The 243793-nt window shown below is 41.5% G+C and overlaps 1 protein-coding gene across 1 annotated transcript; it reads right to left on the bottom strand.

Annotated features, from left to right (window-relative positions):
- Positions 1–17660: 17660 nt before the first annotated feature.
- Positions 17661–145190, bottom strand: IGF1 (insulin like growth factor 1). Its single transcript, XM_077472196.1, has 5 exons — positions 144807–145190; positions 129819–129975; positions 25823–26004; positions 18725–23439; positions 17661–18329 (listed from the first exon to the last, which is right to left on the bottom strand). Exons 1-4 carry the CDS (start codon positions 144867–144869, stop codon positions 23380–23382), a joined length of 462 nt encoding a protein of 153 aa, XP_077328322.1. The 5' UTR covers positions 144870–145190; the 3' UTR covers positions 17661–18329; positions 18725–23379.
- Positions 145191–243793: the final 98603 nt, after the last annotated feature.

The raw sequence follows: 243793 nt of genomic DNA, 5'->3' as shown, positions 1-243793 counted from the left end.
TTAAATTTTTATAAATGTGAGCCTATCAATGGAGTCTGTGGACAGGCACACTCTTTGATACATTACAAACCCTCCAGCAGCACTGAATGTGCATTCAGAAAGCACGTTGGATGCAGAGACCTCTGAAGATGCATGTTGATGCGAATCGCGAAGGGTAATTATAAAACCGACATGCCGCACCACCATATGGATGATCCAAGTGGCAATGTTTTTGATTTTTAGCTATTTTTATGTGTTTTATACCCATTTTTACCAATTTTTACTAAAATCTTCCTCCTTTTTTAAATAAATACTAAACCATGAGGCACTTAGTTACATAGTTAGTAAGGTTGAATAAAGACACCAGTCCATCCAGTTCAACCTGGGTATCATTGGTCCCTACCCTCAAATAGCCCACAATCCAAGGTCCCCAACTCACATTCATATACTAGGGCCATTTTTTTTGACAGAAGCCAATTAACCTACCAGTTTGTCTTTGGAGTGTGGGAGGAAATCCGAATACCCAGAGGAAACCAATGCAGGGAGAACTTGCAAACTCCAGGAAGGTAGTGTCGTGGGGACATATGGTTGCGGAGATCTATCCTGCAAGACATTGGAGCTGGTGGACATCCCCCTTCTCACCCATACTGTTTAAAAGAACCTTTCTGTCACATTATCATTATCCAGAGTGTTACCAGCAAGAATTAATGGAGAAAAACACAGCAATTCCCTATGATACCAATGCGAGTCTGCTGCGTTTAATTGTGTAGCCATTAATTTTGGTATTTCTGCATCCCACCTCCTCCCAGCTCACTCCAAAATATGTATTCTCTGATTGAACCAATTAAGGCAGATATACAAAGACCAACAATCATCCAGTTCAACAGAACCTCACACACATCACCATTGTGGATATATCCCTTCTTCCTATGGGGACCAGGTTATGCGTCCTGTCTTCCCCTAGCAGGCTCTTACCTCAGCTCCTGACACTGACACAATTGTCAGCCTGCAGTTTCTGGTCTCACGTGGTCTATGCTCCACCATTATATTTTGGTGCACTTGCCCCTGAAGAGTGTTTTACACACAAAACACACTTCCCTACGACATGAACCTACTTTTTTTTTATAGAAGATTATATACACAGAGATATTTAGACCATGTGCATTCTAAAGTGCTTTGTACTTATGTATGGTCATTGCTCCATATCACATCATGAGTTGCTCTAATGTTACCAATGTGTTCATTACTGTTTGTTAATCATGACATTGTTAAGCCCATTAATCTGGGCATCTACTATGATATTATGTCAACATCTTCAAATAAATGTTTTTGCCCAAATTTGACTGATCCTTTGGCCACACATACCCACCTCATGCAAAGTCCCAAAACCCTTCTTTTCCATATACACAGGGATGGAGATGTGTATACTTGCACGTCTCACACAAAGTCCCAAACCTTTCCCCATAGGCACGCTGGATGCAGAAAAGGTCAGTAGCTCAAATGCATATTGAGCAAGTTCTAGCCAGTGGTCCATCCTCAAGAACCAATAACACAGTGGATGCTCAGTTGGAAAGGTCTCCAAGTCTGCTCTTGCCCCTAGATATCCCTGCACCATATAATGCAGACGCTGCTGATAGTTGCTTGAACCTATCAGCTCTCGGCGCTGAGCACTAAAAATTTTTTAAAGGCATCGGTCAGCCGGCCACCTTTTCCACAGCTCTTCCTCTGACTGAACAAATCCTCAGAAACACGTTGTCCAGCACCAGGAAATGTAAACCTCAAGGTGTCCTGAAGATGTTTCATCCTCTGCTCCCTCTGCGAAGGCAGGATGAACTCTGAAACTTTACCCTTGTAATGTGAATCAAGAAGGGTTGTCAGCCATTAATGATCCCTCTCCTTGATACAACAATTCCTAGGGTCCTTTTGCAGGCTTTGCAAAATCAGGGTGCCCATGCAGCATAAGTTTGCAGAGGCATGAGATTCTGAGTCCTCTGGGTCACTAAGGATGATTTTGTCAGGAACTACCTCCTCCCAGCCACATACAACTCCTTGGGTTTCTGGGGACTGAAAACCACCCCTTGAAGACAGCTGCCTGTTATCCACATCCATGCTGACAAAATCCTCCTCCTCCTCTTCTTCCCGTGGGTTCGGTGGCCCTGCAGGAATGCTATCTGCATAAAGGGACCTTGAGAGGAAAAAAAAGTCCTCCTCTTCCTCCCACTGTTCTGCCTCAACTTCCCTTTCCATGATTCCATGAAGCGTGTGCTCCAGCAGGAAGACTAGAGGGACAGTGTTACTGATGCATACATTGTCGCTGCTCACCATCCTTGTGGCCTCCTCAATTTGTGACAGGACAGTGCATGGATCCTTAATCAATAGCCACTGGTGTGGCGAAAAGAAGCCAAGATCCCCTGAGCCTGTCCTGGTGCCATGCTCACACAGGTACTCATTTATGGCCCTCTACTGTGTGTGCAGCCGCTGCAGCATTGCCAATGTTGAGTTCCACCTTTTGGGCATGTCACAAATGAAGCGGGTGGTCGGGCAGGATGAATTTCCATCAGCCAGCCGAGCACTAGCATTGTATGACCAGCGGAAATCACCACAGACTTTTCTGGCCTACCTCAGAAGTTCCTGTAAGCCTGGGTACCTGGTCTAGAAACACTACACCATCAAATTCAGGATGTGTGCCAAGCATGGAACATAGGTCAAGTGTCCCTGTCAGAGGGCAGAGCGAAGGTTTGTGCCATTGTTGCATACAACCATTCCTGGCTCAAGCTGCCGTGGTGTCAACCACCTCTGAACCTACCCCTGCAGAGCTGACAGAATCTCTGCCACAGTGTGGCTCCTGTCCTCTAGGCAGACCAACTGAAGCACAGCATGGCATCTTTTAGCCTGACTGCTTGCGTAGCCCCTTGAATGCTTAGAGAGCACTGCTGGTTCAACAGACAATTTTTCAGAAGAGGCCACAGAGAAAGAAGAAGAGGAAGGGGTGGAGCAAAGAGATATGGCAGAATCACCAACAGCTTTTTGGAGGCATGGTGGTGGAACAAGCTCCAACACTGAACCCTGTACGGTATCCTCTCCAGCTGCCAGCAGAGTTACCCAGTGCGCCATGAAGGAAAGGTAACATCCCCGACCATGCTTGCGGGAATGGCCTTACATGACAAAAAATAGTTTTGGAACCTGGCAGCTGAAAATGTTGCAGTGCTAGCAATTTGGCCAAGCTAGCATTTAGATGCTGAGCATGTTGATGGGTGGGACAATATTGTACCTGCCCAAGAACTGCTGCACCACCAAGTTAAGGACGTGAGCCAAACAGGGCACATGGGTCAGTTGTCCCTGTTGGAGGGCGGAGAGCAGGTGGTGGCATTGGCGCAAACCACAATTCCTGGCTTAAGCTGGCATGGCGTCCACCATCTCTCAGCCTGCCCCTGCAGAGCTGACAGAATCTCTGACCCATATTTTTGCGTGTGTACTTGCATAGCCCCTTGAATGCCTACGGAGCACCACTAGTTCCGAGGACAAAGCACAGGAAGAGATCATGGAGGAAGAAGAAGAGGAGGGGTGGAGGAGAGAGGTGTGTCAGAATCACCAGTAGTAGCAATTTGGAGGCGAGGTGGTGGAACAACCTCCAACACTACTGCACCTTGTCCATCATCCCTCTCAGCTGCCAGCAGAGTCACCCAATGTGGCGTGAAAGATAGGTAACGTCCCTGTCCATGCATGCTGGACCATGAGTAAGCGGAAATATGCACCTTACCGCTGACCGCCCTGTCCAGCGAGGCCAAGACATTGCCTTCCACATGCAGGTAGAGAGTCGGAATCGCTTCCATTCGGAAAAGTGGCATTTGGGAACCTGCCACTGAGGAACCGCACATTCCACAAACTCACGGAAGGGGGCAGAGTCTACCAACTGAAAAGGCAGCAGTTGACGTGCTAGCAATTTAGCCAAGCTAGCATTCAACCACTGGGCATGTGGATGGCTGGGAGTGAACTTCTTTCGGCAGTGCAGCAGCTGGGGCAGGGAAATTTGCCTGATACAATCTGACATTGGTGTACCGATAGCAGATTGCTTGCAAGTACTTGGCTGTGACACACCTAATTCTACACCTTCATTCCTCTCAGTGCAGGTTTCAGAGACGAATAGTGGGGTTGGAGATCCCAGCTGATGAGGAGCAAGTAGAGGTCTGCTTTGTTCTTTGGTGTGGGTCTTTTAGGTATGTTTGCCAACGAACTGCATGGCAGTTCAACATATGTCTGGTCAAGCATGTGGTGCCCAAGTGGCTGATGTTTTGGCCATGCGAGATACGCTTGAGACATATTTTGCAAATAGCAGCGGTGCAATCTGATGCACTTTTCTCAAAAAAAGCCCACACCAAAGAACTTTTGGAATAATACGCCCTGCACATGCGGAGCTCTGTAGTGTGATGCAGTCGGTGTGCTGCCCTTAAGCTTGCTCCTGGAGGGCATCCTGCCTCGTTGGAGACATGCCTCCTCCTCCTCTCTCCTATCAGGCACCCATGTGGAGTCAGTGACCCCATCATCCCCTCCCTCCTCATCACTGGAGCAAACCTGGCAGTATGCTGCAGCTGGGGGAACATGACTGCCACATTGCTATCCTTCTTGGGCACCCCCTCTCTCTGGGCTCACGTTACTGCCTTCCTCTAGCTGGGTACCATCATCAGAGCCTTCAAAACGCTGGGCATCCTCCTGGAGCATGTACCCAACACTGTGGTCAAACAGTTCGGGGGACTCCTCAGGAGGACATGGTGGGGCTAGGGAAGGTGTGACTGATGCTATTGAGCCGAGGGAAGAGGCTGCGTTGACAAGCTGCTTTGCCAGACAAAGTATCCTGAGCCTGGATGAGAGAGGATGAGGAGGATGAGGGTGGCTTGGTCATCCACTCTGCCAAATCTTCAGCATGTTGCGGCTCAACACGGCCAGCTGCCGAAAAAAGGGACGAGCGTGTCCCACGGCCATGTGCTGATGAGGATGCACCATGTCCACGACAAGTACTGTTGCCTCTAGACACAGAGCCTGCTTGCCCTCTTTTATTGGCTTGTGAATGTCTGCCTCTCCTTGTTGGCCTTCCAGACATACTAATGGTCTGTAGGGAAATGTAGCTGCACAAAGCTGGGATGTATATATATATATATATATATATATATATATATATATATATACTGATTATACTGCAGGTAGCAGAATCAACTGCCTGCCTTTAGTGTTATTAGTATGAGAACACCAGCAATTGTATTGAGGTAAAGCTTTAGGTGCACACTGTGCAAAGGACACTAAAACAAAATACTGCAGCTCCCTGCCTGTATTTTTATGAGAACACCGGCAATTGTATTCAGGTAACGCTTGAGGTGCACACCGTGCAAAGGACATTAAAACAAAATACTGCAGCTCCCTGCCTGTATTTGTATGAGAACGCCTGCAATTGTATTCAGGTAAAGCTTGAGGTGCACACCGTGCAAAGGACATTAAAACAAAATACTGCAGCTCCCTGCCTGTATTTGTATGAGAACACCGGCAATTGTATTCAGGTAAAGCTTAGGGGCACACTGTGCAAAGGACACTAAAACAAAATACTGCAGCTCCCTACCTGTATTTGTATGAGAACACCAGCAATTGTATTCAGGTAATGCTTTAGGTGCAAACGGTGCAAAGAACACTAAAACAAACTACTGCAGCTTCCTGTCTGTATTTGTATGAGAACACCAGAATTTGTATTCAGGTAAAGCTTTAGGTGCACACCGTGCAAAGGACACTAAAACAAAATACTGAAACTCCTGTCTGTATTTGTATGAGAACGCCGGCAATTGTATTCAGGTAAAGCTTGAGGTGCACACCGTGCAAAGGAAACTAAAACAAAATACTGCAGCTCCCTGCCTGTATTTGTATGAGAACACCAGCAATTATATTCAGGTAAAGCTTTAGGTGCACACTGTGCAAAGGACTAAAACAAAATACTGCAGCTCCCTGACTGTATTTGTATGAGAACACCGGCAATTGTATTCAGGTAAAGCTTTAGGTGCACACTGTGCAAAGGACACTAAAACAAAACACTGCAGCTCCCTGCCTGTATTTGTATAAGAATGCCGGCAGTTGTATTCAGGTAAAGCTTTAGGTGCACACTGTGCAAAGGACACTAAAACAAAATACTACAGCTCCCTGCCTGTATTTGTATGAGAACACGGCAATTGTCTTTAGGTAACACTTTAGGCGCACACTGCAAAGGACACAGTAAACTAAGTGAAAATAGTGCAGCTCCCTGCCTGTCAGTATATTATGAAGAGAATAACAGGGACAGATCTAGCTAAACTGAATACAGTGTATAAATATATATAAAACACACCTGGAATGCATATGTTTCCTTTACACACTGTAACTGAAGCTAACTGACTCGCCTGCCTATTCTATCTAACTTAAATCAAATGACACTGTCTCTCTGGCTATCTCTATCCACCACTGCAACACACTACACAAGACTGCCACGCATGAGGCCTTATATAGTGTGGGGCATGTACTAAACCCCCTGAGATATAATTGGCCAAAGCCACCCTGGCTTTGGCCAATCATGGCTCTCCGTTTTTTCTGCGCTGTGATTGGCCAAAGCATGTGGGTCTTAGTGCATGCTTGGCCAATCAGCAGCAAGCAATGCACTGCGGTGCCGCAGTGAATTATGGGCCGTGACTCGCCACTCGAATTTGGTGCGAACGGCCCATAACATTTGGAATTCACCGACCGGGCGAACAGATGATGTTTGAGTCGAACATGGTGTCACGTATCAGGTGTGACCAGAGCTGTGTGGACAGCAACAGAGGAACAAACGCGGATAAGGTGAAAATATATAATTTATTAAGATATGTGAATAAATACAACCACCTCCAATATACTACAATGTGCAACCAAACAACCACCAACAGAAACCCACAAATAAAAAAATAGAAATATATACAAGTAAAGGGGAATACCAGAATCATAAACAGGGCCAGGCCAGGGTCGACAATGGGGGGTCAGCAGCTGGGGAAGGAAGACAAACAGAACAAGGAGAGGATGGATGGATCACAGGTGGGACAGGTCAGGTAAAAGGCTCAGGGTCCAGGGTTCAGGTAACAGACAGGAACTGCAACAGGAACCAGATCAGGTTCAGGTTCAGATGCAGAGATGCAGAGATTCACAGGTTCAGGGTCTGGGTCAGGGTGCAAGGAAGATACCAAGGCAAGGCACCAGTGTGTCTGCCGGGTACTTATACATACCTCCTGCAATTACTCAGGTGATGCCTAATTGCAGAAGATGATGATGGCCCCACACTGCCAGGAACCACCCGCTGGTGGACATCAGTACTACGGCCCAAGGATCATATAACACTACTAACAGGGGAAGGCTCCCCAGGCAGTTTCAGACTGCCAGGAGACACCTGCTTGTGGACCACAGTACTGCATTCCAAATGTCAGACAGTATAATCAGTGGGTGGAACCTTTCCCGACAGTATCCCCCTCAAAGGAGCGGCCTCCAGACGCTCCAACTAGCCGCTGCTGAGAAAAGTCCATGTTATCAAGCTGGACAACGGATGGAGGTACATCAAGCCGAGCAGCGGGCACATCAAGGCAGACAGCGGGCACATCAAGCCAGATAGTGGAATCCAGGTCATCGAGCTGGGCAGCAGGCTCCGGGTCATCGAGCTGGGCAGCAGGCTCTGGATCATCAAGCTAGGCAGTAGGCATGGGCACTTCAAGCTGGGCAACAGGCACGGGTACATCAAATCAAGATGTGTATCAGACAGTGGCACATCAGGCTGGGCAGCAGACAGTGGCACATCAGGCTGGGCATCAGACAGGAACACATCAGGCTGGACAGCAGACAGGAACACATGAGGCTAGGCAGCAGACAGGGGCTTGTCAGGCTGGGCAGCAGACAGAGGCTTGTCAGGCTGGGCAGCAGACAGAGGCTCCTCAGGCTGGGCAGCAGACAGAGGCTCCTCAGGCTGGGCAGCAAACAGAGGCTTGTCAGGCTGGGCAGCAGACAGAGGCTCATCAGGCTGGGCAGCTGACAGGAACACTTCAGGATGGGCAGCAGATAGAGGCTCGTCAGGCTGGGCAGCAGACAGGAACACGTCAGGATGCCATTGTGCTCTTGCTGGGTGTCCAGTGTGCTCCTGTTTCTTTAAGGGGGCTTGGGCAGTCTCCAGGCACCTGTCCCACGTCTATCCATTCCATGCATGTGCTTCCACTGTGGAGACACTTATAAACTTGTAGTGTTAGGACTGCAAGCAACGCAGGGTGCCGTGACAAGGCCTTGCAGCTTTCACATGCTTTTGCAAATGTGTGCTAACTAAACCCCTGCTTTTAACAGATGGTTAGACGGGTTAATTTGGTTGGTCAGCAGACTGTTTGGTGAGTTGAGGAATGGAATTGTCTTTGTTTTATACACATCAGGCTGGGCAGCAGACAGGAACTCATCAGGCTGGGCAGCAGACAGGAACACATCAGGCTGGGCAGCAGACAGAGGCTCATCAGTCTGGGCAGCAGATAGGGACACATCAGGCTGGGAAGCAGACAGGAACACATCAGGCTGGGCAGCAGACAGGAACACATCAGACTGGAAGGCAGGTACCAGGACATCAGAATGGAAAGCAGGCACATCAGACTGGAAAATTGGCAGCACAACTTCAGGCTGGAATATGGACACAAGGTCATCAGACCGGTCAGTAGGTACTGAAACATCAGACTGGATAGTAGGCACTGGGGCGTCAGACTGGGTAGCAAGCACTGGAATGTCGGACTGGGTAGTAGGCACTGGGGTGTCAGGCTAGGTAGCAGGCACCGGGATGTCAGGTTGTAGTGGATTAGCTGATGCGGAGGCAGGTTGGGTTACTGGCAGGATCAAATGGGTAGGAAAGAACTTCCATCTCTTTTTAGGTTTAGCTACTGGAGTCCTATAGGTTATTGCTGGACTGTAGGTAGGGAATGAAGCAGCCTGGAGAGGAGGGTTGGAATAAGGCAGGGAAGAGGTAACAGTAGCTGGGGAAGTTCTTGAGGGATTGCAGGCAGCTGAGAAGAGCAGGTGGGTTAAAGGCAGGGTAGGTGCAGGGAGTAGAAACTGGGTATTGATATTTGGTGGGAAGCAGGGTGTACTGAGCTGCGACTGAAGTTGCCATGGGTGAAGGGGAAAAAGAGATTTGGGCTGGCAGGTATCTGATAGCAGAAGTGGTTAGTTGTGGGTTGGCTGGGGCTGATTGTAGCATATCAGACCATGCTAAGAGTATTGGTTGCACAAACTGTAATTTACATTCTGTCTGTCTGACCAGGGACTGAACAGACTCAATGCACTGTTATCATTTGTTGTGAGCAGGCTGAATAGTGTTCACAAAAGTACATGGGGTCATCCTCCAAAAGCTATACCAGGGATATAACTTGATTAATATTAAAAGGTGGAGAAAAGTCCTCACAGCCTTTGGGAATACTGGGCAGGGCCAGCTCTGTACATATGTAAATTAAAGGCTGCACATCCCCAAACAGCAAACAACAATGATCCACCAGAGAGTGAGCTAAATGCATGATATATACACCTCCTGCAATTACTCAGGTGATGCCTAATTGCAGGAGATGATGTCGGCCACATACTGCCAGGAACCACCCGCTGGTGGATGCCAGTACTGTGGCCCAAGGATCATATAATACTACTAACAGGGGAAGGCTCCAGACTGCCAGGAGACACTTGCTGGTGGACCACAGTACTGCATGCCAAATGTCAGACAGTATCATCAGCAGGTGGAACCTTTCCTGACACATGGGTTTGACTCAAACACAAAGCTCATCCCTATTCCTGACCACAACGATTCAAAGACTCCTGTTTTTACCATTTGTTTGTGAATCCTCATTCTGCTTTGTTCAGAGAACAATGCTTACCCGGATTATACTACCATTCCTGCTGATGGGAGATTATCTGCAGGTGTACGCCATGGCACTCCAAATATGTTACATGATTGCTAGTTTCTTGTCCTTCTGTAGTGCCCCATTTCTCTAGGCTCAAGTTACTCCCTTCTTAAACCTGAGAACCAACAACGGAGCCTTCAAATTACTGCGCATCCTCCAGCAGCATGTAACTGACACTATGGTCAAATAATTCTGGTGACTCATGTGCATGATGGTGGGGCTACAGAAATAGTAACTGTGGACAAGGAGCCAGTGGAATAGTCCCCTTTGACAGCTGCATTGGAAGGCAAACTAGTATGAGCCTGGGTGACAGAAGATGAGGAGGATAAGGACGGCTTAGTTGTACACTATTATGACTCAATAACATGGCAAGCAGCACAAAAAAAGGACAAGCATGCACCGCCTGCAGAGGATGCACCACTACTTTTCACTGTAGACACAGAGGCTGCTTGCCTTCTTTTAGGGGCCTGTGAGTGTCTACCTCTCCTTGGTGACCTTCCGGAAATGATGGGGATTGTTTTTCTCACCGCACTACACTTTATTATATACTGTACACCGACTGCACTGTACTATATACTGTACACTTGCTGCACTTTATTATATACTGTGTACACTGCCTGAAGTGTATTAGAAACTGTAGACACTGTATTCTATACTGTGTTTACTGTATTATGTACAGTACACAGACTGGCTGTACTGTGTTATATACTGTGTACACCGCCTGAAGTGTATTAGAAACTGTACACACTTTATTATATACTGTGTACACCGCCTGCACTGTATTATATATTGTACACCGCCTGCACTGTATTATATACTGTACACTGGCTGCACTGTATTATATACTGTGTTACCACCTGAAGTGTATTAGAATTTGTACACACTGTATTATATATAGTGTACACCACCTGCACTGTATTACATACTGTACACCGGCTGCACTGTATTATATGCTGTGTACACCACCTGAAATGTTTTAGAAACTGTACACACTGTGTTATATACTCTGTACACCGCCTGTAGGGATGGGCCCGATCTTTGCCTGTTTGCCAAATAGCGATGGCTGAACTGGCCAAAGGCAGGGTGCCTTTGGCCAATCATGGCTCTGGGGGATAAGTCCACGCCCCATACTATAGAAGGTTGCTTACTCGATGGCCGTATATAGTGTTATAATAACGTAACAACATAATAATAAAAACAACAATAACAAGCAAAAGACTGTTGATTGACTGAGAAGTGTGTCTAATGGAGGTCTGGGAGCAGGGTGAAATGTGTGTATACTGTAACACATAGCAACCCTACGGGGCCATTGCTACAGTAACATTTCTTTTTGTGATTTTTTAATAATGGAATAAGTACCTGTATATCATATGAGTGGTGGCATTGTGCGCATACATATAGGTGATCGGGTCATTTGCGCTCTCATGTGCAATGGCATCACACACACATGTGTGTGCATGACATTGTAATGCTGGCAGGAACGCTCCACGGTGCCCATTTTCAAACAATTTATAAACACATACTGATTATGAAGCCAAGTGTATGTCTCTGAAGCAACTGGCCAATACCCCGTGAAACCGGTCAGGCTTTTCTTCTTACAGCCCACCTCTTCATTGGTGATCCAATATGGACTGATAAGTATACAATACATACTCTATACAGTATATTTATGCATGGAATATTATCTTTATTTGGATCTGAGCCAAGTCATGCTATATGGACCAAAAGCAAGAGCTCTGGTTTGACCACATGGATTGTATGCACCCAGACTTTGTGTACATTACCATATATGCCTGGGAGTACACACGGGGTTTAAACCCTCTATGATCCCATATGGACTGATTAATATAATATATGAACATAGGCAATATCATGCTAACTTTGTTGGAAGGTGGAATATAAGCATTAGCTTTAACCTGATCATATGGAATGTATGGACTTTAGTTATGGATACATGACTGCATATGCTCTATATTTCCTTTAAAATCCAAGCTTTATAAGCTCATGGCTTTCTAGAATGAGCCCCTATTGGCATGTGAGGGAGGTGTTTGCAGTGGAATATGAGCCTACCCATCTGTGGGAACTATACAGGCTCTCTAAGGCTAAGGGTGCAGCCAATGCAACATATGAGTCTCTATAATGCATACCATTAATACCTAAAGACTCTTTGCTTTATACACATTGGAATAACCAACCAATCTTCTCACTTGTTTAAACTTTGGAACTATGTATATGTTTGATTTTCATTGGGAACAATTGATTTACTTACTGGCTCAGTCCTGGGAATTAAATGCATTACTATCTACCATTTTTAGGATCACCTAGAATCCATCAAGTGTTTTGGACTCACTCATATTAATTCTACACAATTATTATGTTAATAAGGTATCAACATATGAGATTATACATATTATACATAAGTGATTCATGCTTGAGAGAGGTGAAGTGCATCTTTTTAATGTGTGTTTGGAATGTGTGTAGTGTGATATTGTCTTAAATTTGATACATGTAATAAAGTATAGCACGTTTTGTACATTGCCCAGAGTTGTTTATGAATTTTTCTGTTCTCTTTACTTTGTTTTGGTCTTGCTATATCTGAGTTTTTCTATGTATGAGAGTTGGTAGAGTCTAAACCAGGTTCTTTTTTTTTTTTGGGAGTTGTTTTTCACATACGGTTGTGCTCATAAGTTTACATACCCTGGCAGAATTTATGATTTCTTGGCCATTTTTTAGAGAATATGAATATGAAACTTTTCTTTCACTCATGGTTCGTGTTTGGCTGTATTTACTCTTTTTAAATCATAATGACGACAGAAACTAACCCAAATGACCCTGATCAAAAGTTTACATAGCCTAGTGATTTTGTCTTGATAACATGCACACAATTTGACACAAAGGTGTTTGAATGGCTATTAAAGGTAACCATCCTCACCTGTGATCTGTTTGCTTGTAAATAGTGTGCGCGTATAAAAGGTCAATGAGTTTCTGAACTCCTGACAGACCCTTGCATCTTTCATCCAGTGCTGCACTGACATTTCTGGATTTTGAGTCATGGGGAAAGCAAAAGAATTGTCAAAGGATCTGCGGGAAAAGTTAGTCGAACTGTATAAAACAGGAAATGGATATAAAAAGATATCCAAGGAATTGCGAAAGCCAATCAGCAGTGTTCAAACTCTAGGCAAGAAGTGGAAATGTTCTGCTGAAACCAAATTACGGTCAGGTAGGCCAACTAAAATTTCAGCCACAACTGCCAGGAAAATAGTTTGGGATGCAAATAAAAACCCACAAATAACTTCAGGTGAAATACAGAACTGTCTGAAAACATGTGGTGTTACTTTTTCAAGATGCACAATAAGGAGGCAGTTGATGGAAGATGGGCTGCATGGTCGACTCACCAGAAGAAAGCCATTACTACTCAAGTGCCACAAGGTATCCCGCTTACAATACACCAAACAGCACAGAGACAAGCCTCAAACCTTCTGTCACAAAGTCATTTGGAGTGATGAGACCAAATTTGAGCTTTTTGGCCACAACCATAAATGCTACATTTGGAGAGGAGTCAACAAGGCCTATGATGAAAGGTACAGCATTCCTACTGTGAAACTCAGAGATGGATCACTGATGTTTTGGGGATGTGTGAGCTATAAAGGCACAGAGAATTTGGTCAAAATTGATGGCAAGATAAATGCAGTATGTTATCAAAAAATACTGGAGGAACATTTGCATTCATCAGCCAGGAAGCTGCCCATGGGACGTACTTGGACATTCCAACATGACAATGATTCAAAACACAAGGCCAAAACGACCTGTCAATGGCTACAGCAGAATAAAGTGAAGGTCCTGGAGTGGCCATCTCAGTCTCCTGACCTCAACATCATTGAGCCACTCTGGGGAGATCTCAAACGTTCAGTTCATGCAAGATAGGCCAAGAATTTACAGCAAGTGGAGGCTTTTTGCCTAGAGGAATGGGCTTCTTTACCATCTGAGAAGATAAAGAGCCTCATCCACAAATACCCCAAAAGACTTCAAGCTGTCATTGATGTTAAAGGGGGCAACTTAAATTTGAAAAAAAAACGCATATTTCTTTGTTTCTGTGATAAAGTTTTGCAAATGATACATTTTTCTTCATAAATTTTGGTCACAATTTATACTACTACATATATTTGGTAAAATAACCCACATTAGTGGATATTATTTGGTCTTTGTGAAAGTTAGGGAGTCTACAAGCTGTGGTGCAAATCATAAAAAAATTGATCACACCTGATGTTCTGATGGCCTATCTAATTTCTTGCAACCCAAACAAGCCAGGGAAGTACAAATAACCCCCAAATGACCCCTTTTTTGAAAGTAGACATTCCAATGTATTTAGTGAGAGGCATGGTGAGCTTTTTGATGTTGTCATTTTTTCCCACAATTCTTTGCAAAATTAAGATTTTTCCCCCCACAAAATTGTCATTGTAATAGGTTATTTCTCTCACATGGCATGTGTATACCACAAATGACACCCCAAAATACATTCTGCTACTCCTCCTGAGTATTACGATACCACATGTGTGGGACTTTTCCACAGCCTAGCCACTTAGAGAGGCCCAAAATGCAGGGAGCACCATCACGTGTTCTAGGAGCATAAATTACACATCTAACTTGTTGACTACCTATTACACTTTTGAAAGCCCTGGAGCACCAGGACAATGATACGTGACACTGACATGGCACTGGTGACAGATGGCACTGTTATGTGGGACTGATGACAGATGACACTAATACGTGGCACTGATGACACGTGACACTGATGACAGATGGCATTGATACATGGCACTGATGACATGTGACACTGATAACAGATGGCACGTGATACTGACAGGTGGCACTGATGACAGATGGCACTGATACGTGGCACTGATGACAGATGGCACTAATATGTTTCACTGATGACACGTGACACTGATGTGGCACTGATGACAGATGGCACCAATATGTGGCACTGATGACAAATGGCACTGATGTGGCACTGATGACAAATGGCACTTATACAAGGCACTGATGACAGATGGCACTTATACTTGGCACTGGGGACAGATGGCACTGGGGACAAGTGGCACTGACAGGTGGCAGTGGGGACAAATGGCAGTGGGGACAGATGGCAGTGGGGACAAATGGCACGGACATGTACTATGGGCACTTTATTTTCCGTTTTTATTTTATTTTTACACTTACTCTGCAGCCGTTCGTCTCACCCTCCTCACACACTGTCTCTGTGTGAGGAGGGAGAGCCAATGATGAGAGATATGTTTACATATGAGATCATCTCTCATTGGAAGGTCCGATCGCGCTGTAAACGGCCGATGTGACTGGCCATTTACAGAGATCTGTGACTGGCTGTGTCCAAGGGACACAGCCAGCACAGAATTTCCCCGATGTGAACTCACGGGAGCACGCATCGCGGAAGTAAACAGGAGGATGTCCAGGGATGGCCTCCCGGCAATTGTCGTCCGCCCTGTAGCCCTTCTTTTGGGTATAGCACAGGCGCCTAGTGGTTAAGAACTGGGGTATGTAAACTTTTGTTGGGGTAATTTGGGTAATTTCTGTTGCCATTATGATTTAAAAAGAGTCAACACAGTTGACTGATAATAAATGGCTTCAGCCAAACACTAACCATGAGTGAAAGAAGTTTCATTCATATTCTCTGAAAAAGAAGGCCAAGAAATCATACATTCTGCCAGGGTATGTAAAATTATGAGCACAACTGTAAGTACATTTTACAGCTTCTGTCTTAGCTGATTGTTTAATCACTTAACGTTTGCCCAGCAGCTAGCTTTCATAGAGTGTAACACCCTCCCCTGGAATCAGAAAAGTCACAGTTTTTAGATGGACTAAGCCAAAACTCCAGCAGGGAGATATGCTGAGAAATATAGAGAAATATAAGGTGGTGTGTGATTTAACAAGATAGTATCCAACCAGACGAGAGTGAACTTTAAAGTGTTTGTTACCCTAAAATAAATTGATCCTGTCCCTTTAAAGCATGAATAACAGTACAGTGCTGGTGCTGTGTCATTTGGCCCCGTGTATCATCTGAAATACATGGCTGATCCTGCCTGGTTCTGCCCTCCTGCCCTGTAAACTGACCACAGTTTATCATGGTTGCTGAGCCCTGACACAGTGGTCAGTTTACGTGCCTCCGTCATCTGCTCTCTGCTCTGTCCTCCTCTCCCCCCTCCCTCCCTGCCTGTCATCTTGTGACAGTGCCCGCCCCTCCCCTCCTGCTGCTATAATAACTTTATCATTTTATGGCAAACCGTGTTATATAATGCAATGTCTCCAGTGTCTGTGATTAAAAAAATGCCCCTGCATACCTTATTTTCGAGTGCCGCTCGGCGCTCACATGACAGGCTGCCTCTCTCCTCCTCCCCATGACTGATATCAGCGGGGGATTCTCAGCCTCTCCCGCTGTAGCTGTCAAATCGGGAGGAGATACGGAGGCCGGTCACGTGGGCGCCGTGCAGTGCTCGAAAATAAGGTATACAAGGGCATTTTTTAAACAAAGCACATACACTTGAGACGTTGCATTATTCAACATGGGGTAGGGTTCACACCCACTTTAAACCTTTTTGGAAACTTGTACTGAGGAAGTATAGGATTGAAGCAAGTAGGTATTCATATAGCTTCTTCCTCACTCTGAATTTGATGATCTGCATGCTTGTTCCTGGTCAGTAACCCTAAGTGTACTAATGTTGTTGGATAAGCATGCCAACCAGGTAATTAGAATTTTCCGAAAGAAGTCAGCAATAGCAACCTCTGTTCTTTCTCTTAGTTTCCCTTTAATTTACATCAAATTATTTTTAGCATGGTATATTAGTTCAAATTCTTACCCAGTGATGTTAAGTTGGTTACACTCATTCCCAGTTGTATTTCATGGAAATGTGAGATGGAAGATGCAAAATGTGAGTTTTAAAGGCCTAAAGCATAACTGTACTTTAGTACATCTATCTTTTAATTTACTGCTCCCCCCCAGCACCCTCAAAGTCTTATCCCCCCCCATGTCCATGCTTTTTGGAACATTTGTGCTATGGCTTGTGGTAAGCCACACAGTCACAGCTACAAACTGTCTGTCCAGTCCCTTACTTCTTCTCATGCCCAGAAATATCTAATTAATTTCTTTGGAGATACTTCCCATTGTTGTGATGTATGGCACACAGCCTTTCTGTAGGACTGAATGTAATTGTTCCATGAATGCACAAAAAATGATCCATACCATGTGACTTATACAGAAGCATGGACAAGTAAGTATAAGACCATGTTGGTGTGTGTGTTTGTGGAGTTGGTAAATGAAAGCATAACTGTACAAAAGTACAGTTTTTCTTTAAATACATTGCTCTAGTGATATTTAAAGTAATGAATAGATCATACAAGACAATCAACGTAAAGTGATCTGTATTTTTTTTACCAGTTTGCCACAAAAAATGACATACTATTCCAAATATATCTCATAAAGTGCAGAAAGGTTGGTCAGCACTAATTAAAAAAAAAAAAAAAGAAAAATACCAACAAAGGCAAAAACTGTCTTTTGCACAGCTTATGGTCTTGCAATTAGACATTTATGTCTACATACATATAATGTTGGGAACCTTTTTCAAAGCTTTGGTTCCAGCAGACAAATTAATTAAGATGACAATATTAAAATTTAGATGGCACAGAGTTTAAAATATATGACATAAAAAACAATTCAAGAGAAATCTATTTAAACAAAAACTGTCATTTACTATGTTTAAAAATATATAGTTCATATGCTTTATTATATTTTAGTCAAGTACTTCATTAAAAAATCAATAGCACCACTTTACCACTCCTGGTCAGCAAAGTAACTGGTAAAAGCAAATCTGCTACATATTCAATGTGCTGTTTAATTGAGCACAACTGGAAAATGAAAATATGAATGATCATACCAATATATTAGCATTGGTTGCCCTTGCCCCTAGAATTTTAGCATACCTTCCCTTAATATCTCTGTAAATATCTTCATTTACCAAATGGATGTGTTTTCAAAAAAGGCACAGTTCAGTTTTTGAGAAAAGGGTTAAGACTATTTCTGAGAAAAGGTCTCATTTAGGGTTTATGAATCCCCCAAAAAATGGCTGATAGCCATTACATTAAATAAGAATTCCAGTTTAAATATTCTCTGGATTTGGATAGGGTGGGGAAGAACCCCTGTTGGGTTTCTATTGCCGTCATTCTCCAGGAAGAAATATTCTCAAGACATCTAAAGAAATATCCCCAAGTGTAAATCCAAGCCTTGATAATTTCTGACCAGTTCCAGTGTTAAATGATAAGTTTTGCTTCCTGTGCTTTGACAACAGTCTCCAGGAGACATAGGTGTGCACTTCACAAATGGGGACACAATTTTTTTGCCTAAGGCCTCTTTCACACTGACGTCCCGTTCAGGCCCGCCTGTCAGTTTTTCAGGCGGACCTGAACGGGTGCTCCATAGAGGTCTATGGAGCGTCGGATGTCAGCGGTGACATGTCCGCTGACATCCGACCCGCTCCGATCCGAAAAAGTGTAACGGAGGAAAAAGCTATTTTTCCATCCGTCTGCGGATCGGATCGGATGACGACGGGCACTGCGGTCCGTCGTCATCCGATCTCCCATAGGGGAGAGCGGCGCTGTGACAGGTCCGTCCCTGCACAGTGTGCAGAGACGGAGCTGTCATCTCCCTGCTCAGCGGGGATCGGCGGAGTGATCCCCGCTGAGCAAACGGATATCCACGGGGCGGATCAGAACTGATCCGCACCGTGTGAAAGGACCCTAAGTCTTTTTAGCGTTTTGCCTTTTTTTATTTTTTATTTTTTACAATTCAACGTCATAGCTTTCCTTGCCAGACTTTTAGAAAAAAAGAGTAGAAAAAAGACTTTATGGCTAAATTGGGGAATGACAGCAAAATACAGCATTGTTATTTCACTGTACATAAGTCCCTATGAATAAGGAAGCCTCTGGCTAATTATTCTCTATAAGCAAGGCTGAGATAGAGCCACCTGGTTGCAGGTTGCAGACACAATAGAGTCGATTTATCAAAGAAAAGACTGTTCACTTAGCAGAATGAATGTTTACTTTGAAAGGTGAATGTTGGTTAATAGGGCAAACCTGTGTTCACTTTGAATACCTTTAGTGAATCAACTCCATAGGGTCTATTTAACAACTAAATCAACTAAATGAACCATGCAGTGTGAGGATACTACCAGCCCTTTAACCTCCCTGGCGGTAATCCCAAGTCTGGCTCGGGCTGGAATTTCAGTACCACGAGCGGTAACCCAGAGCCAGACTCGGGATCGCATTGCTGGATACAGGGAGACTTACTTACCTTGTCCCCTGGATCCAGCGATGTCTCCCCCGCTGTGTGTGCGAGCCGTCCTCCGCTCGATTCACACAGTGCCCGAGTGCCGCCGAGCTCCGTTCCCTGTGACGTTACGACGCACAGGAGCGGAGATCGGCGCCAAATTCAAAAAAGTAAAAATACACAATACACATACAGTACTGTAATCTTACAGATTACAGTACTGTATAAAAAAAATACACATCCCCTTTGTCCCTAGTGTTCTGTCCAGTGCCCTGCATGCACATTTATATTATAAATACAGTTTTTTTCACCTGGAATTTGGAGATTGTCCATAGCAACCAAAAAGTGTCCCTTTATGTCAAAAGTGATTTTAGACCAGCTAGAAAACAGCGATAATAAATTATAATCACTTGCACAATTGAGCGATAGCGATTTGTGGGGAGATCCTTCATCAAACACTACATCTAATGACAGCGACAATTCTGCAAATTTCAGTGTTTTTGGATTTGATTACATTATTGAATAATTTTTATTATTATTTGTTATCATTATTTATAGTTATTTATTATATTATAAATGCTATCATACCCGGGATATCTACTAGACTCTTGTTTGAACAGATTTAAGAGAGTTATTCCTAAGAATTGCAGGCCTACAATATAAAACGCCAAATTTCCATGCAAAATAATTGTACCGCTTTCAGCACCTAAAATCAGAAATAATTATGCCGCCAGGGAGGTTAAAGGTACTAATCATTAAACATTAGCCCAATTCTGCCTGGTCTGAACAAAGGCCATTTTATTATATGTACAACTGGTCTATAGCTATAAATAAAACATTGCACAAATTCATGGATACAGTGAGGTTTTAAACTATGGCTTGAATCAAAATTGTAAAAGTGCCTTCATCTCCCAGACTTAAGGATTTAACATTAATCTGATGTAAAATTTCTTTGCACTATGCAGTGCATTGCTTCAGATGCCCCTAAGCAGTATTATCAAATGATCTCCGCCCACCCCATTGTCACAGGCAAATATTTTCTCACTGTATTACCTTTGTCATGTTGCTAGTGCAAATCTGATTAGATATAATGGCAGACAGGGAGATGACTGCCTGGATGTGTCTGAATGTATTTGCTGTAATGCCAGAAAATGTAAATTATATTGGTGATGCTTGTATGTTACTACTTAGAGTTGTCTTATTGGGAGAAAGTAAAGTTTAGTTTACTGTGATAAACACTCCTAAATTATGTTGTAGCCTGAATGTTTTATAAAACAGTTTGACATGTTAGTATGAGTATTCTTCTATAAAGGTGCCTGTAGTACTAAGTAACTCCAATTGTGTTTTCTTAATTTTTGACAATTTCAGTATTTTAAAAATTGCTGAAGAGATTACAGGACTTTTAGTAACTCCAAAATCAATAATTGTAATACTTTTAGCATGTAAAAATGGGCAGCTTCTTTCCCATAAACTGAAAGTTCCTCCTCTTTAAGCCACATATGGAACATGGGTCATGATTCAATGGATTGACGTAAATTGACCCTAGGGATCTGTCCTTTCTGACATCTGCTGTACAAATTAAGCGCAACAAAACTGTTAAATGCTATACAGAAACTTTTCTGCAAGTTGACCGAAGCAATCATTTAAATGCTATGACAGGACCCTCTCGAAGAAGGACTGTTTTCATTTGGTTTGTTTAAATTAGCTATTGCTAACCATTTCCCCTCAGTTCTGATGCTGACAAATAACTTTCAGTGTGAAGAAGGAAACTGGCCTGGACTTCTACTTAAGAAATGACAGACTGTAACTGCTGAGGAAAAAGTCTCTATACATTCTGTGGTTTTTAGAGAAAAAAAACAAACGTATAATCAAATTGCACACATTTAATATCCTAGTTTGTAGTGATACTCTAAATGATCTCAATGTGTATTCCATTATATCAGCACAAAGCCTTAGGTAAAATCCCATGTCAAAACGCCAGCTATTGCCAGCAACAGCACTGTTCGATTTGGTGCGACGCCAAATTTGCAGTGCTGCACCGATTCCCAGAAGTCGTTCCTGTACTACTTTTGGTGACTTCGGGGGCTATTTGAATAGAAATCTGTGCATGAACCCACACAGATATCTGTCAAATTGCTCCCGAAATCAAACTGCATTACTGGTTTGAAATCGTGCGAGTTCAGCTGAGCTCGCACGATTTCAAACCCGCCCTCAATGTGAACCTGGGTTTAGTAAGAGTTAAGTAGGTAACCCAGTGTTTTACAACTCCTATTTCTGAGGGCTTCTGGACTTTGCATTTGATCACAATAATGCAATTTTCATCAGTTTTTTTTCATTTTCATTTACAAATGAAAATCACGGGGAGGATGGAGGCATTGTAAATCAACAACTGAATGATGGAAACAGGATTGATTTTGGTTGAGGCAGTTCTCTCTTGCTCACAAGTGATTAAAATCTTAAATGTATCCCCACTCTAAAGCTGGCCATACACATTTGGATTTTTGTTCGAAAGTTCATAGAAAAATTGTTCATCAGAACATTCTTTTGATTAGAATTCCAGACAAATTAAACTGATTTCATTACAATTAATACAATGTCCCCTCAAACATAAACTACATTCACAGATAGAATTTTGTTAGTTTCCATCATGCTTCTTTGAACTTTCTTACCACTACGAAAACAAACTTTGATTTAATCCTACTAACCATTAGAAAAATTAACAAATGTTCCAAAAACAAATGTTTCTAATGTAATTCTGCTAGTGTATGGCCATCTTTGGGTTCAGCTACATGTATGATTTTAATTGTTTGTGAGTTTTTTAAGTAAATTATTTAAAGAGGCAAATCCAAATCAGTTTCCTCTGGCACTAGGATTTTGGAGTTTCAGGAGAATTAGTACAGGAATCCCTTGGGTGTAGGATGAGCTAAGTGTGCATTAAAATAGGGGTTCATTTTTTTTAGGAATGTCAAATGTATTATTCTTCCTCAGAGGTACACTTTAACATTACTAACAACCTTAGAAGGATTTGTGTATGGTATTGACAGCTAGCTTCATGAAACTCAACCACATAGAATTAAATTTCACTTTAAGTAGTTTTAAGGGATGCTGAGCAATGGTGCAGTCATCTTTCCAAAAACATGTAACATGGTTGTTTGAATGTATAGTATAATGTTCTGCATTTAAGAAAAAAAGGTGCAACTCTACTTTAAAATCTAACTATGTTGAGGTTCACATTAAGTCTACTTACTAGCTTACATTTAAATGGCAAATACAGCAATAAGGCCACAGTATTAGCCTACAGAAAATGTGTTTGCTTTTACCAGTTAGCGTTCTTGACCAGAACATCACACAACACTCACTGCAACATACGGTAGCACCATTGTACTATTTTACAGCTCTACGTACCTAATTATATATGTGCATTAGTGATATACAGGTTACTACTTTTGATTGAACACAAATGTTTACCACTGGACAAATAACTAGCTTGTTACCAAGATAGATCAGTGACCTATGAGCCTAGACAAGTGTTTAACTGCTGTATCATAATATATTCAAAAATAGGTGGATAAATTTAACCATTTTTTGTGAAATGTATGAACCCAACCCATACTCAGAGAATAGTAGGGATTCAGGAACATCAGGAGAGGGAAAATAAATCTTTTCTGCTAATTCTACTGGAAATCAAAACTGTGCAAATACAGAAGGTCAGGCAAACAATGGTATAGGACACTAGATACTAAACAGCCCAGGTAGAGAAGTGCAAATATAAGGAACTCTCAGACAAATCTGGGTCAGGCCTCCAGTACCCAAAAAACATTGATTAATTTTAGTGCAATCAAGAAGGCCATTTATTCTGGACCTCTAGGGAAAACAGGCTATTAAAACAAATGCTTGTGCAGGACATGTTTAACAGGTGAAAGATTACAGAGCACTAGTTCAGTTATGTGAGTTGTTATGATTCTGGTTGGAATGCACATCAACGGCATGTGGAATTGCATTGTTCAGAGGTCGAATGCCCATTGATTGAGAGAAGTGTTGTCTTTCCCTGTTTGATTTTACTTTTTAGTATTACATTCTGCACATGCCACATTCATTCTTCAAGACTTTGAGCGGTAACAGCATCTACATCCTGAAGCTTCGGCTCCCTGTGTTTCCTCTACTTGCATTCTTCTGATGCACTTCCTGTAATACACATACATAGACAAATGGTTACACAGACTGTCACTATTATGTATCAATGTATGTGTTGTAAAGAATATTTACAGTATAAAATGAAACAATAAACAGTCTCAAACAGCAGAGGCAGCACAAATTGGAATGTTGTGTCCCACAAGGCAGCAGGAATGTGTATATTCTGGTTCAAGTGTAGAATATAATTTTTTATATGTAGCCCTTCCTCCTTACCTCCCTGCTCGCTCTTTTCGAAACTTTTTCCTACTTGCTGCAAACTTTTGTCAACTCTGCATCTTAAACAACAACAAAAAAACCCCAGTGTTTTTCCCCTTGACTAACTGTGCATCCAGAACTGGTTTATAGCACACATGCCTTCTAATAATATACAGAAGTCTATTTCAAATTGAATTGTACTGTTTTAGGCTATATCTTCAGTTAAGTTTATGCACACCATGGCTTCCTTGGTGCTTGGCTTGGGGGACCAGTGAGAAACTGAAACCTAACAGGTAATAATAGGGAGGTGGGCTTCATCGTGTATTATCCTTGGCCTTCGGCGTGCTTGGATAAGGGTCTGGTATGGATTTTGGGGGGACCCCCACGTCGTTTCCCTTTCCCTGGACGATAAAGCCACCATGACGCAGCGGAGCAGGAAGAAACATCCATCGACTGCGCTCCAACTGCCCGGAAGTGCTGGGAAACCCACAACACCACCGGCTACTTGTCAGATGATGGATGCTGGAGAGTCTACTCAATAGCTCATTTGGCAAACTGTGAAAAGCTTGGGTTCACTCGACCATGAAACTGACCTAAACCCCAAGCTCAACCCTAGTTACCCTACCCTTAACCTTACCCTTTTTTTAACATATATCAGAATCTCTTATTCTTTGGAGAGAATGTGTAGTGCTGGTTTACACATTTTTTGTTTATTTTGGTCAGGATTGAAAAAAAAAAAAGAAGGAAATACTGCTTATTAATATTTGACATTCTTCTTTTCAGGGGTTGGAGCCAAATGTGAAATAATCTCATTGTTTATAGAACTTATATCTTAAACTGCAATTTCCATTTGCCAGTAAATGAGTCAAAGGAGTGACTCAGACCTTATAGAACAGCTATGTCTGAGGGTTTCAGCCAAACTGAATTTTAGGGCAGGCAGTGGCAGCTGTCTTCTCTAGCTAATGATTCATGTTGTGAGAATGCTTGATTGTGTATTAAATAATTATTTCTTAAACAAAGATTGTACAGTATCTCACAAAAGTGAGTACACCCCTCACATTTTTGTGAATATTTTATTATCTTTTCTTATCTATTTATTTATCTTTTCAAGTGACAACACTGAAGAAATGACACTTTGCTACAATGTAAATTAGTGAGTGTACAGCTTTTATAACAGTGTAAATTTTCTGTCCCCTCAAAATAACTCAACATACAGCCATTAATGTCTAAACCGCTGGCAACAAAAGTGAGTACACCCCTTAGTGAAAATGTCCAAATTTGGCCCAAAGTGTCAATATTTTGTGTGGCCACCATTATTTTCCAGCACTGCCTTAACCCTCTTGGACATGGAGTTCACCATAGCTTCTCAAGTTGCCACTGGAGTTCTCTTCCACTCCTCCATGACGACATCACGGAGCTGGTGGATGTTAGAGACCTTGCGCTCCTCCACCTTCCATTTTAGGATGCTCCACAGATGCTCAATAGGGTTTAGGTCTGGAGACATACTTGGCCAGTCCATCACCTTTACCCTCAGCTTCGTTAGCAAGGCAGTGGTCATTTTGGAGGTGTGTGAGGGAAAATGGTTAATTGGGCCCAATTTGGGCTTTTTCACTTAGGGGTTTACTCACTTTTGTTGCCAGCGGTTTAGACATTAATGGCTGAGTGTTGAGTTATTTTGAGGGGACAACACATTTACACTGTTATACAAGCTGTACACTCACTACTTTACATTGTAGCAAAGTATCATTTCTTCAGTGTTGTCACATGAAAAGATATAATAAAATATTTACAAAAATGTAAGGGATATACTCACTTTTGTGAGATACTGTACACATAGATCAAAAGCGAACATTTTAAAACCCATAAATGTTAAAACATTTAAATAAAGTTGACTCAAAATCACTATTGTATCCCTTAGTGCTCTGGACATATGAGGGATTTTCATTAATGCGATTTCTGCTTTCCTGACAGATGGGAAACCTTTTTCCAAAAATCACTAAATTTACTGTGTAACAAAATCAGAACTTTTCTCAGTGTTTCTGACTTTTAAACTGAGAAAGTGCAGTGATGGTAAAGAATTAGAAATCATTGATTTTTAATTATACCACTGGAGGCATGAGAGGCTCTGAGAAAGTCATAACACCTGTCTGAGACCACTTTCACATCGATGCTAAATTACCTTCTGGGCTTTTGGCATGTCAGTGTGACGTTGAGCACGTACAGATCGTGCTGACTTTGCTGGTTTGGCAGGAGCGCAATACATCTCTAGCCTCCTCAGATCACAGCTTTGAAAGCAGCATTCATCCACTATTCCTCTGTGATGAGAACGTCGACTGCTGTATCCATACCCTACTGGCTTGCCTGGTGGGAAAGGAAACATATGATAAAATGAACAACATCATCAAGAAAAGTTGTTGAATAAAGGCAGATCATGCCTAGAGGTTGGAAAAAATCATGTTACACATAAATTGATCTTTAGGGGAGTTAGGGAAATGTACTATTGTGATCCAAATAAAGGATATGTGAAAATAAGCATTCATTAAACCAATCCGACTGACATTTATAAGTCAGTTGAACTGTTCAGTTGAACCAAATGAACTGACAGTTGTATGGCAGAAGTGAAACAATAGACTCGGAGCATACTCCAAATTCAGTTAATTCTGGATAATGAGCATGTGATATATGCATCTAATTTTTAATTGTTAAACGCTCCTCTAGCCTACTGTCTGCACTGTTGTACTGTCAGGAAGGGCATGCCAGCACCAAAGATCGCTGCCGAAGAAGGCGACCTGTTACCTCTTCATGTCAGGAAGGGCATGCCAGCAACCAAGATGGCTGCAGAAGAAGATGACCTATTACCTCTGCCCCTGTCAGGATGCCATTGGTGCGCATGCACCATGTGACAGCTTTTGCTGCCCAAACAGTGTTCCCTGTGTAACCTGCAATTACTTACCTGCCTTCTGTTCCTGTTGTGACCTGGCTTGCTTCCTGACTCCGCTTCTGCTTCAGCCCCTGTTCCTGATGTGCCCGTTGTGTATGACCTGGCCTGCCTGTACCTGCCTTCTCTTCAGCCTTGAGGGTGCCACCATCCCTTCTGCTGCATCTGCACTCCTGCCTGTGGAGACCGATTGTCTACTTGTTCCAGCTACCTGCCTACCACTGCTCTGGGATTCCTACAGACACCTCTACAGCCCAGCAAAGTTCTCCGATCCAGCTCCAGGTTCAGCAATCCCGCCAGGCACTCGTGCGACTCTGCATCTCGGTGCTTCCTGTCAGCGCTATCAGGGGCTCCAAGACAGAGTTGTAAGAGAGGGCATCCTCTGCATATCAGGCTCCATCACCAGGTATGTGACATGTACCTATAAATTTTATTTAATGTCTTGCATTACATGAGCAGGCAGTGAGCTGCCACAAAACTATTGGAGCAGGGATGAATTAGGATAGAACGGAGCCCTAATTAAAGTAGCAGCCAAAACTTTTTTACTAACATTAATGTAGATAGCAATTGGCACCAAAAGTGGACCTATTTGCATTGTCTATGCAGGTATGGCCCATCCTATTAGACATCAGCTGCCTACAAGTGAATGCAATGTAAGTACCCACATTTGATATAGTATCAGCCTCTTGCTGACCCTGTACAGCAGGGATGGAATGTGAGGGGAGGGGGCAGCACATGGAGCCAATATGTGCTGACAAAAAGCACAGATAGTGACAGAGAGATGAGTTTGTCAATATGCTACTTTCTATTTCACTGTCTAGTCACAAACTGGGGTAGGTCAAGGATGACTTGAGCCCACAAGACACTGAATGATGCTGGCAATTAGACAGAAAATAGTTCTGCAGGAGAAACATCTAGGTTGAAAGCAAATATTGCAGCAAAAGTTGTTTTTGTTTTTAAATGTTTAATAGTCTATCGATGTTTTTTTTAAATCTTTTTTTTGGGGGTGAAGTTCTGCTATAAAACATTATTATTATAGATTAGAAAGTTAATGAAACAAAAATCAATATAAATCATAAGTTTTGTTTATTTCCAAAACTTTTTCCTGGCTTGTGGAAGAAAGAAAAATTATGAATAAAATGTAAGGTGACTTTTATTAATATTGTCAGCATTAGGTCTCTTTCACACCAGCAAAAAAAAAGGACAGGCGGACCCGATCAGACCATCCATAGTTTTCTATGGGATGGTGGATGTCAGCAGACATGTAGTCCTTTTCCATCTGACCGTACCATTGAGGAGAGCTGGCTGTGTCCGTTTCTACTCTACATAGCAGAGCGGACGTGGACCTGTCATCTGCCTGCTTAGCGGGGATCAGTGAGAGATCCCCTGCCGAGCAAGCGGGTCGCTTTAACTTATTCCGCTCCATCTGAGAGGGGCCTTAGGCATACTGAAAGACCAGTGATAAGGAGAGAGAACAATTCAAGTAAAGTGTGCAACTGTCTGCTACAGGAGTTGCGCAAATGTCTGGAATAAAACATCAGATCCTCATGGCTGAGACTGGTAGAGTTGGAAGAATTCCGCACTCAGAATAGGTCCCCATTGAAGTGTGTAATAAGTTTGTTTAAAGACATTCATTATATCAAAGCAGTCCAGCAGATCCCAGAATCTCAGAAGATGCTTGTGCATCTGGAAAACCAGCAGAGCTAATATTGCTACAAATGATTGGTGATACCTGTAGATGTGTCTCTTAAAGTGGTTGTAAAGTCAGAAGATATTTTATCTTAATGCATTCTATTACTTACCTGAGCCCATCTCGATCCAGCGATGTTGCAGGAGTGTCTCGGCTATCTGGGACTCTCCCTCGTCATTGGCTGAGATGGCAGCACAACGCCATTGGCTCCTACTGCTGTCAATCGAAGTCAGTGAGCCAATGAGGAGAGAGGGGGGGCAAACAGTTTGAAAACAGTTCGGAACATACGAGAGGGGGAACTCCAGACTCCTAAGAACCAATGAAGTATCTATAGTTCAATAATAAGAGGAACTCCGGACTCCACATATTTGATATCTTAACAATGGCTATGTTTCTGAATGGACACAAAAGCAGCGGCTTAGCATGGGTGCCCCCATAGCAAGCTGCTTGCTGTGGGGGCAGGAGTGAGGGGCCAGGAGTGTGGGTGAGGGACCTGAGAAGAGGAGGATCGGGGCTGCTCTGTTCAAAACCATTACACAGAGCAGGTAAGTATGACATGTTTGTCTAAAAAAAAATATAGACTTTAGTATCTTTTTAAGGCTCTAACAATTTATATTGGTAAATCTATTATGCTTGCTGTTAGACTAGCAGTGGTAATATTAGAATATTTAGGAATAGAAACATAGAAGAGTGAAGGCAGAAAAAAAACAATTGACAATAGTTTTATTTTATTTTTATTTTTAACCTTTTGTCTAAGCTTGTCCCAAGTGAAATGTTTTAGTTTACTACATTTTAAAGGAGCATACTGCTGCCCATTCACTATTCGATCAGCAGGCCAGGGTTATATTTTATCAGGTGATCTTCGCCAGGTTGCGCTGCTGATGTAGTAGTTAAATATCTGTTTTGTCTGGCAGGAGTGCCTGAATAACAAAAATAGCTGCAAAGAAATACAAATCCTGTGGCAGATAAAAAACAGATCCGTGTGTGTTTTTCTTATGTTTATTTAACTGCTTGCTTGGAGTTTGGCTTTAAAGTGGATGTAAACCCTTACATATATCCAGTGAAGTGACTGACCTCGGGTGATGCACAGAGATTAAACAAATCCTCCTATATAAGTTGTACCTGTTTATCTGCTGCACTCTCATCTCTACAGCCGTTCAAAGTGCAGAATTTATACAACTTGTCTCAGCTTTCAGAAAGCAGGGGGCGGGGAGGTCTGTTACACTCTGGAGGGCTTAGTGAAAGCTGACTGGAGTGAAGGGACACACCGCCTATACACTGCACACAGGAACAGAGCTGAGGCTGTCAGTCACAGGCTGTATGCTGGAGCTCCCTCCCTAGTCATCTTTTTACCTCTTGGTGTCAAAAAAACCTGTCAGAACTTAGTGACTCATGCACATAACAGAGGAACAAGGCAAGCAGAGAGAAATGACACTTAAGCTTTGGATTTTCCGACTGGAATTGTGTTATGACAGGCTGTTGGCGGAAAATCCAACCGTTTGTATGCTCCATTGGACAATTCTTGTCGGAATTTCCGCAGACAAATGTTGGATAGCAGGCTTTAAAATTTTCCGCATACAGTTGTGTTGTCGGATTTTCCCAGCGTGTGTACACAAGTCCATCGGACAAAAGTCCAAAGTACAAACATGCATGCTCAGAAGCAAGGACGAGCCAGAAGCGGTCGGTCTTGTAACTTAGTGTTCGTAATGGACAAGTAACATTCGTGATGTGGCAAATTATGAAATCTTAAAATGCAGCGAACATTCTCTTCTTCTTTAATGGGATAATAATAAAGCTACTTTGCTAATGACACTGATGGAGTTATTGCAAACTAATTTTCAAAGGCTTTTTTTTTCTAGTGATATCAAGAATAATATCATTATGCTTTTTTTTTGGACAAGATACCACAACACCATTATCCTGTAGTTTTTAAGATCACAAATACAACTATGTTGATTTCTCTTGTCAATTTTACATTGTATTTTTTTTAAATGTAACCGCCTACTCCCAAACTGTCATTTGAAGTAAAACACATAGCCAAGTATTATTCTCCACAATTTTTTTTATTGTGCATTAAAAAAAAGAAAACAATAACATTAGACATGCTATCTGCCAATAGAACTTAACCAAAAAGTGCATTCTATGCATCCAAAAATATAGAAACTATAAAAAATCAAATCATTATTATTCAACCAAAAAATAAAATAAAAGCCTCATACATGTGTCCTGCTTCTTAATATAGGGGGTCAACAATGCCAAGAGTTAGTGAAAACAGGGGTCAGTCATCCGGAGATAATTCCGAAAATCATCCTGATTATTCTCCTGGAGCTCCCGCAGCAAAGGCATCTTACATACTTGGTCATGATTAATAAAGCAACCAATTTTTAGTCCAAGAACTCCTCCTCCTCCTGTTCCTGGACTTTGGTCAAAGCAATAACTCCAAGGCCAATAATAAATAACATGTTATCTCCTCCGATTCTGCAACATGTTTGGTTGATGAACGGCCGTTCAGAAACAAACTGAAAAGCGCAAACTGAAAAGCGAAAATTGAAAAGTGAGAAATAAAAAGCGTAAAATGAAAAGCACGAATCAACACTCACCAAACTTCTAGTAACACGAAATTAGCAGAACCAAAAGGTGGCGCTAAAGAGCTGAAAAACCACGTAGTACATCACTACGTTCGTGTTTGTTGGCCGACAATTCCTTGCCGTTCCTATGCAAGAAAAAATCCAGGTACACGCCTTCGGACAAAAGTCAGAGGTTTTGTCTGCAGAAAATCTGATCGTGTGTATGAGGCTTTAGTGTTCTGGATTGAGAACACACTACAGAAGGATATGCTTTGTTTATATTTCTTGCCAGAGGTTTACAACTACTTTTAGCCCATATTGCTGTGAATCATTAGAATTATAAGTCATCACAGCTTAATGTTAAAAAATGGCTGCAATGTTCATCATAAAAGCAGACAGCTGGAAACTATGAATAAAGTTTGTCTTTTAACCTGAGAAGTGTTTAAAAAATGTACACATTGTGCATCACCAATAGTCCAGTATGGATGGGTTCCAGGCAGATCTGAAATCAGCATTTCATTAAAATCCCAGACAAAACAGTAAGTTTATTACATCAGGTCAGTAACAGGTCACGTTTAAAGAATATCCAAGCTAAAGAATACATGAGTCACTCATTGGCTGAGTTTTTTGATTCAATGAACAGATGTTCAGTTAACAAACCTTCATAGTCACCTTACCAGTGAACAAAAATGTGGCTGAAATGCCATTGTTTCACCAAGTTACTGCCGGTTTATTGATTGTTATTGGTTGTTATTGGTTACTAAGAGACCAAAATGTAAAATCAATTTGATTTATCATATTTCACCTATGGCTTCTATATCTCCATTAATAATTCTTGGGGAAGGTCAACAATATTGTAGTGACAGGTGTAATAGAGGTTGCAGCTGTGATCGGGTATTAATAAAGAAATACACAAACAACTAAAATGCAACTACTTGGAATTTTCAAGGTACTGTATAGAAGTCAAACACGTGTCAAAATAAAATCCAATATATAATATTTAGAAGCATCATATTCATTTTTTTACAACCAGAAAAATACAAGTCTGATATACCATCTCATAACACAAGTAAATTATATTTGTAAAAGTATAGAACGACACTTTTCTTATTGCTTGTTGATGGGATTGAGCTCAACACATTTTAAGTACTTCTTCGGGAGCTGATGAGGATGCTTAATTCATACAGTTCATATTGTCCATAAGCCAGACAATGATGAAAACATACAATTTCTTGCCTTTGTTGGAGGGAAACTGATAACCACAGACTGAGCTGCGGAGCCATAAAGGACCTAGGAAATACCTAAAGGCTTATCATTAATCCCAAAGTGCTATTCTACAGTATATCACCACAGCTTACTCCATCAGCATAGGGATGTACTCTTTTTACTCCCTGCAGTTCGATGTGGATACCTATATAAGTACTGTATTTGGTCCTCATGCACACTGGATATTTTACAGCTGCTTCTAGAGGCATCTAGCTTATTTTTCCTGCTTCTAAATGCCCCTCCATGTTAGCCTATGTGTCCATGCATGCATAGCCTTTTAGTAGCGTTTAGTGGCAGGAGCTTTTGGAGGCAGACTGCCAGTGCGTCCAGGAGCAGCAGAGTTTCAGCAGAAAAAAACGCTTGATGCTAATAAAAGCTGCTAGAAACGAATCTAAATGTTAGTACTTGAGCAATAATTCATTTCAATGGCCACAATAAAAATTCTGGCCAATTAAATTAAACGCTGTTGGCTGCCCAAAAAAACGCTGCTGGCTTCTAGAAGAGTTAAATAAATGTTCTGTGTGTATGAGGCCTAAATGTTGTCAGGGAGAGAACAGGGACAATAATATATATAATATATGATGGTCTTTAACCACTTGCCGCCCACCCACAGTCAAATAACGGAGGAGCGGTGCGGCTCTCATTCTGGGTAGATGTCATATGACGTCGCCCCAGAACGGTCACTCTCTTGTGCCTGCGGGGGCACTCAGCACAATCACGGCCACGCCACATTCCTAGAAAATGGCGTTACCCTGATCTCTATAAAGAGCCAATGATGGCGCTATTTAACCATTTGATCGGATGTGTCCCATCACAGCTGGGCACATGTATATGCAGGAGTGACGGTAATCGACGCGCATCGCCTCACACTGGCAGGGGAAACCCGAACAGGTAATTAAGGCATCAATGCCCTTATTACAGTAAAGCCCCAGTGCTATCAATCAGTGCCCATCAGTGCCACCAATCAGTTCCCATCAGTGACACCAATCAGTTCCTATTAGTAATGCTAGTCAGTGCTGCCTTTCTGTACCCATCAGTACCTGCTCATCAGTGCTGCCCATCAATGCCCATCAGTGCTGCCTATCCCTGCCCTACAGTGCCACCTATCATTGCCACCTATCAGTGCCCACCAGTGCCACCTATCAGTGCCCATCAGTGCCACCTATTAGTGCCCACCAGTGCTCATCAGTGCCACATATCAGTGCCGATCAGTGCCACATATCAGTGCCGATCAGTGCGGCATATTAGTGCCTCCTCATCAGTGGCCCCTAATCAGTGCCCATAAGTGCCACCTTATCAGTGCCCATAAGTGCCACCTCATCAGTGCCCATCAGTGTAGCCTCTTAGTGCCCATTAGTGCAGCCTCATCAGAGCACATTAGTGAAGGAGAAAAATTACTTATTTACAAAATCTACTGACAGAAACTAAGAAACACTTTTTGTTTTTCAAAATTTTCGGTCTTTTTTTTGTAAAAAAAAACTCAGCAGTGATTAACTACCAAAAGAATGTATCTGGGTACAGTGTAGCATAACCAAGCAATTGTCATTCAAAGTGTGACATCTCTGAAAGCTGAAAAATGGCCTGGGCAGAAAGGGGGTGAAAGTGGCCAGTACTGAGGTGGTTAAATAGTGGGGAATGGATTCCCTCTGAGTGGGCTGCCAAATCTCCTGGATCGAAACCAGTCAAAAATCCAAACTTTAAAATATATGGCTTCTATCCAAATATTGTGGTAAGAAATCTTACACAGATAGGAATAGTTTGCACCCTGTGTTCCCAGTTTCCAATAAATACTTGACCAAATGGAAAATAGGGAGTCCATCCGAGTCAGTAAAAGGATTAAAGTGATACTAAAGTCTCAGTCTTTTCAATTAAAAATAACAAACATGTTATACTTTCCTGCTCTGTGCAGTGGTTTTTCACAGAGCAGCCCAGAACCTCCTCTTCTTGGTGCTCCTTGCCCCCATAGCAAGTTGCCACTTTGTGTGTCCATTCAGACATGGAGTCACGGTTCAACCACGCCCCCTTTCTCTTCTCATAGGCTCACTGAGATTAATTGACAGCAGCAGGAGCCAACAGTGACACGCTGCTGTCCCAGCCGATGAGGAGGAAGAGACCCGTACAGCCGAGTCTCTAGTGCAACATTGCTGGATCAAGATCGACTCAGGTAAGTATTAGGGGGCCTGAGAGGGGCTGCTGCACACAGAAGGTTTTTTATCTTAATGCATAGACTTTACAACCACTTTACATAGTTCTAGTTCACATGTGTGAGGGGTTGATCTGCACTAATGTGTCCACCTACGTTATTCAGCCAATTGATGACAATGGCAGCATTTAAAATGCATTATGTTTAATAGCACACAAAACATGAAAAGCTGTCAATTCAGCCCTAAAAAGCAATTTTATACTTTCAGATTTGAAGTCCCATGTTACAGGTTACTGACAGAAATTGAAAACTTGGCAATTGTAATGGAAGTCACCCTTAGCAAGAGAATCTGCTTCAGAGCTTAGTGAATACTGTGAAATTTAAATTTGCAAGTAATACCAATTCACGTGTAGCTGAGGCCCAGTGCAAACTTTGGCTGAAGAAGGCAATCTATCTTACAATCAAATGGTAATATATTGTAAACTCATTGCAATAACAACTCAAAAGCTATATATCTGAACTCACCTAAAAAATAAAAAATTTTCATGGCTACATTTGACTTGCTGCTAAGTCGTATTACTTTGTGCAAATGGCCTTGGTTTAGTGACCAGGTTATCCAATATCCAGTAATATTGCAGAATGCATCAAAAATGAATCTTGACCTATTTTTGTTGTGTTCATCATTACTAAATGCATGAGAGAGAGCAAATCTGGATTCACACAAAACTGTAAGGTGTCAGCGAGGACAAAGCCTTCTGCTAGATAAAAGTACTTTCTTTTACTATGTTAAAAATGTAATTTACAAAATAACGACCGCACTCTTGGCTAACAATTCACATTAATAGACCTGACTAAGTAAATCAAATAGCAGCAGGGGAGCAGTGGAAGGGGGCATGGTATAATGTGACATTGGAACTACTTGTTCTGGCATAATTTAGCTAACACTCTCAAGGGAAGGGGATATGCTATGGTTTTACATAGGAAACCACATACTGAATCATATAATTCTATAGAAAAGAACTGCTCTAAAGGGCGCGAGCCCCGCTAGCACAGCACTATTTTTTAGACCAGGTCAGATTCCAGGGTAGAATGTGAGATCAACAGCCAAGAAATTTTCACTGGCAACAGAAATGCTTTGCATGACAAAATCACTTTTCTAGGAAATTGACTAAATTTTTCAAGGTCTGAGATAAGACAATTAGATAGCATTTTTTTCTGCTTAGTTTACATTTTATTTTTCAACTGTGAACATTTCACAGTGTCACTGTAAATATTTCAGGGGGATAGCATCATTGTAATAATTTGAACAACGAAAATACTGTATATGACATTGAATATGAACAGTTAAAGGTTAACTCCAGACAAAATTTTTGTTTTTACATTTTTAAGTGGAGTGGAGAAGGGTTAGAACCTCTGTCAAATTTGAATTGCTTTCTCAGTTCCTCATTCTTCCTTTTTGTCTGTCAATGATCACCTGTGGAGGAAGTTAAAAAGGAAATCTCAAAACTGGAACAGCAAGTGGTTTTCTTCCTTATTGTTATATTGCTATCTGTATCCTCCGTTGTAGGGATAAGTCCTCATTTTCTGTTTTGTCTAAAGCCATTCAAATAAATAGTAAATAAGGGAAAACCTTTTCAACAGGGACGCAAACAGCAATATAAAATAAGCAGAAGATCTAGCCCTTCCACAGTCTATCGTAAACTAAAAACAACGGTCTGGCTGAAAATCAGCTTTAAAGATATAAATCCTGAATAATAATAATAATAATAATAAAAATGGATTTCTAACCACTTACAAAGTGGAATTGAAAAAGTCCTGGCATTCAAAGCACACAAACTTTTGTATACATGACCAACTTTTTAAGGAACTAGTAGAACTTTATAATTCTAAAGCAAAGGTCTCTAAACTGGCTCATTGGCCTAATCTGGCCCTTTAATGTAAGGGGACTCACATGGGGGTTCTTATTTAAAGGGTCTTTCATGTAAGAGGGACTATGATGGGGATTCTGATGCATGGGGGCTCTAATGGGAACTTGCTTTGTTTTACTGAAGTTCTTTTTTCTGCTGCTCTAAATCATAAAATGTTGATTAGGGACAAAAAATACTAAACTTAATAAATAATTTCAATTTAATCTGTTTATTTATTTATTTTTTTAAATCAAGAATGTTTATTAGAAAACACAACAAATAGAAAAAACTTTACAGCTTGCTGTTAAGGCACAGAATTTGTCATACGGTTCAATTACCATTGCAAGAGGTATATTCATACATTACTCTTAGCATCCAATACCATCTCATACTATACAATTCAGGTATTTCTTCTAAAGGCTCTGATTATATATATATATATACATATATGTGCTGTATATATAACATATACCCTGTTTCCCCTAAAATAAGACCTAGCGTGATTGTCGGTGATGGCTGCAATATAAGCCCTACCCCCCAAATAAGCACTAGTTAAAGTCATTGTAGGTCTTATTTTCAGGGTATGGCTTGTTTTCGGGGAAACAGGGTAGGGCTTATTTGGGGGTAGGGCTTATATTGCAGCCATCACCGACAATCACATTAGGTCTTATTTTTGGGGAAACAGGGTAGTGAAAACCATACGTGAAAAGTCCTCACAGAAAAAAAAGCCAAAATTAATGAAAATTAATCAAAATTAAGACCAATGATGGAAAGTCCATGAGTTGATTGAAACACCAGCACCCATGCAAAATAAATTAAAAATGTCAAAGAAAAATTTTGTTTTGAAAATTATAATAAGTCCATCCGTGAGTGAAAAATCTTTGAAAATGTGAGCCGTATCCAATCCACCACCAGTGTATAAGGATTTACTTCTTACCAGAAGTCTATGACCCCTGTCACAGAGGGTCACAGAAAGCTTGCAATACCAATAGATCTCTCCTGGACCACCAGACGATCTTGTTGATCTCTTTGTTGCACAGCCTCCAAACTATAGGCAAAAAACACCCAGCATTCTCTGATCCACCTCTCATGAACTAAAAAGCTTTTCGGTATGAAAAATAAAAAGCTCCAATAGTATAAAACCCACGATTTATTGAATATAAAATAAGCAATTGCACTTACAACAAGTAAAAAGTTCCAGAGCCTTAAGTCTAGTGGGGTCAGTCGACACGTGCAGACAAACCCGTCCTTCCCGGATCTCCATCCACAAACACAAGGTGACGTCAGCGCGTCGCTCCTCCCTACGCGTTTCATAATAGATTATGTCATCCAGTGCCCCTGCTTGTGCTTGTGTTTTAGTTACTTTTCAATGTATGGTATATAATACTGTATTTCTTTATTGACGGCACAATTTTTGGGGTATTTTTCACATGATTTAATTATTTTGTGTCACTGGCGCAATTTTTTCACTTATCCATTTACCCTTACTGTAGTTAGAGTTTCAGCTTCCAATAGATCTATTTTTCCAGCCATTTATGCACCTTGGGTGCATCTTTCCGTAGCGCAGTTTTTTTTCTCTATAATCTATAAATCCTGACTGGTCCGAGTGGATAATGGAGGAGATGGTGCTATTAAGTCATAGGGCCAAGACCTTTACCCGGTTTTAAGAGAAGTACAAAGTTAGCTCTAGTCATGGAGTCAGGCAGGCACTGACATTCTCTAGCATAACTATGGTCCTTTAGCAAACATGGCAGGATAATTCCCACATATTGTTTGTTTACTTCCCTGGGAAGGCCATCATCCCCAGGGGCCTTAGAATTCGGGAAGAGGCTAAGTCCCTTTTGTAATTCCTCAAGTTTAATCCGGGAATCCAGAAGTGTACGCTGAGAAGTCGACAGCCCAGGCAGCTAATCTGTTTATTTTTAAATCTCAATTTTTTTTGTAATTAGTTCAAAACAGTCAGCACAATCACAACATCCAATGTATATGTGTATATACAATGCTGTGGAAAAGTATTTGCCCCTTTCTGATTTTTTATTTTTTTTTGCATTTTTGTCACACTTAAATAATATCATCAAGCAAATTGTATTATTACACAAAGATAACCCGAGTAAACACAAAATGCAGTTTTTAAATGATGGTTTCATTTATTAAGGAATAAAAGCAGTCCAAACCTGCCTGGCTTTATGTGAAAATGTAATTTCCCCTAAACCTAATAATTGGTTGTGTGTATATATAGTGAAGTAGCGCTAATTAGTAAACAAAACACTACAGAAGTTTAGCCACTTTTTATATTTCATTAAGCACCTTAATATCACACACTTTATATTAAGCACTTTACTCGCCATCTATACACTTGTTTTTTGGTAGCGTATTAGTACTTTCTTTTTAATAATAACTGGTTGTGCCACCCTTTTTGGCAACAACTACAATTAAGCGTTTGCGATAACTGGCAATGAGTTTTTCACATTGCTGCGAAGCAATCTTGGCCCACTCTTCTTTGCAGAATTGTTTTAATTCAGCCACATTGGAGGGCCTTCAAGCATGAATGGCCTGTGTAAGGTCATGATACAGCATCTCAATTGGATTTAAGTCTGGGCTTTGACTAGGCCACTCCAAAACCTACATTTTACTTTGTTTGAACCATTTGGAGGGGGACTTGCTGTTGCGTTTCGGATCATTGTCCTGCTGCATAACCCAAGTGAATTTGAATAAATATGATGTTCTTTTTATGAAATGCTGTATTCGTTTTATGCTAGTTGTAACGAGACACACACCTTTCAAAAAGTAAAATTTTTGTCTCATCAGTCCACAGAATATTTGCCTAAATGTCTTGGGGATAATCAAGGTGTTTTTTGGTAAATGTGAGATGAGCCTTTGAGTTCTTTTTTGGTCAGTAGAGTAGTGGCTTTGGCCGTTGAATTATGAACACTGATCTTACCTGAGGCCTGCAGTTCTTTAGATATTGTTCTGGGTTCTTTTATGACCTCATGGATGAGTAGTCGTCATGCTCTTGGAGTAATTTCTGTAGGCCGGCCACTCCTGGGAAGTTTCACCACTGTTCCAAGTTATCTCCATTTGTGGATAATGGCTCTCCTCGTGGTTTACTGTAGTTCCAAAGCCTTAGAAATTGCTAGAAATTGCTTTGAAACCTTTCCTAGACCGATACATGTTTGTTTCTAATCTGTTCTTTAATTTTTTTAGATTGTGGCATGATATGTGGCTTTTTGTGATCTGTTAGCGTGCTTCATTTTGTCAGACATCTTCTATTTATGTGATTTCTTGATTCAACAGGTCTGGCAGTAATCAGGCCTAGGTGTGGCAAGTGAAATTTAGCTCAGCTTTCTAAAAAATTGTGGTTAATCACAGTTCATTCATGATTCAGCATGGCAGGGGGCAATTACTTTTTCACATAGGGCCATGCAGGTTTGAACAGCTTTTTTCCCTTACTAAATTAAATAATAATTTAAAAACTGCATCTTGGATTTACTCTGGTTATCTTTGTGTAATATTGAAATTTGTTTGATGATCTGAGTCATTTAAGTGTGAGAAATATGCAAAAAAAATCAAGAAAGGGGCAAATACTTTTTCACAGTACTGTATATCACCAGCCGTATTTGCTGCTAAGCATCACCAAGTGTTTTTCATTACACTCCACACATGTTATGATGTAGCGCAATACAATTCAAAAGAATAAAAAATTGAATATTTCCTTAACTAAAACAAATAATCACAAAACATCCCAAAGTATCTTACCAAATAAAAAATAAATGGGATTTATTATTTATTTGGTTACATACTTTGAGATGTTTTGTGATTCTTTGTTTTTGTTGAGGAAATATTTGATTTATTATTCTATGTAATTGTATTGCGCCACATCAGAATATTTATATGTTTTTTTTTTCAGCTTGTGAATATTTGTAAAATATACAACATGACACGTGTACTGATAGAATTTGGAAAGCCTTTATCTAAAGCAAAGGGATTTGTGACAATGCTGTTATTCAGTGCTATATTTTGTTATTTTGATGTTGAGATCAAGATGAGTAAATGTGTATTATCAGTAAATGTCTTTTTCAAATCACTAATCTCTAGCTAAGGTTTTTAGTGGTGTACCCCAAGGTTCAGTAATAGGACCCTTACTTTTTAATATATTTATAAATTATATAGGGTTTGGGATTAAAGTACCATTATAGTCTTTGCAAATGACACCACGCTATGCAGTAGAATAACGTCCTTACAGGATGTCTCCAAACCTACAAGCCGACTTCAATGCACTGTTTAATTGGGCGACTATGTGGCAAATAAGGTTTAACCCCTAGCTGCCCACCCGCCGTCATTATACGTCGGCTGTTTGAAGAGGAATATCGTTGTTATGGCAGCAGCTAGCTGCCATAACCCCGGTATCCTCTTTTTCAGCAGGCGGTCGGCTTTCATATAAAAGTGGTCTCTGTGGAGGATTTACCACAAGATCACTTTTATCAGTGGCAGCAGACGGACTCCCACTACGCTTCGGTGGTCTCCACCGCTTACTGGACCCGCCGGTAGAGGCGGAGAGGATTGCATCCTTCCCTCTCTTTGGCTGGCTGCCGAGTGAGGGGAAGATGGCCCCCACTTGGCTCCATAGCATTGACTGGTTGAAGCAACGTCAAACATCACTTCCGCCCAATGCTCTTAAAGGAGAATTTTTTTTTTTAATGACATTTTCTTTTTTTTTATTGCCCTTTAGTGTAAATATGAGACCTGAGGTCTTTTTGACCCCAGATCTCATATTTAAGAGGTCCTGTCATGCTTGTTTTCTATTACAAGGGGTGTTTACATTCCTTGTCACATTAAAGGTGGAAAAAGTTCTAAAATGATTTATCTTTGTCTCATTTGTTTACATCACAGAAACCTGACATTTTAACGGGGTGTGTAGACTTTTTATATCCATTGTATATGAGATTGTATGATTTTTTTATTTATTGGTTGAACTAGATGGAATTTTGTCTTTTTTCACCCTAACTATGTAATTATATAATCTAGGGAATAATGGTTAGGTACTATCACCAGCATAATGATGGCACATTCAATAAAATAAGCTAAATTGAATATTGCTGGTATGTTGACTTGTGCTGTGTCATTTGACCGCCGTAACACCTGTAATACCTGGCTGATCCTGGCAGTTTCTACCCTCCCCTATGGAAACTGGCCACAGTTCATCATGGCTGCTGATCCCTGACACCATGGTCAGTTATGTGCCTCCATCATCCGCAGACCTCCTGTCCTCCTCTGTACTCCTGTGTCGTCCTCCCCCCTCCCCTCTCTGCCTGTCTGCTCCTGTGTCAGTGCCCGTCCCCTCTGTTCCTGCTGCTCTCATAACTGTTAAACCTTTATATAAGCCCCTCTGTGCCCTAATAACAAGTGCTACTGTCTGTGTGCTTTATTAAAAAAAAGCCTCCTTTACCAGATTTCTCAGCAGTTCCCTGCGATCACATCACAGGCCAGCTTTTTCTCTCCTCTCCTCCTCGCATTCTGGCTGATGTCAGTGGGGGGAATCTCAGTCCTGCCCACTGCATCTGTCAGCCATGCAGAGGAGATGTGATGCAATTGCAAGGAACCACTGTGAAATCTTGTAAAGGAGGCATTTTTTAAACAAAACACACAGACAGGAGCACTTGTTATTAAGACACAGAGGGGCTTATATAAAGTTATATAAGTGAGTTAACAACCACTTTAAGGCAATACAAGTTCCTTGTTCTCTGCATATGTTGCAGTTACAGATATGATGTATAACATCATACAGGACCTAAGACCTACTTGTAAACTTGCAAACTACATTACAGTGCAAGGCTTGAGTGTATAAGTTCAGTTATTCAAATGTAGCATGTACAAGTAAATACAGTTTTGTATGTGTTACTGGTTGTATGGCATTACACAGTATATTTGCATTTCTGTAAATAGATTTGGTGGTTAAAATTTGACTAGCTGGATGATATTTTAACTTTCTAGTATGCTAGATTAACAAAAATAGCCAAAAAGACACTCATTGTGTTGATTTTGCCACTCTGCAGTGTACAACATGTGAAGTCAAGCAGAATTTAGGTGTCCTTTGAACCATGACACCTTAGCTAAAATGTCAAACAATGTAAGAAATACTAAAAAGGGAGAAATACAAATGTTTCATTTTTTTTTAAGATAGCCTGGCCAATTATAAATAAAAGCTACATGCTCAGATTCCACAGCTGATCTCCGTGGATATAATTCAATACCTTTCCTAGCAGGGCCAGACTGGGCTACCGGGATACAGGGAAATTTCCCGGTAGGCCACCTGCCCCGTAGCCGTTTTTTAGTAGCGGCTGCATTGCTCCCCTCTCTCCTCTGGATCACAGAGCTGGCCGGCTCTGTGCTTGGCGGCCGCGCTGTAACATGTCCCCGCCCCCCTAGACAGGCTCCTGTGATAGTAGATATCAGTGTTCCGCCTATCACACAAGCCGGTCTAGGGGGGGCAGGGCCGTGTTACAGCACGGCCATCGAACACAGAGCCAGCCAGCTCTGTGATCCATAGGAGGAGATGCCCGCCCTGTGTGCCTGGATAGGAGCTCCCTGCCCCCCTAGTTCAGCTTGTGCTCCCTGCCCCCCCAGTTTACCTTGTGCTCCCTGCCCCCCCAGTTCACCTTGTGCTCCCTGCCCCCCCATTCATCTTGTGCTCCCTGCCCACCCAGTTCCCCTTGTGCTCCCTGCCTCCCAGTTCACCTTGTGCTGCCTGCCTCCCTGCCCCGCCAGTTCACCTTGTGCTCCCTGCCCCCCCAGTTCACCATGTGCTCCCTGTCCCCCCAGTTCACCTTGTGCTCCCTTCCCCCCAGTTCACCTTGTGCTCCCTGCCCCCAGCTCACCTTTTGCTCCCTGCCCCCCAGTTCACCTTGTGCTCCCTGCCCCCCAGTGCTCTCCTCTCCCACCACACTCTCCAGCGCCCCCCCACAGTTCTCTTCACCCCTGTTCTGTCTCCCCCAGTGCTCTTCAGCTCTCCCCATCACTCTCCAGCCCCCACTCCAGTGCTCTCCAGCCCCCCATTCTCCCCACCCCTGTTCTTTCTGGCCCCCCCGAGGCTCTCAAGCTCCACCCATCGCTCTCCAGCCCCCCACGTGCTCTCTACCCCCGTGCTCTCCACCCCTGTTCTTTTTGGCTCCCCCAAGCACTCTCCACTCCCCCCTCCATTTTGCCCCACCCATGTGCTCTCCAACCCCAACAGTGCTCTCTGCCCCAATATTGCCCTCCAGTCCCCTGTGCTTTCCACCCCTGTTTTTCTGCCCCCCCAGTGCTCTTCCCCACCCCACACTCTTAGCCCCCCCAGTGCTCTCAGCCTGCCGTGCTCTCCACCCCAGTTCTTTTTTCCCCCCCAGTGCTCTCAAGTCCCCCCCAGCACTCTCCACTCCCCACCCCTGTGATCTCCACTCCCCCCTGCTCTTTGCCCCCACCCATGTGTTCTCCAACCCCGCCAGTACTCTCTGCTCCCCCTTCTCTCCAGCTTCCACCCAGTGCTCTCCACTTCCCCAGGACCAGAGGACAGGCTGACTGGGGCCGGAAAATGAGGACAACTGAAGGTGCAGGTGGACAGGGAGCACTTCATCTCACAGCAAATAGGAAGGAGCACTGTTCCCACCCAAAACAAGAACAGACCCTGCCTGCTGCTGGCCATCATGGATATCCTGCTGTCAAGCAAAGTACCATACCAAGCATCAACAACACACCTTCCCACAGACAAGTACTGCAGACTGGGGCATGGGGCACAGGAGGGGATGCAATGATGGGTACAGTGAGGCTGCATTCACCGCACAGTAAAGCTGCATTTGATGGGCACAGTGAGGCTGCATTGATGAGCACAGTGAGGCTGCAATGGTGGGCACAGTGAGGCTGCATTTGTAGGCACAGTGAGATTGCATTCATGGGCAGATTAAAGCTGCATTTGGTGGGCACAGTGAGGCTGCATTGGTGGCAATGGTGAGGCTGCATGAGCTCTTGCATCAAGTCTGCAGTTTCTGACCATCTCCTGTATCATGTCTGTAGTCTCTGAGGGAGTCTGGAGAGGAGTCAAGAGTGCGAGCACCGCCAGGATGGTGGTCATGGGAGGAGTCAGGCAGGTGTGGACTGTGGCGAGGAGACTATAGATTAAAACCAGAGCCACCAAGCTGGAGCCAACTGACTGAGCCGTGCGCAGTGCACCTGAGAGGAGGTCAGTGACAGCACCGCCAGGCCAGTCTAAAGAGGGAGGGAGGTCACTGATGTAAGGGGGGAGTGAATACGATAATGTAAGGGGGCACTGATATAAAGGGATTCCCCCTTATATTAGTACCCCCCCTTACCTTAGTGTATTCTTTCTGCGGAAGGTGGTCCCCCTCCACGTTCGGAGTTCCTGGGGTCCACCTTGATGATTGACCACTTACCCCTTTTAAATGGAATTTGCATATATATATATATATATATATATATATATATATATATATATATATATATACATATATGTATATATATATATATATATATATATATATATATATATATATATATATATATATAAAGCCCTATGTGATTTCATACCTATATATATATATATATATATATATATATATATATATATAATACTCTTCAAATGTGCTTTAAGATGTGTGGTTTTCCCTTTCATGAACAAGAAAATAATGACATTATGCTGTTGTGCTGGTATAATAATGCTATGGGGCTGGTATGAAATTTTTTCCAGGGCTGGATTTTATTCCCAGTCCAGCCCTGTTTCCTAGTCATCTTGTATCAAAATGCATGGTTTTAGTCTTTTAAAGCCTTTTAGTCCTCTCAAGTCAAGCCTCTAATTTAAAGCTATACTAGCTATATCCACAGCCCAGTACACCTCAACGGATGGCTGGAGTAGTTGCTCACACACATTGTTTTGCTTTACAGATGGGTAAATGCTAACCTCATAGGGCTTTGAGATGAGACTTTTTGCAGAGACCAGGCACATATTGGCAGATTATGTGGTCAACTACCTGCTGATGCTCGTTTTGCATATTTGATTCAGCAATAGCTTCACTTTAACAGTTATATGCATTACTAAACCCAAAAGTCAGCATATGAAAAGCACAGGGCACTTTTTGTTTTCCTGGGGAATTTTGACAGCTCTTTGATTTTAATACAGTTCTATTCACAAAATATTAACCACATGAGCATATTACTTAACCATGACTACTGTTAAGGACATTTTCAGATGATTTTATAATGGACATCGTATAGAGGATCGTTCCTCATAGACAGAGTGATTAATGAAATTCCATGTAACGTTCTTGCGAACGTCCATGCAATTTACTGCCAAAGGAACTCAAATGCAAATTCCTTACACAAATCCTGATGGATCACTCCAGCTCTGAGAAATAATGTCTTCTTCAGTTCAGCAATGTTTGGCTCCTTATCACAGTATATAGAAAAAGTTATGCTGTTGAAAGGATTTTTAATCGTATCTACTATATATAAAATACAAGCTATTTACTGCTCTAGTAAATGATTCCTATTGCTCTTATCAGGAGATTCCAATTAAAACTTTAATGATGGCCTCACACAGAGTTAAAATAGTGAAATGGTAAGATGGACACAGACTAGGTCAGTAAAAGCATGCTACTTTTGGGATCCGAAAACCACTGTTACAGAATGCTTAATTCATTTGCATGCACAGTAATTATGTGTCCCTAGGACTTAACGGAGAAGTATGGGCTTTTAAAAGCAGCAAACATTCATGCTAACCTCTGTGCTGCAGCAACTGTGATGCTGCAGCTGTCACACATCAGCCCTTAGACCAAGAACTGAGTGATCACATAACTGCTGATTGATCAGTTCTTGCTCTGCTCCGAGAGGAGAGCAGGCTGTTAGTCGCTCCTCACTGCTTTGCCCCTACAGCACCGTGTCACCCATCTGTGTGCTGAAAGTTTGTCAGTCAGGCAGCAGACTGCATCCAAAAAATATTGTCAGGATCCTTCCAGAGCCTGGAGCAACTCTGCCCTTTCAGCTGTTAGCAGGCAAAAGCCCACTGTAAGTTGACTCTGTGTCACAAAAGGGCAAAATAATTTGACTCCTGTGACCCAAAAGAGAAGTGTGGCAAAAAAGCTTTGGCCATACTTCTTTTTTAAGTGCCAAATTATCAGATCTTAACAGGTGACTGTTCTCCAGTGAAGGATTGTAGAGTAGTCAAAATTAGTATCCAAATGTCATTACTGCTAGACTGACAGGTAATGGCTAAGCCAAGGGGTTGAGAAAGGATGTAGTCCATAACTGTCAATTGGAGCAGTTTGCATGGAGGCATGTTAAAACACTGGAGACTTAGGCCACAGCATTGTGTGTGAGAGTGGACTAACCCTCCAATGTGCTGTCATCAAAGAATATTTTAAGCCTTGCTGAAGCATATCGCAAGTAAAAAATATGCTAAAAGGGCAGTATTTATATTACTGTTTGTGTCACCTTACTGCATTACAGTAATACATACAGAAAAGGTTCAAGTGAGCTTTAAGCAACTTTTACAGGTCCTGTCCCTCCCCAATTGACTGGACAGTGAAAGCAGGAACAGCACACTGATGAGCTCATTTCTGTGTCACTTTACCATCACATTTTTTTAGCACATGAGCACTGCAGCACAACTGGCTTGCTGTCCTGCATTCATTCATAAAATGCAAAGAATTATCTGAATGGTTCCCATGCCCAGCGACCAGCCTCCTCTTTTTACAATGCAGGATAGCATCCCCTTGTCAACCTGGAAGCAAATGGAGATCACTGAAGTAATGGTGTCTACTTTAGTGATTTTCAGTTTCCAACAGCATCAGTCAGATATGTCATATACATAGTTAAATTGGCCTAAGCTGGACCAATGTAACTCTATATAACATGCTGATGCAATGAATTATACTTTAATAACTGCCTTGTTTAATAATGTGTAATAATGACATTTTGCGTTTTTTATTTCACATGCCATTCCATGTTGACATTTACATACAAACGTCAAACTGTTTAGCAGAAGTCACAGTGACAGGGGTTGGAGCAAATTATAACACTATCAGCAGTACTTTTTTAAAGAGTATTTAAAAAAAGTGAATACACAGTGGCAATTCTTTATGCTGCTGGCAGTATTACAGTTTGTCCCAGCCTTTGCAAATGACACATTGTTGGACACCATGATCTGCATGTAAATGTTGAGAAAAACATATTTATATGTATATGAAATAATACAATGGATTTATACACTGAATGCGGTACCATATACTAGTAGCAGAAAACACTTTTTATTGTTTTTATTTGCTGTACGGATCACCTATGAGCAACCATTTTAATCCTCTTTTTAATTTGATTTGGTTTGATCTTACTAAATGTGCACTTGAATGTATTGATCCTTTTGTCTTTGCTAACTATGATTTTGTCCTTCTCGAGGCAGTACATGTGGCAGATTGAGTTTCTCTCATTGTGTTTTAAGTTGGCCACACTTATGTAGCCAGCATTGTTCCCATTGGTATAGTGATAGCTTAGCAATGCACATTTCATTGTGGTTGTCAAAGTGGGAGCTTATTTCATAACAAAAATAAGACCCAAGTTGGTGTAAATCAACAGTTTAACACAGTATTTCCAAAGCCAAGCAGGAAGGAGTACCAAAATGTTTGTCATGGAGATTGATACAAAACAAAGACATTTAAAAATGGTCAGTATATATTTGATAATAAGCTTCTGCATAAGCGAGTTGCGTTGTTGGCCCCTAGCATCTCCTAAGTAGGAAACCAGATTGGGTGTATCGTGTGTCAGTGATCTGAAGCTTCAACATGTATTCCCTGTTGTATTACAGGTCCTAGGAGTGGTTGCTTAGGCTTGCGCTTTTCTAAACTAACAAAAGATAATAAGAAAGCAAAGGGATTTAAAAGAAGCAAAAGCAGCCAAGCATTTGACGTATCCTTGTAATAAAGTTTAACCACACAAGGAAAAAATCAGATCTGTCTTAGTCAGGGATAAGTTCTTTACTGTTTAATTGCAAGGAAACGCACTTTAAAAGGGCTTTACAGAACACACATACTTTGTGGGCCAGGGCTCAAATCTGCAAGTGCGCATTCTTTGGAAGCTTCCCAACATGTACTTGAACATCAGACAACAGCAAAATTGGGAGGATCAGATAGAAAAAAATGACCTTGTGTTTACAGTTAAACATGCATGGTTGCCAGAGATCCAAAAGGGCAATTCTTCTTAAGGCTTTTGAGTTTATATTGAAATTGAAATATAAATTGTTAAGATAATCCTTGATGATTAAATTGTATAGCTTCTCCGCAACAGATAGTTCATTGGCATCTATCCATAACATCTGCAGAAAATCTAAGGGTCGAGGCTCAGATTCCTAGCAATAGTGACTCATCTTTTTTTCTGCTGTGGCAGACAAAAATCTTTTTTTTTCTTCATTTTACAGTAAAATTATGAAACTTTGCATGCTACTGTATTTTTGAAATGCAAAATAGTAATATAAGTCAGTATTCATAAAACTGGTAAACTTATGAGTTGTAAACTTGGTTGGCATAAAGTCTTCCGACTGTCTCCCATTAATGGGGCAGTTACAGTTTTCCAGCTCACAAAGACTCATAGGTCAGTGACAGTGGGCCATGTGTTTTTGTGAGCTGGAAAACTCACAAATTAACAGATAAGAAAGCCTACATGTTTTGGGGGCTTAGAGGTTCCAACCTTGATTAGGGCTTGGTTATTGTTATAGACAGCGCATACTGAACTTGTAAGTCAGGCGTGTTTATGAAGGAGATTTAGAAAGTGTTTTTTAGAACATGACAGGGCAAGAAGGATTTTGCTCTAGATTCAAAGTTAACAGCTGTTAATTAACATACTGTTAAAGAGGAAGTAAACCCATTGATTAAACAGTTTCAAAAAACAGTTACATTTCCGTCACATGCCAGGAATGTAACGGTCACATTGTTTGTGCTCTCAACCAAACTGTCAAACCATCCAATGCATTGCAGATTCCAGTTTTCTGGTTCTTGGGAGAGAGGCCGTTCTTCTATTGTGTCTGTAGGTGACAGGTACCTGGCAAAACCTGTATCCCCAATTGGATGTGTGAGCGTACAATTTTGGCTGAATTAGGTTTTAGTTAACTCACAGTTCTTTATGGTTTTGTTTTCTATTGTACTTTCGAGCCTGGGTATGCCCAAGAGGCTCTGTTTTGTAACATACATTTTGAAAATTTCAATAAAAATAACCTTCAACAAAAGTAAATACACCTCTAAGTGAAAATGTCCAAATTGAGCCCAAATTGTCAATATTTTGTGTTGCCACCATTATTTTCCATCACTGCCTTAACCTTCTTGGGCATGCAGTTCACCAGAGATTGACAGGTTGCCCCACGAGTCTTCTTCCACTCCTCCATGACGACATCACAGAACTGGTGGATGTTAGAGACCTTGCGCTCCTCCACCTTCTGTTTGAAGATGCCCCACAGATGCTCAATAGGGTTTAGCTCTGGAGACATGCTTGGCCAGTCCATCATCTTTATCCTCAGCTTCTTTAGCAAGGCAGTGGTCATCTTGGAGGTGTGTTTGGGGTCATTTTCATGTTGGAATACTGCCCTGCGGCCCAGTCTCTGAAGGGAGGGGGTCATGCTCGGCTTCAGTATGCCACAGTACATGTTGACATTCATGCTTCCCTCAATGAACTGTAGCTCCCCAGTGCCGGCAGGATTTTACTCCATAGCAACATATTGTCTTACCAATAGTTTGTTTATTTAAAAGTTCCTCCTGTGTAGTTGTGGGCTGGTCCCTCATATTTCTTGTGATCATCCTTACCCCATGAGGCAAAATTTTGCATGGAGCGCCATACTGAGAGTGATTGATGGTTAGTTTTTATTTCTTCCATTTGCAAATAATCAGTCCAACAGTTGTCTCCTTCTTACCAAGTTTTTGCTGATGGTCTTGTAGCCTATTCCAGCCTCGTGCAAGTTTACAATCTTGTCCCTGATGTGCTTTGACCGCTCTTTGGTCTTGCCCATGATGGTTAAGCTTGAATGGAAGAAAGAGCTTCTGTGGACAGGTGTAGTTTCTACACATAACGCGCTGTCATTGGGAGCACCTTCTTAAATTCACAGGACTAATCTGTGTACCACATGAGCACATACTGTAGCCAGTTTGTGGGAGCCAGAATTATTGTTGGTTGGTAGGGGATCAAATACAGTAAGTTCCTTGATGGTAGGGGCTGAAGTGCATGTACAATGTACTGTATATGTAAAGTGCTGCGTAAATTGATGGTGCTATATAAGTACCTAAAATAATTAAATAATAAATAAAATTCTCTGAATTGCAACTCAATGTTTTTTTTGGTTGATATTCTGTCACTATCATTTAAAATACACCTATGATAAACATGATAAACTCTAAATTTATTTGTAAGTGGGCAAATGTATGAAATCTGCAGGGGATCAAATAATTATTTTCCACACTGTACATGCCTAAAGTAATTTTAAAGTCTAACTGTTTTTACCTTAATGCATTCCCTTCCTTAAAATAAAAAATGCCCCACTAATTGCCCCCCTCTGCCTCTCCACCCCTAAACATATACATCCTGACTCCTCTCAGCACTGCGCTTGCTGAGGGGACACCTGCAGCAAAGAGAAGCAGACTTCCAGAAGAATAGGTAAGGGTCCGCTCTGTGCTTTGCAGTTGCACAGAACAGGTAAGTTTACCACTTTTTTGTTTTAATGACAAAAATATTGGCTTTAACACAAGAAAAAAAACATTTTCTACTAAAGTAAAGCATGACTGTATGTATTTGAGATTTTAATGTTATTTTCCCCAAACTACTGCATGGTTACACACATAACATAAATATATATTAAACCTAATCCAGCTATTAAAAAAGTCAATTTGAAATATTGGAAACAATTTCTGCTTGTATCTACTGAACATATTGCTCCATGGAAACCCTGGTGATTTATAAATAATGTCTTGTGTATGAAATATAGCACTGCCCATTTTCAGTAATATTTATACAATCTAGTCAGTCAGCAGCGGTTTGGCTCATACCTCACTGTCTATAGCCTAATCTAATTAGATTTCAATGAATTTTAAATGTTGTGAATGTGATACTAGAATCAGACTTCATACTAGAATGTCTTAACTGCCAGAATACCCTGGAAATCATTCCAGTTAAAATTCCTTGATCTCACATTTATGTTGTCTACTATGTGATTTGCAGGGAACTTTATTATTTACTTAAAGTGTAACTATGGTCAAAATTTAAAACGGTATATTTGTTTCCCTATTGAATTTCAATTATTTCTAGACTACTCCTATTAAAGAAGAATTCCAGGTATGGATATTTTTACATAGTTACATTAATCCATCACTGCCCTGCCTCTCCATGTTGTCCAATCAGAGAACACTTTGAACTCATTGAAAAAATGCAAAGTGAGCCAGCCCCTTGTGTGGGCAGAACGTTTGCATATTAACAACTTGTTAAAACTGAATAAAAGATATTGATACTGAAAAAATGCAACGTGATATCTGAATGGTTCCTGTGCCAAGCGGCAATCTCCTGTGCTGACAATGAAATAGAGCAGTCGCTTGGGACAGGACCCAGAAGCTAGTGGAGATCATTGTAGTAGCCATGTGTACTACTGGTAAAAGAAAATGAGGGGGTGGGCTCAAATAATTAATAATACAGAGATTAGTAAAAAATGTCAGTACTATTAACATCCACATCTCACTGTTTGAAAAGGGGTAGGTCAGCAATGAAACATGTATCACACACAGTAGGTGAAAAATGATATATTTTATACAGAACATGAACAGCTCAGTTATTTGAAAAGAAGTATTACACCAATAAAACAAGCATAAAATTACAGACAAAGCTTTACAGTGACAATCGATACTAGCAAACGATGGAGCTTCTGGACCATAGAAGACAAGCAGCAATATCACTGAAAGACAATAAGTTCAAACACCAACAAACTGGCTAACTACTTAAAAGTACAGTATACCAAATATTACCAATCCCAGGGGATTGGACAATGGCTGAAGTCTCTCTTAGGCCCCCCTCTTTGAACCTGACCTACAAGGGTATAGGGTCTCTCTATCTAGTCTCTAGGTCCAATCCCCCAGTCAGGCATCTCCACAAGTGTCCCTTCTCTTGCTATTCTTATACTAGTTCCTTCCCCTTTGCTATCATTGAGGAATCTCTGCTTGGTCCAAACTACACAATCATATCTTTTTGGAGAAAGTGATTAGATGGAATGCAAGTCTAACTTATGGAGGCCATACATTATGTAAATTGCCTCCTGCCATGCTATTGTATCCTGACAGCGGGACGATTCGGGCCATCAGAATACAATGAACACTGCCGGCAGTTATAGCTTCTGGTAGTGATTATACTAAAAAAATAGACATGCTGGTTTACTGAAGTCGTCGATCGATAGTTCAACTTCAATACAACCAGCCTGCCCATAGATGGATCGAAATTCATCCAATTCCTGCTAAACTGGAGAGATTTTGATCCATCTATAGCTAGCTTTAATGTGATGACTCTCCAATATTATTACAAGAAGAATTCCTTTGTGGAATTGTGACATCTTAAGCTGGCTCACGTGCCACATGTTGGGTGGTATTGACCTGTTCAATAAAAAAATGGTCAACATTTGGCCTGTGTGTACTACATCCCACCTCCTTCTGTTGAAGGGGTATGACTGAAAAAGGTCTGCTGAACGGCTCCTGATTGGCGCTCTCAGCCAATGGCTATGAACGCTAACCAGAGTGAAAAGGCAGGGAGCTGTCCCCCCATCAGAACACAAAAGAACAGCAGGGGGGGACTGCTGTACTAGTGTAGCACCCTCTAGTGGTACTAGGATACGTACAGTAGGTACATTTCCAGGCTTGGCTGGCAGCCAAATCTGAGTGAGTTTTTCTTTTGGGTCAGGGTTGAGTGACTCAGGGAGGGCTGGATGACTCACAGGCAGCATTACTGAGACCTCCCACTTTTTTCCATACCATGCTGTAATCTTCTGGAAAGGAAGAAGGGGAGGAGAGGTGGTGCTGTCTGTTGTATTCTGAGGGCTGTCAGAACACAATAGTACAGCAAGCTCAGTTTTTTTTCCATTCAACCCCCTAGGTTGAACAAAAAAAATCTGCCTGTTTATACCAGGCATAACAGTTTATCATATTCATCGAAAATAAACAATGGAAAAAAAAAATGCGCTAGCGCTCAAAATTAGCATATAGAGCAGCCAGCACAACAAAACAATTTACAAGCAATGATCATAGAATAATATGCAGCTCTCAAATATACAACCAAATAATAATACAAAGCTGTGTGACCAGATGTAAAAAAATAATAAAATAGTTAATAATAAAATAAATAAAAAAGGTTCCTCAGTCCTATAAAGGGATTTTTTTTTTTTTTTAAACGTGAAAGTACAAGGTGTTGTAAGTGAATACAAATTAATTGTAAAAAGTCATGTGGTATATCCCATATAAATATAATAATTGCATACATGTAGCACACCCCACATAGGACCCGCTAGTGAATTAGTATTCTCCACCCTCACAGCCAGGCACACCGAATCTCCACAGTATCTAAGAGTCATGAAACAGTCCAGTGCTTGTTTTTATGTTTTATTGACGGGATAAAACTTGGATAGGGATTTGGGAAATTATGGGATGCCCTTTTGACTTTAGAATTCTTCAGGGATAACTTGGCTAAGTACAGTCTTTATACATTCCTCTTCCTCCAGCACATCACTTGCTTGCAGAAAATAACACAGATCCAGCTGGAACATTGTTAGATTAATCTGGCAAGGCAAGATTAGCAAAAGCCCTTTATAGGCAGGGACCGTGAGTCCCTTTGGTTATGTAGAGGAAAGTCCAATGTCAGAGGCGTAACTAAAACCTTTAGGGCCCTGGTACAAGAAACTATAATGGGCCCCCCTGACCCACCCTTCCATCTGAGCCTCAGGCTTCCAATTTTGGGAGGGTGTCAATGGTCATCCTCCCAGAACCCTGCTTCCCGTGTACCCCTGGGAAATGCATCCAGTGCAATCACAGTGGCCCTTTACCATGTGATCAATTGATCACATGTAAACTGACTTGCTGGTTATCAGCAGTGCAGCCTATTCGTGCCACTTATCAGTGCTCATCAATGCCGCCTATTAGTGTCCATCAATGCTGCCTATCAGTGCTCATCAATACCGCCTATTAGTACCACCTATCAGTGCTCCTCAATCTCGGCTATCTGCATCCATCAGTGACACCTATCAGTGCTCATCAGTGTCCATCAGTGCCACCTATCAGTGCTCATCAATGCCCCCTATCAGCGTCTATCAGTGCCCATCAGTGCTGCTTATCAGTGCTCAATGCCTATCACTGCCACCTATCAGTGCTCATCAATGCTGCCTATCAGTGCCGCATATCAGTGCTCATTGATGCTGCCTATCAGTGCTCATCAATGCTGTCTATCACTGCCCATCTGTGCCACCTATCAGTGCTCATCAATGCCACCTATCAGCGTCTTTCAGTACCCATCAATGCTGCCCATCAGTGGTGCCTATCAGTGCTCATCAATGCTGCCTATCAGTGCTGCATTTCAGTGCTGCCTATTAGTGTCCATTATTTCTCCCTATCAGTGCCCATCAATTCCTCCTATCAGTGCTCATCAATGCCCCCTATTAGCATCCATCAGTGCCACCTTTTATGATGGTAACTTCATCACTGCAGGAATAATGAATTATGAATAGAGTTGAGAGTTTGAGATATACTAAAGTTCATTCTCAGTTCAAATCAAACCAGACTGAGGCTGGGTTCGCATAGCAAGAGAATGTGACCGGCTCTCTATGAAGCCAGTTCACATGTCTCCAGGGAGGGCAGAAATACTGCACTGAAACGCTGTTCATCTTTGGCTCCATTTCAGCGCCAAATTCAGGCGGAGATTCTGCCATGATTCGCCCCTAAATCGGACAACAGGGACGCACAGCGTTCTTGTGTGATCCGCAGCTGGTTCCAGTGTGAACCGAGCCTTAGCTTTTGTACACACGGTCGGACATTCTGACCACAAAATCCGTTGGATTTTTTCAGACGGATTTTGTCCGAAACTGGTGTTGCATACACACGGTCGGACAAAGTTGTCGGAAAATCTGATCGTTCAGAACGTGATGACGTTCATTCATTATGACGGGACTACGTTCAGGCTAGTAACCAATAGCTTTGGTCTCATAATTTGATCTGAGCATGCATGACACTTTGTCCGATCGGAATTATCTACAAACGATCGGACAAAGTCCGATCGGATCATGTTGTCGAAAAATTTTATATCCAGCTCTCAAACTTTGTTGGTCGGACATTCCAACGGAAAAAGTCAGATGGAGCCCACACACAGTCGGATTATCCGACAACACGGTCCGATCGGACATTTTCAGTCTGAATTTCCGACCGTGTGTACACTTGTGGATTTGGGAGTCTCTACAAATAGGGTTTGTGAAATTTTGTTTTGCTTCTCGCTGGACTGTTTTAGTGATATTAGATGATTCACCTACATTCCTTTCCTGATCTGCTTTGCACCAATGTATCCTCAACTGGACTATGTGGCAACTTGGGGGTTGTTTAACACAATGGTAGTGCATCACAGTGAGTCCAGTCCACTGCAACTCTTTTCAGGGCCTTTTCAGCCCACTTTTATTTTAAACAGCAAAGAAAAGTTCAACAAAAGACATCAGTTGCCCACACAGGGGCTCAGCTCTGTCTCTGTCCTGGTGCAGCCATGCACTTCTCTGCTCCCTTGTAACACACACTCTGACTCCCGGGAGGGTGGAGCCCTGAACTCTGACTCTGGCACTACTCTAAATCCAGCACACACCTGGCCTAAACTGCCATTTTACACAGTGGCACGGCCCCGCCCTGCCGCAACTGTTATGCATTACCTGCTATGAATGCCTAGTACAGACAGGTGATTTAAAGTATAATTACAAGCAAACCTTTTTTTTTGTTATGTTTTGTTTTGGATGAAGTGTAGAGAGATAGAAGACTTTTCAATTTTTATTGCTGTCTGTACCCCCATTAGGGAGATTCACCCTTTCTGTTTCTATCCGTCTAGCTCTGACTGATGCTGGCGGTGTCAAAGAGACAGAGGTACTCTTTACCATATTTACTGTTGCCCCCTGATAGTGCCCTTCTGGCATTCAACGCAGCACTTGTCCCGCCTTTTTAAGGTGCCGGTTCCTTTGACGCCAAATTTTTCCTGCTGGGTGTATCACCGATACACATTCCCAAACTGCACAAGAAACTACTCAGACACATCCTTACTGCATGCGGTCTGGTTGCCCTCAACTGGAAGCCGAGCTCCCCACCTTCCCAAGATGCTCTGTATGCCTGAATAAAGGACTTGGAGCTAATGGAAAAAATGACTGCTAGAGTACAGGATATGCTGGAAACACATGATAAGTTCTGGAAGTTGTGGCATCTTCGGGAGGACCCATCTCAAGCTACTGGATGAGCTAATGTGCTATTTCCCTACCATTCCTTTATTTCCTCTTTTCCCCAAGTACCCTCTTTCCCCTACCCTTCTTTTTCCTCTTTTTTCACACTCTCGTTTTCACTTTATAAGCTTGTACCTCAGTTGTTACAAACTCCATATGTTACCCAACAGTTCAGGGTATGATCTAGCACGGCGATCGTGCCTATTGCTATTACGCTGCTTGAACTTGCTGTACTCATGTTTCAGTATTACTTGGAGCTTACTTTGTTCTGTTCTTGTACTATTCTCTGCTGAGATGATAAATAAAAACAGTTTTTTGAAAAAAAAAGTGAAAGTAAAAGAAAATCCCAAATTTTGGGTTGTCCCCAGAAAAGTAATCAAGTCTTCCAATGGTTACCTGGGGGACCCCAAGAAATTCCATTAATTTGCAGGTATTTCCTCTCACTTCCTCTTTAGCTATGGGACAGGAAGGGAAGATAAATCTCTACAATGGGACACAGATGGTGAAGAAAAATCTGACAGGGGTTATAATTCTGCCTTGCTCTATCCCCAAAACATTTTTTGCCTATAGTTCTACTTTAAATGTGACTGTTTTTGATTGGCTTGTGAATTTTGGAGAAATTAGTGTTACACTGCGTTCAGTATGACTCCCTTCTCCCCTCCATACAGTTTTGGGTCTATCAGACATCATTATCATACATATAAATATCAGTATTAGCATCATCCAACACGTGCTGACAACCTTTATTACTCCTTTTTTCTATATTTCAGACAACTTTGTGTACTGAACGTATATTGATGTCTGATTCTCTACCTCAGATGTATAAAGATCCATAGCTACAGCAATCAGCAATGACGTTTAAGTAGATCAACTATATGCATTCTCTAACATTATCACCTCTTCATTGCACTAGTAAGTTACACATATAATATTTGAACCACCCTTAGTGGTAAATGCAATGAAAAAAATGGCAATGAAAAGTTTAATCAATGTGTACGAGCTGCACTGAAATAACTCTTTTCTGCTGTCCTCAAAGCAATACCGACTATGTCCACATCTTGATTTGTACACTTGTGTACATGTACAGGATGGCACCAAAAAAGCACCAAAATATAGGTTCAATGCATGATGTTATTTGAATTAGGATTGCTATAAATGAGTATTCCAACCCATTCATACTTAGGCTAGGTAACTGATATACACCAATCATCCATACCATTATGACCATCCACCTAATACTGAGTAGTTTTCACTTTGCCCCTAAAACAGCTCTGACGCATTGAGGCATTGACTCCACTAGACCATAGCTCCCAACTTTTGAGCATGGCAAAAAGGGGCACGTTCTGAAGTGAAGAGTTGATGTGGTCATATTTTTGGTTTTTAAAGAAGCGTGATCACATTGCTGCTACTTTTGTTGCTTTCTGTCTGCTGCAGATATTTCACACTATTATGTACGTCAAACACCTGCTACAGAAAAGGTTTAAAAATAAATCCAAAAATGTCAGTCTCAAACCAAAGCGAAGATTGTTTTTTTTCTGACATTAGTCACAAAGGACATTGAAGAGATGTAACACTCTTGGGGACCTAGCAATCTGTCACAGAAACATCGTCAGGCCCTATTGCATTTACAACAAAGAGAAAATGTCACTATCAAATCATTGGTTAAGGAGGGAAACATCATTCTCATGGATATCACCCAATATGTTAGTATGTGTGAAAAAAAAATTAAATTGAAAGAACCAATAACTCCATATTTTATGCACTAAGGAAAATGTACAAAAATCTTTCAGACCCACCAGGAAGATCCATAGTTTCTGGCAACATTTGCCTAACCCAGAACACGAGCATTGTTATTTTTGACTATTTAAGACCTCATGTGGGGGTTTGCCCTCATACCTAAAAATTGTACCTTCTCACAATTTTAGATAATGTATACATTACATCTGATACTGTATTGGTATCCATAGATGTGGAAATCCTATATTTGAGCATTCCATGCGTAAAGGGATTCGAAGCCATTTGTATGTTTCTAAACGAAAGTGGTGATTGAGTACAATGACTTTATCTGATGCATCCTTGAGCTTATTTTAACACACAATGTGTTTGTGTTTGGAAGCTCCCGCTACCTCCAGGTGCAGGGAGTGGTGATGGGGACTACATGTGCCCCATTGTATGCAAACTTATACCTAGGGGGTGGGAGCACTGGCTTTTTTTGTCAGAGAACATGTCAATGTACCTCCGTCATGCTGAGATATGGCAAAGGAGAATCCACCACATTATTGCTTATTGGACTGGGCAGAGGGTGTTGAGGGCATTTGGTGAAGCCCTCAGTAGAATTCCTTTTAACCAATTTTTCACTTTGTCTTATGATAGAAATACGCTTCCATTTTTGGATTTATGTATCTATAGGGACATTGGCAATAAGGTTTCAACTAAGCTTTATTGTAAACCTACAGCCAGCAATTATTTTATTCATTCAAACAGTGCACATCTAGAATATGTTGTTCACGGGATACTGATGGAACAGTACCTCAGGGTCCATCAGAACTGCATTGACCCAGACATTTTTGAAAAACAGTCATCATAATTATGTGATAGTTTTCTAAGAGCAAGGGTCAATGGTCAGCCGAGGGGTTTTGGTATTTTATTGTAGAGCTTGGATAGGGAAAGGAATATAGTGGGATACTCTGAACTCAACTAATTACAAGGAGAACAGCTTCTTGAACTGTGGAATTACTTCATGATACACGGTACACTCTTGATCAAGTCCTTTGCAGGCAAAATGAACAGTTGCTCTTTAGGACACTAGCCAATATCCTAGTATAGCCAGTATCCCCTTTCTGGTGAACAATGTAGCTGATTTTCCTAGCGCAGAGAGGGTTAGTTAGAGAACCAGGCTCCAAGATCTTTACAGTCTGTACTCACAAGGCCTCTGGATGGAATGGTATCCTCCTTCAAATCTTCCAGAAGCACCCTGTCAGTCAGATTTTCAGAACTCTGGTCAGCATTTCATCTCTCAGGCCTCCCACCCAAGGCCACATGGCAGCAGGTCCGTAAGAGGGCACAGCACCCCCTCCTCAGCTGATCTCTCCTCTACAGGAAAAGACCCCTTTCCAGTGTTTGATCCAATGAATAAAAATACCTTTCTCAGCATACATATGGGCCCTTATGCTTGTAATTGGCTGAAGTGGCATCCATATTCATGCTGCTGATCTGCATGAGTTCATCCAGCAACTTCCAAGTTAATACAGAAACAAAAGCAAGGTGAAACACACAGGATTCCCTAGCTAATAATGTAGTTTTCCTGTTAAGCAGGAAAGCTGCTATGTTTTACCTCACATTCTTCTGTTAAACAGGAGACCACACTATACTATGTGCATCCTAGCAACCTATCTTGGAGAGTGCTAAATTTCATTAATAAATGTGTTTAAAGTATTAAAGGCTTTTTTTGATAATTTCTGAATGATATTTATTTCCTAGTGTGGACCACTATCCACTATATGTATTGTGGGGTGGATCCTGAAGAAATGAATACATCTCGAAATGCAATGATCAAAGACGCCATATACTGATTGTTTGTTCTCTGAGGTATAATCAAAGTCTCATTGATTCACACCCTTCTTCCACCCTGTTCCTAGCGGATTAAGTGGTAGTTGGTTTATTTTCTCATGCCTTATATTTTATGTATTGGGAAGCTCTCCTATACCATTGGCGAATGAAGTATTTCACACTACACAATACTTTGAATGCATATGGCTGTTTTTGCCGTAAGGTAAGGTGGCAATTTTATCTCAAGTGGCTCTCTCTATAGTCTGACATATGCCACGTATACATGACCGGACTTTCCATCAGAATAAACTCTGACGGTCTTTCCGACTGAGTTTCTGACGGAGTTCCGACCGAATGGACTTACCTACACACGATCACACCAAAGTCCGTTTGTTTTGAACACGATGACATACAACAGGACTAGAAAAGGAAGTTCAATAGCCAGTAGCCAATAGCTGCCCTTGCGTCATATTTGGTCCATTGGACTAGTATACAGACGAACGGTTTTCCTGATAGGAATTGATTCCGTCGAACAGATTTAAAACATGTTCTATTTCTAGGCCCGTCAGACTTTTTGAAAAAAAAAAAGTCAGCTGAAGCCCACACACGATCAGAATATCCAATGAAATGATTCTGTCTGACCTTTTCTGCCGGAAAGTCCGGTCGTGTGTACGCGGCAATAGAAGTAACCTCTTAATCATTCGGCTGCCTCTTGTTGCTAGGGACTTAAGTGAAAAAAAATCCTAAATATTTAAATTGCATTCTGGTAGGAACAGCTCAGGCTGTGAATAGATGAGTGCAAACTAGAGGAGTATTGCATTGGTAGGCATGAAGGAGTGAAAGATAGTAGATAGCAAATGCACTGCAGCAAATGGTACACTGATTTAACAAAGAAATAGTGTGCTTTCAGCATGCAGCGCTATATTTAAATGCTTGAGAAAGGAAAAGGAACACAGTGTTTTATATAAAAATTTCTTTATACATGATTTATCGACAGTTTGGTTTTACCCTTGTTTGAATGTTGGAAAACTGTAATTCATGACACATATAATCAAAATGCCCCAGGTTACATTTTATGTGTAATGAAATATTAAGGAAGTTATGCAATTCCCAGAAGATATAAACAGTAACTGTAGCTTATTTGACCTCAGTAGTTTTATACATTCATTATAGTCCATGCCTGGCTTGCTTTATGATTTGTTTTCCAACAATGAGATATGCTTTATAATGAAATATAAATTTATAGTCATAAAGCTGACAGGACTACTAATATTTGTAATAATTCCATGCTGCAACATGGATAAAGATGTGTGAGGAAAGGTTACATTTGTGAAAAAGTAACTGTGCCAAATGCTTAGAGGCTACAATGGCAAAATTAAAGTCACAGCTCCGGAGATATAAGCAGTACAGTCACAAATGCTATCCATTTAGTAAACCTGGGTAAGGTCATAACTTGGCAGGGCAAAATACTGTGATCTTGTGGGGAATGATCTTTTCATCTGACGTAACATAAGCGTATGAAGCTAGCTATACACCTAAAACTTTTTAGAAACGTTGTCATCTTTTCATTACCTTTCAGTTGAAAAAAATGCTGTTTGATAATAAATGAATCTAAGCAATATGTGGATGATAGATTACTGCAGACTTTTACATTTTATGTAAAATTTCTTACAATTACAAGCTCATAGGAACTGTACAGCATTGCCATTTATTGGAACAGGCTGGATGGCGTGTAATTCACCTTAGGCCACTCAAGAGTTAAATAAATAGTTTTGGTGGACATGCTCTTTAAAGTAGAGCTCCAGGCTCATTCAGAAAAAAATAAAAGTCAGCAGCTACAAAAACTGTAGCTGGTGACTTTTAATATTAGGACACCTACCTGTCTCACTCAAACTGATTTTTCAATCGGCTCTCGGGTGCTGCTGCCACCCCCTTGGCTAAGGGAAACCATCAGTAAAGCCTTTGCGGCTTCACAGCCGATTCCCTACTGTGCATGCACGAAGCACACTGCGCTTTGTAAATGTCCCAGTGGATGGGGAAGGAGGGGGGTGGTGAATTTCTGGCTGAATTTGCCGTAGCGAACTCATCCGGAAATGGGAACTGGTACCTGTCAAACCAGGTACCTGCTCCCCTTCCCCCCGAAATGTGCCAAATGTGGCAGCGGAGGGGGAGGAGGCAGACAAGCTGAGCTTCCGCTTTTGGGTGGCGCTCCACTTTTAAGCCGAACAGCTTAGTGGCCCTGTTGCATTTCTTGATAAATACTAAGTGCACTGCATCCTTAGAAATCTTTCTGAGGGCAAGTGCTAAATGAAAATGACAAGTGTATTGCACAAATAATTCTGCATATTGGCACACCCAACTATAAGAAAATTGTGGTTGTAAAGGTAAAAGGTTTTATATTCTCTTCATTAAAGTAAAAAACCTTTTAAGTGCAGCTTCCCCCCCAGCCTCTCTAAATACTCACATGAGCCCCATCTCGGTCCAGTAGTGCACACATCTTACAGTAGTTCTACTCCCCTCTCCTGGTTCTCACAGGCTCAGCTGAGAGCAGCAAGAGCCATTGGTGTCTGCTGCTGTCAGTCAACACCTGTGAGCAGAATGCGGGAGGGAGTGCGGGAGGAAGTGGTGTGGGGGTGAGCTGGGCTGTGTGTCTAAATAGACGCAAACAGCTCAGCACGGGAGCGAGCCTGCACGTGTGCCCCATAGCAAGTGGTTTTCTATGGGGGAACCTGGTGGGGGGAGGAGCCGGGAGCGCAAGTGGGGGACCTGAGAAGGGGAGGATTGGGGCTACTCTGCAAATCAAGGGAACAAAAGGTTCATAAAGAAGTTCCTTTATTGAATATCTTTCAAAAGGTACCCAGCGACATACACAGAGCTCCCAGGCGATCAGCAGATGCGTCTACTGATTGGCTGTGAGCTATGTGTATGTCTTGATGTAGCTTTTATAGGATATTCAATAAAAGAACTGCTTTCATTCTTGGATGTGCCCCTACTTTTTGTTCCCTAATATACTCATTTAGGTGTGGACCAGGCAGGCACCCATACTTTCATTAGCAGCTCGGGATCTTACAGGCTGCCTTTTGAGCAGTGTGTACCCAAAACCATTGCACAAAGCAGGTAAGTATAACATGTTTGTTATTTTGATTATGAAAAACGTGAAGCTTTACAATCACTTTAACTTGCAACACAGCCTCTATTTGCAAAATGAATGGTAGCCTCAAAAGAAATGATATCCTATGTGCCTTCTGTCCACACACACCTAGAACAAGTTCAATATATATATATATATATATATATATATATACACTGTGCCTTGAAAAAGTATTCAAACTCCTTGAAATTTTCCACATTTTATCATGTTAAAATGTATTTTATTGGGATTTTATGTGATAGACCAACACAAAGTGGCACATAATTGTCAGGTGAAAGGAAAATGATAAATGGTTTTCCATTTTTTTTCTCCAAATAAATAGGTGAAAAGTGTGACATGCATTTCTATTCAGTCCCCCTGAGTCAATACTTTGTAGAACCATCTTTTGCTGCAATTACAGCTGCAAGTCTTTTTGGGGATGTCCCAGCTTTGCACCAGCTTTGCACATTTAGAGAGTGAAATTGTTGCTCATTCTTCTTTGCAAAATAGCTCAAGCTCTGTCAGATTGGTTGGAGAGCATCTGCGAACAGAAATTTTCAAGTCTTGCCACAGATTCTCAACAGGATTTAGGTCTGGTCTTTGACTGGGCCATTCTAACACATGAATATGCTTTGATCAAAACCATTCCATTGTAGCTTTGCTGTAGGTTTAGGGTCGTTGTCCTGCTGGAAGGTGAACATCCACCCCAGTCTCAAGTCTTTTGCAGACTCTAACAGGTTTTCTTGCCCTGTATTTAGCTCCATCTATCCTCCCAGCTTCCCTGTCCCTGCTGAAGAAAAGCATCCCCACAAAATCATGCTGCCCCCACCAAGTATCACTGTTTGTTTTCCGCCACACATATTGTTTTGCTTTTAGGCCAAAAAGTTACATTTTGGTCTCATCTGACCAGAGCACCTTCTGTGAAATGTTTGCTGTGTCCCCCACATGGCTTCTCGAAAAACTGCAAATGGGACTTCTTATGGCTTTCTTTCAACAATGCCTTACTTCTTGCCACTCTTCGATATAGGCCAGACAACTAATAGTTGTCCTGTGGACAGATTCTCCCACCTGAGCTGTGGATCTCTGCAGCTCCTCCAAAGTTACCATGGGCCTCTTGGCTGCTTCTCTGATCAATGCTCTCCTTATCAGGCCTGTCAGTTTAGGTGGACAGCCATGTCTTGATAGGTTTGCAGTTGTGCCATACTCTTTCCATTTTTGGATGATGGATTGAACAGTTCTCCTTGAGATGTTCAAAGCTTGGGATTTTTTTTATAACCTAACCCTGCTTTAAAATTCTCCAAAACTTTATCCCTGACCTGTCTGGTGTGTTCATTGGCCTTCGTGATACTATTGTTCACTAAGATTCTCTAAAAAAAACTCTAAGGGCTTCACAGAACAACTGTATTTATACTGAGCTTAAATTGCACACAGGTGGACTCTATTTACTAATTAGGTGACTTCTGAATGCAATTGGTTCCACTAGATTTTAGTTAGGGGTATCAGAGTAAAGAGGGCTGAATACAAATGAATGCTATACTTTTCAGATATTTATTTGCAAAAAATGTTGAAAACCATTTATAATTTTCCTTACACTTCATAATAATGTGCCACTTTGTTTTGGTCTATCACATAAAATCCCAATAAAATAAATTTAAGTTTTTGGTTGTAACATGACAAAATGTGGAAAATGAAAAGGGGCATGAATACTTTTTCAAGGCACTGTATATACTAGATATAGGGAAATCAATTTACTCAATGCCCCAGTTTAACTCCTGAGCTACAAAGCATAAAAAATGTTTTAAGCTTCCTCCCATGAAACCTTATTAATTTATTATACTTACTCCGTCTTTAATCTTAAAACAAATTATCCGTATTTATTTATTTTTTTAACACACACTTTTTTCCCCTTATAATCAGGGGAAAATCGTGGGTGCATGTTATACGCCGAACCGCTGCCTCAGTGGGGAAGGAGGGAATGGAAGCCGCCGAAATAGACAGAGCCGAGTGTACTGTGTACTCGGCTAGGCTTGGCTCCGCTCGCAGTCGTGCCCAGTCCTGCCTCCTAGCATTTACATCCCGCCATTGGACCGGTGATGTGTCCATCATAGGAGACAGGCCAAGGGGCGGGACTGGGTGGGACTGCGAGAGGAGCCGAGAGGAGCCAAGTACACAGGACATCCTGCTCTGTCTATCTTGGCGGCGGTAACATTTAAAAACATCATGCTGCAATTTTGGGCAAGGCTGCGGATGGACACTGTTGGGCAAGGCTGCGGATGGACACTGTTGGGCAAGGCTGCAGATGGACACTGATCATTCTGCAATGATGGGCAAGGCTGCAGATGGACACTGATAAGGCTGCATTGATGGACATTTAAAATGTAAGTTTTTTCCTTAAACTTCCCTCCTAAACTTGGGGTGCATGTTATACACTGGCGCGTGTTATACGCAGATAAATATGGTAAATAAAAAATCTCATTTGATTGTCTACAGTACAAAATCAAAGGTGATGGTTCAGCCGCAGATGTGGTAGGAGTCTGGGAGTTAAATTTTTTCATCTCCTCTCTTGTCATGTTGTCCTACATAAAGAGTGTCAGATGATATAACCATTCTTGGTGATAATTTGTAAATGGAGCACAAAGTTTCTGTGGACTGCAGGAAACCAGAATAACAAACAAATGGATAGCTTGGAATGAAAAGAGAGAATTCATTACCCCAAATCCCTTGTAGGTGATAACAAGGTGACAACCCAGCACACACACTAGCAAGCTAGTAGTGGATTTTTGGATGAAAAGAAGTTCATCCAAGGGTCTGAACGTTCATGATTAAAATGTCAGATTCCAATTTTATGGCCATTTTTACACATATATTCATACTATCACTGTTAACACTTGCTAGATGCAGTTCGACTGCATCTCATCTTCTTAAAAGCACTGAACAGCCTGATGCTCCAACTTTCTCTTAATAAAACATAGTAAACCAAAGTCATTAAATAAAGATAGCTTATCAGATTTTACAGTGTCAACTTCCTTATGAACGTAGAAAGAATATAGGAAAAACATGAGTAGGACAACACACAGCATTAATGTTGTATTCCTTCTACATCTACAGCCTTAGTGATGGGAAGTATGGAACATTATATAATAGAGATTGCTTGTCTCATTGTATAGATGGAATGGAAACAAATCATTAATGGGAACAATGATAAAAATGGTAGATGGACTTTGAAAAAGATTGCTAGTAAATGTGACGTCATCCTTCAGGCTATACCAGAACACTGCACATTTAGCTTTGGTGAAAGCAAGGAATAATACAGTGTGAGAACACTGAGTAAAGGTACTCAGCATTTCATAAAGAAGAAGCCATTTTAATGTTAGTGTCACGTTTCTCTGCATACTCTAGTCTCAAGGGAACAAAATCCATTTTCAGTAGCTTTCTGCTGAATCTCTTCATGCTGCGAGTCACCAATTCCTCTATGCCAAGGAAAATATATCTCTTGGAAAAAAGAATGGATATAAAAATAAGCAGCAAATATGCAGAGCAAAATAACTTGCCCATGAAGTAGCTGATGATTAAGAATTTGACAAATGGAATAAAACAGGACTAAAATTCATCTTCATAGGATGAAGGATGAGTAGGCTTATTAAACAATTCACTCAGATCTCCAGTCAAGTTGCTTCTTATTGCTTCACTAGATACACATTTCCCCATGTTCTTTAGTTAGAAAAATGCACATTTAAGATATACCTGTACTTCACATCAGTTTTAGCTAACTCATTCTCTAAGGTGAGCACAAATGGTTTGCTCTACCTCAGTATCTAAAGCCTCGTACACACTATCGGATTTTCCGACGGTAATTGTGTGATAACAGGCTATTGGCAGAAAATACGACCATGTGTACGATCCATCGGAGAATTGTTTTTGGATTTTCAAATGTTGGAGGGCAGGCTTATAAATATTCCACGGACAAATGTCTGTTGTCGGATTTTCCGATCATGTGTACACACATGCTCAGAAGCAAGGACAAGCCAGAAGCGGTTGGTCTTGTAGACTAGCGCTCGTAAGGAAGAATTAACATTCGTGATGCAGCAAATGATGAAATCTCGAAATGCAGCACACACATTCTCTTCTTCTTTAATGGGATAATAATGAAGCTGCTTTTCTGGTGATACTGATGGAGTTCTGCTAAATGTATTTTAACATACTTTTATTTTCCAGTGATGTCAGGAATAATATTATTTATATTATTATTATGTTATATTATATTATATTATGCTTGTTTTTTTTTGGCAAGTTACCACAACACCATTATCCTGTAGTTTTTAAGATCAAAGATACAACTGTGTTGGTGTCCCTTGTTAATTTTAGATTGTATTTTTTTTAAATGTAACTGTCTACTTCCAAACTGTCATTTGAAGTAAAACACATAGCCAAGTATTATTCGCCACAATTTTTTTATTGTGCATCAAAAAAAGGAAATAAACAAAATTAGACATGCTATCTGCCAATAGAACTTAACCAAAAAGTGCATTCTTTGCATCCATGCATCCAAAAATATAGAAAATATACCAAATCAAGTCATTATTCAACCAAAAAATTAAATAAAAGCCTCATGCATGTGCCCTGCTTCTTCATATAGGGGGTCAACAATGCCAAGAGTTGGTGAAAGCAGGGGTCTGTCACCAGGAGATAATTCCTAAAATCATCTGGATTATTCTCTTGGTGCTCCCATAGCAAAGGCATATGACATAATTGATCACGATTAATAAAGCAACCAATTTTTGCTCCAAGAAATCCTACTCCTCCTGTTCCTGGACTTGGGTCAAAGCAATAACTCCAAGGCCAATATTAAATAACAAGTTATCTCCTCCACAACATGTCTGGTTGACGAATGGCCGTTCAGAAATGAACTTAAAAGCATGAAATGAAAAGTGCGAAAAGCTACTAACATGAAATTAGCAGAAAGAGCCCAAAGGGCAACCTTTCAAAGGTGGAGATCTACTTGACTAACATAAAAGAGCTCAAATATCACTGGGATTCAGCGTCGTTTTTATTAATTTTTTTTTAAAGAAATTAACTAGGAAGGCCTAAGTAGTAAGGAAAACTTACATACAAGATCAGCTGATGCAATTAGGCACAGAATTTGCATTGATCTCATTCATTGATTGTTTTATTAAAAATTAGTTGTGATGCTTGGTACTGTGTCATTAGTGGAGTTGGTACTTAAAGTGTTACTAAACCCAGGACCCTGCATTCACTATATCTGGTCTCCCACAGCAATTTTTTAGTAAATATAAACTGCTAAATAGCTTTTCTCGTCATCAGTATATAGCAGTCTTATGGCTGCTATCAGTGTCTGGTTAATGCCCATAGAAGGAATTTTCATTCTACTCTGACTGTCCTATGGGGCTGCAGGACCACTGGCCCTCTGTCTGGACACTGCTGATTGGCCCTGTGCCAATCACATGCACCCTCCCAAGAAAAAATAAAAATGAAGCACGTGCAGATTGCCCCCAAGGCTCTGTAATGTCAAGAGATGGATTGGGGACTGCGGAAGAAGAGGAGGATCACAGAGGACAGGATCAAACAGTCTTTTTACAGTGCAGATGATTAACCCCTTAGGCTCCACAGTGAGTACAACAAGCATGCTTTACTGCATATACAGACTGATTTTACTGTTGTGAGTTTAGTAACAGTTTAACAATGCAGACACTCTTCCTCGGTATGACCAATGAGAGGTCAGTGACAGTGCCAGACTAAGTCTGGACGCTTATTTTCATTTCTAGAAACTGTAGGATGAAAAGGATGAACAAAAAGAAAATTGAAATTTACAGCACATTTCTCTACTGGCTTTACTTTTATGATTGTAGACTACCAGCTGTGTATCACTGGTTTAGACTCTTCCTGTTGGGTTTTAAATGTACTTATTCAGTGATCACCTGGGGAGCAATTAAAAGAAAAGAATGCTACCTGCTACTTCCAGTAGCTAATGACAGTTCTGTACATTCAGCTGTGCTATAATGGCTCTGATGGGACCATAGCCTCATCCATAAGCTCTACTCCATCTGTGCAGGGCAGTTATAAAAAGAACCAGCATCTGGAAAAGTACAAGTAAACCAGACAAAATGTCAAACTGTAGGTGTGACAGTTCAATAATTTAGCACAATTATAATTCTAACAGTATCATTATTACACCTTATGTAGACACTTGGTGAAGTATCTTTTCCCTGCAGAAACCACTAACCCTTTGTAAAAAGTTGTCATTTATATAGCGTACGAAACAAAACCTGAGTCAAATTTAGTGTCTGTTTATGAGAGGTCTATTTTTAGAAAAGTCTCATTCTTTACTGCAGTTCTAGGAAGTGAGATAGGACTCAGCATGGCTCACAGCTGGAGAAGACATTGATTCAAGGAATCAGTCTCTCACCTATCAGCTAAACATAGAGTGCAGAAAATTCCAGCATGGTCTTCTGGATCTATCATGAAGCTATAAATGTCATCTCACTGTAGCACACCTATAAGTACATACTGTAGCTCTGCTAACTGTCCCTTTTTTAGAGGGACTATCCCTGATCTGGAACAAAGTCCCTCTGTCCCTCTTTCCTCCTCATTTGTCCCTCATTTTGGTCTGATTTATATAGTTGTATATAAAATGCACTTCTTATCGTTCAAAAAGTGTTTACCAGTACTAAACCTTTCATCCAGTCTCTAAATTGCAGCATTTGTAGATGTCAAAAGCCAATGTAAAGGAGTGGCAGTGGTTTAAAAAAAAAACATTTGTTTAACTAATCAATCTTCTCTATAACCCCCCCTTTACGGGGTGTGCCCTATGCCTACATACTTTTGCTAATAGGTGTCCCTCGGTCCCATTTCAAAATATTGGGAGGTATGTAAGTGTTGGCTGTGGTACATATGTATGTACACCTCCTACCTGAACTTAGTGATCGGTAAATGCAGTGAAACAGAAAATTGTAAATAAGATGATGTAACAATATTCAGCAGCTGCTTGCTGACCTTAAAATGTAATTGTTAATGCAAACAGAGCAACAATCAGACACCACCAGGCTAGGTATACAACATAGCAGACAGGAATATTTTGAGCATGGTGATAAGAACAGCAAGCTACTAGCGATGTTGGCACAGCAGGATAGGCCCTTAGCGGTTATTTCAGAAATACTAACGGCAGAAGGAGTATTGGTTACCTCTTCGGAGGACATTCTATCTGCTTTTACCAGGTTTTATACCTCTCTATATGTTTCCTCACTTCCTGATGGATTTGACCCCAGTCCTATGACCTCCATGTTGGACACGCTAGCATTGGGGTGGCTCTCTGATGCAGAGAGACAACTCCTTGTCTCAGAGATCACATCAGAAGAGGTGGCGATGGCCATCGGGTCTTTCCCGGCTGGGAGGACCCCGGGGCCAGATGGACTACCCATAGATTACTATAGAGCCCATGTGGAGCTACTTGCCCCCAGACTGGCTCAGCTGTATCGAGCCTGTCTTCAACAGGGATCCCTGCCATCCTCTATGAGGGAGGCCCATATTGTTCTCATTCCAAAGCCTAATAAGGACCCCAAGTTGTGCGCCTCCTACAGGCCAATAGCACTCCTAAATTGGGACTTAAAAATACTAACCAAAATACTGGCCACTAGACTTAATAAAGTGATTAAATCTCTGATTGACCCTGATCAAACGGGCTTTATGCCAAGTAGGTCCACAGACATCAACATCCGTAGATTGTTTTCGAATATTCATGCCCCCCACACTAATCAAGGCACTAGGACCATTGCCACCCTTGATATGGAAAAGGCATTTGATAAGGTGGAGTGGGTGTATCTGCGGGAGGTGCTCAGATGAATGGGCTTCCCACTGAAGTTTATTGCCTGGATGCGCACACTGTACACCGGTCCCCTAGCATGCATTCAATTGAATGGCTCCCTGCCTCCTCCATTCCTCCTGCAGAGGGGCACCAGGCAGGGATGCCCTCTCTCCCCGTCCTTGTTCGCCCTGGCCATGGAACCTATTGCGGAGGTCCTCAGGAGCTCGGCCGAGGTCCGTGGCCTTAGGGTGGGCTGGCTGGAGGAGAGAGTGGCTCTCTACGCGGATGACTTACTGCTTTTTTTAAACGATGCTGGTGACTCTTGGACTTGGACTCATGGACGCATTCTCCGCCTTCACCGGGTTAAGGGTGAATTGGCATAAGTCTCAGCTTTTCCCGGTGGACGAGGGGGCCAGGTCCTCCTCGTCCCCCTCTACCCCGCTCCAATGGGTGGATAAGTTCACCTATTTAGGTATCATTATTTCAAGAGGGGGTAGGGATTTTGTCTGGCTCAATCTTGAACCTGTCCTGATAGGGATTAAATCCAAACTGAGAGCGTGGGGCAATCTTCCCCTTTCCCTCATTGGGCGCATCAACCTTCTAAAAATGAAAGTACATCTTTAGGAATTCCCCACAATGGCTGAATAAAACCTTCTTTAATTCTCTTAAACAACTTTTCCTTTCATTTATTTGGGGGTCTGGATCGCCTAGATTCAAGTATACCAAGTATACCACTCTGACCAGGCCTGTGGATAGTGGAGGCTTGGCTCTCCCGGACTGCCACAAATATTTCTTGGCCCCTCAGCTTGTAACCGTCCACTGGTGGTTGCAACCGGATCTGAATAATTCTGCTACGGTGTTGGAGGCGGCTATAGTGCGGTCTCTGGAGGCCTTGAAAGGGTTGGTATTCAGGGGGCCAAAACACCTCATTGCCTCATCCCTTCTATGTGCACCACTATGAGGTCGTGGAAGGTGGGAGAGGTGCTGAGGGCATCCCTGCCAAACACCTGGTCTCCTCACACCCCCCTGTGACTGAATTCTAACCTACCACAATTTACTACCATTACGGATCCACAGGCCTGGGCCAAATACAAAATACTGACTCTTGAGCATGTTGTCACCAATGGGGAGCTTGCTCCCTTTCATGTATTGTGTATCAAATTGAATGTGCCTGCATGAGCCCATTTCAGGTATTTCCAAATCGCCCATGCGTATAGATGTCAGTTCTTAGGTCAACCAATTATAATGGAATACTCGGAGCTCGAATCCATCCTTCAAGTGAAGAATTTGGAGAAACCCACTTCTCAGATTTACGGGTCCCTACTGGTTGCTGCCATCCCCGAACTGACCTCCCTCCGCAGGAAATGGGTGTGGGACATACCGGGGCTGGACGAGGACAATTGGAGGGAAATTTGGGATTTTCCGTTTTCTCCCCTGGTCTCAGCTAGGGACAAATTGGCCCAATACAAAATTATACATAGAGCTCACTACACACCCCACAGGCTGCATCAGATGTCACCAGCGCATTCTCCGGCGTGCTGGCGATGCTCTTATCAGCCAGGGGACTTCTTTCACATTTTCTGGGCTTGCCCAGCAATTGTACATTACTGGAAGGTGATAACTACTGTCACTAAGACTAGTGTTAGTTATGATCCTATATATTGTCTGCTGGGGCTAGTGGAACAAATGTCCATTCATAGAGCTAGGAAAATACTCATATCCCTAATACTGTACTATGCACATAAGGCCATCACGGTGAGCTGGAAACAATCATCTCCCCCCTCTGTCAGGTTCTGGAAGGGCCTAGTTAATGCCAGTTTGCCCCTTTATAGAGCCACCTACACGGGGAGGGGTTGCCCGAAGAAATTTGAAAAGGTGTGGACCTGTTGGTTAGATGATAACACTACGGCAACTGATGCAGTAGCTAACCCTTAGATCAACATTACGATTATAATATGGTAGTAGACTGACCCGGGTGTTCCTATGTAATTTTATCCTATATTTATGCTATTGAGCACAGATTCTCCTGCTGTTAACCTCTCCCCACATTGAGGTATTAATAAGTTAAGTTTTGGTTGTTGTCGGTCTGCCCAGCTGAGGCCTGTTGTTGCTTTGCAGACTGATTATGTTATGATGCCTGATGTTCCCTGCTGCGGTCTGTGGCCGCATCAGAGATTTTGCCCCTGTGTGGGTATTGTTGGCCCCTGTGTGGGCAATTTTCTATGCTAAAACTCAATAAAAAAAGATTTTGCAAAAAAAAAAAAAACAGCAACAAGCTCAATAATTATATTACACAATAAGTGGAATCACAGTTTTGTCATTAGAACATCAACAAATGTATTATAACAGTTCACTTTCCCTTATCTAGATAAGCTAACTGCAACGTGGCTTTTGATGAGCTCACACTTCTGTACTGGAGCATCTAACTACTGCACAGTAATATATTTCTTTTCAATGAAACAAAGAAACAATTTATATACTGTGGGGATTATTTATGAAAGGCAAATACACTTTGCACTGAAAGTGCACTTGGAAGTGCAGTCACTCTAAATCTAAGGGGTAGATCTGAAATGAGTGGAAGCTCTGCTGAGTTTATCATCCAATCATGTGCAAGCTAAAATGCTGTTTGTTTTCCTTGCATGTCCCTCTCGGATCTACAGCGACTGCACCTCCAAGTGCACTTGCAGCGTCAAGTGGATTTTCCTTTATTAGATAACCCCCTCAGTCTCTTGAAGATAATGCATGCTGAAGAAATAACAGGTGTGCAGTCCCTTTAAGATAATTCACGTTTTTTTCCTTTGTTTTAGCCTGGTAGTCCTGCCATTAACTCACTTCCTGTCCTAGGGTGACAACTGAACTGAGCAGCTATGTCATCCTAGGACTATGTTAGAACAAGGGGAGGTGTAGTCCACAGAGAAAGCTGGGAACAATGCTAATTGATAACAGTCCAGAGGCCGAGAATACAGGAAGTTACCAGCTCAAAATATTTCTACTATTTATTTTTAGACTCATTACACAAATTTAATAAAACGCTCTCAATTATATATTTAACAGATCAAAAAGAGAGCAAATAAAGGAAATGTTTTCTTAGTGTTTACATACACTTTAAAGCAGAACTAAACCCTATCCTTTACAGCCAGGGCAGCTGCCATTTTAGGTTGGCCATACACGGTGTAAATTTCTTTCCTGCAACCACAACCACAATTCCCCCATTAACACAGACAGTGTTGACAGGGGGATCCGTCCTGCTGATCAATTGTCTTCTCCCAGCAGCCGGGGGCAGGATCAGGCAGGGAAAGGCCATCCCGGCTGGCAGATAACAGTGATTATCGCTAGCGGGCATAGCAGCCGCTAGCGATAATCACAAGAGAATCCTGTAAGCTGGTTGTTCCCAAGTTGATTGATCAATCATCTTGGTACAATCAGCCTGCCCATTAATGGTTCAAATCTCAGCCATTCCAGCCAAGATTCAAACCCGTGTATGGCCAGCCTTAGCCTGTGCTTGATCTGCAGTTGCCTTGGTACTGCACATGTGATCAGTTATGACAACAGATATTTAATGGCTTGACAGTTTGTTGAGAACACAGGCAACTGCAACAGTTATCACTGACAGGATGTTTTGAATGTGACTGTTTTGAGTAACAGTTAAATCAGTGGGTTTAGTACCACTTTAAGTCTCTTTCCAGACAGTTTTCTTTATTCAGTAGATATTTTTGTATAGCAATATTCTGTATGTCTCCTCTTTGTGTAGCTGAACATTTTTTACATAATTGTGCAGTGCAGTTTATCACCCTATGTCTGGTCCTGATGAGATGAACAACTAATTGAAGAAATGGCAGCTCTGTATTTTAGCACAGTAATGCAATGTTAGCAACACAGCATTGTAGCACCATAAACGCCTTTGCAGAGACCATGTGTCACTTACAATGCAACCATGAGCTCTCATCAGTCCTCTTAAGCTGGCCATACATGGATTGATCTCCATTTCTACTACATGGTGCAGCAAAGGCAGTAGTGTATTTAGGTTTTGTGCTGCCCTAGGCCTGAATAAAATCGAACACCCCCTAATTTAAATATGACACACCCCTTCCTGTCAAGGCCACACCCCTTGTTGTTTAAGACCCACCCTGAAATTATTGAGTGGGGACACTAGTTCTGAGGGCCTGGGGGAAGCAATGGATTCCCTTAATTTGCATAGATTTCCTCTCATTTCCTGTTTGGCTATGGGGCAGGAAATGAAGGGAAATCTCTGCAATGGGACAGGGATGGTAAAAAAATAAACTGACAGGGTCTATAACACTCCCTTTTTCTATCCAAAATGAAAAAAAAAGTGTTGCCTATAGTTCTACTTTAAGCACAAATTTCAGATATATTTATGGAGAGGCCTAAGAAGATATGCCAATGGTGCAGCAGAAAACATATAGCACAGTGAGGATGGTTTGTGGTCCAGGATGATAGGACAGTCAAAAGAAGCAACAGCGTCCCCCACAATTGCGAAATGCCAGCCGCCCACATACCATGCGGACGCTTAATGGGGATGCTAGACTAATTTGCTTCTCAGCCCAGTCCGCCCCATAATACTGGCGCTACACAAACAGTCGGTGGGGACTCATTCCGTGCTGCCCCCCTGCAAAGTGCTGCCCTAGGCTAAGATACAGCATTGAGCAAAGGGGTACATGGGACAGGTGGAGGTAGTGCTCAAAGAGACAGACTACCAGACCTACTTTATTTTGTATTATCACAAAAGGAACAAGATAACCTTGAAACTGTATAGAAGGAAAATTACAATAACAGATAACATCTACGGGAAGTTTGATGCCCACGTCATGAAAAAGGGTATAGATCTAGAATACATCTATCCATTCCCAGCATATGTGCTATATCAGGATGTGTTAGGCATTCACTCCTTTGACCTCTTTGTGGGTGATCTAGTGGCTCTCTACTGGAGCTTTCTTAAACAAGTGCATGGAGACCTACTTATGTTATATTAAAGTGGTTATAAACCCTCCCCCACAACTTTGTCCCATGTAAATCAGCATAAAAAACCCTAATGAACACTGCTTGTAGATATCTCCATACTTGCTTAGTATTATTGTAATCCTTGTTGTTCTGTAGAATGAAGTCACTAAGCATGCCTAGATCTCCCCTGATTTAAGGCACACTCTCTATGTCTTATCTATCTGTTATCAGGACTTCCTACGGCACACCACTGAACTCTGCTAATCACTCAGAGCTTCCTCCTACACACCATGTGACCTCACATAGTCTAAATATTGTCCATTACTGCAGTCTTATCAGCTGAAGCTGATAAGTCTGACAAAGGGAAACATTAGACATCGGCACAAGTAAATACTATGAAATAAACAAGTAAGCTATGAACAGGTAAGCAGGGTTGCCATAGAAACGTTAGACTGAGAAGGAGGCTTGGTTAACAGTACAGGAAGTGCTCAATGTAAGGGCGGAAATACACTCCACTGTGGACTCAGAAAACAATACTTAAGATGGTGCTGCCTAACCCCTGGAAACATGATTTTTTAAATTTCTTTAAACAGCAAGTAATATGCAATTTGGGCTGGATTACAGTGGCTATAGTTTGATAATGACTTATTATAATGGACTAAATGAAAAGAAGCATCAGATTGGGAGAGTTTACTTCCTCTTTAAGGGTCAATAGGATTTGATGAGTGAGCACTTTTTAAGGGGCACGCTGGAGCATAATGCATTGACAATCAGAGGTGGTGAAGAATTGCCACATTAGTCAGCATATTTGTTGTACAGTTCCATGTAAGCACTTCATGGACTTTATTGCCCATTTCTAATCATTTATTGTGATTTAAATACTTTTGTGGCATGTTTGTACTTAATTTTACTATACTGTATGTTTTGCACAGTGACTGTTGGCACACTTTTTATTGTATAATATTATTTATTGTACATAGGATTTAGTTTAGCACTGCTCCACTTGATTTTATATATCCATGGAATGAAACTCAACCGGTTCAGGTGGGACCGACTAAATATGGATCCATGTATGGGCACTCTGGTTGTACAGAATTTGATCTACCCCTGTCACACTAGGTCCTGTTGGATTTTCCCTGCTCAATCAGTAAATGTGTGAATGGGGGAATTGAGTCAGTTTTTTTGTTCAACCTTCTAGTTGAAAAACTGACTAACGTAAGGGCTGCCGTAAGTTGGCCATAAACTATTTTTTTGTTTGTTTTATGGCCTGAATGAAAAAAAAAAACTCAGATTTCTCCAGCCACACAAACAAGGTGCCAGAATATCCTCATCAGTGGCTGCGGCTGACTGGCTGAAGCTGCTGGTTGAGGAAAATTTTCCAATCTGTCCCTTCGACAAAATTCGACCAAACAACCAACATTTGTCTAGTGGGGGCAGCCACTCCCTGCAGAAGGGGCCACATTTTGGTTAGTGTATGGCCACCTCTTTGCACTGTACTGGCACTGAACAGTAATCTGAAAGTTTCAGCAGAACATCTCCCTGAAGTTTCTCTTGGCTACCCTGTTCCAGACTGTGCTGCCAAACTGTCCTCCATCTGACATCACATCCACATTCCAGTCTGCCACATGTTTCCCTTTCTTCTTTAGCCATCCAGCAGGTAAAATTACAGTGGCCCTTTTAGCGTAGTCTGAAATCCATTACTAGGAAGCTGCTAGGAACAAAATGTCCTCTAGTAGCAGAAAACAATCTGTGTGAAATAGTAAAGCTTTGCTGCCATATAGCTGATTCAAATTGTAAAGTGAAACAGTTTTGTTGAAAGCCTACATAGCAACAAAGCAAATATCTCTGAGGTGGCTACATCCAAACTGTTAACAATTCAACCATGAGAGTTAATAACTTAGAACTGAAAGACATAATAGTTTATTGTTGCAAAAAAAGGATGTATGGGTGACCAGTTGTTGCATACACGAGAATTTGCATGATCTTGCAGCATCTGCCATCAATCCAGGTGATGCCCATAGATTGACATACAGGTACCAGCAGTTTTGCAGTCATCTCTAAAATAGTATTACTGCTTTTACCCTGGTGTTTTCTTAGAGTAGTTGTACCTCTGTCAAGTTTTGCTGCTATCCCAAGCTCCATTAGAGAGATTATTCTCCACTTTCTCTTCTGGAGACAACTTTTTACTAGACAGGAAGTTCTAATCCTTTCCTACTCTACCCCCCCACCCCCCAAAAAAAGAAAAACTTTGGGTAAATATACCCTTTAGGCTTGTAATAAAACTAATTTTCTTTTGCAAGGCTCAACTACAGTTTGTATATTACTAAGTGAACTTGATCTGCCTTCCTTATCTTTGAATTTCAATTATAAGTTATCTTAGGTACATTTAGGTATTCTTTACAGATATCCTTCATATCATTCTTCAATAGTTTCCGTGGTTATAGGGAGAGGGGAATAATTATGCAAATATGAAGTGCTGCGGTTGGGTGCAGGTGCCTGCACCTTCATAAACCTCCCAAACCTTCCTGTTATGGTCAAATGCCAGTGTTAGTAGTGTCAGAGCTTGTCAATAAACCCTGCTATTACAATTACACATTCCTATTGACCCATGACTATGATGGTTAGACTCACTGCCCAACGTAAATATGCAAGAGGTCAAAAGAAGTGGACATGTTTTGGCTTTGCCCATTAAAACTTAATCTGCAGACATGTAGAGATATCTTTAGGTGCTCACATTTTATACCTGCTACAAAGTGACAGATTACCACACAAAGGAGTGCCACACAAAGCACGAAGAGTCCAAATAATATTACATATCCTTTAAAGTATAGTCAGCATAAAAATCAAGCCAAAGCTTTTCAGGGACTCTAATGCCCGGATTTTCTAATGGAAAATGTGCGATCGGATCATGTTGTTGGAAAATCCGACCGTGTGTGGGCTCCATCAGACATTTTCCGTCGGACTTTCCGACGCACAAAGTTTAAGAGCAGGATCTAAAATTTTCCGACAGCAAAATCCGATCGCATTAATTCTGATCATGTGTAGACAATTCTGACAGACAAAGTACCATACATGCTCAGAAAAAACTAAAGCCGCGTACACACGGGCGGACTGTCTGGCCAACTTAGTCCATCGAAACACATTTCAGCGGACAGTCCGCTCGTGTGTGGGCTTCAGCTGACTTTTTCAGCGTGCAGTCTGGTGGACTAAGTATTTCGGAATTTCCGTAATATTGTCCGTCATACTTTGGTTTCAGCGGACAATCCACTCGTGAGTAGGCTAGTTCGACGGACTAAGTATGGCGCATGCTCAGAAAGGATTTACACGGCGAAAGGTTGCATTGCTGTGTATTGGACTTCCTATTTCTAGTCCCGTCGTACGTGCTGTACACGTCATCGCGCAAGCTTTCGACGGACTGTTTGTGCATCCGTGTGTGGTCAAGTCCGTTCATTCGAAAGTAGGACGGACTGTCCGTCGTATTGTCTGACGGACTAAGTTGGCCATACAGTCCGCCCGTGTGTACGCGGCTTAAGAGACGAAAGCTATTGGCTACTGGCCCGTTTTTAGTCCCGACGTACGTATTTGACATCACCTCGTTCAGAACGAACTGATTTTCCGACAACTTTGTTTGACCATGTGTATGCAACACAAGTTTCGGCCAAAATCTGACGGATTTTGTGGTCGTAATGTCCGACCATGTGTATGGGGCATTAAGGTTTCCCTTCATCAATACCCTATATACTGTAAGCCCCTGATCTGGAAGGTGCTAGGCTCAAAGGGATTAAAAATACTCAGAAGGAGTAGTGCAAAATGCGCTAGATTAACTTCAGCAGCCGATTTTAGCTGCATATTTTGTGTCAGTAAGTAAGGCATCCATTATTACTCTTTACAAAACTCACTTGATTACTACTTTCATGTCTGCCAAAATAAAAGGTCGGCCAAAATAAAATTGCTGGTCATGATTTATTATTGCACATTTTAGATCATTAAAGCTGTTCCTACTGCTTTACTGAATAGTCCCTGTAATGCCACTCAACTAGAAAGAACATGTACTCTCTTAGCTGTATTTTTCAGTATATTATCCTTATTAACTGCTGCATCATGGATTCTTGAATGCTTACTTCTGCAGAAATGTGGCACCCATCCCAGATCTCACTACCACCTCTGTAGGTACTGATGTACGACATCTACAAGGATCAGACTAAGACACAAAGAAAAAAATGCATATGCACGTTACATTGTAGTGTCACCACCTGACAGCCAAATGCATTTTGTATCCAACGGTGGATTTTAAGTCCCCTAGCTAGTTTAAATCAGTTCTCTGCAAAACGCTCAACAGGATTAAAAAATCCAGTCATGGTTTGCCAAGCAAATGTCTATTCCCTGTTGTTCCTAAAACACAGGTCCTGATGTTTTATCAGTTCCAGATTAAATATATCTATAAAACTCTCACTATGTTTGCCAAGCAATTTAGAACAGGTTTACAATGTACTTTTTAACACAGCTGAGAATTCTACTCATAAATTTCAGGACCGATTTGCTGCAGTTGGGACTTCTAGTCTGTGCTGACCTCTAACATAAAACCTATTCATATTGAACAGATAAATAATCAGAGAAAGTGGCACTTATCTGACATCCCCCCTGTCATTATTATGATCAGTTTTTACTCTGGAATTGTAGATTAATCCCCGGTGGGCCTGCTTTGACGCAATATAAAAGGTTATGTTGTACATCTGCAATTCCTTAAAACATGTTCACATTCCATCATGCAACCCCTACTCTGAGTAGCATTGGGATGACAGCCTGACTCAGACATTACAACAGAGGCTCTAAAGGATCATTTATCAATGAAAGGTGCTTCATAACACTCTTGCACTCTTACATGAAACCCACTTAGAGAACTGGGCACTTATCTATGCAGTTCAGTTGATTGGAATGTTTGATATAAACTAACCATGAGCTTTATTCATCAGCTATCTAAACACAGCTTATACAAAGCCCGTCTGTCAAATGATGCTGCCAAGGATAACAAGTAGCTATTACATAGGGTATCCATCCATCACTAAGCTGCTGTAATTAGGAAATAAAGAAAAAGAAAGCATTAACCTCACAACAAATGAATGTGCTTATAGACAATTTTTACAATAATTATTAAAAATGATCGTTACTGCTACTGCAAATGTTCAGGTTCAGTTTTTGCATGAGGTCCAGAGCAATGATGTGCAGATATCATGTCTCCTATTATTCTTGGTGAGTGAGTTGTCAATCTATAGAACCTAAAATAAGTGCAATAAATGACCTGAAAACCCCAAAAGATTCTTATGATAAACCAGATTGGGCCATTTCTTCTAGGGGGTCATAATGAGTGCCTCCTGCAGACAGAGGAGTTTGCTGTTGCACTTAAAGTGGTTGTATACCCTAATTATTAGTTTTTACCTACAGCTAAGCCTATAATAAGGCTTACCTGTAGGTAAAATGAATATCGCCTAAACCTGTACGGTTTAGGAAATATTCACTTTGGATGCAGCCACTGACATCAGCGGTGCATGCGCTGTGAATGCCCGGCTGAAGCTCAGGCAGACCTTTCTGGGAAGAAAACCCCCACACACATACTTAGGAGGGGCGTCATCGCAGCTCCAGCCACTCACATCACTGGACCCGCGAACCTGGAAGACACGCAGAGGGCAAAATGTCAGCTCCCTCAGAGTGGACTGGGATTGGATGCCTGGTTCTAAGGTAAGTATTTCATAATGAGCTAGTATACTAACTCATTATGCCTTTGCCTTACAGGTTTTATTTATTTTATTTTTTTCCTGTGGGTATACAACCGCTTCAAAGGTTCTCCTTGGTTTAAGCATTCAGATGTACTGTTTTGACTTTTGATAACTAGTTATATCCATTCTAATGTTAATTGAGGCTGGGTTCACACCTATGTGAATTGGATGTGGATTTCGCCACATCCAATTTGCATGACAAGAGATTGTGACCGGTTCTCTATGGAGCCGGTTTACATATCTTCGTTGCGCTTATGGAGTGGCTTGCACAGAAACACTGTGTGTCTTTGGCTCCATTTTAGGGCCGAATTCAGGCTAAAATTCGCCCCTGAAACAGAGAACAGGGACGCATCAGACCACTGCTGCAAGCCGCATCTGTCGGAGGTGTAAACCCAGCCTTAATATCTGATCTTACATGGCTCATTTAATACGTATAATAAAATATACATGGTAATTATTTTTCATGAATACATTTATACTATGTTTGTTTCTGTACCATATTCTTTAAATAACCCAACTCAACAATTCATTTGTTCAACTGTATTATAACTTTGTACCTTCAACTCCCATTTACAACACATTTTTCTTAAAGTGCTGTATTTACTTGTGCCACCATTTTATACCAAATAAAAATTTTGTAAACAAAAGAAAATCACTATGTGATCAGGACCTGATTTGTCATTCTCTTTTCTTTAGAGAAAACGTTGGCATAATTATAACACATGACTGCTACTTTTTCCACAAAAGAAATATCACGTATTAGGCAACAAATTAGAGACCATACTGTGCAACTCATGTAATGAATGCAATTATGTATCAAGAGCACACTGAATTGAGTTAACTGGTGGCATACTTGTTTGCGAATCAGTAACTCAGAATATATTGAAATCATACCCACACAGCCCACATTTTCAACCACAGGTGAAGTGAACTTATTCAAATGCCTACAAGCTACAAAACAATAATAGGCGTAAACACACCATCATTATTATACTTGTCATACTATTCAGTTTGAGCCAGGAGTTAAATTATAAAGGGTTGTTGTAACTGCAAACCACAGGGTCCCATAACACAAATGTTATACCTTGCCTCCTCACCAGTAGAGTTACGTTCGACTTGAACATTGGGTGTTCACCTGTTCGCTGAACAGCGAACATTATGCGGTGTTCGCGGCAAATTCGAAAGCCATGGAACACCGTTAAAGTCAATGGGACACTAACATGAAAAACCAAACGTGCTCATTTTAAAGGCTTATATGCAAATTACTGTCAAAGCATTTGGGGACCCGGGTCTTGCCCCAGTGGAAATGTATAATTGTAAAAACTTCAGTTTTTTCAGGAGCAGAGATTTTATTAATGCTTAAAGTGAAACAATAAAAATGAAATATTCCTTTAAATGTTGTGCTGGTGGGTGTCTATAGTATGGCGGTAAAGTGGCACATTTTTCCTGTGTTTAGAACATTGCCACAGCAAAATTACATTTCTAAAGGAAAAAAAGTCATTTGAAACTGGTCACGGCGGTAATGAATTGTCATGTCTCGGCAAGATGGATAAAACTCATTGAAAAAAATGACATGGCCCCCCCTCCCCAGTCCATTAGCAGGCCCTGGTATGAATACTCGGGTCTGGTATGAATATTAATGGGAACCCCAAACCAAAAAAAATATTGCATAGGGGTCCCCCAAAATCCATAGCAGGCCCATTGGGTCTGGTATGGATATTAAGGGGAATCCTGCACCAAATAAAAAAAAAAGATGTAGGGGTCCATACCAGACCCTTCGGGTTCTTAATATTTTCTATTGTCTTCCTGATTCTCCTCTCGGCCAATGAGGAAGTGGGTCCTAAGACCTGATTGGCCAGGGGTTCTCAAGACCCACTTCCTGTTCATTTTGGGAGGGGAAGCAATGGCCCTGGAGCGAGGTCTCCAGGTTTGGCTCATACATGCTCACATCCAGCACTCCCCGGCTCAGACAGTGGAGGGAGGAGGAGGGGAGATCAGAGTGCCATCCCGGCCAGGACTCGTCACCTGCCTCCTAAGAAAAGGAGGCCTCAGATCACTGCCTTCCCCTCCGTCCTTCGCCCGGGTGGGTTGGGGGGATGCCCCCTCCCCGTCTCCCGCTGAGGGGGGCGATTATTTGCCGCCTCCCCAAAATATTCAGCACCAGCCACCACTGTCTCCATTATACTGACTTTCTAATGTGACATACACCTTCACCATCACCATGTGACTAGACTTTCAGCTGTACACACTGTACAAATATTTAGATTGTGTGTACAAAATTTCACTTAAAATAGGTACTAGACACATATCCCCTGGAGAAACTTAACATGATCCCCCACATTTCCATAATCTGGGAAGCATATAAATTGGTCATCAGAAGCCACTGCATTCAGGAAGTGATCTAGCGCTTACACCCCAATTTCTCTACCCTGTGGAAAATCATACATCTTTGAACACAATCAAGAGGCTTAGACCTAGGTAAAGTAGAAAATGCGGTCCTGACAAAACATTTTTACGGTAAGGGCAACAAAGCAAAAGCATTGCTAGCAAAACAGCCAATCACAGTGATCACATGATCGTCGATCCTTCCTGCCCCCTAGGGTAAAGACGAACAATTAATGAAAATCCTAACAACAAAAAGACGCAACAAGCTGGATACATCTAACGCTGTCTGGAGTGCATGGGACACCTACAGGATCCAAAAAGTACTGCTGGATAGCTCATACCTCACCATACCCATTCCCTACTTACTTCTTTTTGCCTTTCATGTTAATTTATTTCTCTCTCTTCTTTCCCCATCAACTTTACTATGTTTATAATGCTATTTCCTGCCCTCCCTCCACTGATTGTGTGCTATAATGAACTTCATAATGCATCGAACCTGCTACTATTGCAGCAATGGACAATTGAACTGCAAGACCACTAAGAAGTTATACAACAGAATGAATTAGTACAAGGTATTTCTTGTTTCTTTATTTGTTCTCACATTTCCTGAACATTTTATACATAGATGCTTAGCCTAATTAGTATGTAAACAAAGCATCTGTTAAATGCCTCATATACTTATACATACTCTGTATCCTCCTTTGATGCTGATATTATCTTCTTTTTCAATATTTTGAAAAAAAAAACTAAAAACTAAATATACATTATAAAATAGCCACTGATTAGCAGCTGATATCCAGGAAATTGCTAACAGCTGACATAGGCATTTACTAAAAATAAAACTTTCCAACCAAATGAGGATTGGCGGCTGTCTATAAATAACCTTCATGCCTGAATATTCAATCAGCAGAAAAATATTAGGAAACTCTGGATCATACATATTCTCAGCAAGCTCGTTAAATCATTTTTAAGGGTGCAATGATGAGTTTTCATGCCTTCAGTAAGTTTTCTCATAGTAAAACACCATGGTACTAAGATTGCTCTAATGGTATATTCGCAGGGATCTCCAAACTACGGCCCTCCAGCTGTTGCGGAACTATATGTCCCATGAGGCATTGTAAAACTCTGACATTCACAGACATGACTAGGCTTGATGGGGATTGTAGTTCCTGAGCAACTGGAGGGCCATAGTTTGGAAACCCCTGGACAGTATCTATCCATATGTTTATATTAGTAATTTGACAAAATTCACACATCATAATTAAGTTACATTAGCAAACTTCAAACTGAAATTGAGGAAATATATTTGAACTAATAAAGATCTTTCAGGTGTAAAATTAACTGTGAGAAATTTACCAAGCAAAAATGAAAGATTGTTGAGCAACTAATTTCATACTTTTAATAAAATCTATGGTGGTAATAAATTCGATCAATCACAATAGACCAACATTATGCTAAGTGACTGAATTGAGTCATTCTGTAAAGCTCTCTCTCTCTCATTACAAATAATTGGATATTAACAAAGTTCAATAGATCAATTTTGCCATTTTTTTATGGAAGGACATTTTGTTTTTAAAATTAAAAAATATCCTCACAGTCAACAGTTTAGCAACAGTAAACAGTTTACAACAGTGATAAAGACAAAAGGAATGTCCCCAACTAGTACCATCGCCCATACATCTTTCCTTCTATCCCTATCACAGTGAAAGATATTAAAGGAAGAGTATGTTTAAATGGAAATACATTGGGGAAAATACCCAAAAAGGCAGCTTCAGGTCACAACTCTTGGTATGACTAATAATGGAGCAACTGTGAGGTTTATTTACTAAAACTGGAAAGTGCAAAATATGGTGCAGGCCTGCATAGAAAACAATCAGCTTCCAGGTTTTTTGTCGAAGCTTAATTTAATATTAATAAGCTGAAGTTAGAATGGCTCCCATGCACAGCTGCATCAGATTTTGAACTCTTCAGTTTTAGTAAATCAACCCCTGCGTGTATTATAAAAGAGGCAAACGTTACGATTTTGCACACTATGGAAGCATTGGTAAAGATAACTCAAGTCACAAGTCCTGCATTTTTTAAATTTAATTCTGGTAAGACTAGCCGGGGGGGGGGTTATATATATGAAGGGGAAGTCTTGGGTGGAGGGTGATGAGGGGGGGTTCAGAAGAGAGAGTTTAAGGGACAAATAGAGAAAGCGGTGTACCGGCCTTAATCCGCAAGATGCAGTCTGTAATTAGAAGGTGTTTTCTTTAATCGAATAGACAAGCTTTTCGGTGGGCTGGGGAAGCTGTTGGGCTGTCATTCCTTAGAGTGCCTTGGGCAGCTGGCGGGAGGTAGTGGGGTGTAAGAGAGCAACGGGCGAATATCCTTAATGGAGGTTGTGTGTCTTGTTGGCGGTAGGCAAAAGTCACTGTACCAGAAAGGTAGGTCTATTACTGGGATCTCTAGGATATTGCAGAAATGTTCCAGGTCTTCAGGGACTCTGAGGTTTGCTGTGCGGCCTTGGCCGTTTACAGAGAGACAAAAAATAAACTTTTCTGTGCTGCAGGGTGATATTTTATAGATCCTGGAAGATTTTTACTTCTGCGCCCTGTGACATCAGATGGCCTCTGTTGCGGGCTTTCCCAAGGATTTCTTCCTTCTGGGGGAAGCTAACCAGGCAGCAGACTACATCCCTTGGGGATCTGTGTCTCTTCCTCGGGTCTGAGTGCTCTGTGTGAGCATTCCATCTCTATTGGGGCGTCTGGGGGCCTCTCTAATAGGTCGTTAAATAAGGCAATAGTGGTGCGAGTAAGCTGCTTGGGTTCAATGGTTTCACACAACTCTCTTGCCCTTAAGTTGTGGTGCCTGCCATGGTTATCAAGATTTTCCAGATGTTGGTGGAGCTCTCGCAGGTGGATGGAGTGAGACTCAGTGACTTACTGTACTTGACATAGTGAGGTGTCATGTCAGGCTGTCATTCTCTGCACCTCCCTAACTCTGGCACTGATGTTATGTATGTCATCTCGTATGTCAGAGATGGTGTCAGGCTAGGTGCAGATAACAAGTAACAGTTCAGGTGTGCTGATTATACAAAGAGTTCAAAGCACATACCATGAGCAGGTCTAAGCAGAGCAGGTCAGCTGGGACTTGTAGTACACCGCTGTAGACGAAGGTAGGTGATTGCTGGACCTTGTAGTTCACTGCTGTAGATGAGGATAGATGAGTGCTGGACCTTGTAGTTCACTGTTGTAGATGAGGATAGATGATTGCTGGACCTTGTGGTTCACTGCTGCAGATGTGGGTACTAGTAGAATCAGGCAAAGCGTAGTCTAGGCAAGCTGGGTCATACACAGGTAGATCAGAATCCAAACGGTACAGAATCAGAAGCAAGCAAGGAAGGTCAAACAAGCCGGGTCAAACACGAAAGTCACAGAGCAAATATCAGCTGGATCAAACACAAGTGAACTCTAACACGAGCGCTGACTGAATGCTGATACAGGTGATTTAAACGTGAGCTGGCCAATCACTGTTGTTTCCCAGACACAGGCTGTGTCAGGTGAGTTGTGCTGGGTCCTAAAGGGATTCTAGCACTGACAGTACCCCCCCTTTCTCGAGGGGTTGCTCCTGCACCCCCAGGCTTACTTGGATAACGGAGATGGAACTTCTTCTTAAGTCGATCAGCATGAAGATCACGAGCTGGTACCCAAGATCGATCCTCTGGGCCGAACCCTTTCCAATGAACAAGATATTGTAAGGAATTGCGCACTTGTCTGGAATCAAGAATAAATGCCACTTCATATTCTTGACTGTCCAACACATCCACAGGTTCTGGTTCATTTACTAGGAGGCTGGAATGAACAGGTTTCAACAATGAAACATGAAAGACATTTGGAATGCGCATGGATGGGGGCAGTTTTAATCTGTAGGACACAGGATTAACAATCTCCGAGATTTCATAATGACCATCCTTGGTGTTAAAGGCCGTCTTCCATTCATCGCCTGCATGGATTCGCACCAGATTATAGGCTCCCCTTAAATCCAGTTTGGAGAAGATTTTGGCTCCCTGGATTTGAGAGAACAACTCTGTGATGAGAGGGAGAGGATACCGATTGGGAATGGTTATTTTATTTAGGCCTCTGTAATCAACACAAAGTCGCAGTCCTCCATCCTTCTTCGGGACAAAGAAGCATCCTGCTCCTGCGGGAGAAGTGGAGGGACGGATGAAACCCTTAGCTAGGTTTTCCTGGATGTATTCTTGCAAAGCAAGATTCTCTGGTTCAGACAGTGGAAAGACTCTCCCTCGAGGAGGTGTAGTGTCAGGCAAGAGGTCAATGGGACAATCATAACTGCGATGAGGAGGTAAAGTGTCAGCAATTCCTTTAGAAAACACATCCCGAAAGTCCTTATAACAAAGTGGAATCTGTTCTATTCCCACTTGACAGGTATCAAGTCGAACAGGGTGCTGGATGCAGCTCTTTTTACACTGATTGGACCAAGCCAGAATATCTCTTGTTGGCCAGTCAATTACAGGATTGTGCTTCTGAAGCCAAGGAAGGCCTAGGATCAAAGGAGTGGATGGAGAGTCAATGACAAGACAAGAAATCTTCTCCCAATGAAAAGCCCCTAATTGTAACTGGAAAGGGTTGGTGGATTGGAGCACTAGGTCTTGTGAGAGAGGCCGATTATCCACAGAGATCAGGCGGACTGGACAATCTAGAGCATGAGTTTCCAGGGACAAAGAGGTGATCAGAGTTTTATCAATAAAATTCTCAGCTGCTCCAGAATCCACCAAGGCCAGCAGTTCATGAGCCCCTGTCCCAAAGTGAATGACAGCGGGTAAAAGTATACGATTGTCCCCCTGGGGAGATGAGAGTAGACCTAAGGTGACCTCCCCGCAATCACCTAGGTCCTGGCGTTTCCCGGACGTGTAGGGCACGAACGGAGCATATGACCCTTGAGGCCACAGTATAAGCAGAGTCCCATATTACGCCTGCGTTTGTGTTCCTGGGCAGATAACCGGGTGGAGCCTAACTGCATAGGTTCTTCCTCAGATTTGGCACTGGAGATGGAATAATCAGGTGGTAAGGAAGGTATACAGTTTGCCACAGCCATCGTTTGTTCTCGCCTCCTCTCTCGCTGGCGGCGGTCAATTCTAATAGCTAGACACATAGCCTCCTCCAGTGAGGCTGGATAGGAGAAGTTGACCAGAGCGTCTTTAATCGCATCTGAAAGGCCAATTCTAAACTGGCTGCGGAGAGCTGCATCATTCCAGCCAGATTCCGGGGCCCACCTGCGAAACTCTGAGCAATACATTTCAGCTGTGGTAGTTCCTTGTTTTAAGTTACGCAGGGTCGATTCTGCAGTAGCAGCACGATCTGGATCATCATATAGCAACCCAAGGGCTTCAAAGAAGGCATCTACTGTTAGTAAGGCTGGATGGTTAGGTTCCAGGTTAAAGGCCCAAGCCTGGGGGTCACCCTGTAGTAGAGAGATAATGATTTGAACCCTCTGAGTTTCAGGGCCAGACGAGGATGGCCTCAACTTGAAATATAATTTGCAGCTGTTTTTAAAGTTGCAAAACGCTTTACGGTCACCAGAAAACCGGTCGGGCAAAGGAATTTTTGGTTCAGATGGAGTTTTAGTAATGGTGGTAGTAGAAGGAGATTGCACCTTGGTGAGCTCTGTGGCCATTTCCTGAACTTGATGCGATAAACGGCAAAGTTCTTGTGTAAACAACTGAGCCTGTTTAGGATTCATGATAGGTTTCCCTTTATGTATTGGCTCGTGTTAATGTCAGGCTAGGTGCAGATAACAAGTAACAGTTCAGGTGTGCTGATTATACAAAGAGTTCAAAGCACATACCATGAGCAGGTCTAAGCAGAGCAGGTCAGCTGGGACTTGTAGTACACCGCTGTAGACGAAGGTAGGTGATTGCTGGATCTTGTAGTTCACTGCTGTAGATGAGGATAGATGAGTGCTGGACCTTGTAGTTCACTGTTGTAGATGAGGATAGATGATTGCTGGACCTTGTGGTTCACTGCTGCAGATGTGGGTACTAGTAGAATCAGGCAAAGCGTAGTCTAGGCAAGCTGGGTCATACACAGGTAGATCAGAATCCAAACGGTACAGAATCAGAAGCAAGCAAGGAAGGTCAAACAAGCCGGGTCAAACACGAAAGTCACAGAGCAAATATCAGCTGGATCAAACACAAGTGAACTCTAACACGAGCGCTGACTGAATGCTGATACAGGTGATTTAAACGTGAGCTGGCCAATCACTGTTGTTTCCCAGACACAGGCTGTGTCAGGTGAGTTGTGCTGGGTCCTAAAGGGATTCTAGCACTGACAGATGGCTGCCGAGAGAGTATTTTTTATATCTGCTGCGATCTCATGCAGATCGTTAAGGCTGAGTGCAGATGTTTCTCTCGTGCCCACTGCAGCGTTGTTCCTTTCCTGTGATCGGAGAGGGCTGGTGCTGGGAGAGCAGGATCTCCATGAAGAGGCCTGTGTATCAGACATGGCACTCCTCTGCCTTTGTGTGCAGAATAACTTCGGGATGTTACCGCTCAGCTGGCTTCCTAGGTCTCGGAGTGAGCGGGACCTGGTAGCAGAGGTGCTGCAGTTTGTTCTCCCTGTCATTCCGTGTGTGTTACCACTGTTAATGAGACTGCAGGGCCTCGTGGTGTCAGAGCTTGGGAGTTAAGTGGCCATCTCAGACCAGGACCAGACCACGCACCTTTTTTTTTCTTTTTATAAGTGATCACATTCCCTTTGTTCTCAGCTGCATAATAGCTAGGGGAGGAGAAGCAGTGGCACTTTGAGGTTCCCAGTGAATGGCTGTGCAGCGGGGGAGTGTCAGGACAAGTCTGACCATTGGAGAAGAGTACACTGAGTTCCCAGCATAGCTAGAGAACTGACTGTTGTGTGCTCTCCTGCTTAGTGTGGTCAGGTTTTAATAGGAAAGCAAGGGGACTGACAGGAACACCAGGGATTTCACACAAAGAAGCAATACAAAGAAAACAGTATACTTTCTAATACATGGTACATCAGGCACATATCAGGCATATGAAATGTTGGGGTAACAAACACTTTAACATTTACAGTGATATTGCAACTGTAATTTCTCAGATATCTGGATCTCAATGTGGTACATAGTATTTCTAGTATTTATTAGGGGGAAAAAATAAAAAAGTAAAATCGTTCCCAACTAGAATCTTATATTACCAATTTAGCAATGTACATCTTTCAGATCTAAGTGCAAAGAGTCCTAGATGAAAAGTGCTGTACCCATAACAACCAAAAAAATCTCTCCTGTATTGCTTTGGCTTCAATAAAATGATTATTGATTATGCTTATTATGGGTTTCTGCAATTTGCACATGGCATATTGCTCCAGGGTTCTCGGAACATAATTTATCACTTACAGTTTTAGTATAAGAAAAACCTGAATCAGCACGCAAGTTGTTTGGTGTACTTAAAACCTCACTTCATTTAATCAAGACTCCGATTCCTAGAAATATTTTTATTAAAGGCATTTTTTGTGGCAAAAGCCAGGGCTGGACTGGAAAAAAACTCCATATAATCTACAAATTACAAACTTTGTTATGATTGGAGGATTATATGTGTAGTTTACCAGTTTGAGTTTGGCTGGTTATTTGATGGAATATTTGCTGTTGGAATTTCCATTCTATTATTTCTCTCATATTCTGCCCCACAGTGCCCCACTCTTCATAACTATAGCTATATAGTACTTTCTTACTAAATATAATCTGGCTGACTGAATTGTAGAAAGAAGTTCAATATAAGTAGCATTCAATGAATGTAACCCAATATTATTTTTACACCGGCTGCATAGTATATACAATATTTACTATAAATAAATAAATATAAATATATAGTAACTGTATACTGTGTGTATATATATATATATATATATATATATATATATATATATATATATATATATAGTGAAAAATCAAGTATAAGAAAGATAAATAATAAAAGAATGTATTAGAAAGTACTATAAGATGGAAATATTTTCTTATACATACAGGAAACCATAGAATGAGATTTTTCTACTTTATCTTGGCAATGATGTTCAGTACATTTTAATAGGGAAAAGCACCAAAAAAAATAAGCCAAGAAAAATTAATTTATGTCAAAACTACGTCAATTTTCTAAAATAATGAAATTGGATATAAGAAGTATTTATTCCCTGCCAATTGGTTTTCCAACCTTATTACAAGTAGTTTTATAATTACTATATTGGGTTTCCTAGCAATTCCTAAAAACCTTTTTTGGAACAAAACATGATATAAAAATAACTTTTATTCTGGATGTGTTAAGGAACATATGTATTTTCTTCACTTCAATTTGCATTCTTTAAACATGCATGACTCATAAGTCCCAGCGTAATAACATATAGCCATAGAGGTTGTGTTCATAGTCAATATCTCCAATTAGTTAAATTAAACTCATAAGTAAACTTACAATAGTATATTATGGAAACTTGCAGACTTTTTCAAAAGATAAATGTACTTTCAAGTAAGAAAATCTCAACTGGCCCACACTCCCTGTCATAACATATAGTGAAATTGACCTTACATCACCCCTTCATCAAGTTCTAAGCACTTGAGACATTAACATCAGGCTTTCTCAAGCTGGATATTGACATAATAAATACTCTTTAAAGGGTGGTAATCCAGAAATTACATACATTGAAACATAATCATCTGTACATAAGAATACAGAGTTCAACCTGGACAAAAAAAATCAGCAGTGTCTCAAATGTACGCTCTTGTCTTCTGAACCTAGGGAGACAAAACTATATCTAATAAAGTAGCAGTTGGAACAATTAAGGACCTCACCCCTGCCACAATAGGGCAAGCATGGTTTTGTTGTTTGTGTACCTTAGGTAACACACAGTATATAGAACTTGTATAATCTAATGTTGAACCCAAAGATACTGGAAGATCTCTTTAAAAATAACACAATAGTTTAAAACCATATAAATGGTATAACATAACCTTATTTTCAAAGAAAGCACAGGATGGGTGGCCAATTTTTCCATACACCTTCGCATCTGATAATTGATGAAGGATTCCCCCCAACATTGGATCCTTACTAGAATTTGAAGAATATATGAACAGTATTCATTCACAGATACATGTTAGCATTGTGTATGATCAAAAATCTATTTAAATTTTGGACACTTCAGTGATGAGGCTGGATACTGACAATGGACCTTTTTGTTAAAGTTAAAATCTAAGATCAGGTGTTGGCTTTTGATAATTTTCATCCACCTTCTGTGTTTGGAACAATTGTAAGAGCCAATTTACATCAGGAGGTCTATCATTTAAAATTGTTTTTTAACCAGGGTTATCCACCCAAGGTGATTCTTTTTCTTATTAAAATACATTGGCATGTTTTGCAGACAGCATATCCTGATATGCAGAATGTGACTGTTCAAGCATTTAGAATAAATCCTAATATCTGTGATAAAGTGGTATGTGTAGACAAGTCTAGATGTGAGTTGGTTCAAACATTTCTAGGTCCAACCAGAACAGGTGTGATATACTCTAAATATAATAATTTAATTACTGATGCTGACTTTTGTAATTCTGATGGCATGAAACCTAAACTTACAATATTAAACATCCTCTTACTTCTCAGAATACTCATACTGGGGGAGATTTTTACTAAAACATATGGACATAGAATCCTTCTATGTGCAGTATCCCCCCCAGCCCCCCCAATACTTACCTGTGCCCCCTTCTGATCCAGCGATGTGCACAAGAGTCCCAGCTCTCTGGGAACTCTACCTCTTCATTGGCTGATACAGCAGCGGGAGCCACTGACTTCCGCTGAAGTTCAAGGAGATAGATCAGGTGCCCTATCCAAAATGAGGGGGTGAAATTATTTCTGCTCTTGAACGGAAGTCTTTTGGATTTTGGATTTTAGAATTAAACCCGTTGCCATCTAAAGGATTAAGCTGTGGTTCTGATTTGCATCTGTTTTTGTAACATGTATTTTTTATTTTATTTTTGCTTTTCTGTTACAGATTTATTCTTAAAGTATTGTATATATACTTTTGCTGATCTTGCTTAGTGATCATTGTTTACGCCTCCTGTTGTTCTATTTTTATTTTGTTATTGTATTTGAATCTCTTAACAAATTGTTACTATGTTTCAATATATGTCATATCTGGCTTACCTCCTTTTAAGGAGTATGCCTTATGTCAGTATACTGCTTTAAAAAAAGATCAGGGATGCCTGAAATGTCAGTGCTGTGACATATGTATGGGTGAGATATATATAGAGCTCACTTTTACAATGCAACCCCTTGCGCAAAAAACAAAAACAAAAAACAAACAAACACACACACACACACACACACACACACACACACACACACACACACACACACACAGATAGATAGATAGATATACAGTATCTCACATAAGTCAGTACACCCCTCACATTTTTGTAAATATTTTATTATATCTTTTGACATCATGTGACAACATTGAAGAATTGACACTTTGCTACAATGTAAAGTAGTGTGTAACAGTGTAATTTTGCTGTCCCTTCGCAATAACGTAACACACAGCCATTAATGTCTAAACCACTGGCAACAAACGTGAGTACACCCTTAAGTGTAATTGTCCAAATTGGGCCCAAAGTGTCAATATTTTGTGTGGCCACCATTATTTTCCAGCACTGCTTTAACTTGGGCATGAAGTTCACCATAGCTTCACAGGTTGCCACTGGAGTCCTCTTCCACTCCTCCACCTTCCATTTGAGGATGCCCCACAGATGCTCAATAGGTTTAGGTCTGGAAACATGCTTGGCCAGTCCATCACCTTTACCCTCAGCTTCGTTAGCAAGGCAGTGGTCGTCTTGGAGGTGTGTTTGGGATTGTTATCATGTTGGAATACTGCCCTGTGGCCCAGTCTCCGAAGTGAGGGGATCATGCTCTGCTTCAGTATGTCACTGTACATGTTGGCATTCATGGTTCCCTCAATGAACTGTAGCTCCCCAGTGCCGGCAGCACTCATGTAGCCCTAGACTATGACACTCCAACCACCATGCTTGACTGTAGCCAAGACACTCTTTGTACTCCTCACCTGGTTGCCGCCCCACACGCTTGACACCATCTGAACCAAATAAGTTTATCTTGGTCTCATCAGACCACAGGACATGGTTCCAGTAATCCATATCCTTAGTCTTCTTGTCTTCAGCAAACTGTTTGCGGGCTTTCTTGTGCATCATCTTTAGAAAAGGTTTGATGGAGTGTGCGGCGTATGGTCCGAGCACTGGCAGGCTGACCCCCACCCCTTCAACCTCTACAGCAATGCTGGCAGCACTCATACCTCTATTTCCCAAAGACAACCTCTGGATATGACGCTGAGCATGTGCACTCAACTTCTTTGTTCGACCATGGTGAGGCCTGTTCTGAGTGGAACCTGTCCTGTTAAACCCCTGAATGGTCTTGGCCACCGTGCTTCAGGGTCTTGGCAATTTTCTTATAGCCTAGGCCATCTTTATGTAAAGGAACAATTCTTTTTTTTTCTGATCCTCAGAGAGTTCTTTTCCATGAGGTGCCACGTTGAACTTCCAGTGACCAGTATGAGAGAGTGATAATGATAACACCAAATTTAAAATACCTGCTCCCCATTCACACCTGAGACCTTGTAACACTAACAAGTCACATAACACCAGGGAGGGAAAATGGCTCACTTTGGTTGCCTGCGGTTTAGACATTAATGGTGGTGTGTTGAGTTATTTTAAGAGGACAGCAAATTTACACTGTTATACAAGCTGTACACTTATTACTTTACATTGTAGCAAAGTGTAATTTCTTCAGTGTTGTCACATGAAAAGATATAATAAAATATTTACAAAAATGTGAGGCTTTTGTGAGGTACTATATATAGATCTATCTATCTATCTATCTATCTATCTATCTATCTATCTATCTATCTATCTATCTATCTATCTATCTATCTATATCTATCTATCTATCTATCTATCTATCTATCTATCTATATATATATATATATATATATATATATATATAGATATATATATATATATATATATATATATATATATATATATTTATATAGATATATTTATCTATCTAAGCTTTGTGTTTCAGGCTTGCCTTTTAAGAGCATAGCTTAGCAACTTTCTGAACAGTCCTCCATCAAGCCTTTGTAATGGTGAAAAATACAGTTCTAACATTCCAGGAAAAAATGACAACATGAAAAATGATTTCAAATGTTCCCTGTAAAGTATTTAAGATGAACCTAATTCTAGTTGCCTCAGTCTTTTTGATATATGCTTCTTCGTGTCATGAATTACAGCAGAATTACAGCATGTACAAAGGGAATTGTAACACTAGTTTCAGATTATTCATGTTTGATTTCCAACATGTGGAATATTGAGCCCTTTCTACTAAAATACTGAATATGCAGGGTATGTGCACATATGTACTACCAGAGCAGCAAATGATTTTAATTAAACACTGTGTGGTCTTTGTCAACTGTACAATTTGGCCTAGGGAGTAAAACGACTAATCAAAGGTTACAAAGCAATTATGTCAGGAAAGGTATAAGACCATGTGCAAAAAGTTGTGTCCAACTGCTAAGAGCAAATTGGCAGAAGTCATGTAATTCAAGGGTTTTTCTTGGTATTTTACGTCTAGAGAAAAGTAAAGGTAGTCTCGGTGCCAAGAATCATGTTGAAGCTTGCCAAGTGCTTCTTTAGATGACTATTGCCAATAAGAGACTAAACAATGCGTTAAATCTGAATAAAACTGACAGTAGTTTAAATAATCATGTCAAGTAATCATTCTTTGCAGTATTTTCCACTCAATTTAGTTTAACATTGGAAGTGATTTCATCTGGTACATTAGCCCAGTTCATTGGAAATCAGCATTATAGCCACCTGAAACATTTTTTTTTGAAACAATATATTTAATAGCAAAATCTTATGTTCTTTTATTGTTTTTTTTTTCCCCTCAGGTAAAAGATGTAACATGCACAAACTATCTTTTATATTAAAGTCATACTATTAAAAATCATTAATTAGGCCTAAAAAATGCAAACAGGATATGGCCTTCCTGCCCTGGCTTCTGTGTTTCATCCAGAGAGCTGAAATACATCGGACCGTCCAACTGCTTAAAGTATAACTGAATGCAAAACTTTTTTTTTCAGTTTTGGATAAAGTGAAGAGGGATTAGAACACCTGTCAGGTTTTTATTGCTCATGCAAACACTATATTGTCAAAATTATTGTGACATATGCCTTTACACACACATGAAGTTTAATTTCATTACAGTCTTATTCCATAGGGTTCAATACTGAGTTGGCCACCCTTTTGCACCTTGCTTTGTGTACTGGTACGCAGTCATGTCGGAACAGGAAGGAACCATCCCCAAAGTGTTCTCACAAAGTTGAAAGCATGAAATTGTCCAAAATGTCTTGGTATGCTGACGCCTAAGACTTCCCTTCACTGGAACTAAGGGGCCAAGCCCAACCCCTGAAAATCAACCCCGAACCATAATCCCCCTCTCCACCAAATGATTTGGCCCAGTGCACAAAGCAAGGTCTATAAAGACATGGATGAGCTATATTGGGGTGGAGGAACGTGACTGGCCTGCACATAGTCCTGACCTTAACCTGATAGAATACCTTTGGGTTAAAGTAGAGCAGAGACTGTAAGCCAGGCCTTCTCGTCCAACATCAGTGCCTGACTTCACAAATGCGGTTCTGGAAGAATGGTCAAACATTCCCATTGACACATTCTTAAACCTTGTGGACAGCCTTCCCAGGAGAGTTTGAAGCTGTTTGCAAAGGGTGGGCCAACTCAATATTGAACCCTACGGACTAAGACTGGGATGCCTTTAAAGTTCATGTGGGTATAAAGGCAGGCATCCCAATACTTTTGACAATATAGTGTACATTCCAATTAGAGCGCCAGACAAATATCTTAAAGTCCAAGGTTTTAAAGTTAAAATTGATTTATAGCAGAAAAAAGCCAACATATTTTGGGGACCAAAGACATTTCCCATTCATCATGGCTACAAAACAAGTACAAATGCAAATGTCATGAATATAAAAGTAAAATGTCATGAATATAAAATTACATTTACAAATAAAAAATAATAATGAAAAAAATCAAAGTGTATATACCCATTTGCATATGCCATATTATTCCAGCAAATAGTAGACTTAAAGATACTATCTTCTATACATACACAAGGTCACAATACTTTGTTATCAAACAGTAAGACTGTAATACCGCGTACACACGACCGGACTTTCCAGCAGACTAGGTCCGAAGGGATTAGTCCGTCGGACAATCCGATCGTGTGTGGGCTAGTCCGATTGTTTTAAAAAAAAAAAAATCTGATGGACCTAGAAATAGAACATGTTTCAAATCTACCCGACGGACTCAATTGAGACGGACTAAAATCGGGAAAATTGTTTGTCTGTGTGCTACTCCGACGGACCAAATACGACGCAAGGGAAACTATTGGCTACTGGTTATTGAACTTCCTTATTTAGTCCCATTTACAGCATCATGTTAAAAGCAAATGGACTTAATAACAACCGTAGTCTGTTCATGTGTGGCCAAGTCTGTTCATTCGGAAAGTCCGTCGGAACTCCGCCAAAAGTCAGTTGGGAAGACCGTCGGACCTAGGCCGCGTACACACGGGCGGATTGTCTGGCCAACTAAGTCCGTCAGACAATCCGACAGACAGTCCGTCCTACTTTTGAATGAACGGACTTGACCACACACGATGAACAGACAGTGCGCTGAAAGCTTGCGCGATGACGTGTACAGCACGTACGACGGGACTAGAAATACGACGTCCAATACACTGCAATGCAACCTTCGGCCGTGTAAATCCTTTCTGAGCATGCGCCATACTTAGTCCGTCCAACTTGCCTACTCACGAGCGGACTGTCCGCTGAAACCAAGTTTGGACGGACAATATTACGGAAATTCCGAAAGACTTAGTCCGCCAGACTGTCCGCTGAAAAAGTCAGCTGAAGCCCACACACGAGCGGACTGTCCGCTGAAACACGTTTCAGCGGACTAAGTTGGACGGACAATCCTCTCGTGTGTACGCGGCCTTAGTCTGCTGGAAAATCTGGTCCTGTGTACGCGTCATTACAGAATGATAGGCATCATCTCAATCAAAACAGGACAACATTATAGTCAACATATATTAAATGGGGGTTTATTAAGACCCCTTTCACACTGGGGCGTTTTTTGGGCGTTTTTCAGGCGTTAAAAAAAGCGCCTGTATAGCGCTTGAAAGAAGCTGCAACTGCAATCCCAATGTAAAAGCCCGAGTGCTTTCACACTGAGATCCCTTTCACACTGGGGCATTTTTCAGGTGCTTTAGCTTTAAAAAAAGCACCTGTAAAGCGCCTGAAAGAAGCCGCAACTGCAATCCCGATGGAAAAGCCTGAGTGCTTTCACACTGAGGCGCTGCGCTGGCAAGGCGTCAAAAAAAGTCCTGCAAGCAGCTTCTAAAGCGCCCCTTCCCAATGAAATCAATGGGAAGCACCTGTAAAAGCGCTATTGGCAGCAGCATTTTGTGGGCGCTTTTAACCCTTTATTTGGCCACTAGCAGGGGTTAAAAGCGCCACAATAACGCTCGAAAAACGCTGGTAAAGCGCTTCTAGTTTAAGCAGCGCTTTACGAGCGTTTTTTGGGCACTGACATTGTGAAAGGGCTCTTAAAGCACTTGGGCTTTCACATTGGGACTGCAGATGAGGCTTCTTTCAAGCGCTTTACAGGTGCTTTTTTAACGCTAAAGCGCCTGAAAAACACCTGAAAAACGCCCCAGTGTGAAAGGGGTCTTAATATATGCTGACTGTGGTATTGTTATGTTTTGATTGGGCCACCTAAATAGTATTCTTTTGAAACACTGAACAAATAAACGTGAGCAGTGTTCAATCCTCAGATATTTAAAACTGAATTCCAGTCATCTTATGTAGATAATGTTTCAGTTCTCCCCCCATATAGTAATGAGTTAATGCTTGTTTAATCTGGGGGAAGGTGGTGTAATTCAGAGTAATGCTTACAGTACTTTACTGTTTGGTCTCATACATTTCTTTCCCACCAGCTTTACATTGGATGACCGGTCCACAAAGCAGCTTTTCTTCTCTAGTCATGTGGTCACTTGTCACCATGTAATTGCTGGACTAGCAGTATCTGAGGTTGTTAAGACTCTGCCTACATTCTGAGGCTGAAGTGGGATTAAAGAAGACACTAGCTGTTAGGGGAAAGAGAAATATGGTAAGTATTCCTCTCTCCTTTTTCACCCCAAACTTACTAAGCATTAGACCCTTACCATATGGGGCGAAAGGTGGGGAGGACACCCAGCTGATTGAAGTTCATCCTTAAAGTGGATCTTTATCCTGTAAACAAAAATGTAAAAGTCAGCAGCTACAAATACTGTAGCTGCTGACTTAAAAAAAACACACACTTACCTGTCCCAGGGTCCAGCAATGTCCTTACCCGACCCGGCTCTTTGTCAGTCTTTGGATACAGGTGCCGGCATCTTAACTGTGGGCAGCCGACTGTGACTGCTTGTGGCTTCAGAGCCAGCTGCCCACTGTGCATACGCAAGCTTTGCTGCACCCCATGAATAGTCCTGCAGTCTCATGTGACCTGTGACATATCCCAAGAGCCTAAATATTGGAGGGGGGGGGGGGGGGGGGGGTAGGAAAAGTGGAGCTTTTGGGTGAAGTTCCACTTTAAGTGTAATTTCCTGGAATGTAATGCAGTTCAAGGTAAGAAAGTAAAATAAAGCTGCATAACACAGAAGTTAAAACCCCAAATAAAACCATTCAAGTCCTATTTGAGGATTATAATAAGCTTGACCACTCACAATTGGAATTTAAAAAGATCACAAAATGATTTCAAATTAACAATTGCACAATATACGGAAAAAATTCTACAAGTTGTGTAGATTCCAGAGATGTCCAATTTGTTCAGGTCTGCCTGGCCCAGCAAATTCAACCCCAAAACAAATTGATGCTAAAAGAAGTCTCTAAGACCCCCCTAAATTTCATAGCGGGATCTGCAGGTAAATCTTGCAGCAGTCGGAGCTAAAGTGCATGAGTCTACAATCGGAATAAGATTGCACCAATTTAACCTGCATTGGAGGTGTGCCGGGAACATATGTGTGCACATCCTATCGCATTAGGGTGTGCACCCTAAAGCTCAAACACCCGTGTGGGTGAGTGTCTACATATACATGACCCCAATACATTGTTCTCCCTGCCGCTCCAGTAAAAGAGAAGTGCGTAAACATTTAACATATAGGCAAAGACTAGCTCTTCTGGAATAGTGTGCTGTGGGCTGATGAATCAAGGATAGAACTTTCTGGCCACAGTAGCAGTAAACATGTGTGATACAAACTGAAGAAAACATTTCAGAAGAAGGACCACATACGAACTGTGAAGCATAGTGGTGAATATGTAATAGTTTTGGGTTGCTTTGCTGCTTTAGGGCATTGGCAGCTTGCAGTCATTGGGACAACTATGAATTCTACATCATATCAAAGTTTTCTTGTTGAAAATGTGGGACCATCTGTCTGAAAGTTTGAGTTGAACCAGAAATGATTGTTTTAATGTGATAATTATCTGAAGAACACTAGAAAATCCAGCAAGGAATGTCTTAAAAGGAAGAGTTTGGGAGAAAAAGACTAGCCTAGTCAAAACTCCAATTTAGAATGTTGTGATGGGATTTTAAATGGCCAGTTCAGAAAAGGAACCCTTCACACACCTTGCAAATGAAGAAATATTGCATCGAGGAGTGGCCAAACATTTCACCTAACCAGTGTCAGAGACTGGTGGGCAGCTATGCAAAATCCCAACATGTAATTTCTGCTTTAGAGGCAATGCCAGTTTCTGGGCCAAGGGTGTACTTAGTTTTCTCAATACACTATTAAAGGCAAATCTTGCTTGCATAGGATTAGATAATATCCTCAGTGTGTCACAGGCAGGAGGAAGCATTACCTCATTCTCACTCTCCCTTCAGTGATCAGACTGCAACACTTAAAGTTTGTAGGAAGCCCTCACAATGCATTTTTTTTTCTGCAGAGACATATATACCAGACCCTCATCAAAAATAAGGGTCTGCTATGTATTTTTAGGGGGACCCCTACGTCTTTTCTTTTTTTATGTAGGGATCTCCCACATGGGCGTCCGCAGAACTTTTTCCAAGGGGGGGGCATAATTTCAAGGCCACTTATGCTCCGCCCCTTTTCGACAATCTCATGAAAATCTTTACACTGGTAATACATATGTGTTATATAACAGATAATTCATCTTCACTTTGTATTGGAAGTTACTCTGACTGTGTTCCATGCCCATATAGCCTAGAGAATGTACATCTTTTTACATTGCAATACATCTGTTGTGGCCATATTTTGATCTCATACTGTCACTGTATAGACTGTTTTCATCAAGATAAAAATATGGCAACAACAGATGTATTGCAATGTAAAAAGATGTACATTCTCTAGGCTATATGGGCATGGTAAGCAGCCACCTGAGTAACCTTGCGGACACCCATGCTTTCAAAAACCAGCCCTGGAAAAAATTTCATACCAGCCTCACAGCATTATTATACCAGCCCAACAGCAAAACGTCATTATTTTCTTGTTCATGAAAGGGAAAAACCATACATTTTAAAGCACATTTGATGAAGAGAGTATTAGATATAGATATGAAATCACATAGGGCTTTATATATATATATATATATATATATATATATATATATATATATATATATTCAAATTCCAGTTAATAGTGGTAAGTGATCAATCATCAAGGGGGACCCCAGAAACTCAGAACGTGGGGGGGGGGGGGGGAACCACCTTCTTCAGAAAGAATACTCTAAGGTAAGGGGGGGTGGGTTACTAATATAAGGAGGAAACCCTTTATATCAGTGCCCCTTACATTATCGTATTCACTCTCCCCTTACATCAGTGACCCCCGACTGGCCTGGCGGTGCTTTCACTGACCTCCTCTCACGTGCACTGTGCAGGGCTCAGTCAGTCGGCTCCAGCTTGGAGGTTTTATCCTATAGTCTCCTATCCACAGTCCACACAAGTCTGACTTCTCCCATGACCCCCATCCCGGCGGTGCTCCCACTTTTGACTCCTCTCCAGACTCCCTAAGAGACTTCAGACATGCTACAGGAGATGGACAGAGACTGCAGACTTGATGCAAGAGCTCAATGCAGCCTCACCAGTGCCCATCAAATTCAGCCTCACTGTGCCCACCAATGCAGCCTCACTGTGCCCACCAAATGCAGCCTCACTGTGCCCATCAAATGCAGCCTCACTGTGCCCACCAAATGCAGCCTCACTGTGCCCACCAAATGCAGCCTCGCTGTGCCCTTCAAATGCAGCCTCACTGTGCCCTTCAAATGCAGCCTCACTGTGTCCATCAAATGCAACCTCACTGTGTCCATCAAATGCAGCTTTACTGTGCCGTGAATGCAGTCTCACTGTGCACATCATTGCAGCCCCTCCTGTGCCCCATGTCCCAGTCTGCAGTCCCTGTCTGTGGGAAGGTGTGTTGTTTATGCTCGGTACAGTACCTTGCATGCCAGCAGGATATCCATGACGGCCAGCAGCAGGCAGGGTCTGTTCTCGTTTTGGATGGGGACGGTGCTCCTTCCAGAGGATTTGTCTGCTGTGAGATGGAGTGGTCCCTGGCCACCTGCACCTTCAGCCGTCCTCATTTCCTGGCCCCAGTCAGCCTGCCCTCTGGTCCTGGGGAAGTGGAGAGCACTGAGTGGGAGTTGGAGAGAAGGGGGAGCAAAGAGTACTGGCGGGGTTGGAGAACACATGGGTGGGGGCAAAGAGTGAGGGGGAGTGGAGATCACAGGGGTGGGGAGCGGATAGCGCTTGGGGGAACTTGAGAGCACTGGGGGGGCCAACAAGAACAGGGGTAGAGAGCACGGTAGGCTAAGAGCACTGGGGGGGCTAAGAGTGTGGGGTGGTGAAGAGCACTGGGGGGGGCACAAAGAGCAGGGGTGAGTGGAGAGCAATGGGGGGGAGCTTGAGAGCACCAGTGGGGGCCAGAAAGAACAGGGGTGGAAAGCACGGGGGACTGGAGAGCACTATGGGGGGTGGAGAGCACATGGGTGGGCGCAAAATGCAGGGGGAGATGAGAGTACAGGGGTGGGGAGTGGAGGGTGCTAAGGGGGAGCCAAAAAGATCAGGGGTGGAGAGCACGGAGGGTAGAAAGCACTGGGGGGGGGGGCTGGAGAGCACCAGGGGGGCAGATAGAACAGGGGTGGGGAGTAAGGAGGGCTGGAGAGCACTGGGGTGGGGGCTAGAGAGTGATGGGGAGAGCTGAAGAGCACTGGGGGGGGGAGAACAGGGGGGGAGCATTGGGGGGAAGGGAGAGCACTGAGGGGAGAGCACTGGAGGGGAAAGAACAGGGGGAGAGAGGAGAGCACTGGGGGAGAGCACTGGGGGGAGTGGAGGGCACGGGGGGGGGGGGAGAGCACTGGGGGGAACAGGGGCGGAGAGCACTGGGGGGGAAAGCACTGGGATGGTGGCTAGAGAAGGATGGGGAGAGCTGGAGAGCAGCAAGAACAGGGGAGGAGAAAACTGGGGGGGGGGCAGGAGAGTGTGGTGGTGGTGGAGGAGAGCACTGTGGGGGGGGGGGGCAGGAGAGTGTGGTGGTGGAGGAGAGCACTGGAGGGGGTGGCAGGAGAGTGTGGTGGTGATGGAGACCACTGGGGGGGCAGGAGAGTGTGGCGGTGGAGAAGAGCACTGGGGGGAGGCAGGAGAGTGTGGTGGTGGAGGAGAGCACTGGAGGGGGTGGCAGGAGAGTGTGGTGGTGGAGGAGAGCACTGGAGGGGGTGGCAGGAGAGTGTGGTGGTAGAGGAGACCACTGGGGGGGGGCAGGAGAGTGTGGTGGTGGAGGAGAGCACAGTGGTGGAAGAGAGCATGGAGGGCAGGAGAGTGCGGTGGTGGAGGAGAGCACTGGGGGGGGCAGGAGAGTGCGGTGGTGGATGAGAGCACTGGGGGGCAGGAGAGTGCGGTGGTGGAAGAGAAGAGCACTGGGGGGGGCAGGAGAGTGCGGTGGTGGAGGAGAGCATGGGGGGGCAGGAGAGTGCAGTGGTGGAGGAGAGCACTGGGGGGGCAGGAGAGTGCAGTGGTGGAGGAGAGCACTGGGGGGGCAGGAGTGTGCGGTGGTGGAAGAGAAGAGCACTGGGGTGGGGCAGGAGAGTGCGGTGGTGGAGGAGAGCACTGGGGGGCAGGAGAGTGCGGTGGTGGAAGAGAGCACTGGGGGGGGGCAGGCGAGTGCGGTGGTGGAGGAGAGCACGGGGGGCAGGAGAGTGCGGTGGTGGAGGAGAGCACTGGGGGGGGGGCAGGAGAGTGCAGTGGTGGAGGAGAGCACTGGGGGGGTCAGGAGAGTTCGGTGGTGGAGGAGAGCACTGGGGGGGGCAGGAGAGTGCGGTGGTGGAAGAGAAGAGCACTGGGGGGGGCAGGAGAGTGCGTGGTGGAGGAGAGCACTGGGGGGGCAGGAGAGTGCAGTGGTGGAGGAGAGCACTGGGGGGGCAGGAGAGTGCGGTGGTGGAAGAGAAGAGCACTGGGGGGGGCAGGAGAGTGCGGTGGTGGAAGAGAGCACGGGGGGGGGCAGGAGAGTGTGGTGGTGGAGGAGAGCACGAGGGGCAGGAGAGTGCGGTGGTGGAGGAGAGGAGCACTGGGGGGGGCAGGAGAGTGCGGTGGTGGAGGAGAGCACTGGGGGGGGGCAGGAGAGTGCGGTGGTGGAAGAGAGCACTGGGGGGGGGTCAGGAGAGTGTGGTGGTGGAGGAGAGCACGGGGGTCAGGAGAGTGTGGTGGTGGAAGAGAAGAGCAGGGGGGGGCAGGAGAGTGCGGTGGTGGAGGAGAGCACTGCAGCCCCCCTCCCCCCTCGATCTTCCTATCCAGACACTGTAGCATGGATGGGCATCTACTCCTGTGTATCACAGCGCTGGATGGCTGTGTTCGGCGGCCGCTCTGTAACACAGTCCCGCCCCCCCAGACCGTCTCATGTGATAGGCGGAGCGTTGATTCTCTCTACTATCACACGAGATGGTCTGGGGGGACGGGACTGTGTTACAGAGCGGCCGCCGAACACAGCCATCCAGCGCTGTGATACACAGGAGAGAGCGGACTCAGAAAAAAAAATAATGCAGCATGGCGGCGGCGGCGGTGGCAGTGGCAACACCTTGGGGATTCCAGGGGGGGAACTTGACCCCCCTTGCCCCCTGCTGCGGACGCCCATGATCTCCCAATAACATATATATCAGACCCTCATATAAGATATGGGTTTGATATAGATGAAGGAACCCCAATCCATTTATTTATAAACAGGAGCAAAGGGACCAGTTGTCATTTTCTAGCAATTTAAAACCCTTTTTATTTTCTTTGCAAATTTCAGTTTGGCTTTAGTATGTTGTATCCGTCATAGAGATATGCTACTTCACATGCAGGTTAAGGGCACCACCAAACATGTTATTTTAAAGAATTTAGCATTTTAATGTTGCCCTTAAGATCTCTGCTCCCTGCCTAATAGAAATGTTTTAACTTTTTTTGTTTTGTATGTACATATTCTGCAGGCCAGCAGGCAGTTTTGTTTATTGCTGAAGAAACATGTAAGGGTTCCCATTCATTTCAATGGATGCTTCAATGGTGCCATTGGAAGGGCAGTGAAAAAAGTCCTGCAAGCAGCATCGGACCTATTTGGAGCTCCTAAAAAAGCACCTCAAAAATGCCCCTGCCCATTGAAATGAATGGGAAGCACTTCAAAAGCACCCGAAAAGTGCATGAAAAGCACTTAAAAAACACTGCAAAATGTTTTTATTTGAGACACGTGATCTTAAAAAAAAGCGCACAGCTAACGCTGCAAAAACACCGCAAAACCATCGCAAAAAACACCAATTTTTTTAATGGGCAGTTTTCGAGCGCCTTGGTGGGAAAGGGTTCCTATGGAATATCTGGAGTCTATAACTTTAATACAATTCAGTCCATCTCTAACAGCCTGTTCTTTCATTAATGACACTGACCTGACCAAGCCCACTTCTGTATCTACAGGTATGTGAAGAAATTCATCTCAAACTTTTTTTCCATTTTCCAACTGAGGCACAGAAATCTTAGCTCTTTTCCTATTCATTTCTATTGCAACAGAATTTTGGCAACACTATCTTATGAAACAACTACTGAATAGCTCATAGTAAAAGAAATATCTCCTAAAGTCCAAAATAAAGCTATACAATCCCAAGGGTTAATGCAGAGTATGGCAGGGAATCTGCCAGGTGTTGCAGAGTAAGGCTAGGAAGCTGCTGTGTAGCATATGTAGCATATATAGAGCTCACCAGGAAAGTCTAGTACCGATTCCAGAAGCGGGATGATATCAGCCCATCAGTCCCTCAATGTAAACACACAGCAGGTGTTTCTAAGCTGTTAGAACCCTTAGCGGTGTGTTTTAGATGTATTAAGCTTTAGGTGCATTTTACATTTGTTTTGGCTGCATTACTATTGAACTCTATATAACATGTGTTTTCATTGAAGCCCATCAAAGATTCATCAAGCAGAAGTTTTTTTTATGGTATAGCACCTAAAACACACACAAAATGCACAAGCGGGAAGGGGGCCTTACTTTCAGAGACTTTGTGATCTTTGAGAATATATTACTTCATAGCACAAGCAGATTAAAGATGGCTTGTTTAAAGCTCTTTTACTACGTTAGAAGAATATGCAAATATTTTAATGTTTATAGACCAAACCTGTTCCCTGTTTTGTATTTGTGTGCATTAACCAGCATAACACTGATATTATATGACCATTCACTTGGAGAAGTACATTTGTTTTTTTTTATCTGTTAAAAGGTCTGTTCCAACAATTGTAAAATACAAGCACCTCACACAGACAACAAACATATTACACAGCTTCTATCCCATCAGAATTGTCAAACTATTCAACTTAAACATTTATCAGCATTGTTTAATACAGTTACTAACTTTATTCAACTCAGATCAAAAGACAAATTCTAAGCATGTCACACGACTTCTCATAACAGGACACATACACTTACAGCTAGAACATACTCTTACAAGTTGAAAAATCACAGTCCTAACATCCTAAGCTCATGCCACACATCCTATATTACTGTCATAGCTGCAGGACTGCCTCTGCTGTTAGCATTTTCAGACACAGTCATTTTAATCTTACTCAGCGTTTAGCTACTGCTTCTGCAGATGAAGCCACCATGGGGGAATGACCATCAGAAATTCACAATAGCTTGGCAGATAGTGTGTGCGACCCTGCCAAGGAAGAAACTGCAGTGACCTTCTACCTTTTCATATAATTGATAGGGTAAACTGACCATTTTACTGCATCTCATGTATGTATGCCCTTCATTTATTGTCAGTAACATACAAACACACAAGAAAATAATATAAGTTTACTCATCTTACAGTAACTGGTAACAACATAAGTCAGTGTCATGGGTGACAAAAGTCTCAGTTCAGCATCAGTCCTGTCCAATCAGAGACCCCATAGATCAGTGATGGCAAACCTTGGCACCACTCTACTGACTCATTAGTACCTTTAAAGACCATATTTGGAAATTTTCCAAAAGCTGCTAATCACTCTGTGTCCAGTACAATCATTTAATTATTTTAAAGCAATAAGAATATGAATTACTATTAATTAAGCTGGTAAATATATTGACCATTGCCCTTATAATACATAATTTTAATCTAAATATCAATCCAGTCTGATAAGTCCTTTTTTAATCGTTTTTATGTAGCGTATACCAAGGATGAACTGTAAAATTGTTGTTGTAGTTGTAAATCTTGGATAGATTTAAAAACTTTTCATTTTTTTAATGCCTATCACATTCTCATAGCCAAGGAAGATCCATTTCATTTGCTGGGGCAACCTACAGTATTATTGGCACAACTGATCATTTAAATAGCAGAGTATTATCTAACCATTTTGGCAACCCTCTTTGCAGACACTTCTAGGGTATGTACAGTATGTAAATCTACTAATTGAATTCTCAATGTAAAGTAAGGTATTTGGGAGTCTTAATAGACTATACAATTTATAGAATATCGTAAAGTAACCCATACAATTTTTGGTGGTTGAGTGGGCCTCTTTAAATGGAGTGGAAGACTGCAAATCATTTTTGATCTATGCCACCACGGTTTATGCAATTTTGGTGCTCTGTATGCTTTGTTTTACCATAAGTGAGCCTGCCTATCATTCTTAGCTTGACTTCCAGACAACCTGGTTTATGGCATTCTTGCCATCGACGCTTATATATTTTATTTCAACTTTTAAAGTATGCTATGTTTTTCACAGGGCTTGCTAAAGCCCAAGTACCCAAGCTAAAACACTGTGCATTGTGCACGACATATCTATTCCATCTATTCCACACATTATGAGCAAAAGTCTCAATCCTAGTCCCTAAGACACTAAGCATATCTTTTTTTAATATATTTTTGGCTTCTTGCCTATTTTTTTCACAAAGTACATAGAAATTTAAATTTTCAATGCTAGTGCTTTCAGCTTAAAATACAATCGACAAAGAGTTGTAATAATCATGGCAAAGATAACCTCAAGGTATATTCCAAATATATAGGGTCACAAGGAAAGTAGTGCCAGAAGGTAGCTGTGTCTGAACCTATTACTGAACATATCTATGAATTAGAATAATCATTTTGTTCTTATCATGCTGATTTTGTCAGGGTACAGCAATGGGGACCAGCTTTTTCCCTAGTTAGGCTAATTTCTTTACAGCCATATTTTCATGTGTTTGAATAACACTTTAAATTGAAACTCATCCTATTTGCCAGAAACATAGATCACATGAGTATTATCTGTGAGTTTTGCAATGTGTGGTGTACCAACACAATTACCTATTTGGTTACCTATTTGGTATTTTCATTACATGTTTTGATAGGAAAATAGAAATGTAGACAATATCTTTCATTGGCTGAGTATATTATGAAGTGTAAACTTTCAAAAATACTCATTTTTCTCATTTAGGCCTATGTTAAAATAACTAAGAAATCATACAAATATATTCATAAGTAGAATGGATATTAAACAATACAAGTTAATTTAACCAATGGCAAACAAGGAAACTGTAGAGACAAAAATACAGATGCTTTTTTAGTTCTTTTTATGAAACCATGTCTCAAAAGCCTCTTATGTATAATCCTGGAAATGGAGCATTCCTGCCATTATGATCCCAAAGATGGTGAAGTATAACCTTGACATAATGCATTTTAAGGCTACAATCACTGAACTTTCTAAATAATTAAAAAGGCATTAAAGTGGAGCTACACCCAAAAGGGAAAGGTCTGCTTGTTTGCACCCTCCACTGCCACATTTGGTACTTTTTTGTGGGGGAGGAGGGAGTGGGTACCTGGTTTTGACAGGTACCCTCTCCCACTTCTGGGTAAGATCACCGTGGTGATCTATGAGTATCTTTGGCCCCTCCCCCCACAGCCTTCAAGGCCACAAACAGGTCCCAGAAGACTGCAGGGCCATTTATAAAGCACAGTGTGCATGTGTAGCAGGAAACCAGCTGTGAAGTCAGAAGGCTTCACAGCTGGTTTCCCTTTCCTAAGATGCTGGCGCCTATGCCTGAAGCTGATTGAAAAACTGACTCAGGTGCCAACATTGCTGTATGCCTGGACAGGTAAGTGTACTTATATTAAAAGTCAGCAGCTACAGTATTTGTAGCTGCTGACTTTTAATATTTTTGGGGGAAAATGGAGCTCTTCAAGTCCTATTTTGGTGCATTTTCTGCCATTATTGCTACAGTGGATGTGATTTATTCTTGTCTTTATTCTTGTGAATTATTACCGGTAATTGCTGAATATAAGGCCATAAACAGCCTGCGTCTTTTACTTGACTGCTTGTATGCACACTATATAAGGCACCCACTAAAAGAATTTACAGTCTAGTGCCTCTACTTAATTTTCACATGGACGATCCTTAGGTTTTTTGCACAGCCATGGAAGGGTGCCACATCAATGAGCTGTTACAGCATCAAATATCATATACTTTTATAATGAATATTTATTCTGTTGCAGCAATGAAATTCTACAAATGAGATTTCTGACATGAGTTTGCGACTTACAACAATTAACAATTAATTAATTACTATATTAATTTAGTGTGAGTGACTAGTTATGCTAAAATATTGCGCTAACTGCGGTGCACATGTACAGCAGTCACTAATTTATGCTGAACTTTGATTACATTTGTGCAGCTATCTCTGGCCTATAGATTATGAACCATTTGCAGGTTTATTATTTGTTGCATGCAATTTTAACCACTTGCCGACCGCCTCACGCCGATGTACGTCATCAGAATGGCACGGGCAGGCATAAGCACGTACATGTACGTGCTTTGCCTCCCGCGGGTCGGGGGCCCGATCGGGCCCCCGCCCGGTGCCTGCGGCGGTCGGTTTTCGTTCGGGAGCGATCCCGGACGAGGGGACGGCCATTCATTCATGGCCACCCCCTCGCGATCGCTCCCGACGAATGGAAATCCCCGGTGACATCACTTCCTCTCCTGTAATGTAAACACAGGAGAGGAAGTGATGTATTCTCTCCTCCGTGTCGGTATTTTTCGTTCCGACACGGAGGAGAGCGGATCAGTGAGTTGCACCAACACATCCCACACACAGTAGAACATGCCAGGCACACTCACACCCCCCCTTTACCCCCCGATCACCCCCCCAATTACCCCTGCCCCCCAGTCACAGTGACACCAATGTCATTTTTTTTTTTTTTTTTTTTTTTTTTGCATTGGTGTCATTTGTGACTGTAATAACTGTTAGGGCAGTTAGGGTTAGCCCCCTTTAGTTCTAATGTACCCCCCTAACCCCCCCAATAAAGGTTTAACCCCGTGATCACCCCCCGTCGCCAGTGTCACTAAGGCTGGGTTCACATTGCAGCGGTTTATGAGAACGAATGTGATTCGCACCGCACTGCAGTGCAAATCACATCCGATCTCTGTGCGATTCGAGTTCAGCCATTCGCCGCACCCGCCGCACCCGCCACACCCGCCGCACCCGCCGCACCCGCCGCAAATTCGCACGGGACCCTTTTTTTGGCCCGCAGCAGAATCGGATCGCATGGGTGTTCACACCATGCGATCCGAGTTTGCAGATCGCACTGCGATATGCGAACTGATCTGGGGGTGTCAGTAACATTTCACTGACACTCCCAGCAGTTCGCATAGGGCAGTGTGAACTGCCGCCGGGAGGCATGCGATGCGGGAACCCGCCGCGGATTCGCGGCGTTTCCGCATCGCTCCAGTGTGAACCCAGCCTAATAAGCGATCATTTTTCTGATCGCCGTATTAGTGTCACAGGTGACGCTAGTTAGGCAGGTAGGTATTTAGGTTCGCCGCAGCTTTTTATAGCGCTAGGGACCCCCATATACTACCGCATAAAGCCCCCTGATTGCCCCCTAGTTAACCCTTTCACCAGTGATCACCATATAACTGTTACAGGTGACGCTGGTTGGTTAGTTATTTTTTTATAGTTTCAGGGCACCCGCCATTTATTACCTAATAAAGGTTTAACCCCCTGATCACCCGGCAGGTGTCATTTGTGACTAATAACTGTTAGGGCAGTTAGGGTTAGCCCCCTTTAGTTCTAAGGTACCCCCCTAACCCCCCCAATAAAGGTTTAACCCCGTGATCACCCCCCGTCGCCAGTGTCACTAAGGCTGGGTTCACATTGCAGCGGTTTATGAGAACGGATGTGATTCGCACCGCACTGCAGTGCAAATCACATCCGATCTCTGTGCGATTCGAGTTCAGCTATACAGATAGTATGGCTGAATTCGTGTCGCACCCGCCGCACCCGCCGCAAACTCGCACGGGACCCTTTTTTTGGTCCGCAGCAGAATCGGATCGCATGGGTGTTCACACCATGCGATCCAAGTTTGCAGATCGCACTGCGATATGCGAACTGATCTGGGGGTGTCATTAACATTTCACTGACACTCCCAGCAGTTCGCATAGGGCAGTGTGAACTGCCGCCGGGAGGCATGCGATGCGGGAACCCGCCGCGCATTCGTGGCGTTCCCGCATCGCTCCAGTGTGAACCCAGCCTAATAAGCGATCGTTTTTCTGATCGCTGTATTAGTGTCACAGGTGACGCTAGTTAGGCAGGTAGGTATTTAGGTTCGCCGCAGCTTTTTATAGCGCCAGGGACCCCCATATACTACCGCATAAAGCCCCCTGATTGCCCCCTAGTTAACCCTTTCACCAGTGATCACCATATAACTGTTACAGGTGACGCTGGTTGGTTAGTTATTTTTTTATAGTTTCAGGGCACCCGCCATTTATTACCTAGTCTCACTAGTGTACCCCTAAATTTAGGGGTGTCTACTTTCTAAAATGGGGTCATTTGGGGGGGGGGGTTTGTGCCATCTTGGCATTTTATGGCCTTCAAAACTGTAACGCCCTTAGAAAGCCTGAAGGCGGTGCTTGGTTTTTGGGGCCCCGTACGCGGCTAGGCTCCCAAAAAGTCCCACATATGTGGTATCCCCGTACTCAGGAGAAGCAGCAGAATTTATTTTGGGGTGTCATTTCACATATGCCCATGGCATGCGTGAGCAATATATCATTTAGTGACAACTTTGTGAAAAAAAAAAAAAGTTTGTAATTTTCCCGCAACTTGTGGCAAAATATAAAATATTCCATGGACTCAACATGCCTCTCAGCAAATAGCTTGGGGTGTCTACTTTCTAAAATGGGGTCATTTGTGGGGGTTTTGTGCCATCTTGGCATTTTATGGCCTTCAAAACTGTAATAGGTAGTGAGAAGTGAACTCAAAAAATTACGCCCTTAGAAAGCCTGAAGGCGGTGCTTGGTTTTCGGGGCCCCGTACGCGGCTAGGCTCCCAAAAAGTCCCACATATGTGGTATCCCCGTACTCAGGAGAAGCAGCAGAATTTATTTTGGGGTGTCATTTCACATATGCCCATGGCATGCATGAGCAATATATCATTTAGTGACAACTTTGTGAAAAAAAAAAAAAAAAAAAAAAAGTTTGTAATTTTCCCGCAACTTGTGGCAAAATATAAAATATTCCATGGACTCAACATGCCTCTCAGCAAATAGCTTGGGGTGTCTACTTTCTAAAATGGGGTCATTTGTGGGGGTTTTGTGCCATCTTGGCATTTTATGGCCTTCAAAACTGTAATAGGTAGTGAGGCGTGAAATCAAAAATTTACGCCCTTAGAAAGCCTGAAGGCGGTGCTTGGTTTTCGGGGCCCTGTACGCGGCTAGGCTCCCAAAAAGTCCCACATATGTGGTATCCCCGTACTCAGGAGAAGCAGCAGAATTTATTTTGGGGTGTCATTTCACATACGCCCATAGCATGTGTGAGCAATATATCATTTAGTGACAACTTTGTGTAAAAAAAAAAAAAAAATTTTTTTTTTGTCATTATTCAATCGCTTGAGGCAAAAAAATAAAATATTCAATGGGCTCAACATGCCTCTTATCAATTTCCTTAGGGGGTCTACTTTCCAAAATGGGGTCATTTGGGGGGGTTTTGTACTGCCCTGTCATTTTAGCACCTCAAGAAATGAGATAGACAGTCGTAAACTAAAAGCTGCGTAAATTCCAGAAAACGTACCTTAGTTTGTAGATGTGACAACTTTTGCGCAAACCAATAAATATACAATTATTGACTTTTTTTTTACCAAAGACATGTGGCTGAATACATTTTGGCCTAAATGTATGACTAAAATTGAGTTTATTGGATTTTTCTAATAACAAAAAGTAGAAAATATCATTTTTTTTCAAAATTTGCGGTCTTTTTACGTTTATATCGCAAAAAATAAAAATCGCAGAGGCAATCAAATACCATCAAAAGAAAGCTCTATTTGTGGGAAGAAAAGGACGCAAATTTTGTTTGGGTACAACATTGCATGACCGCGCAATTACCAGTTAAAGCAGCGCAGTGCCAAAGTGTAAAAAGACCTCTGGTCATTTACCAGCAAAATGGTCCGGTCTGAAAGTGGTTAATCTAGCAAGCACATATACAGAGGCTATTCCATGAATATAAAAGATTGACTGTAGGCTTGGCTTAATCCATGCTTAATTGCTGAAAGTGATATATATATCTGCTTTGCAGTTTGTGTTCTTTTTTGTGTCAGGATATTTTTCAGAATGGATTACATGTGCCGTGCATGACTTATAGCCTGCCTTTAGGAGAACACTGTATGTTTGCTTTATGTGTGTCCACTTTATATGTGTCTTGCAATTATGTTATGTACGTGTTACTAAGCTGCATGAATATGAATTGAGTGCATTACAATCAGAGGTGATGGACACAAAGGGAGTTATTTACTAATACCGAAATATATATATTTACTAATGCAAAATATACTCTGCAACTCTGCATGGAAACCAATCAGCTACCAGATTTTATTGCCAAAGCTTAATTGAGCAAGCTAAAGTTAGAAGCTGATTATCTACCATGCACAACTGCACCAGATTCTGAGTGCACCAGTTTTAGTAAATCCCCCCCAAAGTAACAACTGATTGTTTGGTTCTACTTGATGATATATTTTTGAGTGATTTAGCTTTTCTTCATAAAAATCTAAGTATATACTAAGAAGTGATGCAATAGGAACTGTTTCTTGTTTTTTTGTTTTTAACCTTTATTGGGCAGTTCTGGAAATTTAATAATTCAGAAAAAATAAAGTTTTAGTGTTCTAGATTTGTTTGTTTCAAGGAAATGTTTAAAAAAAAGTGTCTATATTATATGTATTTTAATTCACCTTTTTATTATTCATATGTCCAATATATCATTTTTAATTCATGATGTTATAGATACACTTCTCACTGTTTCCTGAGAAAATAACGTTTGTGAACCTGTTCTCTTTCCACCACAGGAATCTCAAATAAATGGAATTTAAGTACATATAATTGACTGTATACTCCAAAAAAAAAAAAGTGGTAGTAAGACAGCAGTATGAAGGGAGGAATGACTAGAATGACCCCATTTAATCTATTGACTTGTATATTAACTATTTAATCTGGAATCTTTGTATTAAATAAAAAACATATTTTAATATTAATATAAATTGTTTTTCTGTAACCGGCACGTTTTAGTATTTGATATATTTCGATGATTCTTATGTCTACTGGGATGTGGGGGCAAGACCACCAACAATTTCAACTTCTAATGTTTTTGAACTTTTAAAGTGCAAATATTAAAAGGATTTATTATCCTATAATTACCTTAAAAACAGTATGGGGGGAGGAGGGGCAAACAATCCAAAAAACAAATATGGAAGAAAATATACATTTCTCCTTTTTTTCAGCTAAATATAGGACTGAAGTCAAAATTGTCACTCAGTTCTGGAAATGAGTTCCCTTTTAAACTATAAATACACCTACTCTCCACCCTAAATACATTTAGATTGTGATCACCCTTCCCAGGATCCACATGCAATCTGTCTAGAGTGACTACTTACAAGCATGTTTTTAAGTGATTTGGCTTTCCTAGGCTTTCCTAATGGTCCTTCTCCAACAACTGATTTTAACTTATTATCTGTTTGTAGGATTCCCTAATTCTTCTATAATATTTTTCATCTGCTTGATTACAAAAGGTGGCCATCATCCTCTTTTCGTTCTATATAGATTTTTTTATTCTTTAGTAAAATTATCCTTTATTTAGAGATATCTGTCTACAGGTAATCAAATTCAAGTATCTTTAAGATGGTGGCTATTTGCTCTAAGAATTTTGTTTCTAGCTGTCTCATTTGAATGCAGTAATTACAATTCTTTCCTTGTTAATTTCCATTAGTAAAGATAACCACTAAATTCATACAATTTGTTTTCAATATCTAAATGAATTCTTTTAAGCAGGACTCTGTCTCTGTCCACAATAGCATGAAATCATCAACACGTGTATGTCAAATAGCTATGTACTTCACATATGTTTGTAAATTATCATTAGTAAACATGTGCTCCCCAGGTACAGACTAGAACAGAATGGTGCACACATCATGCTCATTGATGCAACATTAATTTGGGTGTGATGGTTCCCACCAAACATGAAGTTGTTATAAGTTAGTATGAACTGCACCATCCTTGAAAAAAAAAAATTATACTCCTTTTTGCTATGCTAAGTATTTTAACACCACCTTTAGATCCATATCATGGAGGAAGTTTAAAAAAGAGCGATAATGCTCAAACCTGTGTGTGTGTGTGTGGGGGGGGGGGGGGGGGGTAAAGTAATTGGAAAATGAATTTTTCATAAAAAAGTAAAAATCTGCAGCTTTCAGTAAAATATTACCTAGTGATACTGCCATTGAGGAGCTTTTTCAGACACTTCCAGTAATAGAGCGACAGAGCTTTGTGCCTGTCCCCCCCTAGTTTTATGGCATTTTTATTATTATTTTTTTTTTTACTAGTAATGGCGGCGATCTGCGATTTCTATTGGGACCGCGACATTATGGCAGACACGTTGGACACTTTTGACACATTTTTGGGACCATTGTGATTTATACAGCAATCAATGGTATACAAATTCACTGATTACTGTAAAAATGTCACTGGCAGGGAAGGGGTTAACACTAGGATGATCAAGGGGTTGTGTTCCCTAGTGTGTGTTCTAACTGAAGGGGGGAGGGGACTGTGTAGGGGAGATGAAAGATCGCTGTTCATACTCTGTACTAACAGATGATCTGTCTCTTCTCCCCTCAGAGAACCGGAAACTGTGTGTTTACATACATAGATCCTGGGTCTCAGTGTGTCAGCAGGGATCACGGGAGCCCGGCATTGATCGTGACGGCCGGGCACTCGCATCAGCTCTGGGGGAGAGCAATGGGCGTGCACACCCCTAGTGGCGAAGCGATGTAACATAACGTCATTTCGCCCAGCAATGCCATTCTGCAACAGTAAAACAGTGGTGGCTGGTCGGCAAGTGTTAATATGAAAAAAATAATAAAGGAAGATCTCTCTGTTTTTTTTGCAGAGCTAAAACATTCATGAGGGTTGGAGGAATTTGAACAAAATAAATTATTGTGTAGTTGTGCTTTAAAGGCGTTTAAACCTTTATTTATTTTTTTTTAGCCCATGCGAGCTGTCATATTCTAAAGCACTAACATAGATAAAACAAATTTAAGGTTGAAAAAAAATCATCCTATTTGAGTAAAATATTCCACAAACATATCATATGAACATTCTCAGAACTGCATATTTTAATTTTTTTTTTGCTGAAGAATTAAAATCAACTTATTAGGAAGGAGTTCATATATGTATGTGTCACAGGGGAATGCAGTTTATGTATCTGTTTTCACAGTCTGTGTACATTCAGGGAAGAAATGTGCACGCTTGCTACTTTAGTTGAGAATTGTTGGGTTTGAACACACACATAGCAGAACTTTCCTGCAAAAGGTCAGATGTGTCAAAAACATGCAACAAGAGCATGTTAAGAGTTTTCACCCCATATGTTTAGAGGATACCGATGTAGTAACTAATGTTGACACAAGTGACTTATCTGTTGAAATGGTTACTGCAGCAAGTGAGCAATCTGCCTTTGTAAGTGCAAATTAAAAGGATGTACAAATTCACGATCATGCAAGGACCTGTAGCAGGTAAAAGATTCTGAATACAAGTAACAAAATTCCGCTGCTCACAAGTTATTTCCTACAGCCATAATTGACATGATGTGATGCAGATGGTGGTTTTGATAAAGCATGGATTTTCGAGTGAAATACTTCAACCTTGTCTCCCCCCTGTCTGTCTGTGTTTAGTTGTTTTTATGGACTTTTTGATGTTAATAAAGCCGAATTGCATCATGCGGGAGTGCAGCCATCCGATTCTTTTGTTCGCAGTTAAAAGATTCCACTGAATTATTAGACAGGCACCGGAGGGTGGCTTTAACTTGAACTTTTCTAAACAGAGCAGACTACTGCTTGGACCTTGAAGAAGGGGGCACATCCCAAAAGCTTGTCCTAAAAATTTGGATGGTAGGGCAAATAAAAAAATATCATGGACAGTACTCAATTGTTCTTTTTGCAAAGGCACTAATACGGCTATAATCACATTTAACATATTCAAAACAGAAAAAGGGTTTGCATACAGTCAACCTGCTTACAAAGTTGTACTCACGAAAAAAATGTCTCTGCAACTTAATAAAGACACTAGGTAGCAGTATACAGTAACACAGTATCTATAAGGCTCTGTAGCTGCAGATACTAGAGAATGACCACTGTTTCAGTAAACAGTACAGCACAAAAACAGCTACTTGTGCTTAGACAAGGGTAGGTCTGGTTACACAGGCGAACTACTGGAAAGATCTTAGTGCTGGCACCACAGTCGAGTGGTTACAGGTGTCCCAGGTCTGGTACCACAGGAGGGTGGCTAGAAAGGCAACCCCCCCCCCCCCACTGGAAGCGCAGTACTCTAGTAGGAATTGGCAGTGCTCCCTACAGTGGCTGGGTCTTCTGTAGAAGCTATGTTCTGTTGGGCTCCTGTCCAGCTGCCTGTGTATTGGGGCAAACAGTGGAGGACCAAACAACTTGTTGCAGATCACATGCTCTGCCACCTCTCCCTTATCAAGAATAGTCTCTCTGAGCTCCAGAGGGTGGAAAACAGAAAAATGTAAATTACCCATGCTTCTCCAGGAGCCAATGGGCTTGTGGGAACCCAGGGGATTGCAAGAGAAGGAATTAAAGGAAAGTTTAAAAAAAATGTATGTGAGTATAATAATATAAAATTATTAGATTGCTATTTATGAAGTATAATACTGGCTTTAATTTATTAAATTCCAACCAAATCACATTTGTTATCTCTCAGTTAATTAAATATCATTCTGCTGTATATCTTTAGGACAAGTGCTGAGTTTGTGGCCTTGGTCAGCTTGTGCATTATGGCCATAGCCTGTAAAATTTAGTGCAGTAATATGAATTCTTCCTTTTAAGATTTGCTCTCAATAACGATTCATAAGATTAATAACTCCTCAAAAATAAATTAATGAAAGCCTACACAATTTAGACAGGTCATATGTTAAAAAAGTGCAGAGCTTAGCAGTGAGAATAGCATATTAAACTAAAATTAGCTTGAGATTAACATATCATTTTTGAAATTATATTTACATTTTGATTTCTCATGTAAAGTATACATTTGGTTCTGCCTCTTTCAGATCCTTCACATCCTTAATATTCTTTCAATGTGATAGCTAGGTGGTCTTTTTGACCAATAGGGAAGAAGAACAGGCATGACCAAGCTAACATTTTACAGGAAAAATTGAGGTTTTCGTATAAGCAAACACAATTACTAAACTGCAAAAACCTAAACAATATACTGCATAACTAATAAATATTAGATATCCAGTACTAGGTTTCAAATCCACAATAGAATTGAAATTGTTTTTGAAATAAACCTTTTCTGAAGATTTCATACAAAAACAGAATAGCATCACAGCATACACAATATTGCAATATAGCTTTCCTAGGATGTTTGGATGGATAATAGTGGGTTAAAGATCTAATTATTGTTGTATAACATTAGGTCTAATAACATAGCACCCACAGGGACATCTCCTTTTAAGACCTTAGGTTTGGCCATTGATCGCTAAGGCCTTTGAAAAGGAAATGGACAATCTAACAAGAGCTACTATGTGAGCACAATACTTAACTTAAATGGAGATTGCAGAATGAGAAGGAGAAAAAGTTCCATCCTAGGGTCTTGGATTATAGCAGATGATTGATCATTTGGTTGCACTCCTGGCAGAATATGGGAGACCATCATGGGAGAATGATGCTTGGAGCCAACAGAGAGACACTTGCCAAAATACAAATTCACCAGAACCCCTTTTATAGAAAACGTGTATGGAAGATCATCCCTTAAAGCTTTACTCAATAGGGTTGATTACTGTTTAATTAATGAACTAATTGTTAAAGCTTTAAGCGGTTGTAAACCACAGATGTTAAAAAAAAAACCTGCAAGGCAATGTTATAATATATATATAAATATTAAATACTCACCTTGGAACAAAGCCCTCTAGTGCTGTAAAGTTACCGCTGAGAGGGCTGACATGTTCCCCCTGTTTTTCTTCTGGATTCCTGATCTCTGGCACTGTGATTGGCCAGAGCTACAATGATGTTACTCCTGCACATGCGTGCGGGAGCCCTCGGTCTTGACACGTAGCCCTGAAGGTCCAGCAAGGTATGCCAGACCTTCAGAGCACATGCGCCAGTGATGTCACTGGCTACATGCAGGGTAAATACTTTCTAAACGGTGCAGGTTTAGGAGATATTGATTTTATCTACAGGTAAGCCTTATTATAGGCTTACCTGTAGATAAAAATTACCAAGCAGGGTTGACAACTGCTTTAACTGCACCTTAGGTGCAGCTAAATTTAAATAAGAACACACTCACTATTTGTCCCCCCTGCCCCCAGTCATATACTCACCTGGGCCATTTGTCAAAAAATTTCCCTGCCAGGCATGTGCATGTGTTGTGCAATCCCAAGAAACTCTGCAATGATGTTAGCAACATTTTTCTACTTTGGTAAGAAGTATTGTACTAGAAGTTGGGATGGTGTGTGTGTGTGTGGGGGGGGGGGGGGGGGGTAACTTCAGACACACATAAAAGTGGAACTTAACCTACCAATTTACTAGTTTCCAAAAACCCTTAAACACAAGGCATGCCACTGGTGTGCTTATGTCAGTTCTCAACTGAATTTGTTATCCCTCAAATGGCTGTGTCATAGCTAATCTCATATGTAGTGCCATTGTGACTACTTTTCTAAATAAAGGCTATTTGTCTGTAAAGTATAGGAGGCATTTATTCTGCTTTAAGCAAGACTGAGGTCAGTGACAAGCTAAAGTGGGGTATTCAGTGTAGATGGCGCTAGTGAGATAGGGAGAAACAAGACTGAGGGAAACAAATCAAGTTTAAGTCCAGGTGGAGCATTAGCAAATTCTGGAAAAAAAGAGTTCACTTACTAAGATTAGTCTGAAAGCAGCAAAATCTGAACTTTGAAGATAAATTGACTAATCAGGATGAAACAGGTTGACATACACAGTTGTACCCCTGCAGGTGGACCAGACACCCTGAATATTTAAGGTAAATAGAGATTGAGCCATGCAGGCTCTGAATTGAAATCTCCAGTTTCGGAAGAACCAACAAAAGGAACCAAAGAGCATTGTGCAGCAAAGTGATTTTGGGAAGAGAGAGAAGAGTCCACATAATGAAATTGCAAACACTATGCACTCCAAAGACAAACACCAACAGCTCAGCTACGTTAGAGATCAACAGTCTGAGTTTAGACTCTAAAACTGACATTATATGTCTGTCTTGCATGGCCAGTGTGGTGACACAACGTATGCATGTTTTAATAATTGTAGCATGCCATATATATATATATATATATATGTATGTATATATATATATATATATATATATATATATATATATATATATATATACTCTATATTGCTAAAAGTATTGGGACACCATCCTTTACATGTACATGAACTTTAATGTCATCCCACTCTTAGAGTCCATAGAGTTCAATATTGAGTTCTCCCACCCTTTTCAGCTCTAACAGCTTAAATGCTTCTGTCCAAAAGGTTTAGGAGTGTGTCTATGGAATGTTTTACCATTCTTCCAGAAGCACATTTGTGAGGTCAGGCACTGATGTTGGATGAGGAGTCCTGGCTCGCGGTCTCCGTTCGAATTCATTCCAAAGATGTTATATTGGGTTGAAGTCAAAGGCCGAGCCCAACCCCTGAAAAACAACCCCACACCATAATCCCCCTCCACCAAATGATTTGGACCAGTGCACAAAGCAAGGTCCATAAAGACAAAGATGAGCGCATTTTGGGTGGAGGAACTTGACTGGCCTGCACAGAGTCCCAACCTCAACCCAAAAGATCCTTTGGGATGAATTAGAGGGGAGACTGCGAGTCAGGCCTTCTTGTCCAACATCAGTGCCTGGCCTCACAAATGCGCTTCTGGAATAATGGTCAAACATTACCATAGAAACCATGTCGACAGCCTTCCCAGAAGAGTTGAAGCTGTTATAGCTGCAAAGGGTGGGCCAACTCAATATGGAACCCTACGCACTAAATCTGGGAGGCCATTAAAGTTCATGTGTGTGTAAAGGCAGGCATCCCAATACTTTTAACACTATAGTGTGTGTGTGTGTGTATATATATATATATATCCCATATACTGAAAAGGGTGAGGTGTATCAGGGTAAAGACACACGTGCAAAGCAATCAGGCCTTTCCACAAGCCATATATAAAGAAAAAAGAGGGATTGCTGCACAAGTAAAGTGTTTATTCAAAAAATAATATAAAGTTACATAATTTTCATGTTATGCAAATTAAGATAACAGTTTCAGGCTAAGACGATAAGGCCCTTCTTCAAACCAAATGCATAAACAACATCAAAATAAAAAAAACGCTACATATATTCACATTAATCATCTGGAACCATTTAATTCATTTAGCATTCACTGAGTAACCATAATCATATAAATTAGCATAATGATGAAACAACAAGACCATCAGGTATAATGTGTTCCCTGCACATCATGAGGATACCAGGATAAAAAAAAAAGTCTGAAAGCACATCAACACCAGATTAGGATAAGATTTTTTAAATATGTATTAAACAACATTAAAGATTCAATGTCGCCCACCCATACTGCAAAGGCATCATCTATAAATCTGTACCAACAGGCATAGTTTTTTTATGAATAAATCACAACTATAAAAGAATGCATTTTCTATCATATCCATGAATGCATTTGCGTATGGTGGGTGGTGACATTAGTAGGGAGAAATTTTCTTCCAAGGCAATTTTTAAAAGAGCTAACCCATACCGCAAAGGAGTCATCTATAAATCTGTACCAACAGGCAGTTTCTTATGAATAAATCACAACTATAAAAGAACACATTTTCTATTTATATCCATAAATGCATTTGTGTCCAGCACAGAGTCAGTCACTATGCCTATTGCCAAGTATTTGGAATTTTTTTTAACTCTTTTAATAACACATACTCATTCCCATATACAGGACACACAACATTTTTTGGAGAAAATTATAAATGTACATAGTAATAATGACTCTCTTCTGGTTACTTGGGACGTGGCTAGTTTATATACAGCTATCCCCCATGAATTTATGCACTGAGGCATAATACCGGCTATTAATTAATTTTAAAAAATATGATTTAGTTCAGATATCCTTTTTGTTAGATCTTTTAAAAATTGTCTTGGAAGAAAATGTCTTCCTTTTCTACTTTTGTCCTACTTATTATTTACAACTAGCCGGGGCAGCTATGGGTTCTAATATCACCCCTCATATGCAAATGCATTCATGGATATGATAGAAAATGTGTTCTTTTATAGTTGTGATTTATTCATAAAAACTTTGCCTGTTGGTACAGATTTATAGATGAACCCTTTGCGGTATGGGTGGGTGACATTGAATCTTTAATGATGTTTAATACATATTTAAATAATCCTATCCTTGGTCTCAAATTTAATATGTGCATTAATAAGACTAAAATCCCTTTTCTTGATACCTGTTTAAGTATTAGTCTTGGACAAATCATTAGTGATTTATATAGGAAGCCCACTGATCAATTATCAATTTGTTTTTATCCTCCTGAGTCTATCCCCCGGAGCCAAATGACACATATATCTAGAATTGTAGGTGACACAGAGATTTGTGAGGTGAGATTGGATGAAATGGAGGGCAGACTCTGACAGTGGGGTTACCCTAGAGAGGTTTGTTAAAAGAGCACGAAATGATATGCATTGTAAAAAAGTAAAGACCGTGGGTCTCAGAATGCCATTTGGTCCCAATATTATCCCTTCTCGAATCGTGTATTTAATATAGTCAAGAAACACTGGTCTATATTATCTGAAAATTATCCGTTAGTTCCGGAATTTTATTCTTCACCTTTACCTTTTATTGTTGAGGAAGAACCTGATCAATTGGTGAAGTCTGACCAATATTGGCCGCAAACTCCACCAACTACATTTTTAGGTCCACGTAATAAGGGTTCTTACCCTTGCTTAAATTTTATCCATTGTACTAATATGAGAAAGGGTAAATCCTTTTCTCATCCACACAAACATTACAGTATAGCAATAAAGGATCACTACACATGTCTATCCTCTTATGTGGTTTACATTATTAAGTGCTCATGTGGGTTTTTATATGTGGGTGAGACCACTCAGAAGGTTAAAGAATGGATCGCACGGCACAAATATTTGATTAGGGACAAATTTGACAAATTGGCACTAGTAAGAATTTTTTTTGGAAAAGGGACATCATGTATCACAGCTAAAATTGATGGTATACCATGTAACTGACAAGCTGGGAATAGAGAATTGGCTATAAAAAATTAGAAGTATCTTGGATACACCGTTTAGATACTTTGAGCCTGAAAGGGTTAAATTCCGATGTTGCCTTATATTTATTCCTGTAATGGGGTAATATATGCATGCATTTTTATTTTTTATTTTATTTTACTTTTTATTTCTTTACTTTTTCATTAGTTAATTATGATTTTTTTGTAATGTGTAGCAATATCCTCTGATTATATGTCTGGTTCAGAATCAAAATTGGAGTGCACATATATATATATAGATATATATATATATATATAGATATATATATATATATAGATATATATATACATATAGATATATATATACATATAGATATATATATACATATATATATATTTTTTTTTTGATGACAGGTGCCTTATCCTGGCATCCTCATGACTTGTGGGGAACACATTACACCTGAATGTCTTGTTTATGCTAATGCTAATTTATATGAGTATATGATTATGGTTACTATATGTGTATATATATATATATATATATATATATATATATATATATATATATATATATATATATATATATATATATACCCCAAATAGTTTCTTTATTTTTTCATCAAATAAGTGTATTGTATAAGGAAAGGAAATTAGTCAATTCTTAGGAATTGCTTAGGCTTAACAATCTAGTGAACTCTACACTAAGTCACCTGCATTGTACACAAATGCGATGGAAAAATCTAGTCAGAGGTTACATTTTCTAGCTAATGAGCAATTTCCAGGCTGTTAAGTGTATTCCTAAGAAAACATCAAATTCACATTTTGCAGTTGAGAGAACTGTAAGAACATGACTGTGGGTAGTTTCCACTCAGCAAAATGTTTTATGCTGGGCTTTTCCTAGAAGCTGCAAGGTTTTGAGCCAGAACAGTTGTAACTGGTGCAGTACAATAAAACTAGGACTGTTTCAAAACAATAGAATAACTAGTAAATAGTACAGCTTGCTTTTGTAATTAAAACATTGAGAAATTAACACAGCATCACATTTAGAATACACTTATATAAAGTATATGAACTTAGTGAAGTAGTACGGTAATTGTAATGGTTCATTCATAGAGACTAATGTCATGGAAATACAAATAGGAACTTCTGGTGTTACTTAAAAGTCATTTTTACAATTAATAGAAACAGGTCTATTTTACAAGTAGAAAGGTGCCCCATATCCCCTAGTTATTAGCTTTTTTCTGGTGCCAAGAAGGTTGGACAATCTTCTAGGGGTGAGAAGAAAGGTTACACATCTTTTAACCTCACCTATTATTGAATGTGTCTACTTTTTGACTAAGAGCAGAAAACACATTGATGGCTAATATGCTGATTTACAACAGAGAAGGGGTAACACAATGCCCTCTCCATTATAAACCGCTAAGTGATACACATCCATGTATGGAGTCTACAACCCCACATCCATGTATGGAGTCTACGACCCCAACAAGTCCTCCCTGGTGTATCTAGAGGCAAATTGATTTATGTTAGAGCACCTCTGCCGGGGTTTATTTTGTCTGCATGTGTACCATTGGGAACATTTCCATTCATTTTCTGTTCTAAACATGCAAAAGGAAGTTAGGGGAAAGCTAACAAAGTAAGTGAAATTCATTCTAATGCCCCATACACAGGATCAGAAATTCTGCCAGCAAAACTCAGATGTGAGCTTTTGGTCAGAAATTGCGACCGTGTGTATGCTCCATCAGAATTTTGCTGGCAGAATTCCAGCCAGCAAAAGATTGAGAGCAGGTTCTCTATTTTTCGGTTGGATAAAGTTCCTATCCGAAAATGCGTTAGTCTGTATACAATTCGGACACGCAAAAAAATCACGTATGCTCAGAAAAAATTTGACGCATGCTCGGAAGCATTGAACTTAATTTTCTCGGCTCGTCGTAGTCTTAAAGGTCGAAAGAGAGAACTTTTGCGTGACCGTGTGTGTGCAAGGCAAGCTTGAGCGGAATTCTGTCGGAAAAACCATCCAAGTTTTTTCTGATGGAATTTCTGATCGTGTATATGGGGCATTAGACAGTTATTCTTGTACAAAAATTTCCTGTTACCTCTTGTTCTAAGGACAACTCTAAAAGTTTGGATTTGCCCTAACTTTCTTTCTCATTGACAATGGTCACCAGTAAAAACAGTGGGGACACAGCAATAACAATCTAAGGGTCAAACCTTTCCTCACAATACCCACAACTAAAAAATGTTTTTTGGCCAGAGATACACTTAAGCATAGCAGAGAGAAGATTTGATGAGGAGAGCTGGTGATGTGATGTGACAGGCCATGTAACCAGTCTCTCCTACCAGCATTTTTTTCTGCTCTCATTCATTTTTATTGCACTCCATTGGCTTCAGAGAACCAAAGACAGTAAAATGCAATATATGTTTGTAAAACACACTCCTGTGCTTTATAAATTAGTGTTTGTTTTTAAGCAGCCTTACTGCTGCTTTTAAAAAAGAATCCGATGCAATAAGTTCATAGTTTTTGATTACTGTGTGAACTATAGCCTGCTTCCTTATGTTTATAAATGTTGTACAGAGTTATAATCTTGAAGTTATAAGCAGTTTTAAAATGGTATAGTCACCCAAGTTCTGGTGAATTCCTAGTACAGAAAATTTACAGTTACAGACATTATAAATTTGATGAATATGAGCACTGAGCTAAAATGTGAGGACAAAGGGTATGGGTATTCACTTACATATTATTATACTGGGTTGTTTCATGAGCTTTACTGACATGAAGCTGAAAATGTGAACTGTTACTTTAAAAACATTGTGAATCAAAAAATATTGTCCAAAGGTATCCATACCCAGATCACAGTCAAAAAAATATTTATGTAATGAAAAATATAGCAACTAAATTGATAATACTCAATATGGAAAGCATACATAGTCAAGAGGCAAGCAAACTTGCAGATTGTTTTGCAAAGTATGTAACCTTTTTTATCTGTGCAAATGTAATAAAAACTATTTAAAGGTAGAAAAAAAAAAGAGGGCAAGAAAATATCTGAAGCAACAGCATTGATAACCAAATTTGTTGAAATGCCAAGTCTATTTACAGTAGAGAACACTGAAATTTTGTAAGTAGTTAAAACAAGCAAGGACCGCAAGCGGGTTTCAGCCCTTCTCTCTGTTATGTAAAAAAGTGAAGTAGAAAGTTGTAGATTAGTAAATGCTTACCTATTCTGACATCAGCTATGTTAAGCATGTCGTGGCTAAAGCAGATTACAAAACTGAAGAGGATACAAACCAAATTCAGAATATACTATGGAACTAAAGGAAATATGGTTGGTTGGAGTTTCAATAACACCATTTAGAACACAGCTAGCAGTTAATTTAAGCTATGATTTGTAGAAGGAACCTGACTAGTAAAATAAATTAAATGGTATCAGGGTATACTTGAGAAAGCTGTATACATATTGTGAGGTTTGGGCAACTCTCTTTGGGAAGACTCAAGGTATAGTGCAGTTTCTGTTAATTTCTGGTGCTCTATAAAATGCACACAGAATTACTATATAGAAGTTAAAAATGTAGTATGCTATAAAATATATACAACAAAATCACAAAAAAGAAAAAAAAGAACTAAAGTAGTATTTTCTATTACCATAACCCCCATAAACATTACTTTACCCCCCCCCCCCCCCTTAAGACTGGTCCCATATACTGCTAGAAATGGTATTACTAATGTGTATAGGAATGTATTGAATGTTTATTTAGCAAAAAAAGAAAAAAGAAAAAAAAGAAAAAAGCCTACATTTAATCTGCCTTGAACATGAGTTGGATATCAAAGTGAACATATGCTCACCATAACTTCTAAATTTGGTTAATTATTAGTTTGCAAAGTGAAGATGATTTACCTTAGTAAATCAACCCCACTGTGAGCTTGATTCAATTTGTTAACAGATTTTTCAAGAAAATAGCACATTTTTTGTTAACACAGTCTGTTGCTCTGTCGTTAGTTGCCCATTATTTAACCTTGCCTTTAAGCCAAAGCACCAAATGAAGTCCAATTAGGAGCTCGTGTGAGCTTCATGCAATTTTCAAAACTGACAACAAATAAATTTCTTGGTGTCTGATAAAGTTAGGGTATAAAATAAAGAAATAACATAAACTTACTGAAAAAGAAGCCTCTGTCTCCACATACAAACTGCAGAGCATCCACTAACTCAGCACCACAGAGAGTTTCTGGGCCAGCAGCTGCTGAGTGGGTTAGAGTGAGTAGACATAAGCCCAAGTAAAAGAGATGCATGTAGGTCATTGTGTGCATCTTAACCTGTCAAAGAAACACATACAGTGAATATAATTCTCTCATAGACTGATATATCGGACATGCGCATCAATCTTGGCACAAATTATGCTGTTTAATATAATTAATGTTTGACTGATCTGCCCTTCTACCATTTGAGTTGTTTCTCCTTGCACTCCTACATTATTCTGAAATCACAGATCCACTATTACAGACAAGTTTTCAGTAGTTCATAATGATGTATGATCACACAGTTGGATAGGTCAAAGCATTTGGCACCTGCATTTATCTGATAACCTTTTAACTTCCTGTGCTGGATGAGTATGGGCTCTGATTACTTGGAAATCAATGCTCATGTGACATGCACATCCACTATACAAAGTATGTTATTATTAGTCTTCCGTTAGCTTAGCATACAAGAATTACCTGTTATTCTCCTTTGAATACAATGAAGAACAACAGGTAACATACAGTTATGTGGGACAGAATACCTTTAAAGTTTGATCTCTTCGAGCAATAATTCTTAGCCCTCAAACATGGTCTGCCACCAGGCCATTGCCTCACTCTTTCTAGGCCTCCAGACAGCTGCAGATCCCCTAACCTCCTGTAGTGACCTGCAGTACCTCCCGTACTGTCTCTAGGCCTCCTGAGAGCCCTAAGCCACCACAGTGCCCCCCAACCTCCCACAGTGCTACCCAGCCCACTGCAGTGCCCCCTAGCTTGCTGCAGAGCTTCCAGCTTCCCATTGTGCCCCCAACCTCCAACAGTATCTCACAGTGCCACGGAAAAGCCCCCAGCTTCCTGAAGAGACCCCAGCCCTCTCCAAAGGTCTCACCCCCAAAGTTACCCCAATCTCCCTCTAGAAACTCCATCCCCTGCAAGGCCAATAAGTCTGCTGTGGAGTCAGTTAAATCCCTCCAGAACCCCCATCCAGAGCTTTCCAGCATTTTAAAACATACTTTTTTTTATTCCAATATTTTTATTTTGTAAGTATTCACTTTATTTTTACTGTTTTGGGCAATTTTTTTTAATCATTCACTAGGCCTTGGTCTAAATAAGATTGAGAACCGCTGTCTTATAGTCCTATCATATGTCTGCTACAGTCACCTGAAACCCTCCAGAACCCTCTTTCCCCAGCATTTCGATACATATTACCATACATTCATTGTGTGAGTATAAACTTTTTTTTTTTTTTACTTTTGGGGTCTTAGAATGCTATCACATGTGACATTAACATTTCCATTTTCTGGCATTTAAAATAGCATATATATAATCAAGATCCCTCATATGCACAATTCTGCAGTATTGTAGTGTGAAACTTGACACATGTTTCAGACTTTTAAGTTAGTTTTATTGCATTGAAGTTATATTTTATGCAGCTTATTCCACACATATCAAAGTTTGAAATATATGTAGCACCCTGATGTCTAGGCAGAATTGCTCCTAAATTTGCCTGCCAGGCATCTTTGCCTTGGCCAATTGTGAGGGATCAATTGATGGCCTGGTATTTGGTGACATTAGATAAGACAAGGGCATTGCAAGGACAGATTAATAATAGATCGGTATCTCAGCCAATGGGTAGGGATTTTCTTGGGTCCCTTGGCCTGCTGGGAGAGCCTATTTTTTGGGGAAGGTCAGATGATCAAGGTTCTGTGCCACCTGGACGGCTGTCTGGGTGGACGTGTGTTGTGCTGCCTGGGCTGCTAGGCCGGAGTTTGGGCCTATCCAGAAGCAAGAGAGCGGTGTAGGGTTGGGATTGAGGCATGCAGTCCAAAGGAGGTAGAGGGGAAGCTGTCACCACTAAGGGACCAACCATCTTGTTACCAGAGACCACAGTGAGTAGCTGAAGCAAGTACCGGAGCAGTATTCTCATCAACCGGGGACAGTGAAGAATTGGGAAAAGTCAGCAGGTGCCAAGTCAGGGACCCAGCCAGTGAGGTGACACTTGAGGAGTATCTAGAGTGCCAAACCAGGGACCCAGCAGGGAAACTGGGGTAACGCTTGAGGAAGATATTAAAGTAAGGAGTTTAGAAGAGCTCATGGAATTCAGTGGCTTGAATCAGCCAGTCTATTGAGAGAGACTGGGAGCTCAGTGGGCTGAGAGTCTACAAGAAGTGACTGTATAAAAGTAAAGGAGTTCATCACAATCTGTGTTAGGAACTGATCTAAGACTGTTGCCATAGAAGACAGTGCTCCTACACATGCAGATGTGATGTCTTGCTGGATGCCTTTCCCTGCATGGCTGTCTACCTGTAGAAGTCTTAGCCCTTGTACACACGGTCGGAGATTCCGACTACCAAATCCGTCAGAAGTAATTTCGACAAATTAATTCCGGAAGAGGTCCGGAAGTGATGTTGCATACACACAGTCGGACTCAGTTGTCGGAAAATCCGATTGTACATAACGTGATGACGTTATTTCGTTACGACGGGACTACGTTCAGGCTAGTAGCCAATAGCTTTGGTCTAGAAATTTGATCTGAGCATGCGTGGCACTTTGTCCGTCGGAGTAGGCTACACATGATCGGAGTATGTCCGATTGGAGCATTTTGTCTGAAAATTTTACCGGCAAGTTGGAAAAGTTGGTCCGGTGGATATTCCAACGGAAACAGTGTGATGCAGACCACACACAGTCGGAATATCCGACAAAACGGTCCGATAGGAAACATTCCATCGGAATCCCTGACCGTGTGTACAAGGGCTAAGGGTATCCTGGCCCTAAACCCTCTCTCTTACTGTTCTGCTCAAGCAAAAAGAAATCTCTTTGCATTCAAGAAGTGTCTGACGCCCATGAATCTATCTTACATTACACCCACTATGCCTTGCAACCCACTCTATACAGAAGAATGTCAGCTGTCCTTGGCTCTGGAGGTTCTCATTAGACTAAAGGAGGCCTGGGACCTTTCTGGACTTTTCATGAAATGTGTAAAATCATTAACCTATTTTTTATTACGAGGTCAACATTGTTATACCTTCAAAGAAATCAAGAGGCTGATTTCCCTATATTTACTAGCTTGGTTAAAGCTGAACTCCAGACAGATATAAAATATGCAAACCTGTTTCTTATGAATACATTATCACATGTATTTTTTAAATTCAGAAGATCACCCTCTTGCAGTCCCTATACAGCAATGATCAGATAATAGAGAAGCAGCACAAAGAAACATAGAAGCAGAGTGACAGAGAGGTTAGCTTATTAGTGTTCTGCTTCTCCTTTATTGTCCAGTCTCAGGCTGGGGAAGGAACAGCATTGGTGTTACCTAACTGCAATTGAGAGAAAAAAATCAGGTACAGTGCCTTGCAAAAGTATTCACCCCTTTGGTATTTTTCATGTTTTGTTGCCTCACAACTTGGAATTAACATGGATTGTTTGAGGATTTGCATCATTTAATTTACAGAACATGCCCACAACATGGAAGATTTTTTTTATTGTGAAGCAAACAACACATAGCACAAAATAACAGAAAAAAATCAATGTGCATAACTATTCACCCCCCCCCCCCCCCCAAAGTCAATACTTTGTAGAGACACTTTTTGCGGCTATCACAGCTCCAAGTCACTTTGGATAAGTCTCTATGAGCTTGCCACATCTTACCACTGTGATTTTTTCCCATTCTTCCTTGCAAAACTGCCCCAGCTCCTTCAAGTTGGATGGTTTGTGCTTGTGAACAGCAATCTTTAAGTCTGACCACAGATTTTCTATTGGATTGAGGTCTGGACGTTGACTAACATGTTTCCCCTTGAACCCCTTGAACACTCAAGTGTTGCTTTAGCAGTGTGTTTGGGGTCATTGTCCTGCTGGACGGTGAACCTCCATCCTTGCTTCAAATCACACACAGAGTGGTACAGGTTTTGCTCAAGAATATCCCTGTATTTAGCACCATCCATCTTTCCCTAAACTCTGACCAGTTTCCCAGTCCTGACTGCTGGTGTTCTTTGGGCGATGTGATGTGTTGGGTTTGCGCCAGACATAGCATTTTCTTTGATGGCCAAAATGTTATATTTTAGTCTCATCAGACCAGAGCACCATCGCCCATACATTTTTGAGTCTCCCACATGCCTTTTCACAAACTCAAAGCGTGCCATTTTTTTTTTGCTGAAAGTAATGGCTTCCTTCTGGCCACTCTGCCATAAAGCCCAACTCTATGGAGCGTACGGCTTATTGTCGTCCTATGTACAGATACTCCAGTCTCTGTTGTGGAACTCTGCAGCTCCTCCAGGTTAACCTTATGTTTCTGTGCTGCCTCTCTGATTAATGCCCTTCTTGCCCGGTCTGTGAGTTTTGGTGTACGGCCGTCTCTTGCCAGGTTTGCTGTTGTGCCATGTTCTTTCCATTTGTTATGATAGATTTGATGGTGCTCCTAGGGATCATCAAAGATTTGGATATTTTTTTATAACCTAACCCTGACTTGTACTTCTCAACAATCTTGTCTCTTACTTGTTTGGAGAGTTCCTTGGTCTTCATGGAAGAGTTTGGTTAGTGATGCCTCTTGCTTAGGTGTTGCAGCCTCTGGGGCCTTTCAAAAAAGTGTGTATATGTAATGACAGATAATGTGACACTTAGATTGCACACAGTGGACATCATTTCACTAATCATGGGACTTCTGAAGGTAATTGGTTGCACCAGAGCTTTTTATGGGCTTTATAACAAATGATTTGAATACATAAGCACATGCCAATTATCAGTTTTTTTATTTCTGAAAAATTGTTTCATGTATATATTTTTCTAATTTTACTTCACCAACTTAGACTATTGTGTTCTGATCCATCACATATAATTCAGATTAAAAAAAAACATTGAACTAAAGGCTATAATGTAACAAAATAGGTAAAAAGCCAAGGGGGGTGAATACTTTTGCAAGGCACTGTAAAGCTAAATTGGCCTTAAAGATAAAGTCCAGGTATGGATTTTTTTTTTTTTTACAAATAAAAGTGTTTATTGAGTTGAGAAGAACCACAAGTACAGGGTACAAAATACAAACAGTAGGCAGGTAAAGCAGAGTTACATCAAAAATACATCACAAATACATCATGCTGGACGGGAGCAGGAAGTATCGGGGACCAAACGGATGGAGAGGGTACATCGCAGAGCTGCTGACAGGGCCACGGAGATAGGGGCTAGAGCACTGCACTGAGGCAGATCGGTGAAGGAGCTATAAACCATCAATGCGGTAAGTCCTGGGGAGGGGAGGGAAAGGAGGGGGAAGACAAACAGGTTGGACATTCTGAAGGGCTAACACTTTTGGGATCAGGGATTGGCCTCGATGGCGTTAGTAGCTGCATTATTTAACCATATGTCTCAAATTTTCCCGTATTTAGCTGGGCAGCCCCTGTGTGCGTATATCTCCTTCTTATATGGAAGAACACCATTAACTGTAGCTATCCATTCTTGCATACTCGGGGGCGTCTCTCTCATCCATTTCCTTGCTACCAACAACCTGGCAATAAATAGTACCTCCTGTAGGAAGGTAATATGGGGCTTGTCAAAATCTGGATCTGGGAATATCCCCAATAAACATTGTTTGGGGCACATGGTCAGGGGGGATCCCATCTCATCGTGTATGAATTTAACAATGTGGGACCAGTAGTCATGTATTACTGGACAGGACCACAAAAGGTGGAAAAAGGTACCGGGCGATCCGTTGCACCTAGGACAGATGGGGTCCTGTGCCGGATTAAACTGAGCGAGGCGGGATGGGGTTATATAGGCCCTGTGAATGATGTATACTTGGGTCAGGCGATCAGAGAGTTTGGTAGACACCTTTTTGCATGTAGTCAGTGCATCCTCCCATTCCTCATCCTCCAACGGTCCCACGTCCCCGACCCATCTATCCCTCAGTTTGTATGCAGAGGCGGTTGCTACGGGACGGAGAAGATCGTTGTAGAAGAGGGAGATTAGTTTGGAGGGGTCCTGTCCCAGTAAGGTGTCTAGAATGCTCGTACGTTCCAGATCCGGGGGACGGTCCCGAAATTGGGTCTGAAGGGCGTGCCGAAGCTGGAGAAATCTAAAGAACATGTGGTTGGGGACGTGGAATTCATCTTTAAGCTGTTGGAAAGATTTAAGAACCTGATCACTATAAACATCTGAGAGGTACGCCACACCCCTTGACAACCACAAGCCACAGTCTGGTATTGACAATAGTTCTGGTAGTCCCGGATTGTGCCATAGGGGGGTATGCGAGTGTGTAGCGGGACGTCCCAGCCTGCGCCCCACCAATTCCCATATTCTGCAATGGGCATGTAGCAGACCCTGGCGATTACGCAGCGCCTCTGGGTCTATTGGAGTTTTAAATAGCACTTGGTAGAGGTGGGTGTATCCAGCAGGCAAGGAAGAGCACACTAGGATCAGATACCGTTCCTTTTCCTGTTTGTCTAAGTGAAAAAAGTGAGAAAGTTGAGCAGCCAGGTAATACAGGTTGAAGTCGGGTAGCGCCGCGCCACCTAAATCGGTGGGACGCTTTAATGCTTGCCAGGACAATTTATTCCGGTTCCGCCCCCACACGAAGGAGTTAAGGATCGCTTCAATATCTTTAAAAATCCGAAGGGGTAAATATATTGGAGCATGCCAGAGGACATACAGGAATTGAGGGAGTATAATCATTTTTATCAGGTTGACACGGCCCAATACCCCAAGGGGGAGTTTAGCCCATGTATGTGTTTTGGTTTTAAGGGTCGCAATCAAAGGTTCTATGTTGAGCCTAGTAAAATCTGCGGGGGAGCGGGTGATCATGATACCCAAATATTTCAGGGAACTTACCCGGATAAGAGGGGAGGAAGCCTGTCCCGCCGTGGGAGGGCCAAAATCTATGGGGAGGATCTGGGATTTGTCCCAATTAATGCGCAGCCCAGAGTAGTCGCCGAAAACGCTAATGATATCCAGGGCTGCCTGTAGAGATGGGCCAGAGTCCGCAAGGTACAACAGCATGTCATCAGCGTAGAGACTAATTTTGTCGTGTAGCTGACCATGCCGCAGTCCTACTATACCAGAATGCGTACGCAACGCAGAGGCGAGGGGCTCCACTGCAATCGCATACAGGAGGGGCGATAGAGGGCACCCTTGACGCGTCCCCCTGGACAGGGCGAAAGCATCCGAGACCCTGCCGTCAACAAGAACCCTAGCACTAGGGCTCTGGTATAACAGGCGTATCCAGTTGGTGAATTTGGGCCCAAAGCCGAATCTCCCCAGGCAGCCCCATATGTACCTCCACTCCACGGAGTCGAAGGCTTTGGCGGCGTCCAGCGACACCACCACCCTGGACCCCAACTGATCGTGAGTAGCCTGCAGGTGCATATGGAGCCTACGGAGGTTATGTGCAGTATTGTAGGAAGGCATGAACCCCGTCTGGTCCGGGTGAATGAGGGTCAAGATCACCCCATTCAGCCGGAGCGCCAGGATTTTGGCAAGGATCTTAATATCCAATTGGAGAAGGGATATTGGGCGATAGTTTTCCGGGAGTTCGGGATTTTTGCCAGGTTTAGGTATCAATACGATATATGCCTCGCGCATGGTCTGTGGTAGGACACCGGTGGAGTAGATGTGGGAGAATAGTTCCTGCAATCTAGGGAGAAGTGCCGCCCGGTATGTAGTGTAAAATTCGAGGGGCAGGCCGTCCGAACCAGGGGCCTTGGAGGGCTTAAGGTGAGATATGGCATTAGTGATGTCTTCCTCAGAAATGGGGGCGTCAAGCAGGTCTACTTGGGGTCTCGTCAATGTGGGTAATTCTATACCAGCTAGAAACGTTTCAATGTCCTCCTGAGATCTGTCATTAGTAGAGGAGTATAGGGATGCGAAGAAGGAGCGAAACTCTCCCGCCACCGCATCGGGATCTGTAATCAAGTCTCCGGACAGGGAGCGAAGAGAGACCACCGTCGGCGGTCTGTGGTCCAGGTGTGCCAGGTAGGCCAAGAGCCGCCCCGCCCGCTCCCCAAACTCATACGCTCTTTTTTTTTTGTAAAAAATCTTCCGTTCAGCTTTTTCAAATAAAAGATTATTCACAATACGGGTCTGCAGTTTTAGTTTATCGGCATTATGGGGGGAGGGGTCATTAGAAAACTCCAACTCAGCCATGGTTAGAGCCTGTTCCGCCTGGTGAACCACTTGGGAAGAGGTCTTCCTATACCTGGCTATGCGGTGGGCTAGTGTCATACGGGCGTGAGATTTAAATGCGTCCCACACAACCTCAAAAGGGGCCGTGCCCGTGTTGGTCTGAAAAAACGCATCCCACTTATCGCCAGCCTCCTCCAAATCCGGGACTACTGTTAACCAAAAGGGATTGAGTCTCCAACTATAGGTCGAGGGTAGGGAGTTAGTGGAGAGCTCGATCCAGTAGGGCGAGTGATCCGAGAGCACTCGGGGGCAGAACCCCACCCCCCCAGCAATGGAAGAAGGGACCGGGAAATAAGGATAAGGTCAATACGGGACATGCTGTTGTACGTCGCGGAAAAACAAGAAAAAACCTTATCAGTAGGGTGACAGTGTCTCAGTGAGAAATTTTCCAAAACGGGTGCCCGAGTGTGTAGATGGGTTCATCGGGACTGCCTGCAACCTATCCAGCTCTCTGTCCATCACATTGTTAAAATCCCCCAGCCAAATAGCTGGTATTGAGGGGAATTGAGCCATGAACGCCAGGCCTTCTGTGAGAACAGCGAACTGGAAAGGCGGCGGTATGTATATCGCCAAAATCAACGTCTCCAGACCACCCACCCTAGCGTGCAAGAAAAGGAACCGGCCTTGCGGGTCCGATTTAATAGTAAGCAAAGAGAACTGGACGGTCTTGGCCACCAGCACCGCAATCCCTCTAGAGTTAGTGGCATATGGCGCCTGGTACACCCAGCCCACCCACGGTTTTTTGAGGGATAGCATCAATTGGCCAGTCAAGTGTGTCTCAACTAGCACCATCAGATCAGCCCTTTGCGCCTTCAGGTACGATAAGACTGCATTTCGTTTGGGCCTGGCCCTAATACCCCTCACATTCCAAGTTATGCATTTCAGTACAGACATTCTCAAATAAGAACAGTTAGAGCACTCTCCCCCATCCCCGCGTCACCACACGTCCTCCGTACCCAGCCCCAAATGGAGGCCTGGGGCCCTCCCGCAACTGCGTCACAAAGCACTCCTCCCGCACACCCACATCCAGCATACCATACAAAAATATATATAGCCATAGGTGTCGTACCACACTGTACTTCTCAATACAAAAAATAAAAATCAAAAAAAAACGTGTAAAACTTATAGCATAACAGAAGCTTGAACTTTAACTCACTGTCCGGGTCAGACAGCCAGCGCCCCCCACCCACAACCAGGGTGAGTCGCCGGGTCCGATCAGTCCAGGGAAACATTGCTTGCGCTCTAGGACGAGCAGAACCTAGAGAACTATAATAAGCAGGGCCAGTTACTGCACCCTCGCCTAGGGGGGCGATTCATCGCTGCAAAGCAGGCAGCAGCACAGGGAGGGTGGTCTCCAAGCCAAGGACTCCAGGATGCTGCAGGATCAGAGTACAGGAGTATGAAGAACGTTGAGTCCATGTCACGGATGCCACAGTGGGTATTAGCTTGCCATTCAGGTGGGAGGAGGGAAAAAAAAAAACCTCAATGGGGAAATATCCGTAGGATTGCATAAGAAAGAAAAAATAAAAGTAAATAAAAAGGGGGGAGGGGGGGGAAGACCCCCCCCGAGGAGGGGGAGTACCCGGTGAGAACGGGAAGGATGGGAGAAAAGCATCCAAGGAGCACAAGGAAGCCCTCTATATACCCCAGGTCAGTCATGGCGACAATAGATGACATGAAGAAGATAAGGTGTAAAACAGTACCTAATGAGCGGAGCAAAGCAGTGTTCAGCGCATGAAGGAGTCCCGAAGACCGTCAGGGAAGCATGCCAGAGGATCAGGCTTGGTCACGTACCCGCTCCACTCTCCCCTCAAGGCAGGCAAACACCGCTTCTGGTGTGTCGAAAAAGTGTGTCTTGCCCTCTCCCACGACCCGGAGCCGAGCGGGAAAGAGCATTGCGTAGGAGTAGTGACGGATGCGCAACTGTCGCTTGGCCTCCGTAAATTGCGCCCTCTTCTTCTGCACCTCCGCGGAGAAGTCGGGGAATACTCTAATGTCGCCGTTTCGGAAGGGTATGTTCCCCTTCAACCTGGTAAGGCGAAGGACCGCGTCCCGGTCGCGGAAGTTCAGCAACTTCGCAATGAAGGTACGTGGAGGTGCTCCCTGAGGAGGCGTTCGTCCCGCCAGTCTGTGGGCTCTCTCCACCACGAACGACGAGGAGAATTCAGTCCTTCCGAACGTTGTGATCAATAGATCCTCCAGGAACGAGGCGGGGTCCGAGCCCTCCGCACCCTCCGGCAGGCCCACGAACCGCAGGTTGCATCTACGGAGGCGGTTCTCCATATCGTCTTGCTTGGAAAGGACCATGGTAAGTTGGTGTTGTAGCCGTTCGGTAGTAGTCTGAATCGGCCGAAGGTCGTCCTCCACCTGGGATATGCGGGCCTCCGCTTCAGTGACACGGTCCCTAAGCTTCTGCATGTCTTGACGGATCAGGGAGACATCGACTTTCACCTCATCGATCTTGCAGGTCAGAGCACTCTTGCAATCGGAGATAGCTTCCAGCACCCGGGCAGTGTCAGCAGCCGCCGAACCTTCTGTGGGAGGCACGCCGGCGCCATGTTCTTCCAGGCCCCCCGCCTCGCTATGACGGTATTTGGCCAGTTTAGCCGCCAGATCAGTCGCCCTTTTTGGTGGTGACATGTTCCCCGGTGTATAGCCCACGATGTGAGGCAGAAAAATATAAGATTAGTCCCCAGGATATGAGAAAACGGAGTTTAGGCAAGCGGAGCTCCCGTCAAACACTCCCTACACCATGCCGGTTCAGGCCACGCCCAGGTATGGATATTTTATAAACAGTTACATTGATCCAGTTTGGACCAATGTAATTATGCATATGCCATACCTGGCTGATGCCCCTTGATGCCACTACTTCAAGGGTCTCCACTTGCTTATGGGTCTCTTGCAGAGTGGCTACACATCTGCCTACTGAACACAGAAGGTTGACTGCTTGGCACGGGCACTGTTCAGAGAATGCTTTGCAAATGAATGAATGAATGAATGCAAAGCATTGTGTGATTGGACGAGGTAGAGAGCGTGACATCACAGTCCCTCCTCTCCAACTTGTCCAATGAGTGAATGCTTTGCACTTATTTAGAAAATGCAAAGTATTCTCTGAATGGCACTGATGTTGAGTGGCTAACTTCTGTGTTTAGTAAGCAGAAGTGCAACCACTCGGCACAGGACCCAGAAGCTAGTGGAGATTGCTGGAGTAGCAGTATCCACTTGCAGGGTCATTAGCCAGGTATTGTGTAAACTTAGTTAACTTGGTCTAAACTGGGCCAATGTAACTACTGTATGTATAAAATATCCATACCTGGAATTTATCTTTAACAAGTTCACCTTAACTCATCCCTCTCCAGCAGCATATACTTACCTTCCTTTCACTACCTAGGTGCTGTCATGTGTAGTCGCATGATCCTCCATACTTGGAAGTACCAGCATTGAACAGAGCAAAGGGAAGGTATATAAATGCTGAGGAATGTTGGTAAATGAAAAAAAACCTGTTGCTTTGCTCAAAATGAGCAACATGCATGTTAACTTTTAATAATGATAGGGTGTTTACAGCTTTCATAACAGAAAAAAATACCCTACGAAAAAGAGTTACAGAAGAAAAAACAAAATCTTAGTGGTTTTACATTTAAGTTGAAGTTTTATTGTCCTCTTGAGACAGTCTAAAAATGCTGAGGATGCAGATCACAGCTTTTGTGGAGCTTAAACAATATACATCGACCAGAGCATTGCATTGCTGGCTAAAAAATGATCACAGAAGAGTACTTGCAAGCAAGCAGAGTGGTCATGTGTGGTCAGAAAAAAGTCTATCGGTGAAGACAAATGCCAAAATACCCCCTTATGACCAGAATAAGCTAATTAATAAGAAAGTAATGTTGTTGTACTACTTTATAGGATTGTATAGTTTGTAGGCTAATCTAGAGAAGAATTTATGTTTAACTTTTATTGCAATGGGGGTTATTTACAAAAGGCAAATCCACTTTGCACTACAAGTGCAGTCGCTGTAAATCTGAGGGGTAGATCTGAAATGAGTGATGATTTTATCATCCAATCATGTGCAAGCTAAAATGCTGTTTTTTATTTCCCTTGCATATCCCCCTCGGATCTACAGCGACTTTCCTTCCAAGTGCACTTTTAGTGCACTTTCAAGTGCACATGCAGTGCAAAGTGGATTTTCCTTTAATAAATAACCCCTAATGTATTTAGTATGAGTGTCAATAGCAATAAAAATAATTGTATATAAGGTCGCTTATGTTTTACTACCTAACTGACACAGGGGTTAATTTAATAAAACTGGAGTGCAAAATCTGGTGCAGATGTGCACGGTAGCCAACTTCAGCTTGTTCAGTTAAGCTTTGACAATAAAACCTGGAAGTTGGGTTCACATATACAGGCATACCCCACTTTTAAGTATGCAATGGGGGGGTTTATTTACTAAAGCTGAAAAGTGCAAAATCAGGCTCACTTCTGCATAGAAACCAATGAGCTTCCAGGTTTTATTACCAAAGCTTAATTGAACAAGCTGGGGTTAGAAGCTCATTGGTTTCAATGCAGAAGGGAGCCTGATTTTGCACTTTTCAGCTTTAGTAAATAAACCCCATTGTGTACTTAAAAGTGGCTATGCCTGTATGCAATGTCAGACATCGCATGTGATTTGCACCGCATTTGTGTGGCTGAAATCACATCACATTTGCACCAAAATGGTGCGGGAACCTTTTTTTGGTCCGCACTGGAATCGGATCACATGAGTTTTCACACTGCATCCCGCTGCATTTTCCAAACTGAAATTTGGGGGTGTCATTAACTTTCTATTGACAACCACAGTGGTTTGCAGAGAGCAGTGTGAACTGCCTGTGAGTTAGATGTGATGCTGAAACCAGCACAGGAATTGCGCTGCTTGCCGCATCACATATTTGTAAATTTGGGGGTGTCATTAACTTTCTATTGACAACCACAGTGGTTTGCAGAGAGCAGTGTGAACTGCCTGTGAGTTAGATGTGATGCTGAAACCCGCGCAGGAATTGCGCCGGTTGCCGCATCACATATTTGTGAACCCAAAGGGAAGCTGATTGGTCTCTATGCAGAGCCGCACCAGATTTTGCACTCCCGTTTTAGTAAATCAACCTCACGTTGTACCCATAACACTTCTGTAACCAATTTATGCAATTGACTATAGCCCCCCCCCCCCCCCCCCCCCCACTAAATACTAATACTGAGCTGAGCCGATCTTTTGACGCAATTATGTCACAACATGTATGAAACATTGTTGTGTGCTAAGCAGTGTAAAATTAGCATTTCTGCTGCTATCGCTATATGGAGGCAAGAGCTCTAGTCTCATAATGAATTTATTATTTCATCACAACATTTTTATAAAAACAAAGTTGGTGAAAATGTAAAAACACACTACTTTAATATCATTAAACTGTTGCATATCCCAGTGATTTTTTTTCAGAGTCCATCTAAAAGTTAATCATTTTTAGTTCCCTCTTCAGTTATGTATTACATAAATTTGAAAGCAGAAGTTTGGCATACTTGTTTGTATTCTGAAGTTTAGAGCTAACCAAAAATAAGTTCATACCCTATTCTCACGAATAAACAGAACAATATAAAACCTTGCAGCCAAGAAAGAGATTACTTCTTAATGATCATTACAATGTGTTTGTCACTCTTTCAGCCTAAAACAAATAAATTACAAATGGGCAGCAATCATCTGTTTTATAGAGAAGGCCTACAGTGAATACTTGTAGTGGCTGATCTAATGGCATGAGCTCATTCCAAACTATAGAAAAAAAATAAAAAATGAAAACTCCAGCCTTCAGAAACTTTTCTTTTTTTTTTTTATGCTGAGAAAGGAAACTTGATGCTTTGCCAGCAACTGCAAGAAAGGTCACTAAAACCAGTCTGACCAAATAAGCTTAAAATGTTTTCAAATACAACAGATAAAATGTTGCAAAAATAAATGTCTTAACATACATACAAAGTACATCACATTAACCCTTCAAAACCTGCAGCAAGGAGCTTCACAATGGCAATTGTACAATTAACTCACTGACAGAGTTAAGTATTACAAACTGATGTAAAATTATACATCTGCAAGCATTTTAAAGTATGCAGGGGATAAAAAAATTAATAAAAATTAAATCACTGCAGTTAACTCTTCTTTTATCTCAAACTGGTACCTTGCATCAACTACTAAGTATGATTTGAAGTTATAATTAGCATTGCAAAAAAGAAACCAAATAATAATAAAATAAATAAATACATGAATATATATTCTATTAAAAATGCTGGTGCCTCAACATTATAGTAAAACAAATCAAACTCATAATGCATTCTCTCTGTAATATCTGTACTAATATGTGCAACAGAACAGGTGCAATGCATTGCATTGTAAAATTCATACATAGTAAGTACAAAACATTATTTAATGCAATCCAAATAAATGAATATGAAAATGATCACAGGCTGCACACAGCAAAAAAAATTGTCTATTAAAGAGCATCACTATTAAAGTACACTACAATAAACATTAAAGCTATCATTTATTTGCAGCTGCTCTATACAAGAAGGGTTATACAGCATATACAAAAAATGCACATTCAGCATTTTTCAAATGACAGCTGGGCAGGAAAAAGTCTACTTCAAGCATTCATAGAAATAAAAGAGACACTAGTCAATGTTCCAATGCATTAAAAAAAAAAAAAAAAGAGACATTTAAAAAAAAGAGGAAATAAATGAGTTACCTTTAAGATATCACAAAAGTAGCACTTAAATAATTGTGTTGAGAGACAGTTGTTTTTTTCCATGGCTTCTTTAAGTACAGGGTCTGCAAATGAGATTGTTAGCTGAGATAACAAGAAAAAAAAAAAAAAAGGAAATCCACAGAGATATTCAGAGCTATGTCACATTTGAAATTGAGGACTTTACTCCATTGCGTAGGATCTGCTCTGATTTTAGCAGTGACAGTCAGATTTAGCAAACAGAAGAAGGATTTAAAGAAAATCCTCACATTTATCTACATTTACACAGACACTGTAGACAGGAAACAGCTGGGAGAACAGTTGTTTTCACTCTCTCCCTCTTCTGGCAAGTTTTTGAGCTTTGAGCGAGGACTTTTTTTTTTTTTATCATACCTTAGTATTTCAGGACCGGATCACAAAGTATATTTATTTTTACTTGCACTTTAGTGACATTGTAAAAAAAAAAAAAAAAAAAAAAAGCATGGAAAGAAGCCTGTTGGTTTGCTTGCTGCCTCCTCTCACATCTTTTTCTTATGAAGCTTGCATGATGTAGGTAGGATTCTGCAAGCAATCAATACAATCTGTTTGACGTACACAGTGATAAAAGTTCAGGAGGAAAATATGATGACTTAAAATGGATTTTTATTGCAATCTGCAACATGATCTGGTAGCCATTTTATAGAACTGACAGATGTTTTTTTTCCCCTCTGTTTTTCTAAACAGAAGTATAATAGGTTGCCATGTGAAATCACATTACTTGCCATGGGAAGCATATGAAATTTCCAAGAATCGGTAAATGACTGACAAACACTGAAATCTAAATTGTATATAAAACAACAATAACAGCATAATTTAAATAATTGCAGCTGGTCTGCAGTATGTGCTCATAGGCTGTGATGTCATTCAAATCCCCTAACTGAGTTAGTGGTATGAAACCTCAAGTCAGCTGTTTTTTTTTCTGCGTAGACTTTACAGTGCTTAGCTGCATTTCAACATGTAACCTTTAAGTTATATAATTTTACAGCTGTATCGCGTGACCTATTTTTATATTGTCACTGTCATAAGGGTTCCTAGTTAACAGCAAGGTAACATTTGGTTACTGTTTATCTAATTAACCCTATACTGAATGAAGGCTAAGGCCTCTAGTGCACTTCACCTTATTCACAGGACCCCAGTGGGATATGGTATAAGGACAACCTGCTGGCACAATTGGAAAATCTTTTGTAATTGATCTTTGATTGTTTCCTTTTTCAAGAGAAGAGTGGAAGACACTTCCTTCCTTCCACACTGCCACCACAATATAAAACATGTAGGGCAGACAAACATCCAGGCAGTCCATAAAAAGTAATTCTAGCTTTAAGTTTAACCACTTCAGCTCCAGAAGATTTGTCTGCTCAATGACCAGGCCATTTTTTGCGATACGGCATTGTGTCACTTTAACTGACAATTGCGCAGTCGTGCGACGCTGTACCCAAACAAAATTGACATCCTTCTTTATTCACAAATAGAGCTTTCTATGACCTATACATTCCCAACCTCTGTGTTGAACCCTCTAAGTCAGCAGATTTTTTTTTCATTTACCAACTGTCAATTTCAAACCCAACTGTTATTAAATATAATCAAAAGAAAGCTCTATCTATCACAAAAAAATATATAAAACTCATTTAGATTCAATGTTGCAGAACTGAGTAATTGTGAGTCAAACTATCAAAGCACTGAAAACGGAAAAATGGCCTGGTAACGAAGAGGTATTATATTCTGTTACCCAAGTAGCTAACTTCAAATTGAGCCTGGCCACCATGAGACTATGATCTTTCAGCTGATTGCATCTTCCAAATTTCTTATCACTTTGGGTATCCCTTGCTGTTTCACTCACAAAACCTCCATCAACTCTGGAACACAGACTATAACCTTTGCTTCAGACTTCTGTAAAGAATATATTGTAAAGAACATTGGCAATCAGTTATCCTCTGATCAAGAAATTAGAAGTTGAGGAAAGATCTACCCAACAGCGTGACAAACTGCCTTCACAATACAATCGTTTTCTGGATTTCTGTGATAAAAAGAATGCTGATCAATTGTCTCCTAATCCCCCTTTGATTGTTATTAGAGCTTCTTCCGGGGGCAGAAATCCCCCTATTTATTCTGACCAAGTCTGAATAAAAATGCTTGGAGAGTTTCTAGATGGGAATCCAAGGCAGGGTTTTATCAGAAACTCAATTCTGTTAATTTACTAAAGCTAAAGAGTGCAAAACCTGGTGCAGGCCTGCATAGAAACTAGCCTGCTTCCATTTTTTATTTTATCAAGGCTTGATTGAACAAGCTGAAGTTAGAAACTGATTGGTTACCATGCACAACTGTGCCAGATTTTGAATAGCATTGGGATAGAATAACGATATGCATAAAGCCACCTTTCCCAATTACAAAATTAAAGATAGAAGGGATCTAAAGAAGAGACGAGGTAGAGTCAGTAGGGAAGGGATGTGAAAAAGATGAATGACACCCAGACAGTATTATATATGCTTGTAAGTTGGGGTGGTAGCAGCACTAAATCTTTGCTGATGATCATCTACAAAAATGTAGGAGATGTGTTGAAACATGGCTTCATTATATAGACAATGTCATTTGTGTTTGGACAGGGAGAGAATCTCTATTTTTTGTACATTTTTCAAATATTATTGAAGAATAATGAAGAGAGGTGGTTAATATCTAAATTATATAGAAAGTATAGAGCCAATCTTGACACATCCAGAGCAGACAGTAATCATCCAAAACATGGTGTAAATGGACTACCAAACGTACTAATAGTAAGGAAAACTATTCAGAGGATGCCGATTTTGAAAAGAGGGAGTACTAAAAAGGCAAATTATAGGGTGAAAGGGAATAATAAGGAAAAATGTATACAAGGTAAGAAGAAAGAAAAAGACACTCAAATGATGAAGAAACTAGGATGATTAATATATTCAGATCAGAACAGATCAGATTAATAATATATTAACTAAACATTGATATATTTTTCAAGCAGATAGTAAATAAAAACAATAACATTTAAAAGGACCAAATCATTGAAAAATCTAGTTTTGGAAAAATAAAAAAATCTTTGAGAAAAGAAAGGTACTTTTATGTGTAAAATGTGTTAATATTCTAAAAATAGTAAAGAAGGGGATATAATAAAGGCTCTAGATGGAAGAAAGACAAGGCTGCATCAAAAGGCAGCTTGCTCTACAGATTTTGTGATTTAACATTGGGTGTTTAACCAGTTGCCGATGTACGTCAGCAGAATAGCATGGGCAGGCATATTGGGGTACCTGTACGTCCATGCCTGCCCACGGGCAGGGGGGCCTGATTGGGCCCCCTGCCAGTGCCTGCAGTGGTCGGAATCCATTCAGGAGCGATCAGTGATGAGGGGGAGGCCATTCATTCATGGCCACCCCCTCACGATCACTCCTGACGAATGGAAAGCTTCCTCTGCTCCTGTAATGCAAACAGGAGCAGCGGAAGTGATGTAATCTCTCCTTGTGTCGGTCTTTTCCGGCACCGAGGAGAGAAGACCTATGTGAGTTGCACAAATACAACACATACACTAGAACACGCAGGCACCCCCCAATAAAGTTTTAACCCCGTGATCACCCCCCGTCACCAGTGTCACTAAGCAATCATTTTTCTGATCGCTGTATTAGTGTCACAGGTGATGCTAGTTAGGCAGGTAAGTATTTAGGTTCGCCGTCAGCCTTTTATAGTGTCAGGTACCCCCATATACTACCTAATAAAGGTTTTAACCCCTTGATTGCCCCCTAGTTAACCCTTTCACCAGGGATCACTGTATAACTGTTACGGGTGACGCTGGTTAGTTAGTTTGTTTTTATAGTGTCAGGGCACCCGCCGTTTATTACCTAATAAAGGTTTAACCCCCTGATCACCCGGCGGGTGATATAAGTTAGGATTTAGGGTCTGTGTCGCCCTAGGCAGTGTCAGGTTAGTGCCAGTACCGCTAACACCTATGCACCCAGCATATACCTCACTTAGTGGTATAGTATCTGAACGGATACTGAGTGCTATAGTATCTGAACTAAACACACATAACTGCAGCGTTCACAGAGTCAGACCTGATCCCTGCATTCGCTAACAGTTTTTTTGGTAGCGTTTTGATACAGTTGCTGACAGCCTAGGAGCTTTTTTACCTGTGAGTCTCACTAGTGTACCACAAAATTTTGAGCCCAAAATAGTGAAGAGGATGTCACTCATCTGTCAGATTTAGGCTCAGAATACGATCGTGTAGATGACAGCGGCTCCATGACAGATAGCGCTGATGACAAAGTTGTGGTCCCTGCCAAGGTCAGGCGTACCAGGCCCCAATCTTCTTCTTCTGTTGTTGAGGTGCAAGAATCGCAGGTCCCTCGTGTGGAGCAGAGCAGTACTAGCGCCGCTATTCCTTATGGTGAATTGGCAAGCACCAGCGGCCTAGTACACCCTGGTCGTATATCCAGCACTGCAGTAAAACTTGGTGATGTGGCGAGTCCCATAAGTGCAGTTCAAGCTGGCGAGGTGGCAAGCACAAGTAGTGTCCTACTGCCACCAAGAAGACAAAGACAGGCCCGTCATGCCCATAGTGCCGTTCCTGCTGCATTTGCCAATCCTATTTGGGAAACCACCACATCTGCAGCACCCGTACTTTCCCCAGTCCTCCCTTGCCAGAGATTAGAGACCAATTATGGTCTCTGAATTTAAGATCTTTCTGGGCCTTTCCCTCAACATGGGCATAGTTAAAATGAGTACGTTGCAGTCATATTGGTCCACTGACCCAATGTACCATATGCCCGTGTTCTCTGCTTCCATGGCCAGGGCAAGATACAAGCAGATTTTGTGGTTCATGCACTTCAATGACAATGACAATGAACTCTGTCATCCTCGTGGAGACCCTGAATACGATCGGCTCTACAAAATTCAGCCCCTCGTAAACCACTTCAACCAACGTTTTGCAGACTTTACTCCCCATCAAGTTGTCTGCATTGATGAGTCCTTGATTAAGTTTTCTGGCCACTTGTCATTCAAACAGTACCTTCCAAGCAAGCGTGCCAGATACGGGGTCAAGATGTATAAGCTCTGTGACAGGGCCACAGGCTATACATGTAGTTTTATGGTTTACGAGGGCAAAGATAGTCACGTAGAGCCGACAAACTGCCCTGGCTACATAGGAAGCACTGGCAAGATTGTGTGGGAGTGTTTAGTCACTTGTTTGATCAGCAGATTGGAGCATGTGGTACCGTGCTATCTAATTGCCGGGGCTTTCCCCAACGGCTTGTAGATTCCCGTCTTAGGCTGGAGGAGAGAGCCTGCTTGAAGTGTAATAAGTTTTCATACCTCCCTTCATGCAGGCACGACGGCCCAAATTACTACGGCGACTGGTGTTGTGGAGAAACCCCTCTGCGTCCGCGAATATAACCAAAATATGGGAGGGGTGGACCTCAACAACCAGTTGTTGGTGCCCTACTTAGGTGCCCAGAAGGCTAGACGCTGGTACCAAAAAGTGTCTGTTTATTTATTTCAATGGGCTTTGCTGAACGCTCATGTGCTATACAGAGCTTCAGGGTGGACTGGATCCTTCCTTAAATTCCAGGAAGAGATCGTCAGAGCCCTTCTGTTTCCAGACGGTGCTCCACCTCACCTTCCCCAACCAAATGCAGTAAGTCGGCTGCATGAGAGGCATTTTCCTTATGTCCTCCCGAGTATCCTTATCCAATGAGCCCCCCAAAGAAAATGTTGTGTCTGCAGAAAGCGCGGAAATAGGCGTGACACACGTTATTATTGTCCCCGCTGTCCTGACAATCCTGGTCTTTGCATTGGTGAATGTTTTGAACGCTACCATACACTAGTTGAGTATTAGCGTAGGGTACAGCATTACACAGACTAGGCACACTTTCACAGCGTCTCCCAAGATGTCATCGCATTTTGAGAGACCCAAATCGCTGGAACCGTTACAACAGTTACAACTGTTAGAACCGTTACAGTTACAAAAAAAAGTGTAAAAAAAAGTCAAAAAATAGAAAAAAACACAAAAAAATATAAAATAAAAAAAACAAAAATAGTTGTAGTTTTATTGTTGTCTCTCTCTTTCTCTATTCTCTCTCTATTGTTCTGCTCTTTTTTACTGTATTCTATTCTGCAATGTTTTATTGTTATTATGTTTTATCATGTTTGCTTTTCAGGTATGCAATTTTTTATACTTTACTGTTTACTGTGTTTTATTGTTAACCATTTTTTTGCTTTCAGGTACGCCATTCAGCTGCAGCACGGATTTATTTATCTTGACAGCAACAGCATTTGCTCCCACGATACATAAAGCCATGACTCCAGTACTGTTGGAGGTGATTTCCAGACCACAGTTAAAAAAAAGAGCATATATGCCAAAGCATGGGGGCAGCAGGGGTGGAGGAGTGATTTGCTCCTAACTTTTGCGGAAGGATGCCCCCATGCTTCAGCATATATATATTTTAGGCACAGGTTGCGTTAAAAAATGTTTTATTTTTTACCATGTTTTTTTTTGTATTTGCTTTGCAGGTATGGTAAGTCTTACTGTTATACTGTAATGTTACTTTGTTTTACTGTTAACCATCATTTGCTTAGCAGGTACGCCATTCTGCTGCAGAGTGGATTTATTTAACTTGACAGCAACAGCATTTGCTCCCACGATACATAAAGCCATGACTCCAGTGCTGTCGGAGGTGATTTCACCACAACAGTTAAAAAAAGAGCATATATGCCGAAGCATTGAGGCAGCAGGGGTGGAGGAGCGATTTGCTCCTACCTTTTAGGGTGGATTCCCCCATGCTTCGGCATATATAAATGGTGCATGTATGCCCATCATTAGAAGTGGGTGGATGAAGGGAGGTATTCTAATGGTGGGCATACCCATCGATCAATCTCTTATTTTCGTTCAGCCCACAGGTTGCATGAAAAAAAAGATTACAGTATATGCCCAACAAGGACCAGCAACGTACTGGTATGTTGCTGGACTTTGAGTGGTTATACCAGAATGATGCCTGCAGGTTTAGGTATCATCTTGGTATCATTCTTTTCAGCCAGCACTTGGCTTTCATGTAAAAGCAATCCTAGTGGCTAATTAGCCTCTAGACTGCTTTTAAAAGCAGTGGGAGGGAATATCCCGCCGTCTTCCATGGTTTTCTCTGGCTCTCCTGTCCCAACAGGGAACCTGAGAATGCAGCCGATAGTTCTGCCAGCTGGCCATAGAGCTGATCAGAGACCAGAATGGCTCTATGGCCTAATAACCCAGAAGCTACGAGCATTTCATGACTTAGATTTTGCCGGACGTAAACAGCGCCATTGGGAAATTGGGAAAGCATTTTATCACACCCATCTTGGTGTGGTCAGATGCTTTGAGAGCAGAGGAAATATCTAGGGTCTAATAGACCCCAATTTTTTCAAAAAAGAGTGCCTGTCACTACCTATTGCTATCATAGGGGATATTTACATTCCCTGAGATAACAATAAAAATGATAGAAATATAAATAAATGAAAGGAACAGTTTAAAAATAAAATAAAAAAGCAAAATAAATAATAATAATAAAAAAAAGCACCCCTGTTCCCCCTGCTCTCGCGCAAAGGCGAACGCAAGTGTCGGTTTGGCATCATATGTAAACAGCAATTGCACCATACATGTGCAGTATCACCACGAAGCTCAGATAAATCTAAAGTAGTAACCTGTAAAGGCGTTTAAAGGCTTTTAAAAATGAATGTAGTCTGTCGCCGCTGTATGTTTCTGCGCAAATTTAAAGAATGTTGTGTTTGTTATCCATGTACTTGGCCTAAGATCATCTTTTTTATTTCATCAAATATTTGGGCAATATAGTGTGTTTTAGTGCATTCAAATTAAAAAAGTGTGCTTTTTCCCCAAAAAAAAGCGTTTGAAAAATCCCTGCGCAAATACTGTGTGAAAAAAAAATGAAACACCCACCATTTTAATCTGTAGGGCCTTTACTTAAAAAAAAAAAAATAATGTTTGGAGGTTCAAAGTAATTTTCTTGCAAAAAAATAAACATTTTTTTCATGTAGAATGTAGAAGAGTGGGTGATGTGTGACATAAGCTTCTAAATGTTGTACATAAAATGCGAGAACAGTTCAAAGCCTCCCCAAATGACCCAATTTTGGAAAATAGACACACCAAGCTATTTGCTGAGAGGCATGTCGAGTCCATGAAATATTTTCATATTTTGACACAAGTTGCTGGAAAAAGACAAATAGTTTTTTGGGTTTTTTTTGCACAAAGTTGTCACTAAATTATATTTTACTCAAACATGCCATGGGCACATGTAAAATTACACCCCAAAATACATTCTGTTGCTTCTCCTGAGTACGACGATACCACATGTGTGAGATTTTTTGGGAGCCTAGCCGCGTACGGGACCCCAAACCCAAACATCGCCTTCAGGATTTCGAAGAGTGTACATTTTTGATTTCACTCCTCACTGCCTATCACAGTTTCGGAGGCCATGGAGTGCCCAGGTGGCACAAAATCCCCCCAAATGACCCCATTTTGGAAAACAGACACCCCAAGCTATTTGCTGAGAGGTATGTTGAGTATTTTGCAGACCTTGCTTTTTGTTACAAAGTTTTGAAAATTGAACTACGAAAAATAAATACATTTTTCTTTTCTTTCTTCATTTTCAAAAACAAATGAGAGCTGCAAAATACTCACCATGCCTCTCAGTAAATAGCTTGGGGTGTCTACTTTCCAAACTGGGTCATTTGGGGGGGGGGTTGTGCCATGTTGGCCTTTTATGACCTTCGAAACTGTTGTTCTAGTCGTGTTGCCCAATGATACTCATGGATGTCAATCCTCCCCATAGCCCCAGCGGTATTATGTTTAACTACATTTTTGTGGTCACCTCTCGGCTATTGTTTTTCCAGATAAAGTTGGTCACTTTTGAGATTGAATGGTGCGACGTAGAAATCTGCAAATTGATCAGCAATCTCCTGGGGGTTAATTATCTTATGTTTAGTAGTAAGGTGGATCAAATATTGTGTCATTGAATGTAATTGAGCTGCATTAACCCTATTGGCCAAGAGCTTAATGTGCGGTTTGCATTGGCATATAGGTTAAGCTTTAGGCATTTTAGGTGCTTATTGTACTGTTGCGTTAGTAGGATTCTCAGCTCTTCTCTAACTTTTTGAAGAGAGGTAGTTATTGTAGGAGATGGTGACAATTTGTTGTTTGTTTCTGTGCTGTGAATTTCTGCAATAAGTTTATTTACATGTTGATCATAGCACCTCTTGACTCTGGCTCCTTGTTGTATTAAAATTCCTCTTATGCACGCTTTGTGTGCATTCCATAGGGTAAACAGGTTTTCCACTGACCCACATTAAAGTTAAAAACAATCTTTAAAACATTGGGTGATACATTATAAACTTTTGGGTTCTTGCATTAGTCTGACGTTGCAATGCCAGATGGGAACTGTAGAAAGAAAAGTTAACTTTCGTTAATAGATACAGCAGCATGATCAGACCACATTATTTCATGAATTTGTGAGGATGATATCCTCTGCAGGAGCCATTTGTCCTTTAGAAACATATCAATAAGGGAGTATGTATGATTTCTGGGGGAGAAAAAGGTGAAATCTTTCTATTTTGCATGTTCGCACATCCAGACATCATACAACACTTCCGCTTATACTATAATATCTGTCGTAGTGACGGTTTCTGTTATTTGGTACCAGAGGAAGAGTCCAGCTGTGAATCAGACATGAGAATAAAATCCCTGTAGAGTAGAAGGTGTCCATATTTAATTGGTGGTCAATCTGTGGTTGAACCTCATTTGGTGTAGGTTGGAAGCATAAAGTGCTACCAGGGTGTAAGGTCATGCATTTAAGTCACAAGTGATGATGATGAAACGCCCGTCACTGTTCAGGATAGATTATTTTTTGCTGGAAGGACATTGTGAGTCTCATGGCTAGGAACATGTCTCTTGTTTTCTTCTTGGTTGCACAGGAGAGAAAAAACATGAGGGTATTATTTTTGTGTAGACTTAGGGATGTTTGAGGCAATAAAGTGTGTTTCCTGTATGCAGAGTATATCAGCCAGATTTTTCAGGGCTTCTTTCCACATGGAGTGTCTCTCATTCAACATTTACTGTGCTGGATGTGTTGTGGGTAATACAGAGTTGTGTGATTATGTTCCGATGCCTATTCTTATGTATGGAGGAGAAGGGTTCTCTTTGACCGATAAAGGTTCAATCTGGTTGCTTGTGAGCTTGGGATGCATCATTGATGGAAAGCATGAAGTGATCTCTGGTTGTTGTTGGTGTACCGGTAGAGCATATAGGGAAACAAAGCAAAACATACTGAAAAGAGAGCAAGTAATCTGGAGGGTATGGGATAAATATCCATGTTTGACCATAGCCGGGGATAGGGCTATGTTGGCATAGGAGGAAGGACATTGATCAGGTTTACGGAAGATGTCTTTCGCTCTATTGAAATGCAGCCTGAGCAGAATGTCCCTGGGTATGTCATCTGCTAAAAATGATGGTTTCCTAATTTTGTGAACTCTGTCCACCATGAGTTTCAGGATCGATAGTGCAGGTGAGATAGTTGAAAACATTTCTTGCATGTATTGGGGAAGCTGGTATGCCTTTGATTTTCAAGTTGTTTCTTCTGGACCTATCATCAAGGTCAGCTAGTTTCTCTTTTATCCATAGAATTTCATCACTGTGTGTATCCACCAATGCATTAAAGGATTGGGAATAATCTCCCATGGATTTTTCTATATAATCAACCAGAACCTGAACCTTTTCTTGGCATTTTTTTTGCTTAAGAAATCATATCTTTATGAAGTGATGATCTAAGAGACATTAGCATGTCTTTTAGTACTGTGTAAGATACTGGCTGGCCGGATGTGGGAAGGGGTCAGCTGTAACAGTGGTATTGGGCCCTTGTGGTGGCTTAAGTTCCCTCACCTCCATGTCTGGTTCCCGGGGCCTTCCTCCTGGAGATGCTGTACATTGACTGGTTTTGGCAGGGCTCCTGTTAGCAGAAGTGGAGGCTGTTGATGGTGACCCACTATCTGGAGGGAGCTGGGAGCCTGTAGGCTGGTATGTATTATGGCTGGATTGTGAGGCCGGAACTTGCTTGTTCGGCCTTGAGGCACCGCTACCATTTTGTTGTACTCCCCTCGGGAACAGAGGGGAAGAAGCCAGTAAGCTTGCGGGGCTCCATCAGCAGCCCCTTTCTCCTCCTGGTCATGTGTGCTGGTTTCCCGGGTCTTCCTGACCTGGATGCAGTCCGATGCAAGACGTTTGGGCTCCAATGTATGTTATGTGTTATGAGTAACTTTTGTAAGTCTGGTTTATCATCACATAAGATGCATCCCCCTCTGGGAACTGTTAAAAAATAGTATAACTAAAGTAACACATAGGGGTGTATTGATAAAAAATTTGTATAGCAAATTGCCATGTAAATGTCCATGCACATTCATTATTGGGAAAATAGAGATGTACTGGTCTAAAGTTTTTCATTGATTTAAAACAGAAAATAATATATTTGATTACTAGATGGCTTAATCATCAAAAGAATTTGATACAATTTAAAATATATTAGTCGAATGTGGTAGATGCTGTTAAAATTATTGAAAAACATTCAACTAGCACAAGAAATAGCCTAATACCATTCGTTTTTGTATCCCATTCAGTGATCCCTTAGCCCTTGTACACATGGTCGGAGATTCCTTTGGAATGTGTCCTATCTGACTGTTTTGTCGGATATTCCGACTGTGTGTGGTATGCATCGGACTGTTTCCATCGGAATATCCATCGGACCAAATTTTCCAACTTGCTGTAAATATTTTCCGACAAACTGCTCCGATCGGACATACTCCGATCATGTGTAGAGTATTCCGATCGGACAAAGTGCCACGCATGCTCAGATCAAATTCCTACATCAAAGCTATTGGCTACTAGCCTGAACGTAGTCCCATCGTAACGAAATTACGTCATCACGTTCTGAAAGATCGGATTTTCAGACAATTTTGTCTGACCGTGTGTATGCAACAGTTTTGGACAAGATCCGCCTGACAAAATCCGACGGATTTGGTTGTCGGAATGTCCGACCGTGTGTACAAGGGCTTAGTGTTTAAATAAAAAGCAAAAAATGTTTGTACAATGAAAACTAACAATATACACACATATACTGTGTCAGAATATAAATGAATAATGTTTTTGTACAGAGTTAAAAGAGATATAAAGTTACAATTAACATTGGCTAAGTTTCAGGTGTTTTTTTAAATATTACTGTTAGAGCAATTTAATTGGTGAAGAATAATTTTAAATGGCAAAGCATATGAGATTACAGTATTCCTTGAAAAAGCTAGTAATTTGTGGGCCCATGTAAATTAAGCCAGCCATAGGTGGAGCAATTTTCTTTTGGGTTGCAGGAAAGAAAATCTCTTGATTCCCCCATCAACACCGACTGTGTTGAATCCAACCCCGGAGAGCTATTGTGTTGTACCCCGGGGGGGGGAGGGGGGTGTTGATCTACTACAACTGGAGAGTGCAAAATTGGGTGCAGTTGTGCATGGTAGCCAATCAGCTTCTAACTTCAGCTTCTTCCATTAAGCTTTGACAAAGGAACCTGGAAGCTGATTGTTTTTTTTTTTGTAGATCTGCACTAGGTTTGCACTCTCCAGTTTTAGTGAGTTATAATGGTTGAGCTGGTCATAATGTCCACAGAAAAGAAAAATCAAGCCACCAACGGAGCATGGAACTTTTCTCTCCCTGCATTAATATATGGCATGCCTTTATTTTCCCACTTCATGAACAATTATTAAAGTAGTATTAAACCTAACAGCAAACATTTATTATATTGCAGCTTGTCAATTCTTAGATGTGGGGGCTGTATTCGTTTTCTATTTTAGATTTTCTTTCTTCTATTTTCATTTGGTGATCCAGCTAGTAAGTCTGTTGTTTTTAACACAAAGCACTCTTGCAGTTACCGGTTGAGACAAACCATTTACAACTGGCAGGGGTGCCAAAATGGTCAGCTTTTTTTCATGTAAAACCTTCATCCCAAAAGGAAAAAGCAAACTGTTTGCTGTAACTGATTATAAAGTATTAGCTGAGTTCATCTTCAATTTGTTAGTGTATTTAAATGCTAACACTTTTAACACTCCCCTCCCCGCAGACTGACAACGCTGCTGTCCAAATCTGCCTTCTGTGCTCCTTCATCCAGAGTGGTGTCTGTATAATACAGGAGGCGTGTTACTGGCCAGAGCGCCAAGAGAAAACAGAGGGAAAAGCCCCAAAAAAGAAAACTAATACAGTCACCACATCTAATAATTGGTAAGCTGCAATATATTACATTTTTGTTTTAATCCCGCTTTAAAGAAAATTTTAGGAAACATGCAGCCCATAGTGAATGTATCACTTTTGAAGTGCCACTTTAGGTATCTATAGCCATAACCATAATACCAGGGGGTATAAAAAAGTTTCAGCACTAGTTTTATAACATGCCAATAGATGGCAGCACAAGGCTGCATGCACAATCACAGGGAGCACCGACCTTTAAATTCAGTGTGTCAGAAGATATTGTCCGGTGTACATTGGGAGCTGTTCTCCACAACGACAATGAGCTCTCCTCACATGTGTTTCTCGCCGGGAACAACATGATCTCACTTCTGCACCTACCCTACTTGCCAGATTTGGCTCCTGTGGACTTCGCCCTCTTCCTGAAGATGAAGATCCAGCTCAAAGGTCGCCGTTTTGACACCATTGCAGAGATCCAGAAGGTCCTTGACACGCTTCCAAAAAAAGAAATTTCAAGGACACATTACAAAGGTGGCACCAATGCTGGGAGCACTGTATTGCTGTGCAAGGGGACTATTTTGAAGGAGATAGTGTGTAAACCTAGATAAATAAAGTATGTGTAAACAGAGCTAGTCTCAAAACTTTTTGATACCACCTCATACATTATAGGGTTGATTTACTCATATTGTAAAGCGCTGCGCAAACTGTTGGCGCAATATAAATCCTGTAAAATAATAATAATAATACTAAAACCGGAGAGTACAAAATCTGGTGCAACTCTGCATAGGAACCAATCAGCTTTACCTTTGTACTTTTTGCTGTTTTATTTTTTTAATAAATCATTGGAACAAGAAACCAGTCAGCCTCTAGTTTTTTATTTTTGTGAACGCTTAATTGAACAAGCTGAAGTTAAAAGCTGATTGGTTACCATGCACAGCGGCACCAGATTTTGCACTCTCCAGTTCTACCAAATCAAGCCCTATGCGTGTTTACCATTTTTATAACTTTGATTGTTGTATGCCGTATTGTATTGCACTATTTCCATTTGCAAACCGTTTGAAGATTCAGGTTCATCTCATACTATATACAGCATTGTTATGGGCCTCCTTGGCTGACTACTAAAGGCATCTGTGCAAAACTGAAATATCCAGATATAAACTATATCTACAAATTATAATATATATTCTTGGGTGCTGGCCTTAAATTCCTTGGCATTTTGGCTATTTAAATAAAACATATATAAAGAAAATGATTTATTTGCTGTTGCTGATTCCTTTATTAGTATCTGACTGCTATCTAAATATAATTTTGCATTTATGAACTTTTTATTTGTGTTTTAAAAATAGATTGAATTTATAAACATATTTTAGGTTGTATTTTTAAAGTAAACTAAAAAAATGACCAAGCAAAATCGAGTGAAGTCTGGACATCTGTTTATTCCAAAAATGCTGGCTGGCATCCATAGTCTGGTGCCCCGCTGACTGTTGAGTCACTGCACACCTCAAACAGGCTTAAAACTCTAAAGATTTCTCACGGCACAATCTTCAGGGACCTAACCAGTGAATTCTTAATCAACAACACTTACTGGCATGTTCAACTTTAGCATTGCCACTGGCAAACCACTTATGTTTTTTCATCTCTAAGGAGTTGAAATGCATTATTCAGCTTGGATCACTAATTTCAAATTCATTTCCAAATGGCTAAACATAACTTTGAACTCTAGAAATGTAATATGCAATCACATGAGTAGAGCTGGGGCAAAGCTAATTGCAAATGTGAGCAGCAAATGGTATAAATTTGATTAATCGTAGCTTGCTTTCTGTTCCTGTTTCCTGCTGATGTAATGCATAACTGCAGAAAGTAAAAGTCAGGAGTCGAGACTGAAACTAGACCTTTCCATTTAATTGTAGAAAGAAATAGCGGCATTGGTTTTCCAGTAAACTATAACAAACAAAACAGTGACATGTCAAAGGATCATCTAGGAAATTACGTCACATAGTTGGTGGAATTGGAAGACTGTGCTGTTTTTGTTCTCAAGCAGTAAAACTGGGGGTGTTCATGGTAGAGAATGCAACATTTTACATTACTGGTTCACTACATCTGACACAGAAAAGCTGGGAAATTTTAAACTGAAAGGAAAATTATTCTATAATGTGACACACGCACTGTCTGGACAACAAAGAACTCCAGGTACAAAAAAGAAAATGATCAAGGAGCAGTTGTGCCCGACAATTAATCAACATATTTTTAATTCTCAAAGTTTAAGTAAACACGCGGGGGATAGAAGCTAATTGGTTGCTATATGCAGCTTCTCCATATTTAGTTTGCTTTATTTATTGAGCTTACAAATGCATTTGTATGTGGTCATTGCCCAGCCTCCTAATACATACCTATATGCTGACTAAACACCATCTCCGATACCCTTGATCTAGAGAAGTATCTTTCAACTACCAGATGTTATGGCTTACACTGTTATCAACAAATCTGCCCTTCTAAAGCATGGTTTTTCAAAGGCTTTTTGTTTCAAACAACATGCTGTTTTCCAGTAGACATACAATGCATCCCTGAGGGTACCTTCTTGAATACTCTCAGTTCAGTGGACAACCTAAGACAATGGCCCTGATTTACCATTGCAGTAGCTGCAAAGGCCTGTGTTTGAAAATAAATTTACTGTTACAACAAGGAATCATGGGTGTGCAGAACCACAAGTGATGAGATACATTCTAATCATAAATGAGAGAGCCTGCAGATGTAATACCCTTCTAGTTTAGAGTGGGCTGATAGGCAAGTTTAGTTAGCTCCTCTGTAAACAGTGGAGAATGGGTTGATTGCTTGGGGTTGTTCAGTGTCTCACGGGCTGCTGTTTTGCTATTTTCCTTTGTCTTTTGAATATGGTCAGGTTTACCAACTGATTATGGCTTTTGCTGGTGCAAAAGACACAAAAAATCGAGACTGGCTCATTATGGAGTCTTGGTCGATCTTGTGGTTTTTCTGTAATGAAGTTGCCAAACAAATGTCAGCCTTAAAGAAAGAATTTTTGGGAAACCCACACCTTAAATAACAAAACAAAACAAAACAAAGAAGATATCATCCCTGTCAATCAAGATCCAACAAGCTGAGAGTAGACTCAGACAATCTAGAGAAGGTCAGGAACAGTTAGTGAGCCAGATCCAAAATGCTCAGGCCTTATATGAAGAATCCCATCACCTACTTAAAAAACTTCAAGACAAATATCAAAAATTTAAACAAGAAATAGAACATTACAAACAAGAGAGAAAAGGCCCCATTGAAGCAAACTCTGCTGCTGGAGATAAAGTAGTGAAGCAGAAATTGAGAGACTCAAATCCGAGCAGAGAGCAATGAAAGGATGGATAGAAAAATCTACATAACAGACTATGAATCCATGAGCCGAAGTCGCTTAGCCCTTGTACACACGGTCACAGAATTCGTCGGAATGTGTCCTATCGGACCGTGTTGTCGGATAATCCGACTGTGTGTGGTATGCATCGGACTGATTCCGTCGGAATATCCGTCGGACCCAATTTTCCAACTTGTTGGAAATATTTTCCGACCAACTGGTCCGATCAGACATACTCCGATCATGTGTAGAGAATTTTGATCGGACCAAGTGCCACGCATGCTCAGATATGTCGAAATCTCCGACCGTGTGTACAGGGGCTTAGAGGAACTGGAAATGGAAAGATAATGAGACAGGGTCAGAAGAAGACAGGTCACCCCCTAAGCTGCAAAGATACTCCCCAAAATGTACAGAGGAGAAAGTAGGCAGAAAAGGAAGCCTAGGACCCTAGTTAAAAGGTATGACACCCCAGTGGCGGCCCGTCCATAGGGGGCGCCCGGGCGCCGCCCCCCCTCAGTCTAAAAAAAGAAGAAAAAAAAAAGTAAAAAAAAAGGGGCCCTTTAAGACATTTAAAAAAAAAATGTCATTTAACAATTTAACATAGTGTACTGTGGTGCCGGTCGCAGTGCACTATGAGAAGTGCCATGTCGATGCAATCACAAGATGAAAATGGCGGTCAAACCACACATGTGAGGTATCGCCGCGATCGTTAGACTAAGCTCAATAATTCTAGCCCTAGACCTCCTCTATAACTTAAAAGATGCAACCTGTAGAATTTTTTAAACGTTGCCTATGGAGATTTTTGAGGGTAAAAGTTTGACGCCATTCCATGAGCGGGCGCAATTTAGAAGCGTGACATGTTGGGTATCAATTTACTCGGCATAACATTATCTTTCGGAATATATCTAAAAATTGGGGTAACTTTACTGTTACCTTATTTTTTTATTTAAAAAAATGAATTTTTTTCCAAATAAAGTGCGCTTGTAAGACCATTGTGCAAATACAGTATGAAAATAAGTATTGCAATGACCGCAATTTTATTCTCTAGGGTGTTAGAAAAAAAAAACAATATATAATGTTTTGGATACTACAAAATAAAGTGCTAGTGCGCACAACCCCAAAACTAAATTATAAAACTCCCTACCCTAATACTAAATCAGATGTTGAAGGAAGCTGCTAACATATAATAATGCTCTCCACACTATCTGATCAAATACTGTATTTGCTGGCGTATAAGACTACCTTTTACACTTAAAAAAAAATCCGGGTATACAGGTATACAATGCTGCCCGATGGATGTCAGCCCCCAAATGTCTGCTAATACTGTATGTGGCTTCAGCTGCAAACAGTATACGCCGTTGAGCCTGGCTTTTAGGAAAAAACTCAAGACCTTCCTCTTTTAGCAGATGATCAAAGCTCGCCACAGCGCCTAGAGGTGATTCAGTTAGCATTGTGCGCTATACAAATATTTAATTCATTCATTCATTCAATCCCGGCGAGCGATGTGTTCTATTAATGAATACAGAGCCTGCTTGGATTGGAGTAACAACCTCTGCCAATCCGAGCAGGCTACATAGAGTAGCCTGCTCGGATTGGCTTTGAGAGAGAGAGAGAGAGAGAGAGAGGCAAGGGCTGATGATGCTACAGCCTCTGCCAATCCAAGCAGGCGTTGTATTCATTAAAATAATACACCGCTCACCATACTTCCCTGGGTAAATCCATTCACTGATCTCCTACTACTATACATCCTGCTATTTGCCTTTGAGGTCCCAGGCACCCAAGAGGGACAGGTAAATCTGGGACATATGACAGGGTGTTATTAAATGCATTTTGGTGGACAATTCCCATAGAATGTAACCCAAAAGTGGTATTGGTTTGGTTAGTGAAAAATTCTACTTTCCAGAGTTGTGGCATTCAATAGATCTCTGTTTGTGTTATTATTGTTTGATTTACTTTATGACATAACACAGCATGGCGGATGAGTAGTTGGCATTCTTGCTTTGTTTTTTTTAATCGTTCTAATGTTTTTTTTTAAATGGTGTTGCCTCAGAAGGGGGGTAGTCTTATACTGCGAGTATTGCCCAAAACCTATGTTTTCACTTGAAAAATAGGGGGTCGTCTTATACGCCCAGTCGTCTTATACGCCGGCAAATACGGTATATAAAAAAATATGTAGCGCTAGCCCCTTTTTGAATAAATAGAACACCTATCAAGTGTAAATAAATAAACTAACTATAATCATTACAAATATTACTGTGCAAATATAGCAAAACACTGTGCTTTCATATACATGCAAAACACAATTGTATGTAAGAAAGTGCAAAAAAAACACCCATATCTAGCGTGATACATACAAATGGCGTAAAATGTGCAAATATCGCAAAACACTATGTGACTAAATCACAAAAAAAAAAAAAAAGAAATAACTAATAAAAATAAAAAAATTAATAAAAAAAGTCCATAAAGAAATGCAGAGATTCAAACCAATGTTCCAGTGCTATTCAGTAGCTCAACATCCAAATGTGGTAATATGTATAAAAATCATGCCGTGTGGATAACAATGCAAACGTGCTTCACAAAATTGGAAAAGACAGTCCACCTTCAGTGCTCTACCAGTGCACCCCCCGTTTCCCCCAGCCTCTCACCTCAATATCAGACCCCTCAGGGTCAAACACACTTTTGGGGGAAAATGCAGATATGGCTCCTTTTGGTAATCTGTACAGCTTCACACATATGCTCCAATATCACCGGTCATAGGGAAAAGAAAGGGGACTCTCATGTGCAGTAACGAACATTTATTAAAAACGACATAAAATATCCACTTACATAAAATTTTGAATCTCGCGCTTGTAAACAGATAGAACTTCCGGTCTCGGCCGCGACCGGAAGTAACGAACGTGACACCTGGCTCCTCTCTGACGCGTTGCGTCATAGACACGTGACTTTTTCAAAGGGTCGACCCTTCATCAGTGCCACCTCATCAGTGCCACCTCATCGTTGCCCATCAGTGCTGCCTTATCAGTGCCCATCAGTGCATCCATATCAGTGCCCTTCATTGAAGAAGAAAACGTACTTATTTACAAAAAAATTTACAGAAACAAAGAAAAACTTTTTTTTTTTCTACATTTTCGGTCTTTTTTTATTTGTTGTGCAAAAAATACAAACCACAGAGGTGATCAAATACCTCCAAAAGAAAGCTCTATTTTTGGGAACAAAATTATAAAAAAATTGTTTGGTTACAGTGTTGTGTGACTGCGCAATAGTCATTCAAATTGCGAAACAGTGCTGAAAGCTGAAAATCGGCTTGGACAGAAAGATGACTAAGTGCCTGGTATTGAAGTGGTTAATGAAGTAATAAATTCAATGCCCAACCAACCAAAACTTAGGAGCTTTTATTGCTCACTAATCGGGGTGGGGGGAGAGCCACTGCAAGTCATGGGTACTGCCTGGCTTAAACTCAAATTAGGTAATAAGGAAATTAGGCACCCTATTATTATTGCAAATCTCCCACACCATCACATGATAATTTGAATGGCTCTCCTTAACCACTTGCTTACTGGGCACTTAAACCCCCCTCAGTCCCAGACCAATTTTCAGCTTTCAGCGCTGATGCACTTTGAGTGACAATTACGCGGTCATACAACACTGTACCCAAATGAAATTTTTATCATTTTTTTCCCACAAATAGAGCTTTCTTTTGGTGGTATTTAGTTACAGCTCGGAGTTTTATTTTTTGCTAAACAAACAAAAAAAGATGCAAAAAAAAAAAAAAAAAAAAATCATGTTTTAATAGTTTGTTATAAAATTTTGCAAACGGGTCATTTTTCTCCTTCATTGAAGTGCGCTGATTAGGCGGCACTGATAGGCTGCATTGGTGGGCACTGATGGGCTGCATTGGTGGGCACTGATGGGCTGCATTGGTGGGCACTGATAGGCTGCACTGGTGGGCACTGATAGGCATAGTTAAGGCGGCACTAATAGGCACAGATAAGGCGGCACCGATGGGCACAGATAAGGCGGCACTGATGGGCAAAGATGGGCACAGATAAGATGGCACGGATGGGTGGCACGGATAAGTGGCACGGATGGGTGGCACGGATGGGCACTGATAGGTACCACAGATAGATGGGACTGATGGGCACTGATAGGTGGCACTGATAGGTGGCTCTGATAGGTGGCACTGCTGGGCACTGATGGGCGGCACTGCTGGGCACTGATGGGCGGCACTGCTGGGCACTGATGGGCGGCACTGGGGTGCAGCACCTTTGAGGCAGATTGGGTGGCACTGTGGGTGGCACTGTGGGGTGGCACTGTGGGTGGCACTGTGGGTGGCACTGTGGGTGGCACTGTGGGTGGCACTGTGGGCACTATGGGCACTGACAGGGGGCACTGACGGGGGGCACTTACTTTTTCTTTTATTTTACTTCAGGATGGCACTGCGGGAGGCAGGTGGGCACAGGCAGGTGGCAGGTGGTCCCTTTTATTGATGGCCGTGATCGGGACTGATGTCCCGATCACGGCCGCCGGTGATCGGCTTTTTTTTTCTCTCCTCGCGCTGTCAGCGCGAGGAGGAATAATAGCCGATTACCGGCTCCGTTCTATCACATGATCAGCTGTCATTGGCTGACAGCTGATCACGTGATAAGGGGTCGGGATCGACCCCTTACACGGATCGGTGATCAGGCGAGTCTCACGGACTCGCCGATCACAGAGCGCGCCGCGCGCGCCCCTCAGGGGGCGCGCAGGCCGCTCGTAACCAGGACGACGTCAATAGACGTAGTCCTGGAAATCTAGGTCCGCGCTAATGCCGTCATTTGGCAATAGCGCGGATCTGAAGTGGTTAAGAGGCTCAACACAATTGTTGACTGGGTGAATCAAGTAAACTTGTCACAGGTCAACTCTCCGATTAAATATGAAAGACTTAAAACTCCCCATTCCCGGCGACACTGCCACCTGGTGGAAGAAAGGCCTGGTTCCCTAGAAATCCACTTAAGGAATAGTCAGTTCCCTGATTTTATGGTTATCAATCATGGCCTGGGAGTAGGAGATGAGGACCAAATTTTTTAAATCCTCAGTGATAAAATAAAAGAGTATTCCCTCCGGGATAACGTACTGACCATATCCTTCCATCAGAAAAATAAAACTAAGAAAATGGGAAATCACACCCAGTTCCTGACAAAAGTAGAAAGGGTTAGCAAGGACCTATTTATCCCTATCCAGATAAATGGTCTTAATAGGTCAAAATATGCCAAAATAGATTTAAAGCAAGAGCCATGGCCTTGTTAGCCACCTTTCCGAAATGGAAATTGGATGCCAGGTGCCCTTGATGACTCTGAGAACCATAACTCAATTGCTAGATGCCCTTTAAATATCACTATAGGTAATAAGACAACCACCCATGTGTTCATAGTGCTGGATGATCCCAAATTTACCTCGGCAGTGACTTACTGCATAGTTTTGCCACCTAAATTGACCTGATAAATGACTGCTTTTGGAGTCATAAGCATTAATTTAAGCAATATCTTAAGGGGGGCCCTAAGGAATACCAGGATATGATCTCAGCCCTGAAATTCCAGAAACAGATGCCTTATGCTGTTGAAATTCATGTATCTCGAGAAATTATCATCCCCAGGCACATAAAAAATTTCCTACTCCTTATAAATGTAAAAAAGGGACAAGAATTGAAGTGGTCAGATGCATTAATAAAAATTACCTACGCACCTTTGATCAATACACATCAGTCTATAATATCCATCTACATCCACAACCTCTCGAATCAGGGCCTTAACCTAACCAAGGGCACCCTTATCGACCTCGTGGTGGAGACAGGGTATTATATGTTTGGAGTCACCAACCAAATAATTGGACTCACACCAGATGAATATTTATCTGAGGAGAAATGAATTGAACAATCATTCAATTCTCTACCCGAGGGTATGTTCACCATAGAGTCCATTTACCCCTTTGATTTTAAGGATGGTACCTGTAGAATTGAAGAGACGTCTCTCGTCTTTGATCAACCAATCAAAGAACAAGAGTACCCCAAGGGACTGCTGAAGAAAGACACTGAATGGTCATGGGGCAAGGAACAAGCAGACGCAGTGAATGAACTGAAGGTACGACTCACCCAAGCCCCCTGCCTTGCGTATCCAGAAGGAGGTGAACCTTTTTTTCTTGAGAAAGGATACACGCAGGTGAGTATGAGTTCCGTCCTTTACCAAAAACAAGAGAATGTCAGTAAGATCATTGCCTATGCCAGTAAAGTATTGCCCTCAGTAGAGATTATGTTTCCTGACTGTGAAAAAGCTTTATTGTCCACTACCCAGGAATTACAGAATTTCTGCAGTTAGATTCAAGATGAAAGAATTATTGTTGAGACTGCATACCAGCCTTTACAGTATTTACAGAGTGAACACATCAGGAAATGTGTCTAATAGCCGCATCACTGCTTGGCCTTTGTCCTTGCAAGGGTGGCCCGAGCTGCATGATTGTTCCGCCCATGAACCCTGTTTGGGGACCATGGACACTGACTTTTTAGAAGAACAACTGTTGTCTCCCTACAAGGTTTATGATGATGAATAGTGTAAACAGTTGCCATGTGCATATGTAGATGGCTGTGCCTATCATCTTAAGGACAAAGAACAGCTCCAACTAGTGGCTGGTATTGGGATTATATGGACCCAAGGTGTAGCCCTAATCTCTGTGGGATACAAGCTGTGGCCAAGAAGCAGCCAAGTTACTGAACTCGCTGCAATCCTAAAAGTCGTTGAGATAGCCATAGATTACAGTCCTAAAGCATTCGCAATCACCACCGATTAAAATTATGTCAGGATCTTCCCTGATGGAAAAGGAACAACATGGTAAAAAGTAGCCATAAACCTGTCAAACATGGTAAGTTATTTTGTAAAATGGACCAATTGGTAAGGAAACACGAGATTACTCTGTATTTTAAGAAAACCAAGGGCTACTCCAAAGTCCTAGGTGAAGAAAAGGAGGTGAATGATCAGGCTGATACCCTAGCCAAAGAATGGGCCTTAACAGACGAGTTGCTAGGTATAGATCATCTCTTAGGTTCAGTATAGTTAGAAACTGTCATTAGACAACAAGCTAGGATGACTGATGATTCAAATGTATTGCAATGGTGTCATGAAAACCACAGTGAAGATGTCATCACAGCCCAAAGGGAAGACCCAATAATTGGCTTGTTTTATAATCATTTAGAATGCCCAGATCAGAATCCCCTTAGTCAAGAAAATTATCCTGGCAAGGAAGAATTACGTATATTAATGAAATCCAATATGCTGCATCAGGAATTCTCGATCCGTACCTCAAAAGGGGGTATACAACAACGGTCCCACTTAAATTCTGAGGTTTAATGCTGGACGCCCCCACGTCCAAGCACTGCGGAGAAGAAAATCACCTCAAAATAATCCTCCAGAATTACGCCTACTGGCCTCATATACTGCGTGATGTAAAGGCATACTGCCAAGGCTGCTTAATATGTCCTTAATAGGGATGAGCCGAACACCCCTCCCCCATTCGGTTCGCACCAGAATATGCAAACATACAAAAAATGTGTTGGAACACACGAACACCGTTAAAGTCTATGGGACACAAACATAAACAATCAAAAGTGCTAATTTTAAAGGCTTATATGCATGGTATTGTCATAAAAAGTGTTTGGGGACCTGGGTCCTGTCCCAGGGGACATATATCAATGCAAAAAAGTTTTAAAAACTGACGTTTTTTCGGGAGCAATGATTTTAATAATGCTTAAAGTGAAAAAATAAAAGTGTAATATTCCTTTATATTTCGTACCTGGGGGGTGTCTATAGTATGCCTGTAAAGGGGCGCATGTTTCCCGTGTTTAGAACAGTCTGACAGCAAAATTACATTTCTAAAGGAAACAAAGTAATTTAAAACTACTTGCGGCTACAATGAATTGTCGGTCCGCAATATACGTAAAAGTTCATTGATAAAAACAGCATGGGGATTACCCCACAGGAGAAAACCGAACCAAAATGTAAAAAAAAAAAGTGTGTGGGGGTGCCCCTAAATTCCATACCAGGCCCTTCAGGTCTGGTATGGATATTAAGGTTGAACCCCGTGCCAATTTTGTTTTTTAAATAGCGTGGGGGTCCCCCTGAAAATCCATACCAGACCCTTCAGGGAAGAAGACGATGAAGAAGATGGAGAAGAAGATGAAGAAGAAGATGGGGAAGAAGAAGTTGGAGGAACAACAAGAACATGGAAGGAAGACCAGAAGAAAGAAGATGAAAGAAGAATTTAAGAAAGGACTTGTCAAAAACCGTCTCGTCTTTTTTAACCTTTTTGTCACTTTTTTTGTGAAATGGTACTGAAATGGTAAATGAAGGGCCTGGTATGGAATTTAGGGGGACCCCCAAGCATTTTTTTTATTTTTGTTTGGGGTTCCCCTGTGGGGAATTTCCCATGCCATTTTTATCAATGAACTTTTATGTGTATTGTGGACTGACAATTCATTGTAGCTGCGAGTAGTTTTAAATGACTTTTTTTCCTTTAGAAATGTCATTTTGCTGTCAGAGTGTTCTAAACATGGAAAACATGTGCCCCTTTACAGGCATACTATAGACACCCCCCAGGTACGAAATTTAAAGGAATATTACACTTTTATTGTTTCCCTTTAAGCATTATTAAAATTACTGCTCCTGAAAAAAAAACGGCCATTTTCAAAACTTTTTTTGCATTGATACATGTCCCCTGGGGCAGGACCCAGGTCCCCAAACACTTTTTAAAATTTAAATTAGCACTTTTGATTTCTCCCATAGACTTTTAAAGGGTGTTCTGCGGCTTTCGAATTTGCCGCAAACAACAAAAATTGTTCGCTGTTTGGTGAAATGGGTTCAACTCGAACATAAAGCTCATCCCTGGTCCTCAATTTTAACCAGCTTCACCCACCCATAGGGCACCCCTTCACGAGGGAATCAATATATGTTAACTGTGACATGTTTATTTACCAAGTAATTTGAGTGTACTCCAGCACCAAATAACAGCTCCGACACCTGTGCCGCTCTATTATTCAATCACATCTTTTCAGGCTTTGGCCTTCCCCAGAGCATAGAGTCTGATAGGGGTACACATTTCACTAGTGAAGTAATGACTAAACTGTGGAAAATATTGGGTGTAAAAAGGAAATTACACATCGCCTACTGGCCCACCTCTAGTGGTGGAGTAGAACGGTACAATCAGACAATTGTAAACATACTCAAGACATTTTTCAAGAAAGCAGGCAAGGACTGGGATGTAAAGCTTCCTTTAGTCCTGATGGCCTAAAGGGAAACCCCCGAATACCGTCACAAAAATGTCACCCTTTGAACTCATGACCCTAAGGTGAATGGTGCTGCCCCAACACCTCTTGTACTACTGACCATAATTTGGTCAATGCCACCAATACATAGAAGATTTACAGAAACACTTACAAAATGTGTTCTCATTCGTTCAGAGAAATATTGAATGAGCCACGACTACTGCTAAAACATACTATGACCTTAAGACCAACAAGAAGGAGTTTGAAATTGGGGACAAGGTATATCTCTACAATTTCGCAAGAAACCAGGTAAAGGAACGGAAATTCCTGCCGTCCTGGAGAGGTCCATTTAACATTTTTGACAGGATCTCCCCCGTGGCATATAAATTGCATATTGGTGAAATCAGTGAAAGATGGGTGCACATCAATCAATTACGTGCTTGCCACCCCAAATCCCAATTACAGTTGCTGAAGGACTAACCCTCCTGCCCCTCCTTAGTGATCAAAAGGTCATGATTGGCAACCTCTAAATTCAAGGTCAATTAAAAAGGTTACCCCACCAGAATATCAATATCTTTTTATATCCATTTGATACTCAAACTGTCTATTTCCCTTTTAACAATGATGTCCCTGCCGCTGTCCAAACTAGCAATCGGAGGTGATAGTGACCAGATAATCAAAGGAAGGCCCATTGATTTTCCAGGGTTCTGAACCAGAATCCCAACCACCCACAATCACACCAGAAAGGACAACCAGATTCCCCCAAAGAAGGGACCCAACCCTGAGACCGCCCAGGATACCACAGTATGGAAAGTCCTTGGTATTCTGCTATGGATATCCATGCCAAGTCAGGCCAGCCTTATCGCTCGATCAGGACCTTCCTCAGGGATACTGGTCCAGGAAGCTCCCGGATTCATCTTGACGGACAACACAATCACCACCCATCAGTAGAGGCTACAAAAAAATCTGATTATCGCCATGTTATGGAGTGAATTCCATGCACGTTTCCCTTACATACCTGGAATGCAAAGGGGGATTTTGTCATGGCCGATATACATCAAAACTTTCATAAATCATGTAGCCCTCAACTAAGGAGTCGTCATTCCAGGAGAGCGTCCCCCCCCCCCCCCACAACAGAAAAGGCTGATTAAATTATCCTATCCAGTGGAGAGCTGAGATCAAGATACAAAACTTATGTTGAAACAGAGTAACCTAAACAATGGTGCCACCTTACGCAAAACCAGCTGACAATGGTCAAATGTGTGTTTTAAGATCCAGAGAACAAAGCCTTTGATTAAAGGAAAAGCTAGGGTAAATAACCCCATTGTTTCAAAGGATGAGATTGCCTCCCTAGTAAGAACCCAATGTTGAGTCAGCTTTGGCAGAGATGCAAGGTTATTGATATACCAGAACGACCCCAGTCACAAGTATATGCAAATTCTATAATGAATATGTGCCTAATATGCCTAAAACAAATTTTTACATTTTGGTTATATGGCTAGGACAATTGTTTATTGAAAATCATGCCATCTATGCTGATATCTAATGAAACCATTTGTCTAAACTCCAGGAATTGTTTGTACAGCTAAACCCTTATATAAATCTTCATTGAGCCTGTCCAAAGTTAATTTCAAATACTTTAGGAAAACATTTAAATCCTGCCTACTCAGTGGTATTTTAAAGTAATAAAGTAATTATAAGTACCGTAATTCAAATTCTATATTAGATTCCAGGTCATAGATACAATTAATCAATTTAGTATCTACTGACCCAATGAGTACTCTGTTGTAAGGCAAAAATATGATATTTTGATATAGAACAAATTAAGAATTGTGTTAAGCCAACATCCTTATAAAAGACATATAACTTGTGACGACATCTACATAAAAATACCCATATAGCATGTGTTGTTCCAAGATAAATAAGTCTTCATAGGATGTGCAGGAGTTATGCATTTATCCGTATAGACAGTAATTTTGTGTGATATTGATTAATCAAAACTATACTGAGTGTATTGTATATTGTGTCGGTTGCCAGAGTCCCTGAGCAATATAGATATATATTCATCAGCCCCAATATACAGGCAGATACCCATTATGAAAGAGAGAATTTTATTTTTAACAAATAGTTCATAACACATTTTTCTGCCCTCAGACACACCAAGTGGTTGAAGGTGATATTACCTGAGCTCACTAAGTCAATAATTAGATGTTTCCAACCAATGGAGAATAAGCAATATCTTCTGGGCTGAGCTTATTATAATTTTATGAGCTTATTGTCCCAGATGGTATAAAATATATGAAGACCATAGAGAAGGGAGGGCACAGACCCACATGCCGGATACACTCCCTAGACGAACAAGAAGCCTGCTGATAATTGACTACTCCCCATCTTGCTGGACTTTTCTACTGGAACTAATCGAACGTACTTATAAGATGTCAGATATCTTCCCCTTTTCCTGTGGTAAGATACAGACCATACGGATATTAATTAACCTTTTCCTCTCAAAATTGTAGGGATTGTATTTTACAGTTTATGTTTTAACCTTATCATGTACAGTGCATTGTAGTATTATAATTAATTATTTTCTGACATTAACTGTCTAGGCTTTGTGTTTTGAAGCCGTGCCTGGGTGCATTTAGGTTTAGACCTTTATTACAACAATTTAGGCTACTGTGTTCCCAGGGAAAGTCTTTATCGCCCCATTTAATCTATTAGCTCTGTTAAATTAATATTTCCTTCAAATTTACAATATCTATCAGTTGACTCCGTAAGACACACGTTGTATTCCTTCCGGCCAGAGAAATTCAGAGGACTGTTTCCCTGGGGAATTTTTTTTTAACATTTGGGCTCCCCTGAGTTTTTTGTAAAATATTAAATTGTTTTATTGCTGTGTTGATGTTTTTGATAAGGTGTATGAAATACTAATCGCCAGAAATCCCGGGTTCTGTGTGAAATTGTGTAACTATACTTGTAAATTAATAAAATCTAATTATTTACTTATTCATTTTATTGAGAGATATTTATACATTGGTAAGAATTTCCCATAGATTAACAAACTCAAGAAATTATTGTGGTATGTTACTGATTATCTGAACACAAGTTCACAATTTTACTGTAAGGTTGGAGGCACTGAAAAAAACCCACTGAGGTCTTAATTGAAATTCCCCATATGTATTATGAAAATTCCATACCACTCTCACACCAACAACCAAGAGTGTGCTATACCGCTTATGTGTGCCTAGTGGAGCAAGGAGTTGTACAAGTCATCTAATGCCGTGTACACACAATCGGAATTCTCATCGGAAAAAGCTCTGATGGTTTTCCCGATGGAAAACCGATGGAATTCGGCTCAACCTGTCTTGCCTACACACGGTCACATTAAATTCCGATCATTTATAACGCGGGGACGTACAACACGTACGACGTGACTAGAAAAAGTAAGTTCAATAGCCAGTAGCCAATAGCTTCTGTCTCCTAGTTGAATCTGAGCATGCGTGATTTTTGGCGTGTCGGAATTGCATACACACGATTGGAATTACTGATAGAATGTTTTTCCGTCTGGAAAATTAAGAACATGCTATCAATTTTTGGCTGGCGGAAATTCGGACAGCTAAATTCCGATGGAGCATACACACAGTCACATTTTCCGATGAAAAGCTCTCATCTGTCTTTTTCTGTCCGGAATTCCGATCGTGTGTACGCGGCATCAGAGACAGTAGAGTGCAGCCTAAGGTTGTGTAATACAGCCTGCATTTCTGTGCAGAGCAGTCAGAAGCTTAGCAGTCCTCAAGTTCTACAGTTTGGAGTATCCCATTTTTTTTTTCCCGAAAAGCTGCGCTATAATGATTCAAATCAATGTGTTAACATATAAATAAATTGATCATGCAAAAATAAATGAATCCAAAAATAAATCCAAAAATACAGACAGAGAATCTATATGTAAATGTTCAGGATATTAGTCCATTTCCCATTCAACAATAATTCTGCTTGTCATCTCCACCGTGTTCTATCACACCGCACCAATGAAAAAAAGTGTCATCAGAGTTGCAGAAAAAGGCTTTCCACCACCAACAATACTGACGCTTACCAGCTATACTGATCCCATCTCAGAGATCAAATATCGCCACTGTTAAATCACTAATTCTTGAGCCAAGGGACATATGCCTTTTTTGTGACCAAATATGTTCAATGACATCATGTAACCCGGAAGCTCTGTACATCCCCACAGCGCTTGGAAAGTGTCATTTAGCAATGATTGTGTGTCTGGTAAAGATCAGCGGGCTCCAGGTCTTTATGATTGACATCTTTGGAAGGTGCAGTACAGTGGAAAACATTGTTAAAACTGTTTTTCTATGTCTGTATGTTTTCTTTAAATGAAATAACTTTGCCACATGATCAGTGTTTTTATTTAAAATTAAATCTTTCTTGACATGACTAAACCCTGTACCCATTTCCCTAGGGCTGGGTATCTTCCAGATTATGATACATTTCCCACACAAACCTCTACATCACTTTTGGTGAGTAAGATATGGGGATAAAGCCCTTGTCTTCTCAACTTGGAGACAAGGTGCCATGCAAGGGGGGAAGATTAGCTACCCACCTTTGCCAGGTACCCTACCAATATAAAATGTAAACGTGATACCACTGTGCCCAAGGATCAATCAGTAATACAAAAATCACCCAAATAGCTGCTTTTTAATATATACTGTAGATCATACATTAAATTAACCAGAAAATAAGATGCACTTCCTTGTAATAAGTGTCCACCAAGTGGAATAGAAAGAAGAAAAAACGTAAATAAAAAAGCCCTTATAAATCATAACGTGTCCATATGAATTGTATGAGTAACTTGAAGTGCTCAATTTCTTATTTAGGTATTTATGATCGTTATGATTGTTATGATTGCTCTCACCAGATAGCATGACTTTCAAATTATAGACAGGTCAAACAATGCATGTGATGATATCTAGACTCCTGGCGATTGATAAATATCCTTCAATTGGTTCAATCAACTATATACGTCCCAAACAACAAATCCTCATATCATGAGATTGATGTATTCATCTTAATGGAGTTGTAATAAATACCTGGAAATAGAAAAAAAATAGCTACCCAAAGAGTAGTAATGTATGCAAAAAAGGTACAAAACTAAAAGAAAGCAACTCACATTTTAAAACTGCATAAGCAGCACTACAATTTTACAAGCATACAGATGTAGCTGTTTGGTAACCTCAAAGTAGATAATGGTATAAAGCGGAATACGGTATGGATTTCACCAACCACCATCAGAATTGCCAAAAGATTTCCACAGCCAGATTTTTAGTTGGTTCACTCGACTACTGTATTTACGTCCCAGCTGTTGGATCATCCTATCACAAGACTGATTTATTTGTTGGAAAAAATACCCAAAAGAAAAAAAAAACATGTCTGCCCATGGAGTAGTAACGTTTATTAACCACTTCCCGACCAGCGCACGACGATGTACGTCGACAGAATGGCACGGGCAGGCATATTGGCGTACATGTACGTCCAATCTTCAATGCCGCCCTGCCATCGGGAGCGCGCCGGCAGCGGCGCGCTCCCACGCTGGTCGGGACCCCCGTGAGTCCGGTCGCGGGACCCGAGGACTCAATCACCGCGATCGTCTCACGGGACGGCTGAATGGAGGAAATGCAGTGTAAACAGCGTTTCTCCATTCTGCCTAGCAACTAGTGACGCTGATCTCTGCTCCATGTGATTGGAGCAGAGATCAGTGTTCACTAAATGAAAGCCCAACCCCCCCCACAGTTAGTAACACACCCCTAGGAACACTTAACCCCTACACTGCCACCCACTGGTTAACCCTTTCACTGCCAGTGTAATTTACACAGGAATCACTGCATTTATATAGCAGTGATTACTGTATAAATGACAATGGTCCCAAAAATGTGTCAAAAATGTCTGATGGGTCCCCCACAATGTCGCAGTCACAATAAAAATCGCTGATCGCCGCCATTACTAGTAAAAAAAAATAATAAAAAATTATTAATAAAAATGCTATAAAACTATCCCTATTTTGTAAACGCTATAACTTTTGCGCAAAACAATCAATAATTGCTTATTGTGATTTTTTTAACCAAAAATATGTAGAAGAATACGTATCGGCCTAAACTGAGGGAAAAAAATGTTTTTTTATATATTTTTGGGGGATATTTATTATAACAAAAAGTAAAAAATAATGCGTTTTTTTCAAAATTGACGCTCTATTTTTGTTTATAGCGCAAAAAATAAAAACCGCAGGGGTGATCAAATACCACCAAAAGAAAGCTCTATTTATGGGAAAAAAGGACGACAATTTTGTTTGGGAGCCACGTCGCACGAGCGCGCAATTGTCAGTTAAAGCGACGCAGTGCCGAATCGCAAAAAGTGGTCTGGTCTTTGACCAGCAAAATTGTCCGGTCTGAAAGTGGTTAAAGATATACAATCAAAGAAAATCCACTCACATTTTAAAGGTGTATAACTGGCTCTACACTTTCACAAGCATCAAGATATATCTGCTGGGAAACATCCTAATAGAGTAACATATGTTCGGGGAATTATTACTGAATTCTCACTGACCACTATCAGAAACTGCCAAAGGATCCTCACAGACTTGTGTGTATGATGCCATCAGTCCTCAATGCTCAAAACTGATGTCATACACACATCTCCTAATATACTAACATTATACAACCCAACTGAGGCAAGAGTCTCCCTCAATAACCTTGATTATAATGGGAACAGCAGCCTAAAGTGATGACACTGCCTCATTTATGGATGCAAAGAAATAGCACAGAGACTACAGAGTTAAAAGAGCAGGCTGACCATCAAAAGCTAGTAAATATGTTATAATCAGTAACTATATTTTGACCCCAGTGTTACAGGTTATAATAAATAAGCCAACATATTACATTTAAGAAAATGTAATTAACAAAATCCTTAAAATATCTTTCAAATAAGTGGTTTACAAATACCACCATACCATCCTTTGTTCCAGGGGCAAAAAAATTGTAACTAGCATATAGAAGGTCCCATTGGTCTTAGTAATTACTAATAAAATAGTTGAGCTTTTTATGGTTATACTTTCTACTCTCCAATGCCAAAACCCTGTCAATTGCACAAAACGTATAAACAGAAAGAGGAACTACCAATGGGTCAAATTCGGTGAGGTGGTCCCATCCCTATTAAACTTTACAAAGAAAAATTCCCCCTAAATGGGTGGGATTTTAAATGACCATCAACACTGGACAGAAGTTCACAGAAATATACAAAAAATTTATTTTTTATTAATAGTTACAAAAATTACATAGTATCACCAGAGGGGCAACTGAACTAAAACATGTCCCCGTGGTGTATTAACAAATGGACAATCACATAAACAGAACAAAAATGTAATTAATTAATAGTTAAGATACTCTTCCTTTATCACCCACACCCGACGTGTTTCCAGTTGCTGGTATCTCAGAACTTTCATCAGGGGTGAAAATACTCAATGATATATTAATACAATGATCTAATAAGATGTATATTTGAAGATCAGGGTACATATCGCTTTAGAATATGGATATGTCTGCAGGCTGGTTTAAATAGAAGTAAAGTGTCATACAGATGCATAGTATCCTGCATGTTCCTTCCAGATGCGTTTTACTAATTACCCAGCAGGGAGGGGGGGGTTTTATTTGGTCCTTAAACGGGAAAAATTATAGCTGCCCAAGTGTTTCAAGTCCACTTGTATATGCGTATAAGGCTAAATTAGCATGTGTGTGACTTGTCCCATCCCCGAGAAATGAACACAGACGAGGTACTGGAAGGTAAAGTCCAACCACCTATTTCAAGCAGCAGTACATTCCTCTGTGTGGGGCGTGTGGGTGACACTCCAATGCCCTACCAGCTGGTGCGCTTTAAATATAAGTATATAAACATATTTAAAAACTTATATTTGTTTGTTCTGTTTATGTGATTGTCCATTTGTTAATACACCACGGGGACATGTTTTAGTTCAGTTGCCCCTCTCGTGATACTATGCAATTTTTGTAACTATTAATAAAAAAAGAACTTTGTATATTTCTGTGAACTTCTGTCCGGTGTTGATGGCCATTTAGGGGGAATTTTTCTTTGTAAAATTGCACAAAACTTTGGACTGGTAGGGTCTTTTGTCTTTTTTGTGGAAATGTATTCATTGTAAAGATAAATTGTAAGCTTTAAATTCTTTCCTTCAACATTCAGGAAAACTTACCTGCGTATTGTTTGCCACAAGGGCATTCTAAAAAGTGTGTTACTTAAGTTGTGTAAAATTGGCCGGCATATGACCTGTTATTATACAGGATGGGGGGGTGCATGCTCACAACTCTCCCTTTCCTGGTCACCCAGACGGCAGGCCTGGATAAGGTTCTAGTTAGGATTCTAAGGGGATCCTTATGCCATGTTTCAACCCTTTTTTTAATTAAATTTCACTTTCTAAGGACTAGATTGAATCATTTAATAACAGCACATACTATTTTAAGGCATCACTCAAGCATAATATTTAAAGAATTCATGCTTTTTGAAAAGTTGGCCTTGAAGCCACCTGAACAAGACCCTCATGGAGGACAAGACTCTAGGAGGGCTTGAAAACAGGGGTTTAGTTAGCATGCATTTGCAAACGCATGCGTAAGAAGCAAGGCCTCTTCACGACACCCTGTGTATACTTGCAGTCCTAAACATTACTGAATTTATGAGCGTCTCCACACCCAGAAATGTCCAGTGTGCTCCTGAAGACCAGTTATAGGTGGGGCAGGGGACAGTTATAGGTGCTAGCAGGGGCTACTTGTTTGTTACTGGTGTAAATATAGTCCGGGGACACACTGGGCACCTTTGCTGCCACTGTGCTACTGCTGGGTGTCCAGTGTGCTCCCGTTCCTTTAGGGGATTGGGCTGCCTCCAGGCCCATCTGCCCCTCATCTACCCATTGAAGGCATGTGCTCCCATTGTGGAGACGCTCATAAATTCAGTAGTGTTTAGGATTGCAAGCATACACAGGGTGCCGTAAAGAGGCCTTGCAGCTTATGCATGCATTTGCAAATGTGTGCTAACTAAACCCCTGTTTTTAATGCAGACTGTTTGATGAGAGCTGCCGGTAATGGCACAGCAGCTGAACAAATGGCATGAGTGAGCTGTTTCTTCAGTGGGCATGTGCCGATGACATCGGCACATGCTGATACAGTGAATATCTCCTAAACGGTGCAAGTTTAAGAGATATTTCCAGTACCTACAGGTAAGCCTTATTATAGGCTTACCTGTAGGTAAAAGTGGTGTGTTTACCCACTTTAATAGTTATTATTAGTTAGCTAGTTATTCTTTAGAATTTTTGGATTTTCTTTCTTATTTTCAGATTTTCTCATTTTCAAATTTACGAATTAAAAAATGTATGAATTTTCTAATTTACGAATTTATGAATTACGATCATAACGAATGACCTGAAAAACAAACAAAAAAAAAAAATGAAAACGACAACAAACTATTTTTTTGGCAGTGCACATGTCTACTTAACAACCTGCTATTCACTATGCCCTGATTGGGCAGAGCTTTGTATTGCAGGGCGTTCAGAGGGGCGAACACCCTCCGAATGCCCTGTACATTTGGGTGCTCATCGAACGGGCAAACAGGTGATGTTCAGGCTGAGCAAAAGTTCGCCCAACTCTACTGAGCAGTATAAGAAGCATGCGTCACATGAAGGAGCTGCAAGGCCCAAAGACCATAAAAAGAGGCGATTATTCACCTGACTGCCAGCTGTGACTCAAGGGGTATAAATGGATGGTGTTGTCAATCACTGTGCAGGAGACCTATGGGCAGAGGAGCACTTTCCTCTAGAGGTGGCACTGACACCTACTCATGGGTACACAGCTTTCCATGCTGTTAAGAGCATAATTATCTTTTTTCTCTATTTCTATTTCAGTTTAGGCCAGACGGAGCAGCTGGGACGCTGCAAAAAAGAGAGCTGAGGTGCAGCAGGTGTGCATGAGTACTGGATGTGTTTGATGGTCAGGAAGACCAAAACTACCAAGTTGAGCAGTAAAGCTGCACAGAGAGTGCCAAGGCTGAATTCTATATTTTCCTTATTGTGTTAATGGTGAGAACCCCTTATGTGGGAAGACATCCTTGTGAATGTTTGTGCTACTTTTAAATAACAGTGGGCAGAAAAAGCCCTAAATTCGTAAATGAAATGGTATGTCTGTTTAGGTTTTTGCGGTGTAGCACAGCCCTGGGTGATGTGTGACAGTCATAGTAATTCCGCCCCAAGGAAGGATTCAGACTATGAAGCCTTTTTTGTTTAAGAACTCACAATGTAGGTGTTGATTTAAACCCAGTGCTTCTCCATATAGTTCCCATCTTCGGCACAAAAAATTACACCTGTTCATATATTCACTGGAAGAGTATTGTGTAGTTTTTACCTAGGATTTCCCATCCTAAGCAGCTAGGGGAAAAACAGGCAAACAAAAATCTGCCCGTTGTCTCCCGACATTTAGCCTGTGTTTACAGGGCTTTAGGCTGGGTTCACACTATTGCAATGTCAGACATTGCATGTGATTCCCACCAGATTGCTGTGCAGATCACACATGATGTCTGTGTGATGCGATATCAGCCATACAAATTGTATGGCTGAATTCGCATTGCATTCGGAACTAAAATGGTGCAGGACCCATTTTTTAGTCCACACTGGAATCGGATCACATGTGTGTTCACACCTATACGATCTGATTCCTGCACCATTTCACAGTTCGCACTGCAATATGCGAACCGTTCTGGGGGTGTCATTAACTTTGCATTGACAGTCGCAGTGATTTGCATAGGGCAGTGTGAACTGCCTGCGAGAGACATGCGATGCATGAATCCACACAGGAATCGTGCTGGTTCCCACATTGCATATTTGTGAACCCAGCTTTAGTGTGTACTCAGCTTTAGGACTACATTATAAGTCTCTTTTGTCATCATAACAGTGTGTGGGAGGCACAGAAGGGGATTAGCAGTCCATAGTGATAACAGATAACAATGCTAACCGATAAGACGCGGAAAGCATGGGAAATTATCAGCTCACAAGTTTTATGGTTGGATTATGTGATATGTGTTTGTTGTACCATCGACTTCTGTTAAAAAGTATCCCGTTCTCTGTGTATTTCTTCCTTTGTGTGAAAATATCAGGATCCTGCTAGTTCCCGTGCTTTCCTATTTTAAACTGATTGTGCTAGGTATACGAGAGCATCCATTACAGCGTGGTCAGTTTTCTGTCTGTGCTGGGAAAACTGCCTGCCTGTCCTCCTATGGTCACGACTTCTGCTAACACACCCTTGTGGATAGCTAGTTACTAGGAAGATCAGTGAACTGCTGCTGTTCCACCCCCAGTTATCTAAGCACCTTATGCAGCTGAGAACAGAGATTATGTTATTTATAATATTCTTTTATATATATATATATATATATATATATATATATATATATATATATACACGCACAAATGTTTTGCCTTTCATTTCTATTTTACACTGTTTGGTTGTGTTACAAGGTAAGGATTCACATATACTCTAGTAGCTATTACTTTTGTACAAAAGATTTAATAACAAACCTTTTCAATGGGTTACCTAGCAAATTAAATCGGGTCTATTGTTGTCAAAAAATATACAGGAGCACACTGGACACCCAGCAATATACATTCATTGTTAATTTACATACACGTTAGGATTCAAGCATCTCTGAGTTGTGTGATCTGTAACTAGTTAGACCTCATACACACTGGAAGCTTTGGCCATCTCTCCTAGATGCCTTTCCTCCTGGCAGCAGCGTTTTGACAGGAAAAAGGCTTGACGCTTGAAAATGCATATAACATGTTTAGACTCGTCAAGAGCTTGGGTGTTAATTAATTTAGTTGGCTAGAATAATAACGTGCAGTAGATGCATTTAGACGTGTATAGGCGCATTTCCATGCATCAAGCATTTCTTTTGACAAAACACCTCTGCTTGTGGACACACTGTCAGTGGATTTTTTTTCTGCCTCTAAACTCCTCTATACGCCTAGGTGTGCATGCCCCAAGAGCAGTGTAAAAAATGTCCAGTGTGCATGATGTCTTACACTGCTGTAAATCATCGGAAGCATGAAATTAAGTCTTAGTTCAGTGTGAAGTCTTCATTTAAATGGGTAATCATTCAACAGTTCCTGTGTCTAATAACCTGGGGAAATGCTTCAACAAATTATTCCACATATAGCCTTGATGGTCAATAAGGAGGGCCTATTTAATTTATTTATAATCTGGAATAATATTGAAAGTTATAGCTGTATATTTTTGCAAATATGTGTATATTCTACATGATGCCACCAGACATGCTTAACTATTGCAGCCCTACCCTGTCTATGACAGTACCAACAATTTGACATGAATTATAGGAAGTGAAAAGTAAATGTAGACTTACCTGGCAGGTACCCCATCCTTACCAAAACAGACTTTTGATGTGCATACACCAAATACAATAAACAGTATATAATGGAAACTCCTCAGATCAATTTAAACTCAATATAGTTGATGCAAAGTGAAAATGTTACATTATTCAAGGGTCAGTATGCGTGGGAAACCAGTCCATCACTTATCAAGAAACCCCTAGCAACCTTTGGAGGAACCCAAGAGTTTCTTTGATTTTGGCTGAGAAGGGCTGGCATAGAGCTACACACCAGAAAGCTACAGAAGAAGAGCTTTAAGAAGTGAATTTATGATAAGAGCTGCATTTATTCCTGACTACAAAGCAGAGACATTCAAAAACATAAATCTCAAAACCATAATGTCAGAAACCAAGCAGTGTACAAAATGCACACATGTATCCTTGTATCACTAAATGGCATTTGCAGTCAGCTGTGGGTTGGAGTGGAATATGAAGCTCTGTCTGCTTCCGTCTCAGCCTTCTACATTACTCAGTATTATAATATTATATAATACCCAGTGGGGTTCTGTTTTTAGAACAATGCTGCAGAACTAAAAAATATCATTCAAGACAGGAAACTACACGGTTTCTAAATAGCAGGCTTTGTACTTAAAGTAAACTTTGTCTTAGCTGATTTTACATCATGGCATGGTTAGAATTTTAACAGAATAGGTAACTTGCATAGCTCCCAACTGTCCCTGATTTCGGGGGACTGTCCCTGACTTGTAACAATGTACCTCTGTACCTCTTTCATCCTCATTTGTGCCACATTTTGGTCTCATCTATATAGTTGTATGTAAAATGCACTTGTGTTTTTTTTGTTGTTGTATACTTCTCCTTTAAGGGGGCGTGGCAGGTGGTGTGTCCTATGCATACATACTTTTTCTAAAAAGGTGTCTCCCATTCCCATCTCAAAATGTTGGGAGGTATGTAGTGAACTAAACAGGTGCAAAGTTAGAAGCAATAATGCAAAACAGATTTAAGATGTCAAAAGAGCATGTATATATTGCTGCATAATGAAAGCTGCACAAACATAGACACTTCACAAGGGTGTCTCTGTGGCTCATTCAGGGAAAGATGGCTGCAAAACATAGTCTCTATAAGATTCTATGACAACAGAGAGTCAAGTTGAGAATCACTACTTCAGTAAAATAGTTTAGAACATCCACAATTACTTGTGCTTATCCCTACAAAAAGCATTCCTCGCAGTAAAGTTGAGGTTAGCTCTGGTAACACCGGCAAACAACTGGAGGGATCCCAGGCTTGAAATCACGTGGGAAATACTCCACTGGAAATTCTTTACTTTGGTAGCAATCAGAGAGATGCACCCAACAGTAGCTGGGCCTTCTAAATAAGCATGTGTCTCTCACTTGGCAGCAGATCTGCCTTTCTGATCTCCTGGAGAAACGTATCTTGTCCAGGAACCCAAGGAGTTGCGGGAAATTGAGTTAAAGGGGCCTGAGCCTGCATGTGACCATGGTGAGTAAATAATGATATACATTATCAGAGAAATCAGTACACAAATATACTGCCCTTTGCAGAATACAGTGTGCTGCAAAATCTTAGCAGGTGGTCATTAAATTGAGGGTGGGTCTTAAAATGATCCAAATCAAGAATGTTTTAATTTGAAAGGTATTTTAGTCCCCATTGTAGCCATTAAAGGTCCTACTTTTTTTAAGACTGCTGCATTATGTGTGAGAGAAATGGTCTATCTCCAGCCATCTAAAATGACACCTACACAATCACAACTACTGCTCTCCAATCATGATCATTACTGACTGGAGCATTGTAGTTGAGACTATATAAGGGGTATCAAATTCTATCCAATGACTACATTGGGTACAGCAAAAGATTGTTTCAGTTCTTATATATGCAAGAGAATTTCTAGTGTTTTTGTAAATATATATTTTATTATAGTCAGGGCTACAAATATATTTTGGGCTGATAATGAGATGATGGGCAGATAGTTATGGATTTTTAAGTACCAGAGAGATTATAATGTAACCCTAGTTTTTTAAATGAATGCAACCAGAATTGACTCTAACAAAGTCAAACCCATATCATGTTCTTGTTGTATTGGCAATTTGTTCCAAATAGCTTTGTTCTTTTTATTTTATTTTTTTCATTTTTTCACTTTCTGACTACACAGCTTTCCTAACCTAAGTAATAATTGCATTGACACTTCTACTTAGTTTGTTTTTGCCATGAATTACTTTTCTGTTTACTTTGTATACAGATAGAATTGAATAGATTTTTATTTTTTTAGGTATTGATCACTAATAAATGTATCACTGGGATATACAAAACGTATTTTATGTTTTATTAGGGCTCTTGCATGTAATTGCTCTGAGCCCATGCAATGTAAACTCTGGCATTATTTCCCTGCCCAAGAGACCCAGGTGCAAACACATAAATGGTTGTGCATGGCTCTATTTGGGTATACATTAGTACATGCGTACAAAAACTCTTATAATGTACGGGTGTATTACGAGACAGAAAATGTTCTATTCTTGAAGTAGGCCTGTATGCTAAACCAGTGTTTAAGCAAGTACTGGCATATACCTGAATTACAGCTGTGCACAGTCATTCCTGATTATGGGTGACTGTAAGCAATACCTGGGCTTCTTGGATGTTTGAATTACGCTAGAATTGTTGTTGCATGAGCTCAGGTGCCTGTGTGCAAGAGGCCTTACTTTTTTTGTTATTTCATATTACCACTTTACTTGATCTGATGTCTGGCAGGGAAAATAAATATTAGGTGTGAACTCTCAGGTTCTCAAATCTCACAAGAGTTTTTCCAGGCTTACTCTATAGGACATCAAGTGAGGAAACGATTCAGCATGGTTCCATGCCAAGCGCGGGCTTGAACTTTACCATAAGTCTTCTAACCCCAACCGGCTATTTACAGTGACATCCTTAACCAGGCATATGTCTATACCACAGATACTGGAGTGTAACAAAAACGTGTTACTCAATCACCCCTATGCCCAGGATCTGAAAGTCAGCTTTTTTGTCCAGAAAGCCATCCCTGTCCTCCTAAAACATGTGAAATCTAATCACAGACACATGGTCCAGCAAACAAGGGCAGGGAAATTAAAAAGCTTTAGCAGAAATGGATGGATTTAGTGAGGGTGACAAAGCAGTCACCTCTATCTCTTATCCTCAATGTCATCATCTGTTGGCTCCTGTGAATCACCTGTCCCTCCCCAGAGCCTATGCAACAGCCCAGACAAAATGCAGCTATGCTGTTTTGTGGCTGGTATGCCTGGTGGACAGGAGCCACACTGAGCCATAGATCCTGGCAGGCTCATATTGGACTGACCCCATGCCAGCTACTTGTGAGAGTACAGGATATTAACAGGCTGTGGGATCCGTGGTTCATTTCACCATGTCAGTGGCTTGTGATTCAGGACACATGTACCATATTGTTCCCGATCAAAGAGGTAACAGCAATGGTGCATTGCAACAATGTGGAGATTAACATCACAAACCCACTGGTGCACCTGTATAAACACACACACACTGTGTGGTGCACTGGGGGCAGAGCAGCAGGAGAAAAAGAAGAATATTCAGCTGTTGCAGGGGGGCCTGGAGTGTAGGCAGCAAAAAAAAGGAGGGCAGGCAGTAATATGCTTCATCTCTCCAAAACCCTGGGTGTTTAACATGGGTGGCATGAGTATTCTATTGTCCTCTGCAACACTATAGACCTGAGTTCCTATTCTGCATGCAATTTGTGATAAATGGGCTCATTCATGCTGAAATGCCTGTGCAATAATCCCAGGATTCAGGCAATGAAGGATAGGAAGCATTACTGTTTGGTAACCCTTTTGAATCCCTTATACAAGAGATGAAAATGGCAGCTCTCATACTGTCAACCCAGAGGGGGTAGAAATTGTGCCGCTTTCAAGATGTGCTTCACAAAAACCTTCATGACCAAAGTGCCTTAGAGGACTTGCAATCATTGGGGATCAAGGACAAAACCCCTGTGGTTGTACTAATGACTCGATGTTTGCTTGGAATCTAGCACCATTACCATCCCCTGCCACACTTAATCACTCCTTCCACTGCAACTGGCCTGCCACCATTACATGTTCTTCCACCTCCGCTATCTTGTCAGCATTATCATCTCCTGCCACTGCTGTTGGCCTGCTACTATTACGATCTTCTGCTACTGTTACCACCTATTTCCACTGTTGCTGACCTGCCACCATAACCATTTCCTGCCACCTCTGCTGGCCTGTCATCATTATCATCTCCTGACACCTCTGCTGGCTTGTCACTATTACTAGCTCATGCTGCCTTTATCTGACCTCTTCTGGCTCTCTAAATCATCTCTCTGCAGATGGGCCCCAAATGTTTAAATTTATTCTGCAGGGTCAATTCTGAGCTGTGCCTCAAATTTGCTGGCCTATTTAGGTGATCAGGCACTGTAAAGGTGCCACATGTAATGTTTTCATAGCTGGGCCTCAGCTGCACACGTTTTAGTGTTTGCTGTAGGGTAAATCATGCTCTGTGTCTTCTAGTTTGAAGCCATTACCACTGTTCCAAAATCCAAACTATTTGTGGGTATTCTCTCTCTGAAATACTCCACTCCAATTGTGATTTCTTAAGTAAAACCTCCATGATCTCTCCCTGTACAATTGTGGCCCAGTAAAAGTGCTACATACTGTGAGTAGTCAGTACAGTGTTTTGCTAATGTTTCTAATGTTGATCTTTTAAAAGCTGCCTTTTTGCTCAAAATGTGGTTGACTTATGCCATGTACACACGATTGTATATTCTGACAACAAATATTGGATGTGAGCTTGTTGGCAGAAAGTCCAACCGTGTGTGTGCTCCATCGAACATTTGTTGTCGGACTTTTGGTTGGCTAGCAGGTTCTCAAATGTTCCACCTACAAATGTTTGTTGTCAAACTTTACGATCGTGTGTACACAAGTCCGTCGGACAAAAGTCCACGCATGCACAGAATCAACTACGAGCTGGAGATATAACTAGCGTTCGTAATGGAGCTATCACGTAAGTTTTGTACGTCACTATGTTTTTCCTGTGAAAATGATATACTTTAAAATGCACTTTTAGGATAAACAGCTGCATGTTGTGTACAGGGCCGTCTTGAATCTTGATTGGACCCTTGGCAAAAATTTTCTTGGGGCCCCCCCCATGCAATTTCGCTCTTCACCTGCTCTGAGACATACAATAAATAGCAGCTAGACTTAAAATCAGTTTACTGTATCAGATCAGGCAGCAATTGTTTGCCAGAGGGTAAAGCATATCATTGCCACTTACTGACTGGTTTCTAGAGGTTACAGCACACATTAAGGCTCACTGATTCATTGCTAGAGGTTACAACACATGACTTCTGCTTGTTGATTGGTTAATAGAGATTACTCTACAGTAATACTGCTCACTGATTGGTTGCTATAGGTTATAGCACATCTTCTCACTGCTGGGGGGCATGATATACATGTGAATGCGGCCTTTATTTACATATCAATGCCGCCGGCCACAGCTATTTTTACATATGAATGCAGATGTTATTTACATATGAATGCTGCTGTTATTTACATTTGATTGACGGTTATTTACATGTAAACTGAGCAAACAAGCAGGAAAAAACTCTGGAAAGACTTGAAATCCCATCTTTAATTGAAACAACGTGGGTCACATCAAAACAAGATCAAAAAATCCACAGCAAAAGTAATAACAGGGTACAGGAAAACTGACGCGTTTCGCACCGCAATCAGTGCTTACTCATAGCTAACCATCTTTCAAGCAAACATCAAATATATAGCATTTCTTTCTCTTTTTTTTCACGTGACACACTCACGGACGTGCTTTTTCATAGGAGATGATTCATATATTACACATTATATTCATGCTTATTTTGAATTGATGTAAACGCATCACGTATGTGTTTTTTTTTTCATGTGATACACTCATGGATGTGCTTTTTCACAGGACACCATATACTGATTATAGATGTGGCACCTGTGTTATTTATACATATATTTAACATTTCCATGGGTCCCTCTGTGTATGTGTTTGATTTTTTATCATTAAGTCTATATCCTCCACCCACTCTAATTTTTCATTTTCTTTTTGCTCTTTTTCTTGCACAGGATGTCATAATTTTTCATCTTGGATAAAATTGAATATTTTCATTTCACTTTCTAGGGCCTATGGGTCAATTTTTTCACTTATGTCACTTATTTCATACAGACATACACACCTGTATAAGGTGGTGTATGCCTGCAGCATCTTTTACATCATTTTTATTTTCCCCAAGAGTTAAATTTTGGTCTTTTAGCTTTCTTTCAAGTTTTCTTGAGTATTTTCACTACTTGGCAGCACATGCTAGGATCTAATTGCAAGTGCGATTCAGCTGTATGTAATTGCCTTCAATCGTTCAATTATGTGATATGCCTTGCCTCTTTTTATGTTTTATGCTATATATTTGATGTTTGCTTGAAAGATGGTTAGCTATGAGTAAGCACTGATTGCGGTGCGAAACGCGTCAGTATTTTCCTTTACCCTGTTATTCCTTTTGCTGTGGATTTTTTTATTCTGTTTTGATGTGACCCACGTTGTTTCAATTAAAGATGGGATTTCAAGTCTTTTTCCAGTGTGCGGCTATCCAGAGTTTTGTCCTGCTTGTTTGCTCATTGTGTGTGTAATGGTCAGCACTTGGGGCTCATGAATAGGAGACAGAGCTTCAGTCCTCGAGGATTACCTTGGAGCGGTGGTTCATCCTTTCTATTTACATGTAAACACAGGGTCTGCAGGTGAGTCGTCTGTACACAACCATAGGGCAGAGCTTGGCAGCATTAATAGCATCACTTCAGGCTGAGGTATAGGGACACAGCACAAGGCTAAAACTTCAAGGGGCAAGGGAATTTAAACTGGGATAGTTGGCAAGTATGAGGTAGCTGCTTTGGGCCCCACACAAATGACAGGGCCCAGGGCAGCTGCCCCTTTTGTCCTACCTTAAAGATGGCCCTGGTTGTGTATCCTTTTCAAAATGCAGCTTACTCCAACTGTTTACACACTGTTTATAGAGTCTGTACAATATATTTTGCTCTTTGACATTTATACACTCTAATGTTGTTTTTTTAGATGAAAATCTTCCTGTTGTACATCCTTTTTTAACCACTTTCAGACCGGACCATTTTGCTGGTAAATGACCAGAGGTCTTTTTACACTTTGGCACTGCACTGCTTTAACTGGTAATTGCGCGGTCATGCAATGTTGTACCCAAACAAAATTTGCGTCCTTTTCTTCCCACAAATAGAGCTTTATTTTGATGGTATTTGATTGCCTCTGCGATTTTTATTTTTTGCGATATAAACGTAAAAAGACCGCAAATTTTGAAAAAAAATGATATTTTCTACTTTTTGTTATTAGAAAAATCCAATAAACTCAATTTTAGTCATACATTTAGGCCAAAATGTATTCAGCCACATGTCTTTGGTAAAAAAAAAGTCAATAATTGTATATTTATTGGTTTGCGCAAAAGTTGTCACATCTACAAACTAAGGTACGTTTTCTGGAATTTACGCAGCTTTTAGTTTACGACTGCCTATCTCATTTCTTGAGGTGCTAAAATGGCAGGGCAGTACAAAATCCCCCCAAATGACCCCATTTTGGAAAGTAGACCCCCTAAGGAAATTGATAAGAGGCATGTTGAGCCCATTGAATATTTTATTTTTTTGCCTCAAGCGATTGAATAATGACAAAAAAAAAATTTTTTTTTTTTTTTTACACAAAGTTGTCACTAAATGATATATTGCTCACACATGCTATGGGCGTATGTGAAATGACACCCCAAAATAAATTCTGCTGCTTCTCCTGAGTACGGAGATACCACATATGTGGGACTTTTTGGGAGACTAGCCGCGTACGGGGCCCCGAAAACCAAGCACCGCCTTCAGGCTTTCTAAGGGCGTAAATTTTTGAGTTCACTTCTCACTACCTATTACAGTTTTGAAGGCCATAAAATGCCAAGATGGCACAAAACCCCCACAAATGACCCCATTTTAGAAAGTAGACACCCCAAGCTATTTGCTGAGAGGCATGTTGAGTTCATGGAATATTTTATATTTTGCCACAAGTTGCGGGAAAATTACAAACTTTTTTTTTTTTTTTTTTTTTTCACAAAGTTGTCACTAAATGATATATTGCTCACACATGCCATGGGCATATGTGAAATGACACCCCAAAATAAATTCTGCTGCTTCTCCTGAGTACGGGGATACCACATATGTGGGACTTTTTGGGAGCCTAGCCGCGTACGGGGCCCCGAAAACCAAGCACCGCCTTCAGGCTTTCTAAGGGCGTAAATTTTTGAGTTCACTTCTCACTACCTATTACAGTTTTGAAGGCCATAAAATGCCAAGATGGCACAAAAACCCCACAAATGACCCCATTTTAGAAAGTAGACACCCCAAGCTATTTGCTGAGAGGCATGTTGAGTCCATGGAATATTTTATATTTTGCCACAAGTTGCGGGAAAATTACAAACTTTTTTTTTTTTTTTTTTTTTCACAAAGTTGTCACTAAATGATATATTGCTCACGCATGCCATGGGCATATGTGAAATGACACCCCAAAATAAATTCTGCTGCTTCTCCTGAGTACGGGGATACCACATATGTGGGACTTTTTGGGAGCCTAGCCGCATACGGGGCCCCGAAAACCAAGCACCGCCTTCAGGCTTTCTAAGGGCGTTACAGTTTTGAAGGCCATAAAATGCCAAGATGGCACAAACCCCCCCCAAATGACCCCATTTTGGAAAGTAGACACCCCTAAATTTAGGGGTACACTAGTGAGACTAGGTAATAAATGGCGGGTGCCCTGAAACTATAAAAAAATAACTAACCAACCAGCGTCACCTGTAACAGTTATATGGTGATCACTGGTGAAAGGGTTAACTAGGGGGCAATCAGGGGGCTTTATGCGGTAGTATATGGGGGTCCCTGGCGCTATAAAAAGCTGCGGCGAACCTAAATACCTACCTGCCTAACTAGCGTCACCTGTGACACTAATACAGCGATCAGAAAAACGATCGCTTATTAGGCTGGGTTCACACTGGAGCGATGCGGGAACGCCACGAATGCGCGGCGGGTTCCCGCATCGCATGCCTCCCGGCGGCAGTTCACACTGCCCTATGCGAACTGCTGGGAGTGTCAGTGAAATGTTACTGACACCCCCAGATCAGTTCGCATATCGCAGTGCGATCTGCAAACTCGGATCGCATGGTGTGAACACCCATGCGATCCGATTCTGCTGCGGGCCAAAAAAAGGGTCCCGTGCGAATTTGCGGCGGGTGCGGCGGGTGTGGCGGGTGCGGCGGGTGCGGCGAATGGCTGAACTCGAATCGCACAGAGATCGGATGTGATTTGCACTGCAGTGCGGTGCGAATCACATCCGTTCTCAAACCGCTGCAATGTGAACCCAGCCTTAGTGACACTGGCGACGGGGGGTGATCACGGGGTTAAACCTTTATTGGGGGGGTTAGGGGGGTACCTTAGAACTAAAGGGGGCTAACCCTAACTGCCCTAACAGTTATTAGTCACAAATGACACCCGCCGGGTGATCAGGGGGTTAAACCTTTATTAGGTAATAAATGGCGGGTGCCCTGAAACTATAAAAAAATAACTAACCAACCAGCGTCACCTGTAACAGTTATATGGTGATCACAGGTGAAAGGGTTAACTAGGGGGCAATCAGGGGGCTTTATGCGGTAGTATATGGGGGTCCCTGGCGCTATAAAAAGCTGCGGCGAACCTAAATACCTACCTGCCTAACTAGCGTCACCTGTGACACTAATACGGCGATCAGAAAAATGATCGCTTATTAGGCTGGGTTCACACTGGAGCGATGCGGAAACGCCGCGAATCCGCGGCGGGTTCCCGCATCGCATGCCTCCCGGCGGCAGTTCACACTGCCCTATGCGAACTGCTGGGAGTGTCAGTGAAATGTTACTGACACCCCCAGATCAGTTCGCATATCGCAGTGCGATCTGCAAACTCGGATCGCATGGTGTGAACACCCATGCGATCCGATTCTGCTGCGGGCCAAAAAAAGGGTCCCGTGCGAATTTGCGGCGGGTGCGGCGGGTGTGGCGGGTGCGGTGGGTGCGGCGAATGGCTGAACTCGAATCGCACAGAGATCGGATGTGATTTGCACTGCAGTGCGGTGCGAATCACATTCGTTCTCATAAACCGCTGCAATGTGAACCCAGCCTTAGTGACACTGGCGACGGGGGGTGATCACGGGGTTAAACCTTTATTGGGGGGGTTAGGGGGGTACATTAGAACTAAAGGGGGCTAACTCTAACTGCCCTAACAGTTATTACAGTCACAAATGACACCAATGCAAAAAAAAAAAAAAAAATGACATTGGTGTCACTGTGACTGGGGGGCAGGGGTAATTGGGGGGGTGATCGGGGGGTAAAGGGGGGGTGTGAGTGTGCCTGGCATGTTCTACTGTGTGTGTAGAGTGTTGGTGCAACTCACCGATCCGCTCTCCTCCGTGTCGGAACGAAAAATACCGACACGGAGGAGAGAATACATCACTTCCTCTCCTGTGTTTACATTACAGGAGAGGAAGTGATGTCACGGGGGATTTCCATTCGTCGAGAGCGATCGTGAGGGGGTGGCCATGAATGAATGGCCGCCCCCTCATCCCGGATCGCTCTCGAAGGAATGCCGACCGCCGCAGGCACCGGGGGGGGGCCCGATCGGGCCCCCCACCCGCGGGCAGGCAGGGACTTATATATACGCCCATATGCCTGCCCGTGCCATTCTGCCGACGTATATCGTCGTGCGGCGGTCTGCAAGTGGTTAACCACCTTCAGACCGGACCATTTTGCTGGTAAATGACCAGAGGTCTTTTTACAATTTGGCACTGCGCTGCTTTAACTGGTAATTGCGCGGTCATGCAATGTTGTACCCAAACAAAATTTGCGTCCTTTTCTTCCCACAAATAGAGCTTTCTTTTGATGGTATTTGATTGCCTCTGCGATTTTTATTTTTTGCAATATAAACGTAAAAAGACCGCAAATTTTGAAAAAAAATGATATTTTCTAATTTTTGTTATTAGAAAAATCCAATAAACTCAATTTTAGTCATACATTTAGGCCAAAATGTATTCAGCCACATGTCTTTGGTAAAAAAAAAGTCAATAATTGTATATTTATTGGTTTGCGCAAAAGTTGTCACGTCTACAAACTAAGGTACGTTTTCTGGAATTTACGCAGCTTTTAGTTTACGACTGCCTATCTCATTTCTTGAGGTGCTAAAATGGCAGGGCAGTACAAAACCCCCCCAAATGACCCCATTTTGGAAAGTAGACCCCCTAAGATAATTGATAAGTGGCATGTTGAGCCCATTGAATATTTTATTTTTTTGCCTCAAGCGATTGAATAATGACAAAAAAATTTTTTTTTTTTTTTTTTACACAAAGTTGTCACTAAATGATATATTGCTCACACATGCTATTCACATTCGTTCTCATAAACCGCTGCAATGTGAACCCAGCCTTAGTGACACTGGCGACGGGGGGTGATCACGGGGTTAAACCTTTATTGGGGGGGTTAGGGGGGCACATTAGAACTAAAGGGGGCTAACCCTAACTGCCCTAACAGTTACTACAGTCACAAATGACACCAATGCAAAAAAAAAAAAAAAAAAGCAATTGGTGTCACTGTGACTGGGGGGGCAGGGGTAATTGGGGGGTGATCGGGGGTAAAGGGGGGGTGTGAGTGTGCCTGGCATGTTCTACTGTATGTGGGGTGTGTTGATGCAACTCACCGAACCTCTCTCCTCGGTGCCGGAACGAAAACTACCGACACGGAGGAGAGAATACATCACTTCCTCTCCTGTGTTTACATTACAGGAGAGGAAGTGATGTCACCGGACATTTTCATTCGCCGGGAGCGATCGAGAGGGGGTGGCCATGAATGAATGGCCGTCCCCTCGTCCGGGATCGCTCCCGAACGAATACCGACCGCCGCAGGCACCGGGCGGGGGCCCGATCGGGCCCCTGACCGGCGGGCAGGCAAGGACTTACATGTAAGCCCTTATGCCTGCCCGTGCCATTCTGCCGACGTACATCGGCGTGCGGCGGTCGGCAAGTGGTTAAATGCAGCCTACTCCAAGTACTTCATAACTGTCTGTACAGTATTTCTACCTTTTCCTTTGAAATATGTACCTTTTAATGTAAAAGCTGCATGCTATCTATCCCTTTCTAAATGCAGCCTACTCCAAGTGCTTAAATATTGTCTATGGGATGAGTGCCATATTTCTGCGATTGCCCTGTAAAATGTATATACTTTTTTTTTAATTAACAGCATGCCGTTTACTGTTTATGGAGTTTGTACTATATTTATGTGAAATACATTGCTCAAAAAATTTTAAGGAACACTTTTTAAACAGAGTATAGCATCAAGTCAATTAAACTCCTGGAATATTGATCTGGTCAGTTAAGTAGCAGAGGGCGTTGTTAATCAGTTTCAGTTGCTTTGGTGTTAGTGAAATTAGCAACAGGTGCACTAGATGGGCAACAATGAGATGGCCTCCAAAACAGGAATAGTTTTGCAGGTGGAGGCCACTGAATTTTTTTCCCCCACTCATCCTTTCTGACAGTTTTTTACTAATTTTGCATTTGGCTAGGGTCAGCGTCACTACTGGTAGCAGGAGGCAATACATGGCCCCTATAGATGTTGCACAGGCAGTCCTACTCCCCCAGGATATATGTGCCATTGCCAGAAGTCTTGCTGTGTCTCCCAGCACAGTCAAAAGAGAACGGAGGAGGTTCCAGGAGACAGGCTGCTACTTTGGGAGAGCTGGACAGGACCGTAGAAGGTCCTTAAAGTGGTTGTATGCCCTCACAAAAACAAAAATATATATATTTTTAAAAAACCTGTAAAGCAAAGGCATAATGAGCTAGTATGCATCGCATATTGGCTCATTATAAAATACTTACCTTAGAACGAGATTACCCTAGAACTTAGATCGGCATCTGAGTCCAGTCACCATGAGGGAGCTGACATGTTACCCTCAGCGTGTCTTCCAGGTTCGCGATTCCGGTTCTGTGAGTGGCTGAAGCCGCGATGATGTCACTCCCGTGCATGCGCGTGGGTTTCTTCTTTCTGGCAAGGTCTGGCAGCGTCTGGTGCTGACGTCAGTGGCTGAATGCAAAGTGAATGTCTTCTAAACCGTACAGGTTTAGAAGATATTAATTTTACCTACACGTAAGCCTTATTATAGGCTTACCTGTAGGTAAAAATGTAACAAAAGGGTATACAACCACTTTAACCTATCAGCGGACCGGTATCTGCTCCTTTGTGCAAGGAGGAACAGGATGAGCACTTCCTGAGCCCTACAAAATGACCTCCAGCAGGCTACTGGTGTTAATATCTCTGACCAAATAATCAGAAACAGACTTCATGAGGGTGGTCTGAGGGCCCAACGTCCTCTATTGGGGACTGTGATCACTGCCCGGCACCGTGGAGCTGAATTGGAATTTGCTATTGAACACCAGAATTGGTAGGTCAGCCACTGGTGCCCTGTGCTTTTCAAGATGAGAGCAGGTTCACCCTGAGCATATGTGACAGGTGTGAAAGGGTCTGGAGAAGCTGTGGAGAATGTTATGATTCCTGTAACATTGTTCAGTATAACCGGTTTGGTAGTGGGTTAGCAATGGTCTGGGGAGGCATATCCATGAAGGGATGCACAGACCTCTACAGGCTACAGGCTAGACAATTACACCCTGACTGCCAAGAGGTAATGGAATGAAATTCCAAATTAGGTAATGGGATGAAATTGTCAGGTATGTTGGCGCATTGGTTCTTGGGTTCCTCCTGGTGCACAACAATGCCCGGCCTCATGTGGAGAGAGTATGTAGCTAATTCCTGGAGGATGAAGGAATTGATACTATTGAATGGCCCCCACACTCGCCTGACCTAAATCCAATAGAACACCTCTGGGACATTATGTTTTGGTCCATCTGATGCCACCAGGTTGCACCTCAGTCTGTTCAGGAGCTCAGTAATGCCCTGGTCCCAGGACACCATCCATTGTCTCATGAGGAGCATGCCGATGTTATCAGGCATGTATACAAGCACGTGGGGGCCACAAAAACTACTGAGTACCATTCTGAGTTGCTGCAATGTAATTTTAGCAAAATGGACTAGCCTGCTGCATAATTTTTTCACTTTGATTTTTTGCCCCCATGCGCTTGAGTTTAGCCCTCTGCAGGTTGATAATTTTCATTTCCATCAAATGATGTGCCATCTCTTCGTTCCTGACACATTATCCAGTCCATATCAGTATAGATATCCAGCATATTTTTCCCCATTGAAATCTGATGTCTTCTCAAAGTTCCTTAATTTTATTTTTTTGCTGCATGTTGTATGTCCTTTTCAAAATGCGGTTTACTCCAAGTGCTTAAATGCTGTCTATGGAGTCAATATTGTCTATGTGCAATATTTTTACCTTTTCCCTGTGAAATATATATGCTTGGAGGTGGATCTTTTAGGATGACCTTTTTGTCTCTCACTCTTAAATTACAGCCTAGTAGAACTGCTTAGATCATGTGCATTGATTCTGTGCAATATTTCTGTCGGATATGTTATCTCTCAAATACTCAAAAACATTTTTTTTTCATAATAAACATTGCTTCACCGTTCTCTCCTCTACTGCAGCCCAAGCAAGCTGATTACATATTTATATATTCTTCAGGCTCTCTGCTGCTACAGTAAAAATATATTTGTTTTAAGTGGAAATAAATCAGATTGGGGGTCTACTGCTACATTTAATCTAATATAAATATAAAATTATACACAAAAATCAATTATACATGCAACATATGTGATGCCAGAATGTGGTGTCATTAATGCTGTCTATGAGAAGCCTATCCCAACACCATATACAGCTTAAAGGTATCTCCCAAGTATGTATTAAAAATAAATTATGTTTTTCCTGTGTCACCCTCAGCATCATATAAAAAAAACTCTCTTCTAACTGTATAGTATTTTTAAAGTGGAAGTAAACTCCCCTATCGTTTTCATCCACGGAAGCTGCCATCTTTGCCTCTGTTTAATCTTCAGCTGCCACAGTGCTGCACATGTGATCCGTTATGATACCAGCCATTGGGTGGTTTGACAGTTTGGTTGAGAGCACAGCCAATGTGCAATTAGCTTTCCCGGCATGCCATTTTTTGAAACTGTTTAAATCGATGGGTTTACTTCCACTTTAAGTGTTTTTTTGCATTGGTACATGTCCCCCATGGCAGTGCCCAGCTCACAGTTTGACAATCCTTTAACTATTATCTTTGAAAATGGGCAGAATTGATTTACAAAATTCACCCCAATGGATTTTAATAGGGGTTCAAATAAAATTTTGTAATTTCCAGACTTTCCAATGCATTTGATGAACAATTCACAAACCTAACCCAGACCAATTTGCTCATCCCTACATTATATATATAAGATCTGGATTTTAACTTGTGTTGTTGCATATATATATATTTTAAGTGATTTAAATGTGAGTTATTTTGGATGTATACATTATGTTATAATAAAGTGATCAATTTTCTAATAAATTGTTTGTCTGGGTTGTTACTCTGCATTCTTTCGGCAGCTAGAGGTAGTCCTAATATTTGACTATTTAGGCAGCACACACAAGAACCTACACATAGCTGTGTCAGATTATCTCTCATAAATCCATATTCAGACATATTGCTTTGTATATACATTTACAGATGATACAAGAAATGGTCATAGAATATTTCCTGTGTCACATTAGATTTTACTATTTTGCAACTGTTAATAATCTGGAAAAAGCAAACATGCAGAAAGAATATTAGATGTATTCTTTTCTTTAAAATCATTACTTTATGTGTATTAGTAGAATGTTTTAGCCCTTGTACACACGGTCGGAGAATCCGTCGGAATGTGTCCTATCGGACCGTGTCGTCGGATAATCCGACTGTGTGTGGTATGCATCGGACTGTCGGAATATCCGTCGGACCCAATTTTCCAACATGTTGGAAATATTCCCCGACCAACTCGGCCGATCGGACATACTCCGATCATGTGTAGAGAATTTTGATCGGACCAAGTGCCACGCATGCTCAGATCAAATTCCTACATCAAAGCTATTGGCTACTAGCCTGAATGTAGTCCCATCGTAACGAAATTACGTCATCACGTTCTGAAAGAACGGATTTTTTCGCCAACTTTGTCCGACCGTGTGTATGCAACAGTTTCGGACAAGATCCGACGGACAAAATCCGACGGGCAAAATCCGACGGATTTGGTTGTGGAAATCTCCGACCGTGTGTACAGGGGCTAATGAGACTATATTTTAGCAATGCATATACATTTCTGATGTTTTTGAAGATTTTTTGAGCTTTAGGTAGGGGGTGGGGAGATGGTTATAGAAGAAAGAACAAACCAAAAACATCAAACCTACTTCTTTGCAACTTTCTTTATAAACACACGCTACATTAACAAAAGGCCATACAGTGTAAGCCATCTAAAATCTCCTGTATTTTCTTTTTCATCTGGCCTTTTTCCCTTTTTTATTCTTAGAAAAGCATATCCTGGGGATTTTTTATTAGTTTATACAATATTCATACAATATTCATTCTGACACATTTCAAAAAAACTAGAAATACATTTGGAGTAATTCAGATGGCTATTTGTTTAAGTGGTATCAATGATTTGGTAATTTAGAACATTTTGTGACATACATTGTGTAATTATTTCATGCAATACTGGGCAGAAGCACAAGTTTTATATTGACTCAACTGGGGCACAGTACGTACACATTTTAGGATAAAGACCTTGGGGGGTAATTTACTAAAGGACTTTTTCAGTTGGCCAAGTGTACTCATGTTCACTTTAGACAACCAATCACATGCAAAAAAAAAAAGTACTTTTTTTTTTTTACATGATTGAAGTAAATATAGCCTCATAGGATTAAATTAAAAAAAATATTCCTTTAACGGCTTGCCTACTGGGACAATATTTTTACATTTTATCATACATGTTAAAATCAGTTTTTTAAATTACATAGAACCCCCAAACATTACATGTTTTCTTAAAGCAGAGGCCCTAGAGAATAATATGGTGGCTGTTGCGCTGTTGCACTGTTGCAAATTTTTATGTTACACATAATTGAAAAAAATTATCATAAAAAAATACACTTAAATAAATGTTAGTGCACACAAACAAATATAATACCTTATTTTTGATAATATATATATTATATTTTGGAACCATATCAGGCCGCTTGCCCTCAAAATGGGGAGGGCGCTTTGGGGTCCCCCACAAAGCACCTTCTCCTCATGTTGATGGGGACAAGGGCCTCTTCCCCCAACCCTTGACTGGTGGTTGTGGGGGTCTGCGGGCAGGGGGCTTATCCGAATCTGGAAGCCCCCTTTAACAGAGGGTAGGGGGTACATTGTACTCCCATTTACCAAAAAAAAGTGTCAAAAGGTAAAAACCACAAAAGACAGTTTTTGACAATTCCTTTATAAAAAAACAAATGTCCTGTGATGTATTTCTCGCTTCAATCACAGCCCAATGGACTAGAAAAATAGAAAACAAAAAGCTCCGCCTCGATGTTAAGTGTCCCACTGACTGCTGTCTTTTTGTGGTGACAGTTGTTATATAGGCAAGGACTGAGGCTCCCTGGTAATGTAACTTCTCCCGAGTAATCCCACTGCTTTTGATGTCATGTGCCATCAGAGGGGGTGGGGTTATCCTGTTACGTCAGCTGGTGGCCTTGCCCTTGCCTTTATAACAGCTGTCACCGCAAAAAGACAGCAGAAGGTGGGACGCCTCCCATCGAGGTGGAGCTTTTTTTTTTTGGGCTGTCGCAGGACAGTTGTTTTTTTTCTTTTTTTATAAAGGAATTGTCAAAAACTGTCATTTGTGTCTTTTACTTTTTGACACTTTTTTTGGTGAATGGGTAGGGGTACAATGTACCCCTACCCATTCACATAGGGGGGCTGAGATGGGGGACCCCCTTGTTAAAAGGAACTTCCAGATAAGCCCCCCACCCACAGACCCCCACAACCACCGTGCAAGGGTTGTGGGGATGAGGACCCCAAAGCTTCAGGAGGGGAGCGCTCGCTCCCCCCCCCCCATCCTTTAAAAATGTAATTTTGTTGTGGGACGGCAAAACACATCAGACAGATGCGCTACTTTGCAGGCAGACAAAGGGGACCCCCCCCCCCCCATGAACCATAGTTAAAGGAATATTTCATCTTTATTGTTTCAATTTAAACATTCATAAAACCACTGCTCCTGAAAAAACGGTTGTTTTAAAACTTTTTTTGCATTGATACATGTCCCCTGGGGCAGTACCCGGCAATAACTTACATATAAGACTTTCAAATTAGCACTTTTGATTTTTCATGTTTGTGTCCTATAGATTTTAATGGTGTTCACATGTTCACACAAATTTTTTGCCTGTTCACATGTTCTGGTGCGAACTGAACCTGGGTGTGTTCGGCGCATCCATAGTCTCTACCAGCTTTGCACAACTAGAGAGTGACGTTTTTGCCCATTCTTCTTTGCAGAATAGCACAAGTTCTGTCAGATTGAATGGAGAGAGTTCTGTGTAGAAATTTTCAAGTCTTGCCACAGATTTTCAATTGGATTTAGGTCTGGAATTTGACTGGGCCATTCTAACACATGAATATACTTTTATCTAAACCATTCCATTGTAGCTCTGGCTGTATGTTTAGGGTCATTGTCCTGCTGGAAGGAGACCTCCACCCCAGTTTTAGGTCTTTTGCAGACTCTAACAAGTTTTCTTCTAAGATTGCCCTGTATTTGGCTTCATCCAGCTTTCCATCAACTTTGACCAGCTTCCCTGTCCCTGCTGAAAAAAGCAGGGTGTGTTCAGGGCGATGTGCAGTGTTACTTTTCCGACACACATAGCGTTTTGCTTTTAGGCCAAAAAGCAATGGCTTTTTTTTTATGGCTTTCCATTTGAACAATGGCTTTTTTCTTGCCACTCTTCCATATAGTCCAGATTTGTGGAGTGCACAACTAATAGTTGTCCTGTGGACAGATTCTCTCTCCTGAGCTGTGTATACCTACTTCTCCTCAAGAGTTACCATAGTCCTCTTGGCTTCTTCTCTGATTAATGCTCTCCTTGCCTGGCCTGTCAGTTTAGGTGGACGGCCATGTCTTGGTAGGTTTGCAGTTGTACCATACTCTTTCCATTTTTGGATGATGATTTGAACAGTGCTCCATGAGATGTTCAAAGCTTGGGCTATTTTTTTTATAACCTAACTCTGCTTTAAACTTCTCCACAACTTTTTTCCTAACCTGTCTGATGTTCCTTGGCCTTCATGATGGTGTTTGTTCACTAAGGTTCTTTAACAAACCACTGAGGGCTTCACATAAGAGCTGTATTTATACTAAGATTAAATTACACACAAGTGGACCCTTTTTACTAATTAGGTGACTTTTGAAGTCTATTGGTTCCACTAGATTTTAGTTAGGCGTATCAGAGAAAAGGGGGGCTGATTACAAATGCACGTACATGTTTCAGATATTTATTTGTAAAAAAAAAAACTGAAAACCACTTATCATTTTTACACTTCACAATTACGTGCTCCTTTATGTTAGTCTATCACATACAATCCCAATAAAATACATTTATGTTTTTGGTTGTAACATAACAACATGTGGAAAATTTCAAGGGGTATGATTACTTTTATACATACAAGTAAGGCTATATATAAACACCTTCTTAAAGGTCATGTAAATCCAAAAAAGAAAAATTTACTTCACGTGAAAGGCCTTTTAACAGTAACATTTACTAGTCTTAGGCTGGATTTACACTTTCTGCCCTGTAGGCCAACAGCTTTGTGCCTTTGACCTCCTATCTTAGTCAACTGTAGGGATGAGCCGAACACCCCCCGGTTCGGTTCGCACCAGAACTTGCGAACGACCCCCGCGTTCGGTACGAACGTTAGAACCCCATTGAAGTCTATGGGACTCGAACGTTCGAATTGGAAAGTGCTAATTTTAACGGCTAATATGCAAGATAGTGTGCTAAAAAGGGTTTGGCGACCTGCCTCCTGCCTCAGGGGACATGGGTCACTGCAAAAAAAAGTTTTAAAAACTACTGTTTTGGCGGGAGCACTGATTTTAATGACGATTAAAGTGAAAAAAAAAAAGTGAAATATTCCTTTAAATATGGTGCCTGGGGGGTGTCTATAGTATGCCTGTGAAGTGCCACGTGTTTCCCGTGTTTAGAACAGTCCCTGCACAAAATGACATTAAACGGAAATAACACCATTTAAAACTGCTTGCGGTTTTAATATTATATCTGGTTCCTGCAATATGGTTGAAAATCATTCAGAAAAATGGCATGGGTAGCCCTCCCTGCCCATTACCAGCCTATTTGGGTCTTGTACACATATTAAGGGGAACCCCGTACCCATATTAAAAAAAGGAAATGCGTGTGGCCCCCAGGCCCCATATACTCAGAAAAGCAGTATACAGGCGGTGCAAACAAGACAGGGACTGTGTAGGTTTGTTGTGTTAAGTTGAATCTGTTTGTCATTTTCAACCGGTACATTTTTAAAGTGTAGCTCCAGTCAAAAAAAATATCTTTAAGCTTTTTGGAAAACATAGGGAAGGGTTATCACCCCTGTATAATTTGTTTTGTCGTCCATCTTTTTTCATCTCACTTGCTGCTGTCTCCTTGCGTTTGCAAGTAGGAGATGTTTGTAAGTTGGATGTTTGAAAGTAGGGGCCTGCCCTATATTATAGCGGTATGTACTGGGTACAGAGCACGTAGACAGCACGCACTATCTCCTAACACTACTGACTGCAAGCTCTATTATTAACCACTTGTTAGCCCAATGTTTGCATAAAGTGAAAGATGAAGTTATGCTGAGTAAATAGATATCAAACATGTCACTCTTCAAAATTGCACATGCCCGTGGAATGGCGCCAAACGTCGCTACTTAAAAAATCCCCATAGGCAACGCTTTAAATATTTTTTTACTGGTTACATGTTTTGAGTTGCAGAGGAGGTCTAGGACTAGAATTATTGCTCTCGCTCTAATATTCTCGGCGATACCTCACATGTGTGGCACATGCGAGCACATGGGGACATGGGCGCTTTAATTTTTATTTTATTTTTTTATTGTTCATTTTACTTTATTTTAGTTTGACATTTTTTTTCCCAAAAATATATTTTTGATCACTTTTATTCCTATTACAAGAAATGTAAACATCCCTTGTAATAGGAATATGGGGTGACAGGTCCTCTTTACAGTGAAATCTGGGGGGTCAATATGACCCCACATCTCACCTCTAGGCTGGGAAGCCTGAAATAAAAAATTAAAAAAAAGATTCTGGCTTTGATCGTACTGGCGAGTTGGTAGAAGCACCGGAGGGCGGTGAGGGGTGGGGGGCGTCTATGGCTGGGTACTTCAGGGTATCACCGAGTATGGCTGGGTATCTCTGAGTATGGCTGGGTATGGCAATTTATGGCAGGGTATTACAGAGTATTGGCGGGTATTGGCGGGGTACTACAGAGTAATAGCAGGGTACTGCAGAGTATTGGGGGTACTGCAGAGTAATGGCGGGTACTGCAGAGTATTGGGGGGTACTGCAGAGTAATGGGGGTTACTGCAGAGTAATAGGGGGTACTGCAGAGTAATGGCGGGGTACTGCAGAGTAATGGCAGGGTACTGCAGAGTATTGGGGGTACTGCAGAGTAATGGGGGTTACTGCAGAGTAATGGGGGGTACTGCAGAGTAATGGCAGGGTACTGCAGAGTAATGGCAGGGTACTGCACTGCAGAGTAATGGCAGGGTACTGCACTGCAGAGTAATGGCAGGGTACTGCACTGCAGAGTAATGGCGGGGTACTGCACTGCAGAGTAATGGCGGGGTACTGCACTGCAGAGTAATGGCGGGGTACTGCAGAGTAATGGCGGGGTACTGCAGAGTAATGGCAGGGTACTGCACTGCAGAGTAATGGCGGGGTACTGCACTGCAGAGTAATGGCGGGGTACTGCAGAGTAATGGCGGGGTACTGCAGAGTAATGGCAGGGTACTGCAGAGTATGCACTGGTATTGCAGAGTATTGGCAGGGAATTGAGGGGTTAAATTCGGTGAGCAGCGATGTGGGCACTGCAGATGCAGCCCACATCGCTGCTGACACCGATCTCTTTCCCCTCCGCTGTACCGATCGGTACAGAAAGGGGAGGGAGGAACAGGCGTCATAACATGACGCCGGTTTGTTTCCAAGTGATCACTCCGTCATTTGACGGAGCAATCACGTGGTAATTGGCCGCTATGAGCGGCCGTTTACCGTGATGCGCCGGGTCCTATGGACCCGGCGGTCACGGATGCTCTCGAGTGCGCACACCTCGGGGCACGCGAGAGCAGAATTCTGGGAGGCCGTTAATTAACGGCCTCTCTGAGTTAAACAACCGCCCTGAAGCCGTTAATCGGCAATGGGCAGTTGTTAAGTGGTTAAAGCTAGATCACTAGCTATATAGGTGAGGTGAATATAGTGGTGTATACTGCAGTCAGGGCACAGACAACAACCACTACACAGCAGCAAGATAGGAAATCAGCCAAAAACGATTGGTGTGTACTGTGTTGAAGGTACACAGAACACCCACTGCTTCAGATGCAAAGTAACACACTACAGGAGGCCGCCTTAAAGGCGGCCTTATATAGTGTGGGGCGTGCACTACACAGTCTGAGCTATGATTGGCCACAGGCAGGATGCCTATGGCCAATCATGGCTCTCCTCGCTGCCGGCGCTGCGATTGGCCAAGCATGCGGGGTCACAGTGCATGCTTGGCCAATCATCGGACAGCAATGCACTGCGCCAACGCAGTGCATTGTGGTCCGCGCGCGCGTCACTCGAATTTTGACGCGAACGGCCAAAACGTTCGGAATTCGCCGAACGCACGAACAGCCAATGTTCGAGTCGAACGTACGTTCGACTCGAACACGAAGCTCATCCCTAGTCAACTGTCTACCTTAATATCACACTAACAAGATTGAACACCAAGACCACATGAGGCTGAAAGAGACAGTTTTCTACCCTGTGTCTGAGGTGATTGTAGCCATATTAGTGCATTTGCAACAGAAACAATTGACTACTGTCCATGATACTTTTTTTATTTGCACTAACAAAACATTTTCCAGGACAAGCTTTTGGGATATGTCCACTTCTTCAAGGTCCCAACAGTACTGATTCACAAAAGTTTTAACAGCATGTTAAAAAAAACTCTGTGTCAATATATTTAGAAGAGCTGATTAGAAAGGTAAGGAAAATTGCCACCCACTCCTCTAGCTGCGAATTGTGTACTGCAAAGAGAAAGAAAATACATGGACCTGCAGTAGCTGGATATCTGTGGCAGGCAGGGTGGCTGGCAGGTAGAAGTATGAAACCTTTTATCATCCTCAAGAGTGTGTTGCTTACAGACAGCAATATGATGTGTGGGAGACTGTGTGCCATCTTTTGCAGTCCTACCCCTGAAGGCTGCTACTCATGTTAACTTTGCAGAAATCCCTGCCACGGCTGGTAGACCAGCATCTGGACCATTGGAGTTGGTCTTCTCGTGAGTATTTGTTGGTTAATATAAGCTATGATAGCCTGTTTCAGTCTATTTCAATACTATAATCAAGTTACTTATATCCATAGAAAACACTTTTTTTGCTAGTTTTGGATAGATAGGGGTGAACACAGACTACAAAATAAATCTTAGCCCCTGTACACACGGTCAGACATTCTGCCAACCAAATCCGTCGGATTTTGTCAGATGGATTGTGTCCGACGGATTGTGTCCGAAACTGTTGCATACACATGGTCGGACCCAGTTGTCGGAAAATCCGATCGTTCAGAACGTGATGACATTATTTCGTTACGAAGGGACTACGTTCACGCTAGTAGCCAATAGCTTTGGTGTAGGAATTTGATCTGAGCATGTGTGGCACTTTGTCCGATCAAAATTCTCTACACATGATCGGAGTATGTCCGATCGGACCAGTTTGTCGGAAAATATTTCCAACAAGTTGGAAAATTGGGTCCAACGGATATTCCGAAGGAAACAGTCCGATGCATACCACACACAGTCGGATTATCTGACAAAACGGTCCGATAGAACACATTCCGTCGGAATCTCCGACCATGTGTACAAGGGCTTAGAGTGATTCTAAACCTTCATCAGTCTACCCAAAAAATTGGCCTTTACATACACTTTAAGGGCTAACTTCTCCCTTTCTTGTAGCTTTGAAGTTTTTACAATCATTAAAAGGCTTTCTTGCTGTCCTTTTTGCCCAAACCACCCATCATTTCTAATTTCTCCCCTTCATGGCAGCCTTGTATCTGTACTTTCTTTTTCAAAAATGTAAAATATGTCTCTAAGGTCCAGGCTTTATGTAGCCAATTTGACAGTGAGAAGGAGGGTGAAATAAGGTAGACCAGAAAGAGTTATGGTTATTGCATCTCTGTGGGGGAACACAAATAGTGAATTACACCATTTGTCTTCCTCGGAGCACACGGGTGACACAAGTTAGATACGGTATATATATATATTTGAACTTGTGGCACAGAATTTTTCACTCTAGTGAATTAACTTTTTCTATAGATTATTCCAAATTTTTGTTTTATTTCTCACAACACAAAAAATTCCGATGATAGTGGGAGTGTATTAGCACATTATTTTCATACTTATTTATACAGTATTTATTTGCTTTTTGATATCTTTATATCTGGATTTGTATCTTTTGGATGTACATATATACAGTATATATCTTCTTGGGGGTTTTATATAGAGCAGCGCAAGTTTTAAAACATTGTAATATATAAACTTAATTGGTCTGATTTACTTAAAAATGTAGAATATTAGCACAATAAATCAGATACAAATGAAATTAGGAATTTTCCTTTTGTGACTGGATAATTGAAGTGAATATTCACACAACTTATTGTGTGAAGATTCTCAACTCCTTAACCAAGGACTGGAAGAATTTACCCCCTTAATGACCAGGCCATTTTTGGCGATATGGCACTGTGTCACTTTAACTAACAATTGCGTGGTCGTGCAACGTTGTACCCAAACAAAATGTATGTCCTTTTTTCCCACAAATAGAGCTTTCTTTCGTGGTATCTGCGTTTTTTTTATTATTTGTGCTATAAACAAAAAAGAGAGACAATTTTGAAAAAAAACAATATGTTTTACTTTTTGCTATAATAAATATCCCCCCCCCCCCCAAAAAAAAAGTCTTCATCAGTTTAGGCCAATATGTATTCTGCTACATATTTTTGGTAAAAAAAAAAAATGCAATAAGCATATATTGATTGGTTTGTGCAAAAGGTATAGCGTCTTCAAAATAGAGGATAGATTTATGGCATTTTTATTATTTATTTATTTTTTACTAGTAATGACAGCGATCTGCGATTTTTAGCCAGACTGCGACATTACGGAGGTTAGATCGGACACTTTTGACACTTTTTTGGGACCAGTGACATTTATACAGCGATCAGAACTAAAAATAGCCACTGATTACTGTATAAATGTCACTGGCAAGGAAGGAGTTAACACTAGGGGGCAATGAAGGGGTTATGTGTTCCCTAGGGAGGTGTTTCTAGCTGTGAGGGCAGTGTACTGACTGGAGGAGGAGAGAGATCACTATTTCTGATCACTAGGAACAGCAGATCTCTCTATACTCCCCTGTCAGAACAGGGATTTGTTTGTTTACATATACAGATTCCCATTCTGGCTTTCTGTGGAGCGATCGCGGGGTAGCCGGCGGACCTTGCGGCCGCCAGCCACGTGCGTCAGCTCCAGCATTGTACTGTGGGAGCGCTTGCGCACCTCCAGCTATGCATGCATGCCCACTAACGCTCTTAAAAACGGGCAATGTACACCTACGGCGATTCAGTCAGGCTTGCCAACCTGCCGCAGTATAATGATGGCGGCTGGTCGGTAAGCGGTTAATAAGTTAGCCTAAATATATCAATGCTTTGGGTTGGTAGGTGATATGTGCTCTATTTGGTGCTGTTTATGTAACTGAATACCAGATAATTCGTCCCATAATCTCTGCTAAAGTAAGGGTCCAAGTTACTGAGAGGTCCTAACTTTTCCAGCTCTGCCTGAATGTCGATTCCCTAAGAACTTTCACCTGAGGAACAAATAAAACATTTGCAGGCAAGGCTTATTATACATTAGATGTGCAACTATAATTTAGCTGACTATGCGTCATAGATGAACATAGATCAACACAATGCTAAAGAAATCCTGTACATATTTCTTTCTTTTACCAGTAAACCTTAAATATTTTGTTGGTCTACCAGCAAATTCAAATTGTAGTTTTGCTGTTAAAACAAATAGGAACTTTATAAACAGATTTGGTTTTTGTTATTTTCTTTTGCGAAATCAACCCCATATAGTTAAACATTGTGTGCTTGATGTTTAATAATGATGTCCAGTGTACATCTTGTGCAATGTATGCCCTTTTGAACAGCCATTTGAGGTTGACCATTGCTGTGCTAAGTGTGAGTTTGTTGCTTATTTAGGTGTCCTGGTTCTGGATCCGAGTAAGCAGCTTGCAACACTAATCAAACACATACATATTGGCCATGTCAGTTTAATTAAACTGACATGTGTTCTATTGTGGAAGCAATATAATTACACTATAGTGGTAGTGAATCACTCCACACATCTAACCCACTTTCAACACTAAAAATATTTTATTACATTCATGAAAAGTATCAGAAGTACTCCCCACAATATACAAAAAAAAAAAACTTTAAAAAGTGTATCATTCAGAAACTTGCAGATATCTATTTCCCTACCTTCATAGGAGGAGATGCTGTGATCTTTCTATCGTACCGTATCTATCGTATGACATGCAAACTAACTTCAGTTCTCATCCATTTCTTCTATCTGGTTTCCTTAATCTACAATCCCAAACTTGACATCTTCAAATTCTCTCTTTGTGATCTATCTAGAAATTCCCCTTTTCTGTTTTCTTATTCAACCGTTCTTACTTACTAATTTATTTGATCATTTGTCCTCCTATTTAATCTTCACTTATTCCTTTTTTCTTTTCAGATGTCTCTCCATGACTTCATAAATTTTTCCAATCCTCTTATATTTCTCTCTCCATATAGACTGCCAGTTTCTGCTAATAATCAGTAGTGCTTACTGTATGTGCTCTAACTACAAGCTATCCACCATCTCAAAGAGGGGCATATGAAATATAATAGTTAATGGGGCAATTATTTATTCATTCATTTATTCATTTCTAGAGGCTTTTTTATATTGATTATTATATACATATATACATATGTCTTCATTTTTTGTTTTATTTTATTTCATATTTGTTTCATTCAATTTTATTGTATACTCAGGCAATATTGTTCTTTGTTAATAGCACAAATGACAAGCCAAACATACCAGGATTCAGTTCAAGCAAGGTTCAGAAAACATTTCTAAGGTTTGGATACTCAATTCAAACCCCAATGAAGTTCAGGGGAGCTATATCCTTATCCTAGATTTTAGCCTGGTATTATTGAATTTATTTATTAGTGAATTCCCACACAAAGCAAAACAAAAACAAATAAAAATATGGTTCCCTTGCATTTCATATCAGGTCATTTAGGTGTGGTATGAATTTTTTGTAACTCTTTTTATTGTCAAAGATACAAAAATTTATACATTAACCATAACGCTCAGCATGAGCATAGGAAAGAATGAGGTAATTACATAACATAAGGATAGTTCCATATTAACAAATGTACAGCATAATACAGCATAACAGACCCAATAAATGTTCTCGACAAAGCACAATCTCAAAATTTTGAAGGCTAAGAACAATCAAATAAAAACCATACATATATTTGTCAAAAAACACATTCGCACAGACCTAGTGCAATGATCAAATCCCTCAAGTATTGGTAATGGTGAGGGTAGATGAGCACCATGCATCCCATACTTTATTGTATTTATTTGGGCAACCCCTATGTTCAAAAATGAGTTTTTCATAACATTTGATTTACCATTTGTATCCACTTAGGGACAGAGGGAGGGATTTTCGACTTAAGAACAATGCTCTATTAGCTTAACCCTAGTATATCTTGGCCACTGTTCCTCATCTAAGATACCTAGCAAATATACCAGCGGGGTACATGGTACAGGTACAGATAAAATCGCTGGCAGTACATCTGTCACCTGCTTCCAATATTGTGCAATAACAAGGCATAACCATATAACATGAGCCAAATCTGCATGTGGACTAGTACACCGAACATGTGTAGGAGCAGGTAAGTGATGCATAGCATGCAGTCTGACCGGGTTACAAATGATTGATTCAACATATAAAGATGTATGAGTTTGTTATTTACAGCCAGATATATAGATAAATGAGACGAACATGCTTCCTCCCAGTCCTCATCGGACAAATCAGTTGTTGCCATTTAGAATGTATTGCCAATGGAATTTTGTTAATTATAGTAGACAGTAGATGGGAAAATAGAGTCGAGATAAGACTCTAGAGACCTTGTTTCTGCAATTGACCTATTAATGGGTAATCAGAGAAATGTGCCATGGGTGCCAAATTTAGTTTGTATTACATGCCTGAACTGGAGATACCTATAAAAGGCAGTACGGGGGAGTTCACACTTTCTTTGTAGTTCATCAAAGGAGGCTAAAACATTCCCAGTATATATATTTTCTAAAATAAGAATTCCCCTACGTTCCCAAAAGGAATATTCTGTAAATTGCCTCCAATGCTACTAATAGGTGCTTAAGCTTGAGTACATAGGCGAGATATGATTTATACCCCGCCGGAGTAACCGGTACCAGTCAATCAGTCAAGTGGCGCAGTTGCCTAGCCAGGTAATAATAATTATAGAAATTTGGTAATGCCATTCCCGCCTCAGCCTTAGGACATTGCAAAATAGAAAATGTCGGCTTCTGTCAATTATTAGCCTAAATGATGGAAACAAATAATGCATCTAGCTTTGGAAAGGTATAGGGAGGGATTTTTTAGGTGCAGAGACAACAAAAGAAGTTATTTTTATATAAAAATACATTAATTTTATTTGTATCACATTGGAAAATACTGTTTAAAAAACAATAACATCTGTTTCTTGGGGTCATAGCATAAATACAGTTGTCTCTGCTCAACAGAATATATGGCTTCTTCAGGAGACTCACAAAGTACTGTACAGAGTGTTACATGCTCACATGTGCAGAATCACATACGATGGTAAAACACCTGAGGAGTAGGGATGGGTGAACGGTTTGGCCCGAGCATAAGTTCGGGCTGAACTTTGGTTGTTTGCATGTTCTGCAGAACACTGAACAATATGCGGTGTTCAGGGCAAATTCGAAAGCCGCTGGAACACTGTTAAAGTCTATGGGACATTAACATGAAAAATCAAAAGTGTTAATTTTAAAGGTGTATATGCAAGTTATTGTCAAAAAAAGAGTTTGGGGACCTGGGTCCTGCCCCAGGGGACATGTATCAATGCAAAAAAAGTTTTAAAAATGGCCTTTTTTTTGGGAGTGAAACATTCATTTAAATTTCGTACCCGGGGGGTGTCTATGGTATGCCTGTAAAGTGGCACATTTTTCCCATGTTTAGAACAGTCCCTGCAGAAAATGATATTTCTAAAGGAAAAAAGTTATTTAAAAGCAGCTATAATGAATTGTCGGTCCCGGCAATACAGATAAAAGTCATTGAAAAAAATGGCATGGGATCCCCCCAGTCCATTACCAGGCCCTTTGGGTCTGGTATGAATATTAAGGGGAACCCCAAACCAAATGTAAAAAAAAAATTGTGTGGGGATCCCCTCAAATTCCATACCAGGCCCTTTAGGTCTGGTATAGATATTAACCGGTTCTTGACCGGCGCACGCTGATATACATCGGCAGAATGGCACAGCTGGGAAAATGGGTGTACCTGTACAACCCTTTAAATTTGCTGCCGTGCCATCTTGTGCGCGCCACCAGTGGCGCGCCCCGGCCAGGACCTCTGTGAGTCGGGTCGCAGGTCCCACGGACTTGATCGCCGCGGGGATAACCGCGATCGTCTCATGGGAAGGAAGAATGGGGGGATGCTAACGAAAACAAGCAATTCCCCGTAAAGAATAAAAAATGAAAAACAAATACAATGAAATAAGCATAAATTGAAGCTGAGATACAGATTGTGGTACCTCTGTCACTTAAACAAAAAACTTTTGTTAAAGTGTATGCATCGCCAACTTTTTTCAGTTGGATAATGTAGGGAAGGGTTTAAACCTTGTCCAGGTCATTTACAGTATTTATTTTATTTATTTGCTGTCTATGTGCCACTGGAAACATTTGTCTTCACTTCTTGTCTCAAATATGCAACAGGAAGTTAGAGGAAATTAGTTGCCCCTGGAACAGAGGCCCTTATTGGAACATTTCCTATTACCTCCAAAATGTTGGTTTTCATATAATTTCTTTCTCTGTGAAAGTACAAATGGAGTGGTAAACATCCCTGACTAGGACACATAAAGAAATAAAAATAGACAGAGTGCCTAACCCATCCTTGCTCTGTTCAAAACTAAAAGAATAAATGTTTTGCCTAGAGATATATTTTGAATGGAACAAAGCAGGGCAGAACAGATTTCAGGAGGACTTGGGAACACTGTTAAACAGTATGCCAAAAAGCTCTTCTATAACTGTAGAAACAAAAAATGGAATACTGGAAAGGGAAATAAAAACACTGGTTATTATTGCATTATAGCCCCTACATCTTCAATATGAGATACAGCATATTCTGGGCTCCACATTGTAAGAAAGAAATAGGAGCTAAGTAGAGGGCTCAACAGTCAACTAAACTAATAAAAGTGTGGGAGGTTTCATTACATGAAATATTATAAAACTGTCTTCTTCATAGTCTTGCATACCTTTAGTTGTAACTGGTACCCTTCAGTTCAAGGGTACAGTGGTACCACCTGATCCCTGGGGGAATACAGCTGTTTTAACATACAATAAAATGCTAAAAGCTAAAAACTATTGGACAACAAACATTTTTGCCATATAAGCAGCTGTACATTCTTACTCTCCAATTCCCTGAAAAAAAAAGACAATGGAAGCCCTTGTTTTTGATTTGTTTAAAAATATATGTATATGGTACTTATAAATATCCCCAATATCTTCATTTTAATTCATTCACTAAATACTTCATCAATTCATTTAAAAAAAATATTTTTACATTATTCAATTATGCAAGTTCCTGAAAAAGTAATTTATATTTAATATCTGCAAAAAAATCTGTAAAATAAATCAAGAAATCTAAAAGTCTAGAAATAAAACATCTGTGAAAGGAGGTATGCAAGACAGTTTATCAGTGCAGTCTGGTTCTATAACATGCCAGACGATGTATTTATAAGCACTGTCTAAATCAAGAAGAGGCATTTTCTTAAGGAAGGAGCATCTCTTCTCCCACTGGTTGAAGCAAAGTAATTAAAGGGTCCTAGTGCAAGTACAGTTTTTGGCCACCCATTCAAGAACTGTCTTAATGCAAACACTTACTGATTGCGTAGAAAGATAATTCTGAGATATATAGATATACTAGTTTCAGTCTCTTGCATTCCCCTGCTCCCCTGAACTGTTGTGCTGCAGTACTCATGCACTAACAAGCTTCATGACCAGGCCATTTTTTGCAATATGGTCTGGTCAGTTTACTTTAACTAACAATTGCATGGTCGTGCGACACTGTATCCACATAAAATTGATGTCCTTTTTTCCCCACAAATAGCTTTCTTTTGGTGTTATTTGATCACCTGTGCAGTTTTTATTTTTTGCGCTATAAACAAAAAAAGACTGAAAAGAAAACAATATTTTTTTACTTTTGCTATAAAACATACCCAATAAAAAAATTAAAAAAATCAAATTTATTCATCAATTTAGGCCAATATGTATTCGACAACATAATTTTGGGAAAATAAATCCCAATAAGTGTATATTGATTAGTTTGCGCAAAAGTTATAGCGTCTCCAACTATGGGATATATTCATGGAATTTTTAAATATTTATTTATTTTTTACTTGTGATGGCAGTGATCAGAGATTTTTATTGGGACTGCGACATTGCAGCGGACAAATCAGACACCTAACTGACACTTTTGACAATTTTTAGGGACCAGTGACACTAATACAGTGATCAGTGCTAAAAAATGCACAGTCACTGTACTAATAACACTGGCAGGGAAGGAGTTAACAGGGGCAATCAAAGGGTTAAGTGTGCTCCTAGGGAGTGCTTGCTAACTGTGTGGGGGATGCTCTGACTGGGGGAAGAGAGAGATCTGTGTTCCTGCTTGGCAGAAACACAGGATCTCCATCTTCCCCTCTCACAAAATGGCGGTCTGCCTTGTTTACATAGACAGACCACCGTTCTGCCTCTCCTGAGAATGATCGGCGGGTCCTGGCGGATATCAGGTCCAGACCTAGTGCCCAAAATCAGGTTCAGGTATGTGGTTTTGCGCAGGAGGGCCATCCTGCTGCAGTATATTTTGTGGTCCATAAGAGGTTAAAGTGATTGCAACTGATCACCTTCCAAAACAACTCATTTAATTTAAAATAGAAATGAAAGGCAAAACCTCTGTGTATAGATATAAAAATATTATAAATACCTTCTGTTACTTTTTTAAATGTGATCACATTCTCTCTATTCCCTCTGTTCTCAGCTGCAAAAGAGCTGGGGGTAGGAGAAGCAAAAGCACACTGACCTTCCCAGTCAAAGGCTGTGCAGGGGAGGGGGTCTAAGGATAAGTCTTGGCCATTGGAGGAGCTCACACTGAGTTCCCATCATAACTAGGGAACTGAGCACAGTGTGCTCTCCTGTTTAGTGTGGTCAGTTTTTATTAGGAAAGCAGAGGGATTGGCAGGAACACCAGGAAAAGAAAACAATACAAAGAGAACAGGATACTTTGTCATGCATTAACATGGTACAGCAGGTACATATCAGGAATGTGAAATGTTGGGGTAACAAACACTTTAAGTACAGCAGAGACAATTCTAAACTCCTACCATGCTGAGCTATGTGGTAGTGTTGTGTAATGCCAAGTACCCAAGACCGTACTTTCTGGCAGACTAGGTCCGACGGAATCAGTCAGTCGGACATTCCAATCGTATGTGGGCTAATCCGATCGTTTTTCATTTAAAAAATCAGACGGGCCTAGAAATAGAACATGTTTCAAATCTGTCCGATGGTCTCAATTAATATAGGGAAAACTGATTATCTGTATGCTGGTCCGACAGACCAAATACGACGCAAGGGAAGCTATTGGATACTTGCTATTGAACTTCCTTTTTTAGTCCCATCGTACGTCATCACGTTCAAAACTTACGGACTTTCGAACGGATTTAGTCCGTTTGTGTTGGGGCAAGTCTGTTTGTTCGGAAGTCTGACGGAACCCTGCCGAAAGTCTGTTGAGAAGACCGTCGGACCTAGTCTGCCGGAAAGTCCGGTCGTGTGTATGTGGCATTAATCCCAGAACTGGATTGACAGAAAGTAGGTAAAAACAACGCTCATAGATTTCATCTGTGTATTTAGCTGTTTCGGACAGAATTTTTCTTTAATTGGATCAGTAAACCTGTTATGTTCACTGTATGTTTAGATTTGGGTGGAGAAAATCTTAAAAAAAAAATGGCACTAAGTAAAACAGCATTAATTTGGATTGAGGCACGTTTTAGAAAGATCAACTATTTAAGGAGCTGTAGGTAATAAAGACAGACACATAAAAGGCAATGGGGTGAAGGACAGTTATTTTCAGAACCACAACAGACCAGAGAGAAGAATTTTTAGTTAAGATAAGTTTATGGTTCTCCAAGTTCTAGGACACATGGAGTTGGCATTCTGCAGCAAAAGTACAATATATGCATTTGAAAAATTATGCATAAAAATTGTGACACGTGTCCCTTGAAGAAGAACCACTACGAGGCAACTTCAAGTCTCCAGAGTGCTCCTTGAACATTACTATTACTGGTTTGCTATGTACTATGCTGCACTTGTTCATAAGAACTATTTTGGTTAGGCTCATTTTGACTCATGAACTCATCTTACGGTTTTATATGCTGAATTTTATCTACTCAAATGTGAGTGTTTTTTATCCATTTGTAATAAATCTTTTGTAAAACATGCTGCATTTAGAGGGCACCATCCTTCTTCCTCTTGTTTCATTTTGACAGTTTTTGCCTTCTCTCCTTGCATATTCATTTCTAACTACCGCGATACATAATATTTTTCTTTAAAGTGATTGTAAAAGTTCTATTTAAAAAAAAAAATACTAAATATGATATACTTAACTGCTCTGTGCAATGGTTTAACACAGAGCAGCACAGATCCTTCTCTTCTGTGGTTCCCCCGCTGGCATTCCTGGCTCCTCCTGCTGCTTGCTTTGGAGGCACTCGGGAGGGCTCACACTGCAGGCATTGAGTCCAATGGGGAAGGAAAGAGCAGATTCGCTACAGCTTTGGATAGTGATTGGGCTGAATTAAGTATTTAGGGGGGGGTGTTAGGGGAACTGCACATAAAGGTTTTTTATCTTAATGCAGAGACTGCATTAAGATAAAAACCTTTAGCCTTTACAACCACTTTGAGAATAAAATTAAAGATTTAAATTGGAGTACCATTACACAGTATCTCACAAAAGTGAGTACACCCCTCACATTTTTGTAAATATTTCATTATAAATTTTCATGTGACAACACTGAAGAAATGACACTTTGCCACATGTAAAGTAGTAAGTGTACAGCTTGTATAACAGTGTAAATTTGCTGTCCCCTCAAAATAACTCAACACACAGCCATTAATGTCTAAACTGCTGGCAACAAAAGTGAGTACACCTCTAAGTGAAAATGTCCAAATTGGGCCCAATTAGCCATTTTACCTCCCCGCTGTCATGTGAATCGTTAGTGTTACAAGGTCTCAGTTGTGAATGGGGAGCAGGTGTGCTAAATTTGTTGTTATCGCCCTCACTCTCTCATACTGGTCACTGGAAGTTCAACATGGCACCTCATGGCAAAGAACTCTCTGAGGATCTGAAAAAAAGAATTGTTGCTTTAAATAAAGATGGCCTAGGCTTTAAGAAGATTGTCAAGACCCTGAAACTGAGCTGCAGCATGGTGGCCAAGACCATACAGTGGTTTAACAGGACAGGTTCCGCTCAGAACAGGCCTTGCCATGGTCAACCAAAGAAGTTGCGTGCATGTGCTCAGAGTCATATCCAGCATTGCTGCAGAGGTTGAAGGGGTGGGGGGTCAGCCTGTCAGTGCCCAGACCATACGCTGCACACTGAATCAAATTGGTCTGCATGGCTGTCGTCCAAGAATGAAAACTCTTCTGAAGATGATGCATAAGTAAGCTCGCAAACAGTTTGTTGAAGACAAGCAGACTAAGGACATGGATTCCTGGAACCATGTCCTGTGGTCTGATGAGACCAAGATAAACTTATTTGGTTCAGACAGTGTCAAGCCTGTGTGGCGCATCCAGGTGAGGAGTACAAAGACAAGGGTGTCTTGCCTACAGTCAAGCATGGTGGTGGAAGTGTCATGGTCTGGGGCTGCATGAGTCCTGCTGGAACTGGGGAGCTACATTCATTGAGGGTACCATGAATGCCAACATGTACTGTGACATACTAAAGCTGAGCATGACCCCCTCCCTTTCAAGGTTGAGCCACAGGGCAATATTCCAACATGATCATGACCCCAAACATACCTCCAGGATGACCACTGCCTTGCTAAAGAAGCTAAGGGTAAAGGTGATGGACTGGCCAAGCATGTTTTCAGACCTAAACCCTATTGAGCATCTGTGGGGCATCCTCAAATGGAAGATGGAGGAGTGCACGGTCTCTAACATCCACTAGCTCTGTGATGTTGTCAGAGGATTCCAGTGGCAACCTGTGAAGCTCTAGGGGAACTCCATGCCCAAGAGGGTTAAGGCAGTTCTGGAAAATAATGGTGCCAAACACAAAATATTGACACTTTGGGCTCAGTTTGGACATTTTCACTTAGGGGTGTACTCACTTTTTTTTGCCAGTGATTTAGACATTAATGGCTGTGTGTTGAGTTATTTTGAGGGGGCAGCAACTTTACACTGTTATACAAGCTGTACACTCACTACTTTACGTGGTAGCAAAGTGTAATTTCTGTTCTGTGTTGTCACATGAAAAGATATTATAAAATATTTACAAAATGTGAGGGGGTGTACTCACTTTTGTGAGATACTGTAACTAGCACCTTTACATTTCACACAGACTGCATACTTTGAGTATGTCTTATGGCTGTATGTGTGTTGATTAAGGAATATAAATACTGGACAAAATATAGTTAAACTTTTAAGATCACACACTCTTTTTTGAACAGAAAGTTTAAGTTTAAAGCCTAAAGCCGCGTACACACGGGCGGACTGTCTGGCCTACTTAGTCCGCCGAAACACATTTCAGTGGACAGTCCGCTCGTGTGTGGGCTTCAGCGGACTTTTTCAGCGTGCAGTCTGGCGGACTAAGTATTTCGGAATTTCCGTAATACAGTCCGTCAGACTCGCATTTCGGCGGACAATCCGCCCGTGTGTGTGCCAGTCCGCCGTACTTTTGAAATGAGCGGACTTTTCCCGCCCGGAGAAAAGTCCGCTCATTTCAAGCGGGTATCCAGGTAGGCGGGGCCCGCGATGGAGACGTCGCTGGCCCCTCCGCCTGGTATGGACTTAAAGGGGAACCCCAACGCCGAAAAAAATCGGCGTGGGGGTCCCCCCCAAGTCCACAACAGACCCTTGTCCGAGCACGCTATTCGGCCGGCCAGGAAAGGGGGGCGAGCGAGCGCCCCCCCTCCTGAGCCGTACCAGGCCGCGTGCCCTCAACATGGGGGGGTGCCTTGGGGAAGGGGGGGCCGCGCGGCCCCCCCACCCCAAAGCACCTTGTCCCCATGTTGATGAGGACAAGGGCCTCTTCCCGACAACCCTGGCCGTTGGTTGTCGGGGTCTGCGGGCGGGGGGCTTATCGGAATCCGGGAGCACCCTTTAATAAGGGGGCCCCCGGATACCGGCCCCCCACCCTATGTGAATGAGTACGGGGTACAATGTACCCCTACCCATTCACCTGTGAAAAAAAGTACAAAAAAAACACAACACAGGGTTAAAATATTTTATTGCACAGCTCCAGGGGTCTACCGTCTTCGGGGGTCTTCTCGCCGGACTCCTCCACTATCTTCTTGTAGCTCTTTTGCTAGCGGAGGAGTCCGGCTTTCTTCCTCGCCGCCGGCCTCTTCTCCCGACTTCGGGGGTCTTGTCCCCCTCTTCGGTTCTTCTGCCGGGCCACCGCGCCTTCTTATAGCTCTTTTACAGGCGGTGGCCCGGTCTTCTGTCGCCGCCGTCGCCGCCCATGTGACATAAAGCCATGTGACACCGCCCCATTGTCCCTATATAAGTGGCCGTGCAGTGCGTCCCTGGCATTCCGGCCGGAGAGATCGTCGAGGCAACATCTCCTGGAGAAGAAGAAGAAGAAGAAGAAGAAGAAGAAGAACGGAAGGCGGCGGCGACAGAAGACCGGGCCACCGCCTGTAAAAGAGCTATAAGAAGGCACGGTGGCCCGGCAGAAGAACCGAAGAGGGGGACAAGACCCCCGAAGTCGGGAGAAGAGGCCGGCGGTGAGGAAGAAAGCCGGACTCCTCCGATAGCAAAAGAGCTACAAGAAGATAGCGGAGGAGTCCGGCGAGAAGACCCCCGAAGACGGAAGACCCCCGGAGCTGTGCAATAAAATATTTTAACCCTGTGTTGTGTTTTTTTGTACTTTTTTTCACAGGTGAATGGGTAGGGGTACATTGTACCCCATACTCATTCACATAGGGTTTGGGGCCAGTATCCGGGGGCCCCCTTATTAAAGGGGGCTCCCGGATTCCGATAAGCCCCCCGCCCGCAGACCCCGACAACCAACGGCCAGGGTTGTCGGGAAGAGGTCCTTGTCCTCATCAACATGGGGACAAGGTGCTTTGGGGTGGGGGGGCCGCGCGGCCCCCCCTTCCCCAAGGCACCCCCCATGTTGAGGGCACGCGGCCTGGTACGGCTCAGGAGGGGGGGCGCTCGCTCGCCCCCCCTTTCCTGGCCGGCCGGGTAGCGTGCTCGGACAAGGGTCTGTTGTGGACTTGGGGGGACCCCCACGCCGTTTTTTTTCGGCGTTGGGGATCCCCTTTAAGTCCATACCAGGCGGCGGGGCCAGCGACGTCTCCTTCGCGGGCCCCGCCTACCTGGAGACGCGCTCGAAATGAGCGGACTTTCCTCCGCGTGTGTGGGCGAGTCCGTTCATTTCAAAAGTAGGGCGGATAGTATGGCGGACTTAGTCCGCTCAAAAAGTGCCGTGTGTGGGCAAGTCCGTTCATTCGAAAGTATGACGGACTGTCCGTCGGATTGTCTGACGCACTAAGTTGGCCAGACAGTCCGCCACGTGTGTACGCGGCTTAAGAAGCCAACATCTGTTTTTTGCATTGTTCTCACTTTTTCTTCAATACTTATATTGAAGAAAGACTTATATCTCTTCAATACTTATATTTGGAAACAATAGTTTTCAAATATAACCTAATCCAAAACATGTATGTACCTTCTTGCATCTGTATATGTATTGTACGAGTAAGTATCTGCATACTTCTTCAAGGTCAGTGACTGTATTGAAGCTATAGGGTCAGCATGACAGCCAAGTATAGAAGTATATGCATCGCTCAAGGACTGAATTTCTCACCCTGCTGTTCCAAACCTCTATCCTGTGTGATGGGTGTGGTCCTTGCTGCAAACAGATAGATGAAACACAAAAAATTGGACCTTATGGCCAAACTCCTGGGCAATTCACTTTATTCTTAGTTTCATGTACAGCACAGTGGTGAACTAAAAGAAACAGCGGATGCTTTTGACAACTGACGCCTTTGACACCAATCTTGGGTGCTTAATCATAGCTCAAAAACATTAACACAAATGCAGGTATTTATAGATACAAGTAAATGGGATGTTAATTAATTAATTAATTAATTAATTAATTAATTAATTAAACATCGATCAACTAGCAACCGCATGTTGATTGGATAATGATTTCATTAGGTAATAGCCTAATCATAGGTGCCCGCTTAGATGTTATCAAGAGAAATATAAAAAGAGATATAAATTCATTTAATTCATGGAAAATGTACAAAACAATTAGTTACTATTAACATAACAAAACTTATTAAAAAATCACTGTGTATCATAATGAATTACTCCATTAATAAAATATTTTATACCAACATCTAAAAATGTCTTTCCCTCTCCAACACAGAGAGAGAAAGTGAAAGGCCTGTTCCGTCTTGGGAGGTCATATCTGTGAAAGTTTACATATGACACAACTGTAGATAGGTAATCAGACAAAGGGGGTTATTTAGTAAAGGAAAATTCATTTTGCACTGCAAGTGCACTTGGAAGTAAAGTCACTGTAGATCCAGGGGGACATGCAAGGAAAAAAAAAAACAGCATTTTAGCTTGCACATGATTTGATGATAAAATCAACAGAGCTTCCACACATTTCAGATCTACCCCTTAGATTTAGTGTGACTGCACTTTCAAGTGCCCTTGCAGTGCAAAGTGGATTTGCCTTTTGTAAATAACCACCAATATGTCTGAACACCGCATTTACCCATTATATACTAGTACATATATAATGTTCAAAGACCATTCCTTGTAGCCCGAAACAGACTTTACACTCTGCAGAACTCTAGTGATTACCATACTAAATATTGACTATTGAATTCAAATGCTATCAATATGAGAACTACAAAAATGATGTTCAACTCCCTTCACCTAAATATAGGTGTTAAATGTGTAATTCAAGAGCCAAGTATCTAGCATTTTCTGATTGAGAGTTTGGTTATGAAAGCCTTAAAGTTTTACTAAACTAACATCAGTAAAATCAGCGTGTATATGCAGTAAACCCTGCTTGTTATACTCACTGTGGAACCTAAGGGGCTTCTCTGATCTTCCCCTTCTTTTATTTTTCCCAATCCATCTTCTTATGAAGCAGAGCCTTTGGAGTCACTCTGCACATGCTCAGTTTGGTGTGTATTGGTAGAGAGTTTTTTCTTTCTTGGGAGGGTTCATGTGATCAGTGCAGGGCCAATGTACAGACAGAGGGTCAGGGGTCCTGCAGTTTCATAGAACAATCAAGGTAGACCGAAAACTCCTCCTACAAGCTATAACTAGACATTAATAGAAGTCACAAGACTGTTATGTACTGCTGATGAGAAAAGGTATTTAGTAGTTTAAATTTACTAATATAGATTCATTTCCATATTCTGCATACTATTGGAGACAAGATATAGTGAATGCAGGCTCATGGGCTTAGTACCCCTTTAAAAAAAAAAAATTGACAGGTGTCTCATATACCATCTTGGAGGCAGTGGTCTTTGATTTTGCTGTCTTGTTAATTTTAGTGGCCCTTATCTGCAAGTATGCCCACCAAGAAATAACTCTAACGCAGGAAATTGTGGTTTGGGGGTATAACAAGCAGGTTGTAAGCCTGGGCAAAGGTCTTGTTTTATATTTTAAACACTGAGTGCAGTTTCCAAATTCCTACAAATGTACCTTTCTTCATATAAAGACTGTCTATTTCTTAAAAGCTGCATTTGCTCCAAGGAGAAACATGCATTGAATTTGCTACTTGATAAATCCCTATGAGCTTTTAGTATGGAACATTTAATGAGTGAAGAGAACACTTCCCCATATGTACAGCACAGCTGTAAAACTGCCAAGCACTGTGCTCCTTGGCAGTATTATTGCAGTCTCAGTTATATGTGTTCTTTACATGTTTTTGCATCACACAGACTTTGAATACACTATGAATTTATGACTTGTGAAAGAATTTCTAAAATGGTATGGAACATGTAGTACCTATCATTTAACAACTTGGCCTAAAGCACTTCACAGACACGTAATGGTTGAAATGTGTAATAGCTAGTAACCTGAAAGAAACAAGTGAAATGGTTATAACCAGGGACTAGGGATGAGCCCGTGGGTGTTAGTTTTCTCGCAAATGAACTGAACATCTGGGGCGTTCATGGGAAATTAGAGCACTGCGGAATACCCCATAATGCACTGCAAGACCGCAGTGCATTGACATCTGATGATTGACCAAAGCATGCACCTGACCTGCATACTTTGGCCTATCACAGCGCGTTCTGCTGCGAGAGCCATAATTGGCCAAAGGCAGGGTGCCTTTGGCCAATCATGTCTCAGGGGGACTAAGTCCACGTCCCACAATAAGGCTGCTGCTTACATAGTGGCCATGTGTAGTGTGTGGACGGAGATAGATTGAGCTAGATTAGGCAGACAGGTTAGTTAGTGCCATGCAGGCAGTGTATATATATATATATATATATATATATATATATATATATATATATATATATATGTACAGTCTAGTGTTGAAGAAGGATGGACATTGTGGGACACTTTTTTTTCTTTTCCTTTTTTAATAAAGGAATTGTTAAAAACTGTCTTTTGTGGTTTTTCATTTTTTACACTTTTTTTTGGTAAATGGGTAGGGATACAATGTATCCGATACCCATTCACATGGGGAGGGGCTGCGATCTGGGGACCCCCTTGTTAAAGGGGCTTCCAGATTCCGATAAGCCCCCCAACCGCAGACCCCCACAACCACTGGGCAAGTGTTGTGGGGATGAGGTCCTTGTCCTCATCAATATGGGTACAAGGTGCTTTGGGGGGCATGTGGTCTGGTATGGTTTGCTTGATAGCTCCCCTATCCTGTCCTCCAGGCTGCATGCTCGAATAAGGGTCTGGTATAGATTTTGGGGGGAACCCCATGCCATTTTTTTAAATCTTGAAGTACACCCTTAAACTCCATACCAGACCCAAAGGGCTTAGTATGGATTTTGGAGGGTACCCCACACCTTTTTGTTTAAAAAATTTGGGTGTGGGGTACCCTTAATATCCATACCAGACGCAAAGGGCCTGGTATGGACTGGCCATTTTTTCTCCTTGAATTTTATCTATATTACCAGGAGCCGGAAATACATTACAGTCACAAGCAAGTTTAAAAGAATTTTTTTTCCCTTTAGAAATGTCCATTTGCTGCAGGACTGTAAAACTCACACAGATGCGCTACTTTACAGGCAGACTAAGGGGATCCCCCAGAAATGATATTTTATTTTGATTGTTTAATTTTAAGCATTCCTATAATCACTGCTCCTGAAATAAAATGTTGTTTTTAAAACTTTTTTGCATTGATACATGTCCCCCTGGGCCAGTACCCGGGCCCCCATACACTTTTTATGGCAATAGCTTACATATAAGCCTTTAAAATTAGCACTTTTGATTTTTCATGTTTGTGTCACATAACAGTGTTCACATGTTCGCTCAGATTTTTTACCTGCTCGCATGTTCTGGTGCGAACTGAACCGGGAAGTGTATGGCTCATCCCTACCAGGGACATAGATACCTATATATATATTGATATTTTTCTTTCTAAGGTTGGTAGCCCTCTCCAATTATAAAATAGTTTAGTGTTGCTAGGACTGTGAAGGACTTAAGGCACCCCTGGGTACACAGAAGAGAATAAAAAGGTGGAGCACAGCATGGTGTCGCAAATTGTGGATGTGACAATAGTGATTTTTACAGGTAGCAAGGGTGTAGATCTAATAAGTAAATCTTACTTTTTACTGCAATAACTACTTTAAATACTATAAAAGCCATAATAGAAAACCTGCTAAGGTATCCAGACATTAATCTATAGTGGTCAATAGAGGAAAGGTCCATATGTGATAAGAAATAGAACTCCCCATTTAAAAGTCCTGTGGTGCATAGAAATGCATGCAATGTCATTTTGACATTTCAATAAAGTTAGAAAAAAAAGTAATCGTTACCTTGCATAAAAATGGATTGTTTTAGCATATGGTATGTGTAAACGAACCCCGACTCTCCTCTGCCAGCCACTGGCTCTGTCCTGTATTTATTTAATCTTCTGTCCTTCTCCTCTCATTGACCTTTTCTGCTGCCAATCCCAAATGGAGAAGCTCCCTCTTTCTTAAAAAGACCCTTACAATCTGTCTAAGATGGGATTCACATGATTTTAGGGAAAGAGTTGTTCTCACTGCCTGCTGGGTTTCAGGGAAAAGAAGTTCTGCAAAACGAAGAAACTCATAGGTATAAACCTAGCCTCAACGAGATACAATCTTTTTGTGTAACTTTGTCCACAGCAACATTAAACCATTCTGTCTAAGACTGCACTATAAAATAACATAAAACTTGTGTCTATGGGGAAAGAAAATATTTTTGTCAGTGATCACCTTTTAATCTTTTTCGTATTGCACACTTTGTGTAACAGATGGGTTCAGCATTCCACTAAAAATCATTTTAAAAAGGAACAATATAAGAGGTTAAGCAGAACACTAATCACATTTAATATAAATTTATTATGTTAGACCTAGCTTTATTTCCGCTACTGACTTCCCATTATGAAATATAGCTAAAATAAAATGTCAGAGTACTGCAGAACCACTTAGCAAGAAACATTAGCACGAGCTGCACAGGATATATTCAAAGCAGAATTTCCGAATCACTATCATCCTTCATTACTAAGGCTTTATTGAAGTTTCAGGCTTTGTCATTACCATAAAAACAAAATGAATTGTTAGGAACTGCAGGCGATCAGTGCAAAGAAGATGGTTCATAGACTCAGCAGTAACATTCTATGTCTTCTTGTATTTTAGTGTAAAGTCTACCAATTCATAACTGGAAATAAACAAATGGAAGCTCAGTTTGTTGTAGACAAAATGTTCAAGGAGTTTGGAGGAAAAGGGGAGTAAGGAGATGTGGCGTAGTTTGTTAAGATTGGTGGGGTCCAGTGAGGTCTTTTTAAGCATGGGTGACTTGTGCATGTTTTATAGAGTAATGCCGATACACATGATCGGAATTCCGGCCAGAAAAAGACAGATGAGAGCTTTTCATCTGAAAATGCGACCGTGTGTATGCTCCATCGGAATTTAGCTGTCTGAATTTCCGCCAGACAAAAATTGATAGCATGTTCTCAATTTTCCAGACTGAAAAACTTTCTATCGGAAATTCCGATCGTGTGTATGCAATTCCGACATGCCAAAAATCACGCATGCTCAGATTCAACAATGAGCCGGATGCTATTGGCTATTCAAGCAGATCACGTTGGGAGAGTGGTGACCCAGGAATCTGGCATAACTGATGTGCCAGTGGTTCTGTGCATGAATATCCTACATGAGCTGAGCCTAACTAATCTGCTTAAGAAGGCCACCTCTTGTCCCTTTGAAGCACAGGCAGAGCAAATTCAGTGGAAGGACTTAATTCTTGCCTACAAAATTCAACACATAGAGAACAGATGTCAGTCTAAGAAAGTAGGCATAGTACTGCTGCCAAAAGAGGAAGGGAGGGAGGTGCAGATAAGTGCAGTATTACAATGTTATTTATTAGGCAAATGTAATGCACTTACACAAGAGAAGACATCAAAGCATATCTGTCATATGGAAGGTCCTCCTCGAGAGGTGCCAGCAATCCGGTTTCCCAGCATTCGGAGGTGCCTGTACGGGATGCTTATTCCAAAGCAGGAAGTGAAGAGGATCCTGGCTGCCTGGTGTGGACTGCACGGAGGGAAATTACGTCACCCGATGGGCGGACCACGGTGTAGGAAGGACAGGAAACTAGGCTACGCGGTCGCAGCATACAGTTCCTTCTACTCGCCCCCTTCATTTTTTGCATTTCTCACAGAGTACTTTGAAAACACTCTGGGGAAGGCCTGCACCTGAACTGTTTTTGAGTATATATGGACCAACTCCTACCACAATAAGGACAATATTAACTATATATATATATATATATATATATATATAAAGCTGAATTACTATACTGGTTTTCTCATTGTTATGCGCTGGGTAACCCTCTCTCTATAATAGTTCAGTTGCCACCTCACCATAGAATTGCAGCTACCCCCGATGCAGGTAATGGTGTGCTCCCTACCTGTAGGAACTTGGAAAAAGCTGGTCTGTGATCATGGTTGCCCCTGATGAGACCCGGAAGTGTAGGTTACGTGGCTAGTGACTAGGACTCCAAAGTTCAAATGTCCACCGGGACAAGGTGCTTATCCAAGTGGTCAACCTGGGGACCATGCCCATCCAGTTACCTGATCAACTTGTTGTTGCTGACGTATATGCAGTACCCAAAGAGTGCATTGCAATGTCCTACCCTAGGGCAGAGGCTGCCTGTGCCTCCATGAAAGTTGCCTTGTCTGTCCTTGAAGACTCTCAATATCAATACCTGCTAGATCGATTGGCCCTGCCAGTACAAGAATTCTCTTTGCAACAACAACTGCTATATCAACTCCTAGAAAAGCATGGTACTAGTGTTTGCAACTGGATCTGAAAATTATGGATATACTAAAGCACTGAACCATCCCAAATATACTGGGGATAGGAACCCTTTTAGGGAATGGTACCATAATATAACACCTGCCTTGTGTCAGGAAGTCAAACTTGCTACATAATATGCTACAGAGCAAGGTTATTCTAGAAAATCAGAGTCCATGGGCTGCACCTATAGCTCTTGTCAGGAAGAAAGATGGGAGTTTGCTTTTTTGTGGTACTACCAAAAATGAAATGCTTGCATGAACCAAGATGCCTGTCCTCTGCCCCAAGTAGAATTTTCGATCCATCTGTCGCCAGCTTAAACTTGGTTGCATACTAACGCCATGTGGACTTAAGTGTTAGCAGTTTACCACTCTCTTAGATAACACACGAATAAGGCCACAAACAACTTAGCAGAAAATCAAATGAATATATTATTTCAACTTAAAGCAACACAGTATAAATAAGTAAACAGACAATTATACGGACATAACGGCAATTTGGCAATGACCCACTAACCAGCATTCAAAGGCTATTGCAACATTAATTAGTGACAAGCTGATATTTTTTGGAGGCTGGTAACAGTGACAATCCACATCTGGCAGCAGGAAACAGTGACAATCCACATCTGGTGTCAGGCTGCAGCAGTGACAATCCACATCTGGTGGCAGGATATTGACAATCCCCATCTGGTGGCAGGCCACAACATTGAAAATCCACATCTGGGGGCAGAAAAGTGACAATCCACATCTGATGCCAGGCTGCAACAGATATGGATTAACACTCTTCTGCCACCAGATGTGAATTGTCACTATTGAAGTCTGCCACCAGATGTAGATTGTCACTATTCTGCCACCAGATGCAGCTTGTCACTGTTGTGGCCTGCTACCAGATATGGATTATCACTATTCTGCCACCAGATGTGGCTTGTCACTAATTAATTTAAATGTAAAATACATTTTTTCCCCCCAGCATTGCAGTACTTACAGGTGCACCACTGACAGCCTCTCCTTAGCATGGAAAAACTACCCACTAGCACGTGCATATTGTGTTCTGTCCCAGAGTGAGGGCGGGTGGTGAGAGATGATATAATTCTCTCTCTGCTCGCCTGCGGCTGCACCTCTGTGTAGAGCAGCCTTTGTGGCCCTGTAAGTAAGGGCGGAACAGTGGTAATGCAGTGCAGGAAATGAGAGATGCTGTCATTTCTCTACTCGCTGACAGTGTCTCCTTCACAGCCCGCTGTATATTTTTATACATTTGCTGTACTATTTTACTTAGCACCACTCTCAAAAGCCCCTTGGGCAAATTGTCTTTTTTGGTTGTTCTGGAATATTGGGGACTGAGTGCTGCTTATGTCTGAGCATGGGGGGCCCTTTGTTTGTTTGTTAATGTTGCAATAGCCTTTGAATGCAGGTTAGTGGGTCATTGTCAAATTGCCGTTATGTCCGTATAATTGTCTGTTTACTTATTTATACTGTGTTGCTTTAAGCTGACATAATATATTAATTTGATTTTCTGCTAAGTTGTTTGTGGCCTTATTCGTGTGTTATCTAAGAGAGTGGTAGACTGCTAACACTTAAAAGGGAAGTAAACCCTTCCAAACAACTTGGACCTATAGGTAAGCCTAGATTAAGGCTTACCTGTAGGTCCAAGCAATATCTCCTAAACCTATATGGTTTAGGAGATATTTGCCCGAAAATGGGCACCGCTGTCTACGGCGCATGCGCCGTAGACAGCGGCGCGCAGGCGCACTAAATGCGGCAAATCCAAGAATGGATTTGCCAAATTTGTCGACTCCCGTGCGCATGCGCGGGAGTGACGTCATCGCGGCTTCGCCGTATGACAGCAACGGAGCTGCGAGGCGCGACTCCCGTGCGCATGCGCGGGAGTGACGTCATCGCGGTTGCGCCGCTGTCATTGGTCGGAGCTGCGAGACGCCACCAGCAAGATGGACGCGGCGGACTACAGGGATCAGCGGCGACTTCGCTGGCTCCTGTGTCAGGTAAGTGACACATAATGAGCTACTATGCGATGCATAGTAGTCCATTATGCTTTACCTTTGCAGGGAAAAAAAGAGGAAGTAAACCCATCAGGGTTTACTTCCTCTTTAAGTCCACATAGCGTTAGTATGTAACCAAGTGTGTCAGTGGGGACCAAACAATTAAGAACGTTGTTGCAGAACAGAGGACCCATCATCACCAGTGCCTCCTGCTGGGGTAATAGCTACAATTTAATAGAGAGATTTCATGACATTTAGGTTGCATAGCATGTTGAGTTTTCTAATAGGAATGCCAAAAAAACTGCCCTTGGCTTGTTGACCACCACTCACTGAAAATCTATATGAGCTAATGGACAGAAAGGGGTGTGCAACCTTCTTGTGACCATTTAGACCATTTGTACTGTGTAAAAAACTAAATTACACAAGTTATTAAGGCTTTTGGGCTATTCACAGCAAATTTGTAAACGTTCCAGCCTTTAGAACATTACCTTCTATATCTTTGTCTTAGTCCTAAAATAATGTGTTAAATATGTAGAAAACCCTGTACATTCTGTATAGTGCACATAAAGGGTGTGTATTATTGAAAAATGTTGGTGTGCATTATTGCAGAATAACAATTAAAGTGGTTGTAAACCCTTACAAACCCCTTTGACCTACAGGTAAGCCTAGATTAAGGCTTATCTGTAGGTCCAAGAAATATCTCCTAAATACGGTTTAGGGGATATTTATCTGAAGACAGCCACCGCTGTCTACGGCGCATGCACCGTAGACGGCGGCGCGCAGGCGCACTGGGCAAGCTGCAGATCGTGGCGATATGCCGCGAGTGTCGGCTCCCGTGCGCATGCGCGGGAGTGACGTCATCGCTGCTTCGGTGAATCACAGCGCCGGAGCAGCGAGACCCACCAAGAAGATGGACGCTCGGAACTACAGGGGACAGCGGTGACTTCGCTGGCTCCTGTGTCAGGTAAGTGACATATAATGGACTACTATGCGATGCATAGTAGTCCATTATGCTTTACCTTTGCAGGGAATCAAAGAGGAAGTAAACCCATCAGGTTTTACTTCCGCTTTAAAGTTGTTTTGAATTATGCTATGTGCACTTTTATATGATGTTTATGCATATGAAATACTCACAAACTATTGAACACCTGATAATAATTCAAAGTTAGTACCTGCACTGTCTACTGAATCCAGAGAGGGAGGGTTAATTCGTATAATTTTCTCTCAATATGGTTTAGATTTTATGTAATTGGAGTTGGTTTGGGGGCAGTATGAGAAGCCTGCAACACTTAAAACATAAATCTGCCAGCAGAAAGAAAATACATTTATCCTTTCTGTTTGTCCCCATTTAACAGAATGACCTCCCTGCATTTGATATTTGACAAGTCCTTTATTTAAAAAATGAAAATCCCAAAAAGTTACCCTCATTGTAAATCTATTATCAATCACAATGCCCGCCACCACTGAAATACCAAACGACACACGAGACTGATCCTGACCATGACAGTAGCCAAATGACAGCTTACTAGCAATATAAATAAAGGAATGGGTGGAAATAGTGGTGACATAATTGCCCAAATATAGCCATGTGGCCATATTTAGACAATGATGTAATGCTCTATTCCCTACCCATTTGCATATTTGGCTTGGGATTCCTGGCCATGTAGGTGAATCAGCCAGGTGATGTCAGTAATAGATAAAGGTGTGGTAAATGCAAGCAGCAACTGCTTCCTTAGTAACCATTGACAGCTGGGAGAGGGATGACATAATTGCCCAAATATGGCAATATATGAAAGTAATGTTATCCTTTAACCACTTGCTTGCTGGGCACTTACACCCCTTTACTGTCCAGGCCAATTTTCAGCATTCAGCAGTATCAAACTTTGAATGACAATTGCACGGTCAACTCTGTACCCATATGACATTTTTATAATTTTTTTTCCCACAAATATAGCTTTCTTTTGGTGGCATTTAATCACAACTATTTTTTTTATTTTTGCTAAGCAAAAAAACCCGAAAATTTGGAGAAAACAGGTACTTTTTCTCCTTCACTGATGGCCACTAATGAGGTTGCACTGATGGGCACTGATAGGCTGTACTGATAGGCACTGATGAGGCGGCACTTATGGGCACTGGTAGGTGGCACTGATGGGCCTGCACTGATGGGTGGCACTGAGCGGCACTAATAGGCGGCACTAATGGGCACTGATAGTTGACATGGAGAGGTGGCACTGATAGGTGGCACTGATGGGCACTAATAGGGGGCATTGATGGGCACTGATAGGCAGCACTGATAAGTGACATTGACGATGAGGCAGTGATGGGTACTGTTTGGCAGCACTAATGGGCACTGATAGGTGGCACTGGTGGACACTGATTAGCAGTACTGATGGGCACTGATAGATGGCACTGGTGGGCACTGATTAAGAGCACTGGAGGGCACTGGTTAGCAGCACTGGTGGGCGTTAAGGGGACCTTTGTCCCTCTAATAGAAGCCGGCTAACGGCTTTCATCTTATCTTCATGCTGACATTGGCTGACAGCTGATCACGGGGTTCAAGGGCCCACTGTGTTTGGCCCTTTACCTCGATCAGTGATTAGCCAAGTCCAAAGGACTCAGCGATCACAGAGCGCACCGGCAGTGGGAGAACTAGAGGATGTCCATGTACGCCCTAACAGCATTTTAAGCCAGTGCTGTAGCCGTCTTTCAGGTAAAGCATGGGCACAAAGTGGTTAAATTAGAACTATGGCCTCCCACTACCTGGTAAAGAGTGTATCTGTGCTTATAGTTTACTCTTATGCCGCGTACACACGGGCGGACTGTATGGCCTACTTAGTCCGTCGATACACATTTCAGCGGACAGTCCGCTCGTGTGTGGGCTTCAGCGGACTTTTTCAGCGTGCAGTCTGGCGTACTAAGTATTTCGGATTTTTCTAAATTCTGTCCGTCATACTTTGGTTTCAGCGGACAATCCGCTCGTCAGTGTGCTAGTTCGACGGACTAAGAATGGCGCATGCCCAGAAAGGATTTACACGGCGGAAAGGTGCTTTGCTGTGTATTGGACTTCCTATTTCTAGTCCCGTCGTACGTGCTGTACACGTCATCGCGCAAGCTTTCGACGGACTGTTTGGGTATCCGTGTGTGGTCAAGTCCGTTCAGTCGAAAGTATGACGGACTGTCCGTCGGATTGTATGACGGACTAAGTACGCCATTCAATCCGCTCGTGTTTACGCGGCATTACTCCCCCTGAAAAAAGTCCCACAAATACCTGTTGTTCCTGCTAGTAGGGATGGGCTGAACATCTTCGGTTCACACCTGAACATGCTAACAGGCAAAAAATTTGTGCGAACATGCAAACCCTATTAACCACTTAAGCCCCGGACCAATTTGCAGCCAAAGGACCAGGCCCTTTTTTGCGATTCGGCACTGCGTTGCTTTAACTGACAATTGCGCGGTCGTGCGACATGGCTTCCAAACAAAATTTATTTCTCACAAATAGAGCTTTCTTTTGATGGCATTTGATCACCTCTGCGGTTTTAATTTTTTGCGATATAAACAAAAATAGAGCGACAATTTTGAAAAAAATTAAATATTTTTTACTTTTTGCTATAAAAAATTATCCCCAAAAAATATATAATTTAAAAAATGTTTTCCTCAGTTTAGGCCGATACATATTCTTCTACATATTTTTGGTAAAAAAAAAATCACAATTAGCGATTATTGATTGGTTTGCAGAAAAGTTATAACATTTACAAAATAGGGGATAGTTTTATAGCATTTTTATTAATATTTTTTTTTTACTAGTAATGGCGGCGGTGATCAGAGATTTTTATTGTGACTGCTACATTATGGCGGACACATCAGACATTTTTGACACATTTTTGGGACCATTGTCATTTATACAGCAATCAGTGTCAAATATGGTGCCTGGGGTCCCCTTAGTCTGCGTGTAAGGTTGTGCATCTGTCTGATGTGCTTTACAGTGCCGCAGGTCTGCGGGTGGGGTGCACAGCACAATGCCACAGATGTCGAAAGTTGTGAGGGAGCGTGCAGTTAACACCAGGACAGGTTTACTAGGACAGATTCCACTCAGAACAGGCCTTGCCATGGTCGACCAAAGAAGTTAAGTGCACATGCTCAGTGTCATATCCAGAGGTTGTCTTTGGGAAATAGACATATGAGTGCTGCCAGCATTGCTGCAGAGGTTGAAGTGGTGGGTGGTCAGCCTGTCAGTGCTCAGACCATACGCCTCACACTGCATCAAACTGTTCTGCATGACTGTCATCCCAGAAAGAAGCCTCTTCTAAAGATGATCCACAAGAAAGCCCACAAACAGTTTGATAAATAAAAGCAGACTAAGGACATGGATTACTGGAATCGTGCCCTGTGGTCTGATGAGACCAAGATAAACTTATTTGGTTCAGATAGTGTCAAGCATGTGTAGTAGCAACCAGGTGAGGAGTCCAAAGACAAGAAGACAAGTGTGTATTGCCTACAGTCAAGCATGTTGGTGGGAGTGTCATGGTCTGGGGCTGCATAAGTCCTGCCTGCACTGGGGAGCTACAGTTCATTGAGGGAACCATGAATGCCAACATGTATTGTGTTGTGAATTCATGAAGAAATACATTTAATATTCACTAGCAGAGATGAGAGATTTCAGTAGGCCACAAAAAGTGGATGAACTATAATTTTGATATTATTGAACTGTTACCCTTTTGGAGACCTGTAAAACAAAATACATGATCTCACACTTTTTGTTTTTCTAAATGTGCAGGGGATTCGTTATCTGTAACTTTTACAAACCCTGTGTTGAAACAAGAGACTGGAACAATGATAACTCTTGTCACCAGACAAGAAGATGTGTACTTATCTTTGTTGGTTAGATTGAGAAGACCTTGCATAGGGAATGACTAAGTATTTATCACACGGAAATAATCCTTAACTAGAAAACACCATTGTGCTCAAGTGAAGACTGTTTGGACAATATACAACCATGAAGACAAAATTCAATAGCTGACACCTTGTCCAACAAAACCTATTGTGTGAATTCTAGGGACTTGAGGGCACAGCTAAGCCATCTAAACATTTATTGGACTGCTCAAAGTCCATCTCAAAACATGGTGTTAGAGGGATATGCAAGTCAGACATATTTCAAAAGTACTTCAAGTAATTCAAACTATATGTGATATTTGTAGGTCACAAAAGAGATACAGTGGTGTGAAAAAGTGTTTGCCCCCTTCCTCATTTCCTGTTCCTTTGCATGCTTGTCACACTTAAGTGTTTCGGAACATCAAACCAATTTAAACAATAGTCAAGGACAACACAAGTAAACACAAAATGCAATTTGTAAATGAAGGTGTTTATTATTAAAGGTGAAAAAAAATCCAAACCATCATGGCCCTGTGTGAAAAAGTGATTGCCCCCTAAACCTAATAACTGGTTGGGCCACCCTTAGCAGCAACAACTGCAACCAAGCGTTTGCGATAACGTGCAATGAGGCTTTTACAGCGTCCTGGAGGAATTTTGGCCCACTCATCTTTGCAGAATTGTCCTAATTCAGTTACATTAGAGGGTTTTCAAGCATGAACGGCCTTTTTAAGGTCATACCACAACATCTCAATAGGATTCAGGTCAGGACTTTGGCTAGGCCACTCCAAAGTCTTCATTTTGTTTTTCTTCAGCCATTCGGTGGTGGACTTGCTGGTGTGTTTAGGATCATTGTCCTGCTGCAGAACCCAAGTTCGTTTCAGCTTGAGTACACGAACAGATGGTCGGACATTCTCCTTCAGGATCTCTTGGTAGACAGCAGAATTCATAGTTCCTTTTATCACGGCAAGTCTTCCAGGTCCTGAAGCAGCAAAACAGCCCCAGACCATCACACTACCACCACCATATTTTACTGTTGGTATAATGTTCTTTTTATGAAATGCAGTGTTCCTTCTACGCCAGATATACTTGGACACACACCTTCCAAAGAGTTCCACTTTTGTCTCATCGGTCCACAGAATGTTGTCCCAAAAGTCTTGGGGATCATCAAGATGTGTTGTGGAGAAATTGAGACGAGCTTTGATGTTCTTTTTGCTCAGCAGTGGTTTTCTCCTTGGAACTCTGCCATGCAGGCCATTTTTGCCCAGTCTTTTCCTGATGGTGGAGGCATGAACGCTGACCTTAACTGAGGCAAGTGAGGCCTGCAGTTCCTTGGACGTTGTTGTGGGGTCTTTTGTGACCTCTTGGATGAGTCGTCGCTGCGCTCTTGGGGTAATTTTGGGCGGCCGGCCACTCCTGGGAAGGTTCACCACTGTTCCATGTCTTCGCCATTTGTGGATAATGGCTCTCACTGTGGTTCGCTGGATTCCCAAAGCTTTGGAAATGGCTTTATAACCATTTCCAGACTGATAGATCTCAATTACTTTCTTTCTCAATTGTTCCTGAATTTCTTTGGGTCTCGGCATGATGTGTAGCTTTTAAGGATCTTCTGGTGGACCTTACTGTGTCAAGCAGCTTCTATTTAAGTGATGCCTTGATTGTGAACAGGTGTGGCAATAATCAGGCCTGGTTGTGGCTAGAGAAATTTAACTCAGGTGTGGACAACCACAGTTATAGTATGTTTTAACAAGGGGGGCAATCACTTTTTCACACAGGGCCATGATTGTTTGGATTTTTTTTCACCTTTAATAATAAACACCTTCATTTACAAATTGCATTTTGTGTTTACTTGTGTTGTCCTTGACTATTGTTTAAATTGGTTTGATGTTCCGAAACACTTAAGTGTGACAAACATGCAAAGGAACAGGAAATGAGGAAGGGGGCAAACACTTTTTCACACCACTGTATTATAATGTTAGTATCTAATGATCTAAAGAACTTTGTCATAAAGAAATTATATATGAAAGTGTGATTATAAATAGAAGTGTTGCCTGCCAATGAGGAGGGAACACATACCTTCTGGGCAGAACTTAGTATAATTTTATGATCTTTTTGTTTAAGAGGATATTTAAGAAACTATAAAGATGCCATAAGGGAGGAGAGCTCAGGGACATACCCTTGGGGGGGGGGGGGGGGTACACTGGAAGACTCCCAGACAAACTGACACTCATGCACCATGCATGAATACACACTTTTACATTCATGAAGATCCCTGCTCCTTGGAACTCGGAGGTCACACAAAGTAATTCCTCTGTAAGAGAATCTATGTTGAATGCCACGGCAGCCATCTTAAAAATCCTGGTAACCAACAATCCACACTAATAGCCATATTGGAATGGGTAAATATTTTGTTTATTATATCTTCTATGTTCTCTTAAATATTGATGTTTTTGAATATTCTATTATTGAAAATCGTTCTCCCGAATCAATAACCACCTTTTAGATTTTTTCTCTAAAGTAAATTTTTCATTATAAATTTCTTTTTTTTGCATAGTTGCCAATTTTATTGACAAACAAACGTCTAATTTATTTCACATTGTTAACCACTTACTTACCTGCAGTATAGTAACGGTTGGACGTGTGAAATACAGACATTCTGTTTAATTGTCAATTATCAAAAGGTTATTGATTCTACCGAGAAGTGATAATGGTGATAATTAAGTCCAAAGTACGACACTCCCATTTTGTGGGTGTTTCCATTAATTGTCAAGGTGTTCATGTGACGCAATCGATATTTTAATTTCATGTAAATATTTGTCTTTTGTCAACCAATAAATGTAACTATTTTGTATGATCACTTGTCTCCGTGAATACATTTCACATGTATAGACTGTGTCATATAGATTGGTTTTGTATCTTAAAAATATCTTTGTTAAAAATTACTTAATAAATATTGAGCGGGAAACTGTCCCTAAAAAGCACAACAACTGTGACATACTGAAGTAGAGCATGATTCCCTCGCTTCAGAGACTGGGCTGCAGGGCAGTATTCCAACATGATAATGACCCCAAACACACCTCCAAGATGACCACTACCTTGCTAAAGAAGCTGAGGATAAAGATGATGGACTGGCCAAGCTTGTCTCCAGAACTAAACCCTATTGAGCATTTGTGGGGCATCCTCAAAGGGAAGGTGGAGGAACACAAGGTCTCTAACATCCACTAGCTCCATGATGTTGTCATGGAGGCGTGGAAGAGGACTCCAGTGGCAACCTGTGAAACTCTGGTGAACTCCATGCCCAAGAGGGTTAAGGTAGTGTTGGAAATAATGATGGTCACACAACATTTTGACACTTTGGGCCCAATTTGGCCATTTTTACTTAGGGGTGTACTCACTTTTGTTGCCAGCGGTTTAGACATTAATGGCTGTGTGTTTAGTTATTTTGAGGGGACACTAAATTTACACTGTTATACCATGTAGGCAGCCTCATATAGTGTTGGGTGTAGACCCTGCCTTTGGCCAATCATGGCGTTCACAGCAGAGAACGCTGTGATTGGTCATGTGCATGCTTTGGTCAATTATCAGACGTCAATGCACTGTGATCTCGAATTTGCCACGTACGCCCCATAATTTTCGCTATTCGTCAAACGGGCAAACACCTGAGGTTTGGGTCGAACTTACACTCGACTCGAAGATCGGTCCCATCACTACCTGCTAGTGAAATCCACCTAATGAAACTTTTGTGATGGTGCGGCAATGATGCTGCACTGATCCTGAATTCTTAGCAGAGTTGACACTCATATGTAGGTTGTGCTTGCTTGCATTAATATTAGAGGAAACATAGCTGTCACTGCTGATTCATAAGCCTGTAGCTAATGGTTAATTACAATTATGCCACACCTTGCCCTGCCAGCTGTTTTGGACTGGATTGAAAGCACTGCCTCTGTTGCTGAAACATTTCTGTCAATATTTGCAGTGTCTGGGAGGGGAATCATGTGAGATACAAATGAGGGGCATTGATCTCAGTCAAGGCAGGTAAAGGAAGCTCTTGTTGAGGCTTAGGCCTTATTCCCATGAGGCGGATCCACTCTCCAGCAGAGTCTGCCAGCTCAGCTGGAGATCTCTCCGTCGATCTCTGCTGAGCCGGTGGATGACAGGTCTGTCTCTGCTCACTGAGCGGGGATGGGGAGGGGCCTGTCAGAGTGCCGCCGATTCCTATGGAGGGATTTCACGAAAACGGACTACATGTCCGCTTTCATCAGATCTCATCCGATCTGATCCGCCAGGACGGGTGCAAACGTATCGCCATACGTCTGATTTTAGCAGATCAGTTCGGATGTCAGTGGACATGGTAACCGCTGACATCCGTCGCTCCATAGACCTGCATTTAGGCGTCCGTTCAGGTACGCCTAAAACATGACAGGCGGACCTGAGTGGTTCGTTCGTGTGAAAGGGGCCTTACGCATCACATAATCAGTTAATTTAACTTTTATATGTTTAGGCTGTACGAAAGGAGCCTTTAATTGCATTTTAAGCATGGTCTAAATGACAAACTGCCTCTCCTGTTAGCAGCTCTGACACTGTCATGTTTCCACAGAGAAAAAAACTGGAAGCTAAAATAATGTTTTTCACTCTTTAGGGTAAAATAGCTATATAGTGCAGCGGCAATGTAAAGGAAACAATTTTTCAGGTAATAGGTAAATATGACTACGTAGAACATTTTTTTTCGGACTCATGCTCTTTTTTTAGGCAATAGCTGAAAAACCTTTCTGATGGTCTTATGCACAAGTTTTATATTACTCTTGTATCTTACTTATGATGGCAAATTTCTTCTTAGTGTAATTATTCAATCCTGAATTCAGAATTCTATGAGCCAAGCAGATCTGAAACATATGTGCACCTTTGTTGCCAAGGAGATGTTTTTCAATATTTTTGTGAGACTTAATTTTAGTCTAAGTGGGCATCTTTTTCACATATTTCAATGTCAGCAGGGTTTTCTTTGGACTACTATCTGTAGCAAAAGGAGAGCAGAGTAGAATGACCCAGTACATGAAAAGCAATTGAATTGGTGGAATTATGTTTCATGACGTACATCTTTTTTTTTTAAACTACTTTAGTCATATTAGTAATGAGTTCAAAGTTTTGCACACATTTTGATTGACACATTGTTGAGTTGCCACTTCTACAAATATGTTTTATGAAATCTGTTCCATACATATATTTATCCTTGATAAATATGAAAGTGATCACAATTTACAATGCTGACAAAGTGCAAGTATCTCACAAAAGTGAGTACACTCCTCATTTTTTTGTAAATATTTTATTATATCTTTTCATGTGACAACACTGAAGAAATGACACTTTGCTACAATGTAAAGTAGTGAGTGTACAGCTTGTATAACAGTGTAAATCTGCTGTCACCTCAAAATAACTCAACACGCAGCCATTAACGTCTAAACCGCTGGCAACAAAAGTGAGTACACCCTTAAGTGAAAATGTCCAAATTGGGCTCAATTAGCCATTTTCTCTCCCTGGTGTAACGTGACTTGTTAGTGTTACAAGTTCTCAGGTGTGAATGGGGAGCAGGTGTGTTAAATTTGGTACTGTCGCTCTCACTCTCTCTTACTGGTCACTGGAAGTTCAACATGGCACCTCATGACAAAGAACTCTCTGAGGATCTGAAAAAAAGAATTGTTACTCTACATAAAGATGGCCTACGCTAGTGATGGCGAACCTTAGCACCCCAGATGTTTTGGAACTACATTTCCCAGGCCTCGCCATGGTCAACCAAAGAAGTTGAGTGCACGTGCTCAACATCATATCCAGAGGTTGTCTTTGGGAAATAGACATATGAGTGCTGCCAGCATTTCTGCAGAGGTTGAAGAGGTGGGGAGTCAGCCTGTCAGTGCTCAGACCATACTCTGCAAACTGCATCAAATTGGTCTGCATCGTCAAAGAAGGAAGCCTCTTCTAAAGATGATGCACAAGCAGTGGAGGACATGGATTTCTGGAACCATGTCCTGTGATGAGACCAAGATAAACTTATTTTGATCAGCTGGTGTCAAGCATTTGTGGTAGGCAACAAGGTGAGGAGTACAAAGACAAGTGTGTCTTACCTACAGTCAAGCATGGTGGTGGGAGTGTCATGGTCTGCATGATTGCTTCTGGCACTAAGGAGCTACAGTTCATTGAGGGAACCATGAATGCCAACATGTACTGTGACATGCTGAAGCAGAGCATGATCCCCTCCCTTCAGAGACTGGGCCACAGGGCAGTATTCCATCATAATAACGACCTCAAACACACCTCCAAGATGACCACTGCTTTACTAAAGAAGCTGAGAGTAAAGGTGATGGATTGGCCAAGCATGTTTTCAAACCTAAACCCTATTGAGCATCTGTGGGGCATCCTCAAATGGAAGGTGGAGGAGCACAAGGTCTCTAACATCCACCAGTTATGTGATGTCGTCATGGAGGAATGGAAGAGGACTCCAGTGGCAACCTGTGATGCTCTGATGAACTCCATGCCCAAGAAGGTCAAGGCAGTGCTGGAAAATAATAATGGCCACACAAAATATTGACACTTTGGGCTTAATTTGGACATTTTCACTTAGGGGTGTGCTCACTTTTGTTGCCAGCGGGTTAGACATTAATGGCTGTGTGTTGAGTTGTTTTGAGGGTGCAGCACATTTACACTGTTATACAAGCTGTACACTCACTACATTACAATGTAGCAAAGTGTAATTTCTTTAGTGTTGTTACATGAAAAGATATAATAAAATATTTACAAAAATATGAGGGGGGCACTCACTTTTGTGAGATACTGTACAAGCAGCTATGTTGGTTTATTCTCACATACATTTCTGTATGGCTGATAAGCCCCTAGATGCACATAAAACAGAGAAATTCAACAATGATCCCACTTTGAATTAAGCCCCACCCATACCAGTGACTAAATCTGCTGCTACATTAAATAGTCCAATATACACTCAATGGCCACTTTATTAGGTACACCTTTTCAATTGCTTGGTAATGCAAGTTGCTATTCAGCCAATCACATGGCATCAACTCACTTTTACTTACTGTACTTTACTTTACTATACCACTTTTTATGCCTAGAGTCAGTCAATTGAGTTACCTTGTCCGCTCAAAGACTTTAGTTTTTGGTGAAAATTATACTTTGCTGGGTATTGAACTATGTCAAGGATTTATTCATATAAAGATACTTATAGTTCCACTGTAATACCTAATATTGTTAAACTTTTGCTACTGAGTTATAATTTCTGATATTTTTCCTAGTAAATTTCCATTGTACTTTGTAGTTTGACATTTACAATTTTGAAATGTGTGCTGCAATCATTATTTTTACTGTCAAATATGACTTCCCACTTCTATCATCTATCTAGAAACAGTTACAACTGTTGTTTCTTGTTGTTCTTATTGGATAAATAGCTTTTTCTGGCATTGTACATTTTAACCCTCTCCTGTGTTGTTCTCAAGTTTTTTTTATTGTAAAAGCTTCAAACAAACCACACAATCAACAGAATAACAGAAGTTCAACAAATACTACTATGTGATGCCTAAACCAACAGTTAAAATAGTATATTACTCATCTAGGTTGTTACTTATATCCCTCCAATGCAAACATGGGCCACTAATCTATATGGCAAGCTGTCTTATTTTTAAGAAAGAAATGCCAAAACTCGCATTTCAAGTAAAGCGTGCAAAAAGATACAGAGCTAATGAACAACAACCGGGAATACTTATGCGATCGGAATTTCGGCCAGCAAAAGACTGATGAGAGCTTTTCATCGGAAAATGTGACCGTGTGTATGCTCCATCGGAATTGAGCTGTCCGAATTTCCACCAGCAAAAAATTGATAGCATGTTCTCAATTTTCCCAACAGAAAAACTTTCTATTGGAAATTCCGATTGTGTGTATGCAATTCTGACACGCAAAAACTCACTCATGCTCAGATTCAACTACGAGATGGAAGCTACTGGCTACTGGCTATTGAACTTCCTTTTTCTAGTCCTCTCCTACCAGTTGTACGTCACTGCATTCTTGATGGTTGGAATTTGGTGTGACCGTGTGTATGCAAGACAGCTTGAGCGAAATCCCATCAGAATTCCATCGGGAAAACCATCCGAGCTTTTTCCAACGAGAATTTCGATCGCGTGTACGCGGAATTACACTTGCTTTTAACGCTCCATTCCAGTCAAAACATTTTGTTTTCTTGTAGAGAGGAGGAAAGGTTATCGCTTCTGACAGAGT

Source organism: Lithobates pipiens, unplaced genomic scaffold (genome assembly GCF_037356315.1).
Source record: "Lithobates pipiens isolate NorthernLeopardFrog02 unplaced genomic scaffold, aLitPip1_a1.2 Scaffold_8, whole genome shotgun sequence".
In the NCBI taxonomy this organism is placed as follows: Eukaryota; Metazoa; Chordata; class Amphibia; order Anura; family Ranidae; genus Lithobates; species Lithobates pipiens.
This window is presented reverse-complemented; position numbering and strand designations above follow the sequence as displayed.

Bases quoted from the DNA above. Each gene is read 5' to 3' on its own strand.
- IGF1 (XM_077472196.1), bottom strand. From the start codon at position 144,869: ATGGAAAAAAACAACTGTCTCTCAACACAATTATTTAAGTGCTACTTT. The intron at 129,976-144,806 runs GTAACTCATTTA...TTTCTTTGACAG, and splicing joins ACTTTTGTGATATCTTAAAG to GTTAAGATGCACACAATGAC. The intron at 23,440-25,822 runs GTAATTTAGCAT...TGTGTATTACAG, and splicing joins ACATGCCAAAAGCCCAGAAG to GAAGTGCATCAGAAGAATGC.